The sequence below is a fragment of the Copadichromis virginalis genome, linkage group LG15 (assembly GCF_057382275.1).
Source record: "Copadichromis virginalis isolate Kocher_CV1m ecotype Utaka linkage group LG15, C_Virginalis_male_GT1.1, whole genome shotgun sequence".
NCBI lineage: Eukaryota > Metazoa > Chordata > Actinopteri > Cichliformes > Cichlidae > Copadichromis > Copadichromis virginalis.
The window spans coordinates 13,320,688-13,595,580 of record NC_140632.1 but is presented as its reverse complement, the minus strand read 5'-3'; the positions used below and the strand labels follow the sequence as shown (position 1 = coordinate 13,595,580).

Genomic DNA, 274,893 nt, shown 5'->3' with positions numbered 1-274,893 from the left:
TGTACTGTGGAGTTTGAGTGAAAGTAGTAAAAACATGAAAAATGAAAAGAGAGTGAGAGAAAGGGAAAGAAATCAACGGAACAAGCGAAACAAAAACAGAAAAAAAAAAGTCAGAGCAGGCATTTGTACCCATTTGCATCCAAATTAGGATGAGTTAGTGAGACTCTGATGCAGGTCACCAGGTCAATAGTTCTTATCCATCTGTCCTTCTGATGGCATGCCTCCCAGGTCAGTTTGATTCCTCTGTGAGAGAGCTAATCTCACCCCAGTGCTCAGTGAGCCTCTACAGCATCCTCTGATCTGCTCCTTCAAACCCCTTGCTCCCCACACACACAACAGAATGGGCTTGAGCTGAGGGGAGAGGAGGGGAGTGTCTCTCTCTCTCTCTCTCTCACACACACACACACACACACACACACACACACACACACACACACACACACACACACACACACGCACGCACACACACGCAAATGGTTTAAGATGCAAACACACAGAAACAGATGGATAGCTGCCTTAAGTTCATTTTTACCAAAATATTCTCCTGAAACGCTTCAGAATGAAATATGTCAATTAAGTTAAAACTCAGCACCTATTAAATTAAGCGCTGAAATTTAATAGATGTTACTATTTCCAAAACATATTTTTTTTAAACCTGAGCAATTTGAAGGTAAATGTTCCACATAAGGACCCTTATAATAATGTTATAAACTTCTTAGTGATGTAGGTATTTCGTGTAGTCTTTTTTTTTTTTAATGTAGGCAGGTTACAACATATGCTTAGAATTATTTTTAAATACTGTTTGACCCATCTCTGTGGAGAGTAAAGCTTTTGGGAACAGGACAAGCACACCATCTGTGATGTAAACCTCCATCCGTCCTGCAGCTCATGAAAAAGCATGACCTCCTCCTTCCCCTCCTCTCAGATTCTTGTTTCTCTCTCTCGCTCATTCCTTAGTTTTCTTCCTTCGCAGTGTTCCTCCGTCTGTCATGGCGGCTGTCTGAACAAACAAACACACAAGGGTCCATGGCGAGCCAGACGGCGTGATGAGGGATTGTTTGCTTTGGTTGCTCCCGTGCGGGCGAAAGTTTTCTTAAGAGGCACACAGAGGTCTGGAGCTGAACGGAGAGACCACAAAACAAATATTTACCCTCCTGCCTCCAGCGCCTGGGCCCTTTCCTTTCCTCCTTGGATGACAAACAAGAGGATGGACCCACTTTTGGTTCTGAAGAGAAAAAGAGATGTGGTTCAGTGATAAATAAAGATTTGACTCTTGATTTATGGGCTGTCATTGGTCGCTCAGATTAATAATTGAGAGTTAATGCTAAACTCAGCGTGTAATAATTGTACGACCGTACAAACCAAACTTGCATTTCCACTGTTACACACGTGGATCTGAAATCTGTTGCCCATCACTAGGTTCAGACTGTAGTTTATCACAGCCTAACGCTTCTCCTTCAGTGATGCCTCTTTGCCAGTTGTGCATTGCTCCTACTCTCCCCTTATAATCTCCACTCTCTTTGTGCTTTCCCGGTACCATCAAACTCAAATCAACAGACATCACTGTCCCTCCAATGCACCCATTAAGTCCAGCCTCTATCTGAATTTAAAATGTCTCTCCTGTCACTCTTCTGCCAGTAAATATGTACATGTTTGACTGTGGGGTCAGTGAAGGAGACAGGAACTGAGCAGAAATACCTACTTCCTGGAGGAGACAGCACAGCAGGCACTGCTCTCCCAATCATGTGTCAGCATGCTGTCACACATCTAAGATGAACAATAAAACAGAAGGTGAGAAAGAGGGCGTCCACAGGAAGTGGCTCATTCAACCTGCTGAAGAGAGAGAGAGAGAGAGAGAGAGGCCTGTGTTGGACAGATATGCAGGTGTTAATATTCTGTAGAAAGGAAATAGTTGTAAGCTTCACTAACCTTTAGTGAGCATGGGACTGTCCTCAGGCTGGGTACAGAATTCATAATGTCTGGTCATTCAGTCCAGCTCCATTGAAAGTGCTGACTACATTCTTAGATGTAGGTAGATTTAGAGAAATCGGTCCATATGCTTTAATTTTGAAAAAAAGAAGAAAATAAATATACATATTACAGTTAGCATATTTACAGAACTTCCCTTGCAATACCTTTACAGATATACTCCTTTGTTTATGTTCAGCAGCATGGACAGTGTGGACTATTAACAAGATTATCCATAGGACTGTAGTGCCCCCTTGTGTTACATATTATTCATCATTTTTTTACTAGCTGCCGGCAGATTGAGCACATTGAAAACATGCAGGCAGACAGAAGGATTTAAGAAAAGTATTTAGACAGAAATGTAAAGAATCGCCTACTGACTGAAGAAAATCTGTGTGTAGTTGACCGACCCTACCAGGGCTACAAAGCTTAAACAACATTTATCAAAAACTGATAAAATAAGACATATTTTTTGCAGGGTGGGAAACTATATAAGCCAGGCTGAATTGGGAAAAAGGACATTTTAATGAACTCATCCCTCCACTTTGAGTCCAGAGCAAAAACCAAACAAAACAAACAAACAAAAAACCCAAATTAAATCTCAAGGAGTTGCTTTGACAATATAGGCAAGTTGTAAAAGATGTTAAAATATAAATGTCTCTGTTTGGTTTTAGGCATTTAATTTCTTTACTCCTGAAGTTGTCATAGCTTGCTTTGCTTCATTCTATGTGATTTTATGTATATCTATAAATTTTCTCCAATTCCCAATGGGGGGTGCTGCAGCCTATCCCAGCTGTCATAGATAGTGAAACAGGGTATGCCATGGATAGGTCTGCAGTATATGACAGGGCTAACACAGTGACACAGAAAGCAATGTCACAGAAAGCAACACACCTACGGATAATTTAGAATCATCGGTTAACCTGATATGCATAATTTTGGACTGTGGGAGGTAAGCTGGAGTACTTCCACCCACACAGGCCAGTGGAGACCCAGAACCCAGGGCCTTCTTCCAGCAAGGCAACAGAGCTAACCATGTCATTATTTATATGTGTGCTTATTGTGTGTAAATCATTATATGTGTGTAGTTCTGTTACCACTGGTGCTTAAAATGCTGCTCCTGGCTAGGACACTTCTGCAAAATACATTTAAAATCTCACTCAGATCTCACTATCTGTTGGTTATATAAAGGTAAATGAAATGAATCAATGGATCAATAAGTGGCTCATTAAATAGACAGGATCCAGACATATGGAGCCTACCCCAGCCGCCAAAAGGTAAAAGGTGGTGTTCACCTTGGACAGACTACCAGTCCATCGCAGGGCAGTCATCCACACTGACATTCACACCTACGGCCAATTTAGAATCAATTATTACCCCATGCATGTTTTGAGGCTGAGGCAGGAAGCCAGAGTAGCCTGAAAAAACCCATAGAACATAGGGAGAACATGCAAACTCCACACAGAAAGGAGCTGGCCTAAATAAATAAATAACATCTGTTTTATCTTTTTGTCAGTCTGTTTTTATTGTTTCTAGCTCTCCCATATTCATTTGGGACACCCACATAAATTTGGGAAGGTCACAGAATTCTAGAGTGGCTCCATAATGTAGTGGTTAACATAATCACCAAAGCGAAAGACCCTGGGTTTGATCCTGGGAGGCGTCAGAAGTCCCTTTGGTGTCATCGGGAGGGGACTCTAGTGTTCTGGAACTTTTAAAACTAAAGACAACTAGTTATTGTATTCTGCTTGGATTCTTCACAAGACACATTTCAATCATTTCTAAACACATACTTAGACCTTTTAAATTAAAAAATAAGTTCCAGTATCAATTTGTATAGTATGTGTAAAGGGATTTTTGAATTTAATCTGGATTCCTGGGCCTGTGTTTTATTGTCTCAGTGTTTACATCACTGAGCTGTGCTCATTTATCTTTCCACTAGAAGCTTGTTAGCTGCAAAGAGGCTGCTCTGTGATTAATCCTGACCACTGATCACCCTTGAGGATGGCAAACAATAGCAGAACTACTCTACTGGGATCAATAAAAAAAACCTTAAGGTAAAAGCAGTACTATCAGTAGGTGAAAGCCATTTCCTCCACTAGGTGTCAGTTTAGTTTTACCGTAAAACTGCAGAGGCGTAAACATGAGTCATAAAATTGTTGCTCTCTGAGATACAGAGTGAATAAAGAGTTGCACCCAGTGCAATAATGCACAGACATTAGTTGTTTGTTTATACAGCTCAAATAACATTTTCACTTTTTATGAGTTCTCACTTTCATTTGCTTCTTTCCCTCACGTCCTCCTTTCATCTTTCTCTCTTTGCTTCTCTGTGTCCTCAGTTAATCTGTGTATAATATTCCATGTTATGTCATGTAGTCTTTATTCAGTCTTTAGCATTTGAAAGATAAATGGTAACTCATTAGAATAAACAGGAAATGCTCAGCTACTGATTGCTACGTGACTTAATTTGAATTTATACTCTCCCATTCACAGTTAATTTAATTGACTGCTTTTGGCATGCAACAAAAAAGAACAAATTGTGTGTATTAACTTTGGCCTTCAGAGAAAAACTTACAAGAAACTATACATAACCAATACTGCATGACTACTATTACTGTTAACAAAAAAAGAAGGCAAGATTGAATGACAGGAATTAAGACAAGCATGACGATCCTCCCCAGCGACCTGTCTGGGATACACCCTCTTCTCATCGAACAAAAGTTGGGATAAGCTGAGCTTAAAATAACATATTCTGAATGCTTTTCTTCTGCATCGTCTACTGCATTAACATATTGAACTGCCACAATTATATTTTCATTCATATCTCAAAGAGCTTCCCTCATTTAAGCCATGTTTCCAGCTATTGACTAAAAAGCGCCCGGGTGTTCTGTCACAGACTTCCCTCGATCCCCTAGGACTCAGGACCCGTCTGACCGTTTTTAGGCAACGAGGCCGCTAAGAAAGGACTGTCAGCGGATATGGATGCTTCCAGAGCTCATTAAATAGCTGTCTGCAGCATACCAGGCTCTGGGAGACAGAGCCGGAGATAGAAAGCAACATCATAAAGGAAATTCATCCATCATGTTCTTCCATGACATTAATATCTGTCACACACCTCTGACAATGCAATACTGCACCCCTGGAGTGAGACATCTTTCTATCAGAGTTGCAACGCAAGCCAAGAGGGGCACTCAAGTGTGCACGTTAGTGTTTATATGCATGTGTCCCTGTGTAATTTTGTTTGAAGGAGAGCTGGGATGGGGTTATGAATTTGGCAATTCTTCTGTCTTGTTCCTATTATAAAACACCAATGGTGATATTGCTAAAGGCGTATGTGCTTTTCCCTACCAGTATAGCAACAGTTCTGCACAAAGGAGGAACTTTCAGCACACAGACTACCTAAGATTGTTGCACCAAAACTGAAATTTGAACCACTACTCTGGGATCTTTGCAATGATTTGTTTGCGGAGAAGTAACATTAGGGTAAAAAAAAAATGAACCCAGAACATCATAGATATAAATGTGAATCTTTGCTGCAGGATGTCCCAGCCCCCTGTCCTATTTTCTTCCCCACAGAGCTCAGACGCGTCCCCGAAGTTTTCTTGCAACTTCCTAGTCACTCACAGGCTCTTGATTATCAGATGAGATAGTCATTTCTGTGTGACTTTCAGATTTAGACTCCACCTTACCTGGATACAGTGTCTTGCTTAAGGACACATATGGAGTAGGAACTTAAATCAGATATGGAGCTATGGATATTCTATGTTTGTTCACCTGGTACATGCACAACATTCATTCTTTTTTAGCTTTGCTTTTGGGCTCTACTCACCTTTTTTCATATCCACCACTGTTGCATTTTTTGTATGAATAAATGCTATAATTTGGCACCAGACTACGAATAGGTCTGGAAAATATACTGTTTCATTTATTGCTATTTTGGTAAACAACAACAACTGCCACTGAAAGCTGTGCTTTGTCATGGCTGCAGAACCTCCTGTTTCTGTACCCAAGCTCATAATGTTATGTTCTTTTTCTATTACTCCCCAGACTGAAATCAACCAGTGAAGAATTCAGCTCACATTCATGTTATGGTATTATTCTTCAGATGCCTTATGTCTAGCATGAGGTCTCCATTTGCTCGCTCTCCCTCTTCGCCTTCTCTCCCTGTGAATCATAACCAGACTCAGCAGTTTTAAAGTGAATAATTAGCCAGTAAAACTCTATATCAAGGCATTGTGGATGGATTTTCAATTGCACACTGCTTTTCCCTGAAGCAGATACCTTACACATAGCTTATAATGAAGCCAGAGTTTCGCGAGCTGTCACGGTCATTGCACATATGGCTTTCTGCTGCATGGTGATGCCGCATCCCTTCTTCCCAGTTTATCAGCTTATGTTTTAGACAGTTTTTTTGCAAATCCTTCAGAGACACCTGGAGGGTTGGGAGACTGTCAGAAACAAACAAATCCCACAGGTTGTTTGTGCAAGCAGTTCACTACAAACCATAGTTATGTTTCTTTGTGACACTACCCTCCAGTAGCCCAGCCTGCCTTTACTCAGATTGATGCAGCAGCACAGTGCTGACTGGCTCTGACAGGACTCTCCTTGGACCTCTACTCCAGGTCATTTGTCAGCAGGCAGGCTTTGCACAACAGAGTACAGATTGGCAGTTGACTGTAACAGCGTTCAACATGAACAAGCATAGGCACCATAGGGGCTGTGAATGAGAAATAATACAGAGCCAAGCTGAGTAAACATGATACTCCAGTGTAATGAATCAGCTCATAGCACTTCCTTGACAACAGAAGCCTGTCGGGTTTAAACGAAAACACATGCATAAATATTCTCCCTAGTTAATATTTTATCAGCTACACCAGCCCAGCTTTTACATGAAACACCACATTGTGATGAACCAGCATCCATCCGAGCCATGACCATATGCTGTTCCACATTTGTTGTTCACCGTTTGTGAGTTCGGTGTGAGGCGCAACCTGTGTACTACAAGTCTCTTCTTCCAAGGTGATTAATCATAATTTCAGACATATCCCTAAAGTGAATAACTCCTAATTCTCAGGAGTGTTATTTGCTGTTCAGCACCTGTGAAACTTATGCAACCAAAAGCTTTCGACAAACACTCATTTTGCAGCAGGTTAGTTAAATCCCAGCTGGTTTAAAAGAATAGGGGACTAGTGGATTTTTTAAAGAAAAGAATGGAGACATGTGGTTCCAATTAGAACAGTAGCCATCTCTGCAGACTTACTGTCACTGCTTGTGCTCTAACCCTCTCTTTAATTACACAGAGACAAAAGAGGATGTCAAGTGAAAATAGCAAAATCGGCTCCATGTAAGACATTCTGTATGATTTCTGCTGTGGGGTAGCAAAGATTCAGAGTTGGCATAAATTCTTTAGACACTCAATCAATCACAAAGCACAAAATGCAGACTGAAACGATATATATGTTGAAATGGCTTTAAAACCCAAGAAGTATATTAAGCAACAGCTTGCAACTTTAACAATGAATTATTTTAATGTTATTTATTTTATTTTATGAGATTCTTGGATACCAATCTTAGTTAGGTAACACATAGGCTGACATGTTGCAAGATATTTCAGCCTATGGCATACCTACAAGGAAATTAGCCACATTGTTGAAACCACCTGCCTCATTATGTGTGGGCATGCTGCAAAAATAACTCTGTTGCAGCCTGGAAACAGGACATGCACATACTCTGTGGTGTCTGGTTACTTTTGGTCCTCAGGGTACTTGGGTGGGGCCTCTGTGCATGGGGTTTGTAGTGACACATCACCAAGATGCTCAGCTGGATTTGGATGTAAGGTGTTTGGAGGCCAAGTCATAGCTTTGAGCTCTTTTTTTGTGTTCTTCAACCCATTCTTGAGCAGTCTGGTGGGGCACATTGTCCTGACAGGGAAGGATGCTGCCAGTGGGGGAACACCATTGGGATGGAGGACCACGTGGTTTGCAAATGGGTAAAACTGTGCATGTCAAAACCTCTGCAAATTTGCCTGGAGTCAGTGTTTCCAGAACACTGTTTTATAATTAGATGATTAATGTTTCTCACTTCACCTGTGAGTGTTTTTAATATTGTGGCTGATTGATTTAGTATAAACATTAATGGTACTCAAATGATAAGTCTGTAACCTGTGAAAAACACAACATAGACTAACCTAATTAAACTAAAAATTTAAGCCAGGTAGCAAAAACTGATATAGAAACTGGTGCCGCCTTTTCTGTTTAAATTAGTCATAAACATAGTGACTAATTCAACCTTAAGCTACCTTCTTGAGAATCGCAGGCACTCTCATATTAAGCCAGGTGCAAACTTAATACGAAATGTAGCATGAATTTATTATCTCTAAAATGTCATTACCGTGCTGCCTAGCTCCATCTTGACATGATGCTGTACCAGTGTTGTGAAGGAAAACTAGTTTCAGATTTTCCAGGCTGACAACTGATGGGGAAATCCAAGTATCCTGACACCTATGGCATATCACAATTACCCACAAGCTTCAGGGCTGTAACTAAGAGCGGGGAGGTATGTGCTTCTCCCACATGGGAAAAAGCAAGAGAGAAGGAAACAGGAGGAGACAGATACACAAACACAAAGTTGGTGTTTTCTCAGCGAAAAACAAACCCAAACAAAACAACACTGCATTCTCTGGCTTGCTGGTGGGTCGCACACCTCCACAGTTACCATAGTAACAGCCGTCCCTGTGGAAAAGGGTTTTGGCTCAATCCTGGAGGCCAGTGTTTGATTGAATGGTTGTCAGGAAGCAAGATGAATGATGACGTGTAAGAGCCCCGCTGACAGACACACTTCACACAGAGGCACACTTAAGAGCAATACAAGGTTTGTGTGTATGCACATGTGTGTGTGTGTGTGTGTGTGTGTGTGTGTGTGTGCGTGCGTGTGTTCGGGCAGTGTAAGTGTGTAAGTGTTTTTACAGCATGTATTAAATAGCGGGTCAGTGGAAGGTCTGAAAGGATTTTTGAAGGCCTGAGAAAAATATAAATGAGCCCCAAAACTTTTCACTCACTGCTCATCCTTGAAAACAATGTCTTTTCTTATCTCTTAAATTCTGTTAGAATTAATGACTTCAACCGTAAAATAACCCAGCAGAGTATGGGCAGTACGTGTAATACATATTTACTGCAGCACTAACTGACATGCAGGAGACACAGTAGCATATTTTACCAATACCGTGCAAAGGTTCCAAAAACTACATTCTACATTCTACAGATTGGAAAAGGATTGATGCAATTTGTGGTAATAGTCTGCACCATTATCCTGTTTCTTTCCTGCTTCTTCCTTGCACTCACTAATAAGCAGCACCAACAAATAACCAGCAAGATATCAGTAGCCCAACATTTCGTGTGACCTGAAAGTGTCGCAGTCACTGGGAGCTGCATTCGAAAGGAACATTACCAAAATCTGCATTTCATAAGTGCTGTGTCTTCCCTGCCTTCATGCGATGTGAAGTTCATTCCCAGTGATAATTAAACCCTTAGCACATTTTCATCTTCTTACCTCTACTTTACATAATTATCCTCAGGCCACTTTCTCTTGCAGGAGATATTAACTGCTAGATATAGAAGGCAAAGATAATCCCAAAGGATATAATGTGTATACAGGAAAACATTCTCTCTCTCCCTCTCTCTACTGCTTGTATCTCAGAATTGCAAGATTTTAAATTAACAGATATTCCTATATCAACCAAAGATGTGTAGCATTAGGGAGGAGCTGGGAGCAGCAAAAGCTCCTGCCAATAGCAGGACTAATTTCCTTTGTTATAGTTACATTTATATGTCACTTCATGCCCCCTTTGACCATCTGTTTCATTAAAAAACAGGCATACAGCAGTTACACTTTATGCACTGTGTCAGTGTGAACATTGCATCACAGCATCGAGCCACTACAGATGACTGTACTAATGCATTTTGCACTGAAGGAGCTGAGATTCTCAGTAATATTTATATAGATACAAAGGTGTGAGGCCTTTGTGCTTTAGCTTCATTCAGATAGGATGCAATGAATAAATTTGTCAAATGTGCTCAGGGCCTATACGCTTCTAAGGAGTAAGTGGTGGTTTAAGTGGTTCTTAGATAATGAATACATATAAATACCTTATTTTCAATTTTACATTTACATGACAGGTGTTCAGCTGACTCTCTGCGATCAAGTGACGGCTTAAGAATCAAGTCTGTGTTGTTTGCAAACTGAAATTTTACACAGTTTCCTGGAACTTTTCTGCGAGAGGTCAGATGGCCCAGTGAAAGCAAAATATAAGATAACACACCCTGATAGGCAACGTGACATGAAACCAAAATTGGGGTTTCCCCCCGATTTAATCACAGCTACCTCCGTCATCTGGCTTGAGTTGTCAAAATAAAATGTTTTTATTAAGCAAATAAATGCAGACTACCGAAGTATACCCTCATCAATCATTTATCCTCGAGATGTGTTGCTCAGTGCGTCATATCATCACCAAATTACTTCCCACATGGTGGTGAAAGTCAAATATGTAAATGGGCAAATGGGGCTGATGGTCAACACAAACCCTCCTTCATTAGAGGAGCATGGAGACACCATGGAGACAAGGAGTTTGGGGGGTAGAGAGATAGAGAGGGTGGTATGTGCATGTTTGATGGGGGTGGGGGGGATGATGAATGAGTGTACACCATGCTGTCATTTGTACTTTGGCATCCAGTCCAAAGCACAATTTAGTGTAAAATATTGCACCAGCCCCTTCAGATGACAAAGTGTAATGCTGATGTATGAATAGACAGAAACCATCCCCAGCTGCTATTGAACAGTGGGAGGTAGATATTCTTCTCAAAGGGCATTTAATTAGCGTACACACAGCCACTGCAGAGGGTGAATACTGAAAAAAGGCCAGTCATACTCTGGTCCTTAAGTGCAACAAACAAACATGGCTAGAAAATAAAACAGGTAAGGTAAACAAGTTTGTTGCTCTTCATAGATGTGTCACATATTAATAGATTTAAAATCTTTCTTTTGTTGTTGTTGTTTTTTAGAAATTGTTCCCATTTCCTTAAAAGTGACTCATATTATTCTTTGCTGCTTTATGTCTTCATGCACTGCCTTTCAGCTATTTCAGAGAATACTATTTACACAAAAACTATCTTTTAAATTTTGTTCATCAACTTAGAGATTATCACATAAATGTGAAGAACATCCATCTTAATAATTATCTTGTAGAAGAACTTAATGATTTGTGACATGATGAAAATATCATGTGTGTTCCTTTTTCTGCAACTTTTATTTTCATTTTTTAAGCAAGAGAGTTCTGCATTAACAATATTTCATATTAATAGCGCATAATGTGTCGCTTGCCACAAATCTAAATAAAATCTTTTCGTACGCATTTCCTTCAGCCTATGTGGATTCTTTCAGCATCAAATCTTTTAACTTGTTGAATTGCTTTTAGATCTGCAACTTTAGCCACAGCTAGTTTTGTATGAAAAAATGAAAGTTAGATTGTCCTTAATATCTCTCAAATTGTTCAACTTTGTTGGCTTGCTCAGTATAATTTCATAAAGAGCTAGGCTAGTTTGACGTAAATCTGGGGAATGCACTTGGAGTACATGGGAGAGCTTTCCAAAACAGTTTAGTTTAACCTCATTTAGAATAAAACTTAATGTTCCCACACAGTTCCTGAGAAAGATTACCAACCTTAAATACCCACAACAGTGAAACTGTATCCAAAATAACACTATTACTGCTTCTGACTTAGGGTACAGGTGCTATGCACAAATTCCTATCAGCCACTTGCACCTGAATCATCCTTTTATATTTGCAAAGATAGCATGACAGCTGCCTTTAACTGTAAGAGTGAGCCAAATTTCTGTCTGGATTATGGGATTCAGTGCAGCTGTGCAGTTTAAGATGCCACACAACCTTCTCTAAAGGACAAGAAGGTAAATAAAACGTTCTATCTATAATGGAGGATAGCAAACAGTTAATTATTAATCAATGGCACTTAGGTTATGTGAATTTGAGCCTACGTTACTTTGTTTTTTTACAATATACAATGCTTAAACCCCCTTGAATTTGTCTACATGAAACAGCAGCAAAATTTGTTTTAACATGACTATGAGAAGAATGGTGAAGCTGTCGACCTCTAACCAATATATTCTAATTTCCTTCTATTGGGATTTATGGAATGAGGAAATAAGTGAAATAACTATTGGCAAATATTCTCAAATTACATTTGAGAATTAGTTTCCTTGGGTGTGTTCTGGATGACGTAATTGCAGTAAGTGGTTTTCTTTACCCCCTACAGGTAACTAGATATGTTCCTGATTGTGGGCCGTATATAAGAGGAGAAGCTGTCAGAAAGGTTGCTCATTTAGCCAAACAGTACTTCATACAAACAAACTGATGACTGAGAACCCCTGTCCTGGGTCTCTTCTGGTTTGGCAGGGTAAAGGATTTTCTCTTTTAAATTTGTTTGGTTTTGAGCGTGATGCTTCTTGGTACTTATATTTAAAACAATACTTAAGAAACCTTGCAAAAAATACATTTAATATACGTAGTACTATAATTTAGTAGCATTTTGATGTGGCATTATGTTTTTAATACAGCTAACTTCAATCGATATACAGTGGTGTGAAAAATTGTTTGTCCCCTGTCCATTCATTTTTGCATAATTTTTGTAATCCAGCCACATTGGAGGGTTTACAAGCATGAAACACCTTTTTATGGTCATGCCACAGCATATCCATGGGATTCAGGTCAGGACCTTGACTAGGTCACTGAGTAAGTCTTCATTTGGTTTTTCTTAAGTCATTCAGAGGTGGACTTGCTGGTGTGTTTTGGAACATTGCCCTGCTGTAAAAACCAAGTGCGCTTCAGCTTGAGGTCAAAAACTGGACTGGACATTCTCCTTCGGGATGTTTTGGTAGACAGCAGAATTCTTGATTCCATTTACCGCACCAAGTCTTCCAGGTCCCGAGGAAGCAAAACAGCCCCAGGCCAACACACTACCATGACCATATTTTACTGTTGGTATGATGTTCCTTGTCTGCAACGCTGTTAGTTTTTATGCCAGATGTAACAGGACTCAAACCTTCCAAAAAGTTCAACTTCTATCTCGTCTGCATAAAAGAATGTTTTACCAGATGTCTTGGGGAGATGTTTTTGGCAATTGTGAGATGAGCCTTTGAGTTATTTTTGGTCAGCAGAGGTTTTCTCCTAGAAATCTCCCATTTTTGCTCATTCCTTTTCTTATTGTTGGATCATGAAGTCTGATCTTAACTGAGACATGTGAATCCTGAGGTTCTTTAATGTTTTCTGGGTTATTTTATGAACTCTTGGATGAGTTGTTGATGTGCTCTTGGAGTAACTTTGGTAAGCCAGTCAAGCCTGGAAAGCTTCACCACTGTTCCAGATTTACTCCATTGGTGTATAATGGCTCTCACTTTGGTTCACTGGAGTCCCAAACATGTAAGTGTGAAAAATATGCAAAAGACTGGAAAATCAGGAAGGGGGCAAACACTTTTTCACATCACTGTATTAAAAACTAAAATATTGATCTCATTGTCATTTTGTTTTAAGGTTCCTCTACAATCATGATGCGACTGGTAATGTATAACTTTAAATACATTTTAAGTTCAATTAAAATTGAATTTCCTTCTGTTCTGTAATACACATGTTTTCACATTACAAGCTCAATTCCGAAAATGTTGGGATTCTGCATAAAATCTAAATAAAAACAGAATGATATGATTTGCAAATTTTGCAAACTAACATTTTATTCACAATATAAAATACGTGAAATAAGTTTAAACTTATTAGTGGCTGATTTAAAATAGTATCAAATAGTAAAAGTTCTGGCCTGCAGGGAAACAAGTTCAGCATCTATACACTTCAACTTTAATATTGTCTTGTCATCACCATCAACACCCCCATCACCATCAACGGCGCTGCTGTGGAGAGAGTGAGCAGCTTCCGGTTCCTTGGCGTACATCTGGCTGAGGATCTTACGTGGTCAGTACACACAAACAAAACAGTGAAGAAGGCGCAGCAGCGCCTCTTCTTTCTCAGGAGACTGAAAAGATTCGGCATGAGCCCCCGCATCCTCAGGACCTTCTATCACTGTGCCATTGAGAGCATCCTCACTGGATGCATCACCACCTGGTATGGCAACAGCACCGCCTACAACTGCAAAGCTCTCCAGCGAGTAGTGCGGTGCTCTGAACGGATAATTGGAGGTGAGCTTCCCTCCCTCCAAGACATCTACAGGAAGCGGTGCCTGAGGAAAGCGGGGAGGATCATCAAGGACTCCAGTCACCCCAGCCATAAACTGTTCAGACTGCTTCCATCAGGAAGGAGGTTCTGCAGCATCCGGTCCCGTACCAGCAGACTGAGAGACAGCTTTTTCCATCAGGCCATCAGACTGCTGAACACGTCATAGACACCTCAGCTTCACTACTGGAACTTCAACATTATGCACTCCACACTGTATATAAATGCCACTTGTTTTGCACATATTCAACTCTGTATATTTTATATATTTTATTATTATTATTATTATTATTATTATTTTATTTTATTTTTTTACTATTTAATTTGTAAAAATGTGTATACACACACACACACACACACACACACACACACACACACACACACACGTAGGAAAATATTTAGTATACACATCCAGAAATGCATACACTATTATATATTGTACATATATTTATTAGTTTCAGGTTGGCCATTCTTGTATTTTGCTCGTTTGTGTTGTTGTGTTTGCACATCTCTGTTGCTTGTGGGGCTGGCACACAAGAATTTCACTCGCATGTGCTGTGCCAGTGTGCCTGCACATGTGATGTGACAATAAAAGTGATTTGATTTGATTTGATTTGATTTGAAATATGTAAGGCCTTGACCAAAAGAAACATAATATGGATGGGAGCACATGTTGCTCTAAAACCTGTTCACAGCTTTCAGCACTGATGGTGCTTTTCCAGATGTGGGAGATTTAAAATGATCTGACTGTAGAAGTACACGCCAGAAACGATGGTTCTGCACACTGTTATTGTTTTTTATTGAGAGTTATGCACACAAAGAAGGCAGTCCGTTTCAGTCTAGCTCTCTCCTCCTCCCCGCTCGACTCTGCCTTCACTATAGAGACACGGAAAAGAGACACCGTCATCAGACAATCGCCTGTGGCTCACCTGCCTCCCGGTGCCGCCCCCTTGAGCTCACTGCACCACTCCTCCCTTGCAGCTGAGCCAGGGACCACGCCACCACCACACTGATATATTTCATGAAATAGCAAAATGACTCAGTTTAAATGTTTTTAATGTTCTACTGAGAATAAAGTGTCAGTTTATGAAATTTGCAAATCATTGTATTCCGGTTTCAGTTACATTTTACAGAATTTCCCAACATTATCAGAATTGATTTTATACATTCAAGACAATATGTATAAGCAGAATGCAGTTTTATGTGATTCCAACATAATTATTTTTTCTATTTTTTCTTGCAGTTGGTTGTTGCCATTACTGGCATTACTTTTTGGTGGGTTGTTCTCAATAACTATTAAATTTGAACAATTCTGCAATTTATAAGCAGTGCATTTAATCAAAAAATATGCAATTAAAGCATTATTAGCAAAACAAAATGTTATGATTGTGTTTACCAGAAAACACATACAAGATGGACAGTGCGCCCAGCTCTGAAAAACAAAAAGATAAAAATGGTAAGACCCTTCCCAGTAGGATGCTACATTTCATGACCAATGTCCTGTATCTTAGCTAATGTAGAAAAACATTGTAACATGTTAATTGTATATTCAGATTTGACAATCTTAAAATAGTAACATCCTTCATCACAAGTTGATTAATGTTACATACAATGTATGTTATTTCAGTCTCAGATGAAGAACTTTGTATCTACTTCTAAAGTTAATAGTTTCTGACAAGACTATAATATCTCAAAAGTGTTGGCAATTGCAAAAATACAACATTATTCTTCTTACTAGGAAGTGAAAATCAGGCTTCCAGTGGCTCCAGTTCTAAGAACCCAAAGGATAAAAATGGTGAGATCCTTCATTACAACTTGAATAATGTTGTAATTAGTTTTATGTGTGTACATAAAAGGTTTATATTTTCTTCTGAAGAGCTTTGTATCTTCTTGTAAAGTTGTTTTTTGGCAATTATGTCAACTGGCAGAACTGTATACAGTCACAAAAAACAATAGAAATAGTTCGATCTTTCATAACAATTTCATTAATGTCAATACATTGTGTATTATTTCAGTCAAAATCACAACATTATTCTTCTTAGTAGGAAGCGACCAGCAGGCTCCCAGTGGCTCCAGTCCTAAGGACCCAAAGGATAAAAAAGGTATTGCAATATGATTAATGTCACATAAAATGCGTATTATTTCAATCACTGCAGAAGAGCTTTGTAGCATTTTGTAAAGTTATTCAGTTTTGACAGCTGTGCCATCATAACTGTGCACAATCACAACAGACATCATTTTTTGATTATATTTACTAGAAAACTCCACGGACTCCAGTCCTAAAGACCAAAAGGATAAAAATGGTGCGATCCTTCATTACAACCTAATGAATGTCACATAAAATATGGATATTTTCAGGCGGTGCTGAAAAGCTTTGTATCTTCGTGTAAAGTTGCTCATTTTTGAAAATTACCTAAATTGGCAGAACTGTAAAAATAGAAATATTGAGATCCTTCATAAAAATTTCATTAATGTCAATACAGTGTGTATTATTTCAGTCACTGGTAGAACTGTACAACATCACAACATTATTCTTCTTACTAGGAAGCCACCAGCAGGCTCCCAGTGGATCTAGTCCTAAGGCTCCATAGGATTAAAAATGGTAGATCCTTCATTGTAATATGATTAGTGTCACATAAAATCATATTATTTCAATCACTGCAGAAGAGCTTCGTAGCATTTTGTAAAGTTATTCAGTTTTGACAGCTGTGCCATCATAACTGTGCACAATCACAACAGACATCATTTTTTGATTATATTTACTAGAAAACTCCCCTCAAACCAGTCCTAAGGATCAAAAGGTTAAAAAAGGTAGTTCCTTAATGAGAATTTGATTAATGCCAGTACAGTGTGTATCATTTCAATCACTGCAGAAGAGTTTAGTAAAAGTTACTCATTTTTGACAATTTTGCACAATCACTGTGCACAATCACAACAGACATCATTTTCTTACTATATTTACTAGAAAACTCCACTGACTCCAGTCCTAAGGACCAAAAGGATAAAAAAGGTCAGATCCTTCATTACAACTTGATTTATGTCACAAACGTGTATGCACATAAAATGTGCTGAAGGACTTTTCAGCTTCTTGTAAATGTATTAAATTTTGACAATTTTATAAACTCCCAGAACTGTACACAATCACAAAAGATCTTTTTATTCATTTTAACTAGAAAAGTCAAGTGGCTCCAGTTCTAAGAAACAAAAAGATAAAAATGGTGAGATCCTTCATTGTAACTTGATTAACACCATGTAAAATGTGTACATCTTCAGTCTCTGTTGAAGAGCTTTGCATCTTCTTGTAAAATTATTCAAATTTGACAAGAATTGTACACTGTAACAAAGTACAACATTATTCCACTTAATAGGAAGCAAATTGCAGGACTCCAGTGAATCTAGTTCAAAGGAAGAAAAGGACGGTAAGAGCCTTCAACACTGTGTATCAGTATCACATACAGTGTGGTGTATTTTAATCACGGTGGAAGAACTTTGTAACGTCTTGGAACTCCATAAACTGTAAGGACTGTTATTCTTCGTCTGTTTACTAGAAAGGAAACAGCAGGACTCCAGTGAATCTAGTTCAAAGGAAGAAAAGGATGAAAATGGTAAGACCCTTCACTATGTGTCACACCCAACGTGTAGTCAGTGGCATACTTTGAAATGAGAGAAATATTTGCTTATATTGTGATGTCAAACAATGCCCCCAAAATTATGATGTATTATTCTATACATTTACATCTATATTCTACATTTTTTAATTGGTTGCTAAAGCTTGGTTGCTAAATGCACATTAAACTGTTTACTGGAATATGAGTTAAATGTGTTGATGTGACAGTGGAAATTCAGATTTTTTCTTATCTTATCTTATCTTATCTTGTCTTATCTTATCTTATCTTATCTTATCTTTTAAGGTGTATTTAATTTAATTAAATACATTTAATTAAATAACTTTGGCAGGTACACAAAGCCATTAGCACTGTACACCATCACAAATAAAATAACATTATAGCATTTATATTTACCAGAAAGCAACCTACTGACTGTCTGTCTGATTTTAAGGAACAAAAGAGGACCCTTCACTTTAATATAACCCAAAGTGAAGTGAAGTTTCTAAGTTCCTAAGGTGGAAAATTTAATGTTTCATTTGTCACACAGGAGTAGCTATTTTATCCTTTTTATCAGTTTCCTGATAAAATAGGACTTTCCTCTTTTTTTTGGTAATCACACAGTATTAACTCTCATTTTCTCACCAACTAAAGTATCGAATTCATTGTATTTGAAAAACAATCAATGCATTTTAATTGATCAGTTTGTGCAATTTTTAAAGTCTCACTTTCTGCTGTTTTTTCATTTTCTGCATTTCAGTAAAGCCCTGCTACTATCCCACCAACATTCGTAAGGAGATCACATTTTATTTTCTCATTTGCAGTTACAGTGTGAAAAAGTGTTTGCCCCCCTGATTTCCTGGTGTTTTGCATGTTTTTCACACTTACATATTTCAGATCATCAAACAATTGTTAATATTAGACAAAGATAACCAAAGTTAATATGAAATTCAGTTTTTAAATGAGGATTTCAGTGATTAAAGGAGAAAATAAGGCTTTGGGACTCCAGTGAACCAAAGTAGCAGCCAGGAACAACGGTAAAGCTTCCCAAGAGTGACCAAAATTACTCTAAGAGCACATTGATGACAGCTTAAGAAAAACAAAATGAAGACTTTGGAGCGGCCTAATCAAAGTCCGGACCTGAATACGAAGGAGATGCTGTGGTATGACCTTAAAAAGCTGTTTCATGCTTGAAAACCCTACAATGTGGCAAAATTGCAACAATTATGCAAAGATGATTGGTCCAAAATCCCTCTACTATTGATTCCAGTTTTTGCTGCTAAGGGTTGGCCCAACCAGTTATTAGGTTTAGGGGGCAATCACGTTTTCACACAGAGCCATGTAGGTTTGGATTTATTTCCCTTAAATCATAAACACCTTCATTTAGAAACGGCATTTTGTGTTTACTTATGTTATCTTTGTCTAATATTTAAGTTTCTTTGATGATCTGAAACCTAATACTTTTTCACACCACTGTACATCACAGCCATCTTTTTTAACATTCACAATTTGTCTTAGTCAAATGAAAACATTTACAGAAAAGCTTTCAAAGTTGCTAAATTATCTGAATTTGACCCTTTTCCAGGATGCTGGACAGAATGGTTCGATAGAGACGACCCTTCTGCATCTGGAGACTGGGAAACTCTTTGCAGGCTCCGCAAAGAGAACCCTGGAAAGATCTGCCCTAGACCAGCAGCTATCGAAGCCAAGACTCTATCTGGGCTCACTGTGGCTGCAGCAGGGGACGTGATTTACAAGTAAGAACAGTACAAGAAAAAATATGTGAAAAAGTGTGTGTGAGTGATATATTCTATGGAATTGGCAGCATTTGCATCTTCACTGTTTAAGTTGGACACAGTTTGAGGATTCACCAAAGTGTGACATGAACCATATGCCACAGCAATCCATCCAGTGTTTTGGAGATACTGCAGCCTGTACCACAGTGGTGACAAATCAACAGACAGACAGATGGGCTGACAGAGTTTGATTGCCATGCCTTTAACCATGCATTAACATGTCTAAAAAATGCAAATACACTTAAGTGGTTACAGCTATTAGGCTGCTCTTAGTCAGTGTCATGCTGGTCTCCTTCTTTTCTTTTTTCTTTTTTAGAAATGACATAACTTCAGGATTTATCTGCAGAAACAAAGACCAGATCAACAATAAGAAGTGCAACGATTATCGTGTTCGCTTCAGCTGCTATCCCCCGTTTTGTGAAAGAGGAGGTATCACTACATTCTGCATGTGGAATATTAAGCTCCTAATGCAAACTGATTTCTTGCTTTTTTTATTGCATAAAGAATAGACAGTCATTTAAAATGTTGCTTTGGTTCTGTAGTTTTCTAACAGGCATGCTTTGTCTGTATTTACTCACTGCAGTGTGTTGGACCAGCTGGTTTAATCGCGATGATCCTGGTACAACAGGAGACTGGGAGGTTTTAAGTGAACTGAAGAAACAAAAAAAAATTTGTGACAACCCTCTGTATGTGGACGCTGTTACCACTGACACAATGACCCCAGCCATCTACACAGGGGAGACCTTTTACATGTAAGCTGCCTCCTAAGAAAACAATAAAAGCTTCACGTGTAGTACAAACAACCCAATGATCAAACACAGTGTTCAGCAACAACGCCTCTTGCCTCAAGTTTCCAAATTTTAGATATGTTCTGCCTGAAGATATTTCTTAAACAACGAATGGGAATTCAGTTATATTTGTAAGGGTGATCATTTTTCCTGAGGGATTTCAAAATAATGTCAAAATTCATTCTTGTATTACTGGGTTTGACTAGAACAATATGTGTGTTATGAGAAAGAAAAAGTAATACATGACAGGAAATGATTTACATGTGATTATTTTATCTTATTTAAATTGGATGTTTGAGACATTTCACATTTACACTTATAAAAAAACAAATTACACAAGACATTTTGAAGAGTAAAATTCATTTTTATTGGACCTGCCAACAGCACTATTGCGAAACCAGGTCATCTATTTTTATCATTAAAAAAAAGACAACTGCAACAACAAAAGTAAGTATGGTTTAACCAAAATGCCTCATTAAACAGTGGAAATGAACTGACATTTACATATTACTTTACCAGTCTTGTTGACTGTGGAGTATAGTGCTGGAGAATAGAAGGTAGATTTAACCATACATGTTTACTCTGCTTTACTCTGGGCACTTTAATTATTTTATGGTGGGCAAATTAGACCTACTAACTAGATATGTATGTCTTTGTACAATAAACACAAGTTCCTGTTTTAGATTATTATCGTCATAATAATAAAATAAGAACATTAAGCATATTTGTAGCTTACTTTGTGCTCATTTTTTTCAGGTACAATCCAACTGACGGATTTGTTTGCCGCAATAAGGACCAGACTACTGGCAAGTGCAGTGACTACAAAGTTCGCTTTGGATGCCCATGTAACAACTGAGCCCCGATTGAGTCCACCACGCTTAGAATTGTGGGGAGAAAAGAAGTTCCTCTTCATATCACTTTAATTTTCCTCTGCTATTTCTTTTGTTTAATAATTCATTTTTTACTGGGCGTAATATCGGGAGGAATTTGTAATGGGCCCCCTTCGCAGACATCTTCACTTAGCGGCGTTGCAAAAGCACAGGTGTTGCTAAATTAAAGATGATCTTGTTTCACTGAAACGACCATGGTGATGTGAACGACACAAAAGCAGCTAAAAATGAAGATTTAGTGTTAAATATGTACGCAAATGTTTTCAGTGGTACAGGAGGAAGTTTTTCTGCTTTAACTTTCTTTTCTTTTCAGTGATTATGAAAGCATGACATTGTTTGACTAATGAACCAAAATACTAAAACGAATAAAACCACTAACGAACAGCAAGTCGGTTTCTTCTCTTGAGCTTACATGAAGCTATGACTTGATGTGAGTTATGCAGATGTACAGTATATGTTTTCAGCAGATGGTGGGGACTAATGTGATACGCATGCTGTGTTGTTTGACAGGAAAGTGAAAATGTGGAAAAGCGCAACTCAGTAAATCTGAATTTTATATCAAAATAATTGGCAACACTAACAAGCAAACACACAGGTAGAACTAATGTCTATTTATAGAAAAAAAGACAGTTTGTTTTTTTAGTGCAGGATTAGTGTATTTACAGCTTCCCTTTCTCGCTGACCTACATAAGGCCTTCGCCATATTTCCTTTAAAATCAAGTATTCTTGATGCAAGCCTGTACGTGCACATAACCCCCTGCAAACCCAGAATGTACACATATAGGCACACAGATACATATATACATGCACACACATACACACAGGCACTAAGGAGAGCAGGGAGATACAAGGTGATTCCATAACACCGCCAACAATTCCTCGGGAGATGAGCACTTGTGATAGGTGCTGAAAAGAAACTGCAGGGCACTGTACGGAATATAAAATAAGGAACTTTTCCACAGTCTGCTCTTGGAAACGAATCTGTTCTTTGGAGGGTTTTGCTAATGCTTGCATGTTTGCATTGCATCAACAGTTCTGTACTTGGTGCCATTTGGCTTTGAGCATGAACGCCTGTCTTCCAGAAGGCTGAAGACTGTGTTGAAATAGGCAACATATCAAAAGACGAAAAAGAAAAAAAAACAACCGAGAAGGACGGATGCAATCTGTTAAATTTTTCCTCTTAACTTCTCATGATAAAACTAAAGAGGAAAAATTCTGACACTGGTGGCAAAATAAAATGAAATTTGCATTATTGAAGTGCAACATAAGTGTCGAAGCTTTGCAGCACTATGGCGTTCCATTCTCTTCCATTAATCTACCAATATTCCATGGCTGTGAAGGCCTATTTATAGACCAGGGGATGATTAAGTGGTGAAGCTCTGTGCCACAAAGGGAACCAAGCTCATTTTCTTTTTCCTTCCTCTCGCTTCTTTGTGTATTCTCTTCCTACTTCTCCCTCTCTCTTTCTATCCCTCTGTGCCCGAGTCTTCTTTCCTATCGTCTCACTCTTTCTCTCTGCGCTCCTCTTTTCCATGAGCTTATATATTATATACCCAACTTTCATTCATATACTTTAGTTTAGCTGTCATTAAAATTATGTTAGACTCAAGGGGTAAGGATAAGTCCTTTAATTTCTTTTTTTTTTTCATTAGGCATTTGACAAAAGGATTTACAGCAGTGTTAATTGTTATGAGGCTTCACAGCAAAGACTGACAGGCTTAACAAGAGAGGATGGAGCTCAGTTCTATATGTTTCCATTGCTAAGGCAAGCTGGCTCAAGAATGAAAAGTGTTTTTAGTTAAAAGTAGAGGAAGAACATTTGTGCAGAGAGCTGCTTGCAAGGTGTCCTTGAGTGGAAGTGGAGCAATGCACAGGGTAAAGGGTTAAGCTCATTTTCATGTGTGCAGACATGATTAATGGAGGAGAGGAGAGGAGAAGAGAGGAGAGGAGAGGAGAGGAGAGGAGAGGAGAGGAAAGGAAAGGAAAGGAAAGGAAAGGAAAGGAAAGGAAAGGAAAGGAAAGGAAAGGAAAGGAAAGGAAAGGAAAGGAAAGGAAAGGACCTCACCCAGTTTAGGACCAGCCTCGTTTCATCGTTTCCAGAAGAGCAAGGACATAAATGAGCTCAAACCCTCCTCCGTGCTTCCACACACTCCAGCTACTGGTCCATATCCAGATTTTTCCCTGCATTTACAAAGGCTTGGATAACAGCATTTTTGTGAAGAGTGGGCTTAGTGCAGAGCTGTAAATACTGATGACCTCAATAACACCCATTTGCCTATTAAAACCACTCAAAATATTTGTAGAAGGAGGTGAAAATGGACTATTTGAATATGCTGAAATGATACTTATTATGCCAGAAGTAGATTTATTTTTAATGCAATAAAAAATGGATTCTGTGTTAGAAATTAACCATAAAAAGTGCAGTTGTTTATATCATACATACTGAATATCAAAGCTTATGTGACAGAAATAAGTCACCATATTTGTCCTCATCAGAAATGTATTTTTTCTCACTAACTGCAAGAGTTTGGGACTGAAAATAGCAACATTTAATGCATCTGAAAGCATCTCAGCATCCTTAAATCTAGAACAGCTCTTTGCAATCACCTAACAGCCGGAGCTTGTATTTAAAGACCAATTTGTTACACTATTTAGAATTTCTGTTTATTTGTCTAATATATTTTGGTATAGCTGCAGTCTTGGCAACCCATGAAAACACTTTAGCTGTACAAGGCAGTCCATGTACGTTGAGTTATTTTTAATAAATCCTTAACCAGGCAATTTGATAATTCCCAAATCCATCTGTCAAATAGCATTTAATTTAAAGACACAAATTTATCACATTCATGGCGGTGTAAATTTGATTAGTCCTGAATTATGTATAAATGAATAGCTCTGCCTCCATCCCTAGACTCCTTGGGATGTCAGACCCCAACTTTAAATCCCTCTCACCAAAGCAATATGAGCCTGAAAAGCTATTAGAGCATGACTCCTGAGAGATGAACAAGACAAAAGCGTTATGCCTGTACCTCCACGTAAGGTGCGAACAATACCAGGCTATTTTCACTCTGACAAGCCATATTAGTCGTGCCAGCTTTTGCCTGCTGGCAACTCCGACGTGATAGCTGTCTGGGACATTTTGTTTCCAGTCACAGTAACTGATCCCTTGATTAAAAACATTGAATGCTGAGAGCGTGTTATCCCTGTTTGGAGTTTCTGATCCTGGGTGTCTCAGGCGACTGCTGGGCTTTCTCATCCCCAGCGGCAACAGCTGATCCCAGGAACTTTAAGGACGCAGAGTGGATTGCATTACTGAGGTGGAAGTCAAAACATGCCAGAAGTGTTTGCCTGTCATAACCCTTCGCTGAAAAAAAAAAAAAGAAAAATTCTGGTGTGTAAGCTGATTTCTAATGAGGAAATAGATGCATTGTTACCCAACTTTCACTGCAGTATCTTTAAGACAGCAAACGGTCTTTGTAAAAGTTGTTTTTTTCCCCCGCATCACACCCTATGGCCTGAAACAGATTTATATTATGTGGTGACATAATGTTAGCTTGGTGGCATTCATGTTCATGGGTGGTTTCCGTGTCTCTTTTGTCAATGGCTTATAAAATGGCAAGAATTACACCGCTCCCCAATGAGTTACGACTAGGCACCAAGAGAGCCCATTAACAAAGGCCCAGATGCACACAAATCACCAATGTGTGTCCAATCTTTGTTTACACTATCACATTTGGCTTTGAAAGGCCCTCCACTTACACCCATTCATGGGCATCAGAGATGGAGATGTCTTTGGAGAAAGGGAAGTTTATTGGAGGCTTTCCTGTAACAGAATGCAAAGCCTTATGAGTTCCTCTCATATTCTCCAGTCTCCTTCTCTGCAGGCAAACCCTTGGCACTGGCTAGCCCAATAGGGAAAGTCACTTTTTGCAAGCATTGCCAAGATTTCTATTTGAAAGCCAAAAAGTGTAGGCAGACAGATGCATCTGTCCACATTCTGTCTGTTCCTCTCTTTCAAACTTTCCTCACTGGCTCTCACTATCTCTCTCTCTCTCACACACATGCATATGCACACACATCCACTCGCTCACACAGGGGGCTGTTTCCTCATCGTTCACACTGAGAAATGCCCTGTAAGGATGTCCTTATCCTGCAAACCAGACTCTGCTGGATGCTATATAATAACAACTCCAGCCATCCACCATCCAATCAGCCAGGCTCACTGCTGTGGGTGCGCGCGTGTGTCTGTGAATATGCATGATTTTTTTTCTCTCCCTAAGATCTGAAACCACAGCGCACAGAAGGATTTATTTTTCCTGACAAGATATAAACAACTCATACAAAATCAATTTTAAAAAGGAAAATATTTATTCATTTACAATTGTTTGTGGTCGGATAGAGGCTACTGTGTGAGGAATTTCAGCTGAGAACCATAAATATTACCACAATGATACATTAAAAAACAGTCCATGGTGAGCACAAGGATGGATAGAGGTGGATTATGCAGCAGGAGAAGTCTGAGAATTTTCTGTGGACATTTGGACTTTCTTGCTCTGGAAAAAGTGGGGCATCTTTTCCACTAATTATGGGATGAATCCAAGCTGACTACAACTGCTACAAACCTTTCAGACCAATATTTCAAACCAAAAATGTGTTAAATAAACTGTATTTGAGTTATTAATGAAGCATTCATTTTAAGTGGCACAATGAATCATAATCTGTAATGTTTCAATGGATATTAAATCTCTATGGCAATATGAACTATAATGTTTCATTAGTATAGCCTTGATGAATCTTTTCTGCACTTATGATGTTTTTTTTAAAAAACAAAAAAACATGTGAAGCATATGGATCCAGAGTTATATTTAACATATTATGTTTTAAGCCTCTTTAAAGGTCTAATCAGGCACATATGATTCAAAACTGGGTGTGCACTGGAAGACTACAGTCAGGTGCTCATTAATCCAAACATCTAATCAAACGTGGAACCGGCTCAGTGGATTCGGGCATGTAGACATGGTCAAGAGGATCTTCTGAAGGAAGGAGCTGAGCATTAGAATGAACTGGGATTTAATTAACTGTGAATGGGACATGCTTGATAGTGCTAGACAGGCTGGTCTAAGTATTATAAAAACTGCTCATCTACTGGGATTGTTCCACACAGCCAGGGAGTGGTGTGAAAAAGAGAATCTATTCAGCGAGTAGCAGTTTTCTGTGAGAAAATGTCCTGATGATGTCAAAGGTCAGTGGAGAATGGCCAGGCTGCTTGGAGCTAATAAGAAGGCAACAGTAACTCAAATAACCATTCATTACAACCAAGGCATTCAGAAGAGCTAAAAACATCAAACCTTGGAGCAGAAAGTAAACACTGGGTGCTGTTCCTGTCAGCTAAGAACAGGAAACTGAGACTACAATTCACACTGACTCACCAAAACTGGCCAACAGAAGATTGGAAAACCATTGCTTGGTCTGATGAGTCTTGATTTCTACAGCAACATTTAGATGGTAGGGTCAGAATTTGATGTAAACTATGTGAAAGGATGGCTCCATCCTGCCTTTTCTCAATGGTTCAAGGTACTAGTGTTGATGTAATGGAGTTGGGGATATTTTCTTGGCACACTTAGTACAAAATGAGCATTGTTTATACACCATAGCCTACCTGACTATTGCTGCTGAAGATGTCTTTCCCTTTATAACCACAGTGGGATCATCTCAAAATGACACTGGTACTCAGATCGTCTCCGCAGTCATCAGATCTCAATCCACTAGAGCACATTTGGGATGTGGTAGAATGGGAAGATTGACATCCTGGATGTGTAGTCGACACATCTGCAGTAACTTTGTGATGTTATAATATCAATATGGAGCAAAATCTCTGAGGAATGTTTCCAGCATCTTTGTATAATCTACAAAAAACAAAACAAAAACAAAGCCCCAAATAAAATAAAAAAACATCTGAAGGCAAAAAGAGGTCCAACCCAGTAGTACCATGGTGTACCTAATAAAGTGACTGTTAGATGTATACACCACAGTGAATGTATGCTGGTGAATGTGTACATTATATTTTAAGTTACTTTAAAAGAAAGTAAGAACATTTATAATGCCTCAGTCACAATTAAGTGACTCAGTAGGCCGTGACTGTGAACCAGTGTGCACGAGAGCACAGCCCCGGAGCTGCTGAGCTAAACAAAAACGTTTCTGTTAATATTTCTGATTACACCTGCGCTTTTCCTTATCTTAAGTCATCTTCTCTATAAAAGACCCATATTGTGAAAATCAAGGTTACAATCACAATGGAGGTGTAGAGGCTGAAATTACTGTGGCAATAACCTCTATTGATTACGACTGTCATTTTACATTGCAGTATAAATGCACTAATATGGTAGGACTGCATTACTACAAAAGCACTGTTTAAATCATTGCATTTGAACCACTGTAAAAATAAATCAATAAATAGAAAAAAATGCATGATTCAAAACATAGCATCATACACCAGAACTGAGAAAAACAAATGCAGAAATGGAGCTTTGATTTTAAAATGTCTGTTTATTGTTTATATTTCAGCAACAACAGCTCTTAGATATTGTGACTTTCATTCTAATGGGTTTCTTGGGGTGGTAGTTAACAGATTCACCTTACGCTTTGTCTCGTCTCTGGTTTGAGACCAGAATGACACACAAACCAAGATTCAGAGGATTTAAGCTACTATACTCCTTGTGCCAATCCCAAGTTTGGATAAATGGGAGAGCTGTGTCAGGAAAGGCATCTGTGCCAAATCAAATATGCATATCCATCCACTGTGGCGACCCCTTGGGAAATAAGGGCGCAGCCGAAAGGACCCAGATAATGTGTTTCTTAACCTCTACCAGGACTCTTTAAGAGTGGTGCACTCAGTGCTTATTGGGTATTTGACATTTCTTCAAACTACTTTTAAGGTTGAACAGCACCAAATAATTATTATTGATCACACCATCATTAGGGTAACTTCTAACACAGACTACCATTTTGTGCCTGGTAATTCAGCATTTATGGACGGGTAACAAATTCAAGGGAAAGCCTGAGTGCTTAAAACCCACAGTGAGGTGATTCACTTATTCTGTTATGCTGGAGGGAGCACCGTGCTGACATGTTTGGGGTCCACTAGTCACTCAGTACAAAGTTGTTCTGAGTGATCACCTTCATCCTGAAAGGAAACGTTTCCATTCTGATAAGAGGGGTCTGTACTAGGATGACACAGTGCTCATTCATAGGATAAGAGGGGGAGTAACAGAAGGGTTTGATGAGTTGGAAAATGATGTGAATCGTATGCTGTGGTCTTCACCCTCATCAGGTCTCAGCTCAGTGAAAAGCTTTAAGGGTGATTTCGGACAGACATGTTAGACAGCCCTCTCTCCACCACCTTCATAGAAACACCAGTGACTTAGAAAAATGGTATTCTATTCCTCCTGTGAAGCTCTACCTAAACTGTGGTGGTGGCATGTGGTGACCTAACACATCGATTAGACACTTGATTTTTCCTTCAATTTGCCACGTGTCTACAAATATTGTTAAGCTGTTAGCTTCTTTTATCAATTTAATAACAGAACCACTATTCTCACCTAAGATAGTCAAGTATCCATACTATACCAAGACAGTTTTGGGGTCCAGTGGTTACAAAATAAGACGCTAAATGGCCTGCGTATAATAACCTGACTGGGTAGTGGCACTGTCTGCTACACTGCAGCACCTACTGTGACTAAATAAGGAGACTTCCTCATGCCTACTTTATTTTCATTAACCAATAATGAAATAACTTTAATGTTGACTCACAGATAATATGTAATATAACTCATAATTGGACATTAAATGTTACTTGGTTTTAGCTTCAGTACTTGCACAATAAAATTGTGTCTTAAATAGGCTCAAATATATCATCAAGCCTTTGGGTTATAACCCAAGTGCTGTGTGCTTTTGTTTACAAATGTTATCTAGCTTCATACAAATAGCTTTGGCAGTTGTCTATGTTGTTACGTGATACCTTTGACAACTGATTTTGCATTTCATATAATCCTTACATGATTATCAGCTTATTAAATTAAATAGTTTATTATATATTATGCATGGCATATGCTACTTATGAAATCGCCTACCTTTGCAATCAATTACCTGCAAATAGAAGAAGCTTGCCTCCCAGGTTTTTGCCAGACAGTTTGAACAATAACATTTTTAAATGATCATGCTCTAAAGTTAAACTAGTCATGCAGCAGTTTTGTCTCTTATTCTAACGAAACTGCGACTGAAACTGAACACCTTAGGGTGCGCATCACCTTCATGAAGTGCACCCAACAGGGCAGGCGGGCTAATGTCAGGATCACTGCTCTGTGTGCAGTTCAGTTTAATGGAATCAAAATTTAATTAACGCTGCCTATTTAAAATATTTTGAGCAAAAATTGAGCATACAATATATAATTCATGAAGGCACTACTCACACAGTCTAACTGCATGAAAATTCATGCAGTCGAACTTCATTAGGGTGCATTAATTTTAGTTTCTATAAAGGTATTGAATAGAGTGGCGGATGAGTACAAATTTGATTTTCAAATTATTCTGAGCTGCTGTATCATTAGTTATTCTACAGGGTACAGAGCATTTAGTTATTTGTGACGATCTATCATGGCACATTACCACAATGGGCACAAATTTACCATAGTTCTCAACTATAGTTGCACTGAGTAAATTACCATGCCATTATTGAAAGTAATATGGCAGATAGAAGTTACAGATGGCTGTCACATTATTAAGTCAGAGCGCAGTACCAGAAGTAAGTCTGCCTGAGTCTAGTTGCCGTGGGGGGGATTTGTGGGCATCCATCAGCACTAACTGGAAGTGACAGTGTGCAGAGAGGTCCTAATTACTGTCTCACTTGACTAATTGTCGCCTCTGAAGAATGTATTCCCCACTGAGATCCCACCTCATTGACAATACTGCTCAAGACATATAGACCAGGGCTGCCTTCCCCGCGCTCAAAGGAAGTGTCCACAAATGGGAAATGTAAACACAGTACACTGCGAACTCAGTGCTACTGTCGCTGACAAAAAAAGAACAGGTTCAAATCATCTTTGTGAGTTCCAATGAAGAAAGAGTATGTGTTCCTTGTAGGGGCCCTTGTGTGGCTCACCAAAGTGTTAGTTACAGTCATCACGGAACAATATGCTGATGAATTGAGACCATTGTTGCCTTTCTGGAGCCAACCATGTTAAAATAACTTGGGGTATTCAAAATAATGCTGTAGAGATGAGTCTTTAGTGCTGGGCTACTAAACTGAATGAATGTCTTCTCTTTCAAGGTCTTACCATTCAAAGTGCATCAGCTTCTCGTTTCCATGGTTTCCCCTCTCTGCGCCAATGCTATCTTTCCACCACTATGCCTGCGCGGGAGAGAGCGAGAGGGGGAGAGAGAAAGCGAGGGAGAGAGAGAGAGAGAGAAAGAGAGAGAGAATGACAGAGGGCTTTCAGCAGTGGTTATCTCTCCTTTGCATAAAGTCCCCTTTGCATTACTCAGTGCATGAATGGCGTTTGAATAAACACACCAGCCAGCTCATATGGAACCCTCCACGGGTTACAAGCGAGTGGGTGTGTATAAACTCATCTAATTTGTGGTCTTCTTCAAAAATGACAAGGTTTGATCATAGATGGAAGAAAGTACATTTCCCAAATGGCACAAGGGTATTTTCCTATTAGTCACAACAAGCTAAAGGCGCAAGAGTCATTTAACATCATAATGTGGCAATTATTTGATATTCCCATCTCCTTTCCCCTTTTATAACTGGTTCACACACAGTTATCTCCACCTGAGCGGCTTTCAGGGAAGTGAAAAAGGGTGTTAACCTGAGACATCTAATTGAAAACGAAGATCAAGATCAACACAGAAAGCATTAATCTAGTGCAGTGGAAATTGTATGTTTGCCCATGCATTCCCTGTGTTCGGGCTTAAAATATTATTTAGATTCTTGATTAGAAAATTAAGTCGCAATCATTTCTTGCTGCATTAATTTGCATGCATTGAGTGAGGAGGTACCTGAGGACTTAACGCATTTGCAATGCCTTAGTATTAGGCCAGAGGGCGCTTTAATTTTAAAAGGAAAACAGCGTGCCTGTCAGTTGATGTCTTCTCTCGGAGCTCAATAAGCATTCCTTTCATGCTGTGTGAAGCTCTGCTGACTTATATGGAAACCCTGAATTTCTCCATAATTATGCTAATGGTCCAGATGGTAGCATCACGAGTGCCATTCTCTTTGATATTCTCACACTGCAGAGGGCTGGTGTGCAGACCCACGCAAACCAACACACGCTCAAAGTCAGTGTTCACACCACCTACTTGAGCCCATGTAAATTAATTCGCGGATCCTTTAGCTGAAAAAAGCCCACTCGTCACTATTAAATGCATGTGCTTGTATTTGTTTTGGGGATTTGGCAATTCTTGTAAAGTACAATAGAGTCGCACTTCAACAAAAGGCGGGTGTAGGTGTCAGTATCCTTTATTTATCTACACATTTGCTCATGATTTACTACGACTTTTACAGTCTAATAAAAAGAACAATAAACGGCGATGTGAGTGCACTTCAAGAACATTTCAGTGACATTTGTGAAGGTTGAAAAAAAAAGCATGCCAAGGTCATACACTGTAAGGCCATGAATAAATATTCCAGCGAATTTTATTTTAGAGTCGTCGTCCCCCCCCCCCCCCCCCCCCTTAACCACACACTCGCGCACAAACATACACATACGCGCGCACAGGCCAGCCATTCACTCACTCGAGCCACACAATAACTGTGTTCATCCAGGCTTGGACTCTGGTGGCGCCCATCAAAGAGCTCCTTTCACATCTCCGTGGGGATTAAATGGGACCTCCACCCTTTCTGGGCGGCTGTGCGCCGTTCTACCTATACCTCCAGCTGATGCACTGGCCCATGAAGAACTGCCCATTTAGGGCGGATGCTGATAAGGTGCATGTAGTGTTAAATCAATAGCACAGGCCTATACGCAAGAGCGGCAGATATCCATCTTCTCGGTGCAATGCATAGCATAGGATAGAGGCTGTTTTTGAACCCGTTAATCAGATAGAAACGCGATATGCTCAGCAGATATTGGATGTCTTTCCCCGTGAAATTTAACCAGCGGTGGAGTCTTTGTGTGTATGACGCACACACCTTCACTTCGGAGGATGGCTCGCACTTGAGAACAGTCTGTTGCTGGAAGGCTTTCAAGTCTAAAGTGGAGTTATTTGCATAGGTTAAATATTCGTGCCTTTCAGCAGCTTCTGTCGATATTACGGATTTGCTGTTCTGCCAATTTTAATTCCTTTCATTCCACTCCTCCCACATTTCTGGAATGATGGTGAAAATTGTCGGAAGGTTGATGCTTGAAATCCCGTAAAAGAGCTTCTGAAAGGGAAGTCACGAATGACAAAACACAAAGTGGGCCCACATATCCCACTGGGGTGCAAAGGAGGAGGGGGGGGGGGGGGGGGGGGGGGATCAGTGCAAAGCTATCCTGCTGACATCACATCGCTTGTGCACGGTGCATGGCCATTTAGAGCGGTGTATAAGCTTTACAGTGTTTTCTTTATCTGCCGAATTCAGCAAAAATACCTGAAGTGCTAAATCACTGCTGGTTGTTTGAACCCTGAGTGAGATTGCTGCTTATTTCTTTGACTAGACTGTCTCTGGCCGTGGTGCTGAAGAGAGATCAAGCGGAAACGTACTAATCGAGTGTTAAATAGAGTTAACATTTGCCCTTTATCACATGCCACTTCGGTTACAAGATAATTTAATTTGATCAGTGGCATAACTTTGTGTGATAATTATATAGTCCAGAGCCTCCTGTCTCAGATTTACTTTGCCTTCATGGGTGCATTCAAACCTGGTAGTGATTTGAACTGGTTGCAAAAGTTAGCTACCATTACCGTGTGCACTTTAACGATTGCACATTTATAGACACACCTATAAATGCCTGCGAACTTGGTGGGCAAGTTATGAGAGGAAACTGGGAAACAGCTTCCTAGAAACGTGGTACGAAGAGAGAATTAAAGTTTTACACTGCTAGCTTTCAATTATTTTTCTCCCTTATTCCGCCATTCCATCCCTCGCTCTATTTCCCTCCTCCCTGCTCGGCATGTCTCTCCGTCTTTCTATCTGTAGTCTATCTCCATCTCCCCTTTCTCCCCTTCTCTCTCAGTCGCGCTCACTCTCTCTCGCTCTCTGTTGCGCGTTCACAATACTAACCTTGGCTCGACGTCAGAGCCTGTGCAGCAGTGCAGTATAATGGGAGCGCAAGGAACCCAGAGCGCCTCATAGGGGGGTGCATATCGCTGCTGTATCCTCTGCTTGGCGCTGTCTAGCTCCTTTCCAACCCACTCCAGTTCCTCACCTATAGCCCATGCTTGGGCTCCCTCCTCCCCACTGGATCCGTACCCTTCGACATGGATGTCCCGCCGTCCCGCGACCCCGAGGATTGCTGTTTCTTGGCGCAGTGAAGAAGGAAGAGGAGAACGGGAAGGGGAAGGAATCATGCCGGGACTGCTAATGGATTTAGGGAAAGCGCAAGTGACCATGCCGTGATCTTGCGCATCCAGGGCCGCCGTTACCCTGCCTTGCCCAACAACCGTAGAAGAATTACGAGGGAATCGAACCCGCGCACCGAGGGGAATAACCACTGTGCATTTTTTTTAAAACAACATGAAGATTACCTCCCATCATCTGATGATAACCAGTCTTGCTTTCAGGTCCAACCTCAGGCTGATCCCGCTTCTGCTGCTGTTTCTTGGTTACTCTCGCGGGATGCCACACGTTTTAAGATTTGGTAAGTAATCTGTTTATAACAATGTATCATCGACGTTACGATGTCTAATCACAACAACTACTCATAAGATTGGCCACAGCGGCACGACACATTGGCGGGATGCAGGCTGTGGAGATATTTTTGTCCCACTTTTGTCACGTTTTCCGTTAAGAGTTTGCAAATAATATCGTCTGCACTTTTAAAATAGCGTTTAGCCCGGCGAATATTTCATAGTGTGCCTTTATAATGTCACTGTATTTCGTAACAGTGTCTTCGTGGGGTTTTACTTAGTGCTTCATACGATCAGCGACGAATGACGCTTTCCAGTGAACTTGAAATCACCGTTACAGTAACTCTGGACGCTTAAAGGCAGGAGTAGTCTATGCAACAGTTCACGGCTATGAAGCTCACCACCAGAGCCGCCGCTTAAATCTCCTCACCCTGCATCCTGAATCATCCCGTAGGTCTTTTAAACTGCTGACTCTCCAGCACATCCTCTGCAGTGAATGTTTACATGTAACCATTAGCTTGCTTTCCGAGAGTGGATCAATTATTGATCTGTGAAAAGTGTCGATCAATGCGCCGGGCAACGGGCTACTTTATATCCGAAATCCCATCAGGGAATTCCCATGATTTTGCTTAATTCACACGGTTGTTGCCGTTTAAACAGATACTTGCTTGTTTCCAGTGCTCACTGGATGTGCCCTTACCCAACACTGTGTCTCAGATTAGCTGTGTAATTCGGTAGTCTAAAAGTTGAGGCACTCCTTTAAAAAATATCCTGGTGAGTTAATTAGACACTTTAAAAGGATTAAAGAAGTAATTCTTCAACACTTGCCACTACGGCGAATTTTCCCCGGTACATAACTTCAAAACAGTGCCATTAACGCCCGTGTTCCTGTCTGAAAGTCACTAAATCGCAGCCTCCCGTGGCTTCCTCTGATGCTTAATTAGATCCGTCTCAGGGTGGCTCTTTCTGCCGCTCTCTGTTGCATTTACAGAGAACATCTTGGAGTGACAGGGGAGCCGCCACGACAGCGGATGTCATCAAGTGTTGACAACACATCCTTACAATCCCCAGTTCTCCTGAGGGTCCTGTTTAAGAGTCAGGCCGCGTCCGCAAGAGCCGCCGCTATGGCAACGGGATGTGCTTGTCTTCCTGCTTCTTCCTCAGCAAGACGCGCGATTTCCCGTCTCGCGTGTTCCCTGACAGACGCCGGGCGTCTATTCAGTAATCCTCGGAGGACGGTAAAGTCCTTGCACTGGCTAATAGCAAAGTTTTCAAGGCGGCAAATGATATCGAACATTCCCAAGAGACAAAATCCAGATATCATTCTGACCATGGTTACCGCTTTATGCATATTTATTGTTCGTGTGTGCGTGTTTTATCAGTGCAAAGGTTAGACGTGAACCTCCCCATACCAAAGATGTCGCCTGTGCTAACAAGCTGGATCTGTAAGGCATCTGGTATCAGCAAGACAGACAGAACCATGTAAGATAAGAGGTGTTTCGTGTCACTGAGATCTTTTGCCCTGGGTGAACCCATGCTTGATATTTTCTCCTTCTTCTGGTGGAAGTGACAGTCAGAGCGCCTGGCACGCGTCTACGAGCCGGGGCTCTGTCCGTGGTCCTGAACAAGAGCTTGTTTAGTCGCACGGACTTGGCAGCACGGCCGCCTGTTGCTGAACAACTCTTCCTTTTCACAACACACTGATACACCTTCTATAAACGACTTAGTCTTTGTTTTTTGTTTTTTTGTTTGTTTTTTTATGCACTATAATATCTGTCATTCAAGCGCCACACACGCTCTATTGTAAAATGGCTCCATTTTCTGCACTGTAATTCATTCTCCTTAGAAAAATAAGTTTATGTGTCTGTATTTGCTTCTGAAAGAGCCGAGTTTCCTAAAGAGAAATATAGTTAAATTAGAGATTTATGTATCAGCTTATATAAAAAATAACACAACATGTCAGTCATGCATGCACACGGGAGAATTACAAATCCCTTTAAAGACATTAGAGTCCATCCAGTACATTTCTTGTCCTGGAGGATGTGCTTACTCATCAGATAATCCCAGCTGCTCCTGCAGAAGGCTGGCTAAATGAGGAGGTCAGCTCCCCTGGGTCCGTCTGTTCCTTTCCTGCCCCAAGATCCCTTTTGCCCAGACAGGCGGCTCACATTGTAAAAACCACTGTTCTCCTGTCAGGCTGAGACCTCTACACAAAGACACACTGTAACACTACGGCATAGTCAACCTTTTGCATTCATAGCTCCAGTCTCACCATGTAGAGCGACAAGTGTCGGAGGAGAAAGGAAAAGAAAAACAGTGTTCAGGCCACCAGCTGCAGGCAAATATGCTGAGCCCATTCCCATACTGAGTTGAGTTATTATGTTCAGTGTTCCTCATTTATAAATCTTACAGGTAATTTATTTAGTTAGATGCAGAAAATAGAGCCAGCCCATACAAGTTGTAATAAAAAACCTCTTGAGAAAAGATTCTCTCTTCATTACTACTTCACATTTGCCTTCTGGGAGCACTGAATTACACTTTTTTTAGCTACTGATGTTGCTAAGGGTCTTTGGGATAGAGAACAAAATGTTTCTGTCGTTTAATTTTCTTTTCCCACCCTTACAATGAAGGCTGCACACATAAATATGCAAAATGCCCGTTTTGAATATAATCTGAAACACAACTGCTTAAAATACATAAAATTCCAATTGTGTAGAAACATCTGAACTAGCTTCCTGAAATAATTAAATAGCTTAGTGTCAGACGCTTCTAAAGCTCAGTTTTTCTCACTCACAGATGGCCTGTTAAAATTCAGTGAAGTGGAAATTCAATGTTTTCTTTCAAATCTGTCCCATAACCTGAAGGATCTCATTTTATTTTTTTATTTTTTCCATGCAAATAACATTTTGTGCATGATCCTATTTAGCTGCCCCCAAATGTTCTGTCACACAAGCAGTGAGTCATCACATCTGCTATTCCAACCCAGATGACTTTGACTTACAGACCCGCATGTTACTCTAAAAATAAAGAAATTCAGTTGGAGAAATATCAACAGTGAAACTGAGACCGCCTTTTAATTCTGATGTCCGTAGTCGGTCTGTGACTGTGAGGTTGAGTGATAACCTTATCACTGCCATTTGGAAGCAGCGCTGGCAGATGCAGTGTGTCCCTGGGCTGTCAACTCCTGCTGAAAGCATTGTTGACTCAGAGATACTCATTTCATTTGTTTATTTCCTGCTTATACTTATATTTCCCCAGTACAGACGTGTGGGAATATTTATGACTAAAACACAACATTCTTTTTCATTTTGGAAAGGAAATCAAGCTTTTTTTTCTCAGTCCACTGGCAAAAGACACAATCCCCTCGGGTAGAAGAGAAGTTTATCTAACTCCTTCCACAATGCTGTGCCAGAATATAGGCTCTCTTTTGGGTGTCTAATATTTAAACCGCTTTATCCCCTCGTGGTGGTAAAATTAGAAGGTTGTTGAAAACGAGCAAGGATAGAGGGAACACATTCAATGGGAGTTTGTGGTTAATTGACTAATTTGCTTTTGCTTTCTGCCAGCCTGAATTATCAGCATGCTGGAGTTTAGTTTAGGATTGCAGGAATTATGGCTAACACCCTGTGCCCTGGCCCACTGCCAGCATGTTCACAGCAAACATATTTAAAATGGGCACAAAGCTGCTTAAAATATTCACGTGTCACTTGACCCAATCAAAGCTTATAGAAATATGAAACTATCTCTGCTCGCAAATGATTTCCATGGTATAAAAATACCCACCGTGGGTTTCAAGAACAAAGAGGAGATCTGTCTTACATTAGCATGCAGCACCACACATGGGCTTGAAGCAGAGAACTATCTAGATGGATTTCTAAAACATGTTTACAGTCCAGAGTCTTTGAAGGTCTAGCTGTCATGCCTCAGTTACAAAAGGCTCAATGGTGATTAATTCAGGGTACATATTTCTTGCCATTTTGAAATGGCAAATATCTTTGAGGTATGAAATTAGTTTTTTTTTCTTAGCATTAAGTCTTTTTCTTTTCTTTTTTTCTTTTCTTTTTTTTTTTTGAGGTTTACCAGCAACTTTTGAAAAGATTATTTACATTGAAGGAGGCTTTAGCTGATTGACCTTGTTTGCAATGTAATCCTTTCTTGCATAACAGCCTCTTTTAACACAGTCTGCTTTTATTTATTTATTTTTTTGTTGAAAATCAAACAGAATAAATCTGAGACCTGTGCTCCTTTACTTCCCAGCGCAAGGCTTGCCTTATGTATCGGCTTTCATTATTCACAGTCTGTCACTCTTTGTCGTTGTCACTCAGGGATTTTGCCGGGTATCAGAAGGGTTAGAGGTTATATGTGCAATTGCTCTGTGAAACTGTCCCTTGAGAAGAGCCTACAGCACGTCTTGCTGCGTTGCTGCTGTGGCTCGGAGCCGACTGAAGGTCGGAGCTGAAAGCACTCACAGGGAATAATTTTTTTCTTTTCCTTTTTTCTTTTGCATCTTTTAATACATGTGGGACTGTCCTTCTCGCTATCTCACCAAGGGAGCTGGAAGTAAATTTGAAGTCACTGAGAGGTGTAAGAAAAACAAGAGTGTTTGTTAGAGAGGAAAAGAGAGAGAAAGAGAGAGTCTGTGTAAAGTGTGAGTGAGATGAAAAAACAGTGAGTGTTGAGTCGTATACAGAGTAAAGATAGATTAGTTTGCCTCAGAGCGGTCCACTCTCAGCCCACTCTCAGTTGTGGTCTTTTATTACGGTTTTTTGATGGCTTCTATGAAGAGAGACGGAAAGGACAGTAGAGTATGTGGAAATGTAGTGGGAGGCCAGGAGTCATGCACTGCATCTCTGAATAAATGTCAGCAGTATCATATTAGCAAGTTGAAAATTTGCCTGGGACTGCAGATATGCATGAAATAGCTTTTATAGGAGTGAAAAACTGAAAATAGGTTGGTAACACAAATGTCCTTGTAGTTCCTTAGAAGAACTAAAACCCAAAATGTGTTTTCATTAGCCAGTCGTGTGGACATGTTGGGTTTGTCTCCACTTCAAATAGACTATAAAATAGTGTGAATCAATAAAAATCAGCATGCTGGGTTGCTTCGTTGAATATTGATAAAGGAAGGAAAACTGGCAGCATAGCAAATAAGGAGTGCCAAATCCCGGATGTCCCCTTTTCGTGTATCACAGGTTACCATCTGTGAGAATACAAACATGAATATTACAAAATAAAAAGCAAATGTGTGCTCAAAGCAGAATATGAAGGATTGTGCTAATATTGCATTGTGCTGTGAATTAATGACTTAAACAGCCACAAGCAGCAGCAGCTTGAGCAGGACCACATGGTTTTGAAGTGTTCCACACTGTACTTCCAGTGTTGTCACAGGAGACCACTCAGGAGCAGGAACAACATGTCATGTTTTGTGTTTTACTGTAACAGGAGGTAAAAGGTGCAAGATCTTTAACTTTATACTAGCTCAAGTGCACTAATTGCCTTTTAAGTGATTGCTTAATAGAAAGAAAATAAAACCTGGCTTGTCACCTGTTTATTACGGTAAGATGGCAACGGGGCTAATTGTTAGTAAATGTTTACAGTGTATTTGTTGTATGATTAATGCATTAAGACAGTCTCTGATTGCTTTTGTTGGTCGTGGGTTGTTTTTTTTGTTTTTGTTTTTTGCTGAAGGGCTTGTTTACCAATATGTACTCATAGTTTTAGTGTTTTAAAGATGTGCCTTAAGTTGAGGCAGTCAGATGTGAATTTCAAACACACAGATCAGGTAAACATTTCTGAAGGCATATATGCCATAAACGATAGCATTGATGTCCAAACTACATGGGATTCTGAAGTCAATCGATTGCAGAAAGCCCTCCGGCTGTGTTGGCTATGATGCAAGGCACCAAACAGGTCAGGATGTGGTGATTCACCTTCATTTCCAGCCAGCTGAATAAAGAAATAAAAGAAGGAGCAGAGCTATGGGTTGAAGGAGAGAAAGCAAAATTCGGGCTCCCATTGACAGCATAGAATGTCAGATGTATGAACATTTCTCTGTGTGAACCAAGGACACAGGGGGAAATGGGCTCTGTGGGAGGACATATTGAGGCAGGCTTACTTAAAATCATGTTCTTTGAACCAGCATGACGCTCCATTGTCAAGGCTGCACAAGGGCTATGCAAAATGCCTCCCCCTGCAATGTTGAATTTATTTTTTCTCTGCTTTCACTCAGAGGGTTTGTAAGTGTTTGGGTAGCTTTCTGATGTTGTTTTGATGACAGTTTTGAATGAAAAGATGAGATTAGACATATGTGAGGGGGGGGGGGGGGGGGGGGGGAACCGCAACAGTATAGGAAAGCCTAAGAATTATTAAATAAAGCAAAATAAACCACAGAGTTTGCAAAAGCATTTTTTGAAGCTTTAATAAGATAAGATAAGGCTTTAATGCTACCTGGCTTGGCTGCAGTAGGTTTTGATTGTGTTCTGCTGTTTGTCATCCACGCTCAGAGACAATCCAATTGAAATGACCTACTAAATCTGGCCCTTCTCCAAACATAACAGTGGACTGGAATAGGCTTGGTTTGATATTCCCATCTTGCACAATTTATTTTAAGAGCCTGAAGAGACATAATGAAGCCAATTGCTTCCATTTCTCTTACACAGCTTCCCATGAGATATACCCACAGCTTTTTAAAAATGACAAAGAACCCTGAATTTGCTACCCAACAGAGTTCGATTGAATGTGGGAAATGGTGAAATTACCTTAAAAAATAAGAAGCAGCAGATCAGGAGAAAGATTAAAGCAGGAGCCTTCATTTTTCACCCATTTCACCTCTTTAGCCTTTTTGCTTTTATCCTGAAAAGATGTTTTCTTATTTAGTTTGAAAAACTACACAACTGCACATATTTGAGGAGCTTTGCTTTTTAATCTGCTTTTTTTTTATCACTTGCCCTCTGGCTATTTTCCTGCTAAAGTCAGTGTGCGAGTCTCTTTCATTTCTTTCTCTCTTTGCTACTGCGCAGCTGCCTGTGTTTGCAGAACAAGCAAGACAAATTGACACACCTTTGCAGCAAAGTGTACCTGTAGCTCTGATTATCAGCTAGCTTGTGTACAACAGTGGCTGATGGGAGGCTGATGAACCCAAACTAGGAGCTGACATTTTCCTGCCCTGTGGCTGAGGGAGAGAGGAGGGGTGCAGGTGTCCGTTCGGGTCTAATGCACCATCCATTCAGTCGTTTAATTGAGTGTCTTTTATCTGCCTCCGGTGACCTCTTTTATTCTCAATTTCTCCCTCTTCGTTTCCTTCCCTCATCTATTTTTTCTGTGCCCCACCCAGCTCTCTCTTCTTCTGTCTCTCTCTTTTCTTCCCAAGTCAAAATTCCTCTTTTTGCTTGTTTGACAGCACACCCATCTACCTGCATCTAGCTCTGACTTTAGACATAATGGCCTGCTGTTTTCTAAACCAATCTGATGGGCTGTGAGGAGACAGTATCATGCTGAGGTGCACTTTCAGCATCGAATTAATATCCAGAAAATAGACTTTTCTGTCCATTTTCCTCTTATTTTCTCCATTTCTTTGCCTTTGTCCTTCACTGCCCTTCCTCTCCATGTCGTCTTTGTTTCCCCTTTGGCTTTCAGCTTGTCTGCTTGTCATTCCTCTACTTTGTTCTGTCTCACTGCGATCAAACCTTACTTCTCCCTGTCTCCTGATCTCAGCGTCCTTGCACACAATGATGAAAATCCCCGTACTTTGGCATACAAAGTCGAAATCTCAATTTCAAAGCAAGGAATACCTTTTCAGTCGAATATTTTCATTTTCGTACACCCAGTCTGGAAAAGGAACATTGTATTTGGGCTTTTATCACCATTTAAATTGTGCCCAACATATAGAGCATATGCTATCATTATTACCTCTACACTCTCCATTTCATTTTCACAGCAGAAATAGCTCTGGTTAACTAATATAGATTTACTGCAGATGAAAAACACTCTTGTTTTAACGCATTGCAACCCACTAGCTGTTAGTGCTGTTAATGCAATCTTATCCACTTATCCACTGCACATATGTTTTTCTTTCTTTTTTCCCTCAATATCTTTTTGGCTTGTTAAAGTTTCCAGGCATCCATGTCATTATCTCCCTGAAAACAATAATGCCCTTCTTTGCAAAGATCTCTAAATTTATGAAGATTAAAAATTATTATAATTAGATTCAGTAAATCCAGCGAACGGGCTCATTTTTCTACCCTTCTCCATCGCCCTGTGAAAGCCCAACTGTTAGAATTAAAGAGCTGCCTCCTGAATTAATTCTTGACCTTTGCCTCTAACGGGAGATAACATCTGCCCTTCTACAAGAAAGAAAGTCTAATTTACTAGCCATTTTGTTCAAAATTACATTGGTAAGGGTGTAATACAGGGCCATTTTGATGAACAAGAGAACAGTGCGAATTAGAATGAGTGCAGCAAAAGGAGCAAGGAGGACAATAGACTCTCATATAATTTGCCGAGACTTAATTGCAGCATTATAAATTGAACTTCTTTTTGGCTCTGCACCAGGGCTGGATACATATGATAAATGTTATATGTGTTGTAAGTTAAGGCTATCCTGTTAAAATATTCTCCCTATATCGGAGTGTTTTTAGCGCCTGAAATGAAATGTTAAGAAATGGTGCGATAGTGAGATGAGTGTCTTAACACCCTGCTTTTTGGCAAGTATGCTGGAGACAGTTAGAAATCCCTATGCTTAACTTTTAAGACTGTGAGATTACTGTTAGTCAAGTTCTTATCTATATTTATTTTGTTGAGTGATACAGCTTGAGGGCTGAAGTATCCAGGGATGCTCAACACACCAAATCCATCCTGCATTACGCTTCCCAGTTGCGATGCCGTAAATGGCGATATTATCACAGTGGGGAAAATTAATATAAACCAAGGATGCACATGCATGGTCACAATGTTCTCCAGGCTGGACTCCTTTAGCCTGCAGTGGATAATTAGCATCTCTCACACGTGCTTAGGCTTGATTAAAACTCAGTTTACAGTGAGCAGTGCTGTGAGGTCGCCATCTGTCACCTGCCGAGGCCACCATGAGATGTACTCTAGTCTGAGGGAGTGAGAAAGACCCTGTGTGTGTGTTTGTGTGGGTTTGTTTCATAGAGTAGAGAAAAAGATGAGGCATACGAAGAGAAATGGCAAAGACAGGTGAGGCATGAAGCAGCAGGAAACATTCTATTAAATAAGTTGCGCTGCTCAGTCCCTATGGCCTGTATATTAGACACAAATCACATATTTTCTGTGTGGGCAGAAAAAGTGTCTGACTGCACTTTTGAGATTTGTATTATTTACGTGAACTGCATAACCTTGTGACTGCAGTTTTAGGAATGCTCATGTTTATACATGGAATTCAGATGGGAAGTCTGAGAGCTCTAAGGCTCATAAAACCTACAGTGTGTGAAAGCCACTGTATTTTTCCCCAAATGCATGTGCATTAGTCAAATAAGACTTTTTGTTTTACCCCCCTCTAAAATACAGAATAAAAATACAATGCTGCAGCTGTAATATAAAGTACATCACAACTGCAAAGTGTATATTTGTTCTGATGATGATGAACCAAAGACATTTACATACCTCACCACAAAATGTGGAAACAATGCACATAGACTTTTTTTTCCCCACAAATAAATAAATAAATCTTATTTCCATAGTATCGTGAATATTTCATGGTATACCCTGGAACAGTTGGGCAGGTGGGAAGAATGCATTAAAAAATCATGCTGCAGCAATGTGGGGGCCAAGCACCTCACCGAGACATAGTTTTCACAACCTTGGTAAGGGTTGCCGAGTCTGTACACCAAGTTTGGTGTTAACACACTTGCTGAGATATGATCTTCTTTCTTGGGATGCACTGCTCCGATTTTTTCCATTTCTGATACGATACAGAAACCTTGGCTTCAGGTAGCTGCTGATACCACGTACTGCTCCGGAACCAGTGTTAAATTAGTAAGCTTTTCTCCTCACTGTGAGGCCGGGAATCTTTTATATGTAAGGCAGCATCCGAGCTCAACGTGAAGATTCCTTTGCAAACTTTATAAAATATAATAAAATAAAATACGACAAATAAGTACGTCAAAGAATGTAAATTTACTGAATTGGTATTCATTAGTGAAATGCTAAATTACACAAGCCAATGAAAAGTTACAAAAGAAAATTACCAGTGTAATTAAAGCTTCTCATTGGTGCATCCCTACATATCTTTACAGATTTTGATTGGCTGTAATGCTTTGGTAATGTAATGTTTAAATCCAGATACTCCATTTAAAAAAAATCCAAGGAGACCAGTGACCATATTTTGTCAATTTAGCATAGGTAACCAAAGTTATGTGCATAAGTGCACCTCCAACTTTGGCTTGTTCATGGCCCTCAAAGCACAGACGTTAAGATAGTAGACAGTTCCCAGTCAGGATGGTGAGTTTCACAATGTTTTGCCATGACAGAACTGACTCCAATGGCAGAAAAAGAGGAAGATGTGATCATGTACATAAGAAAACGTAGAAGCCCAATTTAATCCAAAGCACTGTTGCCTGTCACCCAATAAACTCCCAGTCTCTGTATCTGTCACAGAGGCGAGAAAAAAAAAAGCCTTTCAATGTTCCCCACAGAGAAACAACATAAAGACAACTGAAAGCTATTTGCCTGCGAAGAGTGAAAATGACTCCTCTTCCCGAGGCACCACTGAATGATGCCTCAGCAAGAGCTCAAAGGTGTTACCACCTGTGTACATCTCATATTACAACAACCATAATGTCTTTTGTTGTGTACCTCTGATGATTTGTGTGTAGCAGAAGTGTCAGCAGATATTTTCTAAAATACCTCTCATCTAACCACCCCCATGGAAAATAGGGAATTGTCATTAGATTGTTTTAAACCATTTTTAATACGTTCTAATATACATACAGTTCTGATAATATATAAAATATTAATGTAGCCCAAAATGTAATTATCTCCACTTGTTCTGTAATGTTAATAAATCATTTTGGGGTAAAAAATGATTTCTCTGCATGCCTGTTTGGGAAGAGATTCTCACTGGGGGTGTGCAGTGTGCAATGTGGGAAACAGATTTGTGATACTAACTGAAATTTTAAAGCAATTTAAAAAAAATAAAGTAACCCTTATTAGTATTAAACTCCTTTGTGACCTTTTTATGGGTTTATAAGGAGCTTTTTAACAAGCTTTGTAGCATGTATCTATGTGAGCGTGTTTGGTCATACAGCAAAACAACCACAGAACGTGTTTCTTTAGGGAGGTTGTGCAATCTCAAGTGCAGGCACATATTTTCTGTGAATAGTCAGAATGTGTGTGTGCACCCTTATATGCCTATGTGTGCAGGCGAGTGTGAGCACTTAGTGCTTATACATCTTATTTTCACAGTAGTTGGTATTTCTTTTCAGTTGCTTTCACAATTCGAGAGCAGTGAAGAGGCTGGAAACCGCTAGCAGACAGAAGTCATTTAGGAATTCAGCAATTCAAGGCCTGTGGAAGTGTACTCACAGTTTGGCACAATTAGTACCAAAAGGGGTCCCTGCTTGACAAATTAGCACACAAAATGTCAGCCGGTAGTTTAGCACATCCACAATAAGCCCTTGCAAATTAGCACATACTTTGAGGAGGGAGCTGGCACATTATTATGAATAGAGAGAGCCTAGCAAATTAGCACATCTGTTGCCAGCGCCTGGAATTAATACATGTTATATGATCACTGGTTTCCCACTTGGAGCCGGGTCAGGGATGAGGGCCATGGCACACATTCTAATTGAAGACAGTATGTGCTCATTATAAGAGATTGATGAAATTGATCTTTTTGCAATGGATAAGCTCATTATTACTCTGAGTTCAGCTCAAGTTAGGCATCTTTAAATGCTGCAGGCGGGAGCTATAAATTCTCTCATCAGCCACATTTTCCTTGTACTCAGTGGATTCTTGCATGACAGCTTTGTTTAGTTTCAATCTTCGAAGTGCGTGATTGTGTCTGTTTGCACTTGTATGTTCAAGTGTGTGACTCACTCTGAGTCTTAGCATCCAGCAGTGGCAGGTGACAGTCCAGCCCAGTGTCAAGAGGCTTTAAGGTGACAGGAGTGATTCTATTCTGGAGAAAACAGCAACAAGCCAGACAAGCTAGATAAAAACTGTTGTTCACACACAATAGCTCCTGTGGGTTTCATCTTCAGCTTCGAACGGGTTAGCTGATTATAGATTTGTTTTTTATTGATTGGTAGTACTTGTTTTTTTCCCTTATTTTTCATGCTGTATATCATATTCCGTTTTAACTATGCTTGGTACTTTTGCAGCAAATGTGCATTCCTGATTTTGTGCCACCAGTGACGAACGTCGCAGTTATTTTGATTCACCTAAACGTATTGACTTATCAATCTCTGGCAACCCCTCATCATCCAGTCCTTGATTCGGAGTTATATTTAGGAGCTGCTCATTAACAGCCCGTTAATTATCAGGTCGCTGCTGATTCCTTCCTCATTTGTTCCTGAGCTACATTTCACATGTTGCCTGCATCACACTCTAAAGTGCTACTCTTGGGCTCACTAGACACAACCAAAAATGTATTGAGCATCTTTCTAAACACAATATTGTTTTATTTGCTAGTTTTACAGTTTCCTCTGTCTTGCTCTTTCAGTATTAATGCTCATCAAGATAATAAGACCATAAAGGATGTAGTTGCCAAACAATGCATTGGCATGTATAGTCTTGGCTACAAAATGTTTAAACACAGCATGCATGTCTTATCGTGCACACAGACTAAAATAGTGAAGAATGTCACACCTCCAAAAGCAATGAATATTTACAAGAAGTATTTGACAAGTAAGCCAACATCCTGCAGTGATCCAAATAGTTATAATTTTTGTACAGACTGCAGAAGATTTTTTGTATGATTGGCTGTCATAACACGAGAGCGCTTCCAGCAGAGTTTGAGCATCCTGTGTGCTGGTCAGATTTTCAGGGATCTTCAGGTCGAGATAGAATTGGCTCTTGTGTGGCATAGGAAGGTCAGTCATCAGCTCTAAGAAGGGGAGCTTCAGATTAACGACCAGGGGCGGCGAATTTCTGCAGGCCTTCATGCATCATGTCCCATTCACCGCCAAACATGTCAGGGTGCGCTCCCACTGGGAATTTCAGGGATATTTATGGAGCGTTTCCATCACTTTTGCCTCCTGCCTGTTGCACTGATCCTCTCTGGCTGAAAGATGGAGGAAGGAAGAAACGGGCCAGCGGGTTAGGGTGTGGTAGATGTTGGGGTGTGGTGGGTGGAGGTCTTGCAGCCAGACTGAAGGCTTTCATGCGCATACCTGGGCCATTTGCCTTAGCAACGCGGTTGCTCGCATGTTGCCATGGCAGCCACCCGACTGCCCACTGCCATCCTGCAGCTGCACTGCTGGTCATTAGTCACAGAGACAGGTCGTACACACTATCACAATGCCCTTCCTCCACCAATCAGCTCCTCACATGCCAAAAGTGCCGGTGCCTCTCAGCCATAGCATAGCTGCATGAGTCGCCATGGCAACATATCTAACTCCCATCTCTCATTGTACAAGAGCATCCTTCAGTAGAGAGAGCTAATTGTGCTAAATGTATTTTCATTCACAGTTTGCAATGCTTCGCAAGTGCTCACAATTCAACAAAGTAATAAAAAAAAAGTCTTAGCTTTAATCTTTGTTCCAAACAGCATGTGATCAGCAGATAGACTTTACTGAATGTGATTTTCAAGGTTGTCTGTTACTAGTGTTTTTCAAGTATGCCCTTCAGAGATGTACTTTTTCTGTGTACAGAAGTTAATTTAGAACAAACTTAACTTCTGAGAGATATTAAGCCAGTGAGCAAGTTATTGCATGAATTGTAATCCAAAATACACTTCATTAACAGTGATAAAACATTAAAAGGGAGGAAAGTATACAGACACCCTCCCGCATTACGCTTTGGTCTTGACTTTCCGCTCAGTCTTTCTCTCTTTCTTTCAGTGACACACAGGCACACACATATCCAGGCACACTGAAACACTCCGATCAGCGGGCCCTGTTTTCTCGTCAGAGTGATTATCCAGCTCATAACTCACTCAGAGCTTTCATTTGCACCATAATTCAAACCAATCCCAGTGATGGAAGCTCTATAATTCTTACATGCACACACACACGCACACACACAGGCTGATTATCTCAGCTGCAACTCACACACCTGCAGTCACACGGACCACAAAAACAAGAGAAAGGAGAAGATAAATGCAAATATAATAGGTAGAGTGTTATTAGACTTTAAACAAGGTAAATATACATTAACTCGTATGGGTTTTAATGTCACTTATGTCTCTTGAAAGATGCATAACATCTACTTTGGGAAGGAGCACGAGATGGATTAGTCTCTATAATCAATAGTGCAAATGAAAACCAAGGATTCATGTAGCACATTAGATTCAAAGGAGCACTAACGCAAACGATAACCACTGCTATTCCATTTATTAGCATTTTGAAATTTAACTGTAAATATTTTATGTTATCCTCTGCAGACTTTTATTTAATGTTTCTTCTCTGAGTTCTTAAGGTACATGATTTCTATCAAACCAGCATGCCCAAGACATACAGCTTGCCAGGGAAATCAGATGTGCATAACCTAAAGTCCTTATGCTAATTTTCAACAGCCCAGTGGAGCTCAGCCTGCTCCCTCAGGGCTATACTGTAATAATTATCTATTAGGTCAGACTGACATGATTTCTATCATCTTTAATGGTGATTTTTGGGTATTCGCTCCTTTGAAGATTAATGTGTCATTTCAGTAAAATGAAAAGCCATGAATAGCAACATGTTCGCATCACATCGCTGTATAGGAGGAGGATTTACACATGAAAAAATCATTAACTCAGCTCACTGAGTGACACAGTGACGCTCAGAATGTGTGCTTCATTGCCTTCTTAACTTTGTACATATCTCTTATCACAAACTGCAATGCTGGACTGGGCTATATATAAATGAAAATTCCATAAAATAAAGTAAGAACCCCCAATATATGGCTGTACTGTGGTGACAGTGACAAAGCTCCCTTCCCCGGGTTAATGACATCTTCTTTGCCCTCCTGCTCTCATTTTCTATCACTGCCTGCCATGGCCAGATGCTATTTATAGCCGCTATCTGTTACTGTAAAGCCCTCTTTCTTTCTGTACTCTTTCAAAAAATGTGCCACTCTTTCAGTTTTACTTCCCCCTTTGCTCCGTATAATTGAATCAATAAACAGGCTTTAAAGTTTTTCATTTTGGATTCAGTCAAACTGACTCTCTGTCCTCCAAGAGGATGGGATCCATAGAAGGACTCGTGAACTCTGCTCTCGTCTTCTGGAGTGTTTCTCAGAGCTCCTTTCACAACACCCTTTCATCTTTCCCCCCTCATGCATTCTCTTTTAAGTTTGATTTTTGTATAGCCTTCATGGGATTTAGACCACTTTCAAAGGTGTATCAGCTGTTGAAATGTGTTGTCTTCCTATGTTTTTATTTTCATAGCTGAAAGTGGCTGATTAACTCCAAAGCTGTTTCACATTCAAATATTGTTGGTGTGATTTAATATATTAAGAAGAATAATAACTGTATATGTATAGCACTTAAAAAAACAACACACAGTGACAAAGTGCTTTGCAGTTGGGATAAAAACACATTAAAAGCAAGTGTCCATATTTATACATGCAAACACAGAGTAATATGCTACATAATGCTGCATATCAGACCCCCTTTCACGCGGTTTTACCTCATCCTGTTGATGGATGTGTGAAAATTCTCTCTGACCCCAGTTACACCTGAAATTGCATATGTGCTGAGTGGCTGGCTTGTGGATTAGATGATGTGAACACTGATATATTTTCATAAATGTTCCTAAAACCCATTAAAAACAAAACAAAACAGAACATGCAAATTTGGTGCAATTTTTTATACCCAATTCCAGGAAAACATTTTAAAACTTCCTATGATTCAAAGTTCAAAATGATCCTTTTTTATTCTCCTCTTTGGTGCATTCCCTTAGTTTATCCACTTTGTGAATCAAGCTCCTCTTCCTTTAAGCCAGCGTTCCTCGAAATGGCTTGCAAACAGAAGGTTGGGTCAAAGCCAGAGCAACTACTGTAGGGATAGCTGCTCTAATTGACATCCTAAAGATCCAAGACTTGTGTGAGATGGGTGTTTATAGCAGTCTAAGAATGACTTGCATCACCTGTGGGACCATCTACAATTTCAAAAGGATCCCAAAGACAGAAAATAGGAGAAAGCATACCAAGTCCAGTGTAAATACATGCAGATAAATTATGCTTGACATAATCAGAAAACAAGACACATTTGTAGTGGCTCACTTTAAACATTGATATTCTTTGTCTCGGATCCTGAAGTGCATAAATAGACCAGCTGGAGCATTAATTGTCCCTGTTGTGCTCAGAATAACTGACAGTTCTGAAGGATGCTATTTTAAACTGACAACACCTTTCTTTGCAGCAGTAATTATAGTGTCTGGTTATGTAAAAGTTTTTATTTCATCAGTTACAGACACCAAAAAGGTAACAAGATTTGCCAGACAGCAACAGAACCAACCGAGTAAACAGTGAGATATACAGTTAGGTTCATATGTTTTTAATTAGTATTGTTAAAAATGCCCCAATGGCATCTTAATTTCTGATTTGATTGACCTTCTCGTTATCTGTCTTTCTGACTTGCCTCTATTTATACCCACTTTAAATATGTTTCTGATTTCCCCCGTGGCTCTTATTCTCTCGTCTACCTTTTCACTTTAATTTCCCTCTGCTCTTGCCCGGCTTTCTTTGCTCGCATCTCATTTGAGAATCATTTAAATCAATGGGACAACTGGTAGAGTGAACCTTTCTGTCAAGGCTGAGCGAGGGAGTTAAAGAAGGGCAACCACCCCTGAACTCACCTCCCAATGCAACTAATTGCCTATAATTACGCCGACGACTGCCACAGAATGCAAATCAGCAGGGATCCAAATGCCTACTCCGCATTGTAAATCTGTTTCATGTCAGCATGAAACTGAGCTGTGAAAAGCATTGAACACAGCAGCATCAATAATATGAGTACAAATACTTAAAAAATGATGCACTGCTTGAGCTGTAATTGCCTGCATCATATCCATCATTTACTTGAAGGTTTCTTGTGTTAAGGAATCTATGGCAATTATAGGAGGCTGGACTCGCCATTCAAACGTCTTGTTCTCTCCTGCTTTTTATCCCTCAGGAGGAATATTTGAATCCATTGAGAGCGGCCCCTCGGGAGCAGAGGAACTAGCCTTTAAATTTGCCTTGAACACAATCAACAGGAACCGCACATTGCTCCCCAACACCACGCTGACCTATGACATCCAGAGAATAAACATCTTTGACAGCTTTGAGGCTTCCCGGAAAGGTGAGTCAAGAGGAATGGAAAGGACGTTTAGCTGAATCTCACTGTGAGTGCTTTTTGTTCTTACATGAATTAGTATTTTACAGGTAGCCATTCAGACAAACGCTGCACACTCTACTTTCCTATTTGAGTGTCAAATCGATTCATGTTTTATCAGTTAAAAGGATAAAAGTAATGTCCATGTATAGCTTGTATTTTTATGCTGTAAAGCCCATGTGTAATGCATTAACCTTTTGTAAAGGAAACCTAAAACCTGCCCTGTTGGTCGCTGATGATGGACAAGCATTTGTGTTCATGGTGTCTGAAATCTCAATTTACTGCTCACAGTAAAGAAGATTATTGCATCATTATTATTATTATGAACGTGTAAACCGGGCAGTGATTCGAGATAAAACCACAGAGTACATCGTAGAATATTTTCTGTTATTCGCCCCATCTAACCACTAATGCAGTTTACATCCACAAACGACTTGACATTTATTTGTTAAAATGGGCTACTAATTGACAGAGTTTAAAGAGAGTTGAGCTAACGAAGGGGAGAAAAATGACCAAAGATACCTTGTGAAGTCCTCACAGTTGCGAGGCTTATTAATTTGCTATTTTTTTCCCCGAGTGTTCCCATCTTTTTTTTTCCCCCTCTCTTTGTTTGCCCACATCAATCACAACCACAGTGGAACAGTGTGAAAGATGTTCTCCTTCCTACTCAAACAGAGGTCCAGCTTGTATAAACAACGCTCCGAACCGCTAGCGGCTATAAAAGAAAATTCCACAGTCGGAATTAAGATTATCCGCTGGGCTGAGGAAATTATTAAGCACCGGTTCTGTTTATGTTTTGGTTGCTTCAGGTGACATGTGGACAAAAAAAAGAAAAAAATTGAGCAGAGAATATGAGATATAGTGAAACTTAAAAGCATAACCGAAACATGAAACTAACTGTCTTTTTGTTTTCTTTTGTTTTATTTTTCCTTGCTACCCCGTCAGCATGTGACCAGCTTTCCTTAGGTGTGGCGGCCATTTTTGGCCCCTCACACAGCTCGTCAGCTAACGCGGTCCAGTCCATCTGCAATGCTTTGGGAGTGCCCCACATCCAGACCAAGTGGAAGCATCAGGTGTCAGACAACAGGGACTCGTACTATGTCAGCCTATACCCTGACTTCTCCTCCCTTAGCAGAGCCATTCTCGACCTGGTGCACTTCTTCAAGTGGAGAACAGTCACCGTGGTCTATGACGACAGCACAGGTACAGGTACAGTCGGTGTCTGTCTTCATTTTCCACTGGTGCGTGTTTTGTGTGATGATGGATGTGACAATTCTTAAAACCAACCAAAAAACAATGTCCAGTAAGAAAGAAGTACCAGGTGATCTACAAAAAGCAGCAGTGCTGCTCAGAGTTCAGAGAGTGCTTTGTAACCTGTCAAGTTAATTCAGAAATCAATAGCTTACTGTTCTGCCTTAGTCCTCCAGGTGCTGCCCGTGTCAGTCTTCCAGGAGAGTGAGCAGCAGCACAGAAAAAAAACGAGAACCACATTACCCAGAATGACCCTGTGTCTCTTCAGATTAATGCAATGCAGAATTGTAGTATGTGGGCGCTGACAACAGCCATTAATAACACACAGAGACACTTGATCTCTGAGGGTGGCAATCAAATGAGTCTCTGAGCCATTTTGTCTATCCTGTGACTTTGCGGAGTGCCTCGTAACGTGCTTTTTAAAAGGCGAGTCGTATTTTAGCTGGAGTACAGTGAGAGTTTTACAAGGTAAAGTATAATCACTCTAGAGAAGATAACAATATTCAAATGCGTATTCACAAGTTATGAGCTTTTTGGCATGACGTGGTTGACAAGTAAATGTAAGTAAATTACAGAGCAGAGAGGAGGATTAAATTTTCAGGTTGCCTAATGAATTCAATTTCTTCTCTCCACCAGTCTATATAGTCTTGTAGTTGACATCCTATGCAGCGCCTCTAAATAGATACGAGAGCCCTTTTGTTCCTTTTGAAAGCATCACCTTTACAGCCATTTGACTTCTTCAAGTGTCTCTTCTTCCACATCTGTGATATATTGTAAATAGCCAATCCTGCAGCGTTCTAGCACTCATACATTAACCTCAGCTGATATCCCATTGGCTCGTCCCGCTTGCCACATTATTTTGACTCATCTCCTTGACCTCCCCTCTCTTCCTACCTTGGAGCTCAGTATGTTAACACCCTCACTCTCCTGCAAACTGTCCCGGAGAGATGCCAAACGGGGTGATCTCTCACCTCTCTCTGCATCAGATAGGAGCTGCTTGGGCCTCCTCTGTGGTACGTATAGGCTGTAACGCACCTGACGCCCTGAAAAGTGTGACAGCTGCACAGCCATGTTGTTTACCCCCTCCGTTTCCACCCGGTCTCAGGCTGTAATCACACAGCTTCATGCTCCAGAGCCCCGCGCTGCTGATTGGAGCCTATCTGACGGCTGACAGGAAAAACTATCAGAGGGGATAAAATATTCACACACAGCCGTTAGAAGATCCAGGGGGAAAGTCTGAAGGAATTAGCCAGAGCCCACAAACATCTACAATGACAGTGTTTCCCAAACGTTGAGCTCCCTTGACAGATTTTTTTTCCTAGCTTAACACCTCCCAAAGTGTCAGTTCGAACAAAAACAGGGAGACGCAGACATGCCCTAGAGTAGGGATCTATTGGGATTACCTGAGGAAAGCTGTATAGGTTCAGTATTCCTCCCTACAATGGTACTTTTCAAGGCGAGACCTGCATGTTCCTATTTCACACCAATCTTTCTATAGGCCTCAGGGAGACCCAGCCCCACTCACAGTAAGACCATTAAACTGCTCACACAGCACTTCATTTCAAAATAAAAAATAGGCTGAGCTATCTTAAAGTGGTTGAAAAAAAAATCCTATCTCTCTCCAGTTCCCTCTCAAACTATCCTTGCTGCTCCATCCATTTTTATACCCATGACAAGTAATCATCTCTCCCATCAATCCAGCCTCTTTCATCCCTGGACTCTGAAGTTCTTTACTGAGGGAGAAACTCATTGTAATCTCATCACAGTATCTCCCGGAGAGCTTTCTACCTGAGCGTGTGGTCGAGAAATGAAAGGTGAAGATTGTAGCTCAATGTGTGACGAAGGCGCCGGGCTCCCTGGGGGCAAGTACAAGCTGGGCAAACAGAGCCTCTCTCATCAGAACACGTCTGAAGTGTATGTGAGAGAGGCAGAAGAGGCAGGATTGACCACGGCTTTCCATCTGGATAAAAATTGAACCTATTCCGCGCTATTCTATGGTATCATGGAAGACAAGAGCAAATCACCATTTGGGAAGCTTCTTTCAGGATGGGACTTTCTGTAGGAGGTTGCAAAATGAGGCGCTCTCTGTATTGTGGTTTTTGTTATGAAAGAGTGCAATGTGCTGGCTTGGTGTAACATTCTCTTGATAAGTCTGTAGCTGTCTGTTTGCTTGCCAAGCATGAGTAGGAGGATCAATAGACTGCGGATTAGGAAGACATGCATATGAGCATATTTTTTCTGCTGAGAATACATGACTCCAATTGGTCTTCGTGGCCTCCTTAGAATCAGAGTTACTTCAAAATGGTGGCACATCAAACACACCATATTGCTGCATCTTTAAAATGGTCCTTTCACACTATATATGTATCCTCTTTGTCTGCAGGTCTCATTCGACTGCAGGAGCTGATCAAGGCACCTTCACGATACAACATTCGTTTGAAGATCCGACAGCTGCCCACAGAGACCAAGGACGCCAAGCCACTTCTGAAGGAGATGAAGAAGGCAAAGGAGTTCCATGTCATATTTGATTGTGGACATGAGATGGCTGCCTGGATCCTGAAACAGGTATCAACTCACCTTAATGAGCCCTGATACTCTCTTAGACTCACGGATGTCTGCAGCATTTGTGAACAGCATAAGTAATTTTATCACACTGTTTCCTGAATTTAGTTAAAAGTAAGTTAGCTACTGTATAAAATTTACATAATTTCCCCTTAAAGAAATTTTCACATGTTACTGAGTACCCAGACTCATATATATACACATATATATGTGCTAAAATAATCAACATAAGTCCATTCGTGATCCCTATCTTATTCTTTCTCTCTTTAAGAACTGCTGCAGATCTGTACATCTTTAATCCTTGTGTGTTAGATATCTACTCGTGGCCCGTCATAATGGATGCTTTCCATTGTACATATTTTTTTTCTTTTAAATTATAAAGTCTAATTCTGCTCACAGGCATGTTCAATTCATTTAGCAGAGGCGCATTATTAATGAGAACCGTGGGGGTTGTTGTTGAGCTCAAGTCTTCTCACAAGCATATTGCACAGTTGGAGTTCTCTCTATAGCTGTGTGTCAAAACTAATGATTCTTTATTGTGGCGCATATTTTGTTTGTTATTTATCGTTGCATGCACAATGCAGTGCCGAGCCCGCATGGACTTAGGATATAATGTACAACGTATTGGGAGAAACGTGAGCAATGTGGACGCATAGACTGATTTTTTCAAGCAAAATTACTGTCAGTGTCATGATACCGTCTCGGCTCTGAGTGTAATAATAACCGAATAAGTCTGTTCATCAGTCATCAGGACAATTAAAAATGCCTTGGCAGGCCCCCGCTTTCACATTTTTTCCAGTCTCAGGTGCCTTTCTGACAGGTGTCAGGGTGGCAATATGTATTAAATAACAGGTCAATTAGTAATTCTAATACCACAATTCATTAAGCTATTTGTAATTGACTTTTAGTTACTGCTTGCTTTTTATTTCTCCCTGTAGGCCCTGGCAATGGGTATGATGACGGAGTACTATCATTATATATTTACAACCCTGGTGAGTACCCTGGGACTTTTTTGTTGTTGACAAGATGTGATGATAGACTGTGTTTTGTTACTTTTTTTCTTTTTGCACAGCCCCGTCCACTTGATAACATGCTGTTTGGAGATATTTCGTCTTCTGAGCCTATTGTAGTGCAAACATTAATCTGTTTTTTTTTTCCTTGTTGCAATGAAAAATTACCTGTCACTTTTTCATTTCTGAGAATACAATTTAATACCGCTAACCGAGAACTAGTCAAAGAAAAACATCCCATTATTTTCATTTTATGTGAGGCGTTTTGAACCCGAAGTGCAAGCTGACTTTGCGATCACAGAAACCGATGCCCTTGAAAGGCTGAGTCATTGTTATGCAGTCTATTATAAATATACCCTTTGCATTCCACTGCGTCTGCTGAGAAAGTTTAACTTGAATTTATTTTCTAAATTCTGAACAACCTTCTCACCTCACCTGGCTGACCACTACCCAGAGTTTAGGAAACAAAAGCAGTTGGAGGTATTTTATTCTCACTCCAGCAGCGATTGAAGTTTGCTAAATTTCTTTGATCTAGCCACTACAAAGATTGCTTCTCACACTCCAGATGAAAAGCAGCACATCTTCACTGAGCCCAGAGAACAGAAGACTGAGAGCTTAGATAATAGCCCTGAGCAGATGAGACTGTCACCCATTTGGTCCATTATAGCTCTAACAAACAAATAGCCCGCTGTGTTGTTTGGAACACAGTTGGAAAGGGTGAAGAAAAGGTTAGAGAAAACTGACCTGAAAAGACATTTACCATTGCAGAGGACATGTAACTATCCCTAGTGCATCCACATACAGTAAGAACCTGACTAGATGAAAGGGGAGTGAGTGACAGCAGGTATGTCATTGGGAAAGGGAAGAGAATAGTGATTATAGGCCTCTTTCGGTGGCATGCTGTTTCTTGCCGGGATGGAAGCATGCCTACTTTAACATCAGTCAGTGTTTGGCAGAATTGGAAGCCAGTGTGCTGGCCCGAGATGCTGCACACTGGTACCAAGCCATTCATGCTGCTCTCGGAATAGGACAGCAAACATTGACCACGGCAGCCCCATTCTGCGTCCATCACCCGCTGTTTCTCTGTCAACTGTGTTGTTGCATCCCAGAGACATCTGCCTGGTGAGATGCCAGACATGCTGCATGCGGGACAATTGAGTCGTCCTTTTCCGTCCACATGATAGATGGCAGTCCACCAAAAGCATGCCGGTAACCTTGAAAGGCTTGCCTTTATCAAGGCTACTGTCTCAGCGTAAGATGAAATAGCTCCTGAAATCCCTTCAACTGCACCCTTTTGCGCTCCCTCATTTGGCAGTGGCTGCCGCTCAAACGTCGACTTGTAATTATGAAAATGAGCGATGTATAGCAGTGGAGGAGGGAAGATGAGGAAATCATGATTTTTTTTTTCAGTTACATTTTGATCTTTGTGCCTCTAGGACCTTTTCGCCCTTGACATGGAACCATATCGCTACAGTGGAGTCAACATGACCGGTTTCCGCATACTCAACACAGAAAACTCTCAGGTGTCGTCGATCATCGAGAAGTGGTCAATGGAGAGATTACAAGCCCCACCCAAGCCAGACTCGGGCCTGCTGGATGGATTCATGACGGTAGGCCCAAACCTTTTTATCTAAGATGTGTACATCTTACTGTCCACATAAAAATAAAAACTGCCCAAATAATTTGGATGCCATACATAAAGTTTTTTGTTTTTGTTTTTTGTTGGTTTTTTTTGATTGATGAAACAAAATGAGTGTTTTGAAATAGAGCGTAGCTGTGGAGGAAAAGAACTGTAACTGAGTACCAGTTGTCAATCACAAACTCAATTGTGAGGGGCTCCTGGGGTGGGTACCGCGTGGAGCTTTTGAGTTGGTGCTCCTGGGTCTAAATGCTCCGTAATGAGCTGGTGTGAATGGTAATAGCCGTTTATCTGCCCTCCTGCCTCTCACAACTCTCCTCTGGGAGCGTGGCCAAAATATGACAATCTGTCAGTGTTCATGCAGAGAGAGGGAGCAAATTGGATGGAAATTATGGCCCTGGTTTTTTAGGATGGCATCCAAAAAAGCATGGGATAAGGTGATTTGAAAGTGAAAACGGGAATGGAGCTCGTCATGGACATTCAAGGTCCCTTTCTGGGTCTGTTGTTGTAAACAGTCAATTTACTCCACCTCCCTCACAACACCTTCCTTTGAGACAAACACCTTTTTTTTTCTTCTTTTAGCCTGCCTCTCTTTGTTCTTGGCAGACTTAAGATATGGTTTCTAAAATCTGTGCAATGAAAGAAGAATCTTTTCATTAGAGACTTTAAAGACAAGCCTTTGAATTAGCCACAGTGCATGGTGTCTATTCATATCAATCACAGCCTTAATTCAAGCTTACACATGATCAAATATGAACACACACAGTTTGTGATGAATTTAAATGTGTGGGGTTTTTTTATGTATCTACATATATTACAGCCTAAGTTGTGTCAGAAACATTCAGCATGCACGGCTTTAAAACAGAAATGTAATATTCTATTTCCCTCAAGCATCGGCATGATGCACTTGATTTTTTGTTTTTTGTTTTTTTACATCAATGGAAATTAATTGATTTCAGTGGAGATGGCTGAAGTGATTAATTAGCATTGCATGAATCATTTTGTCAGATTCTATCCTATGTATTGACGTATCTCATTGGATTAGAACCACTGGGCTGAATAATAAATAATGCATCCAATAGCATGCTTGACGGAGTGCATGCTAGTCTTGGGTATTTTCGTTTCACCTTAAGACAGGTCTTTGTAATGAGCGAATGCAGAGAGTGCAGCCTGAATGTACAAACACTGCCATTTTGATGTTATATTAAATACATAATGGAGAAACGGTTTTGCTGCTCATATAAAATGATTCTGTACTTAGACGGAATATGAACGCGTTTTAAATAACAATCTGCTTTTCCGTAACGCAAATACAATTCTTTTTTTCTTTTTTTTAAGTCATTCCATAGATTTTCCTGATACTTCAGCTATACCGCCTCGGGTTAAAGGTGACACCTATAAGGGTGTCATTAAATAAAGTGGTAGAGTGCTGCAGCGGCCAGCGTGTGACCTTCCGCCCCCGACCTTGCCTCTAGCCTTTTATTTCTCCTCTCTGGTGCCGTGTTCCTTTTCTGTGCAGTACAGAAGCCTTGCTGGGCTCTGGGCTTGTTTGTGCTCGGTGACCAGGCAACAGTTGTGTAGAGATGGTTACCAGGACAACGCCATCTGTGTCACCTTGTGATTGACTGAGATGAGAGGAGGTAGGGAAGGGGAGGGGTGAGGTGAAATGGGTTGCGGCAAAAGGGGGTGGTGGTGGGGGGGGGGGGGGTGATGAGGAGGAGGGGCGAGAGAAGATTGGACAGGAAAGATGGGGGAGAGGGTGTTACAAATATTGAGAGGTGCATCTGATGTTTGCTTACGCCACTAGCCCGGTGTTGCAGGGTAGTGAATAATCACACAGACACTTGGTGCTTTGGGTGAGGCCAAGTGTCTGAGGAAAGTACGCATAATGAGAAGCCCTTCCTCAGACTAGGCAAGCTCGAAGCCGCAGACACACTGAGCCCCTGCCTCCTAACCCTGTTTGGCAGAGGTATCTCTGACATGGAAGGACACATAATCAAAGTAGCAGGGCTAATTAGTCCAGTTATTTTTGCGTGCGTGTGTGCGTGCGCTGTTGATCTTGCTTGTTTGTGTTGACTCTTTGACAATATCCCCCAAGTAAAGTGAAGCTCAAGTTGTTTTAACCCTGCGTCGTGAGGTGAATTTACAGCAACTAAAGACCCGCAGCCCGTGTACTGAGAAATGCACCCAGCAGATTTATTAGATATCTCGTGTCTAATCTGATTATTATTTTGTCCCATCTGTTTCTAATTATTGCCTTCAGCTAATGAGATATTTGCTTTTAATGCTTTGTTTTAATTTGAATTATTTTAAATCCCCGATCGCTGAGCTAAGTATATACCAGGATTTAACTAAGGAGAAGGAAAAGAGGGAAAAAAAAGATCTTCCCAGTTGTACGCCTCGCTGAGGTTTTAGGCCTGGATATTTTCTGCATCTCCACCATTTCATTTATGTCTGCATTTCATTGAGCTATAATTACCACCACAGAGAGCTGGATGTTCTCCAGTGTCATCAAAACAATTGAAAATTCTGGTGTAATAGCTCATAATTATCACTCTCTTATTAGTAGAGAGCAGTTGTTTGGATAATATGTTGGCTATGACATGGGTGTTGCTGCTCCTTTCGATCACATGGGACAAAAATAAGACACATGGGTGAAATTAATTGAAAACAACAAACACTACACAGAAATGCTCTTCAACAAAGGCCACTGTAACCATTATAATAATAATAATAATAAGGATAAAGGTGTTAGAGTTAGATTTGTAATTAATATGCACAGAGTTGTTGGATAGCTACCTTTTAGGTAGGTAGTACACAAGAAAGTGCTAAATCTTTGGAAATCCTGAAGCTGTTCATATTTAACAGTGTATATGGTGATCATTTTTAGCTATTCAGTGTAATTGCATTGCATTACTGCTTTGATGTGTAATTGTTAGTGGCAGCCTGGTGTTCCCCCGTGGGATAAAAATTACACGCCTAACAGAAAACGTTACATGCATATACCGGGTCCCATTTGCCAGATTTGCAACTTGCAAGCTGTGATTTGCAATATGAGATGATCTCCTGCATCCTAATTTTAACACATTTCATTAGGCTAAACAAACGGCTCGCACGTCGTGCCTGAGCATGTGAGAGCCCTTTAGCACTCGCACATGTACTAGTGAGTAAAATTGACTTGTGAAACGCGGCGCTGCCAAGTGCACACACCAGTTGTTTTTGTAACACGTGCCTCTGGATGCTATTCTGAAAAGCAAATCTGGAGCACGCATGCATTTAAACAATGCGAAATGCAACATTTAATCGTTTTCTTCATTAGACTTCTCTCTTAATGCCGCATGACACGATGAATCCTCTGTGCCCCAGTTCCAGTCGAGACGTGTTTGCTTTCTCCGGTGGTTAACGCGTTTAAACGAAATAATTGCATGCGTATTATTGGAATGATCTCGTCATTACCACCAGTAACTACCAGATCAACAACGACTCAAATTCTATCAGCGGATTTAAATGCAGTGTTTGTGTGTGTCACAGATTGTGCCTTTTAAAATAATTTGTGATAAGTATACTTCATTTCTGTTTGGGTTCAAATTAGGGATAATGGGAGCAGAAAATGAATTAGGAAGAGAAAGAGGAGGAAGCAGTTTTGCCCAGAAATGGTGCACAGGGGGTAAAGAGCAGCAGGGAGAGAGATGAGAACAGATACCTAGCTGCATTAACGAGCACTGCTGGGAGTAAAGTGGGAGACACCCACACAGCGAGAGCAGAATGAAGGAGCTTGCTAGGTGGCTGCTACATGCCATTAACAATGGGTTTACCATGGATGTTTACATTTAAATGTGTGTTTGTGGCGCACAGCATGTATGTTCGAAACACCTACAGGAGGATTCGGTTGCCTGTTCCAAGAGGGGAGGACTTGGCTCAGATTTGGCATCACTACTGGGTTTGATACAGAGCATGACTGCCTGGAAACTGACAATAGGAAGACAATATTGACACACGAATCCCTCTCCCAGTGAGCTTCATTCATACAATATTCCAGCCAAATGAAGGTCCTTGGTGTGGGTGTTGAGCCAAATGTGGTGCTCCCCAGTGAGAATACTATTGAATGCATACTGTAATTTTGCTTGATATGAGTCACACACAAAAAAAACTTGCTTGAAATTAAACTGAGCAGTTGAGGGAATCCTTTTATTTGTTCAAACTGACTTCTACCCCACAGCTGAAAGTTCAGCAGTAGCATAAATATTCACATATTTGTTTCATCATTTGTTATTTAGTGGGATTTTTTTTAGAATTCTGTTTTGTACAGAATTCAGCTGATACATATTATTTTGAAATGTAAAATATCTCCTTCTTACCATCTCTGATAACAGCATTTATAGATTTTCTCAAACCACCTCCAGTATCAGTCATTTTCTAATCAGTCGTCATTACAACCTGGTCTGCTTTATATCGACAAACCGCTTTTCTTTGCGCGGAATCACAAGGCGCTTAGTTATTGTATTTGATATAGTACAGACAGAGCTAGCAGAACAAATGCCACATAGGTTCGCAGGTTGGTTGCGTCCATTAGAGCAATGTGATCCCCCTTCCTCTGATCCCGGTTGGCAGAGGAGAGAGCCTTTTAAAGACAGCGACTGTGGAGAGCAGACACTCGATGCCCTGTGCCGGGCACCACCAGCTGGGCTTGGCACAGTATCAACATTATTAGCACCAGTGCTCCCTTGGTCCATAGAAGCCTTTTGTGAGTGAGAACAGCCAGGGGGAATTAAAAGGCAGATTTATTATCCTGCTTTCCTTTGGTTTTACTTTCTCAAACACATTTTACTTCACTGTCTTGTTTGCTTGTTGTGTTTACCTTTGTGTTAATAAAGCAAATCAAATTAAGCACAGTACAGACACGTTTTTACCTTTATATACATGCGTAAAGATTAAACGCAGACCACACTACACATGCAAGGCAGAGATTCCTCTGCAGTAATGTAAGCACACCCCCGCTGGTGTTATGTATAGGACAATAAGGGAATTTGCAATCAGAGACTGCAACCATCATCAGATCCCTATCATCCAAATAGCCCCTGGAGGCCAGTGCAAGCAAAAGAAGCTGTGTATTATGGTTGCACTTAAGCTCAGGAATATTGGGTGGCCTTGGGATCACTTGGCAAGCTATCATCTTTCAAGAAGCCATCCCACCCACCTACACTCACAATCACAATCACATGGATACTCAATATACATATATACATAATTCTTTTGCAAAAATGTATAAATTGCCATTTCTTACTAATAACTATATTAAGGTAAAAATAAATATCCTAAAAAATAAGAGAGGAATCCAGTAATCTTCTATAAGCAAGAGCTTTCAGACACATAAACACACAAACATACACAGATGTATACAAATGAGATATTAAAGAAAAAAACTAAAGAAAAAACATCGACCACAGGTCACTGTAGCGTCAGCAATGATTCTGACACATAGCTGTTTATTTGGTTGACTACTAACAAAGAATATGATTCAGATCATTTTCATTCTAATCATAACATTCAAAGACCTCCTCAGGATAAAGCTGATCACTCAGATTTCGTATTGATTTGCAGTGACGCGAGAAAAATAACCCACAGCATTCTGGCAACCCCGAGTGCAGGGTAAGAACCTGAAAAAGGCTCAGGTTTTTTCTTTCATTAAATATGAACATATTTTGGATGTTGTGCTGTTTACTTCTACTTTACTTTATTTCCAAATACCAGTTACTAATTTAGTTTCTAATTTCCAATGTGCATAATTGGACAACTTTTAATGTTTGTCCAGACGATTAAAATTCTTGTGTAAATATAATGCGTGTGAAAACTTTTGATAAAAGTATGTCTCTCGTATGCACCCATGAAAACCAAGGAGTATTTCATGTCATTCTGCAAACCAGTTATTGCAGTTCATACACAAAAAAACTGCATCGCATAAACAACAGAGTTTCTTGTTGTTGTTGTTTTTTTTTAATTGATACCATCTTGCTACTCTGGTAATCTGGGGAAAGACCCCCTAACAGTAAAATGGCCACTGTTAGCATTAACCCAGATGTAATTAACACTGCCTGTGTTGTTTAGACAGTGGATCAAGTGTGGACTCCTACATCCTCCATTTTCACTCTTCTCTCCTCTCTGGGCATGCGAGTCCAACAGATGGTAGGGAATTAAGAAGGACTGTTCAGTCCTTTAACAACCCTCCTCTCCTCCTTCACCACACTGCCGTTTAGATCTAGCATTCTGTCATAGCTGAAGCACAGCTTTAAATGACCCCCTCATTTAATCATAAAACATGTTTTTTCTTCTTTCCGAGAGGTTGAATAGTAAAAGCTTTGTCACTCTGGAAATTTTGGAAGGCATTTGACATGAACTGAGGGAGATAAAAATCTTCAGAACAGGCACCTACTAGCCTCTTTAGCAAAACCTGGCTGGATGCTGATTAAATACGAGAAAAGGCCATCATATTAAACAGGCACTTAATCAGGTGAGGGTTAGGCTGCATGGTGTTAATTAAGGCGGACTCTGAAATGGACCGTGCTGCCAGAAGCATGCTGTTGCCTGAAGGGTCTGGTGGGACACCACTGCTCTGAGCAATCACGGTCTCTTTTTGTCAGACTTGATAAAGTAGTCAGGCACGGCATCATATTTGATATTTCGTGCAGTCGCAAGCTGTGATATTTTTAACCATGCTCGTATCTTGGCTCCAGAATTGGCGGGCAGTGTGTCACTTGGCTGGTATGTCGCGTTGTGGTTTTGAGTGAACATTTTTTTGGATGGGACTGTCAGACATTTTTTGCTACAGTCATTTCCAATTTAGGTTCTTGGTCTTGTTATGTGCTGAATTTTTAAAAATGGAGGGGAAAGTAAAACAAATCTTTGTAGGTAAACCCTAGCATTCTGGCAGCAACACCAGTAGTTTGTTTGGAGCAAACAGAAGATGGACTAGATAGTTGGCACGCGCTGCCTGGGCATATTTGAACTGCTTCACCAATTTAGCTGTGTAAACCAACTGTTTACAAAATCTGACTGAGATATAAACCTCTTGCTCTCTCCCCTTCTGCCTTGAGATTACAATTCATCAGCATTAAAGGGTTAAACAAGAAAATAGCATGAGCGGAGGTTAGCAATAAAAGAAGTATTTGAAGCGAAAAGATCACTTAGACATTAATAAAAGCACTATGTAAGGTCAAAATGGAGGTTTTGTCAACATTAAAGCATCTGTCAATGTATGATAAGGGCACCTTAATAATTTTACATCAGTACTAAATCAATATATATAGACATCAAACAGAGTTCTGCTCGCATTCTCATGATTCCCAGTGGACCCTCTCTTTCAAACCAAAAACCTCTGCAGTGTAGTCCTTTATTCCCCTTTAAAGTGTGCTTAAATCTACAATAAAACCATGAATGTGCTTTCACATAAATCCAGCCACCATCAATGAATCAGTTACCCAGGGGTCCTTGTTGGAAGAAGCGAGTTTTACTTCCCTGTGACAAAAACCTCATTTAAAAAAAAAAAATTCCACACGGCTGCTGCTCTGTTGCTTCAGCATGTGGAAATGCAATGTGAGAAAGGGATTAAACCTCTAATGCACAAAAGAAAAAGGGGGAAAAAAATAGCAGTGACGGCACTGGCAAAGCCCTCATACATTCATACTCTGAGCAATACTCACACACGGCTCTGTGAAATACTTAAGAGAGCAACTGGGGAAGGCAGAGGGACGACAAAGGGGATGAAAGGGAGGAAGAGCCAGGCTGAAGGGGGGAGGGATCGGGGCAGAGAACAGGCAGGCAGAAAGCGAGGAAGAGACACGGAGTGGAAAAGTTACGGACGGAGAGAGCGACGGCAGTACACTGAGTCGCAGTCACCCAAGGGTTTTTTTTCCTTCCCAAAATGATGTGAATGCCTGCTCTTCCCTCTCTGCTAGGAAACCCAGAAAAGCCATAATATGCCCCATAAATCACATATGTCACATTTCTGTGTTTTTTCCACTCTAGTCTTTTTCTTTCAAGAACCGAACATTTGCACAATTCTCAGTGCAGTGACTTTCATCACCCAGGGTCTCATGTAAGACGCCACTGCAAGAAATACAGCACAGTGCAAAAGTTTTTGGCACCAACTTTTGGAAAGCTGGTTTCAAATGCTACTGGGATTTTTTCATATTCAAAAACACTAAACACTTACTCAGTGTTTTAGTGGCCACTGTTTCACAGGATCACCTTTCTCGAGTACACTTGCTGAGAATTTCTCACTGAACTTGGCATTTAGGTTGTTAATAGCAACTTACCACAGTTTCTTGTGGATTTAGGCAGCATTAGTGTCTTTTTTCCTCACTTCATGCAGTCTCACGCTGACTCAAAGATGCTGAAATCTGGGCTCTGTGGGACCCATACCATCTGCTCTGGGATTCCTTGTTATTCTTATTGCTGAAAATACTCCCATCAAGTCTGGCTGCATGTTTAGTGTTATAATATTAAATTAATATCAGGCGTCTACCTAATGGTAGCGCATGATGAATGAGAGCAGAACTGCAGCACATGCTATATTGCAATTTATTTGTCAGTGTACTAAAACTAGCAAAAACATGACAATGTAGACAGATTTTCTTAGGCATCAGAAACATCTGTAAACTGTTTTCTTCTTGGAAATGTTGGAATCGTCTGTTATTTGTCACTTGTTGGAATACATTTGCATTATTTTAACTCCAAAATCTGGCTAATGTGTCTCTGCTTTTGTGCAAAAACACAGAAAAAGAATTTGTAAAAACAAAAAAGTTTCTAATATGAAACTTTAGCTTTAACAGGGAGATCTAGTTAGCCCGTCTCCAGCATTATCTTCACACCAGCTCGTCAAAATATGACCAGTTGGTTATTTTTGTGCAAAACCACAGTTTTTATTACCTCTTCTATCTGCTAGCTGAATGCATCATAGGTGTTGGTGCCAGACGGGCTGGTCTGACTATTTTAGAAACTAATGATCTACTGGAATTTTCTCATACAACCATTTCTAGGAATGATAGAATAGTCTGAAAAAGAAAAAAATCCAGTAAGTGCCAGTTCTCTGGGCAAACATGAAAGCATGGATCCATTCTGCCTTGCCTCAGTGCTTCAGTCTGCTGCTGCTGCTGGTGGGGGGTATTTTCTTGGCAGAGTTTGGGCCCTTTAATACCAACTGAACAGTGGTTAAATGCCACAGCCTACCTGGGTGTTGTTGCTGACCACGTGCATCCCTTTACGACCACAGTGTACCCATCTTCAGATGACCGCTACCAGAAGGATGAAACGGCATGTCACAATGCTCGGATCATCTCAAACTGTGGCAGTGAGTTGACTGTACTCAAATGGCCTCCACAGTCACCAGATTTAAATCCAATAGGGCAGCTTTAGGTTGTGGTGGACCCACAATTCAATTCATGGATGTGCAGCTGACAAATCTGCAACAACTCTGTGATGCTGTCATATCAATATGGACAAGATTTCTTAGTAGCACCTTGCTGAATTTATGCCATGAAGAATTAATCTCCTCTGAAGGCACAAGAGGGATCAATCCAGTACAAAGTGTACCTTAAAAAAGCGCTTTGTATGTTTAAGCCACTAAGCATGAACATGTTGAAAGATTGTGGCTACGGGGTTTAACTGTGTGGTTCTGAGTAAACATGCCTAGAGGAGTCTCCTTTTGTGTCTTGTTTTCGAAAAGGAAAAGTGCTTGCTCCAGTGTTTCAATCAACAAACGGTGGAAAGTGGTATTGATCTTCTGAGTCTCATCAAGTAATTAAACATCGAGCAATTAAGTATATTTTTCTAAATTGTTATTCTAAGTAATGGAGCTGGAAGTGACAGAGATGCTCAGCCATTGTCAGTGAGCTCATATTTGTCTGAGCAGGCAGCTCGCTTTTGTTTTCCACACTGGTTGGAATTCAACGAACAATTATGTACAGACATTTCCCATCAGTGTCCATACTTTACACGAGAATTTAAATCTCGGCAGATTAAAAATAAATGCAATATCTCTGTGAGCGGGCCTGTGAGTGAGATCGCACGCCCTGATTGAAGTTTAAATTATAAACCATTCCGGGGATTTTTTTAATAACAAAAGAAAAATCAAGAGACGATGTGGAGACGTAATTGTTTAAAAGTTTAGAAATGCCGCCATTTATCTGACAGCAGAATCTGAGACTCTAATGCTTCCACAGACGGTGCAGTCAAGCAGCACAAATACATATAAAAAAATGAAAGAAATGAATAATTACCTCCTTCTTCTATCAAATCATCAAACCCCATGGGTCCGCGTGTGATCCGAGGGCAGAGTGACTTCAGCTCCAAGAAAACAAAGAGCTTCCCTCTCTCCTGCTGACATTGGGACTCTGATGCTGACGGCAATGCTGTGGGGATGTGTGTTTGTTGGGGTGCATATTTTTACATGTTGTGTGCGTGTGTGTTGTTGATCTGTACCTGGCATCTGCAGTGCAGTGATGCATGATAAATAACAGGTCATTCCAAATCTCATTAAGCCTAATCAGATGTATATGATATATATAAATAGTGGAGTTTCACTGTCCATAAGCAGCCGTGGTGATTGTGAGCACGTGTGTGTGTGTTTATGTGTGTTTATGTGTGTTTTGTTTATAGGAATGCTGCAAAGAGGATAGCTGATAGCTGAGGTGAGAAGAGAAAGAGAGATGTCGTTTTTCATGGCGCTACATTATCAGAGGAATTATGGCATTATGCACAGGTGGAGAGCCGGTGTGAATACTGATGCAGCGAAAATGAATATATTTGTATAAACACACACACAGAGACAGACATGCACTCAGCAGCTTGCTCGGTGGAGTTTGCAGTCCACCTGATTGAAATGAGGAAACTGCATGAAACTACGGCAAACCAGGCTTGCCTGTAGGAAGCTTGCACATTGAGGTCGATCACTGTCTGAGAGCGATCTCCTTCATGCGCGTGTATTCAGTGTCCGCACGTCTCACTAATTGGTTCTCGCATGCATCTTAATATATTTGCATGTTACTCACGTATCAAGTTTGAGAGGGGGGGATATGCAGAGATGAATTAAGATATAAAGGACTGGAAAGGAAGATGTACTGTGCAGAGGTAAAATGCAAGTTGTAAATTGAAAGACAATTGTTTCTGGACTGGTACATTTAGTGATGGTAATGAGCAGTGTTTGATTTCAAATGGTTATGTGGGTGTTTGAGTGAAAGAGAGCGAGAGAGAGAGGAGTGGGGAGAGAAAAGAGAAGGACAAGGAAACAAAGGTTTTGGGCATCTTCTTTGAAACCCTTTCTCTGCTGTATCTGAGTGTCCCAGGGGTTTGAGATTGGTTCCACTTAAAGCACTTAAAACACCCCACAGGACCTGTGCTTGGCTCTGTAATAAATATCAAGATCGCTCTTGGATTGTTTTTAAATTGAATGCAATCTGCCAGAACTATGAGCCATCATTTCATATTTTTTCCTCCTTGATCTTTGCTTCCACTTGATGCCAGCCTCGTTTTGCTTCCATCATAAAGGGATTTTCAGGAATAGTTCTGTTTCAGAGTCAGAAAAAGATCTTTGACTTATAAATCATTTGAGCCAGAAAATATCTGATATATCACAGAGATCAAAAGTTAAGAGATGTGGGAAATATCTCCACAAATGATTTTAAGAATGCTACCCATTCATTAGGTACACCTATTCAACTGCTCATTAGTGCAAATACCTAATTAGCCAATCATCTGGCAGCAACTAAATACACTGAGGATTGTAGACATGGTCAAGATGACCTGTTAAAGTCCAAGCTAAAATAAAAAAGAGGAGGGGGCGATTAAAGTGACTTTGAACATGGCATAGTTGATGGTGCCAGATGGGCTTATCTGAGTATCTGCAGAACTACTGATCTAGTGGATTTTTTTCCCACACAACTATCTCCGGGGTTAACAGAGAATGGTCTAAAAAATAGAAGATATCCTGGAAGCAGCAGTTCTCACTGCTTGAAGGCAACAGCAACTTAAATAACCACTCATTACAACCAAGGTATGCAGAAGAGTTGAAGCACTGAAGCATTAATGGGCTACAGCAGCAGAAGATCACACTTAGGTGTCACTCTGGGCATTTAGGAGCTTTAAACTAAGGCTTCACACGGACCAAAACTAGATAACATGGGAAAAGAAATGTTGCCTGGTCTCAGTTTCTGCTGCAGCATTCGGATAGTAGCGTCAGAATTTGGTCTAAACAACATGAAAGCATCAATCCATCTTGAATCAACACTTCAGGCTGCTGGAGGTGGTGTAATAGTATGTTGAATATTTCTTTGGCTCAGGCCAATTGAGCACTGTTTAAACACCACAGCCTACATGAGTGTTGTTGCTTACTGTGTCCACCCCTTTATAACCACAGTGTATCTATATGTTGATGGCTGCCTGCAGCAGGATAATGTACCATGGCACAAAACTCTAATCATCTCAAACTGGTTTCTCGAACATGACAATGACTTCACTGTACTCAAATAGCCTCCACAGTCACCAGACCTAAATCCAACAGGGAAGAAGAACAAAAGATTCACGACACGGGTGTGCAGGGGACAAATCTGCAGCAACTGTGTGATGCTATCATGGCACTGACTGTTTCAAGCATTCTGTTGCCACAAAGAATTAAGGGAGTTCTGAAAGCAAAGGGGATCCAACTGGTACTAGAAAAAATCTACCTAATAAAGTGGTTCAAATAAAGGGGTGGATGGAGAAGTCAAAAGTGCAAACACAGCAGTATGCAGAACTGTGTTTATACTATAATACATGAAATATCCCATTGTTACTTAAACAATACCTCATGTAGACAAACCTGTCTTCTGTGACCACAAATAAATACCTGTTGCCGATAATGTTTTTTTTTTTTAATCTAATTTTGCCATGGATGTGTACAGACAGCTCATCATAAAGTAGTCTGGCATTTATTCTACTATCCTAGCTGCTGTTTGTCAATTGTACTCATACTATATGGATTTCACCGTAGCATGTCTTCCTTGCCACTCTATTATCACATTTACTTGTAAAGCAGACATAATAACATCACAAATAACAATCAAAAGCCCTATGTAAATTCAGAGGTCAGTCATAGTAATTATCATGTGAATGTGCAACTCCACTCGGCTGTGCGGAGCTTTATAGAGAGTTTCAGCTCAGTAAAACAGCAAAACAGAGCAACTGTACTCTTTTGGTTCAGTCTCACCCCCCTCGTCGCAGCATTGACTGACACTGCTGCTCTGTATCAGCAGGAGGTATAAAATGCAACTGTTTACTAAAGGTTTATGATATCAACTGGAAATGGGGCACAATTTCACAGCTCATTTCAGCTGCCCCGTAAGTCAGCAAAGAGTCTTTTACTGTTTATGCAGGTTTAAAACCTTTCATATTTCAAAGCTTAGAAAATATTTGCCACTGAGGAAGATACCCTGCTTGTCTCCAGTGCATATTTATGTATTTGTGCTTAAGAAACTCTCCATATTTTTTTAAAAGGAAATAAATAATTTGGACGAGAATAAAATCTTTATGGGTAGCGCTTTCTAAGACAGCTTGGTAATCAGATGGACAGAAGGTAATAATAATGAAATAATGTGTTATTACCACTTAGTTACAAAGTACTAATAACCAAGTACTGTAATAGCTTGTATCGACAGTGGCTATTGTGGTTATATATGTCTAGCTGGGGGTTTTCTTGCGTGTTTGTTTGTTTGTTTGTTGGCTTGTTTTTAAATATACTGACTTTCAAGTGGTCGTAACCTGATGTGCTGCGATAGGTCTAGGCTGCTGAGGGCCTTCCCATGATGCATTAAGTGTTTCTTCTTCACTCACCTTTTGTAATCACTGTGTGCTTACACACCACTCTGCATTTAATCATTAGTTACTATTAATCTCTGGCTCTCTTCCAGGCCTGTTTTCCTTCCTTCCGTCACCCCCAACCGGTCATGGCAGATGGCTGCTTCTGCCAGAGGTTTCTTCCTGTTAAATGAGCCTTTTTTTTTTCTTCCTATTGTCATCAAGTGCTTCCGCAAAGTTTAATTGTTGAAATGTTCTTTGTATAATTGTGGGATCTTTGCCTTACAATATAAAGCACCTTGAGGTAATTGCTGTTGTGATTTGGTGCTATTTAAATAAAATTTAATTAAATTGAATTTTATTGATCATTATTAAGCCTACTTTCTGGCCCTTATTGCACAGTTAAATATAGTCCAATGTTACTTAGCTATAACCATTGTTGAGTCAAGATGTCATTTGGTAATTATTTAGATATTACTTCATAATTTAGTGTTATAACATTCTGTTTCCATATAGTACCTTCTTGTGTCCTTAATTCAATATTACCACATTATTACCAAGCTCTAATAGAAAAGTCTTCCTCTTTATGCTACAAATAGCTTAGGAATAAACAAACAGCTCAAAATCTGGCATTTCTTGAAGGTAAAGGCACAAGTTCATCTGTTAAGCTTTTCTAAAAATGAATCATCACTCTCCTGTCACACATCAAGCTTGTGCTTAAGCACTCCAATTTCACTTCACATGCAAAGCTATGAAAAGTGAACTAAAAATAGACTTCCAAGTAGAGAATTTTGATAGATTTTCGAAAACATTTCACAGAACATCTTTGTAGCCAAGACGATTAACTGAAAAGACAGTGCGCACCGCAGTTTGACCCAAAAGAATAAAGAGTTTGTCAATGGAGGAGTTGGAATGTGATATTGACTGATTTTGGAATGGGGGAAAAAATCAAGTAGTTTAGAGGAAAGTTAAAAGGTCAGTGGCAAAATTTAAATGAAAAGGTATTTAAAAAAGAAATAGCAGGCTCGGAGATTTAATTTGAATTTCATAAATTCTGCAATGCCACAGCCAAACTAAAATCAATCAAAGAATATTATCCATGGAATAAATGCATTCAGAATGTGTTACATACTTTTGAAATTCAGTGCAGTGGACGGGGATTGAATGTGAATAATACTTATATAACTTCTTTTTTTTTTTTTACATAAATTGCTAAAATAACTTAATTCAGTCCAACAGCAAGTCTTAGTCGGCCAGCAAACGAATGATTGGACGTGACAAACTTTCCGTTCAAAGGAAAGAAAATAGTACTGACTGTGTTTAAAACTCCTCCTCGCTATTCAAGAAATAGAGTAGTGCAGTGACAGAGTCTTTTCCTAGTGAGTATTTGTCACGAACACCACACACACACACACACACACACACACACACACACACACGCACACTGCTGCCACTGGGAGAGCAGATATGGCCCTAGCTGTTCCCTTTTCCAGGAAAGCATTGGGGATGAAAGAGCGCAGAGATAGGTCTCCCATTCTCTGATCTACTGCTGCCTTTGACATCAGCAGTCATCAACTCCAAAAGAAGAGGAGAAAAGGGGGGAAAGAAAAAAATCATCAATCTTCCCTTCACTGCAACCACACATGAACTCCATCAACTCTGTCTATTTTTCATTCCGTTTCTGCTACCAGGAAACTCTCTCTCTCTTTTTTTTTTCTTTGCTGTTAGAAGTAAGATGCATTCCTTTACCTGACCTCTCATCATTTATAAGGCTTGGTATAAAGTGCACAGAGAGCACACGCTTTCTCCTGCTTCTTGCCCTCATGTATGAAGTGGATGCTTCACAGCGCCTATAGAGCAAATATAGGGAACCAGCAGCTCGGCAGCCTCCTGCTACGTGTCGAGCTGCACTGAAGGCCAGCTCATTTTCTCTGGCAGCAAGCACATTCACAAAGATTCTATAGCTGCAAATACTTTGCGGTCTCAGAGTAACTCCTCTCACTTCCTTGCAGTTTGGTCATCCACGACTTGTCAAATAAGATCACCATAGTGTATTTCAGCCTGTGTGGGACCGTGGAAAGTGGATCTGCGATGAGCTGAGCGTGGAGTGTGTCAAACTGTGTGGACTGACGGCATGAAAAGAATTCATGTGTGCCAACTGGAGCGGTGGAGATAAATCACAGCTTGTCAGTGTGTGAGAAATTTCAGCTCCAGCGTTTACGCCCTTTGATGACTTATTATGAGGGTTATATGCATAGCTGTCTTAGGTGTTTTTCAGTGCAACCCTTTGTCCTTTGTACTTAGCATGTTACACTGAGTGTGCCAGAGAGAGAGTCGTCCTGTCTGCACCGGTGCCCGTTTTGCGCTCCCCCTCTCTGGGGGAACAGGCACACCCATCAGCAACCATTAGTCTTCACACTGACGTGGCGCCCTTCCACTGAGAGACTTTCCCTGGCAGAGCTTTCTGATTGCCTCAGACAGTGGTTGGATATTTTTACTAACAAGTTGAGACACTGTGCCATTTGTGTGGGGCATTTACAGCTGGCTCTACTCCTAATTCATGTTGTAGTGACTTATGACTAAAGCAAGTCATCTGAGACTTCACACAGTTTCTTATGTCCCTGCACAGGTGAATTAATGGGGAGATGAAAGGTTGTGTGGACAGAAGTATCAAGTGGTCTTATAAAATGTCTAATAGTATTACCCTCCTGTTTGCAGACCGATGCAGCCCTGATGTATGATGCCGTGCATGTGGTGGCGGTGGCAGTGCAGCAGTCGCAGCAGATCACTGTGAGCTCTCTGCAGTGTAATCGCCACAAGCCGTGGCGCTTTGGAGGGCGTTTCATCAACCTTATCAAAGAGGTATAAGGTCACTGTTTTCAGTGTGCACTCCAGCTTGACCTTTGACCTGTGGGATCTACTGAACATTGTACCTTTCTTATTGTGTTATATGGATTAGCGCAGTCATGTTTGCAAGCATTTTATGTGTGCATCTCTGGAATTATTTAGTTAACACATGTGATACAGTTTCAGTGCAGCTTTCCAATCAGCCTTTATTGGTCCAGAAAGCTGTGGTCATTTATCACAGAAACCATATAAGCATCTTAAATAAGTTTATTATCTAATCATTAATTCTAAATAATCTTTATAAAAAAAATGAATCCGCAGCATTATCCACAGTAACTACATTTTTTGTTGTTTGTGCCATTGTCTTTCAACCACACTTTCTCAGTGCATATCTCCACCCGTGTTTATATCAAAGGCTCTGCATGCCTCCTTAACTCTAGTCAGGGTCAGCCATTTGCTTTGTTCTACAAAGCTCTTTCATTCTCTGGATGGTATCATTGCAGGTAATTTTCAGAATGAGCCATTGTAGTAGCTGGTGCTTCCTCCCCCTCCTGTGTCTGCTATCACTCCCCATGCCCGTCTGTTCCTCCAATGGCTTTGAAGTGAAACTTCAAGCACAATGAACCACATGCATAATGAACTCTTACCTGTCAAACCTGCTTCTGTTCTCGCTGCTTCATTGTTTCTTGTTATGTTGTTGAGATAGACAGTAAGGGGAGAGCCAGATGGAATTCATAATTGGGAAAGAAAAACTTTTATGGTTAGGGGTTGGATTGATATTGCTGAGAAAGGCAATGTCTTAAGGTTAATGGAATGACTGCGTTCAGAGCTGAGGATTTTAGTTCATCGTGCTGTGTATTTCTATCTTTAGGCACACTGGGATGGTTTGACAGGACGTGTCCTTTTTAACAAGACCAATGGACTGAGAACTGATTTTGACCTAGATGTCATCAGTCTGAAGGAGGAGGGGCTGGAAAAGGTGTGTCACTCGTTGGTGTAGCTCATGCTTGCAGTCATGGCAAAAATTAAGTAAGCCCTCTTTCGATTCTAAGGAATCGCGTTACAAAAAAATAACTTAAAAGTCTTAAAATGATACAACATCAGATGATCTACAAAACATTAAATATTACACAGTGTCATTATTTATTTTTAAAATTAAGCCAAAATGCAAAGGTGGTGTGTGAAAAACTAAGTACATTGTTACTGCTTCCACAGGGATTAAAAGGGTAAGGAGCAGCCAAGTGCTGATAATCAAATGGACTTGATTGATTGATCATCAGTAAGTGTGAGCACCTCTATAAAAGAAGAAGTTTTGGCTGTTTGCTGTTCTGGAGCTTTCGCCGTGAAGAAAAGACATTAGGAATAATCCTAACGAAGCAGTTGGTGCTGCCCATCAATCTGGGCCATTTCCAAACGATTTGGAGTCTATCATTCTTGAATGAGAGAGATTATTTGCAAGTGGAAAACATTCAAAACAGTTGCCAGTCTTCCCAGGAGTGAACGTTCCAACAAATCCACACAGAGAGATCGCGCCATGCAATGCTCAGAGAAAATAAAAAAACCCAAGAGCTACATCTCAGACTCTACACACCACAGTTATCATGTTAAATCCTAAAGTTCGTGACGTTACAATTAGAGAAAGACTAAACGGACTAAATGGCTTGGTTTAAAGGGATTTCAGGGGAAAGTCTCCTCTTTCTAAAATTAACATGGCAGCACAGCTTAGGTTTACAAAGTTGCATCTGAACAAACTGCAAGGTTTTTGGAGCGATGTCCTTCGGACAGATAAGATAAAAGTGGAGATGTCTGGCCATAATGTAGATCTCCATGTTTGTTGAAAACCAAACACAGCATATCAGCACAAACACCTCACACCAGCTGTCGAGTCCAGTAGCGGAGGGGTGATGATTTGGGCTTGTTTTGCAGCCACGGGACCTGGGCACTTTGCAGTCACTTAGTCGACCATGAGTTCCCTTGTGTATCAAATTATTCTAGAGTCAAATGTGAGGCCATCTGTCCAACAGCTAAAGCTTGGTTGAAATTGGGTCATCCAACAGGCCAATATCCCAAGCACAGCTGCAGATCTACACCAGAGTGGCTAAAAAAGAGAAGAACTGAGGTTTTGCAATAGCTCGGTCCTTTTTATATACAGGGAGTGCAGAATTATTAGGCAACTTGTATTTTTGAGGAATAATTTTATTATTGAACAACAACCATGTTCTCAATGAACCCAAAAAACTCATTAATATCAAAGCTGAATGTTTTTGGAAGTAGTTTTTAGTTTGTTTTTAGTTTTAGCTATTTTAGGGGGATATCTGTGTGTGCAGGTGACTATTACTGTGCATAATTATTAGGCAACTTAACAAAAAACAAATATATACCCATTTCAATTACTTATTTTTACCAGTGAAACCAATATAACATCTCCACATTCACAAATATACATTTCTGTCATTCAAAAACAAAACAAAAACAAATCAGCGACCAATATAGCCACCTTTCTTTGCAAGGACACTCAAAAGCCTGCCATCCATGGATTCTGTCAGTGTTTTGATCTGTTCACCATCAACATTGCGTGCAGCAGCAACCACAGCCTCCCAGACACTGTTCAGAGAGGTGTACTGTTTTCCCTCCTTGTAAATCTCACATTTGATGATGGACCACAGGTTCTCAATGGGGTTCAGATCAGGTGAACAAGGAGGCCATGTCATTAGTTTTTCTTCTTTTATACCCTTTCTTGCCAGCCACGCTGTGGAGTACTTGGAGCATTGTCCTGCATGAAAATCATGTTTTTCTTGAAGGATGCAGACTTCTTCCTGTACCACTGCTTGAAGAAGGTGTCTTCCAGAAACTGGCAGTAGGACTGGGAGTTGAGCTTGACTCCATCCTCAACCCGAAAAGGCCCCACAAGCTCATCTTTGATGATACCAGCCCAAACCAGTACTCCACCTCCACCTTGCTGGCGTCTGAGTCGGACTGGAGCTCTCTGCCCTTTACCAATCCAGCCACGGGCCCATCCATCTGGCCCATCAAGACTCACTCTCATTTCATCGGTCCATAAAACCTTAGAAAAACCAGTCTTGAGATATTTCTTGGCCCAGTCTTGACGTTTCAGCTTGTGCGTCTTGTTCAGTGGTGGTCGTCTTTCAGCCTTTCTTACCTTGGCCATGTCTCTGAGTATTGCACACCTTGTGCTCTTGGGCACTCCAGTGATGTTGCAGCTCTGAAATATGGCCAAACTGGTGGCAAGTGGCATCTTGGCAGCTGCACGCTTGACTTTTCTCAGTTCATGGGCAGTTATTTTGCGCCTTGGTTTTTCCACACGCTTCTTGTGACCCTGTTGACTATTTTGAATGAAACGCTTGATTGTTCGATGATCACGCTTCAGAAGCTTTGCAATTTTGAGACTGCTGCATCCCTCTGCAAGATATCTCACTATTTTTGACTTTTCTGAGCCTGTCAAGTCCTTCTTTTGACCCATTTTGCCAAAGGAAAGGACATTGCCTAATAATTATGCACACCTGATATAGCGTGTTGATGTCATTAGACCACACCCCTTCTCATTACAGAGATGCACATCACCTAATATGCTTAATTGGTAGTAGGTTTTCGAGCCTATACAGCTTGGAGTAAGACAACATGCATGAAGAGGATGATGTGGACAAAATACTCATTTGCCTAATAATTCTGCACTCCCTGTATATATATATATATATATATTTTTTTTTTTTTAAAAAGTTAGAACTGAAAGAGGGTGTACTTTCTTTTTAGTATGACCTTAAGTATCAAATGTAAGTGGGGGTGATTTGAAGTGTTTCATTTCCCATCTGTAGACAAGAGGATATAAACTTGACTCTGAATTGTTTCAACAGATTGGAACATGGGATCCTCCCAGCGGTTTAAATATGACAGAGACTCACAAAAGCAAGACGTCCAACATCACTGATTCTCTGGCTAACAAATCCCTGCGTGTATCCACCATACTGGTAGACACGGCCGAATGAAAACACTAACAGCAGACATTCACAGTCTCAATTGCACCTGAAAAATATATAATACAAAAATCACAGACTTCTGCACTCCTACAGCAGTTTGTTTTCCCTGTACAGGAGGAGCCATATGTGATGTTTAAGAAGTCAGACAAGCCTCTATATGGGAACGATCGCTTTGAGGGCTACTGTATCGACCTGCTGAGGGAACTCTCCTCCATCCTAGGTTTCCGCTATGAGGTTCGATTAGTTGAAGATGGGAAGTACGGTGCGCTGGATGAGAGCACAGGCCAGTGGAACGGCATGGTGCGGGAGCTCATGGACCACGTGAGTCGGCACTCACCAGGGAGAAGACAATACTCAGTCATTAGAATAAAAAACTATTATAATAATTAAAGCGAAACACTTTCTGCTTTCTATTAATCATATTTTATAATGGTCCACTATTTTTTCTTCATGTATTTTAATAAAGCTACTCTACATTGCAAGCTGATTCAAAACAATAAGAATTGCATCTCTAAATGCTCAAATGGGACTTTTTTTTTTTTAAATCTTCTCATTATTAAGTCATTTGTGTCTTCATCTGCTGGTACAGTCGGAATATTTTATTTCTAAAAGCCAAAATTTATTTTCCACTTAGGCAGAGCAGTCTGCCATATTCCTTCTTGTCCTTCTTTGTCTGAATGAATAAATCTTTGAAATTCTTCAATACCGAACTGAAATGGAAACAGGCTGAAATATTGCTACTGAACAAGCATATGTCTTTAATATGAGATTACAGTGTTAACAAAAAAGGACCTCTTACTGTGTTGAGTTTCTTTGTGGCATCTGAAACTTTGAGAAACCAAATTATGTAGTCTTTCAGTTTCAAATATAAGGGTAAAAAAAAGGTTAACTCCTGGGTTTTGCTGGTGCTACAGCCTCAAGATTGATTTATACTTTTGCATCAAAGCTACAGCACAGCTTAAAATGCTTCTCCTCAGATATGCAACTACGTGTTGCGTCGACACAGACCTCGACAACCGTGCTTGGTCTGCTTAGTGGAAAGACAGGATATTGATCAGATAAAGGCTCTGTGAAACAAAATGTAATAGGCTGTAAAAGCAAGTAACCTGCCAATGTAGCTATGTGCCGTTTTCTCGTTTTCGGAGTGCTGCCAATCCTTTTATAGACTCAGTTCGTATATCTTCTTTCCTTCCTGCCTTTCAGTAACTATCAATATTTATTAGCTCTAAGTTAAACATACTTAGAGCTGTTTAAGCACACAAAGTAGCTCAGCACAGTAAAAAGAAATGTCAGAGAAGCGAAGACGCACCAGCACACAAGTATGCTTCCAATGCTGTCTGCTCTTTGTGTAGGCTAGACAGTGGGAGTATAAAAAGATAAAGTTTTACTTGGCCTGATATGACCAGTAGCCTACAGTGGCTACCCTTAGGTCATATTCACAAGTTAACTGCTATTGTTTGATGAATAAACTTCTGGGTCCAGTGATCAATGTTTGCCGGCTTCCACTGCAGCCTGCAATAATTAGGAAAAGGGATAACTGATACCAGGGAATGTGCATTTTAATGCATTTTTAAAATCCAGCAATAGACTATGTCATTATCACCAGTGAGTTTAACATTTTATCAGGCAAGTCCTTTTGTTTGCCTTCATGCAGCCAAAGCAGGCTGGCTACAGCCAAAGCTGTGATTGGTCAGCGCTAATCGAACTACAAATGAACTACAAATGGAAACCAGAAGCCTTTTAGCGCCAAAAATTGTGTCTCTCACTTGTAGATTCTTTGTCCTCATATGCAAATATATCTGTGTTTACAGAGAAGCAATTTAGCAGTTGTTGGGGTTTAATTGACTTGCTTGATTTTCATTGTTTATTACGGTTTATTTATTTATTGTGACCGTTTGTATTATTTATTACAGTTCTGCTTCCACACTCAGATATATAGATGACTTCTTATGAGGAAAAATTATAGCAAAAAGCCCTGAAATCTTTCCCCCTGCTGAGATTGGTCGCTTGCTAGTTTGCAAAAGCGACTTTGGCTGCTTGAAACAGAATCTTCAAAAAATCTAGAAACTGTAAAAAAATATATATATATATTTTTTTTTTTTTTTTTTTTTTTTTTTTTACATCAAGTTACGGCTTGGAGCAATTATGCAAAAATACTACAGAGCAAGTGCTGAACTGTGCAGAAGGCTAATTTTCTATTCTGAGGCAACTTGAGGTTGAATTGTTGAAAATTAATCTAATCCTAAGATTGTTGCCCCTTATAAAAAAGGATCAGACATATAACCTGTAATTTCCAGACCAACTCAGCCTCCCACCTAATAATCTAGTCGAAGTAATGATCCTAGCTACGTTTTTTTCCCTCATGTCATGTCTCTGCCTCCTGTACATATTGAGCAGAGCAGCTGCTGACAGAAATCAGATCTTAATTGAATTGGCTGGGATTTTTTTTTTCTACTGGTGAACAAACACCCATCCCCCTATTTGACGTCGCCGCTGTTTTCTCATTGCAGAAAGCAGACCTTGCAGTTGCTCCTCTGGCCATCACTTACGTCAGAGAGAAGGTCATCGACTTCTCCAAGCCCTTCATGACGCTGGGGATAAGTATCCTGTACCGCAAGCCCAACGGCACCAATCCTGGGGTCTTCTCCTTCCTCAACCCCCTCTCGCCTGATATCTGGATGTATATTCTGCTGGCTTGCTTGGGTGTCAGTTGTGTGCTGTTTGTCATAGCCAGGTAACATGTCAACCCCCCTGTTTGCTTCCGTTGCTTGACTTCACTCTCCCCCTCCTGCTTGCCTCCTTTGACTAACATGCAGCAGTTGATGACTTCTGTGATATGAAGATGTGTGCTGAAACAAAAGGATATGAAATCTGCAGTAAACATATAAGAAAGGACCATGGCAGCATTTTTGCCAACATTCGAATGTTTTGGAAAAGTTCACATTTTACCAAAATATAATTGCAATAATGGATTTAAACATGGTCCACATCCTACTATGGTCCTGATAAGTATAGAGCAATATTTCAGGCATATTTGCACAAGCATCAGCAACTGTAAAACCAGCAAACTGATATTTATTGTAAGAAATGTGCAGTAATCTAAGGTACACTGCTGATACTGTACAAATACATTTCCTACAATATTTTAATCGACCTATCCCCCGAAGAAAAAAAAAACCCAGATGCATGACCAACGCATTATGATGTGTGTGTGGGCTTTTCTTCTTCTTCTTTGATCCTGAGAGGTTTTGGTTTAACACACATTTCATCAAATGTTACTGGCAAAATGATCACATGAGAGGAAAGCAGCAACTGTCACCTAAGTTAGTTCAGAATATGCAAATTAAACCCATAGTTATTTGCTCCCACATTTATTCATGGTAAGTAAAAAGCATGCAATCCTATTGATATTATTCTGGTTGCGATAAAAATGACCTTGAGATCTGATATTTCTAATTTTGCTTCTATGAAATTATAATGCGTATATCTGCATCATGCCATTTTTGCACACAATAGCAATACAGAGTCCTTTGCGTCACTCTATGTGACAAAAATATCCAGCAAAGTTTAAATCTTAAGCACGGTGTTCTCTACAGCTTGCTGATCTGGTTCCCTCATAATTACAGTATTGATTGCGCGGCCACCGGATGATTGGCCGATCCTCCAAATGCAGAGTATATTATTTTCTTTCTCAAATATAGCAGGAGTTGTGAGCTTATGAAGTCCAAGTTTGCACAATAAAACACTAAACAGTACATCGTTGAACTGCATCCCACACGTTAACACACTTTTTTCTTTTTCCTAAATAAGCTATCGGATTTCAGGCTCCAGAGAAATACATATCACTCAGTGCATCCTCCCAGCTCTGTTTGCGGTTGAATTGATTTCTCCCTTTATTAACAAAACAAATGGTATTATTTCAGCTCGCAAAACCCTTTTTCATGGTAGAAAATGTCCACTTGCAAACAAGAATACATTATATAAATTGTATTAGACCGTGTTTACATGAATTGCAGGCTCTTGTAATTTTACATTCCAACTTCCAGATGTCTGTGATTTTTTAAGACACCAAACACAACCTCTTCACTTGGCCTGAGACAAGAAAGGCAACAGATCTATAAAGCCGGGCAAAGTAATTGAATTGAACAGACAGCTAATGGAGGGCGTGCGTTTTGTGTTATTGTGGCCAGGGACAAGCGAAGGGGAAGAGGGACAGGAGTAGGGGAACAGAGAGGGAGAGAGAGGGAAAGCGTCTTTTTAGAATTCCGTGTGCAATTCGACATGTCCCCTGTGCTGGATGTGAGGAGGTGACCTTACGTCCTCGTGTTCCACATCCTCTTCCTCCTGCTGATCGGTGTGCAGAACACGGCCTGCAGGAATACGGGCCAGCTGCAGACAAAGGTCATACAGAGGAGCCATCAAACCTGGTACATACAGAATACACATGTAGACACTGGGAGAAACAAACACTGTCCAATCAAATCTGCACCAGCAACCTACATACATCTGTTGTGTTCTACGATCGGCTGCGGGCTACAGCAATTACGTGCATTGTCTGTGTACAAAAACATAACGAAATAATCAGAAAACACGTTTGACTTTGAGATGCAATCGGTGCAGCCAATGCAAATACCCAGTTGCTACCACATGAAAAACTCACCCACACAGATGTAAAGGCATATTTATGCGCCAGACGCTTGATGCACGCAGGCATAAGTGCATGCGACCACATAAAAACATGCGAGCGCGCTCACTGCATTCTGAACAGCTCTGCAAGGCCATTGTGTTGTTTCAGTTGCCTGTGATACCAAGGAGACAGAGCTCGTTGACATTCCAATAAATCAGGCATCCTGATGGTGTTGACATGAAGAATTATAGCGTGCCATCACAGCCATGTCCACACAGATGATTTTCACTGAACGGAAAATAACTGTAAAGGAAGGGCATTGTGACAAAAATGTTGCCATGTTCCCAGTGCTTGTAAAATAAGAACAGTAATTAGCGTGCTCCAAATGGCACTCATATGTACAGACGGAAAGCAAATTGTAGGAAAACCAAAGTCTTTGGCTGTTACAGTGGGATATTTTTTTGGCACAGTTTGGGTCCCCTGAGAGCATATGGTCACTTTAAATCTATACAAATCTGTTCTGACACATATACGATATATGCTATATAAACACATTTATTCCCTTTCTGTGTCTAAGAGGCACAGCTGACAAATGGCGTCACATGTTCACACAGTATAAAACCTTAAGACTCTGCCTACAGGCTTATTAGCATGCAGTATATCTGGGAAAGGCTTCTCAACACCATTACCTGTCAGGCCCCTCAACTCTGCATAAGCAATGTTCCCTCTATCAGCCACTTCAGCACAAACTCAATCAGTTCCTGATGCTTAACACTAACCCAATCACCTTGTGCTAATGCCATGCCACTTTTGCTTAGGATAATAAATGAGAAATGTCCACAAGTGACCCGAAGACACTGACAATCAGCCAAGGCGGGCAGCGTGTTCAGCAGGAGGAGGTTCATGGGGGAAGCAAAACAATCTGGAGGAAAAAAAATGAAGCGTGGGTTGCTGGGAAGAGAATGGTATAGGAGGATGTGAGGGGATGTGATGTGGGGGATTGCGAGAAAAAGGGAAAAGGAGAAGAACAGAGATTGCTGTTGGGAAACCAGAAGAAAAAAAGGAGAGCACAAGTCCCACGTTGGGGTGTTAAAATAAAATGGTATCCGCAGAGTAACGATAATTGTAGCTGCTGGGGGAAACACTTAAAGGCTCCTGACTAAGTGAATTGAAATGAGCTCCAAAGATCATTACACACAGGGACATTATCACCAGTGACAGTGTTATTCCAGTCTATTGATCCATTCTTACAATAAACTGATACCACTTGAATATGCCAATAAGTCTCGGCAAAATCTCAGCAAAAGCTGAAACGATTTGCTTTCGTCTCCGCAGAAGCGCTGATCCACAAAACAGGTTTTCTACACATTCACACTCCTTCTTCCTGCTGATAATGTTTTCAGATTCATGTCTTATCAGCCATTTAATCTGTACCACTGAAAACACTGTTCTGTCCTTTTGTGCTGACATGTGTGTCTTTCTGCTCTTTCCCTTATAGGTTTAGTCCTTATGAGTGGTACAACCCGCATCCATGCAACCCTGACTCAGATGTAGTGGAAAACAATTTTACACTGCTCAATAGTTTCTGGTTTGGAGTTGGGGCACTCATGCAGCAAGGTAGTTGCCTCAGCCTGTGGCTACAGTTGCTTTGTGGAGCTGGAGCTCTCTACACCCCACTGTCCCTAAGGGTTGGGTTTGTTTGTTTTTAACTAAGCCAGAGGCAATAGAGAGAGACCTCTAAAAGACCACACAGAAATTAGAATAAATGTGCATATATTTTAAAATAAATGTAACAGACTTAGGCTCATGGGAGCATGGGCTAAACCCGAATATGTAAACTAGGAACATGTTTCTAAAAACAACAGTTTTACAGCCTTTAGTCCACTTGAGTTAAATTAATGAGAGTGAGAGTGATTCTTGTATAAAATGCATAAAGCGATTCTGTTTGCGAACAGACGTGTTGTTGAGCTCATTAGCTGAAAAAGACTTAAAAATAACATTCGCTTAAAAGTAAAGCTATTTTTGTTACTGTAGCAATGCCACTAATATCCGAGTGTCCTCTTCTCTTGCCTCTGGCCTATCAGCACCTAGAGATCAGTGGGGTGTGGAGTCAGGATGTGAGGTTACCTTGGGTACATGACTCTCTGGCCTAACCAGCCTGTTACCTCTCCACACAGTACTGCACCATCGATGTTGATGTGTTTAATTTGATATATGAGATTTATGCAAACACCTTGTTCTCTTTGAATGGCACTTTCCGGTAACTCTTGCATTATTTAAAGCACTCCCTTGTGACTGAGACGAGATAATTTCACTTGTTTGAGATCCAACAATCTGCTTGTTTTGAGAGCTCTCTCGAGTGATTTAATCTTGATGCGAGTGGCACATCTGCCTGCGCTGAGAACTTGATGAGTTCTCGAAACAAGCCCGTTTCTAAAGGCGTTAGTCCTCTCTGGTTTTTGCATGTTAAAAATAAACGTAATGAGAAGATTGGAATGATAATGACTTGTTGAAATGAATGCATCTTGCTGTTTAACTTTCATTCTTGCCGCCTCCTTCACCCCAGGGTCAGAGCTCATGCCTAAGGCCCTGTCGACTCGAATAGTGGGAGGCATCTGGTGGTTCTTCACCCTCATCATCATTTCCTCCTATACAGCCAATTTGGCTGCTTTTCTCACTGTGGAGAGGATGGAATCGCCCATAGATTCAGCCGATGACCTGGCCAAACAAACTAAAATCCCATATGGGGTGGTGGAGGACGGTGCCACAATGACATTCTTCAAGGTAGCTGGATCTACGACGATGTTTGTGCAGTGGCTCTGTGAATAATGTTATTTTCTCACACATCAAATTTATAATCCTTTTAAGATTTCTCTCCTGGTTGATTTTCCAACACCTGTGTTTGCTGTGCAAATAGCAAACACTCCATGTGCAGTTAATTTGTCAGAAAAATGCAGAAGAGCAACTGGTGTTGAAAGTGCAGCCATTTTTTTTTTAAAGTAGTCAAAGTAATCCACTGAATATTGCACCTGCAAACATCATGCATGGGTTGCAACTGCAGAGAACAGTGGAGTTTATTGTCTTCCTAAGAAGTAGTGCCACATTTATAACTGATTTGCTGGTAAAAATGCAGGAAAATTACTTTCCTAGCCATACAGTTTGCCGTTGCAAACATTTGTGAAAGAATGGTCCGTTCTAAGAGCTCACTGAATTCGACTGTGGTAGTGTAATAGGATGTCACCTTTAGTAGCCTTTGTGAAATTTCTTTTCTCCTAGACATTCAGCATTCAACTGTAAGTGGCATTATTGCAAAGTGGAAGCACTCTGGAACCACAGCAACTCAGCCACAAAGTGTTAGACCACATAAAGTTACAGCTCGCAGAGTGCTAAGACGCATAGTGCTTAAAAGTTGCCAACACCCTGCTGACTCAGTAATGGCAGAGCTCCATACCTCCTGTGGCAATAACATCAGTACAAAAACTGTGTGCCGGTAGCTTCTTGACATGGGTTTCCAAGGCTGAGCCATTGCAGTAGGTAACATGTAGTTGGCCCAGTCCTTGTGCCCATTTCGTACATATATCTGTTTTAAATTATAAATGCAACATTCATCAAAAAGATGTGACTGCTTCACAGCAAAAAAACATACAGTAATTCCCTGGTTGAAAGTGCCTGATGCAGCAGCATTAGGAAGTGTCTGGTAACAATAAATTAAACATAAACCAGATTATATGAATTGCCTCCAGTGAATCATTTGTGCAAAGCTAGGCAATTTCAATTTAGCATGAAGAGCCTCCACCATTAAAAAAAAAACACTCTGAAAGGTACTTATATAATGTGAGAATGACAAATACAAGCTATAAAAAACAGAGCTTGATTTATAACAAAAGAAAAGTCGTATTTATGGCTCATCTAAATCACCAGGATTTAAACTTTGAGTTCTTTTCATCATAGAAATATTAATATCATCATTTCATCATATCGTTTTTCAGACATTAAAATGGACCTATGATGCTTTTCCTGAGTTTCTGTGACAGTGTTGGATGATCATTGTAACATGGCCAAAATTGTACACAAACAGCTAAAAAGCTCAAGGTTCATGCTTTGCTACAGACAGGGTTGTTTTTTTTTATCTTGGACATGCGTAATGTCTCAGAGAAGAGATACCCTTGATGGTCATTTCAGGCACCCGGCTTCGAGCACAGCAGCCTCATCAATTTGCAGTCTTCTGTTTGTGACGGGAAGCCAATAAAAACCTTAAACAGAAGGTGGCCGTAAAAGGGGAGGACCGTAAGAACTTAGCAGCTCCTCAAAGCCTCAGAAGAAAATAAATAGGGTATATTTTTGAACTGTGAGTCATGCAAAGCTATTATAGTCTAGGAATAAGAAAAAATGTGCAGCTGAAAATGAACATAATAGGTCCCAAACACTGTGCAAACGATGATATGATATTTTCTCCTAATACTTCTTAGATTCTCATTCAGATCCCACTCTCTGGTTACTTGCAGAAGACAAAAATCTCTACCTATGACAAGATGTGGGAGTTTATGAACAGCAGGAGGCAATCTGTGATGGTAAAGAACGTGGAGGAAGGCATCCAGCGTGTCCTTACCTCAGATTATGCCTTCCTCATGGAGTCCACTACCATTGAGTTTGTCACCCAGCGCAACTGCAACCTCACGCAGATTGGAGGCCTCATAGATTCCAGAGCCTACGGCGTGGGAACACCTATGGGTAAACGACCTCTGCATCCCCCTGTGTTATAAGCCACTCGGATTAAGTCTGCAGATACTGCAGATACTGTGTGACGCATTAAGGTGTGTTGTGGGAATGATGGAAAGCTTTGAAAAGGGAAAGGTTGATCTTTATCAGCGAGGTCACGGGTATAATGGTTAGACACAGTGAGGTGTAAAAGGTGTAGCTTAATGAAAAGTGAAATGCCTAGAAGGTTGAGTTTAAAATGACTCACTGCTTCGGCAAGATCTTTCTATTCATGGTGATTTTCTCACAAGATTGTTTCAGAGGCAGGAATGGTGTATCAAACTCTCTTCACAAATACTTTTAATGGTCTGTTTTCATTTTATTTTATGTTCACGTAAGGCAACACTGTGAGTGTCGGTTCAGTGCAATTCCCTTTGACTTACTTGACACCGGCATTAATTTCAGCACTAAACCACAACTAAAAAGCACTTCAGAGAGTATAAAACAAACTCTAGGAGCTTGTTTTCAGAAGCCGCTTTGACCCAGCTCCCATCAAAAATTTTGTATACTGACATTTTATACCATCATTATCCAGGAATGAGGCAGATGAGCTAAAAGTATCACAAAAACAAGTACAATCATAAGAGGTTTGGTGCATTAAAAGCATTGTTTGTCAGGGTTAATCAATGCACAGCTCACAGCTCTAGCGTTCCCAGGGACCCTGACTGAAAGCCGTTGATGGTTCCCATTCAAGTGTCACAGAGGTTAGAGTGGTCCTGACGAGGCCACAGAGAACTCTGCTACCAGCTGTAATGGTCACATCTATCATGAATGATATGAAGGCCATCAAAATACGGAGGATTAATTTTGGCCATCCGCATCTGGACCGGGCTGCCGCTGATGAGTATGGGGCGGTTATGAATCTGCAGGGATGCCGTGATTGCCGTGGCTATAACAAAGCTGAGGGGCTGCTGTGAAATATAGGCCCACTGTGGCTCCCTAAGTGCTGAAGTACTTAGACTGATGTCCTTGAAATGGACACATAGAGACTGGAGCATGGATCACTTCTTTTTTCTTTTTTATTCACGCAGTAGTATACTTTATATTTTATATATCATATATATATAGATAGAGAGATAGATAGATAGATGGATAGATATATAAAATAGGAACACATCACTTTAATTCAGCAATAAATGGTTCTGCATTTATATAGAGATAAATATTCACTCTGAAGAATATTACTTCCCACTTTCTTCTTTCTGTCTAATCCTTATATTATTTGCTCAGAAGCCGATTATGGCCTGCAAAAAGATCTTGAGATCGGAATCTCGATGACTTTATTAGTTCAGAAGTAATTTTGGCAGAATATAAAAATTAGTATTTTTTTTTTTATTATTATTTTTGATGGTGGCCCTCTCCTTGTGTCCTTTTTCAAAACCATGTGAGCTCTTCAGCTATCACGTTAGCCACCGGCTCATACCTTTTGGCCTCCTGAACAATGTTTAGCAGCTTATTCCCTATAGGGCTTTTACAGCAATAAAGCAGAGCAAGACATAATAACATTTTAACCTTTTAGTGCTAGATGGTTTCCCAAATCACAAATGCTTCATCCACTGCTATCGACTTAAACTGTGATCGCATTAATACTTGAGGCCAGACAGTGTAGGAGTGATGGATGATCTCTGGTGTTGAACATCTGTCAGGTAGTTGTGTATGCACAGTGTGTCAAGCACGGCGCTTTTCCCATTCGCCCAGGCCCCGCTCTCCATATCCTCCTCTCTAAGGACCCATCCTATTAGCATTTATCCAAGGCCTGTTTTGTTAAGCCATCATTAATCATTTGAAATATGAGAGGAGCCTGAATCAGGGGACCCAGATACTAGAGAGATCTCTGATTTTTCAAATGAAGCAGGCATATGTTTCCCACATACATAGTCAATTGCATCTAAGGGGCTGTGCTTTACACGCTTTGCATATCGACCGTATGAAATGCACGGAATATACCGTGTGTTGCAAGTCTGCTCTGGTTTATCATGTCAGTGTACTCATAAGCTCAGCACGGGGAGAAAAACACAAGGTTACAAAATAAGAGAAGAAAAAAAAAAACAGATGCTGCTCCAAAGTCAGTGGCATTGTGTAATTTTCAGTTTTCTAGTAATGTCTCTTTTGTTAGTCTAAACACAGAGATTTGGAGATGAAAGGATGATGGATGGCATTAGATTAATGATAGATGAGACAGAGGAAGACTCAACTAACGGGGCTGACAGGCAAAACTGTATGAGATCAACAAACAGCATGATGGTACTTGTTACCTGGAGCCTGACTCCGTTCATTTCCTTTGGAGTTCTGGCACAAAATGTTCTCTTCCTTTTTAAAACCATTTCTATTATCCTTGAATTATTTTTTTATTTTTTTTATTTTTTTAACATTTCTTTTGTTTCTTTTAAGTCACTCTTAATTTGCACACGAGGCAAATGCCTGAAATGAATATGTGCACCCAGGCTTCATTATGCATGAGTCCCATAATCGCATAAATACACTAACAAGCTCTTAAAGCAGTGAAAACATGAAACATGAAGGCTCACAGTAAGAATTAATCTTTCTTGGCCCGGTTGAAGCAAAGTGTGTGTGCGCTGCTCCTGGATCAACCCAGCCGTGTGTTGTGGCGCACACGCTGTGGATGGGAGAGGAACATGACCCCACTCGGCTACCCTGCAACGATTATTCCCGCTTTGATCAGGCCAGCGCCCGCTGCGCCTTAATGCCTCGTCGCTAATTCTGGCGCCTTCCTACTTTCTGTGGATTTGAGTTTGCTCAACATGCATCAAAAAACAGCAATGCAGAAACCCAATCATCAATATACACGTATAATCCCAAACACATATGCATCCATATAATGTACCCCTCACTGGGCTCCTCTGTTCATAGGGACTATTTCTGTCATATGAAAGCGTGTGCAAACAGCAGCTAAATTGTGAGAATCGACAGCAGCTCTGCTCCCCCAAGCCAAGTTATTGTTGCCAACTCCCTGTGCATTATAATAAACACACTGCAGAGAGGAGTGAGAATTTTGGAATAGCTCTGTGAATATGGCGGATTAGTGGGATTTGAAGAAGGACTTACAAAAAAACTCTCTCTAAGCGGCTAACAATAACATGACAGGTTATATGATCACATGCAAGCCTGAATGTGTTTCTTACACCCACTAACACAACAATGACGATCCTAGGCACATGAGTATTATCTGTGTTTTCCAGTTTCACGATACGCTTTTTGTATTCGCAGGATCTCCATACAGAGACAAGATCACGATAGCTATTCTGCAGCTGCAAGAGGAAGGCAAGCTGCACATGATGAAGGAGAAGTGGTGGAGAGGCAACGGGTGTCCCGAGGAGGAGAGCAAAGAGGCCAGCGCTCTGGGAGTACAGAACATCGGTGGGATCTTCATCGTGCTGGCTGCGGGACTTGTGCTGTCAGTGTTTGTGGCTGTGGGGGAGGTCCTTTACAAGTCTAAGCAGAACGCCCAGCTGGAAAAGGTACAGGCGCTATTAGAGAAGAGATTTTAGGCTTCTGCTGTAGCGTGTTTGTGTCAAGGTATGGCTGTGTGGCAGGCAGGATGGGGATCTAAATGAAGGACTCGGGGAGTCATAAGTGATCTCAAAACACAGTCTTAATGCTGGTAATTTACAAAGAAAGAGAAGAAGATCCAAATCTCATGGAACACAGAGCCAAGGAAACGCACAAGCATGAGGGGTGACGCAAAAACGAACAGAGGGAGGCTCAGACAAGATCAACATACGCCAGAAGAATAGAAATGGGGAACGGGTGGAAACAGAGCTGAGGACAACTAACACTTAAAAGGAAGTAAAACTGAAAAATAGAGCACATGAGACAAAAGATTAACGAATTAAAAACAGGAGGTAACACATGCAGAAACACAAGGGAGGCAGGAATACACAGGAACTCACAGAATTAAATACGACCCAAATAATAACCACGAACAGAAGTAGATAGGAAACTAAAACCTGAGAATCTAAATATAAAGAAAAATTTAAGAAAAATACAAAACCAAAACTCAAAAGCGGTCTACCTCTCTTGCTCTGCCATTTTAGAAATCAAACTGTAAAAACAAGACACCAAACCCAAGAGACATCAAATGAAAGTGAAATGAAAATTTGTCTTATAGCCCTAAAGTGCATTTTTACAGACCAAGCTTGTTTTTATTTTAACAATTGGCTACTTAAATTGCTTTCACTCTTCATAATGGCTATAGACCTGTGGTGTGGAGACAGAAATCCCCCAGTGCTTTAACCTGTGTGAGTTTTTAGCAGTCAATATTTGCTAAACCAAGCAAGCATTTTCCGAAACTAACTTCTGTCTACGCATGGATAATTTTCTTGCTGATTTTAAATGGGGAAAAATGTTTTACTTGTTTGTTGTTTTTTAGTCATATATTATATTGAATCATCATTTCAATAAATTAACAATTACAGCAACTCCTTCATCACAAACACCAGCATAATAGTATTAAACAAATACAAATCTATTTTAATTCACCATGTATACATAGAGTGCACTGTATCTACAGCTTCTTTATCCCCCTGGTTACGTTTCTGAATATTTTTCAGGCTGTTCTGTTTGTGCTCTATTTTCGTACTGAGCGCACATGATTCATCACACAGTGTGGAGTATGTATTTTAGTGCACTTTAACTCATGCAGTGATGTTTCCCAATAATTGTGAGAGTCCTTTTGATAGCGTCTGTTAATTATTTACGTCTATAGAATTAGCACAGCGCAGCAGCGTGTTACTTTATTGCAACAGTAATTAGTTTCTTGCTTTTTTTAAGGGCTGCAAAAGTTTCACAGCACATCTTAGCTATCATTAATCAAGAGCTGCAAGACTGGGTCACAATATTCAGATAATTTGCAAATGCCAGAGTCTCTAGGCTGACAAGGTGCTAGTAATTTGCATGCTGACAGCAAGCCTCTCCTTTTTTTACTCCCTGCCAGAGTCCTCCACCCTAACATCACGAGCTTTTTCTCTCTCTCTTTTTTTTAAAACCCTCCTTCTCATTGTTTTTCAAAATTTATTTTCTGTTATCCTTCTTGCCTGTCTGCTTTTGTAATCAGTCTTCCTTCAGACTCTAGAAAATATTTCATTCATATGGCAGACAAATATATGTAAAAAAATGTTGCTAAAAAAAAACACACCCTAAGCCACCTACAGATATCCATCTCGCACACCTACACACATACACAAACAGAAAAATAATAGCTTCATACTTTAATGCTCCCCCTCCTCTTTTTATCTTCTCCCCTCCTACACTCTTTGAATTTGAATTACATTTTGCATAATCAGAAAAGGAATGTATGAGAATTTGACTTGGCAAAGTTGGTGCCCGGGCATATTGACATTTTATAGGATTTTACACCACATACATAATGCAGGGACAACAGAAGCTCACATTACACAAGTTGCATAAGACTGTGATGTTTTAAAGTGGGTAGCAGTATATTTGGATTTAATCTGCCGAAGTGGATGCTTTGTCCTTTATGCTGTCTCTTTAGGTTTTTCACTTTCATGCCAAATTACAAGTGTTTAATGTTTCTCCCAGAATCCCGTTCTTGGCAGGGTGCAAATGGCTGTGAAACGCTATTTAGACGTTTGTGTGACAGTGACGATTTAAAGGGGGAATCTAGGACATATCAAACCCTTTAAATGAAGGCTTGTTTTCTCAAAATATTCTGTCGAAAAAAGCAAATGAATAGATGCTTCATGTTCTGTAGCTGTTGCGCAGTTACACGATATCAACTGACTCAATGGTTTATTTTATCGCATGTACACATAAAATAAAACTGAACACGTTGACCTTTGTTTTCCCAGAATAGTACCACGAGATCCTTTTTTATTATTTATTTATAACCTTACAAATTATGTTACAGTACTGTGCAAAAGTCATGAGTCCCCCCTTATTTTATATAGTTTGCTTCTAAGAAGCCAGACTTTCATGTGGCTTCCAAGTAATCTTGAACAATAGCACTCTGGGCTTTCTGAAGGTCTTTCAAGTTTTTCTTTCGACAGTGGTTGCTTTTTCACTTAACACTGACTTATGAATCCTACAAGCAGAAAAGAGGCACCTAACCAGTGTTGTGTCTACATATAACAGATAACTTAGCAAAGAACCAAATTTAAATTGCATCTTTAGGCACTTTGGCATTTCTATAGTTGAATTTATGAAAAATACAAAACGTAACACAGTCTGACAGGCATAAAATAGTATTTTTGCACCAATGAGGTTATTCCCAAAGAACTGTTAGCTGAAAACTTGGCATATCAAAGGAAGGTCCAAAGGAAACAGGACAAAATCTACACCAGTACCTAAGAGATGTATGTGGCACTAAATCCTCATCAGAAATGGTCACAGTAAATGGGCAGCTGTCAAGAAGCCATTCTTAAAGAAGAAAAACAAGGAGAAAAGGTTGAGGTTTGCCAAATTACACACAATGCGACTGAAAATCAGTGGCAACGGGTCTTACAGAGTGATGAATACAAATTTGAAATTTTTGGTTCAGACATCAGTAGGTAGAGAGAGAACAATAACAGTCTACACGGTGAAAAAGAATGTCCTTCAAGAGGCTATACATGAAGACTGCATAAAGAAATTACAAAACAGCTTGCCTAAGAGAGTTCAGGCTGTGTGAAGAATAACGGTGATCATACCAAATATTGACTTTCACATTTTTCAATAAATCACCGCACCTATTTCCCATTTTCGTAGCAAACTTTGAAGAAATGAGGGGCAGCTTGAGACTTTTGCGCAGTACTGTACATACATATGCTTGTCGTAAAACCAACATAAAGCCAATAAATACAAAAGAAGGAGGAGAAACTGTTCAGTTTGGCTAATTTTTTCAAGCTTAAAATAGAATAGAGAAGCTCAGCAATTACCCTTTGAGTGTATGTGGTGACAGTGGAAAGGAAAAAAAAGAGAAAAAATGAACACTGAGAAACAACCAATAATAACAATTGCTGCTTGGTGGGTTTAGTAACCCCAGATCCAAAATCTGAATGCCAGAGACAGATGGCGAAGGATACAGAGACAGAGAGGAGAGCGGGTAAACTACCAGGGCAAAAAGACACACAGTTGATCACACGCAGTTGTCATCTATATGCATGGGGAGTTAAAGTGAAAGGAGGAGTTCAGTAGATGATGGAAGAGCAGCCTGGGGTCTGCAGCAGTATAACTAAGCGAGGGTCACCTGACCCAACCCCACCTATAAGCTTTATCAAGGAGGACCTGTTTTTTTTTAATCGTGTAAAAAGGCTGTGTGACTTTGAACTCAAACTGGAAGCTGGTTTTACATCTGAAGGTCAGACCTCCTGCTGTACTTTTGGAACCACAAGTAAGAAAAAGGCAGAAAAGGAAACATATTGTACAGCATATAAAAAAGTATTTTCATGTTACACAACATATTAAGGTGAGAGGATGCGCATGGTAAAGCAGTGAAATTGAATTTATGTAGACATCGACTGATTCTGGTAGAATTAAAGTCACTAAATTTAGAATATGCCAGTGATGGTGCCACCTGGTGGTGAAAAAAGGACACTGTGGCAATTACCCAAGAATACTGAAATGTAATGGACAGGTCCATTACAAAAACATGAGTGGAAAATAAAAGCCCTCCCTCATTAAACAACCCTGTAGGTCATTTGTGCAAGCTGTTAAAATGACCTGCAGCTGCACTTTAAAGTTAACTAACCTCTGTCGCCCATGTAAATAAATGCATGTAAAATGTGCACTGGTGTCATCAGCGTTTTGCCACACCAGGCTTACGCTCAAGTCTCCTGGCTAAAAGCCAGCGGTTTCATTGTGCCAAAACCACTCTGCCCGCCTCCTAATGCAAATACTTTCCCCTTTCTTTTAGACAGTAAGAACAAATGATCCACTATGACTGTATATCTCAAGAATGTGTTGAACTTTTTTTTTTCCTTCTTCTTTTCTATTTCCTTCTCGCAGCGATCATTCTGCAGTGCCATGATGGACGAGCTGCGCGTGTCTCTAAAGTGCCAACGCCGTCTCAAACAAAAGCCTCAGCCACCTGTCATCGTTAAGACAGAGGAGGTTATTAACATGCACACGTTTAACGACAGGAGACTCCCAGGAAAGGAAACCATGGCATGAACACTGAATACACCTGGACTACACCCCTCAGTAAAAACCACGAGTGGGGAGACAGGGTTGAATTAATGCTGGCTTAGTTACAGACTGAGTTTAGCAGGGGGGGGGGACAAAAATTAAAAAAAAATACAAAGAAACAAACAGGATTCCTTTCGAACCCACTTGCTTATGTAGACAGATGTTTCCTGTGGAAATATAGATACCTGAGCAGTGTCACCTCACTGTGACATTCACTTTTTGAAGGGAGATGTAATCGAAGGACTTACTTATGGGTTTGGTTGGTGATATATGTAAAATGACAGAAGAGCCGAGCAATTTTATGACACAACATTTGATTAGTCCACAGTAGAAGTGGACTTAAACATACGCATACACACAAAAAAAACTAATGAAAAAAAATGTATGCACACACACTGACACACACTGACACACACACACTCTCATCTGACACACTTGACAACTGTGCAGAAGGGAAAACTATTGTGACACTTACACCAGATGTAGTTTTTCTGTTGATGTCAATACCCTTTCGTCTTACCTCCATGTGTGTGTGACCCGATCGGTCCCCTCTCCTCGGTGGCTTGAGTTTCTCTCAGATAATTTGAACAAACACTAATCTTACACCAACAAAGGGAACAGTAGTCAGTGCCAAATGGTTTGTTATGAACTGATGTATAAAAGTGATATTTAGTTTTGAGAACCATCTATGCCGACTTTGTCAAATATCCATCGTTTTCTTCTATAATGCCTTTCTCGTGCCAAAGTTCTGCCATTGTAAAGAACTTTCTGCCATGCCTATTATTATGTTCAAAGCCTCTACAAGAAATGTATACTGTCAGAGTCCTTATCCATGTCGGTCCTTGCGCACAGTCTGCAGTTTTCACTCTGTATCAGTTGTTGTTTAAAATGCAGGATTTCTACAAAAATGTTTGTTTTTGTACAAGAACAAAAAGTTTTGTAGTACTTTGTATCATGGTAGCCCCTTCTGTGGACAAAATATGTAGCAGATACCAACTCAGCCCTCAAACTCTGACAACTGGTGGCTATGGGGCTTCAAACTCTGCTGTGTAGGGTTCATCATTCTCATCTTTCAGAGATTCAGTCTTTTGTCTTGCCAGTCTCACGGGGCCAGCTGTATATACTATCTGGAGACGATGTAGTGGATTTTGGCAGGTAAGAAACAATAAAACCAGAAAATGCAACCGTTCTGCTGTCAGTGAGAGTTGGGTAGTCACCATAATGAGTCACCATGAAAGACGTAGTAAAACATGCAAATGCTCTACGTCTAGAAGGTGTTCATAACTGTGGTTGTGTAGCACCAATATACAGCAAAATTGTTATTTTTATTATGAGTTGTTTAATTTTTGTTTGTTTTGTTTTTCCTTTTACCAGAATCAAGTCCTAAAAGTATTATTTCAAAACTAGGGGAAATATTTACAGCCAAAAGTAACACAGATATTGATCTTGAAGAGCCAAAGGAAAAAATACCCTGCAGTAATTTCTTTAACATAAACAAACAAGCTTGATATTGATCTCTCGGATGTGTACACTAACCGAGGCATTTTACAGTTGAAAATTCCACTTTTCTTTGCTGTCTGGTAGACATGCAGTATAATGTGGAATGACTGTTCCTAAATTACCTCACACTGACTATAGCTTTTTTTTTCCCCCTCCCTGCGAATCCTTGCAGCTTATCAGTATGGATCCATACTGGTAAATCTGCTACAAACCTGATTGAGTTGGCCTGATTGATTGATTGATTGATTGATTGATTGATTGATTGATTGATTGATTGATTGATTGATTGATTGATTGATTGATTGCTGTATAAATAATCTGACACTGCGTGAATGACATTCTCAGTCTCAGTATGGCCATGTTTCCAATTCGTTCCAAGGGTTTGTTAATATTTCATGTTGGTATCAGTAAGTTTGATTTATTAATGCATATTCCTGCACCAGAAGGTGAAAAAAATATTGAAATGAGGCCATTTGCATTTTGAAACTGGTCGAAGTAATCTCACGGCACTGTTGGATATTTTTCAGTGCTTTCAGAAAATATTACTTTTAGGACTCGCTAACAGACAAAGATGACCTCAGTCAAAGGGGAACCTCACTGATGGGCAGCTTTTGAATGTATAAAACTGTGCATTTGCAGTAATTCTGATGTTGGCGTAATTAGAGCTTTGAGACACTCGTGTGCTACATAGTAAATCTCTCACCTCTGCTCAAATGCCAGGTGTTGCTTCACTCACGGTGCCTAAAAGGGACTTGATCAACCTTGGGGCGCAATTTTCGAGGATAACTCGTGGGCCGAGCGAATCATTTATCCACTAATTGTCTCCAGATGCGTGTTCTCTTCGCCAAGCGACACATCACATTTGGCCCCACAACACTTCTGTGTCTGTTAACTCTGTTCCGTGTTGTGAAATGACAAGCATATCTGATAGGTTACTCCACCAGTGCCCCTGTCTTCCTACACTATTCGGTTAATCATCTGATCTGATATTCCAGGGATGATTTCAAAGACAAAAAAATGAAAAAAAAAAATCAAATACGCCCACACACCTGTGTTGTACACGAGTGGCTCCCCTATATTTAATGACTTCTTTAAAACAACCGCATCTACGCTTTTATGAGAAATGACAGGGAAGACATGCTCCTTTAACTTGTCAGCTATCTACCAGTGTGGCTTGTCATTTTTTTTCCTTTTTTTTTTTTCTACACACGGCTAAATCTAGCAGTGTGAGCTCAAGTGGTTGAATAGTTTGGGAACATTGCTGTGGGAAACTGATGTGTGCTCGTGGAATCTGACATCCATGCAAGGTTTTACAAATAATGTCATTAAAAATGGTCATAATTGTAGATTTGCCTCTTAGCTTTACTCCAGACTTTGCAGTTCTTTTCCACCCAAATGAGGAAGCAACAGGATATGCCAAGTGAACCAGATGCCATCTAGCCCAGTGTGTCTCTAGCCATGTCTTGTATTGTTATAAAACATCTGAATATAAAATATGAAAAGGGTTGATTTATGTAATCAAATCAAATCAAAGCAAGGACTGTAGGGAGGCTTAACCAATTATTTTTCCAGCTTGCTCACCAGCTATTACTGCATCCGCCTGTCTGTTTACAATTTTCTCTGACTACTAGTTTCTAAAATATCTCCAGCTTATGAGGAGGCTGCACAGTCTAACAAAATAGCCCAGGAATGTTCCACTGCACACACTCTGGTTTTTTATTGTTTATTGTTATTTCCTTCCCACAGGCAGCAGTGGACAGTGAGGCCGCTCTGGATTTCAGACAAGGGTTTTTTTGGGTTTTTTTTTTTTTTGGGGGGGGGGGGTAATGATGAAAACTGTTTCTGCAGCCTGAGCTCTACCATAACAACATAAATGGCCACCCTGTCTGCCCTCCAGATTGACAGGGAAGGTCAGAGCATGCATCAATGCGTTCAGCACGAACCATTTAGTCTGTCACACTTATTCCATCATATTAAGTCCTCTTCCTCCTTTTCCTAAGTGCTCATTGGAAAGGTATCCTTGAATAACATCTTGTTCATTAGCCAATTAATGGCCAAGATTGCATTGTGAACAGAAAATTGCTTTCTGAATGTGACTTTGGTTTGTCGTGCAGATATTATGACCTAACAGAGCCTGCCAAGGAAGGTTTTTTTAAGGTAGGGAATATTCTTCACCTCATTTCCAAGTGATTTTTAATAATTCAGGATCCCAGATTAGGAATCATTAAAAATCTTTTTTTTTTTTTAACTAGCAGCACATGTATGTGTAAAGTTATTAGATATGGTGGGTGTGGGGCAACAAGATGTTCGGAATATGCCCTCTGTCAGAGAGATAATTAAATAGATTGTTTACACTGAGCATGGGTGCATTAGGCAACTGTGTGCAATGGTACAAGCCAAAAATAGCATTGCATCATGTTAAAATGAGATTTTTCTAAAGAAGTTTTCACTAGGGTAATGCAGTAGTAATGCATTCATAGTTTTATTAGCTAATTAGAGAGCGGCTCCAGGGGTGGTAGTGTTGTCAGACAGCCTAGTCGGTCCAGATTTAAATATCTCATCAACTGTTACATGGTTCGTCTGTAAATATGGACTTCTCATCATGGCTCCCAGATGATTTCTTTTCCTCGAGTGCCACCACAGGTTTAACATTTGTGGTTATGATATACACTCACCGGTCACTGCTTGCTAATGCAACTATCTAACCAGCCCATCATATGGCAGCAGTTTAATACATTTAGGAATGTGCACATACTCATGATGACCTGCTAAAGTTCAAATCAACCATTAGAATAGGGAAGAAATGAGATTTTAGTAACTCTGAATGTGACATGGTTGTTGGTGCCAGATGAGCTGAGTATTTTCGAAACTGCTGATCTACTGGGATTTTCCCACATAACCATCTCTAGGTTTTACGGAGAACAGTCTGAAAAAGAGAAAATAGCGAGTGGCACTTCTGTGGGTGTAAAATGCTTTGTTGGTCAGAGAGGAATGGCGAGACTTCATAGAAAGGCAACCACTCATTATAATCAAGGTATGCATCTCTGAATGTCGAAGACCACACTGGGGGCCAATCCTGTCAGCTAAGAACAGGAAACTTAGGCTACAATTCACCAGAATTGGACAATAGAAGACTGGAAAAATGTTGCCTCGTCTGATGAGTAAACAACCTTAAAGCATCGATCCATTCTGCCTTGTATCAATTGTTTAGGCTGCTGTTGGTCTAATGGGAGATATTTTCTAGACAGACTTTGGTCCCTTTAGTATATCCCGAACATTGTTTAAACACCACAGTCTACTTGGGCATTGTTGCTGGCCATGTCCATCCCTTTATGGCCACAGTGTGCCCATTTTCTCATGATTGCTTCCAGCAAGATAATGCACCATGTCCCAGAGCTCAAATAATCTTAAACTGGTTTGACAATCAGTTCGCTGTACTCAAATGCCATCGACAGTCACCAGATCTCAAGCCAGCAAAGCACCTTTGGGATGCGGTGGAACAGGAGATTTGCATCATTGATGTGCAGTCGACAAATCTGTTGCAACTGTGTGATGCTAACACATCAATACTGCCCAAAATATCTGAGGAAAATTTCCAGCACCTTGTAGAATCTGTATTAAAGCAGTTCTGAAAACAAAAGGGGAATCAACATGGTACTAGTTGGGTTAACTGATCAAGTGTCTGGTGAGTGCATGTTCCATGGATTTCCATAATATTTGGCACCACATTTATGCTTCACTCCAGACTTTTGTATATACTTTACTTTTCATTTCTCCACACTACTGGGTAGAGCTCTGACCTACTTTAAAGACCAAATACCTGCAAAACTAAAAGCATCCTCGTGAGTCTTGGCTGTACTTTGTGTTGAGTGCTTATGAGTGAAGATAAAATGTTGGTGAAAGTGCTAAACATGTTTACACTGAGCGCCAAGTGCCGCTGCGTCTGCCTCACAAAGCTCCAACAATAGGGTCTTTGTGCGAATGTTTAAAGTAAAAATGAATCAACGTTTAATGCTGCTCTCATGTGAAAAAATACCCCCAAAAGATCAATCATTTCACATCGTTTTATTTCCCTTTCCTCCGATGTCAAATCATCCCTCGTTCTCCATCTGTGTAAGTAATTTAATGATTTGTTACCATGTGACTCATATCAACAAAGCTAGTGGCAATTTTTGTTGCAATATTTGGTCTGCAGTGAATGATTCCATTTCAGGTCTAGAAATGAGCTTTGACTCCTTTCTGTGGAGTTCAGCATGTACAATATGAAATCCTGGGGAATGCAATAAAAGGGGAATTGCAGCAGCTAGAGTTGGGCAGGCGTTGTTGGTAGAAAAGTGATATTTGATGTGCATTAAGACCAGCCAGTGGCATGTGTCTGCCCAGAGACAGCACCTGGGCAGCGAGCTGGAAGACTCACTAGCCTCACACAAAGAATGCTCTTGCCTTAAAAAAAAAAGTGTATTTTCTTTGTGAGAAAGTGTGTGTTTGTATGTAGCCTCCACTTTTGCCACCTGTGTGTGGGTTTCTGCAGTCACACACGTGCGCCCTGGGGGGATGAACCCCGTTTTGACTCCAAATGAATTTCAATTTAAAGAAGTGATCTTTTGTGTCATGTAGCAATTCGTTTGGATGCGGTTTTCTATCTGAGTGTTTTTTTCCCAGTGGCAGATGTGTTGCGGTGGGTGGCAGCTGCAGAATGGAGGAGCACAGCTTGCTAAGTGATTCACCCTGCTCCTGGCATCTCTGTTACCCCATGAGTCTTTTCCCTGACAATGTTTTCATTTCTATTTGCTTTATCTGTAACTGGGATGGTGGGCTAGATGCTTTGACAGCTCTGTCAGAAAAATGACAGTGCTGGTTGCCTGCTCGAGAAAGGGTGAGAGAAACTAATGGGACGTTTGGAGGTTACTTCCTCTTCGTGACCTCTTCTACAGGAAAAAACGGGGGGGAGGGGGGGGGAAGGTGGGGTTGGGGAATGTGGTGTGGGGGCAGAGGGGAGCTGTGGCTGAATGTACCACCAAATCACACTTTGAGATGGATGCGTTGATGGCGCTCGGTCTGATAAAATCCCTAGATTGATACTGCAAATGAGCTCTCTATCTGATGACATCTGCTGCATTTTTATGCACGCACCCGGAAATAACAGTGTCGAGTGTTGAACCAGTCACATCTCCTGACGGGGGAATCATGTTTTGTTCGCTGCTGTCAAATAGTACTTTCATTCCTCTCCAAAATCCCCCATTAGGTTCTCTCAGACAAATGTCCCCCCAACTCCCCCCTCTTTTTCTCTGCCTTTGAGTAATTCATACTGTTGATTCCACCTCTGGAGGAATACATCAGGCATAACGTCTTTTTCTTTCATCAAGGCAGCGGCTTTAAAGTAATTTTCCTCCTCTCATAGGGAGCCAAATGGAGACGAGAAGATGTCGATTCTCTCATCTCTTTGTCTGTCCCCTTTGATCTCTTTCAACATGAATTCCCAATGCACAGAAAGTAAATGGGATTTTTTTTTCTTTTCTATTTTTTGTCTTTCTCTGGAGCATGGTTGATCATACAAAATTGACCAGAAATGACTTCTAATGACCCCTGTGTTTTACTCAGTAAAAAGAATACCCAAAAAACACACTCATAGCTATCATTACTCATAGTGCATTTTAATAAAGGATGAATAATTTAGGGTGTGCTTGTAGATGTAATAGTCCAGAGCACTGATGCTGTGAACATCTTCATGGAGGAATTACCAGCTGTGTGTGGTGTGTGTGTGTGTGTGTGTGTGTGTGTGTGTGTGTGTGTGTGTGTGTGTGTGTGTGTGTAGGGACAAGGAGGACTTTGTGAGAAGGGACAAAGGTTTCAACAGTGCCTGCGTGCAAGTGTGTATTGTTGTCTGTTGCATTAACAGACAGCAGTTGTGATTTATCTTGTATTCCCAATGTAGTAGCCCCCTCTATCTAACTGGAAAGGTTAAAGCATACAGCCTGGAGGCAGTACTACAAAGGTCAACATCCAGTTTAAGAATGAGGAATAGAGAGAAAGACAGACAAGATATGTACTCTTCTCCTCTCTTCGACCTGCATACTGCATCTGACATCCTGAAAACATTCGCTATAGTGTCTGCAGCAAAGGCCCAGCAGTATTTATCCTTTGGTTCGCTCCATCCTTGCTCCCCTGGCTTCTTCTTCGTCTTATCATCGCCTTGCCGTGATACCTCCAGTACTGCACGCCATAAAAATAGCTGACCTTGACAAAGCCATCTCTAAGAGATAGTGTTTGAAAAAGGGGAGCTGTGTAGGAAAATGATGGTGGTAACAAAGAGAAACTGTAAACAAAGACAATTCATTTAATGGACCCCCTCAAGCCTGGATGTGCTTAGTAGAGAGAAAGCGAATGAGACGGATGGTTATAAAAAAGCAAGGCGCGAGACCATTAAAGAAGAGCAGCAGAATAGAGAGAGGGCTGTGAAGAAACACCAGTCTCTTTGGTGAGTCAGATGTGTTGAGGTGATTAATCTGCTTTGGCTGTCCTTCAGGCCTGAGGGGGAACAAGGATACAGCAGCACTGGGTTGCCCCCTTGTGGAGACCTAGGTGAACTGGTAGAATAAAGAAACTCATTTTCTTTCACATAAAACTTTGTCATCACTGACCCTCACTTTCAGTGCCTTGTGCAATCTGTGATTTATGGCTCTTAAATGTTTCTCCTGTCAGATAACGGAAGAACTATAAACGAGTGACTTTATTCAAGGTCAAAAATTTTAGGAAGTAAGAAAGTGGATGGGGGGAAAAAGCTTGTAAGAGCACACAGGCAGTGCAGGAACTCACTTTTAAGAGGTGCATATAATATGTTCTTTCACTACCAATTAATTATCCTCAACTCCTGTTAATTTTATTATCATTATTATATTTATTATTAATAATTATTTCCAGACAATCCATTGTCCATATATACAGTTCAGGATCACTCTAGGGCTGGAGCCTATCCCAACGATTATAAGGTGAGATGCACAGTATACACTGGACAGGTCACCAGGCTAACACAAGACAACCATTTAAACCCATCAGTTAGACTAACCTAGAGTGCTGTGAAAAGGCATTTGCACTCTTCCTGATTTCTTGATTGTTTGACTATTTGACATCATTATAACCAAATTAAATATATAATGCAGTTTTTACATTTAAATTTTTGTTTTTTGTTATATCACGAGTTAACTGTGATTAACACATTCTTTTGAAAAGCTTATTTCAATTTCATTAGTCACACCTAAAATCACTCCAAGAGCACATCAACGACTCAGCCAGATGGTCACAAAAGAACTCAGAACGACATCTAAAGAACTGCAGACCTCCCTTTCCTTAGCGAAGGACCATGTTCATGAGTTAACAGTAAGGAAGACTAGGCAAAAATAGCATCGAAGGGAGATCTCTAAGGAGAAAACCATGCTGACCAAAACCAACACAAAGGCTCATTTCCACAAGATTTGGGGGGAAATATTCTGAGGACTGAGGAGACAAAAGTTTAACTTTTTGGAAGGTTTGAGTTCATGTAAAAGTATCACACTATTATAAACTGCAGTTAAACATGGTGGAGGTAATGTGACGGTCTGGAGCTGCTTTGCTCAATCGGGACCCTGGACGACTTGCAGTAATTGATGGAACCATGAATTCTGTCCTCTACCAGAAAATCCTGAGAGAAAATGTTCCTGAAGCTCAAGCAGACTCAGGTTATGGAGCAGGACAACGATCCAAAACACAAAAGCCGACCTCTGAATCCTGTTGCTTTCACAAGACCTTGAACAGGCCATTCATGTTGAGAAACCCTGTAATGTGGCTGACTTAAAACAATTCCGCAAAGAAGAGTGTGCCAAAATTCCTCTACAGCGATGTAAAAGACTCATTGCTGCAAATGCTTGGTTGCAGCCCAGTGGATTCAACCCCAGGATCTTCTTGCTGTGAGATAACAGTGTTAACCTCTGGTCCACCCCAAACCTTGTTGTGAATTATTAATTTCTCCTCTTTACTGTATCATGTGCTATAACTGTAGAATATCTAGCTAGTTATTGAGCATGTCATCTTATTTTCTATTCCCCTCCTCTAAATGGATAGCCAGTCTATCTATTGTGCATTGTTGGTCACAGTCCCCAGGGTTCCCTTTGGTTTCTATTGATCTAACACTTGAAATCTTTGGTTTGCATCTCAAGTTTGGATTCCTATTTTGATTTTATGCTCACTCCAGTAATGTTAAACCTTAGTTCTTGTGGTATTATTTGGTTACTGTTCAGTTTTTATTGAAGCTTTGTTGCCTGTTTGGATTGCTTTACTATTCCTGTGTTTAAGTTTTCGATTCCTGGCTTTTATTTGAGCTTTGGTTCAGATTCAGTTTTTGGTTTCAGTTTTTACGTCCTGCCTCTGTGATTGTCTCCATCTGTTTTGTGGCTTTGTGTACCACACCCTTTCTGTTTTTATTCCTCAGTCAGCTCTCAGCGTTTATATGGTCTCATCTTCCCATTGTCCATTGTCAAGAAATGTATTATGCTTCCATTGTGTGCTCTGTGTCAATTGTGTTAATTAGAATTTGGTTTTGTGTTTTATTTTTGGACTCAGTTCATCCTATGATATTTTTGCCAGCAGCCAATACAGGCTAAGCTTCTTGTTATTCTTGTGGCATACATTTGAGGCCCCTTTAAACACAACACATTACTGCTGTCTCTATTCTATTCTATTGTGAAAACTTAAGACATAATAGCCATGACATACTGTCATCCATCCAGCTTTTTAATCCCAAACCTAAGATTTTCAATTTACAAAACAATCCAAAAGCAGCTAACCTCTGATTTGTAGATCGTGGGCATTTATTCATTTCATCATCCTGCATTAAAAAGACCTAAATGGTTTTCAGAATTGTTGGAGACATACACATTATAACACACTCACTGTATTTCATTAATCAACTTATGGAGATACAGAAAGTTCGTTTACTTTTAAAATGCTTTGGCCACATAACCACTTTTTATTTCTCTATAACCTTACTGGAGACCAGCTTACCCTGGATTATGTTTAGCTACATAGTATTCAGCAGTGTGGCTGCTTATATCTTTTATGTTGTCACTCATTTTCTCTAGCATTCACCCATCTCATCTAAAGTTCAACTAATGTATTTGGTCTGGTTTAAAATTGGCAGGATGGACGCAAACCAATGATTGATTGATTATGCCTTTAATTTTCACTTGCAACGTTACACGTACATGTTACCTGCAGCGAAACGGGACCCCTTCGGACCATACATACATTACACAAAGACCCCCTTTTGGAAGACAGGTCAGAGAGAGGTAGGATGGTAAGAGAAACAATGAAATACACAATACATGAGGGGAGAGGAGGAGAAAAAAAAAACTCTACCCAGACTGAGCTCCTGACAGAAGAGCAGTTTGAGAACCGAGGAAAAAAAACACCTCAGCACAAAAGCACATGAATCGTCACACCATACAACATAAAAACACGTGACTTGCAACGCATCGGTATCGGGTATGAGAGTGAGCCGATGTAGACAACAGCCATCCGGTCCTGCATGACTGTAGAAACAATGCAGGACTCTGACTTAAAAAGTTCAACAGGTGTATTTGCAGACAGTCAGAATCCAAACACAAAGCCGCTGTTAAGGAAGTTCGAGAAGGCAGGGAACTCCACAGATATAAAATATTCTCGAAAAAACTCAAGTTTCAGCTCACCACACACCAAACGAACAATACACTTGGGAATACTGTGCAGATGGAAACACTGGGTAAATAATTCACATGAAATCAAGCAGCCAGACTTTACTAACCAAGTTAATTCAACATTTCAAAGAAGACTGAAGCACTACCTTAAGAAGAGGTGGTAACGAGCTTATCAGGAACAAGTGCGTGGATCACTTCCGGGCGCGTGAAGCCTGAATGAGTCCCGCCCCTGAACACAGGTAAAATCCAACCACACACAGACAGCGGAGAAGAAACACAAACACTAAGGTGGAGAGAGAGAGAGAAAAGTGAGACAGCGTGGAGAGGACTGAGGGACTGTGGCAAAGGCAAGCAGTGAAAATGTCATAAAGCTTTCAAAATTAAATACATTTTTCTAGTAATTATTTTAGAACCAATGTTTAAAGTCTACAGAGATTTTCCCGAAGCACGAACTACTAGTTGGGATTGAGAAGCTACCAGTTCACTCAGTAAGCTAGCTGACGGTTGACTTGATCTTAATAATATTACATTTGCTGTTTAATACATATCCGGTTGAAAATTTTCCTTTAACATACAAAGATCAAAGTCAGGGAAGTACAATCAGAGGTATCCTGATATGCGATACTTAATTTGGATCAGGCTTTAAAAGTAGCAGATTCTGTTCTGTCCTTGTTTTTTTCTTTTGAACACAGCTGTTACCTTCACGTGGGTTTACTTATCAGCCTAGCCAAATATACTATCATCAACCACTTCATTAGGTACACCATTAGGTATTAAATGTTAAATCTTCATACCATAGGTCCAACAAGGTGCTGAAAACACTCCTTATTTATTTATTTTTATCCATGTTGACATGACAGCATCACACAGTTGCTATAGATTTGTTGGCTGAACATTCATGTTGTGAATCCCCCACATCACCAGCTCTACTGGACCAACTGGTGCCTCTGGAGGCCATTTAAGTTCTTTATATCATGTTCAGGAAACTAGTCTGAGGTCATTTGAGCTTTCTGAAATGGCACGTTATCCAACTGGTAGTAGCTATCAGAAGATTTAGGTACATTTAGGTTATATATGTATGTAGGTTATGGTGTTTAAACAATATTCAGGTTGTACTAAGAGCCCCAAAAAGTATCCCCCACACCATTACACCACTGGCTGGTTTACAAGATAGGATGTATCACTACTTTTATGTTGTCTACACCTAAAGTTTGGCCTATCATCTAATTATCGCAGTGGAAATTGAGGCCCATCAGTCCAGGAAATGTTTTTCTAATCTTCTATTGTCTAATTTTAATGAGCGTCTGTTTCCTGTTTCTAACTGACAGGACAAGCACCTGGTGTGCTCCTCTACCGCTGTAGCCCATCTGCTACAAGGTTCAACATGTTGTAATGAGTGATTTTTGAGCTACTGTGTCATAATCGGGCATCAACATGACATTTTCACCCAGAGAACTGACATTCACTGGATATTTTCTCTTTGTCAGACCATTCTCTGTAAGCCCTGGGGATGGTTGTGTGGAAAACTCTCAATAGAATCAACACTTTCTGAAATACTTAAATCTACATTCATCCCCATTCTGATGTGATGCCATTCAAAAGTTTGAACTTCAGCAGGTCATCTTGACCATGTCTACATGCCTAAAAGCACTGAGGCGCTGCCATGTGACTGGCTGATTGGATGTTTGCATTACCGAGCAGTTAAACAGGTGTACTTAATGAAATGGCTGTGTTTTCCATGTTTGTAGCTCAGTTACCCAATTGGTATATCCCTGGTGCTGAGCTCTCTGTGCGTGAAAAACAGCTGGATTTTGTAAAGATGTGGTGGAGCTGTGAGGCAAAGCCTGCTTTTTGCATAAAATAATTGAAAACATAATTACATTAGAATATTTAAATATTTTATATATTTTTAAAGTATGTGTATGACAAACACAAGTGTCCTGTATGAAATATAATGGGTTGTAATTTTATCTAGTTTGTAATGGAAGTTTTTGTCAATTGTTTTGTTAAACTTACCTTTTTGCTAAGCCACAGCTCATTCACTGTGTAAGTGTGGATTTTACATATAAGAATATTCAAACATTAAATCACCACAGTATCAAGTAAAAATTATACATATTTTAATGCCAATATAATACGTTTATTTTCAAATCAAGTGAAACATTTAAGACATATTTAAAAATCCAATCCAAGATTCACAGAAATAAAAATAAAAAAAGGCAGTACACTTACAGTATATTGGGGCTACAATAATGAGTGATATGCGCATAAAATGTTTTTTTCCCCATTCAAAAGCTATCAGTGCACGGCTCTCTAGGTGCTCCAGAGAAAAGAGCACAGAAGACTCCCCTGGCCACGATGTAAAATGAAAAAGCACAAACAGATTTGTGTAATGTTACATTAGCTATCAGTACAACTACATTAAACTGCCTTGGTTGAATTCATAGGTCCTTGAGTGGTTCAATCTGTCAGTATGACATGATACAGTTCAGTAAAAAAAAATCATTATTAATGATATCTTCCCCTACAGCACATTGTTTCTCCTGTCAAGGCAAAGCACAGAGCAGCCTTCAAAGGCAGCATGAGGTATGTGAACTTCATTCTGTCATCAGTAACCTCCATACGAGAATCACCATATGAGAACCGAGGTTTCTGCTGAGGTTTCCCTGCCTAGGATCATGGCATACATCCAATATTTCTTCAGTGATTTCTGATGCATTATTAATAATAATTCACCTTGCAGCCTAGGCTGTATGGATTTAATGGAGCAGTTTAGGCTATAAACTTCTTGGTTTTCAGATCGATCTTAGAGCCATGTGAGTAAAAGGAGGTCTCTTTTAAGTCATTTTATCATATCATCACTCTTTACTTTTTCTTCGATTATACTGAATTAGCTTGGCCTATTCTGTTCTGAATTAGCAGCAAGGTGCCATTAAATCTCCAAATTGTGTAATTTCTAACTTCACATTCCAATAAAGAAGGGAAAAAGCTAATAAACCCCTGTAAAAGTCATTTGGGTTAGTTTGAAAGTATAGTACCTTAAAGCTGAAAGCAGATGTTAAGCATTTTAAGAAATAGTCTTTTCTAGGGCAGCTCCTAGGGCAGTGTGTGGAACCTAACTGGTTTCACTATGAATTTTGCAGAGTGGACAGAGGGGTAGGCACATTTTAGTCTGTGCATGGCCACTCCCAGTTAGCCTTTGGCTCTAACCCTGGGCTAGGAAGATTGGGGTTTTTTTGCTAGCTACAACTAGATATTGAAGGGACAAACATGATCTTGTTATTCTTTCATTGAGTAAGCTAGACAGCTCTCAGCAAATTAGGGATTCTCAAGAATGATAAACAAAACTTTGAGATTCAGTTTTCACAGTAAAGCAGTCCAATTTTTACTATAGGCTACTCGAACTGAAGTCTCCGCAGAGTTGTTTTGACTTAAGGCAAAAAAAAAAATGTAACCATAAAGATTTAAGGCAACAATTTTTCCTTTAGCTCCCAGAATCCTTATTTAACATGTCAATCTTTGTTATCACCATATTAGCCTTCTGTACAAGCCATTAAGGACACATGCTGCTCATGTGACATTTGTGTTATTTACTTCCGCCACTGTGGGGCACACTTGGGCAACTTTGAGATGGATTTACATTCAAATTATAATGGGATCTGTCAGATTTATTACGAAATTTCTTTATTTTGGTTTTCACTTTCCTCTGTGGTATAAAACTGCATCTGATAAAACCATGTTACTCAAACTAAGCACCTTCCAGGTACTAACTGTCTAGTGTTTTTGATGATTGCATGGAAGCCTTTCTTGCTTTTGTTTAAATGTTCATGTGATTTAAAATGGAAGAGGGTTTATTATACCACTTAACAAATTGTTTTTCTCGATGCAGCCTTGACAAACCTTCAAACAGCCATTTGATTATTACTACCGCAGCAAGATTTGCCTCTCATAGAAAAGGGTTTGTTGGCTGTGTCAAATACTGAACAGTACACAAGAGAATAATCAGTAGTTACATTGATTGGAAGAAAACACAAAGCTAATAACAACAATAATATCACAATATTATTCCAGGGTTATGCATTTTGATAATGACTATGTAGGCCCACTGCAACATAGTGATTCCCTCAGATGAGTATGAACTATAATACTGCAGTTATTTGAAACATCAGTCTTAAACCCTCAAGGGTTAGGTATAGAAAACAAACATTTTTTCCTTGTCATTAATGAAATTTCACCATTACCAAAAAAAAAAATCTACAAATTTTTATCTTAACTGTTACCCGCCGCTCTATACCACAAAAGCAATTTGCAAAAAGGACATGATAACACACAACTTCTGATTGGGGTGTAAAAATGGCTAACCAAAGCCATGACCTCACTGCTATGAAGCCCCAAAATAAGATGTTATCTACCGGTATTTGGTTTTAGGTCAAACGTACACAAAAAGAAAACTAGGCACTCCTTTCTTTGAGTACAATCCTTTTCCTTCTTAAAACAATCATCAAGTGGTTTCCAAAATGGTTATGACGAAATACAACCAAACAAAAAAACAACAGTTGATGGGGTTTTTACAGAGACAGTGAAATATATTTTGCTATTAAACACCTCTATAGCCAGTCCAACAAACTGAGGTAAACTCTCTGGCTGTTTGCACACAGATCTGGCAGAAAAACTTCACCCTGGATGCGTGAGACAAAATGCCCAATCTGACGACATGTGTAAAGGCGTCAAGAAAAGGGCTTTGATTGTAGGATAATATATTTGGAGTCACAAGTGATGTGCCGCTAGGGCTGATTTGCCGAAAATGCTGTGTGACTCTAGTGCGACAAGTGGCATTTTAACTAAGAAAAAAAAACTGCATGGAGGAGGTAGAGGACTTGGGAGGAGGTAAGGAGTTTGTGGAGGAACAGCGTTTATGAGGTAGCCTTTTGCTGTAAACAAAAAAAAAACTTTTGCGGTAAAAGAAAAACTCATTAAAACTGGGAAGGAAGACCAGGAAGTCTGTGGCAACATTAGGGAACGTCTTGCACAACACCTCAGTATAACAGAGATCTAAAGTTGAGGTCATCAAAAAAGAAAAAGAAAAAGAAATAAAATAAAATTATGTATATACAAACAAAAAGAAATGCACAGCTATGTATAACTCAAGAGGTAGTTGCTAATAGTACATCAATCGGTTACATATGTTTCTTCGTCATTGCTTAACAGAGTTTGTTGAGAAAGTCAGTGGATGATTCCCAAAAGAATAAAATACACTTTTTTGGTTAATTCCCTGAGAACAGTTCATCATCCTGAGAGAAATTGTGTGTAAAAATGTAAAAATACATCATATAAAAAGATGTTTCCATAGAGTTTCGAGCATGGGCTGTGCTCCTTCTGTGGTTTGGTCATTCACTTCTTCTTTTTTTATCTCTGTCATGCTGCATTGTTGAGATTTGATCTTTAACGCACGCACACATTCAAATACACTGTACATTAAATAAAAAAAATAAAATAACAACAACAACAACAACTGCTCTAATGCGCTTTCAGCAATAAGTTCCTCTTATTTGAAAGAGCGAGGATAGCAAGCACTTCAGCAAGTCTTAACATTAAATGCCTTCAAAAACAAAATAAAGCCACACTCTTTGGTATGGAAATATACCAAAAAATGTTGCTTGTCTACTTAGAGCTTTTAAAAACACACACGCTAGTTTGATATAATCGTACAAAGTTATTTGATTTGTCAGAACATTAAGATACAACTCCAAAGCGACTCAACTTGAATTGTGTGAGGAGTCGACTTCAGATAAGCTCTTTTCACATTCAGTATGGTCAGAGAAGAGTTGTTAGGTCACAAATAAGTGCCACTAAAGCCATGCTTGGGATTCAAGTTATACCAAAAGCAGCACTCTTATTCTCTCTCTCTCTCTCTCTCTCTCTCTCTCCTTTTTTTTTGTTTCAGTGAGTTTGAAGCAGCAGCAGTGATGTCACCTCATCCCAAAGAGGACTGCGCATTAACCTGGCTGGTGCTGGCTAACAAATGGTAGGCACAGATGGAAGAGGAACAGGTGGTTCGATCTTACTGTAACACGGCTGGGAGAGCAAACAGCTTGACATTCATTTTTCAAGAAGGATAGTTAGTGAGGTATTAAATAAATAAGATACAAAGATAGTATAATGGTCTGGTACTACACCTGTAACAAAACGGTGAGCTTTTGTGCTGTATCAAAGGCGATTTCTGAGTATCTGATTTAGCAAATAAGGGAAAATATGGAGTTTGGGGTTTTTTTTAAAGTCAGTTTGATTTGTCATGAATGAAAATGGTTAAATAGAGAGAGAGTTTTCACACACCAACAAAGCATCTCATGCAATATACACCTATAGATCAGAGCTAATTCCTTATAAATGCATTACTTAAAGTTAATAGAATTTTAATTATATCTTGTGACTTTATATATATATATATATATATATATATATATATATATATATATATATATATATATATATATATATATATAATGACTTATACTATAATTTATAAACTGTGATGTTATTTTCAACTAATTATGCCGCAACCAAAATGGAAATCTAATGATCGGTTCATTACTTTGAATCTAAACTATGATCTAGATGGATTATATGATGTCTTACATAGACTGTGTCTATCTATGATAATAGGAAACATAAGGGTTAATAGTGTTGACTCACACCTGAGGAAGAGGTGCTTCAGTCTGACAGTTTTGCTTTCTGTTCGAGCATGCGTAACACGCACAGGACACGCGCTTTCTCTCAGTCTTGCACATGTTTGACGTCTGACAATCAGTTGGTCCGGTCTATATCATATAAGAGGTATGCATGTATGTATGTGAGTGTTTAAGAAGTATAGAGTGTGATCTAGCAGCTGGCTGTCTTTTTAAAAAAATTCCCTCTGGGATCCATAAAGTTTCCCTAAAGATCTTTAGAAGCCAAGCTAACGGTCCTGCGGGTCTGGATTATCGCTTAGAGGGTCTTGAGGTCTTGAGGTCTTCTTCTAATCCTTCTTAAGATGAGCTACTGTGTGTGCTAAAAGGATGCATCATGATTTTTCAGAATGATTAGGCCTACAGGATATTTTGTGGCTTTAAATCTGCAAGATAGTCGTGTAGAGAAAAAGCATTCATAATGGCCAACACTTAGGTCCAAGGGTACAAAGGCAAAAACAATCATCAAGACTAGACTTATACAGTGTTTTTTGTTTTTTTTCTCACTCTCGTGCTGCAGAGACTGAAACAAGAGTGATCCCCTGCAGTCACCATTCCAGCCGTGGTTGCCATAGCTGCACCAAATGACTGCAAGTCAGTCACACACATTCTTGCCCATCACGTACCCCACTGATCGTTGCCATAGCTGCGCTGGTTAGAAATTGTAAAAAAAAAAAAACAACAACAACAACAAAAAAAACAAACAATAAAAGTAAAGGAATAAAGACCTCCCATTTTTCACAGGTGTGAGGTAGATGAGGGGAGCTTCAGGTAACCTTGATTGAGAGGAGACATGAGGTGTCAGAGGCTAGCGGTGAAAGATTCACCCCTATGGACTATTTCAGGATTTCCTCCACCTCTGGGTCCGAGAGCCACGTTGTGTATGGGGCTCCTCGGGGGAAGAGGAGGAGCCCTCCAGAGGAGACGAGCCTGAGCGCTCCTCTTCCTCTGGGAGAGAGAGGTAAGGCCCGGTCCCTGGGCTAGAGGCCGAGGTAGACGCATGTTGGTCCTGAGAGCCTGTGGCGGGCGCCAGCGCCTTGTGGGGACACTGAGCCACCATGTGCGTGATGCTCTGGCAGTAGTGGCATTTCTTTGGCTGGGGGGGCAGGCCACACTCCTTGGCATGGTGATCCAGACCTCCACAGTTATAACAGCTGCAGGGGACAGAGGAGAAAAGAACAGAAAGCATGAACAGGATCTTTGTTTTTAGCTTTTCCTTTTCTTTTTCTTAAAACAGAAAACAGACTTTGTAGTTTTGAATCTGCAAGCACTTTGCGGCTAAAATACAGTTAGTTCCATAATTTGTTGGACAAAGACACAACTGTATAGGAGTTATAGCAGTTGATACAGCCTTCCATTTGCAAAGGCCCAAAGATAATTAGAGAAACTAGAATAATTTTAAATAGAAGGACTGTTTTTGACAATCCTTTGCAGATGGCAGTCCTGAAGCCTAGAACTCAATGACATCACCAAAGGCTGTGTGTCTTCCCTTCAGATGCTCTGCTAGGTTTGTTCGTGGCTCTTTCTGCATTCACTTTTGTTTTCAGTAAGTGAAAAGCATGTTCAGTTAGGTTGAGATCAGGTTAGGTTGAGACTTGGCCACTGAAGAATACGCCATTTCTTAGCATAGGGAAAGTCTTGGTTTGCAGTATTCGATGGAGCGTTAACCATTTGCACTTTGAAGCGCTCTCCAATCAGTTTACCAACATTTGGCTAATTTTAAACAAAAGAGTATAGCTGTGTACATGTCACAATTCATTCTGCTACTTCTATCAGTGGTCACATCATCAGTAAACACTAGTGGTTGGTAGCCGTACATGCTCATGCCATAATATTTCCTTCATGTCTGGCAAGGATCATGGTATGCTTCATATCATGAGCTGTTCTCTCCTTTCTCCATACGTTTCTCTTTCGATCATTATGACACGAGCTAATCTTGTTTTCAAGAATCTTTTTTTAGAGCTGTGCAGGCTCGTTAAGGTGTTTTCTTGTAATGTCTAATCTGGCCTCTGTAATTACCCTCATGAAGGCATCTCTTGATTGTAGACTTTGGCAGAGTGTTAGATGTTGTGAGGTTGTTTTCTTTCACTATGAAAGTAATTCTGTCGTTGTGCACATTAGTTGTCTCCTTTGGTTTTTCCGATCTCTTGATGTTGCTGAATTACCCGGTGCATTCATTTGTTTTTAGAATATTTGGCGTCCCTCACTTGCACTGACATTTCTCTGTGCCTCACATTTAAAATCACAGTGAAAAATACAAATTCAACACATGGAACCAACTTCAGATATGTCTGCTTTATTGGTCATGAAATAATGAAGCAACAGATCTGACCGGGACATTAAAATGCTTTATTTTTAAACAATTAATACAGTGTTATATATAATAATTTAAATAACAAATGGAAGTATTTTTAAAATACTGAAATTCTTAAGCAGTTAATGCAAACTTTTTTTGAACCCTTTGAATTAAAGCTGAAAATCGGCACACTTGATTGATTTAAAAAGGCAAAACTACAACAAATATGGCCCTACTAATAACTATCATTTCTAACATGGTAATTATAATAATAATAACAATAAGAAGAAGAAGAAGAATTTTTAAAAAAAAGAAGAATAAAGATTTTATTTCACTCTTGTCCATCATCGGCACTACGGAGTAGAAATGTCGGCTCCAACTAAAATTCCCCACTAGATGGGAGTGTTGTATATGATTTTGGTCTGGTGTGGCCGCTGTGGCATGCCAAACTGCATTATATTATTAGCTCTGAAAAGAATGCCAGCAATGAAATGGCAACAATAAAAGCATGAAGAGAAATTAGACCAAAATGTTAGCCCATCATGATGCCATCAGTTCTCTTTGCACTGCATTAAATAATAAATATTTTTTGTCATATTTTCTTTTTTCTTTTTTTTAAGGCTTTATGTCACGTACAAGTCACCGTTCAGGTTTTTAATAATGTCCTGGTGTAAAAAGCTTAATATCTCTTGGGCAATGATGTCTAGAACAAATGATTCTGGATTCATCAGTCTGTGTTAAATTTCTACTGCAGCAGTGCAAAACTCAACCACTTATCATTATGAAATAACTGCTTACTGCACACATTTTAAGGTGCATCTGATTTGATTGCCAATTAACAAAATAAGAATTGACAAGTAGACCCAACTGCAAATTGTGGCCACTAAATAAGAAATTGAACCATGACGGCCTTTTCTATGGAACCAGATAAATTATCTTTACTTAACCTGTTCTTTGCATCCAATAAAATAACAACTGGCTGTTTGAATTAAATAAGAAAAATTTAATGCAATGTTTAATTGTTCTTTGTAAAGAAAAAGTATTATTTTTCTACAATAAATAAACCATAAAGAATATAATAGAGACTACAGATAAGACTGCTACCTCACTAAAAGCTGTGACATTAATTAAGAAAGACTTAAAGGTAGGTTTTAAGAGGTAATTAGTAAGTGTCCTCAAAACCTGGATTCATACAAGTACAGTGATCTGATAAATTAATTCGTGCAATTAAATAATTATATTTATATACTAATTATAGTTCAAATCCCGAGGTAGCATGAAAATCCATCAATTTATTGGAGAATTTAGGTTTTAAAGTTTAAAATATTCACTCATGTAATTCAGATTTCTTGTATGTCTCAGGTCATGCACTCATTTAGTGTAATGAAAGCACAGTTTAATCTCAGCTAATTTGATTCAAATGCGTGCAACACAAAGAGAAAACATTGAAAAACTAAATTTCATATCAAACTGGGAAAAACCTGGATGAAGACAAAACAGCTCAAAATATTTGGATGTCCTTTAAGTTTAATATTGAAGAATGTTTTTATCACATATTAAGACTAATGAGCTTTAAATGCTAATGGAAATTTTTTTTTTCAGGGAAATGGTTACAGATGAGTGCTTAATTAGTTTAAAGAAAATTCTGCAACAGCTGATGAACATTTCTCAACAATTACTGTTAAACATCGACTTCTCTGCTAATTTCTGTTTGATAAAAAATCAGCACTGTCATCACTAAAGTTTTTAGCCACTATTTCCACAACCGATGAATTGTTTACTCAATTTTTAAACTGAACAGTTTTACACAACGTGATCTGAGCAGCTCTAGAGAAAAGAAAGAAATGATCCGTTGCATAGCAGAATAACCCGCAGCGTAACCCACCAGTAGCTGCTCCCCCTGACCAGCATTCACAAAGACAGAAACACACATCTACCTGCCATCACTAAATCCAAAACCACCTTGCTACCACATTAGCAGAAGACAGACACTTGACCTAACACTGGATCAATTATCCAAAATAAGCTGAATTATTCAGCTGTGTAAACCAATCAGGGAGCCTTCTCTGTCAGATACAGTTTCTTCCTTTCTAACAAATGCTTTTCTTTACCACTATTAAAAAAAAAAAAAAAAAACACAATAGTGCTGCATTGGAGCACTGAAGCAACAGTGATGCAGCAACATAAAGGGTGCCAGCGCTACACTTTCTCATGTAAATGTAGCCTTGAAATCATGTGATACCTTCCCACAACAGATACAGTACTTAGACTCTACCTGGCAGGATTTGCCGCACATCAAATGAGGGCACTTTCTTTCAGTAGGAGGACAGGAGGACTCTGCTTAGCGTTTTCAAGGCACTCCCTATGGCTCCCACTGCAGATTTCAGCAAAGCTCCCTTCAGGATTCAACTGAGGACAAAACAATTGATTTGGCTACCGCTGCATTGAGATGCATATAGGTCCAATCTACCCCCATGCTAATATAGTCTCTAATGTAAAAGCTGGCAAATTGATTTAAAATAGCGGCAATGGCAAGCGAAGTGCCCTATTCAATTCCTTATTATGGTGCACAATAACCATAGCAACAGGCATGTACCGAGGCGGATTGAATAGATTTAATCTATAATCTCAGCCCACTCAGAAGCCACTCACTGCGGGTAGCTGTACGTATAGAATATGTTTCCTATTGCTACAGCGTAGTCTTGCTTTCTCAAAGCTAACCACAGGCACCTATACGCATTCACGTATTTCACATTTTCAGGAAAACCATGCATACGTGTGATTACATTCATGCAGACGCAAAACATACACATACATTTTTTTTTGTTTCAAAAATGAATAAAAACCTACCGGTCTCCCTTTGGTTTGCGTTTCTGCAATGGGACCTTCCCTTTGGGTCTCCTCTCACTGCCTGCACAGGGTCCCCCACCAGGTCCGGTCACCCGCAGGGACTCTAGGCCCTTAGAGGACTTCTTATAGGTGAACTCCACCTGCTCACCCTCCTTTAAGCTGCGGAAGCCCTCCATCACTAGTTTGCTCTGTTGGAAGAATAAAAAAGGGCAATTATCCCTTTAAAAGAGGCAGATGCTTATTGCCAAATGCAAGACACAAGAGTGTGTAGGTAGGATAACGCCCTGTGTGTTATAAGCGAGAGTATCTGACACGTTAGGGCTCATGTTTGTTGAAATTGCTTTAAATTTAATGTCAAAGCATTTGTTTCCCTTAGGTTAAAATATTATAATTGCAAGCCTATACAAACATAAATCTTTAAAGGTTAATTTATAGGACGTTAGATTTTGTAAGAGCAAAACTGTTCCAGGAAAATGTAAATCTGATTCTTTTATAATAGTAAACCACGTCACTGAATAAGGTAGCTCGTTAAAGGCAACTGAAAGATCTCTATTATGTTAGCTTTAAAGGCTTTTTATACAGCAGTATCAGGGTGCGTTTTACCTTTGTTGGTTATATTGAATATTGTATTTAACCCCAGATGATTCATGGAAACTGACAAAGGCTATTACACTTTAATAGCCTTCAGTATGCAGCTAGACATAAAGACAGCCCCCTTCTTAGGCAGAAAATGCAATCTTTCAGTGAAAATGGATTAGTTCCTCTTTCTGTCTGCATAAGATAAAGCATTAATGTTACGCAAGCCCACACCCATTAGGTTAAATCTACACATTGAGCAGTTGCCAGATATATTATTACGTCTGCACACAAAAAGTTCCCCAATCAACTCCTTTTATTTCCACATAGCTCAAGAATCAACATTTACTTTATTAACACGGGCAAGTCCACGAGGTGGGCTTTTACACACTGCCACATGCAGCGAACACAACAAGTATTAGCAGACAATGAACATCGAGAGGCAAATACATTACTTCAAACATGGTGGATTGACTATATGTGGTTTGTACCAACTGCCGTGAAGGTTGCTCCACAGAGCGACTTATCTCACATGATATGTCCTTGGTTTACTCTCTTTATCTACTTTTCGCAGAGACACCACTTCCTTTTCTGCAGGCTTAAAAGACAAGAATGTTACACCTATACAATCTTTTTTTTTTTCTTAAAGCATCCACCATCCATCTTATCTACATGATCGGAAATATTGATTTAGTTACTACATAACCACTGGACAATGATTTATGTCTTGTTGATCGCACAGCGCGGACGGCTGATAGGCACAGAATCCGTGACCTTCATGAATCGCAGCAAGCCCTGCGGCTCTTATAGGTAAACACACGCCCACATGGGCATGCAGTGTGCAGAGCAAACCTACTACCTACTATACATCAAGACCTATAAATAACACACAGGCTATCTGTAAAAGCAGTGCATGCTGTAGAGTCAGATATGTAGGAGACAAAGGAAGAGAAAGGCACAAATGATCAGATGATATAGATGTGAAACTATAGAAGAAGGAGAGAAATTGTGCACAGCAGCATTTTTCTGCAGCGACTGAGGTTACAGGAAGCTGAAGGCACTCTATAGGTGGTTTGTAGATAGAGATGAAAACCTAAGAGAGAGGAAAGACGTACAGAGGATGTGGGAATTAATTACAAACTAAGAATAGTGTTTGAACTCACTGCACTCAGATAATTGTCCATGTGAAAACCACTGTACAATAAATGACCACTGGGATACCACGTGGATTAAATGGAAGTGAAACGAAATACATTTAATATGTCTCTGTTTCCTTCAGGAAAACAAGTATGAAAAAAAGGAAAACATTTAACCTTGTTTCACACAGCGGAAAAAACTTCAAAACCTACTGCAAACACAAAGAATATCTCAATGTAAGAATATGCAATCAAATACATTTTCTTGGGATCTGTTAGGTCGCCTTTAAAAATTCAGGTAACACAAACTGTCGTTATTACAACACCCAGTTATTCAAAAAATCATTTTAAAAATGCTTAATAAAATGTATTCTAAAGGCACTCACATATCACAGCACTCGGTAAATGAGGGTCACGCCAAGACTTTCTTAGGATTAAAGAAAAACTTTCAAATAGATAAGAAAAAATAAAATATCCACTCTACATTAAATAAATCAGTTTATGTTCGTTTCTTTCTGTTTTTAAAGTAATTTTTGTGCATTTTTAAAAAATTATATATATATAATTTAGACAATTTAAGTAAGTTGCATTTTTTTTATATTTTCCCTTTTCTTATCTTTACCTCCCTTTACTTGAACTTTATTCCTTAAAAGAATGATATCAAAGACAAACTTTGACATCATGAAAAAAAAATAACTTCAGTTTCAAATAATAAAGGTTATTAGTTGTTGTTTTGTTTTTGTTTTTAGGGTTTTTTTAGAATTGGTATTTTTACAACTTATAGTTCAGTACAAAAAAAGTTTTAGAAAGCCATCAAATTTCTTAAACTTGAACAATGCTGATATATAATTATGTTATTTCCCTGCGTTTTAATCTTTTTTTTTCATTAGAGATTTTTGGATTTTGATTTTTTTCATATATATTAAACACAAATTAGTACATATGAAACATAAACTTTTACCAAATAGCTATTAATCTGGATTCCAAAGGCCTCTCTCACAATGAGTAATAATACACAATTTTTTTCTTTACTTTTTTTATATAATAAAACAATAAATAGGTTTTCAGTTTAGTCCTCAGAAAATATAGATATATACACGGAAGAGTTGTGACTTCATATTTAACCTTTTTTAAACAATTCTTTCTTTTTTTCCCCACATTTGAACATTTCAACAATTTATTCGAAAGAGAAAATCGCCTTTTTTAGCATTAAAAGCAAAATGTCCAAAATTCACTCATTCATTCTTCCTCTGATGTCCTGCTTGATTCCCCCACTGCAGTAAGTGAGACTTACAGCCAAGGCCACTCTGCTTCTAGTCGATTTGTGATGGAAGACTCATCCATTTTGGGCATTCAGCTATTGGATTTGGCTTTGAGGAATAGATGAGAATCAGGGAATGGAAATGAGCAAGAGGAAAGATTATGCACCACAGATGCAAAAAAGGGAATAACACAGAAGGGACGGTGAGGAGAGTCACAAACTAAGCAAGCAGCATCATGATCAATCTCAGAACATTATGTTACAAAATAATAATAGTAATAATGTTAAGATTCCATATTCATTAACCTATTCTTTTATCAAAGTTCTCTGCTCATACCAGCAAAATAATCAACCAAATGAGAAGCTACAGCCGAGCTATATCCTGGTCATTCAAATGGAAACACCAATTGATTTTATAATTGCCATCATTAGACCATCTGAATGGCTAAAAGGCATTTGTTCAGCAGATATCAGTAAAAAGACAACAAAAGGTTGTGCCCATCCCCCATGAAACACAATATATTCAGAATAATGATAAATAAACATCAGCTGGTCTCTAGACTATGGCACACGAGCCCTTCCTCTTCCTCTCCTGTCTTCAGTCCAGAAGCAGCTTGTCTCTCCAGGTCAAAGTTGAGTGGTTTGTCTCAGCACTCTACCCCCCCCTCTCCAACTCACTCAATTCCCACAATGCACCAGTGAGGAAACCACACATCCCCTTTTGTTCTGTAGAAATGCAGGAAAACACACATAAACACACACACACTAAAATCTCCTCCATATAGTTTATGGCATCATGTTTGTGTCAGATACGTTCTGACGCGTTCAATCGCAACAGCTCAGTCTTTGCAATTACGTAATAAACTGCAGCATATGGATCTGTATATACATGTGTGCCTCCGAGCTGCTCTATGCATGTGTAAGCGTGTGTGTGTGTGTGTGTGCGAAAACTTCGCAAATCAGAACCTGCAACCTGAGTCCCCTCCTCTCAAGTGACCTGGCGGGTGTCCTGACCCGTTTCAGTTTACGCAAAGAGGTCAGGAGAGGGCACGGCTAAGGTGAGGGAATGAAAGAATGCCAAGCAGAACGAAAAAGAGAGAAGGAGAGCAAGAGAGACTCTAACACAAAATGGGGGAGTGGCTTAGCACAGGGAGGTGGATATGGGTGGGAATCTGGAGGAAGAGGAGGACAAGGGTGGGGGGTGGGGGTTCATGGAACTACCTCCACCGCATTCTGTTCAGCTCCAATGGAGGAGCAACTCCTCATCAGTGGCTGGAATTGGGGGAGGCCAGGAACAAAACCACCATTTGATCAGGAACCCCACAGGTCAGCAGGAGAAATCCTGAGGTCAGTGGTATAACCATCGTAGCACCACCCCCAGCCTGCTGGGAAGACCACACCACCACTCTGTGCTTAAACTTAAGGGTCACCAGCAGCCAGCACCATGCCTTAAACGGAAGAAACCTATCCAACAAAAAGATCGAAAGATACTCTAAAAGGGCTTGATTATGCTTGCAAGCTTCCTTATGTGTAATAAATATCTTTAGGTCTTCATGCATGTTACCGTACATATATATATATGTGTGTGTGTGTGTGTGTGTGTGTGTGTGTGTGTGTGTGTGTGTGTGTGTGTGTGTAGGAAAGAGCCAGAGATCAATATCGACACTGACATCCTAGATAGAAATAGCCCTCCTTTTCATCAGCCGGCCCTCGTCATCACCAGACCCAGCAATCAATACAGGAAGCTGTAATGTGAGGGGATGGGAAGCAAGAGAGAGGAGAGCCACCATCCTCCACCAGCCTCTCTCCGAGGCGACCACCAGCTATGGAATGGCTAATTATGGGATGCCTTAAATCAGAGGTGGAGAAGGGTATTGTGCTCGTTTCTAAGAGGAACGGGAATGTGCAGAGGTGAGTGAGTAGAGGGAGATGGTGGTCAACATGTGGCTTGGTGTCACTGAGTAGCTTTTAATACACAGGAAATGCTAAGTGGATAAAGCTGGGCTAGATCAGCTCAGATGGACATAACCCAACAGGATATATATAAACCAAAGAAGAAAGGGAGAGGAAACACACACACACACACACAAACATGCCAGTGAAAACCACCAACAGAGCCGCTCTTATGTCGGTGACACCGCAGCCCTCCTCAACACATTGTCATTAGTGGCTCTGACCTTTGAACCTCGCCCAGCCCCCATCAAACAGTTAAAAGCCTTCATGTTTCCCCTGCTTCAAATTAACAACATCCAACACCCCCGATTATGACTGGGCCAAATATTTGATCTGGGGAAGGAAGCACTAGATCATCCTGGTACATTTATCAGCATGAGAGGGGGAAATGAACCTCACTGAGGTGACTGGTGATAAAGCACACAGCCTGCTAATAACTGCACCTATTCAAAACAGAAACAGTCCAGTGTCACTGCAAAGATTCACTGCCAGCCATTTAAAGAGGTGTCACTTTCACAAAAGAACAAATGATGGAATATATCATAAATTTAAAATGACAGAAATCAATTTTAAAAGGTTTGAATTTTTCACGTTTTCTTTTAGGAAAAATGATGGATCAATGCAAACCTTTCAAACCTTACACGTGTACATTGGTAGTGCATACAATTTGAGTTGCAATCATTATTTAATTGGTTTTACAGTTGAATCCATTTACAGAGGCAAAAAACAGCAGCTGTCTTTTTTTTTTCTTTGTATGCCTTGGCACTGAACTCGCCCAATCTAACAAAGTAGACAGATGATGATGTAATGCGTGACAAACATGACACAAAAATGAGTGCTGGTTATTAGCTCGGATCTGATGAATTCTAACATGAATACAAAGAGATGAACATGAGATAAATGTAGTCAGATGTTTAATTGAGGGATTTTATACATTTTATTTACTATAATAGCTCTAATCTTTATCTTTATTTTTTTATTTGAGCCTTTGCAACAACTGTGTTTTTACATATAAATTGCTTTCATCTGTCTCTCTAGCAATTTTTAATAGAAATTTGACTATAGATTATCGCAAATTAAAACCGTTTCAGGCAAATCTCTCCAAAAGAAAAGCTTTTAAACGTCTGTTTACACATGTTGTGTCTAAATCTAACTTTTCTCTATCCTTCGGAAATGTAACAGTTGTTTTATTAATTAATTAGGTCTTTGATGATTATTATTTTTTTCCTTTTTGATGCTTTTCTTTGTCATTTTTTAGGACAAAATGATCAATGGAGAAACAAAGTGCTAATAAATAAAAACAAATTGCAGACTGTAGCCCTTAAAATCTATCAAGCATTGCATAGAAGAACTGAGCAGCCAAGAACATTAAATATTAAAGAAAGAACTAGAAAGAGCCTCCTGGAATTTTTCATTCCTGGTAATTAAAAAAAAATAGATTAATTAAATGCTTAAATCCTTAATCAGCTCATACTGACATGACCAGCGGAACTGCTGCTCTTTTCTTTATTGTAGCCCTTCTGTGTCTACTCCATCACCCTTCCAATTACCAATCAAACATCCGCTATATGCGCCCAGCTCCTCAAAAGGAAGTCACATGACTTGTCTTTCTTCTTCTTTTGCTTTATTTGATGTAAAGACGGGAAGGGTGGCGGTGGTGTGGGTGAGTGGAGTGGTGTGGCTGCAGGAGACACAAAGCCTGATACTGGCTATCTGCAGGCAGAGATGGGTGGGGCCTGCATGCCAAACGGTGACACGGACCAGAGGTTAATCTCACTAGGGGCCCACTTTAACCTCACTACACAAAACACACACACACTCTCTCTCTCTCTCGAGTGCGCACATGCATGATCAAAAACCTAGAACATTTTTCAACGGATCACACGTAGGCATCGACAACCTGGTGGCTGAAAGCAGAAAGTAAGAAGTGCTCACACACACACTCACACACACACACTCGTAAGGGATTCATAAACTCATGGGGTTTCAGGAGAATAGCAACAGCAAACTGTTCAACATTTCAAACTGATTACCGACAAAGGGCAGGCAGCACCCCCAACCCACTAAACCCCTCGCCTACCCTCTTGCCTTTTTGTCTTTAAGAAATTCCTCTTTTTAAAGAATGCCCAAGGAGAGACACCCCCCCCCCCCCCCAACACACACACAGACACACACACACACATAGTAAAAAACACTCAGCCCAGGTAGAGAAGTGGTTGACACACAGAGATAATGTAATAGTGGAATCACTAAGGAGAGAGTGAAGATGCTTAATTACTCTCTCACACCTTCCGAAAGGAAGCGATCAGATAGGAGCCATGATGAAGAGGCCTCCCAGGAAGAGGCCTCGTGCTCTGGGGGGTGGGGGGGCTCACACTAACTCTCTCTTTCACACACACACACACACAAGCGCACACCCTCCCTCCTTTACCTCCCGCTCCACCACTCGCTCGTCTTTTTCCAACCTCTCACTCATGTTTTCCTCTTGGACTACCGCCGTCCCCAGCCCAGCACCCCCACCCCTCACCCACACTTTTTTTTTTTCCCACATCCCTCCTCTTTCCCTCTCTTAAGGAAACTCCTCCTCTCTTCCCCCCTTCCTCCTGTCCTCATGCTCCCTCTTCCCCTCCCTATCTTTCTTACCTCAGCTTTTATCATGCGGATAGGGTCAATGTTGTGCAAGAATAAATCGGCATCCTTTCTGATAGTTTTATTTCAACAACGACCCTTTTACCACAAACGTGTAAAATAATTCATAACCTTTGTTTTAAGTTGGTTTGATTGTGAGCTTGCCACTGATTAAAAATGACAAAATGCATCCTAAAACAATTATTATGGCTTTAAGACTTTTAAATAATTTTCTACTTAAGATATAACAGGCCAGATCTGTATTCAATATTTCCAAATCTGAACATTTCTTTTAAACCTGGAAATAACATCAATATATTCAAATAGCTCCAGGCTGCTAGCAGAGAGACAGAGAGGGTGGAACAATCAGAGAGAATGAGTGACCGATTTAATACGAATGCACGAGTGTGAATCCTTCCAAAGAAATCACAGGGTTGTTTGCATTTATTATGACAGCGTGTTTATGAGTGCACGATGTCTTCCCCTTTGTGCTAAATGACAGTCGTGTCACTGTGAGCGCGTACAGCTGCCAGAAACACTGGGACACAAATGATCGAGTGTAAACATATGATTCACTGAATGCTATAATTTAACAAAAAGCTATATTAGGAACAATTTGGTCCCCACCATCCTCCCAAAATATGAAAAAACGAATGAATGAAACAGAGCAGCTCTGCAAACATTTTCATCTATACACCGCCATCATCACAGTACCTAATGAGCCTTTCTTGCATTGTGGATCTAAATATTTTTCCTATGTAAAGCAACAGTATACCGCACAAGCCTTTTCTGCCTTATAGGCTACAAACTACTGAGACACACAGTGTTTTGTTAGACTCCTGCTCAGCTCTTAAGACTGTTTCCCAGAGCACACCTTTATTCACCCTTGATGGCCTGATCCACTCCTAAAACATCTCTGAGCAGCAGGGAAGACAGGAGTCTGGAGTGTATGGACAGATGCAGTGCTTTCAGTTGATGAAGCCACAATGTGAACGTATCAATCAGAATCTGATAACATAGTGCTGTAGTCATCCACTTTCCCGAGCTTGGGCTTGTTTCATGCAGGCGCAGTAAGAGCGCATGAAAACATCCACATACATGTAAATGTTAACCAAAAAATGTAGAAATACATGTCAGGCTATATTATTACGTGCATATGAAGATGCGCATGAAGCAAAGCTCAACATATTGTTGTTAGTCACTGAATGTTTTTACTCCAGGATTTTAATCCAGATATTTTTATAACTCTCGATTATCACGTTTATAGCCAAACTAAATGCACTAAACAACCAGCTTTACCGCTGTCAGAATTCAATGGCAGTGAACACATTTGGTCAATCAAATACTGCGGACAATTTGAAATGTACATATATCTATTTTTTTTTTATTTGTATTTATTTATTTATTTTTCCATAAAAACTGAGCTGAATGCAGCATAGCTCAGAGAGGTGGAAACTACCCTGCTGGTGCAGAACACACTCAAATGCCATTCAAAAAGACATTGGATAGCAAACCATGTGAAACTGTGGTCCCACTTTCTATTTTTAGTCTGGCATGCAGCTTGAAAAAAACATACTGTAAGTGTTTGAGTTACATTATATATATTTTTTTTTTATCTAAATAAACTAATCCCTTTATGCAACTATAATCCATATTTCCCAGTGCTACTAATTTGCCTTATAGTAATCAGTGGAGTCATCTTTTCTACAATGAAGTGAGAGAGTGTGTCAAATGAAATGGCAACAAAAATGCCTCTCTTCGTCGTCTGTCGTTCCTCGAGAATTTTAAAGGCACTTTATAGGACCGTAAAAAAGGGCGATTTAACGGAGGGAAAGGGGAGCTAAAACAAGGGAGGACTTCACTGCTCTTTGTTTTCTGTAGCAGTCAAAAACAAGGCCTCTGAAATGAACTCCATGCACAATAAATCAGCAGTACACGCGGAGGGAGTGGGAGGGGGACACACAGGCTTGCTTCACGTCACCATTCGGTATGAAAGTAAAAGGATGTTTCTATAAACTGCACATACGGTTCAAGTACATCAAGCAAACAACAGCACTGAGCAAAATCCACCTTCCCAGAACAGAGCCCAGCAGTGAGTTAAAAAAAAAAAACACGCTCTCCGACATGTTAGCTGGCTGGATATCAAGCAAGCTCTGCTGTCCATTACAGGGCCAAGTGTGAAACTAACCGTGTCATATCCACACGACATTTCTTTCCTTTCCCTTCACAGGGAGAAGCAAAGGGAGAGCTAAACGTGTGCCTCAGAGGAAAACTTTGTGTGTGTGTGTGTGTGTGTGTGTGTGTGTGTGTGTGTGTGTGTGTGTGTGTGTGTGTGTGTGTGTGTGTGTGTGTGTGTGTGTGTCGTTTGTTTGTTTTGGTTTGGTTTTTCCTGTCCCTTAAGCATGTGGACAGCATGTTGTTACACAGTAACGTGTCGGGCAAGGCGAAACATCCGGATGATACAGTGTAACTATCGCTGTGAAGAAGAATTAAAAAGGGGCCCGAGGACAGCAAGATGGGATCTGAGGTAACAGTAGCATTTTTTTGGCAGAGGAAATAAAAAGTATTCAATCATTCGTCGCTTTTCCACGCTTCTTTTTTTTTTTTTTAAAGAAAGGAAAATCCGGATGAGGCCATGCCCACCACATCACCACGACGCAAACGCGTATTCCTCGGTGCTTGTGTGTACGTTTTCATCAACTTACTTGGTGGACGAAAACATCCAGAGGGGGGTCAACGGGGCTCCCTTCGCTGTTGGTCATTGAGATAAATCCAAATCCCATCCGGACGTTGAACCATTTGCAGAAGCCCGATCCCGACAGGACCTGAGGTCGAGTGCGGTCCTCCTCCTGCTCGGCGGACTTGGCGGGGTCTTCTCCGCCACCTTTACCCGACCCTCCTGTAGAACGAGCGGGCAGTACAAGAGGCGAGTTAGAACATTTTGTTTGTGCTCGCAGACACGCCGCTCAACACTCACCGCCCTGCGTGCATACACGTTTATATAAGTTTAATGAGCTTTGTTGCGTAAAAAAAAAAGAAAAGAAATAAAGAAAACTTCTCCAAGAAGCGTGAGGGGAATCCCCTCCACTTCAAGTACAGGCTATGCGAAGTTCAGGGCCGGTAGAAATTTCCTATACTATTTTTCACATGTCACATAAGCGAAGAGGGACGCGTGGTGCTGTGAACCGATGTGCGTCAACCAGACATTCCCTCAACCAAAAAAAGGGGGGAAAAAGTTGTTACTCCATGACAGATGAATGCCTCTGATTCGTGCACAGGCATGCTCAGTGGTGTAACTTGTGGAGGGTTTTCCTCGTGCATCTACAGCCCGCTCCTGATGTGGAGTTGCATGCTATAAGGAAAAAAGGGCAGGTGTACACATGGTTCCTCGAGCTTTACTACTGGCTTGAAAAGCATATACGCTCTAACAGTGGATCTATCTTAATGCTGCCAGACGTGGTTAGATGTGGTGCTCGGCAGTGTGGCGGTTCAGGCTTTATTTTTTATTTTATTTAATTTTTTTAGGTTTGGAACAATAATCACGCTGCACCTTGCCTCCTTCTCCCTTCTCGCGCGAGCTCACGTGGAGCAAATATATGTATATATATATATAACAACAACAAAAAAACTAAGAGCAGAAAATAGAAAATAATTGCAGAATAACCTTCGGCCATGTTTCCCCGCGGACCCTCTGCGCCCAAGTTGCAATAGAGAAGCTTCCTCTGCGAAAACGGGCTGCGGTAGTCACCATTAATCCGACATCCTCGATCCCATCGGTCACCAGTTTAGCTCGCATGGTACGGCGTGCTTTCTGCCTTTTGATATTTTTGTCATGTCTTTCTCTCTTCCCTTCAATCCCTTCCTCACTCACACCACCTCTGTAGCCTACTGCTCTACCCCTCTCTCTCTCTCGGTCGCTGCCTCTCTCACTCCCTCTCTCGCTCTCGTCTTCGCTCTCATTCGCTCTCGAGCTGGCTGTGCCCGTTCCCGTAGTGAGAACACGTGACTTTGTCACTTACATGCTTTCTTGCTTCTCATTTCTGTCCCAAGATTCAAAGAGGAAAATGGGTGTGTGTTGTGGGGGGGAAACTGGACTCGGAACCATCAACAGCACGCGCCCAATAGTTGTGTAGATCATAAAACAACCCACGTCCACTGTGGGAAGCTGCAAGCTGTAACGTGTGCTATATGATATGCTATGCGCTGCAGTGCACTGCTTGTAATGTGTTTTGTTGAGGTCCTGTATCAAAAGGGGTTGGTGTAGCTACATAAGGCTATTATGCACTGAGATTAGATTAGATGATTGGATGGGATTAAATTACATTTTAATGAACTCTGCGGAATAATAGGGTGGCCATGACAACAGCAAAAACACACAAAAAAACAAGGAAATAATGAATCAACCAATTACAATCAAAAGCAAATGATGAAGTTAGGCCCCTAATGGGTGTAGCTGATTAACCTACAGATTTGCAGGCTTGTTTTCATAGATCTTCCCATCATCACGTGGAAGTACAGCAGTGTGTCCTGTGTGGCTTTTGTTTGTTTTTTTACTTTGAGTATTTTGACTCATAAAAATTAAGTAAATTCAAAGAAAATCGTACATGTTTAAAATATGTTAGTCTACTGTTGGTTTGTTTAGACCTCCACGGGGTGACAAAAATAGTGTTAAATGGGTGAAAATTCACACATAAAGCATCACTTAACAAAGAAAATTCATCAAAAAAATGTTTCTTATTTTATTTTACTGCTTGTTTTTTGTCGATTTCTATTACTGTTTGCTTGTTTGAATCTCTTCTCCAGACCCTACTATTACCAAAGCCAAACTCTAAAAGATTTTCAAGACAGGGTTAACTTTTCTACATTTTATACAAAGTAAACACAGCACCATTAAAATACGTAAGCTTATTACACCCTTTGTTTGCATTGCACAGCTCACTTCAGACTTTCACACCAGTGTATATTCAAAAGGGTGAAATGCAGCTGTGGCTTTAACAGAAATAACATCCAGCTATGCTTAAGAAACCTAAACCTGTTTTGCTGGAAACTAGAACTTGTGAATTTTACAAAACAGTGCAAATGATCATTTCCCACTTTCATGCATGGACATGTGTTTGTGCTCATGCTCCTAACTCACAACCAGTTACCTCCCAGTATCATAGTGGGCACCAGAGGAGAGCTGAACTCACAGCTTTGGAATGTGACTGGAAAACTGACAGAAAGCAAAGCAGATATTTGTAAGTCTTGAGCCTCGTTTGTCATGAGGATACGTTCCTTACCAAGATTAGTTCTGTCTGTTTCTTTTTCTTTTTGAGCGGGGGAGGGTCATTTCTTTTTGTTTTGTTTTTTGTTTATTTTTTTTGGGGGGGGGGGGGGGGGTTAGAAATGCTTTTAGAAATACTATGAAGCTGTCAGTAAAGTTTGGAGCTGAAATTGTTAAGTCTTGTTTTTCCTTCTTCTTCTTACAAAATAACTTAGTTTGAGTCTTAAAGTTCCACTTTTATTCAAACTTAAAGAGATTTTTGTGGCATTACTAAGCTTCCTTAAAGAGAACTTTAACACAGGTGGCTTGTATCAATTCAATATGCTTTTTTAAAATGGTACTGTTAAAACACAGTATGTTTAAAACCACAAAACAAACATAAAAGCTGGATTAAATCAAGTTTGAGCACATTTAAATTCCACTACACGTCTTACTTCCTATTCTGGACATGGTTTACGTCCAACAGCATAGATCACTTAAGAGAAGAATAGCCCACGGAGCAGATCAACAACAAGAACAAGCCCAATGAGAAACTTTCCATCTTATCTCACTTCTGCCTTGGTGGGACGTTTCTCGAGGGGTTATTCGCGAGTATGAGGAAAGAGGAAAAACACGTTGGAGGAATGAAACAACAACAAGCCTGTCTCCACCCACCGACGCTCAAGAGCCCACCCTCCGGAATTCGCAAGCTTTGCCCCTACCCCCAATCCGTCCAACCCAGCCCCCGCGCACAAGGCCTGTTTTTGAAGATGCTTGTAGTGGAGGCCTCCTCAGCAGCCATAGAATTACTGTGTGGGTCACAGGATTGGATACCACTGTCAGATGTTATCCACTCATTCATATCCTGGCAGGACCTTTCTGATTAGGACAAGTCAGCGGAAAATACCGCAGTGCAGCTTACCGAAGTGTGCAAAAGAATGACAAGGAATGATTTAGATATGGGAGGCTCTGGTGTGCCTGTCGGTCAAAAGAGGGAACTGAAAGAGCAAAATGGTTGTTAGTGAAGATTTTATGGTGTGCTTTAAACCTGTGAAAAACAAATTGATTCATGAAATGCTTGTGAAACAGCCTTAACGATTGTAATGGTACAGAGGCACAGAAAAACCCGTGAAAGTAAAGCTTTGCAGATGTTCTAAGTAGTTTGTTTTCATAAACGACACAAACTAGAATTCTTCACATATAGTTGGTTTTCAACTGGTTTTAAACCCATGTCCATCTCTTTTATACTTTTCTTTATGCAGATTTATGATTTATGAAAATTCAGATTTTTCTCAGTTTGATCGGTTGCCTTCAAGCTTCAGCAGAGGAAAGTTTTCAACATTTTGTTTTTTCTCAACGTCCTTCTGATGGAGAAGTTAGAAGGCAGCTTCTCATTTGACAGCATGACAAAACAAAACAAACAACAACAACAAAAAACCTTAAAGTTCCTACATCTGAAAAAGTGACATGGCCCAACTTCAAACTTTGTTTCTTTGCATTAGATGTTTGTTTTATAGCTGCCACAGATCCACAGTCACGCCTTTTGTTTGCACTTATGCAACAAGATAAGACTGTTTTGAAGCCTCTTTTACTTTCAAACCTTTTCATTATATTTGTGGCGATAAAAAAAAGAGAAGAACACTTTTCAACTGAGACTTTGCAAAGACATCTACAAACTGACGTATGTTTTTCTTTTCTTTTTTGAAGATTGTTTTTAAGCCGAACATAAAACTTGTAACAATCTCTGCACTAGTTTTGTCATGCTACAGAATAAGATACATTTTTCACACTCATTTACATTTATATAAGGATCTGTACTTTTTCCACTTCTATTCATGAAGATGAGCACTGAAAATATTTCACATATTAAGTTCTACAAAAGGATCTTCATGTCACATCTGTAATATTGCTAGGAAATGATCTGTTTCTGAAATGAGCCGAGCAGCTCCTTGTTTGCAGACGACCTTTGTTTTAAAACCAACATCACTGTTTGTGGGTTTTTTTAGTTTAATATCATTTCTTATGATATGATCTAATTTTAGTACCTCCCTACATGTGAAAAAAGAGAGCTGACACTGATAAAGAAGAAACTTTTTATGTGAATGTTTGCGGGGGAAAAAAGGTTGAAGAGCTAATTCTTATGTAACAAAAATACATTTTTAAGACAAAGCGACTGCATTTTTTCCATTTATTATTTGTTTGAATGCAAAGCAGGAGCAACACTTTAACCCATTTGTATGTCTTTTTACTCTCTCTATTTCCATAGCTTTTTCCATACATGCTGTATCTTTATATCGATCTAATCCCCACCTGTTCTGTGGAGCGCTTTGTTGAACTGCCCGATTTTTAAGATGTGTGAGTTGCTGAATGGTTTTTATTCTTTCATCACAACTAGCGATGAGAGGGGTGATGTAAAAATTTGCCTCATATAAAAATAAGCTGTTTTGGAGAAGTGCATCTAAGGTTTTTGTTCCAATTTGAATGTCACAATAGTCTCTGTGAGACAATGCAACATCATACAAATGAGGCTTCATTTATTTTCAGTACAGTCCAATTCAATATGGTACAATTTATATATGATGTTCAGCACTACGAGTACAAATTTATCATGAGAGCAGAAAAAAAATGGCATAATATGAATCTCTGTAAGGCCTGCAATAATTTCAGGTGTAGAATTGAGAAGCTGTGTCTTGGGTTTGTTTTATTTGGCTTATTGATAAGATTTGCATAGATATATTTAATAAAACAAATGTAATATTTTTAATGGATTAGGCTTGTTTGATTTATTGTTCTTGTTGCTTTATTTTCTCAGTTAATAGCTCTAATCAGTGGAAAGAAATGTGTGCATCCAAGCTGCAAACTATAGGATCTTAAGAGCATTTTGTTTTCTTTTTTAAATAAAGAGAGATTTTTTTTTCATTTAATTGTGTTTTGGGGGTTTAGTGAAAACCAAGTGGAAGTCACATACCAGTACATATTCTGTTTAAATGCATCTTTTATAAGCCATCTTTTAAAACCTGTTCAAATGTTAATTCATCTGTATTGCTCTTTATTTTTAAGCCTGCAAGGAAAGATCAGTGCAGTGGCTCATTTAGATCTTCAGTTGTCTTAGATGAACTATATATTTATGAGCACATGCAGATTCCTGAGTTGTTTGAATACCAACTTTCTGTGCAGACTTTGAACTCCCTCTCCCCAGCTAACCTCACCCAACCCCCACTCTTCACCAAGTAGGCTCCCAGAGGAAACTTGCATTTTACCATGCATTGCTGTCAATGCAGTTCAAAGGGTTCATTGAGTCCCTCTCTCTTTTCTCTTTTTCTTTTTATGTGAGGAGGGGGTTGTTTTTTGTCGTTTACCTCATGCATTCCAGCTACCAATCCTTCACTTTTCTCTATCGTTTACAAGGATGGATAAACAGTGTTGGCAGAGCGGGGCCATCTCCCCTCAGGGTTATTTTTAGGACCAGAAGACTATATGCTTATGGAGTGTTTTAAGAGAAGAAGAAAAAACACGCCAAGAAATGACTTTTTTTTTTCTAATTTTTTCATCTAGTTTCAAATTCGAAGCACAGCTCACTTTAATTTCCATCCCTGGATGTTGGTGACTCTCTGCAGACAAAGAAGAATTGATATTTTTTTTTCTCATCCATTCATCGAATATTTTCCTCTGTTTTCTTCACAGATTTCGTTAACAAATATTTAGACTCAACGAAAAAAAACATTCACACAGCACAGAAAAGCACACGCGTATTGTGTGGTTCATACTTGACCACAGGGGCAACTCAAAAACTTTCCCTTCGTTTTTCATGCTTCAAATCGTAAAATACGATTTTTTAAAAACCCCGTTCCATTTAAATTAGGATTGGATATTTGTTCACTGGAGGCATTTTAGTGCGACTTTCAATTTGATACACTTCCAACAGCCATATTTTTTTTCTTTTACCTTTTGGTCTCAGGAGATGAATTTCCCGTTTACTTCTGAGGGAGGAAGAGAAAGAAAAGCGACGAAAGTAAACTTTATGGGCGGTAAATCACGTAGTGGTAGTCTAACTATCCGGCCAAGGCTCCTGCACCGGGAGTAAACAGGGTGAAAATATCTGAATGAAATATCAGTGACGTCAGAGAGAGCGAGAGGAGAGGGGGGAGGTTAGAGAAGAAGCGCTTGTACCGCCGATGCGCCAAAAACTGCGCACAATGGGGCCACGCATCTATATCGCATTCTTCCAATTTATTTTTGGATTATTTTGTCGTGTTGTTCTGCGGGGCTTCAGCGGGTCAGTATGACTGTTTTTTCTTGCTCCTGGATTCACTGAACCTTCTGAAGTTTTAGTCAAACAAATGGAGAAGCTGAGCATCCACCCACAATGTAATCGATAGATCTGCTAAACCAACGCTAATACTCCTTAAATATCATAATATAAAGCTTAAAGTGGTTAACAGAGATCCTGTGATGATGGATCTTGTTTGCTTAATTGCTGTTTTCCGGTTTCCCCCGTGTATTGAGGAAAGTTCCCTTTAAAGACTTCCAGTTGTTGTTATACAAATAACTGTGTAATGCGTAATTTCCCTTAAAACAAAACGATAAGCAATCTTTTGGGTGCATTTGTGCGCATCTTTAGCGTCAAATCGGTTTTGATTACGTTTGATTAAAGAACCAATCCATCAAGTCTTCACGGTGGGTAACGTCGGTCATTTCAGGTCAGGGAATGGTAGTGGGAGGGGGGGGGGGGGGGGGGGGGTTCAGCACATAGGTGAGCCAGTCTCAATCAAGGCTTTTCTTGAGGAGGGTGGATTTAAGCTGGAGGAAATAGGGCAAAATGTTGGTAAAATTCAGCGCACTCACCTGTAAAAGAGGTAGAGGAGGAAGTGGACATGCTCCCTTTTTTCTCTCCCTCTCTCGCCGTGAATGAATGAGATGGCACAGGCAGACCAAGCGTTTCTCCCGGTGTTCCTTTGATAGAGCAAATGTAGGGTGAAGTAGAGATCAGCCTGCTGGACATCAGGTCTCCCGACGCTCTAGTTTGAGTTACATGTTTCAACTGACTTTAACCTGCATGGCGCATGAAGCCAAGTGACCGTCTGGAATCAAAGAGATTTTCCATGGATGAATATTTTATAGTGACTCTGTAACATAAGCTGCAGCAGCGTGAGAGACAGACTGATTTGTTTTAAACGGAACCAACAGATTCCTTTGAGGCTGTGGCACAGATCCGAAAAAAAAACATCCTCTGAACTGCTCCAAAGGTGATTTCTCTCTCTCTCTCACTTCATTTCCCAACTTCTCACAAACGGTTGCTCAAGCTCAAAGGCACTGACGGCTCAATCTCATATCTACCCTCCACAAACCAGGTCTAAAAATTGAATTAGTGCTAGCATTTTAGCTGCAAATGTGGGGTTTCCCCATAAACAAGTCTTCCAGTAGAAAAGATGCAGATGCGTCGTTGGTATGCGAGATCTTCTGAGCTTTATCACTGCTCTTCTAACCATGCGGCATCTATGACCTCCCCCCAACATGCTCGCAACCATCCCCACCTCTCTCCCTCTCTTTCTCTTGTTGATGAAGATCCATACTTAACATCCCCCACCCAGCCCGTTTAAAAGACCTACCCACCACTCAGTAAGCTCAAATTAATTTTCCTTACAAGATTACCATAAATATTCACTCTAATCACCCGTGAAGCGATCACACAGAAGAAACCCCAAAATTTTTATTAGCCTACTATAATGTATCCTCTCCTTCAGGCACCCCAAACTTTCCTCACTGATCTGATGTCTGCTGTTGACTCTTTCAGCTTCATATCCTTGTTGAATAGCGCAGCTTGGCTGGTTCCAGATCAGCGACTGGTAACTGAGAAGTGGGGGGTGGGATTGAATAAATAGCGCCATCCATCGGTTTGATAAAGGCAGTCAACTTCACTGTTATTAATGTACCTCACACTGAGAGAGAGACAAAATGATAGATAGATAGATAGATAGATAGATAGATAGATAGATAGATAGATAGATAGATAGATACAAAAAGCTACATTCGCAACTATTAAATTATTACATGTGATTATAAGCGTTAATGCTTATAACCACAGGTGTGTGTTCATCGGGCGCGTTATAATGTCTTCGAATGTGTCAGCCAATCAGAAATGAGGATCTTTTTCACCGCTTTCATTAGACATAAGTTGATAAGATTATTGCCACATGTGATGGTTATTTCCACCTAAAGCCAACTTATAATAGGATGTTTTAACATAATATTATAATGTAGGTCATGCATGGGCTAATCCTATAAACCACTTTCTTTGTGTGTGATGACCCGCCAGCTTCAGCACAGACAAGTGAAACAGTGAGGGTGTTTTTTTCTTTTGTGAAGTTTACCACTAGGATCAGTTCACTGACACACCAGTCTACATGTAGGCAGGCAGCAGGATTTCACGGGGTTTTATGCGCCATCTGGTGGTCCAGTATCCTCTGATTTCCCACGCGGGTGTATGTGGACGCGTGCGCATTCAATCTAAATTGGCTGGGAGGTGATTAAAAGCGGGGGTGGCAAACCTTAGATGAGGCATTGAGTGCTGACAAAGTTATTTGTAACGACTGGGATTTATTTATTTTTAACATTTTTGATAAGTTTGGTCAACTAGCTCGTTTGATTCTATTGCGCATGGCCTATATCTGGCTCTGGTTGTTATTCAGTCAATGTAGCTGTTCATTCTTCCAGTTATTTAACCTAAAGTTAAATAGGTTAAATAGAAATGCAGAGGCACTAGCCGATCTTTGTCACCCAAAGTTGTTGGGGAGCTGGAACAGATGTTAAAGTATTAAGACAGGCAGTATAATTTGGTTTTAAGTAAAGCGAGTCAGTGTTGTGTCAGAAAACATTCTCAAAACTTAAAAGAAAAATTGAATCTTCTTGGCGTCAGATTTCACGACTGTTTTAGTTTCATAACATGACGAGTAATTTGGTTTTGCTGGAACACTGAGCACGTTCAAAATGATCTGAATCTGAAACCATGAGTATTTTCATGTCCATCTTTAATGTTTATTGGGTGTTTTAAATAATAGAAATGAAACATATAAACTGTCATTTTTTCTGTCTTCAGATTATGTTTATCTAATTTATGTTTATCTGAAATTGACATTTTTGCAAAGCATTTGAATTTAATTTTTTTTAACTTCACTTCTAATAGACGTTTTTCTAATTTGATATCAGTTTATTTGAATGTTGTGAAAAATGTAATGTAATGGTGCACACCAGTTTGAATTTAGATAAAAGAAATTTGGAAATTTGTGCATGTTTTCATACTAACTCATATGCATTTAAACATTTAAAAAATAAAAATATAACCCATAAATGATGAAAGAGTCATCATGAAGCTCAACTTCTTGCTATTTTGTAATGTATTGTTCATTAAAGGCGCGGTCACAGACTGGAGTGTTTGAGATGATTATAAAAGTTTCAGGTGTGACTGATTATGCTTATGAAAACCAAAAGTGGGACATCGGAGAGGCTTTTGAACATGAAACATGTACGTTTATTAATCCTCATGGCTTCCTCTGTGAGACCACCCTCATTTTGTGCTTGCTGCTATACCCGTTGTTCACTTTCAGCGTGACTGCCCCCTGGTGGAAGACCACACATGAACTCAAGATTAGATCTAGACGCCCTGACTTGCTCTTTGTCTGTGAAAGGGAACAACAGACCGATTCATATCCCAGCTTATTATTTCATTATATTTTTTAATAGAAAGCAAAATATTTCTGTCTTTGTCCAAGATTATCTCAAATAAAAGATTTTTTTTATTCACTGCCTTCATTTGTTTCACTCAAACTTGCCACTTTGGATCGGAGAATTATTCCTCAATTTGGACAATCAAATTTCATATTTTTATCCTGAGCTGTTACCCTAGTGTAATTTTATTTACTACATGAAGGTGCATAGCTGTTAACATACACAAATAATAAAAGATCCCGATGAGTCACTGTTGAAAAAGTTATTTATTGTATTTGTGGCATTGTGTTTTGTTCCCTTTGAAAAGGAAAACAATCAGCACAAGTCAAGAGGTAGAAATCATCAGTCTGAAATTAATGTAAGGACTGACATTTACTTACACACACACACACACACACACACACACACTTTCCCATGGAAACAACCGATTTTTTTTTTGCATTTGTTTTCATTTCATCCACCAGCAGTACCATCATCCGTGTAATACTGTCACTAACATTTGTATGTACTGATTTCATCTGACATCAAACAGACTCCATTCTGCGCACAATCCAGAAATAAATTACATACACACACATCACGTTGCAGCACCCAAAGGGAGCAGGAACAATCTTGAAATGAACTTTTTGCTATTTTCACCTCATGACTTTAACGGCTGATTGGCTGATTACTGCATCATCCTTGAAAAGAGCCCCCTGTGACTACACAAAACAAACAACACATTAGGTGTGAGAGATGCATGTTGGCTTATATTTGTGCAGAGCCTGATGACTCTGTGATCTAATCTGCTCACACAGGGGGAGGGACAAAACAGATCAGCACAAAAAAAAAGGGGGGGGGGGGGGAAGGTAGCAGTGCTATAAACAATGTGTCAACATCTGGTATTAACGGTATTCTGGTATTAACGGTATTCTAAATATGGTTTGACCAAAGGATTTAAAAAAAGAAAAAAAAGAAACCCCACACACTTTAAAAGGTAGATGCAGGTTATTTGACCCAAGAGATGTTGAGACAGCGAGCGATGAAGGCGTAAGTGTCAGCCACCTCCTGAATGACTTTGCTGGTGGGCTTTCCAGCACCGTGGCCTGACTTTGTGTCCACAAGGATGAAAAGGGGATTTGTCTGCTTGGGGCTGCGACCTACAATGTGCTGCAGAGTGGCGATGTACTTGAGGGAATGCAGAGGCACTACCCGGTCATCGTGGTCGCCTGTCAGCAAAAGCACAGCGGGGTACTGGACCCCATTGCCTTCTGGTACACGGATGTTATGAAGCGGGGAGTATCTGCGAGAGAGGACCAGTGGGATCTTTGTTAGGACTGCAACCGTTTAAATATTAAGTAAACAGCAGAATCCCTCTATAAAAATGTCAGAGCAATGATAATGTTGGAGTACAAAATGTATTTTGTTTAACCTTAAAATATTCACACTGCTATCCTACATCACAAACGAAACAATCGGGTAATTTTGTTTGTTCTGAATTTCTTTGTGAGCTTCAGTTCTCAAATCAAGACTCAAGGATAACTCCTGGAATTAGATATTTCATTAAAATACAGTACTGTGCCAGAGTCTTGAGCCAATCCTTATTTCTTTATATTTTGCAAAAAAATTACCACACAGATTAAGTTATTTATTAAAATGGGCAAACTAACACAAGGGGATACAGTATACAAGCTAAAAGCTGAGACTGTACAATTCTAATAAGCATGAAAGTCGATATTTGGTATGACCACCTTTATTCCTCAACACAGCCTGAACTCTCTTAGGAAAGATTTCTTGTCATGTTTTGGTAGTCCTCGGGATTCTTCAAAGATCTTCTTTGGATGTTGGGTACCCTTTGATCTGTTCTCTGTCAAGATGATCTCACACTGCTTCAGTAATGCTAAAGTCTGGGTTCTGGGGAGACCCATCCATGACTGACAGTGTTTCATGGTGTATTTTTATTTTTCTATTTGTGTATGCTTTTACTGCATTAACTGTGTGTTGAGGATCATTGTAATGCTAAAAAAAAAAATGAAGCTGCTGTCAATCACATGCTTTCCAAACTGTATTGCCTGGTGGATTAAAATCTGAGAGTGTTTTCCAAATTCATAATTCCTTAAAATTTGACAAGATCACCAACACCACTGGCTGAGATGTAGCTCAAAACCACTACATCTCAGCCTCTGTATATATTCATCACACCATAAAGACCTGTTACCACTGATCTTCAATCCAGTCTTTGTGTAATTTGGCATAACTCAGCCTCCTCCCTGTTTCTCTTCCTTAGCAATGGCTTCTTGACAACTGGACTTTTTAAATCCCCATTCCTCAAGGAAATGACCTTCAGACACTTTATCTGCTACAGACAGGGTTTTAGGCCTGGAACTTTTTCTTTTGTCCTCCACTTGTCCAGTTTCCTCAATTCTTTAAAGGACATGTTGCACACCATGCTGAAATATGCCAGGCTTTCAGCTAATAGCTACTTGGGACTGGAAACACATTTTTTTATGTCCATGTAGCCAATGTAATCAGTGAAGCTCAGATTAAAATGTATAAAGAAAGGCAGCTGATGTAAATGCAGCCTACAGTATATAATACACATTAAAATCTACACTGTGGTCAGAGAGCACCTACTTGATCAGCCATTCAAACTGCTCTTTGTCTTCTGAACAGCCAAAGTCCGTGGTCCAGGCGTGCCCGATTGTGAACTTGTGGAACTTCAGCATGTCCATGACGCCCACCTGAGCTACTGCACATCCAAACAGCTCAGGCCGCTCGTTTACACAGGCCGCTGAGACAGGACACCAAGGATTCAGAAACATCATCATCTATATCCATTTGCTGCGATTATATTGTTTTAGTGTATCTTGTTCTTTAGTGGAAGCATACATACCTACAAGCAGGCCACCATTAGAGCCTCCATTTATAGTCAGTTTGGAGGGAGAAGTGTATCCCTCCTTGATTAGATATTCAGCTGCACACTGGAAGTCTGTGAAGCAGTTCTGTTTATTTGCCAGCATGCCAGCTGGAAAAAAAAGAATACAAAGTATGTAAATGAGGACTTTGCGCTGGTAATATTTAAAAGATTCCCTCCAGGCACGTTTGAAAAGATCTAAAATTATTCTGCTTTGAATAATAATGTGTCTGATATGTTTTTTTATGCTTGTCAGGTTAGAAATTCTTAAAAACAACATTTATGCCTCCTCAGCCACAGAAAACTCCAGAATCTCTCAATATGCAAATATATTCATTTCAAACTTTTAGCTAAAGATGTCATTATTGAAAGACAAGACACAATCTACTGTATGTGCTACAAACACACACAAACACAGGCGTTTTCTAACAGGGCAAACTGGACATGCCCTTGCGATTGAGCTCTGTAGTCATGTTTATAATTACGTGTCAAAAGCTCCTCACCTTTGTGCCAGGTCTCCCCATATTCTCCTCCTCCTCTGATGTTGGCGACAGCTAAAACTCCTCCCAGATGTCTGACAAAGATGAGTCTGGACACGCTGTAGCTTGGCGTGATGGAGATGTTAAAGCCCCCGTAGCCATATAAAAAACCTGGATGGGAGCCGTCCATTTTGATGCCCTTCTTGTGAACAATGAACATGGGTATCTGAGTGCCATCCTTTGAGGGAAAAAAGATCTGAGACAACAAGAGAGAGAAAAAAAAATAAAAGATTGTCAGGGAAACAAAAGGAGATGGGAAGTGAATTACGAAAAGGTAAAGAACAGTAAAGCTTACATCACCAGTCTATCCTTGTTTCTGAGTCAGAAGACAAGAGAAGACAGGAGCTCTTTTAAAATCCTGTCTGAATCGTGAACATTTTACACTTACAGAGCTATTTTCGAGGCCGCTGTTTTCAGCAGAAGTATATAAATATATCTAACTCTGGGACACTATATGTACAGAGGAAGTAAAAAGAATTTGAAACATGGTCTGGCCAAGGCTAGACTATCTAAAGGACAATTTACTGCAAGTTTCTCAGGAATCTGAACCACTTAAATATAAAATCAGCTATGTCAGGTCATCCATTCCTGGCCCATAATCATTTCCCAGGGACACTGACAACATCTATCATAACATAAAAGCTTCAAATCTTATGACTAATTGCAAAATTTCTTTCTCTTTCATTTCTCTCCACAGGTGACCAGCTTCCAACTCCATCTGGCAATCAATCTTTTTTTTTTTAATAAATCAGAATTAATGGCTGTTACTTTGGCTACATTTAAAGAGAAAGGGCTCATGTCTCCTATGACGGCCGAGCAATCCTTCCCGTTATACTTCAGTCAGAAAAAGTTGCTTATTTGCCACAACAAGGTGAACTGACATGTGACAGTTACTACTGTGAACACACCCATGCTGACTTGGTTTATAGCCTCATGTTTAGAAACATACAACATCTAAAAATCACAAAATTAAACTAAGAAACAAATATCTGATGATTTGACTATTAGGGTACAGTTCTAGTTAAAAAAACTACTTTGAAAGCTCAGTTTGAGTGCTGCTTACGTTAATAAATGCTACCAATACCTGATTTAGCCCACCTTTTCTACAACAACCCTAAGCCGATAGTTTGCCCTCAGTTTGCCGTTTTCGAGCCAGACAATTGATAAAACCCTTCATTTTGTTTGTCAGGGTACAAACTGGCCTGTACACCACCGTTTTATGTCTGTCATTTTGGATAAATGCTGGGTCAGTACTTTAAAAACTAGGTTAAAGTTGGACATTTATGCATAATTAACTGTTGAGATATCTTTTAATAAATGTGTTTACCGCAGCCTATTTTTAAAGAGAAATGAAACACACCTATTTAAACACTGGTAATCCCAGTCTAGGCTCTAGTTACCTGTGTGGTCTGGTAGTCGGAGGGGTTGAAGCCTTTGACAGTGACCTCTCTGAAGATATGGGGCTGCAGGGGCTCCTTGGTTAGGTCACAGTGGTAAATGATGGCTAGATGAAAAGAAAGTAAAAGTTTCATTTTCTTTACTATTTTGAAATCACTTCACAATCAGTGAATTCTTAAAGACAGTACAAATTTACTTAATTAAATAATACGTGGAACTTAGAAATGAGAACAAAATTGCATTACTTGCTTCTTATTTATACAAACTTAACATAAAGGTTGACTTATTTCACTTAAACAACAATATTTGCACAGGTAGAAATTGCGAGACAAGGCATCTGATAAACAAAATAGCTTTTTTTGATTAAAAATAATAACTTTTGCATTATATTACCTGGCGATAGGAAAGAAGTGAAATAATAGAAGATTTCAGAGTCTCGCTTTCGTCCTGTGAACCCTACTATGGATCCAACATCAAGAGGGAAGGTCCTCAGCTCCTCTCCTGAGCTCAGACGATACATTTTCAACACATTCTTCACATCATGGAGGAAGCACACGAACAAATAGCTGGAGTATGTACAGGTGGCAAACACTGCAAGGAAGACATGGCAAAAGAATGAATGACATTGAAATGTACCTTTAATGACAGGGCTAAACTGCTAACGCTTCATATTTTATAGGGAAAAGGTCATGCACGTGTTGCAGAACCTCACCAATGACATCCTTCTCATGTTGAGGCAGGAGCTCCTTCCAGCTGCTCTGCTCCGGAGAGGCAAAGTCGATGTTGATTAGTCTGTAACGAGGGGCGTCTAAGTTGGTCTTGAAGGTGAACAATGTGCCCTCGTTCGTCACGTATTCGTACTCGGCGTCAAAGTTGTCGATTAATTTTACCCATGGCAAAAGTCCTGAGCAAACAAGGATTTCAGTTCTAAAATCAAACTGTTAAGCGAGTAAGACTACAAGAAGAACAATATTTGTCTTAAAGTACCAAAATACTTTGAGAAATAAAGAGAAACAAGTACAGAATACCTGTAATACCCTGAGGAGTGGTCTTGAGGTCACAATACCACAGTCTGTTGACAGGATCACAACCTTCTCTGATAGACAGCAGCACGTAGCGCCCATCTTCTGATACCTACAGTACATCTGCAATCATTAAACTGCACCTGAATGCCAACTAAAACACGCATTCTGTCCAAGTTTGATGACATGACACTAGAGGGGAAAAAAACAAACAAACAACTTCACACATACTTCTGCTCCACTCATCCATTTGGGGTGATCAGGAAACTCTGCACATAGGACGTCCTCAGACTGTGGAGTCCCCAGAACATGATAGTATAACTTCTGATGCAAGTTAGTGGAGGTCTCAGTGCCTGAAAGCAAAAAACAAAATCGAATACAAAAAGACGAAGAGTGTTACGAGTAGGTGCAAATTTTATAATACTAGATAACAAAAGGTTTCAAAACAATAAACAGAAAATAACAAATATTGACAAATGACAAACATTTCGCCTTATGACATTAAATACATTGTCCAGTGGCTCAAAAGTAATTGGACATACAAACGTAACTTTACATGGATGAAAATCATTTACAATCTTTGACTGTCTAAAACCGGCAAACATCACCAAATGCTGTGGTTCACCTCCCTGGAGATGCTCTGCTAGGCCTTCATTTGGTGCTTGTTTGTGAGTCTTTCTGCATTTGTGCACTTTGCTCTATTGGAATGACAACAGCTTACTGACTTGACCACTGAAGAACATCCAATTTCTTTGCCTTGAGTAACTCTTTGGTTGCTTTTGCAGTATGCTTTGGGATAATATTCATTTGCACTGTTTAAGCACTGTCCTATGAGTTTTGTAGCATTTGGCTGAAACCGAGCGAGTATAAACCTGTACACTTCACAACTCATACTGCTATTTCTTTCAACACTTACATCATTAATAAAGACCAGTGATCCATTTCCACTGACATTATAAGTCATGTCTGACTGGTAACGTGGCACGCTTCTCCATACTTTTCTCTTGTCATCATCTGGTAAAAAGTTCAAATTTGTTTGTTTTTTATTTCCTTCCCAGAACAATGCAGATTCTTTTAGATGATTTCTGGTAACATCTAATCTGGTCTTCCTGTTCTTGACTGTAATGAGCAGTTTTCACTTTACAGCAAAGTGCAAACTGCTGCATTTCCTGCTGTACCTTGACAATTTGTCATGTTCTTGTCGTGTTAGTGTAAACAAACTTTTCTAAACCATGAAAATAATTTTGTCATCATCCAACTTTGTTGTCTAAAGCTCCCGGATCTCTTTATTTTTGGTTTTTAGTTTTTTAGTCTAATGATGACAGTGAAAAGCTGTTACAAATGTTACAAAAAAAATCAGCACTTTGACTCATTTGTCATGAAATAACAATGGAACAGGCCTCACCTGGCCATTGAAATGCTTGTCAGTCGGTTAGCAATTTCAGTCTATGAAAACGGAGGTCTGTGTATGAAAATGTCTGTAATTCCTGTTTTTTTATTCTTAATTCAAGGTTGTTGTTTTTTTTAAAAATTATAATAATACATTAATGCTGTCTTTGATCAAGTTTTATTTTCCACTCACGTTTGAGCAGACATTGCTGCTGCATGCAGTTTAACAGTCTATGTAGACTGCATTTGGAGATATATACATTTGAAACCGCTAGCAATTATCTAATGACAATTTAGCTTTTCATTAGCTTTTTTAAATGGTAACTGGCCAGTGCACAGAAAAGCGAGTCCTTAAGCAGATATCCATTAATCCATTTTCTTCTGTCCTGGCAGAGAGCCCTGTCCCATGAGGCTAGGTAGGCAGACTGAGTTCCAAGAATGTCAATTATCTTACAAGTATTTCATATTTTGAAGGTAATTTACTGCAGCCAAATGAAGGTTTAGTATTTGAGAATGTTTGAATCCTGTCCAACACAGTCTTACCATCACTTTTGCCCTCCTGGTCAGGATACGAGTTGTAAAAAAGCCCCTTCCCATCGTGGGTCCAGGACATGCAGCTAAACTTGACTCGCTCCAGGCGGTCCTCTAAAGGCACGGCGCCCTCAACGCGCAGAAAGTGGATCTCCACCCAGTCAGACCCACTGGCACTAGTGCCATATGCCAAGTACTCGCCATCCTCAGAGAATGCATAGCCTTGAAGAAATCAGAGAAACATAAATAGAATGTTAACAAGGAAACTTAACAAAATTTAGACATCAGAGAGGACACTACATTTGTAGAGATTTTTATTCAAAACTGAGTAAAAACTACCACATGAAGCAACTATTACTTTAAAGGCAATTTTGAACTAAATGTATTACTAAAATTAAAAAGAGCACACGATCCAGAAATGCAGGCAACATATTTTTTCATATCAGTAAAATGGGTACTTTGCTTTTATAATAGCCACGACTGATACCTCGCAGAGCAACTGTCCCATCCTCAGAAAATGTGTTTGGATCTAAGAAGACTGTGGGCTCGGCATCTAGGTTCTCTTGCACATACATCACACTCTGGTTCTGGAGGCCCGTGTTGTAAAAGTGAAAGTACCTAAAAAACAAAGAGAAAAGCTACTGGAATGTCACATAATCACTCTGTCATCTAACACTAAAGCTGAAATCCAACATCAAAAATATTATTATGGAATCAGTTGCAGCAAGCTTTACCTGCTTCCTCTCTTGAAGGGACAGCTATACTTGGGATAGTCATACAGCTCAGTCATGCGCTCTTTGAACAGCTCTCGCACCTCACAGTGCTCTAAAAATGGCAAAGTGAGCTTGTTCTGGGCACTGACAAAGGCCTAATGGAAGAAAGCATAATACAACCATGCTTTACATTTTACCATTATCATTTCAACAGACTGCTCAAAAGAGCAAATAATTATTTAGCAGATATCTTTGCTGTGGAAAAAGTATCCACCTCTTCCTGAGTTCTTTTTTTGGCATATTTGTCATGATTAAATGTTTTAGATCAAACTTTAATATCAACGATAACCTGAATAAATACAAAATACAGTTTTTAAATAAAGATCTTATTTTTTCCCAAGGGAAAAAAGCTATCCAAACCTCCAAACAAGCTAGGTTTTGTAGATCATACTAATTAGAGAAGATAATTTTGTTAAGCATTTGCATATTTTTCATTTCTCATGTCTCATGATCTATTGAACTGAAGGAGTCTGTTAATTTAGGTTAAGTTTAAAATATACCAAGAGACACTAAAAACATACAGACCCAACAACTACTGATTCTTTGTGCATGAAAATAGAACAAAACAACTATGAGTAATGAGTAAGGGATTAGAAAGTAGTCTTGCAAGGCCAAGTTGCCATATCCGCCTGACCCGAAAACCCCCCCGAAACTGACCCTAACCCCAATTCCACAACTGCCACAGGTAAGCAGGGATCAGGCGATCGGCATCCTAACTCCTACGGAGAAAAATATGATTTACAAATGTGTACAGTACTTTGTGTGTAACATTTGAGGACTCACAGATGCATGTTCCAATCCACATACAAATCGATTTGACCACACATAAAACTATTTTAAAAACACGTACATCCAAACCTGAATAAATAGTGATTATTTATGCACAATTTATTAAGTTCACCTTCACGAGTTGGACATAACTGAATAACATCCCTCTCACTCACAAAACCTTTAACGCCGGTGCACCAATTGTCTGATATGCACAGATTACAATGCATGCTAACGTGTCCTCAAAACGTACACGTACATGATTGTACATAATTTTTAATCTTAGTTTATGCTTTTTAAGCAAGTGTCTCTCCACAGAAATCCATAATGAATATGGAAGAACTGAAATATATAAATGAAAATCCAATATTGTTGTTCTATAATGCCTCTGATAGGCTAAGCATTTTATATGTACTGGGGTTATACTAATATTAAAAGGTGCTTCATCTGAAACACGTAAGTATGACAAATATGCAAAAAAAGAAAGAAAGAAATCAAAAGATGCTACGCTTTAAATGCGCCCGTGACTTTTAATACCAACACTTAACTATCAAATCACATGCCCACATTTCTTAATTACAAAACGCGACACAACAACTAAATATGGCAGTAAAAAAATACAGAATTCGCTGGTGATTTGAGTGGTAACGGGGAGTTTACCTGTGTCTTTTCACTGTCAGGGTCCTCCAGCCAGCTGTAAGGGTCAGGCACTTTGCAGCCATGATAGTCATCCACCTGAGACCAGCCACAGAGGAATGATTAAAAGGTGAAGTAGCTAAGCAAAACAGAGTTGAGCAATCGGGGTTATAAACCCAGAGTGTTTAGTAAAGTTAATCACGTAGCATCTTGAAAGGCTAAAATTGGACTTGTAGTTAAGTTATGGCTATCTCTGAAATGCATGCATTTTTGTCAACATAGCCAATCTCGGTTTACCAGTGATGGCTAAGCTAACTAGCATGCTAACAAAGCGAACGCTCTTTTCAATGAATGAAAGCGCGTGATGATTAAGCATCCCGGCTTATTAGCACGCTAGGCTAGTTAGCAACCCACATTTACTTACAACTGACTCGTCGCGGTAAGCCTGGGGATACTGAAAGGACATTTTGGACGTCAGTTTTAGAGAATTTCGTAACCAAAAAAGCTGCCGCAGAGATTGGAAAGGTGCTTTTGAAATGACTCTCGCGGCCCTGTAAAACATAAACTTAAACCGCAGAAGCTTTTGTGTGGAAAAGATACCGCTGCTTGTACACAGCCAACAAGCGCTTTCATGAGAATTCACTGACTGTCAACCAATGTTTTACAGCGCCCTCTGTTGGCCAATAGCGAGAAGACGATTCTTGGAACCTGATTTAACCAACCACTTAAGATAAATTTAATAACCTCAATTAAAAGGTTTTAATGTGAAATCATTTATGTAGTCTATTACGTGCAATAAAAAAAATAAAATGGAGATTACGTGGTTCAGTACTTTCCCCTGTAGGCCTACACACTTCTTTAAAGAAGCAACATAACTGACAAAGAAATGAAATGCAATAGTTTAAATAGTCTGTACCTAACTGTAGCTAAATCAGGGATTCATGCAAGCATAAAGTGTTTAATGGCAAGGTCTAAGCTAAGCTTTGAAACACTTCTTGAAAAAACTGCTACAGTAAATTTAAAAGGAATTCAAAACAATGTCAGATGCTTATCAGCATCTACAGTTTCGAATTCTGTGTTTGCTATTGACCTTTGTAGTTTTTATTCAGTCTACTTGCAAAAATAGACTAATACAGCTTGATAAAGCTGGAATTCCAGTAGAAGTCATTTCAATTTAGAAATGAATACACAATATGTATAGACCTGTAAACAGTGTTTATCTTATTTTTTCTTTTCTTTTTTGATAGGTTAGCAGTCCACTCTAAACAGAGCAGCTTTGTTAAATAGTGACATTATTGGTAAAGGTTATCTGAGTCCACTGGGAATCTCCGTCACTAGCCTTATCTATCTGACAGCACAAGAGGACGGTCAACTCTTCCCTCTTTTTGCTTCCTGCTCATCATCGTCCCCTCCCTTCCTTCCACTTCTTGCTTAATCAATCAGCGCTGATTTGACCATTATTATCTCTGGCACCTACTCTTACACAATGACTGATAGCGCAGGATAAGGCTCACCGAGGCAGCTCATAGCTTGAGGAAATGAGCGGAACTAAGTGATTAATTATAAGATACAGTGTGTTTCTTAGAGAACTGATGGGCTTTAGTTTTATTTGGCTTATTATGTGTATTTTTAAATGGAATTAAATGTATTTCCAGCAGTGATCTAGCTTGTTTTATATAAGTTTATTTATCTGTGACGCAACATTTTGACTTCATGTCATTCGTGAGGTATGCAGATAAGAGGCTTGTGACAGCTTTAATTATGTAGTTGCGTTTGCATCAAAAAGGAAACACATTGTTGGGATACCGCTGGCGATCAGATGTGCAGATGTCTGCAGGGAGATTGGAAAGTGTTTTTACTTTTAGACTTGGCTTGAAGCATTTCCCGGCTGTCACATGGTCAAACCGGGTGGAATGCTTTGAAAAGTTCAAACTGTAAAAGATTCTTAATCAGTGAGATCTTTTCATGGGTGAATTTACAATGAAAGTAAAGAATGAGAGAAGCTAAGTGCAGGTGATGGAAAAGCAAGAAGTGTTTCACCTGTGTTGTCTTTTCCTCTGTTGAGAAAATATAGTTGCGAGCGGGATATATTTCAGGTTGTGTCATTGCTGTGTTCGGGTTGTTGCATTGTTCCTGGGCGGATAGATATGATCTCTTTAGATGGATTTTTTTTTTAGGTCGGAAATGTTTGTGGTGGTGTTTTGAGGTCAACGTGCTGTCGCTGCGCTCACCCACCCCCACAGCCCCTCTCACCTCCAGCCCTCTTCCCTTTTTAAGCTGGACTCAGGAATACCCTTCTGTGTGAAGGGGATCTCTTCCTGTTTGCCGATTGTCAGGCCATTGTCCTCTGACGCCTCTGTTTCCCTGACAAACTGAGGAGAAAAAAAAAACACTCAACAGTTTGAATGAGCATGTTTGTGTTTACCTTGCAATGCGGACTATTTTATGCTCATAGAGTAGTTGGGTTCATGCACTTGTATATTTGACATAGAGCTGGGATGGGCCAGGAGCTGCCCATGCATGAATTACCCCCCCATGCCCAATTTCCACCATTGTCCAAAGCCTGTCCGGAGATCCACGCAACCCACCCACCCCCACTCTAGCCCTCATTGTCGGAAGCACCTGTCTCTGTCGCAGGGGTTTAAGAAGGATGACCACCTGTTGTGTCACCGTGTAGAGTTACCACAAATTTATCTCATTCAAAAAACCTCCACTCAGGCTGGCTCCTGTGATGCACTGCATTTCATTGCATGTGTGAAGCTCTTTTTGGTTTTGGTTTGACTAAAATGCGAACCAAAAAGAAAACGAACAAATCAGTAAAGCATAAAGAAAGCTGCCGATGATGCCCATCTAAGGAGAAGAGATGACACTGATATCAGCACCTGACTGGAAAAACCAGTTTAATGTACCAAGATGAACTGTGCTAAACAGATCTAAGTTTTGTACGGATTGTGAAATCTGTACATCGCTTAGTCATTATAAGAGCTATGTAAGTAAGTAGATCTCTTCTTCAGCTCTGTCTTTAAGCTTTTCTTCAGCATCTACAGATAGATTGATACTGTATTGATGCCATAAGGGAAATTATCATGCTACAGCAGCAGGATAATGAATAAAAATAGTACAGTCTACAATAAATAAACAGCATAGTTAAAATAAGTAAGTAAAAATGCAACAAAGCGCAAAGTGAGGGCCTTATGCTGTGAGACAGTGTACAAATGTATATATGCAAAAGTGACTAAAAAAGTAGAAATAGGTTTAAGTTAAAGAGTAAAAGTAAGATCAACATTGTGCAAAATATTATGTATGCTATAAATCTTTTATCATGGGACAGGCTGACTAGTTTTCATGTAATCTGTCAGTGCAGTTAGTTGTGACATTTTTTTATTTTTCATCTCAGATGCTGTCACTGTGCATTTTCCTTTTATGAAGTGTTTCCCGAAGATTCTTGGTGTCACAGTCGAGTCCCAGTAATTCGATTTAATAATAGTAGTCCAAAGGGATCCACACACAACAAAACAATACCCAGGCAATAATAAGGATGCTTTTAATCACAGAGATCACAGGGGACAGCTTCCTGGCTGGCTGTCATTAGCCAGGGCTGGGATAACAGTGTGTGACGATGCGGTGGTGGTGGGGTCAGTAAAATCTGTCCCCTCAGATATCCTCAGACAACAGGATGTTATTGAGTATCCAGCCGAGGGAAATTACAGCACACATGGAAGAAGGATGTGACCAGTGCAAAAATTATAGGAAATGCTAAATGCCTTTGTCATGGTGTTCAGACGTGCTACTGTGCCATTTTCATTGACTCTCGGGCTAAGGCAAGATGCCGTGACTCATGCCGTATGTTGACAAGTGACAAAACAGCCATTATAAAATTGGGTTTGAGCTGTGACAACAAGCCCAATGTTGTCCACTAGTGATCTCACGTCTGTGTATTTCGGGATAACGCAGCTAATAAGGTCCTGTCAGCATCTATTCAGACATACAGCCGAGATTTCATTCAGCAGAAAAGCATAAAATAAGAACCGCAATAAGACCAAGTCAATCACCCCGAGGAGAAAAGACGTTTGCCATTGTTTGTACCGATCATGTTGAAAAGGGAAAGAGAGCACTCAGGTTACCCAAAGGCAACGCGGTGAAAGAGCTGAGAATAAAAGGGCAGGTTTAAAACAACACAACTTTCAGGTGCCAAGGGTTTTTGATTGCTTGTTTGTGCTCCTTGTCGTATTCACGCACCCAGAAGTAATGGCAGCGAAAAGAAACGATGATGTCACTGTCTGAAAATAGATCTTCATCTTTCAGTTGAAGCAATTTGTTTTACTTTATGCTCCGTCTTTCCTCCCGGTCAAACTTGTCTGTGCACTTCTTCCCGCTACACTGAATCAAGTCTTGCCAATGTCTGGCACTCATGTTTTCAAACAGCGATGCTTTCATCACACGCATCTGCAGTGGCTTTGTGGTCTTTATTAGTTAGAAAAAGGGGGAGCTAAGTGGTAGAACAAAACTGAGATATCATGATACTTCGACCTCAGTTAAAGAAGTGGTTTGTAATCACTGTGGTGAAGTCCACAGTAACCGGAGAATCGTTAGGGGAATGATAAGTTTCCCTATGTCATATGTCCATCAGCTCGACCTGTCTCCTGTCTTTATCTCCTTTCCTTTGTTTTGTCTTTGAACCTTACCTGCTTTGTTTTCTGGGTTTGTCACAAAGAGAAGAGGAGGAGCTATCAGGAGGAAAATGAACGTATTGCTTGCGTGCAGACAGATATTACCCTTTCAAAATACACAACAAATATGTGTTTGTGCGTGCCCTGTAATTTTGCAGTTGACATGTGCACTTAGAGTGGGGCTCTGGGACCCTTTTAATGACCGGGACGGGCAACGCTGGAGACAGGTGGAAGACAGCGCTGTCTGACTGGTCTGAAGCGCGTGCGTGCGTGTGTGCGTGCATGTGTCTTTGCATTGGTTTCTAAGTAGTCGCACATACTCAGATGTGCCGACAGACATGCTGGCACCCGATGATGTCACTGGTGTTGTCACTGAATAACTGTAAGCTTCCTCTTTTTGTGACAAAAAAAAAATGAAGTCGCACCATTTGTGCTCACTTGCTCAAACAGGACGTTACAATAATAGCAGCACTCTCATTAGCACAGAGTTCATCAGTGCCAAAAAAAGTTTTTGTTTTTTGTATTTCTCAGTATTACTCTCTTGTTTGCCCATTGAAAGTGAAGTTGTACAAACTTACACAGATAGCTTTGTATGAGAAAAACTGTGGTCCTAGCACAAAGGGAAAAATACTATAAAGTACAAGCCTGCACATGTAGTGTTTCTTGTTTGAGTCAAGAGATGACCTAGCATATTGTTTTTGTTTTGTTTTGCTTTGTTTTTGGTGTAGTTGGTAGAGTCTCTGCACTCTACTTCCTCTGTTCCATTCTCTATGCTAATCTAAGCTAACTGTTAGGCTAAAAAAATAAAGCTAGCACTCAAGCAATAGATTTTACAGTTCCTTAAATGGCCACTTGGGGCTGGCTACAAGAAGAGCAGAAGAAGTGAAAAACCTGACCAAGACAGCAGGAAATGAAACAGATACAATTGCAAAGTGGGCAAAAAAGAAAATAAATAAAATAAATGTGGTTTAACAGGAACCAAAAACCACAGAACATGTGCTCCATCTTGGTAGGTATTTTTTTCTTTGCTATGTTACTTGGAACTAATGCGCAGATATGTGTATATTTGTTATGCACGGATACAGTTTGCTAGCTAAGTTTTCTAGCTTAGATGATAACTTCACTTCACCATCTTATCTAGACCTAAATAACATCAGTTACCTAATTGTTAAGTGATAAAGTAGCTGTTTGCAGGTTGTAGACGCTATTGCATCAGACAAAACTCCACTGCTTACATTTCCCCATCCCCTTAAACAAAGCAGTCTTTTTAGTTTTATTTTTTTTTCTTTTATTTGATCTTCTTCCTATATTATTACAGCATTTGTCATCATGTGGTATTGATTTAATTTTTAAATTTTTCTAACAATTTAACCCTCATCCGGCACATTACCTTGATTAATACAGTTTATATTAGCCTGATACAACTATAGCTAGCTAGCTGAAGACAAAAGAACACTGTATTTAAACTGGTTTTTCACTAATATTGTTAATATTTAGGATTTGTTTCGATTAACTCATTTATGTCTTATTTTAATACTCCTTGTATTGACAGTTATCAGTGTTTTCAAGTAACTCCAAGATACCCATTTGCTGTATTTAAACAATTTAAGTGCTCATCAAGTGCCTGCAAACTCATTTTCTTTTGTGATTCATAGAGCGATGCTCCTTTGGTGAAGGTATTTCATTTGATACTTTGTTTTAAAAACCATCACACACAAGAAGTGTATTTTGGTCAGCACTGCTAATAATTAAAGAATTGTCAAGGTGAGATTCAAAGGATTATTATTTCCTGTGTAAGGAACTGATTGCACTCACTGAAGAGGGCACTTACAAAGTAAGCAAGGGGTAAGCATGAATACGTATACAGCTAAGCACATTGCATCAGCTCAGGGGTCACAGTCGGACTTCCTGTGGATCTTTGTTCAAAATATAAAAGGAAGTTAAGCATGTATGTGTGTGGGTGTATGAGAAAGAAATAGTGAGGGGAAATTCTACAAGTGGCTAAAAAAATGACTGCATGGATCAGGTTGGCCTCATGGATGGCTACTTGTTCAACAGCCATCCAAAATATGAGGAGGCTGCTCCTTAGAGACAAAAAATATGATAGATATAGACATAGACAAACAGATATATATATACACAAACACACATAAAGACATGTCAAAAAGAGAGTTTTTATGGGATTCTCTAGAGTCCTGTGAAAATCTTCATACACACTATCTACTTCCATAGGAATCAAAAACGTAAATAGCGTGCAGTTGCTGCAAATTTAAATTCAAGTGGTTTTTTGATGATCAAAAAGAGTGAGCATCTCTATAAAAGCATACATTTTGGTAGTTTGTTGGTTTGGAGAATTCAAGTGTAAAATCCTACAATCTTCCCAGGAGTGGATGTCCCAAAAAACCCAAGAGTCAAATTTCAGACTCTTTAGGCCCCAGTTAGCAAGCTAAATGCTAAAGTTGGAGCATGACTTAAGTTCCATATGTACAAACCAATTCTGGAAAAATGTCTAGAACAGACCAAAGTAGATATGTTTGACCATTGGTGGAAACCAAACCAAAGACAGGATATCAGCGCAGACATCTCTTATCAAATGTGAAGCACAGTGATGAAGGGTTGAGGATTTGGCTTATTAAGGATTCACAGGACATGGGAACCTTACTGTCATGAACCCCTCTGTATGCCAAATTCTAGAGTGAAATGTGAGGCCATCTGTCCGACAGTGACAGTGGCAAACCTACAAGACAGTGGCTGAAAAAGAGAATAACCTAGGTGTTGCAATGGCTTGGTCAAAGTCCAGACCTAAAACTCAATGAAATGCTGTGGTGAAAGCTGTGCATAAACAAATGCAAACCTCAATGAATTGACGTAATGTTGTAAAGAAGAGCGGGCTAAAATTCCTCCCCAGCAATGTGAGAGAATGACGTACTGACAGTCATACAGTAAATGATGACTTCAAGTTATAGCTTCTAAAGGTGGTTAGCTAAAAGAATCTTGGTGCGCACTAAGTTTTTCAGAGGATTGTGGAAACTGTTTTTCACATGACTTTATAACACTACTGTGTATATTTAAGAGATTCTGACTACATACCATTTTCTTTGGGGTTGGGCAGATAGGTTGAAAAAGAGAGTGTGTGTGTTTGCGTGAGTATGTGTAATAGTTTGTGTGCATCCTTCCCGGATGACAGGCCCCTCTGTTGGTCATTATTACAGTCTGGCTTAGTAATCAAGAGGAAGACAAAACAATGTGAAAAGGCTTTTGATACAGGCAGGTGTGGCTCCTGGGGGTCTGACACTTCCTTGCTTGTACAACTGTCTGTCTAAAGATGTCTGTAAGCACCCCCCTTGTTTTCCCACTCAATGCTTCAAGTGAAATTTAATGCAGCAACTGCTTCTTCTTTCTTTCTTTCTTTTTTTTTTTAGATCAGAAACAAATGCTGTGGCTATTTTAGAGTAATAGTCGGACCTTAAAGAGAGTCAAAACGTTTCCTAATTATTAGTAATGGTGATAAAGAGGCATGATACAACTAAAGAGTGAGAAAAAGTACACCTCATTTCAGACAAAATACTCAGGAAGGACTTTGAGGGGTCAACCACAATGCTTTGGTTCTCAGAGCAGCATGTTAGTTTCCATTATCAACCATCAGGTTACTGTAAACTCATGTGATGCTGTGTGGAAGCATGTGCAATAAAATAAACAGTGAATCGAATTTTTTAAAACCCCCAAAAACTGTTTTTACAGAGAACTAAGGATTGCTATATGCATGACAAGACTGGCATGACATTCTGATGCCAGTTAGGATAAGAACATACAGACACCTATAATTTCTACTATCCAGCCTGTTAAGAACATCTTTTGTGGGTCAGCTGAGTACAGTGATACACTTTTTTCTTCCTGTTCCCCTCATCTCTGTGGGTGGCTTTGTCAGGATCTGAAAAGACATCTGTTGTGAAGTGCAGTAGCATTCCTGGCCCTGAAACCATGATAATAACCCTTGGCCTGTCAACAGGAGATCATCCAGCAATTGAAGGGAGATTGCTGGACTGGGTGGGTGGTGGCTGTGGCGCAGCGCTGTCAGGTTTTGTTTTGTTTTTTTCAGATTAACAAATGAAATGGATCAGAGGAAAGAAAAAAAGATGGAGAAAGACGGCGTGCATCAGTGTATTTCTAATTTAATAAAATAAACCCAAGTCATTCATTGCGTTCACATTGCTACCACCGCCATGTAGATGTAGCTTATCTTGCCTCAATCAACTGTCAAAGACCGGATGAAATGCACGTGAGAGTAAATGTTTCCTCAACCACAAGCTGTCGAGAGTATAGGGTATTTCGAGGTAAAGGAAATCACTTAAAGTAACATGAAATGGATGAGGAGGCTGTCATGGCTGACACGCTGATAACACCACAGTAAGGCAGGGTGACATAGGTCAGAGTAGGGGACAGTGACAGCAAGATAGCTGTGATAAAATTCTAAATATTTCTCCTTGAGTCAGCCGTAAAACTTCAGAAAAAAAGCCAGAGGGGGAGGCTCTGTTGAACAATTGAGGGGTAATGGGTTATAAAATGGGCTTAGTCTTAGCCATCTCTGCCAAAGTGCATTGTCCTCATTCTTGCAGGAGGTGACAAGGAAGGAGTGGTCACCTTTGGTTCTCCTGCGAGACATAACCCAAGGCAGATTGCAGATGGAAATTATAGAGCAACCCATGCCATTAATGGAGCCTTCCCCCACAGGTATTCTTGGCTTGTGTTAAAGCAGGTTTATAATCATAAAATAGTTTTTACATGTACCGCAGGAGATTTAATCAATTCGATGATTAAAGAGAAAAATTCTCAAAATGTGAAAAAATGGGTAGATGCTGTGGTCTATTTTGGTTTAATTAACCCCTTCAGCAGAAAAGCTGAACGTATCTAATGTGCAAAGCAAAATTTAGAGCTGGTGCTATTTCATGTAAGGGCAATGCAAAGGCAGAACGATCCAAGTTTTCCCAGGAGGGTGCAAATTGAAACCTGCTGCTCATTGTGAGCTAGCTAAGAGCTAATGCCTGTACAGTTGGCACACTGACTTCTGTTTGGCAAAGCCAAATTCATGCAAATGATGAAAGTAAAACATTTGCTTCACTTTCTGCCTGAAAGCACTTTTAATCCCAGTCTGCTCAGCGTTTATTGTGATAATGTAAATCTAAGGGTGGCTGTTCTTTAGCCAAATACTCATTGCCCTGGTTTGGGTTCATGACATGTCTACTTTCACTTCCTACAGCACATCCTAAACCGGTTAAAGTCAGTCAGTGATCTTGTTATTGTTAGTCTACTTGTATGCAGCTTACATTTCATTACACTTCCTGCTCACTGACTTCATTCTAAGAATGCCATCTTAATTATCAGATGATCTAAACCAAGTTATAACCAGCTACACGGGCATATGTACAACCATACTCAAAAACCTCCACACGTACGTGTAAGTTTGTCTCCAGGGCCTGTACACAACTCAGACTAGAAGTCCATGCTGTCATTATGAGAATTACTCACACATACCTATGAGTAATAGACATAGTGTAGAGAAGGTCCAGATAAAGAGGCATTAGAGAGGAAGAGGAGGAGGTGGAGGAGAGGAGAGCTGAATAGAAGGTGATGAATGAGATGACTGAAGGCAAAGAAAGAGAACGAAAGAGTGAGAGACAGAAGTGGATTTTAAATTACATGGTGGCTCATGTCAGCAGTCCTAATTAGTAGCTTGGTCAGGTGTGGTGAGTGGGCAGGAAGCATGAAAAGGACAAAACACCACAAAAACAAAGAAGAGTCTACAAGCGCCAGAATCCACTTGACATATGCCAGTTCATTATGAACCTCCCCAAATTGAAAGTGAATGTGATCAGTGTAGATGTTTAATGTGCCGTGTGGAATTAGGTTTACAGATAGGTGTACGGCGTGACGGTTCAGAGCGTGGCGCGTGTCTAGCGCGTGGGTGACGAGAAAGAAAATTCTGACAGTTCCTGAGCTGGCTGGAAGCCGGCCAAATCAAATGTTGTGTTTGGAGAGAAGTCAAGAAGAGGAGGGAGCGGAGGTGGAGGTGAAAACAGGGCTGTAGAACTCAATCTTACCTGGGCATTAACAAATTCTGGACCTCCCCCCCAGTGAAGTAGTGTGTAGTGGCTGATTATAAATGTACATGCACCAGAACACACCCTCAAGAGTTTTCCAGTTATTTGTCTTTATCGCAGCTTATAAAGATTTCTAAGGTGTGACACTGCTTCTTGTTGCACCAGCTTGCATTTTAATTTCAAATAAGGTGTGCATGCACAATATAACCCAGAAACTGTTGTTGTGTATTTGTTTTCAGGATTCTCATTAGAAGTACCTATTTCATCATTCTTAGTATTACAGTGACATAATACCATAACAAGAATTGTGATTAATCTCATGGGTTTGTGTATCTAAAGCTCTGAAGCATCAAGTATCAATATGAATGAGTCAACCAAGCAAAGCAGACATATTTCTACTTACAGCTGTTTATTTAGTGATTTTTAATTTCTTGGTATGTAATAAAAATCATCTTGGTGCATTTATTGTGTATGTTTTTTTAACTGATGATCTTATGTAGCTACAGAACCTAGAGAACAATTGCTTCGTTTAAAAGACTATTACAGACGATGAAGTTTTACAGGTTGTTAAATCTCTATGTTGCTGCAACATTCTTCATGTAAGATATCCTTATTACACGACTACATGAATTACGACTAATCTGACTAACTTTAAACCTACAATTTACAAATAAATGATCTAATTTCCTCTGCGCGTCCTTGACTCGCTAACATAACACAGGTATGCCCTCTTCCAATCCACAACAGACTGAAAATGAAGATGCATTTGTTTGATCCGGACATAGCTGTGTGACAGCCTCCCTGGAGAAAGCCTCTTGCCTCGGGGCAAGAGTGTGACACACACACATGCACATGCACACACACACAAACACGCTCCAAGGAGGAGTCATGGGGCAAAGGGGAGAGAGGGGGAGGGAGCATGAGAGGAAAGGGAGTGTATCTCTCTCTCTCTCTTACACTGTCAAACACACACACACGGTGTATGTGAGCAAGACTCACATACACTGACTGCTCGGTTGCGCAGTCAGTATACTGAGGTCTGCTCAGAGAGAGAGAGAGAGAGAGAGGAAGAGAAGACAAGAGGCAGAGAACAGCCACTGGTTGCTTCTAGACACTCAAGCTCAAGAAGGGCACAGACAGCCTGACCTATGTGTGGCTCCTCACAAGGCTTTACAGTAAGTCTGCAACATCTGTCTCAGATCATCTTCTTAATTTTTACAGGAATAATATCGATTGTTCTATATTTTCAGCATGATTAAGAAGAGTTAGACGTTTTTGGCTCGACTTTTCTTTTCTGCATTACGACACTCTCCCACGAAGTGCAATCTCAAAGTGTGCTTTCTAGAGACAGCCCGTTACATGTCGCCCCCGAGCCACAGCTGTGTGCTCTTGACTCATGTCTTGATTTTTCAAAATATATTTTCTGCTGTGTCACTTGGTTCAATGGTTTCGGAGTGAGCTGTCACACTTGTGACAGTCATTCCGAGTCAGCTGTGGTGACACTTCAGAGAAAAAAATATAAGGTGTAACATCATATATAAATCTCGTCTCTTTGAACTTTTATTTGCATTTGAGAATCCGTTGACATTCTTTTGTTATTGCTGCATATATGCCACTGAGTACAGTTTCTACCACTAGTGCTGAAAACAACAAAAAGATGAGCGGTGGGCTTTTTTATCGCAGCTTACTGACTGTAGATTTATTTATACATAAATGGGGAGAATTTAGAATTTCTATTCCTTGCAGTCGTTCCCTCAGGAGTGAAGTTTTGACTTGACTTTTTATCTCTCATCAGTAAGGAACGTAAGTCACATGAGTGTTTACCATATATTAGCAAGAACCAGGCTTATCTACCACTATCTCAGAGGCAAACTGATGAGTCTACAAAGGAAGAAGTTCTCAGACAACACATCTGAGCGTTGCCTTTTAATCACGAGCCTGCCATCCGCTTTTTCACTCTTCTTTATTTCAGTCTGGGAGCCGTATCTTTTGTCGCGGCTGAGTTGCCTGACAATCGCAATGTCGTGAGAAGGGAAAGAGTGAAAATAAGGGACAGAAAGAAAAGGAAACAGAGAGTAGAGTGGCACTTCTTTTCTTTGTTTCGACATGTAAGAGCAGTTGTTTAGGAAAGGGAGCCACTTCGGGGCTGGCAATCAATGAGCAGACGTACTGCTTTTGTGCTTTTGATCAATTGGTGGTTTTTTTGTTTTTCTTTCTTTACATGTGTCTTCATATTATGGGGTTTTTGTGGACTGAAATCAGGCATATCTCACTCTAGCAGCCCTTCTGTGGCTTTTTAATACGGTAAATAGTCAGTATAGAGTGTTAAGACCTGGCCGACAGCCAAGTCTCAGTCAGTTCGGAGGAAGTCTGGTTGATTCCCTGGTAGTGCGGGTTTCCTTGTGAAAGTGGTCCTGCTTCGGGGCTGACGTGCACAGGAACCTCTGTTATAGCCCCGGGGTTGTATTCTGAGTCACAGGATGTAAAGGACAGAGGGGGGCAAACTTGAAGGTTCCACTTTGAAGTTTGTTTGTCCGGTGTTGGCAGTAGACGGGAAGGTTAGTTTCTCTACAGCATCACAACTGCCTCCTTCTCTATATCACACTTCACAATCTGGGACCTACTTTTAGATTCATTCAAAACTCAACTCGATTCTGCATCTGCTGTTTTATGAAAGAAAGGTTTGCCTTCCACCCTGTATAACCAAAATAGCGTTTAATAATAAAATCAGATATAGAATCATATGGATTTAAGAGCATTTTTCTTTATTTTCCATAGGCCGCCTCTTCATGTACCTCAATCATGTTAACCTCAGAGAAGTCAGCTCAAACTGTGGGTGCCACTGCAGCGATGCCAGGAAAACACGATGTTGATATGACATCATGGAGCGAGGCAGACTTTGAGGAGAACTGCACTTACATCGTGAAGGACCAACCTCTGGAAGGCGAGTCCGAAAACAATTGCAAGACACGAGCTGAGAGATCGTTGCCCAGGAACCTGGCCCTGAAACGCTGCCACGACTCAGCAGAGGTAACCAAGGCCTTCCGTGTTTGTTCTTTTACAAACAGGCAAGACATTAATGAAGACAAATAGTCCCAGTCCAAATATATCAAAGCAGCTATGTGATGTTTTTAGTAAATGACAGTTCTTTGCGTCACTCCAACATCCTTCCATCCTCTCATCTATCCTCCGGTGGGAAGTACTTGACATATTGTTGTCTAATTTGAGCTTTTCCTCTCTGCTATGTGTATGTTGAAGCAAACACAGACACAATAGCCAAGCCTCTGGGCACTCAGCCTGAGGGCTCTATGATTAGTAGTTATCTTAGATTCCCATCCCTTTGTTCCAGCAGAAAATTACACCATTAGGCAAAAGCCCATAATATACATAATACCCTAAATGTTCTTCCAGGTAAAATATGTGTCATCTAGCATGGAGAATTATTTCCATCCTCTCATCTATAAATAAGTGAGTGGATAAGGAACTGACAATCATATAGTGTGGTAAATGCATGATAAAAGGTTAACCGCAAAGAACTAGTCATGAAAAGGAAACACTAAATTTCCTCTACAAAAAGTGTAGGGAAGGGAGATCAGAGGAAGTATCCCTGACATCTGCAGTAAAATACCTGCATTTACCACTTTGACCTTCTTATAAGAAATGTCTGGTTGACGCTAAAGAACAGGATACATGACAGTAATCTGTGACACAAGGGCAAGTCAAATGATGCCTTTAGACAAAGTCATTGAATGCAAGGACAAAAATATCTGGATAAACTAAAGACAAAACTGTAGGCCTGAGTCTACAGTGTAAAGATGAAAGAGAAATACACTACCATCGCTTTAGGGCTTTTGCTTTTTTAACATGGAGCTCAAGGTGCTAGCTGGGGTGTGACCATGACACCTTATCCACTCTCCCCCACCCTGGAGGACTGAGACAGAGGACTGAGTTTCACACCTGGTAGTAGCAGAACAAGACTAGTAGTGAAATTTTAATATGGGAGAGAAACTAAAGATAACTTGGTCGATTGGCTTATTAAATATTTAACATGTGAAGGAGAGAAAACATTCAGTCACAGCCTCTGAAAATCCTCTCAGCCTGTATATTATAAAATAAGGACAACCTGCTTAATTGCCTTTTTCCACATAAGTGTCTCCAGGGGACAAAAATATTCAGTGAATTGACCAGATTCTTTGGAGGCTGTATTCCAAAGAATCTCATCTATCTTAGGATGTTTTAACAACTAAACGTGCCTGTAACTGCTCGCTCAGATCTTCTGTTTTATTAACTGACCTGCTGTTTGACGATTATGTGCTCTCTTTGTTTAACAGGTGCTTGGGGTGATGACTAAGGAGATCATTCCGAAGGGAACACGCTTTGGCCCTTTGGTGGGTGAGAGCTACACCAACGAAACTCTGCCGAAAGACGCCGACAGGAAGTACTTTTGGAGGGTAAGCAAGCCTCATGTGAGACTCTGCAAACTTAAATGTTAAATTCAACGATGTGCCTTTCAGAACTGTTCACATCCTGTATCTCTGACTGACTGGAGATGCTGCTTTGGCTATGTCGTGGCACGAGTTAGCAAATGTGGTCAACGTCTGACATCCTGTCAATGTATGAGTCAAATTTGTCAATGGTCTGGTGTTTTTAAATGCCATTTGCCTTGATAGCTTTCAAAAGTGCATGCACCATATATGTCAGTGTGTTTGCCCGTTCTGTGCGCTTCTGTCTGAGGTCTTTCTCTCTCTCTCTCTGTCTCTCTCTCTCTCACACACACACGCACAAGCACACACAGCTGTTTGGTTTCAGTGACGCAGCGGTTCTCCTGTGTCTTCGCTTCTCACAGTAGTGGTATCACTGCCAGTAAATACACCATACACATGTCCGCACTTCTCCAAACTAACAAACTCTCACACTGACTAAGCAAGGAAGTGGCTTCAAGCCTGAGAACTGTTTATGTTACACATTCAGCAGCATCAGGGCATCTTCCATTGCACACATGCTCCTGAGTAATTCTATAGCATACACTCAGCAACCTTGACATCATGCAACTCCAACCAAAATTTTGCAACAGTCTGACAATTTGTTAATAATACAGCCATGACTCAAGCAACAGCACAGAAAGAACACTTTTGTACAATCGCAGAGGAAGGGAGGAGGTGAATAACTTCACCGTGAATGTAACAGGTGAGAGTAAGGAGTGGGTGAAACAGTATACCCAATACTACAATCCAGTCATACAGAGAAATTCTTTTTGAGTGTTCCCTTTGTAACTCATATTGTGTGCTGCAAAGACTTGCGCCTATCCAACATGAAAGAAATTACAGCATTTACCATAAAGGCGCGAGGAAACTGTGACTTCATGGTTTCAGGTTCACTTCTAATAATCAAGTGAATTATTTCTGATCTCTTGTTCTGCTCACGCTATAGGTCTTCTCAGAGGGGCGCTTACACCACATTCTGGATGGGCTGCATGAAGAGCGGAGCAACTGGATGCGTTACGTCAATCCAGCATGCTCTGTGGAAGAGCAGAACCTGGTTGCATGCCAGAGTGGCTTGGACATCTTTTTCTACACCACCAAACGACTTCAGCCAGGCCAGGAGCTTCTGGTGTGGTACTGCTCTGAGTTTGCCCAGCGTTGTAACTACCCTCCACTGGGACAGCTGGCTATTGACAAAAACGGTGAGTGCGTGTGTTTTTGTGTGTGTTGTCAATTTAGGAATGCGCAAGGACCGAGTGCTGCTGAAGTCAACAGAAACTAACACGGTGCCCACGCATCGAGACGTATCTGGTTTGTTCTGTCATTGTGAAGTAAGGCCCCCAGTCAAAACGCCAGCCGACTGACACACTCTTTGTGTACGTGTTTAAGAACTTACTCCGTCACACCCATAGCTCCTTTGTTGACGCAGAAGACAAAGGAGGATAGTGGAGACTTGAAAGCAGAGAAGAGCTGTCTCCAGGTGCAGCAGCAGTACTGGCGTAAGATGAGACCAATTTCAGGATTTTAAGCAATGTTTCAGTTTCCCTTTTAAACTCCCACATAGAAGGCTGCCGGCAGCTCATTCAGCCAGACAGCATTTGGCATTCATTCACAAACAGTAGGAATGTGCATGCTAGCAGAAAGACCACGCAGAAAAATACTAATTCAAACACAGTCACAAAAAGAGGCCGCTAGAGGTGCTGATGGCACTCTGGCACAACACCCTTTATTTATTTGGTTCTTAAGGAGGAAGCGAGGTAGGAATTTCTCTACTGACTACTTGAACTTCCTGACAAGGTGACCTGCTGACAGATTGATATCTCACTCAGTGTTGGCTGTTTGTTTGCTGAGAGCTGGCCTCCCTGGAGTGGGGGCAGGGTAACCTGGGAGTGAACAAAAGATAAGAGATGTGCTGTTTGTGTGGGTTGTGGGTTAATTGTGTCTAAAAGTAGGTGAAATGTACATGCAAACCAATGTATTTGGTCTTCCTCTCTGTTGTCGGTTTGAGTCCCTTGCTTATTCTGTGGTAAAGTCAGTGAAGCAGTACCTTTTTACCTAGATGAAATGCAAATTTCAATCCAGATTTTCAATCCAATTTATAAAATCGTTTCTATCTGTTTGGGAGCTGTAGTTTATTTGTCACTTCCAAATGACAAGTTGATTTTTGTCTCCTGTACACTGTGTATCCTGTCTGTCTTGTGACAGAAAATACACCTTCAACTGCCCAGCCCTCTAATGCAAATAGCACACTGTATCCACTCACTCTTGCTCTCTGTGCTATCTGTATCATGATCAGATCCCCATTGTTTCATTTCTGGTGTCCACTTTAACAGAGTGCAAAGGTCAGGGACATTCAAACAGTCGCATCTGATAAAAAAAAAAGTGCATCTCCTGAAGTTTAAAGTAAATTGTTTGGCTAGCGTAGGTACTTTTGAAAGCAAACGTGCATAGTGATTAAGAAAGAAAACATACAACACGTGTGCTTGATAAGACGAATATGTGCTTGTATGGCTGCATGTGTCAGTTAGTTGAACGATGATAATGTTACATCTAGTCTATGTTAAGAAATGAGTTTCATGTCTCTGATGATCTTTCTCTATTGCTTATCTGTCTAACAGAACAGAGTCCAGCGAAGAAGACAACAAGGAAACGAGGTCATACGGTCTCTGAAATCCTACAAGATGACCTCTCCAAATCCCCTTCTACCTGCATCAGACGTGTGGACAGTTTTTTGCCTCAGACAAATGTCTCAGCAGATTTTCCTTTATGTCCCAGTGTTGTCTACCCACCTCAGCCTATCTCCAAATCTATGCATGCTAATAGATATGCATTTCTACCACCTCTGCCATCCTGTAGCCCTCCAGCTGCCAAAAGGCCAGCACTAAGCATTCCTGTCCCTACTAATGTCCACTTTGCTTTTCAGCACAGTCAAGGCCCTCCCGTAGCAAAGCCTTACCAAGATCCCTGTATGCCCGATATTGCTAATTCTACTCTAATGCACGGCCCCTATCTACTGCCCCACTACTCACTTGGCCTTCTACCTCATTCATATCCATTCTATCGTGAACAACTGAAACCTCACTTGGCAGTCTCACCCCATGTATCGCCCTTTCACAACTATGCACATTTTCAATCGCCTTTAACCAGTGGTTGCAAAGACTTGACACGTGCACTTTCTGATTCCAAACCAGACCTCTTTCTTTCACCAATCCGTGAGCACAGAGACAACAAGGACCTCATATCCAAAAGAAGAGCCTACCTCAGCATACCCTCACACGACCTCAGAGATTTCAAACACTCCCCTCCCACCAACGTTCACACAGACCTCGCTGTGCCTGCCACATCCACCGCCTCATCTATGGTCACTAAAATCCGTGAAGCACAGCCGTCTCTCACACCTGGAGGATGCTCGCCGCAAGAGGGAATGGCAGCCTCCTCAAACTGCCTCCCTTCCAATTTTACCTCTGCCACTCAAAGTGAAGCTGAGGATACAATGGACCTAAGCAAGACAAAGCAAAGTGGGCAGACAATTGGCTACAAGACCCTGTCTTACCCTCTGATGAGGCAGAATGGAAAGATCCGATATGAATGCAACATCTGTGGAAAGGTCTTTGGGCAGCTGTCTAACCTTAAGGTTAGTTGCTCTTCAACACATTAAAGCAGTGCGAAAGAAAATGACAACCACCAGTTGAATACAGTGACTGGAGTATAGTATAATTGAATTAACCAGTTCCTCTGATTTCCTGAGTTTGATCGATAACAAATAAATTATCATATCTCCGACATCTTCTCAGGTTCATCTGCGAGTACACAGCGGGGAGCGTCCCTTCAGGTGTCAGACCTGCAATAAGAACTTCACGCAGCTAGCACACTTGCAGAAACACTACCTGGTTCACACAGGAGAAAAGCCCCATGAATGCAAGGTAAGGCTGCAGCTGTCGGAAATTGCTGGAAAGCATTAGACGCCTTATATCACTCTCGTAATAAATACGTAGGTGGACTAAAGGTTTGTACGTCAGAAACAAAACATTGAAACATCGCAGAGGTTATGTGACTAAGAACAAAATAAAGACTCATACAGAGATTCCCTTCTGCTGTGTTTTTACATAGGTGTGCCACAAGCGATTCAGCAGCACTAGTAACTTGAAGACCCACCAGCGGCTACACTCAGGTGAGAAGCCTTACCATTGCAAGCTCTGCCCTGCTCGCTTTACTCAGTTCATCCACCTCAAACTCCACAAGCGCCTCCACACTGGCGAGCGACCACACCGCTGTCCTCACTGCCCCTGTTCCTATCTCCATTACTGCAGCCTCCAAGTGCACCTCCAAGGCTTCTGCCCACTCTTGCCCCTGGCCTCACACAGATACTCGTCAGAGGAGCTATGTCGAGTTAACTCTGAGATTGAGAGGTTTGACATGAGTGAGGCGGCAGAGGAGCTTGAAGCCATGGCTGCAGAGGTTGATATGGACAAGGGGAATGTTACCGACCTAATACAGAAGATAGAGACCCGTGTCTCGGGCCACCGGGATGCTGACAGAAGGGAGGCTGAGAGAACCAACTACAAATCAGCAAAAGAGCGCTCGGGTGTTCAGCTGCATCACAGCAGTCCTGTACCTCTTCATCCAGCCAGCATCAAGCTGGAGTCAAGCTGCATATCAGAGCCCTAAGACAGTCCTGCTAATCCATCCATATAATCCTTACAGGTCAACTCAGCAGCTGTCTGTTTCTGCCCTATTTGAAGTAAAGCCTTATCTCAATCATGGATTTCCTAGCCTATACTCTACGTAGACCGCAGCATGTGAAAAATCTAGACTTAACCAGCCTGGCCTGGAAAAAGTGACTTTTTTTTATTAAATGTATAGATCTTTGATAATTTATTCAATTACTTTTAATCTAAAATGTACAAAAAAACAACAAATTTTTTGATATTTTGATTTTTATATCTCTGGAATGTCTTGATGGAACAACTACACATGTGATTATGCATTAAAAATAACAAAGATGCTTGCTTTAAAATGTGTTTTTTAGCATGAGACTGAATGTTTCTGTTTGTGTATGTATGCGTAATTGTGTCCCGTGATTCACGTAACTATTACTGTACAAGCATGACTTCATATGTAAGTGGGTTAAGCACTGAAATGACAGCAAAAAGAAACCTCAACTTGCCTTCTGGGTGAGTATACAGTTCTGAATCGGAGTTGCAGATAAACATCCTGTTATGAGTCTTGGGATACTCACAACCAGTAAATACCAACCCGTCATCATGGAAGGAAAAAAAACAAAACACACACACACACACACACAAAATTGAACAAGATTATCTTCATGATCAATATCCTGTGAATAATTTTATACACGTATATCTATATTTGAGTTTTGGTATTAGGCAGTTGTCAGACATTTCACTCACACTGTGTGACTCCACAGTTTTAGTAAGACATATAAATAAATTAAAACTCAAACAAAGAGAACAAAACAGACTTAAGATGACTACTTTTATTCACAATGAACGCTGATTCATACAGCGCAGGCTTGTGAATAAAACTGCAACCATATCTCTATATTAACACAGCTATACTTGCTATACTCAAGAATTATTACAGGATTTTCTATCCAGTATCCTTCTGTGGTTCTTTTACTACAACCTAAAATAGTGTAGTTGTGGAAAGGGTTAAAAACAAAGTGCCAATTTATGCGAGTGATGATGAGGTAATGGGGCTCTTGTAAACTGCTCTGGAGCTTTTTCTCCATTTAAGAAAGTAAATTAAAGAAGTGGTGGGTCAAGTAGGTGTCATTAATGGCTTTCAAAATGACACAATCGTGACACAGTCCTCGAAATATGGGGCGTAGAACTACTGTAAGTGGTGCATGAACTATTAAAGAAAGACTCCAGCTGTTGTCATGACCTTCAATTAATTGAAATTAAATCTTCCTTTTTATTCAGTGTTTATTATTTAAAACTTGATTTTACCAGAAAGCCCCATTAGATTAAAACCTGTTGGGTTTTTTTTCAAAATGACAAAAAATTGTTAAAACAAATATAACATGAAAGCACATAAAGTAGAAAATAAATAAATTAATAAATAAAGCAAGTCAGAGTCAACAAGTAACACAAGTCCTGCTTATGAATAGCAACTGCAGTCTTCTTCCACAGAAGTGGTTATCTTAGGGCTAAACATTCGGATTTGGTGTACTCTTAAGGTTAAGTCACGATCAAGTGCCAAAATAGAAAACACTATTCGGCCTAGACAGCGTTAACACACATAATATGGGAGCTTTTTCTGCTTTTGGCCCCTTGAAACCCGATTATAAAGGACACAGAGATGTGCACCGGTGTGATGTGGGGGATGAACTTTATTTATTGTTCTAAAGTCGGGCATGGCAGACAAAAAACGCACCAGAACCACAGCTGTAAACAGCGCTCACCATGACCTGCGACCTCCACATGCGAGGAAATTCACGCTCAGATCAGTCTGCCGTCTATCACCAGTCTACCAAGTAAGATGCAGCACTATGGAGTCACAAAAGATTTGAAGAAATAGACCGTGATGCAGAAGAGGTTTCCACGGTGGAGGGAGGAGAGGCTCGCTAAACTGATGCACCTTTAAACCGTGCTGTGACGTCAGATATTTTGACAGGGGGCAGGCAGCGGGAGAAGAAGAAGAAGAAGAAGAGGAGGAGGAGGAGGAGAGCGGATGTACCAAGCGGGGGCCAAAGGATGCCCAGGATAATGTCATCGGTGTGTCCTCCTTCCCACCTATCCGCATCATGATAAACGCCGCAGGAGCGGTCGCCCGCAGGATACCGTCGGCGGCGCGGCGGAGCGAGTGCTGGATAGCGTGGTGCCAGGCGGTCCTGCTCGCCGTGTCGGGGCTGGTTATTGTGGCCGAACGGAGCGCTCGTAAGTGGGGATTCCAAGCGCTAGCGTGCTGCTAGCTTGCTTGCCGTGTTGAAACTCAACCTCGTGGAAAATAGATGTTGGGCTTTCTTTTTCTTTTCTTTTGCCGTAATGTGGTTGAAAATGATGCTACGTGCTGGAGCCGTCTCAGCTGCGGCCGTACTTCACGTTAGAAGAAGCACATTTGGGAGATGCTATGGCACAGCCGTTAGTACTCAACGGGAAAACATAGCTGAATTCCGTGTGCACTGCAATCCAATATCGGCGTTGGTTAGTCCACCTTTGTTGGCCAAACTGGGCCCCCCGAGACCTCCTGTGATCGTAAAACAGGATAACACAGCCTATTAGTTATTGAATTTAACTAGTGACTTTAATTAAGTGTTACTAAATTGCCGTCGCTGATCAATATTCGCATAATGCCCAACTTTTAAATTATAATTCTCCACCTTACACCTCCCCCAAAATATGATTGAACACAATAAACACTTGTTTTTCCCAAGTCATTTTTTGCACATCTAGGATCTGTATTGAAAACAAGGTGCAGCACAGCGTTATGATTTCCTGACTGTGCAGATCAATGGGGCAAGGTCAGGACACCAGGAGGATACCTGGATGCGTACAGAGTGTGACTTTGTCTTCAGCAAGTATACCATTACCAGAAGATAAAAATACTGTGCTGCTGCCTGAGATTCACACTTGAGACATTCTGCCATAATTAAACATTTAAAAAGTGAATGCGTGCATAAATGAATGGCTATTTAGATTATCAGTAGAGTGGCACATTGATAAAGCTGTACCAGTGAAGCTAAGAAACAGCTAATGGCTGTTTTAAAGTGGTGTGGAATGACTCTGGTGTCTTTTCTGTGAGCTTGCGCCATCCCATTAGAAGATATCATTGTGCATCTGGGTGTTTGTTCTTTTTCTGTGTGTGTTTGTGTGTCAGTGATCTACTGTATAGGGTTTTACCTTTGGAATGAGGAGACACAGTGGGCAGGCCTCACACTTGGCCTCTTTCTACCGGGGACAGCAGTTCAGCTGCTAAGTGTGAAGTGGTACTATGATGATGGTGATGACAGGCGATGCTACCTCTCTGTTATACACATCCTGCACTTGGGCATTTTCAAAAGGTAAGCTCGTTTTTTCCATTCGATGTGCTTTACGTAGATACATTACAAAAGCAGACTATGTTGTTAGAATGTAATAATTTTTAGTTTTTGTTAAAGTACAGGGCAAAAAAAAAAAAAAATTCACATCACTCTGAAACCTTACTGAGTCGGTTATATTTTATGCCTCCTCTGGTTTTTGTCTCCATCTTCTGGCAGGTTGTGGGACTGCATGAGGTCTGTGCTGCGCATGCAGGGCTCAGTGGCTGATCTGGGAGCTGCTGTTATGCAGCAGGCAGATGTTGCTGCCCTTTGGCTGCTGGAAGCCCTTGTCCTCACGCTGCCTCAGAGCCTGCTGCAGGCGTACATCGTGGTGTCTACTGATGTGGGCATCGCATCACCAGGTAATTTTATGTTCAGTTGAATCACGGGATCCGTGTGATGTTTATGGTCTGTAACTTGTTATATTACATTTTTTTTTTATGCATGTTTTATCTACAGTGGCGTATTGCTGTGGCTTGTGTGTGCTGTCTATTGCGTGGGCCCTGGTGCTGTACAGCCGAGCCTGCTGTCTGATAAGACCAGGCCACCTGGCCATGCCTCCAGCAGCCCTGCTGTGCCAGCTGGTGTGGAGGGCATGCATGCTGGGTGCCAGGGTGACCTGCCTCACATTCTTTGCCAGGGTTTTTAATTGGTGGGTTTGTGGAGTAGCAGGTGAGCACTGAGAAGCGACTTTTATTTTGTTAAGACACTTGAAAGCCGGAGAAAGTGCACAGTTATATTAAACTAGTACATTACATTAAAGGGTACAGGAGACTCAATGACTAGTACACGCACAGATTTCCATGTGAAATTCCTTTGAGCTTAAAAAACCCATTTTCTATTAACTCACATTTAACCACTGAGTTATGTAATTATCCTCAGAGCACTGTGACATGTCCTCTTGATCCAGTTTTCTGTTTCGCCTCTGCATCAGCGTTGCACACTGTATATGGATCCTGTGTTGCACTTGTAGACCTTCTATTCTATTTTTATGTTGACCTTCAGGTTTTCACTGGCTCACGGCCTCCTTTTGGCTGGTATCACAGCAACCAGACATCTGCACCGGCCCCTGGTGTTGGCGTGCTTTTAATGGCGTCATGGGGCTCATCCACGTCTTCCTCTTCCTCAACATCAAAGATGGACCCTCGCGCTTCCGCATGGCCAGTTTTTATGCAGTACGTCACGAGTTAAAGTTATTATTCTTCAACTTTTCTTTTTTTTTTCTGTTTTCATTATGTTGTTTTGTGCAGCTTTGTCTCATCTGCCTACTCACAGGGCAGCAGGGACAAACAGATATAGATACATAAGTTTGCAGTGTCATCCTCACCTCTGTGTGCTAAGCCCACAGTGACGTAAAGCTGTCTACAGATGACTGATGGTGCGACCTTCTCTCCTTCTTCAGTTCATGCTTATAGAGAACGCCACTCTGCTGCTGGCCGCCTCTGACTTCCTGAGCGAAGCATCATGGGACAGCATGACCCTTCCCACCACTGTGCTGTGTGGCTTTCTCCTCGGTGAGTCATTTGTTTCTAGAGAATTTGCTGTTTGTATTGGGAGATTAGTCATAGTTAGAATTATGTCACACTGTTTATTAGTTTCTGTCATACCCAAGTGATAAATCCCCCCGTGTTTATTCACAAATTCTTAGAGGTATTGTTGTACAACAAACATAGCTACCGATATGCTGCCCTACTTGCAATACTCTTTATATGTGAGATTTTACTGTGCAGGATATTGTAAATCTCTTTATCTGAATACGTAAGAGTGGAGATGGGACCGTAAGAAGGCAAAAAATAAATGTAACCTTGAATTTTTTGTGTGAGGTTGATATGCACGATAGAATTAATATAGTAACAGCCAGAGTGGCTGCTGTGATCTCTGCTGCAGCCTCCCTCTGTGATTCAGACTGTGCAGTCAGCTAATTGCTTGTGAAAGACCAAAACATACCTGGGCCACTAAAATCAATATTTCCTATTCCTTTGCTTCTTAGGTGCTACCTCTCTTGTCCTATACTACCGGTTCCTGCACCCCAAGTCCACAGAGATCTCCCAGGGAACAAACCACAACCACATGGGCAGTACATGCATAGAACAAGGGGAGTCCTCCTTCTCTCTTGGGGACAAAAGTTTGCCAGCTCATTCTATTCAAAACCATGGCAGCTTCTCCCTCTCAGGTGTTGCTGGTTCTCTGCTGGAGCATCCAGGGAACTGCGGGGGCAGGCCTAACAGCTCCTGTCCGTGTTACCACCACCACTGGCTCTTGATCCGCCTTGCTCTGAAAACAGGAGATCTTGGTAAAATCAACAGGGCGTATGGGGCTGGGGGAGCAGCGGCCGTACTAGACATAGAGGAGTACAACCAAGAATTTAAAAGTAACGAGGGCATCACAATTACAGCTGGAGGAAGCTGTGAGGGTGTCTCCACCTCCGAGTCTCAGGGGAAAGGTCTGGCACCCCTCTCGGACTGTAAAGACGAGTTCCAGAGCGTAAGCGAACCCACGTCGACTGAACAACCGGAAGAAGACGACAGTCTGGAGATGGAGAGCCCGATGGAGTCGCCCACATCGGATTTCAAACGCAGCTCACCAGAGGGTAAATCAATGTTTGGAGACAGCCCAGAGCCCTATTTCTGCCCTACAGAATCAAGTTCAACCTTATACTTCAGCGCCGATCCCCAATCTCCAAGCAGCGCCAGTAACCCCCGTTTGGACCGGGACCTTGGGGCTCTGGAGCAAGGCGTTCGCCTCAACTCAATCCCTAGTGATCCAGCCCTTCACAGAGATGTCCGTGGACTCATGGGCCGGGTTGGACCACGATGTATTTCCACCCCTAAATTGGACTCAGGGGTGTTAGACTCCCCTTCCAGTGTCCCTCATCTTAAAGGTCCAAGAAAGCAGCTCATATTATCCCGAAGGGATGAGGATGAAAACTTTTAGCTTACATGTGACAGAATCAGGGAAGAAGTAAAAACGGATCCAACATTAAAGGAGTACACCAGCTTTTAAAGGGAGTGCTTTTTCAGCAGTCCAGCATTGTAGAATTAGAAAGCTGGCAGTAATTTCTCCTTTTGTGTATACACATATATTTAGTACACTGTGGGGCGTATGCAACAATTGTGGAATAATCCTCTCAAAGCATAAACGATTTTTCTACAAAAGCATTCCTTTGCCCAAAAGCCGGACACAGAGTAATGCCTTCAGTAGAGCTCATTTACTACAAAGGTTGTGTGTAGAGCTCAGACACACCTTCTGCCTGATGTTCAGCTGGCATTTTCATTCTTTTGGTCACAGTGAACTTAAGCCTCAAGAATAATAACAATTATACTGTGCAACAAAATGAACACCGGTCGGTCAAGACCGAAACTACGTAATAAGGAAGTAGGCATTAGTTGTATCAATAAACATCATCAAGTACGCAGATGCTTCATGATCTTAAAAAGGGGGATGATCTCTTTAATACGCACTAAAACTGCTGTTACTCATGTCAGTTGCCAGCAGCTATGAAAATAGAGAAACTAATCCTGTATCTTTCAATGTGTCTGACCTCTGAATCATAACCATCTCACTATAAGCCAGAGCCTTTTGGCTTCCTAAAAGCACAAATATCTTCTGTATCATATGTCTGTTGCTGTGATGCTGTGATTTGTTTTTTTCTTCTTCTTCTTTTTTTATCAAAAAAACAAAACAAAAAACTGACACTTTGACTCTCAGATAGGTTATCTTTTGTATGATGTTAACAGGCATCGCTTTGAGCAGGGCTGGTGTGTGGGCCTAGGGAAACTGTTTGATGTGTTGATTTACATGTTGACCATGTAATTGCGGAACTGTTTTTGCAATTTACGTTTTGTTGGAAATGAAACAATGTCTCAGGCACTAACGTCTCAAAGCTTTCATATGTTCTGCAACAAAGTGAAAAGATGCTTATGAGATATTTGTGGTGATTTTTTTTTTTTTGTATGTGCTCTTGATTACTATTGGCAGGGGCCAAATGTACTTTGCCCCTTATTGTGTTCTGTAACAGGATTAAAGTCCACTAACAAAGCAGTGAAATTATGCTGGGTTTTCTCTCATGCCCAGCTGACTGCCTATATGACATTTTGAACTGTGAAGTGTAAAGCCACTGGTGGCTCTGAATAAGCAATAAATACAGTACATGTTTAGGTGAGTGGAGTGAAGATGTGTCGAGTGTTTTATTCTTTTGAGCAAAGTACGGTGATGTGCAGTCTTGACCCAACCATCACTTAGTATTTATTGAAACATGCAAACATCCATGGAAATATAGTATATAAAGTGGGGAAAGAACTCGTTTTTTTTACAGTTCTAATCACCTTTGAAGTTAACATTTGAGCTGGCCAGCTATCTAGGGAAGCTTTCTTGGAATTTAGGTTCCTGAAGGAGACTTCAGAAATAATTCTCCGGGCTTCTTGAAGGACATTCAAAGCTCTTCTTTGGATGTTGGCTGCCTTTTGATCCGTTTTATGTCAAGATGATCCCACACTGCTAGTGTTTTATTGTGTTTTTTTCTGTCCAGTTATGCTTTCATTGCACTGAAAGTGTGTTTGAGATCATTGTCATGCTGAAAAATTAAGCTCTTGCCAATCAGATGCTTTCTAGGATTGCATAGTAAATCATTATCGGTATTTTTCTGTGTTCAAAATTCTTTTGACAGGATCTCCAACACCACTGAGTAAAATACAGCCCGAAATCATGACAGAACCTCCACCATGTTTCACAAATGGCTGTAGACACTGTAGGCTGTAGGCTTCAAGTAAGTAATTCTTTATTTAAAAAGCCATCCCTCGACACAGCTGTTTAGCTAATTATAGGCCAATCACCAAGCTTCCTTTTATCTCAAAAGTTCTTGAGTCAGCGAACTGAAAGGAATGGTTTATTTGAAGAGTTTCAGTCAGGTTTCAGAATGCCTCACAGTACAAAAACAGCATTAGTGAAGGTAACAAAAGATCTTATGGTCCCCGACAGTGGACCTCATCTTTGTGCTTGTCCTGGTAGATCTCAGTGCTGCATTCGATACAGCTGACCTTAATATTTTATTACAGTGATTAGAGCATGCTTTAGGTATTAAAGTGGTTAGAATCATATCTATCTAATAGTCTCCAATTTGTTCATGTAAATGGAGAGTCATCTTTACACAATGACGTATATGTTTCTGTAGGCAGTATCACTAGAAGGCATAGCATATGTTTTTACTTCTATGCATATGATAGCCAACTTTATCTATCCACGAAGCCAGATAACACACATAGATTACTTAAACTGCAGGAATGTCTTAAAGACATAAATACCTGGAGAAAAAAAACCCCAAAACATTGGCCTCAAGTAACACTGAGGACTCGGAGTCACTGTTGACCAGAATTTCCATTTGCTCAGTATCTCTAGAACTAGAACCATCCTGTCTCAGACTGATGCTGAAAAACTAGTTCATGCATTTATTACTTCTACGCTGGGCTACTGTAATTCATTATTATCAGGATGACCTAAAAAATCATCAAAAAGCCTTCAGTTGATTGAAAATGCTGTAGCAATAGTAATGCAAGGAACTTGAGAGAGAGAGAGAAAGAGAGAGAGAGCATATTTCTCCCATACTGACTTCTTTTCATTGGCTCTCTGTCAAAATCCAGAATCGAACTCAAAATCCTTCTTATCACATACAAGACCTTGTATAATCAGGTCCCATTTTATCTTAAAGACCACACAGCACTTTGCGCTCAGACTCCTGGTTTACTTGTGGTTAAAAGTAGAATGGGGGCAGAATGCAAAGGCACTGCCTTCAGCTTCCAGTCGCCTCGTCTGTGGGACCAGCTCCAGTTTGGATTCAGGAGAAAGACATTCTCTACTTTTAAGATTTGGCTTATAACTTTCCTTTTTGATCAAGCATATAGTTAGGGCTGGATCAGGTGATCCTGAATCCTCCCTTTGTTGTGCTGCAATAGGTCTCAGCTGCAGGGGCTTGACATAATGCATGATGAGTGTTTCTTCTTCACTCACCCTTTTTTCACTCACTATGTGTTTATACACCACTCTGCATGTAATCAATAGTTATTATTAATCTCTGGCTCCATTCCACAGCATGTCTTTCTTATAATTACAGGCACTTTACTTCACAATATAAAGTGCCTTGAGGCAACTGAACTGAACTGAATTGTAGATGGATCCGCTGAAGGGCCTGATTAATCTCTTAAGTCCTGTGTTGAATTCCACCCCACCTCTTAAGGGCATAACATTCAGATACACTTCATCTGCTGGAGATTCTTTTGTCCTGTATTTGTCCTCAGATTTATTTAAGAACATACTGCACATAAATCAAGATGTGCCAAAGCCAACACTAATAAGGCTTTGGGAATCATGTTGGTGCTGCAAAAATAAAATTTTGTCCACTATGTTGTCGTTGCCTTTTTTTTTTTTTTTTTTTTTTTAGATTTAAACTAAAGAAACTAAAGGAGCAAATTACGCAGGCTGCTAGTAACAAAGTCCCTAAAGATACAATTTAAACTAGGTTCTTTGCTTAGTTTTCTGTTATCTACATCCCTCTGAAAACAGTTTGATAATGAAAATGAGTGAAAAACTTTAAAGACCTTCAGAGAACACGGAAAAACTATTGCTCAAGAGTTGGGAGTTCGCCTTGTAATCGGAAGGTTGCCGATTCGAGCCCCGGCTTGGACAGTCTCGGTCGTTGTGTCCTTGGGCGAGACACTTCACCCGTTGCCTACTGGTGGTGGCGCCAGTGTCCGGCAGCCTCTGTCAGTGCGCCCCAGGGTGGCTGTGGCTACAATGTAGCTTGCCATCACCAGTGTGTGAATGGGTGGATGACTGGTTGTGTGAAGCGCTTTGGGGTACTTAGGGACTAGTAAAGCGCTATACAAATACAGGCCATTTACCATTTACCAAATGATGCAAGAAAATATGGCTCCTTGGAAGCAAAATACAAAGAAAACAGGGATAGCTCAAGACTTTTGCACAACATTTTATGCCAATTCTGCATGCAGCTGCAAAAGTGGTTATAATGAGTCTGACAAGGCAGACTGAATCTAACTTTGTGTAAATCGACCCAAAGAAGGTATTTATGGCTCTGGCCCTTTAAGACGACGCGCATGCGTACGTCGCCGAGAAAGTTAACTCACTGAACTTCGTAGTCAGAAAAATTCTGATTTTTAAAACAGAAGGGAAAAGTCCATTGTGTTGACATGGCATTTCGCCGAAGAAATAAGAGCTATCCTTTCTTCAGCCAGGAGTTCTTAATTCAAAACCATGCTGACATCGTATTCGGTTTGGTGATTTTCATTCTGATTGGACTGATGTTTGAGGTGAGATGAACTCACATTCCTTTTTTCCTTCTCTCGTCTCCCTCAGCTGTTTTAAGATGGCAAAGCCTGCGGCAAACTCTAAGCTCTAACTTGAAATCCCACTTAAAGCGATTCCCGCTTTGTAGAAACGGTTGCTCATAAGATTGCCTGTTAATTTAGCTGTTATCAGTTTCGCGGGTTTGTCGTTCGTGCTGTTTTTGTGTTTTAAATTTTACAAGTTTGAGGAAGGAAAAAAATGTTGCTCTGGTCGCAGTCAAAGTAACAATCTATGCGTTGCTCTTAAGGTAGGAGGAAACGGGTTTAAAAAAGCAGCTGTGCACAAACTACAGCGTTTTCGTATTATTGCTTTACATGTTGAAAGTTTCCTTTTGTCTTGTCTTTAAGTTTCTAGAATCTGGGTAAAACCTAAACACTTGACTTGGGTAGCAAAGCTACATGACTGTTTAATCGCATGACAGTGTCTTTCACAGCAAAAACTCTTTGCAAGCAATTGTTTTTGCAATTGTCAGTTACCAGACATTTCTAAAATAAAATGGGTGTTAAAGCCTTTCCTGTATTCAAATTAAAAGCAACGACTTTCCTTCCTATGAGTTCCAACAAACTTCCGCTGCCAGCCGTTTTATTTTGAAAGTCGTGAACGGAAGCTGTCTGACTATTTGTCAGTGTCTTGACGCCACTAGTTAACTGCCACGTCTCAATATTTGCTGCTGTGACCCGGGGGGGTCAGCTGCTCTTAACACGCTTTGACCTGAAGGGATTTCACCGCTGACCTTTAGTGAAATAATTAAATAGATTATTCGTGTAGTAGTTCTTCCTTCTGCGTGAGCACAAACACTCCCAGGCAGCCACCGCCTGGACATTTAGTAAAGTTTCAAAACGGAACCCTGGCTGTGATTACACAGCTGATCGAAGAGGGGAAAAAAAATAGGGGATTTCCTTTATTTTTTTTCATTACTGGAAAAAAAGAGAACGAGAGTGCTCTACATGTAGTCAGTTATGTTAAATTTTGATGACATGTCACCAGTAGCCTCCATCCACAGGGAATAACTGGCGACTTGTTTCACTGTGGCGCCCAAACTGGTATCAGGGGACCAACAAGGTCTCTTGGGGTGAGGGGTAGGAGGGGGGCTGTGGTTTCATTTTTTTTCACTTTGCTTAATCATATGTGTTAAGGTCAGAATTAGGGTTAGGGTTAGGGGTTAGGGTTAGGGGTTAGTGACAGGAATAATCAAAAGTATTTGCTGTATGCATGTTGAAATCTGGATCATCTGAATATAACAATCGGATCCTGGATCACACTCAGCAACCTGTAACAGGTGCTTGCAGGCAGGTATGGCTTTGTTTTGAAATAAGGTTTATACTGGGTTAAAACAAAAACCTCTGCCATTCTATTTTTTTAATTATTTTTTTTTTAGAAGGACATCTTAGAAATCAGTTCTCATGAGGAAGTTATGACACCAGATGTGTGACTGTGTGACAGCTCTGCTATACTGATAAGGCTATTTCCTTAATCTCACACACCCACTTGCTAGCTATATATATATATATATATATATATATATATATAGCAAGTTTATTGACTATATGTTAAACTGATATGGCTATTGTACTTCAGTAAATGACAACCCGATTAAGAAAAAAAGGTGTTACAACACTGCATGTGGGTGGGGGTTGTCAAAAATCCTTTATGAAGGAAAGACTGACTTGTGTTTGCTCTACTTGGAAGCCCACATTCTTGAGGTTGCACTCAGGCAGGTTCGCTGAACTATGCTGCTGCTGACGTCTCGTCTAATTTCCAGGCAACAGCAAAGACGGCCATACTGTTCATTCAGCCTCAGTACAACGTCACCACGTTGTCGTCAGGTACGAAGAGCCAGATTTTGATTACGTGCTTACTTTCATTCAGCCTCTATTAACCTTTGACTCATGGAGTTTCACTTCTTCCGTACCTTTTCCTCTGCGTCACGGTATTATTGAAGCTGGATGTTCTTCCAGGATGTTTAACACACCCCTGATAAATAACATCCTATGTGTGTTTCATATCTCCTGTGTGTGTTTTTAGAGGGAGAGGTGACGTTGTACCATTACGGATGGAAGGACTGTGCCACCATCCTGTTCTATTTCTTCATCGCCATCATCCTCCACGCAGTAGTGCAGGAATATCTTCTGGATGTAAGCATCTTTTTACTGTTTTACAATGCCTCAGCTTTTTGGTGTGTTTCTTTTGTCTGAAACATATGCTGATTATTTCCAGCAGACAGATTTAAAAAAGATTAAAAAATGAGTAGGTAATTAAAATGAGGGAAAATGTTTTTGTTCTGGGTATGTAAATTCTTAATAATTTAGTAGAAAGGTTTTTGGAAAGGAAGCGCCATAAGGTACCCATTGCCACAAAAGCACTGCCCCAATAAAACCCACATAAAGATTCATTAACCATTATATACACATTCTACTCATTGGTTAAATGAAGGAGAACACTACAGGTTATGACCAGGTTGTACCAAGTTACATAAATCTTTCCAAGACCATAAAGAAGCTTTAAAATAATCAGAATATTACTGTTTTCAGTGTAGTCATCCAGGCTTTGAACTGATTAGCTTAAAAAACCCCTTCAGTGCACAGTATTAGCCTCTTTACTGTTTCAAAAACATGATATTATAATGAGGAAGATGCGTGCCATATACTGAAACCAGGATATGTGCTGTTTCATCTCATGGTGTTTGCATCCAAATGCTCTCATTGTGTCAGTTTAAAAGAAACCACATGGAAAAAAAAAAAAAACCACACATGCCAGTTATGAATATTTTAAACAAAAGAGCTTAAACAGATTGATGTGGGGGGATGGCGGGAGAGCCAGGTTAGTATTTGGTCATTGTTTAGAAATAGGCCAGCGAAAAGGATCGGGTGTTATTTTCGCAACATCACCACGGTTTCCAGCGTGTCTTGAAAGGAATACTTCTTCAGGCAAGTGTTTAAAGTAGCAGCCATAAATAGCTTCTGTCATTTTTTTTTTTTTTTTTTTTTGTCCTCCTTACGGTAATCCTGTAACACTTCCTTGTGCATGACAAACGCCAGAGTCAACATGCCACCCGTTATTGCCGGGATCTAACCTCATTCACGCGTCCTGTTGTTATGGTTCATGTTGCAGAAAGTGAACAGACGTCTTCACCTCTCCAAGAGCAAGAACACCAAGTTTAATGAGTCGGGTCAACTTTGCGTGTGTCACTTGGTGTCTAGTGTGTGGAGTTTCTACATCCTCATTACAGTGAGTGAGACTGCATTCAAGCGACAACTTCCTAGTGCAGGAAATGCCGCACATATTCTTAAAACAGGCGCTCACACGCGCACATTAATAGATAATAGTATTAATAGTATAAGTGTTCTAATTTCTTCACACAGGAAGGATATCTCCTGCATCCCAGCACCCTTTGGGAGAACTATCCTCATGTACATCTCAGGTATATATATTTATATATATTAATTTAACCATAAAACACTAACTGTAGCTAACAAATGTCATGTTTATTAGGAGTGAGACACAATACCAATACAGCAATCTATCATAACCTTTCCTCTTCTGATACTCTTATCTTGATGCTGCTGCCAGATTTTGATTATTTTGGGGTTTGGTTTTTGGCCTGGGTGTGGACCTGAGTGCAAATGATCTTCAGATGGTTAAGGCAAATTGACAGAATGAGTTTGTGCATCACGTTATATTTAATTTTGGCTGTTAAATAAATAAAGTGTATTAAAGCTATTTAATCTAAGCCCACTTAATATTTCAAATTATTTTGAAACTCTGATTCTCCAACCAGTTTTACTTGGTGGAGTCTCTGCTGCCTGACTTTTTGTGGTGGCATTTATCAAAATAACCAGGGAGAATAAGAATAAGAGGTTATTAGCTATAATCATTATTAAAATATGATAATGGTAGTATACAAATGTGTACTGTAAACCAACGCATACAGATCAATATTTAAGGTTTGACTCTCAACATCCAGTGGAACACAAACTGGGTGTCATCAGGACGCTACAACACAGAGTGAACACCATGCCCACAGATACAGTGGCCAGGAAAACAGAAGAACATATCAAGAAGGCCCTGAGTTTATGTGGTTATCACAGCTGGACGTTTTTCAAAGATGGGAAGGCACCTAGTAAAAAGCTCCAGGAGAGAAAGAGCATTATGCATTTGTGCAAAGTAGGAGCCTTTTAGGGTTTCTTTTTCAGAAGTGGGGATCATCAATTTTGCTGCAGAAACACGATAAGTTGGCTGTCTACAAGCTTGTTGTTTTTTTTGTTTTGTTTTTTTGACCATAGTCCTAATTATATAATAAAACTAAGACGAAACAATCAGTGAGGCAGGATGTAGATTATGTGCTTCTCCCTCTGTCTTACCCATGCCTGTCTGTGTGTGTCTGGTCCAGGTTTCAGGTGAAGTTTTTCTACCTCACTCAGCTTGCCTACTGGCTCCATGCCTTGCCAGAGCTCTACTTCCAGAAAGTCCGCAAGGTCAGTTGGAGAGTCCTTGAAACTGGAGGAGTTCTAAAGTGTGATTAGATAAGCTCTGTTTATACTTGGGCTCATGTATATTCTGCATGTGCATTAGACAAAGTTGGAAAAGGACGGAGAGGTGGAGAAAGGTGTCAAGCTTTAAAATCATTTGCAAATAAAGGCTGTTTGTTTTCCAGGAGGAGATTTCTCGCCAGCTCCAGTACATCTGCCTGTATTTGCTCCACATCTCTGCAGCCTATTTGTTAAAGTAAGAATCCCTTTGAAGTTGGCCAGTAAAATCCAAAGGTGTGAGTAGAGAAGACTCACTAAATGCTTGGTATTTGAGTCATTTCGAGGTCTTTTAAATTCTTTGCAGCAGCAATTTTCACTCTGCTGCTCAACTTAGTGTTTCTTTTGTCAGCAGGGATGTAAGGGAGAAACGTGGCACTCAAAGAACCTTGATTTGAAATCTGTGAGGGAAAAACATAAAGATTTTTAGATATTTCAGGGTTAAGTCAGATCAAACTGTACTGGTGATTCAGTTATTTTAGATAATGGCTCAAAATAAGTGTCCAGCTGCACTTCACGGTGACTCCCGAGTTGCAAGTTGCAAGATGCTTGGGCTGCTTAGATGATTTCCTTTTATCACCTAATCTCTCGACTTTGTGTCTCCTCTTTCCTGCCTAGTTTAAGTCGTGTGGGTCTGGTACTCCTCTTCCTGCAGTACGTGTCAGAGTTGGGCTTCCACATCGCCAGACTCCTATATTTCACTGATGAGAACCACCAGAAAATGTAAGCTATCTTACCTGCGAAGAGGCTTCAGCAGGTTTTACTTGATAAAGGAATGAGATAGAAGTAGATCAAGCCCAACAGTGCGACCTTTTAAAAATAAACTTCAGTGTTTTTGTTCGTAAGCAACAGCATCATGTGTTTTCAGCGTTGTTCACCTTTTGACTCGGATAGTTTTACAGTACACAATAATATTACAGTGTTCTTATGATAACCACTACCTTGAACTGATCATCTCAGCAGCTTTTTTTTTTTTTTCCTTTTCCTTTCTCTGGGCCCAACCTCGCTGTGTGTCCTCCCCCAGGTTTGATCTGTGGGCGGTCAGCTTCGTGTTTACGCGGATGTCTACGCTGACCCTGATGTTCCTGGCAGTGGGGTTTGGTTTGGCTCGTTCTGAGTATCAGGGGCTGGACCTGGAGATGGGGAACTTCAACACTGTGTTGATAAGGTGAGTTATATTGAGAGAGGGAAAAAAAGAGCAATGTCCAACATCTGTGGATAATGATTTATTTTCTGGTACTGTAAGAACTGTTTAGAGCTACAGAAACAACATAAAAGTATAATTACATTGTGCCCTTCTAGTGTTCAGTTTTGTATTGTTTTGCATCATTCATTTTGAGGAGGATGTATAGGAGCCAGGAAGGAATTTAGATATTTTATTTAGGCTATTAAAAATATCATACATTAGCATCATATGTTTTAACATTTTGCAACACAATCGCCCATTTTTACGAGCACACGTTTGTTTTTGTTCTTTCCTTTGGCCCTTTCAGGATGACCGTTCTACTGTTGGTATGTTTAACTCAATCGTGGCTACTCTGGAAGTTTATTCGCTTCCAGCTGAGGCGCTGGAGGGAGTTCAGACACGAGCAGGCTGTTCGCAAGAAGTCTGCTGCAAAACAACCCCTAAGGCCACTAAAAAGAGATTCACGTGAGTTTAAACACCTGCTCTGCTGGCTTTCATATTTCACGTGCATTACCTGTTAAATACTTGCAAAAGAAAAAGGAAATGAGACTTAACATTTGTCTCTTCTCTGCTGTCATTTCTGCTTTCTTCATTTATCTTAATCACACCGATTCTTACATGTGCTGCATTAACAGAGGTACTGATTTCTCCCTTCTCTGCCTGGCAGTTGGTCACCATGAAAATGGAGTTCTTAAAGCTGAGAACGGAGCCTCTCCTCGGACAAAGAAACTCAAATCCCCTTAAGATAACAAACTGACTGGCCTAAACAGGAGACCTTAGCCCTGGCCAAGGCTTCTCATCAGCACCGCAGCGAAGCTGATAGCCACTGGTCATCAAGCTTCTGGATGTGTATTTCCTGAGATGCCACGGGGACTCAGTCGCTACAGACTTAGGCTTGAATGCTGGAAAATGAAATCCAAGGAAACCCCTTGAGCCCCAACAGACATTTTCTCTTCTCATCATATCAGTATTTTTTTTATTTTATATTTTTTTATATACATCCACAAAGCCTGTGATCCCACCCTGAAGCACACCATTGAATGCAGAGGGAATTCAAAAGTAAAGTGAACGCAGTGTGTGGCACATTTTAATGTGTATGTCCATGCTGAACGTGTTGATTAGTCCTCATACACAAGTACTGTATTGGTTGTAGCATTGTGAGATATTGCAGCTCTTGCCATTGAGCCGGCTTTGCTTGTTTTCTATTCTGGTCCGCTGGAGCAGAAAAGCGTTACTGATGATAAAGTATGATATGAGCTTACTGTCGAAATCATGCAACTGTCACTGGTCACTTAACAAATATGCATTAAATATGTATGTTGGATATTACCGCATGCTATTTCATGTTTTCTTTTTTTTTTTTTCTTTTTTCCTTTTTTTGTTTTTAATTTCTTTATTAAATAATGAGATTTTTTCTGATATAAGTTTTGCATCTGAGGTCTTTTCAGCTGGTTTACATTTTATGCACCACATGTGTTTAAAACAAAACTACAAAAAAAAAAAAAAGAATAATCACTTGTTGGAATTTATGGTGTGTGAATGGACAAATTTGAAGTCTCCTCATTAGAGACGCCATAAGGTTCATTTTAAAGCAACAACAAAAGGTCACTGTATTTATCATTTGTCTCACTGTAAGGTATCACTTGAAAGGTGTCATGTTGATTGTTTAATTGTCAAGGAAATTTTAGTAAAGGCTTTGATTTACAGTAGATTTATTGCAGAAGAACTCTGAAATAAGGAATGTCTTCACATCAAAGAAACGGCTCTGGTGCTTCACCTGCCAATGAGAAAGGAGGGGGGGGGGGGGGTTTGGCAATTAAGATGAGCATGAGCTAATTAGCATTTATTTTTTCCAAAGAGATACCTACCTGCACAAAGGTATCATTGACAAATAATTTAGTCTAAATGGCTGGTATAGTCTTTCCCATCTTGGTCAGGTGGCTGGGTAGTTAGAATTTCCACACCCAGCTTCTGCCGCAAAGAATCCAGCGTCTTGGAAGGGATGTCACTCCAGTTAGACTCCAAGTATTTGAGCACATAGTGGTCGGCATCAGTCAACACAAAGCGGTGACCAAAAACTGAAAGCGGGCAAAGGTAAATTTTATAATCTTGATATTATACTAAAGATAACATTTAAAATGTCATAACTGAGAAATGTTACTGTATAAAAAAGGAATATATAATCATTTTCAATTTAAGTCAGAAACACGCTTAAAAGAAGTTGGGATAGTGGCATGTTTGTTTTCCCAGTCCTGATTAACATAGGATTTCAGCTGTTACCTTCCACAGTGGCCCCGATAGCGAAGTCTGCAGGTGAGTAGTACGCAGGTTTGTCTACAGTAGAGCCTGGCTTGGGGACACGAGACTTTTCCAGAAATTTTCCACCAATGACACCAGAGTTGCGTGTGGTCTTTTCAAAAATGCTGATCATGTCATTGGACAGGAAGTAGGACAGGATGAAACGGCGGTCTTCATCTTCAGGATTCTGGGAGTCCTGGAATGCAACATAGGTGGGCTTAACCAAGGTGTAAAAATAAAAAATAGCTTTTTGCATAATCACCCCTTTTTTAACTAAATTTTTACTGAGGAGTAAAAATGTCTCTAATCAGTGTTTCTGAGCAAACCCTGTCCATTGCAGAATGAGGAGCAAGGTTGGGCTTTTTTAATCTCATTAGAATGGTCTACTTTTGGTAACTTTCAGTGATTCAGTTCTTTTGAACTGCTACAAATGCTCTGCTAAATGTTGCTCACCAGTCTGGCACTGTAGCGCAACACTTTATGGTCGTTCTCTAGCATCTTTACCACGTTCACTTTGGGAGGCTCGGGAATCAGACGCAAACAATTCTGAAGAGAATCCTCAAGTGAACCAAAACCATTGTAGGGAGGAACTATCTGTAAGGATGGACAGCATGGAGAAAGAGAGAAGGAAATAGACACAAATGTACAAAAACATATACACTTCTGCTGCTGTAGTCCATCTGCTTAACTGAGCTACTATTGCCTTCCTATCACTTTGAATTGGTCTGGCTTAAAGCGGTATAAAGCATGCCTCCTCAGTGATACAGTCTAGCTCTGACAGCATGGCTGGAATTGCTTTTTACCTTCTGAATCTGTCTGTGTGTATGCAATCATGGCAAAATTAGGTCCTTGAGACACTTACTATAGCAGAAACTACCTCAAAGGTAGTTTTTAGAGCTTTATCGGGTGTTTATATGACTATCTGCAGACAGATTCTGTCAGTATGATGCGTCATCACTGTATAAGATGTGTGTGTATCGCTGACATTATAATGAACGTCAAATTCACAGATGGATGTAGTTTATAATTGTTTTGTCTGGTGTAATCCCATTCCAAGATGGGCTTCAGTTTAAATTAAAATTGTTCCAACATAAAAAACAAAAATAGGTTAAATATACAGTTCAATTTACCTTCTTCCAGTCTTGAGGCATATCAACCTTCTTTGGTATCTCTATGGACTTCATCTCCATTTCCGGGTGGTTCTTCTGGTAATATTCTTTAGTGAAGCCATCACAGTCATAAAGCAGGAAGTTGCGCCCCAGTAGTTTCATCCTTTGACCCACCTGGAAGTCTTTTGGGGAGTAATACTCATCCACCTCTTGCTTTGAGACCTCCATCACTGCGCTGGGGAAGTTCTCTACAAATAAACAAGAGTACAACAATGTCAAAATTAAATATACAAAATATTATCACAGTCTCTGTGTATTTTTGATGTATCTAGAAAACCGAGTACTTTGTAGAAGCCAGTGTAATTAATCTTTTTACATAACATGTCATCATTTTTGTCATCATTGCATAAAGTCGTTTATGTCATACATAAAGTAGGCAAGAAAAAAAACATAACTGATGACATAACTCGCTTTACTGCACTGTATCAAATCAAATCGGTTAAATGCACATTTAACCAACACACAGTACTGCATCAAACCTGATTTGATCTTTTTGGGTAGTCTCTGCCTCCGCATCAGGATGGGGAAGGGATCCAGGCCGCTGTTCGGTTGGTGGACCTCTGCGACCTCCACTGTATCATCCACCAGGTAATAGTGAATGGTAACAGGCCTGGACTCCCCATACAGAGAGTCAGCATCATCCCACAGAGTGAAGAAGCGTAACACCTAACCAAAAAAGTGTAGAAGAATGAAACTACAAATACAGGCATGCCTCTATTATATCTGCCATTTATTTTATGGCAGGGATACCCCATGAAGGAATTTAATTTCTAGCACTTATTAGAACTCTAACACAAATCAAGATCGGTGGATTCAAACCTTGGACGTTGCTGTGATGTGACAGTGCTAAACGTGATAAATGTTACACAGTCAGCTTGTAAAGGACTGAATTTCATTCACCTTGCGGTCCATGTTGAGAAACTTGTGCAAATTATCAAATGTGGAAGGTGTAGTGTGACACGGTGGAGGGTTTTCACGACGGATGATGTAAGGATCCGCTGGCATTGGCTCAGGGTCATTTACAATCATGCCTTCACTTTCCATGAATTCCTGTATGAAGAATGAGAGATCAGAACACACAGGAAGTGTATTTATAACAGCAGACTTCTAATGCATAGTTTCATTTCCACAGCATTCAAACACATAAGGTTGTACCTTAGTAAAGGTATCACACTGGGTGATGCGGTATTTGACCCCATACACGTCCAGGTCCATACCAAGGTTGAGATCTTTCCAATGGTAATGCTCTCCACGTTCATTCTTGGGCAACTGGTGGCGTTTGATCCGCTTTCCCTGTGGTATCCCAGAGTTCTCTACTGTGGGCTCGATGATGCAAATGCTGTCATCCTCTAGGTAATAGTAAATTACCACAGGGCGCACACGGTACTGCTCTTCAGGAGAATACAAGATAGCCTCCATAAAATATCCATAGTAGCGCAGCGCCTGCAAGACAGGTGGTAGTGATGAATAACAGATGAGGAATCTTTATGTTTTTATGAGTTTTACAACTATAGGTGTTACCAGACCTTCTTGTCAAGGGCCACATGAGCAGGGATGAAGTCTTCATGTACTCTTTTACCAAAGGCGCAATAAGTAAGGTCAGGTGTCTCGAAGGCTAACTCACTAATCTCTTGTTGAGTGAGCTGCTCTGATAAAAGAGGGTCGTTGCCAATGCCCACAGTGGGACGTCGGGGCAGAGCATAGCCATTCCTATAGCTCAGAGTTTGGGGTCGATGGAAGGCTGACTTCTGCAAACACAGAGGAAGAAATAAATTAGCTCAGGTAAATACAGACAGAAACGTAATTACATGAAGCACTTATCACTAATTGATGCAGTTTACACTTAAATACCAATATGGGAGTGTTCTGTCCAATGTTACAGTAGTCTGTGCAAGTCTTGAGCCACCCATTGTGTATATTTTGTTCCAAGTAGCCAATAATTCTCCAGGCTTTCTTAAGGTCTTTTCACATTGTTCTTTTGGCTGCTTTTTCAAGGATTTTAATTCAAGTCCTTGTTCCTGACCATTTTTAGAGGAATTCTTTAATTGTTAACCCACTTGACATTGACCTATGAATGACTGAAGCATTAAAAAAGACACCTACTTCAAGCAACGACCTTGTGTTGTCTACACATAGCAGAAAACTGTACAACATACCGATCTAAAAATATATCTCTAGTTATCTTACTAGTATACCGTCACAAAAACACATCATCTGTTCCCATAATACAGTAACACAGTTTATTAGGCACCCATGAGTAAATCGCAGTGGAGGTCTGTCGTGGTTAGGGGCTGAATTACAGACAGCGGTGTCAAAATTAATTGAATTATGAACCGATTTTGATCAATCATGTCAATCCATAAAATTGCCGAAACCTTTTTTTTTCTTTTTTCTTTTTGCCAAAACACACTTCCAATGCGGTGAAGGCATAACTGGATAGAAAAACACACAAGGTAGCACAATCTGTGATAGACTGGCCTCCCCAGAGTCCAGACCTAAGTGTTCTGATAATTTTTTAAATGGCATTTTTCTATTCCCTACAATCCAACATCATCCACCCAAGTGCTTTCTATAAACCAATCACTCACATTGGAGAGCTACTTGGGGTTAGTATCTTACCCAAGGATATTTGGCCATACTTGTAGCCGGGGATCAAACCACTAACTGTCCAATTAGTAGATGACTTGCGCTACCTCCTGAGCTACCACCCCTGTTAATGTAACAAAAGGCAGCTAGAATCCAAAGAAGATTTTTAAATGTCGTCCAAGAGGCCTGGGGAACTATTCACGAAGACTACTTAAAGAAATGACAAGCATTGTTGCCTAAGAGTTCTGTTTGTGTTGAAGAATAAAGGTGCTCAGACCAAATATTGACTTTTAAGGTGATTAGAATTGTACAAACTCTGTTTTTGCCTTCAGTACTGTATTCCCATGTATGTTTGCACGTGTTCCAATACATTCTTGCACCCATTTTTCATTTCCGAGGGGTGGCTCAAGACTACTGAACAGTACTGTAGATCAAGTATGCCTGTAGGAAAACAAAATAACAATAACATCCCTAAAGTAAAGCAAGAATAAATAAATAAATACAGATAAATTCTCTCTGTGTTAACTGTCAACAGTGAATTTGTTAATTTTATAAAAAAATAATAATTATGTGTTATTATGATTCAAAGCATTGCTGTTCATTTTTATTAGGGCTTGGTAAAATAAAATAACTTTATCAAAGACTCTTTAGAGAACATTTAGAGATGTTTTAAAGGTCACTCGAGAGCTGGCTAGTACCTTAGCAACACAACCTAACAAGTGGAAGACACCTGCATTATTAAAAAAATAATCGACAAATACCCCCCCCCCCCCCCCCCCCCACCACCACCTTCAAAAAAAAAAAAAAAAAATTTAAAATTCTGTCAATCGTTAATGTTTCAAACTACTAAGCAAACCCTATAGTTTTGTTTAATCATATTCTTACCGTCACATCTCGAAATGTATATCCCGGTAAAAATGGTAGTCCGTGGCTGTTCCCGGTATAAGACATTTCCAGTCTTGATATTTTTTATTTTTTTTAAAAAGATTTCCTCCTCTGCACAAGATGTTAGCAGTGGGAATTGTGTAATTTGTGGATTTAACAGCCGTTTTCGTTGGTGTGTAAAATTGCACGAGAGCTCTCACGGTGGTAAGTTTATAGTATCCATGGTAACGACAGGAGCGTCTCAGTGGAAACAAAGCAAATATTTCCTAAAACAGATTTAATTTCGCGGTAAAAACCCCATGGAAATACTGAAATTCACAGCGGCAAACACAAACACAAAGGAATAAACACGGCAAACATAAAATACAATATAATAACATGATATTAAGTTGTTATAGTTTCTATTTTTTTAATTTGCATTTTTATTTTAAGTATTTTTTTATGTTATATCCAATAAAACAATGCATTTATCTATATAGTTGTGCTGACTTTGTATAGCTAGCCAAAGTGATTTGCAGTCATAACTTCACTCCTTATGTGCTGCATTAAAACACACTGTAGAGATCTATCTTCATCACAAGGTGGCGCTCAATAACAAATCTTACAGATCCAGTGAGCCGCTGGCTCACAAGTTCTCCTTCATGCTGTCTATGACCTCCTTGTGTAAATCCGTATTATGTATGAACTCACTGTATTCTCAGTACTGGAATTGGGCTAAAGCGTCTTCTTTCTCCTGACACTCACAATATAGTCTTAAATTCAAAAATATAGGTCAGTGTACACAGTTGCAGCGTGTTTTTTTCAGAAGAAAGTGCAGAAAAAAGACATGTTATTTTTTTTTAACACAGTTTATTCCAAGCACAGGAGTCATATTTTGGTCTCTCACATCACCAGTTATTGGCACATTTTAATCCCATTCAAAATTAAACACAACAAATATCCTTGTTAGAAAACAAACAAAAAAACAAAAAAACAGGAGAAGTGCAGGGTGTACTGTATGTATGGTGGAGGGAGTGTTGTGAAAATGACCTTAATATGTCCTGTTTACTCTTTAATTACGCTCACAAAAATACCAAACTGATTTATGAAAACTAACTCTACGCTTGAAGTCAGGGAAGCACGAGCAGAACTGGACTGACAACTGGTTATAAGATTAAAGTGGCGACATAATTCGCCACTTTCTGCAGCGCTGGTTTCCACGGGCATCTGTTTAGCATCTTTGAAATGAATACACAGATGGCGCAAGACCTGAAATTCACACATCTGTCACGAGACAAGACCATAAAAATATTTTGTAGCAAAGTCACTGATAGAAATTGGCACTTACTGGTAATGCACATTTACATTTGGGGAGAAGTGCAATGTTTAACAGACACATTCAGCTTTTACACATGGTCCACCTCAGCAAAGGGAATATGCATACAACGAGATGAATGTATGATATCCAATCAATAAATAATTTGACCAGTTACAGAGAGACTCATCAGCTTCATTTCTGACAAAGAGATGTAACAGTTGGAAAAGGCACTGCACTGTGAGTTAAACATACTGTATCAAAAATAAGGTTTAAAAATCACTAAAACCTCTTTGAGGCTCTTTATATGATTTTTCTAGTTCTTCTCTTTAAATGCTGGCACAGCGGTTTAAATGGGCCGATCCCCTTCTTAATAGCCAAAAAACAACCAAAACAAACATCAACCAAACACAGAAACACTAGGATTGCATCCCTGAGGTGCTAGACCAGACAACCTTCGCCAAGTATAAAAATATCTCATAATAAACCATACTTGACAACAAAAATACGCAACATTAATAAACTATTAAATATTTTAAAATATATTTCAGAAGGGCTGAGATGAATTCCCACAAAAATATCTTTTGGTTTTATAAAGCTCAAAAGGCAGCATGGTTATTCACTGTGGAAAGATTATCTTACATTGTCAAGTGCACTTGCTTTATGCTACCCCTCTGCTAAAGTTCACACTTGAATACTGGAGGGTACAGAGCATAAAGCTGTAAGTGTCACAGTCTCTTCCAGCTGCCTGGGGTTCTGTATAAACAGACCTGTCTGAGGCCTTGGTCCTTCAGTCACCATGTAGTCTCTGCAGGCCTATGTATGTCTAAGGCAGCTAACCCATAAATCCCCACTTCAAAAAGGCCTGCGGAGGTCATGGGCAAGGCAGTGCAGCCTTTCACCTCTTGCTTCCTCCAGCCAAGAGGTAAGCTTACCATACAGAAAGGGAGCTTATTGTTTTACTCAAAAGGGGAATAGCTTATGATACCCAGAGGAATATGCAAATCAGCAGAGAAGGAGGACTTTCTTTAAAAGTCTGCAGTACCTTCCACTTTTCTCATCAGTAAGAGTCCAGCTGCTTTTGCATTCATGCTTATAAAGCTTCATCGAGGCCTTGTCCCTTTCCACTCCAACCCAAGTGTGTTCTAAATTTTTGTTTGAGTCAAGTAAGCCGCCTATCAATCATCCCTCTGCAGTCCTCAGTAATACCGATTGAGGCTCCGTGTCCCTGGGATGTCCGGCTGTCCGTTCATCCAGATCTCCCGGATGATTCGCTCCCTTTCCTCAAGCCTCTGCGCTCTTTCCAGCTCCTCCGCCGACGTGAACACGTTCATGTTGAGCGTACGCTCAAAGCGCCGGTGTCTCCGCGCCGACAGATCTGAGGTGGTGTCCCAGTCTGAGTCCGAGTCGCTGGAATCGGAGGATGAGTCGGGAGGACGCGGTCGTTTCTTGGCGGGAGGCCGCTGGCGGGGCTGGCAGTCGGTGCGACAGGAGATCTGTACTACCAGGGCGAAGAGGGTGAGGAAGAGGCCCAAACACACACCACAGACAAAGAATAGTGCAGCCCTCTCTGGGTGATCTGTTGTACAAGAGAAATTGGAAATTGTTAGTTGACTTTATGAGGAAAATGTGTCGAACACTAAGCTGAGTCTTTCTCACTGGGTTTCTTATTTTTTCCTGACCTGTTTAGTCAGATGCATTTCACTCAGTGTAATGAACATTGTCTGCACAGCAAGTGTTCACGTGGCTTGGTTTAGTTAAGATGTCTTACAGATTCTGCTACTCCTGGTTTTCATCTTCAGCAGATGTCACAGCTCTGATGGGGTCTGTGTTTCCCCACTGAAAAAACCAAAGTGACTCTAGCTCCATTAGTACGAGACGAGAACGGCTCTCCCTTTTCAATGAATGAATGCCATTTTCAGCTTTGAATCCTTCGTGTCTTACTTGCATTTTGCATGCAGGTACTTTGCATTTGCACTTTGAATGCATCCAGCTCAACTGCAGACACTTCTGTTTATATTATTGTTCATTAATATAATCAATTTCATTTCTCTTTTACCATTAAGACGTTGAGAATTTTTCTTGAAATCCTAACATGCAACCTTTTTTGCATTCTGAGGAAACCTTTAGAGAAAGCTAAAAGCTAAGTGATCTAAGTAACCACCTGAGCTCATGTTCACTGCATGCCTTGTGTATTTATCTGACCTTCTGTGCTGCACATTTCACTATGTATAAACTGTTTATAGCAGGAAACAGGCAAACTATTTCAGTGACTGTTTTAGCAGCTGCTTAGAGCTGGTGACCCACACTGTGTAATGTATAGAGACATTATCGCTGCTTACATCCTCTGGCCCACATTTACCCACCTATTAGTGAGAAGAAATGGGAAACGGGGATTTTACACACATCAATCCATGCAGTGCAATCCCATGGTCACTAATCTCATGGGCCAAGAAGCAACCAGGAGCTGATAATGCTCTTGAACACAGAGATCCAGCCTTATTGTTTGCTAACAGAGCAACAAGAATCCCTGCGGTGGAACTGTATCTCTTTCCCAAAGAGATCAAGTTTCTTTCGTCCGCCCCTTTATTTCCCGAGGGGCCGCCACAGCGGTTGGATCTGCATATTTCGATTCGGCACAGATTTTACGCCGGATACCCTTCCTGGTGCACCCCTCCCATTTATCCAGGCTGCAAGGTGAATGCATTAACCTTTACACTGTGTGGCTACTCCCTAAGCAGATGCAGTTAAGAGCTCTAAAAGTCTAACTGCCAGAGATTACGCTACACATGTGATGTTACAGTAGATTTCAGAACAATGTTACCCGACCTGATATGTAAGTGTAGGCTGCCAATGCGTTACTAATGAGGGCCATGTTGCCACTCGATGTTGAGTTGATGATGGGATTCATGTCCGGGGGACGCAATGGACTTTCTTCTCTTTCTTCTCCTCCTTTTCCGTTTTCAAAAGACTTTTCCTCGTCGGCGTTGGTCTCCCTGGGTTTCTTCCTTTCTGGAAAAAAATGTAAATTAACAGGACATGAGTACACAATGAGTAGTTTACAGCAGCTACATGTACAGTTACATTATGATGGTGATGCTTTTACAGTAAATCCAGAATCTGCTGTTGCTGATTCATTGTAATGACATCAGTCTCAGTCGCCTACAGTCTCACAGTGGTTTGGGGGAGATTTTATCGCATAAATTTTCTAAAAAGATGCGTCACGCATAAGACACACATACACGCACACACGTACACATTCACAGGGAGCTTTGTGATTCAGAAGATAACACGACATCCTTTTCTGTAATTCATTCTGACTCAGGTCATTAAGAAACAGAGAACCACATGGAAAAGTTTGTACTCTGGAGACATTTCAAAAGCTTCCCAAAATCTTAGAAAAAATGTTTCTATTTATAGATGGGAACGACTACTTCCTGCTCTAGATTTTTCTTTTTTTTTTTTACTTCTTTCAGTGTTTACCAGCTGGGTTTTGTTGTGCACTCACTGCAAAGAGAGTGTGTGAAAGAGAGAGAAAACAGGAGCACCATGAATTAATTAGGGGGATTCATACTCATGTTACAGCTGCCTTTAGTTTACCTGACGTAGTTGTTTATGGGGTAGCGTGGAACTACTGCAAGTTTAGCTCCACTGAAAAAAAGCAACCAAACCTCAGACAGTCAAAATAAACAGAAGCATTTAGTTTAGTGACCTGAGCTCTCTCTCTCTGTGTGTGTGGTTGCATAGTCATTTTTACATGCTTTATTTCTTTTGTCAATGAAGGTAAGCATACTCTGGTGATTTGTCACACGCAGGAATGACCTCTAATTGTAGAGTCTCTAAGGTGTGTCGGGCTCTCTTTATCTGATAAATGCAGTTTATACTGGAAGTGCTCGCTGATGAGGTAAATGCTTCCACCTGGACCTACGGCTATGTTGCACACATGAGCTAACGTTCAACCGCAATCTGTCTCAACTCACAGAAAACAGACAACTTTTGTCACATTATCAATGAAAATATAAAATACGTTGTTGTTATACTGTTGTCTCTACGAAACAATACATTTGTGTTCAGAGGACTAGCATTCCTGTGGGAAACTAAAGACACCCTTCTTACTTCCTTAGGCAATAAGAGCATACATACCAGCCAGATATTGCTAATCAAATGCACTTCATTAACTGACAGTCAGCAAGTGTTAGCACCTCTATAAAAACAAAAGTGTTGTCAGTTCATTGGTCCAGTGTGTTCAGGTGTGTGTTAACACGACATCCCAGTGAATTCAACCTAAGATCATGTCGTGCAATGCACAAAGAAAGAGCTTGACTTCAATGAAATAAATGGAAAAAGAAAAGTCAAGTAATCTGTGTGAACTGCACAGCAGCAATGCCACATCAAGAAGCAGCTGGAACCAAAGATGGAGACAATAAAAAGTTCAGTGTTTGTGTTTGTGCCATATGATGTTTACAAAGCTGTATTTTAACTTGTACACATAAAACCAATTTTGCAAGGATAGGAAATAAACAAGACTGCATTCGAAATCCATGTTTATATATATAATGGTATTCCTCTAAAAGCTATGATATCATGGTCTTAAGCATCACATAGTTTTGCTGAATTATAGTAACAAGCACATAAGTGTACAGAGTGAGGAATATATGATAACAGCGATAGAAAAGGCATAATTTATCAAGGCAGTAGTACAACACACAAAGCTTTTAAAATCTGAGAAATCAAAATTGAATGAGAAAATTAATATTTATATTAATCCATGTATGATTAATATAAATATCCTTATTAGCTTATGATGGGAAGCAAATGGATACAAGTAGTTTATTAGTGGTGCATTAGTCTAAAAGTTCAAATCTGCCTCTTCAATTATGCATGTACTCACTTGTGTTATATAGTAAATACAGTAAGTAGTGTTTTTATGGTATGCCACTTCCTGGACTATTTTTTGGCAGAGGGCAGTGACTTCCTGGAGCCTTTGCTGTCTGCATGGCTACCTTTGGTGATCAAGCAAAAAGATTCAATCTATGTCAACATACCCATCATTTTGTGCAGTCTAACATTAACTAAAGAGAAATGCTAAAGTAAGAAGAACAAGGCACCTGAATTTACAGTGAATCACATCTTTATTTGGTTGAATATTTCTTTTGAAAACCTCGTCTTCGCCCTGTTTTATCTGCTATCACACAATCTCACAAAAAAGGTTATTCCAGAGTTAGTTTTTGAGCAGTGCGTACATTCGTGGCAATAAGGAGGAGAAATTCATGCATCAGGAACCGTCAGCGCTACAGCACACGTCTTCTGTCCTCTACCTCTCTTAACTGCTCATTCATTCTTCTATCCTCCTAATCAGCACAGTGCCAGTAGCCTAGCAGAGTAATTAGTGTGCTGGATGCAGGCCACCATTGCTCATGAATAAAGCTTTGTTTAAGTTTCTTTCTTGCTGGCGTCTATTCTTTTTCATTCTCTCATTCCGTTGTTCTTGGTCATTCATTCTCTGGGAATTTGAAAGCCTGACTTAGGTTGTTGTACATGCAGTGCAATCATTGGTTGTTGGGAAGGAGTATATTGTGAGTACCATCAATCAGAAAGGATCCATATGGAAACAGTTGAACTTGTGTTACTTTGAAAACGCACACAACCACGCTCTGACTTAAGACCTGAATTAGATCAAGGTCTGATGCTCAAGAGGCCTCAAACCTGTTTAGCGTTAACTACATTTCATGGGGGGGTGGGGGGTGAGAGTGTATGAGCTTATACACTATAGTTGTCATTTGTCTCACCTGGAACAGTGTCAGGGCTTTTGACTGAGCTCCCCTCAGGAGGGCTGTCTCCCACTATGTTAGGGTCATGGGCGCTGGGTGCTGGGTGGTAGGCTGGTGGTCTGGGGCCCTGCTCGTGGAGCAACTTCTTTGGGACTACAAAGAGAAGGAAGTAAAGCAAGGAAGGGGTGTTTAGGGAAAAGAAAGACAGAACAGAGCATAATTAGACAATGCAGTATTGGAGTATTTGTAGGTAAAGGAGGTAAAGGGCAATGCAGTATTTGTAAAGCAATATACTGGATTATATTTTCAAAGCAACCAGTTTTTGATCAGAACTATCTTCTTCTCTACCCTCTAGTGCACACAGCTGTGCAGTCTGTCGTATTTGTTGCTGTTGTTGATAAGGATTAAGACTCACATCAACTGCTGATTCATTTCATTAGGAGTCAAACAAAGGTAAACATACTCAAGAGTATGCTGTCACCGACGGTGTCAGACAGCGTTGTGGCCATGATTCACACACTCTTCCGGACCATGCATGCAAGTTCCCAAAAGTTACGCTGCCCCCGCCATCACAACCCCCCAACCTAACGGTGTCCTGTTAGTCAAGGAAGTTTCACCCAGACACAAACCTACTGGGCTATACATTCCTGCCGGCTCACATGTGGTTTCGGAGGCCAAGCCGTGCTCCGGTCACCGTGTTTGTCCGCTCTGTCAGACTGGCTGACCATTCACAGCTGAACAGATGACTGTCTGTCCAGCTGTTGGTCATTCTTGCATTTTCACTGCAAACAACGGCCACAAAGACAAATCTGCTGCTTTTTCCCCCCGGGAGATCATCAGTACTAATAGTAAAATTATGACATGAAAATTGGGGTAAAAATTCAGCATTTGCTTAAAGGACGACAATAAACACGCTGATCAAATTACCAGAGACGTATTTTGGCAGTGATCCAAGAGCCAATCAAAGCACAGGAAGGAGCAGAGCAGGCCACACTCCCCCGTTGCACTGGATGCTGCTTTCGGCTTGTGCACATTTTTCCAGTTGTAGGCAATGATGAAAAGATTGCATGATACAATTTGTGTAATTATACTGTGACATTTTGCCTTTATCGGATATTGGACAGTACTGTCTGATAAGAAATGCTGGTGGCCACAGTTACATGATCTTCGTACTAAACCTGTTCTTCCACAACAGGATAATTAAGCAGACAAAGAGCTCTCTTTGAAGAAGCAATAAATAAAGATGGAGGATATGGCTGCTTAAGTAAACCAGTATGTTGCCTCTACTTTGCAGGATGCATTTATGGTGTTTAAGACCAAATTAATATGCAAACCATTTTCTTAAGGTTGACTTGGTAGATTTTTGTGCCGTGCATCAAAGAAGAATGAGACAACACGGAAAAAATGTGAGTCTTAACACGGAAATGTGGTCAGAAACTTGTAAATAACTCATGAAAGAATAAAGTTACATTGAATCCAAGCACTCCATTGTTTTTCTTGTGACATTACCAATAAGTTTGATGTGTCACATGGCCCTCTTCCTATTTAAAAAACAAATGTATCCAAGATGGCCGACTTCTAAATGGCCACCATGGTCACCACCCATCTTGCCCCCTCACATATACTAATGTGCCACAAACAGGACTTTAATATCACCAGCCATTCCCATGTTATTACGGTGTATCCATATAAATGGCCCACCCTGTACAATCAATACCATTTTAACTTCTGACAATTAAACAGAGAGAGCAATAGACATGAAAAAGACGTTTTTCTTACAGCAGTTTAAAGACTGCACTTAAAGTAGTTTCAACAGCTCTTGTTCCTGGAGGACTTGGATCTAACAGGTCTGACTTTAACCTCCTCAACATCAAGTAACAACCAGTATATGATTTCTGATCTTTGTTTCAGTTTAAAGAAGACCATTAGCAATGTAGTTTCTCACCAGTTGTATAAACATACATGTATATTTGTATTTTTACATATTCTTGGGCAAAATACTGAAATCAGTGCTGCTCCTGATGTGTGAATGTTAGATAGAAAGCACTTGTATAAATTTGTGTGTGAATGATGAATGAAAAATGTTATTTAAAGCACTTTGAATGCTTGAGTAGAAAAGTGAAAATAAGATTTTCATATCTGTAAAAAACTTTATATAATTGTGTTATCTCGTGTGTGATCTGTCAACAGAAAAGATTTTTAAAAATCAGACTTAGAAGCCCAAACTAACCTGGTTTGGTTGGGTCAAACTGAGAGGATATAAAAAAAAAGCAAAATTAAGAAGTGAGATTTGGCCTGGCAGGTTCCCTTGTTCCTTCTCATCAGTCTGACACACTAATCACAGGGCTTTACAACTCCCCCACTGCCATGTTGCCGTGGTGCCATGCCACGCCCTTATTATAGGCTTCTGATTGGTCCTAATTGGCTGCACATGTGGACCAGAGTCATAGCTGAAGAGGGGACAATGTGGCTTATACACACTGTGAAACATGCATTTTCCTCACTAACAAAAGACTATGTAATCGGATGCATTACCTGGCCAATGCACATGCACACACAGTCCATCAATCATCCAAAACAATAGTCTGCCAAGTTTTTCTGTACACTTTATTTGCTAACAAAAAACGGTACAGTATAGTATAGTATATTGACTGCTGCCTTTCTAAAAATAAGTGTCAAAAAGCTAAAACCCCTCAAAATAAGCGACCGCAAACCACGCTTAAGGAGCCAAGCATTTAAACTAAATCAGTAAAAGAGAGACAGAGGAGTGCAAGGGAGCGAAACCCAGCACATAAATCACACTCTCCAGCCTTCGTTATAATGACATGGTCACATAAATGTGGAGCAAATGAGTCCTCGAACTTCTTAATATAACTCTGTTACATGGGATCTGTCCCAGAACTGTACCTCTCAGAGCCCTGGATCGCCACAGGGAGCGAAGATACGAGGCGGGAAAGAGTGCCCTTAACAATGGGCTGTGTTTACACTGGCAGAGCCCAGCTTTGTTTTCACTGGGCTCTGCAGGCCAGAGAGTGTGTGCATGTCTGTATGTGTCTGTGTTTGTGAGCCATATGCTGACCATTGCAGAACACAGTTGGGACAAAGCCCTATAAGCCAGAAGGGATATAATGAAATATTAAACCATAGTAAATCTCAAAGACCTCGGCCAATAATTTGCACATACTTTTGCCTTTATGGGTTTAGACGGGAGACTGCTGAAGACTAGATGTTTGAGGTATTGTTTAAGGGCATCCTTGATGGTTGGTCAGCTTCAGCCGCCTAAAATTTGACCCCAAAAATGAGCGCAAGAAACTGTAAAATAGACATGGAGACACTGCATAGAGATGGGAGTCGTTTCCCGTGTCAGAAACTTCCAGAGTTTGTTTCAAATGAGATATTTATCATTTCAAAAATAGCTTGACTCTTTAATCTGTTGTATAATGGATAATAAACACGGTTAGATGGCAAAACACATAACAGATTGGGTAATACATTTTTCTTAAATGGACTCTTCAAAAGAACCAGTCGACTGACACAATGTGCACGCACACGTGTGCATGTGTGTAGGAAGTCTGAGCAAAAACGTCTGGTTTTCATCAGCACACAGCCAGTGCCAACTTAATCTACGACATTAAAGTGCTGGTTAAGGCTCCACTTTCACTTGATACACAAATAAAGGCAGTGCCTCAAAAAACTCAATGTTTATGGACACTCAGATTCACAAAATGCTTTTAATGTTCTATTATGTCCTTTCAAGTCTCTGCTTCCCACACAGGCAGGCATGTAGACAGACATCTGCATGCACATACTCATGAAGCCATCCACCAACCCGTACACATACACACACACAGTCATTTTTCACTTAGCTAATGGCATTCCTGCAAAATAACATGCAAGGTGAATAGGGCAGAAGCTGAAGGTGTTGAGATTGCATTCCACCTCTCCCTCCCTTTGCTCTTTCTCTCCAACCCACAGCGTAACACTCTAACACCATCCAGCTGACAGCAGCTTATTGAGCTTGGGTATCACTGTGTGTGTGTGTGTGTGTGTGTGTGTGTGTGTGTGTGTGTGTGTGTGTGTGTGTGTGTGTGTGTGTGTGTGTGTGAATGAGAGAGAGAGAGAGAGAGAGAGAGCACATTTAATAGCAGTGTGGGAGGCTGCCAGTATTCAATAAGCAGCATGATTTTGCATTTTCCAGATAAGAATGGTATAAAACAACATAAGTGCATAAGTGTAATACAAAGCTGGGGTCTTACAGCCATGTTTGTACTACTTCGACCTCACACTGTGAAAATTTATGGTTTTTTTTCTAAATATCCCCGTGCTTGCATGATTGAGAGCGCGTGTGTCGGTGAGCATGATTAACACACTCACTCTCGTCTTATTTATACAAAGTAGACCAGCTTTTGGACCAGTAATGTGAACTCTACCAAGGGACTGGTGGTCTACACCGAAGACCTTTCCTGGTTCTGCTTCCATTTTTATGTGAGTTTGAGGAATCCAAATTTCTTATATTACTCCATTAGGTTCAGTAGCAGTGTACATGCATGTGTGTACAAAAATACTGCACAATGAGACTGTGGTATCCATAAAGGAGAATGCCAGTGGTTTTAGTTCATTAAATATAAATGGTATCAAATTTACACAACTTGACTGTTTTATGATGCATGCTGTAAGTCTTACATTTACTTTCTAGATCAGAATAGCTGTAAATTTACATTTTATGCTACATTAGCTCAAAGACATGCTAAAAGGTTAGTTTTCACAAAACAACCACTTTTTGCCTCCCACACCTGTAAAATACAGAACCTAAAGATGTTAAACTTTACTTTGTGCTCAAAATAATTCTTGAGTCTTTCTAAATGTCTTTCAAAGTTTTTCTTTGGACATTGGCTGCTTTTTCACTCATTTTCAATCTAGTCCTTCTATGTGACTTGGGTATTTTATTTGTTTGTAAGGCCACCTAACATGACCTATGAATCATTCAAGCATAAAAGGCACCTAACTCAAGAGATACACACTGGAGGCTCTGTCATGGTTTGGGGCTGAATTTCAGCCAATGCTTTTGGGGATCTTGCCAAAACTCATTGAAAAGTGCTGTCAGATTTCGATCCAACATGCGGCATCATTTGGAAAGCATCTAAATGGCAATGACTCAATTTCTGAGCATGACAAACATCCTCAAACATATTGCTGTAAAAGCATACGTGCATAGGAAAACACACAGTCGAACACTATCAATCATGGATTACCCTCCTGAGTTCCCAGACCCTGACATTGAGTAAGCAGTATGGGATCATCTTTATAGGGAATGCGACAAAGGGCAGGCGACATCCAGAGAAGAGCTTTTATTGTCCCTCGGGAAGCTTGTTAGAATTTTGCCTCATGTACTTTATTTCCATGTATGCTTTCAGATGTTTCAATAAATTACTGCATGTATTTCCCCTTCTCCTAGAAAAACATAAAAAAAAAACCAGATTAAGAATTTGAAAAAACTTTGAGAAAATTTGAGAATCAAACCTCACATCTTGGAGGGGCGGAGAAACCTTTTCTGCTTTATGTTTTGGCTCAGATGCTTAAATGAATAATGCAAAAAGTTGCGTCAAGTTATCTTGTCAGTGTGGATTGTTAAAGCTCGAAATAAAAGAAGGCCATGTCCTGATGAAGCTTTTCTAATATGCAATAATGCAGGTATGCAGTCTGTGTAAGACCCATTATGAAGGTGATAGAGTCTAAAAGCATCCAGAGTCAGGATACTGTGGGTTGGGAATGCATTCCAGAATGGAGAGAGTGGAACAGCTCAAAACCCCAAACCCTGCGTAGAATTTTTCCCCACTTACTCTAATGGATAACACACAACCCTCTGCTGTGAGATACCCACAAATGCTAATGTATGCAAACACACATACACACAGACGCCCCGGCATGGGACCTCAACATGAACACTCTCACTTCACCACAACCATTGGTTAAACTTCCAAATCCCAGCCGTGTGGGATATTTAAACAGTCCACACACACAGTTGGCATCATCCACACAGATTCAGAGATAGAAATAGATGCTCTGTTGACAGCGCGGGGGTCATAACAATCAGTGAGAAAATCACTCAGCTGTGGAGCTATCCCCTCAGACCCCACACAGACACATGCTAGAGTTTATATCTTCACCCATGACCTCACTCCGAGTTTTAAGCATGCATTAAAAAAGTAGGCAGTGAACAGATCCACTCAGCCTGCATATGAACCAAAGACAGCCCAACTTGTGTCTCCTGCTATGTTAACATGACATATTTCTCCATTTATAACACCTATCCAGAACACACTTTTAATGCTGGAAGTGTACTTAAATGACCATCTCTTCCACCCACTTTCTTTACATACCTAACACACTGCTACTCCCAAATCTTTATTGGCTGGATGTGGGAGAGTCGGGCCACACTAGAGATCAGCAAAAGCTCAGCATTATCTGATGTTCCACTGGGCAAACAAGGATGAGACCAGCGCTGAATCATCAAATCAAGCCACCCGCCTAAACGCACTCCTTCATGTCAGTGTTGTGAGGTAATGGGATACTGAGTTTTTAGTGTGCAGAGGGCTGATGAGACCAGCAAATGACGTAGTCCTTTTGCATACAGGACAGAGGGCGTGAGTTACTGAAACAAAGCAGAGAGGGAAAAAATAGTTGTGAAATAGTCGTGCCGTCTAAAATCCACACGTGACAGAAATAAAGGCAACAGCTTTCAACAAGCATGTTCCAACATATGTCAAGGATGATCTAAACAATGGTGCTATCTTTAGCTGCAAGCAACAACTGGCTGTGCAAGGCAGTTAATAAAATCAACACTTGGCAACATGAAGTCTACTGGGGACCTGCTACTTCAATGAAAGATAAACTGTGATGCTACTCTGAAAAATTATGATAATTTTTTATCATTTTTTGTCATATACAAATGAATGTAAGTCTTTGTGTACTGTTTAGTCAACTTTATTAAAGGTTGGCAGTTACTAAGCATGTTGGCAGTCCACATTCTTTCATTCTCGCTCAGTCTCTTGCACGCCTGAACAAAAGACCTCGTTAAGCTTTAAATTAGCAGTGACAGACGAAGCTCTAAAGTGACAAAAAGACAAGTTAATGCCAATATCATTCATACTGATGTGAAATGCTCAATTAAATTACTTTAATTTTCCACTTCAGCTCCCTCCTTGCCATCTGTTCATGGAGGAATGATCTGTAAGCCTGCCTTAACAGAATATATGCCATCAGTACTAAGCCAACGTTTTTGTCAGTGATATAATAGGATCAACAACAAATGAGTGGATAATGATGATGAGCTCCTCTCTATTTAAGGGTACCCTCCATATAAGTCAGCTTTCTTCTGATTGGCTCCCCTTTGCAAACAAAAGGACCGGCGAGCAGGTGTGTGGAGCTGTCTGAAACAGAGCATTTAGAGCAACCTTAAGCCTGAGCTTTTGGATGACCTAATATAATAAAAATGTAACACTATAACTGATACAAGCCACTTTATTAGATACACCTGCGCCTCAAAACAAATAGGCAATCAGTGAATTTTGGCATGTAGACAAGGTCAAGGCAACCTGCTGAAGTTCTAGCTGAGCATTAGAGTGTTGTAGCAACATGTTTTATGAGACTTTGAATGTGCCATTGTTGTTGGTGCCAGATGGGCTCATCTGATATACTAGGATTTTCTCATACAGCCATCTCTAGGGTTTAAAGGGAATGGTCCAAAAAAGAGAAAATATCCAGTGAGCAGGTTTCCTCTGTGCAAAAATGCTTTGTTGACGCCCCAGGTCAGAGGAAAATGGCCAAACTGCTTCTATCTGATAGGAAAGCAACAGTAACTCAAACCACTCATCACAGCATTGCTGAGCTACAGCAGCAGAAGACTATACCATGGGCCACTCTTGTCAGCTAAGACCAGGAAACTAAAGCTACAATTCATTTTTCCAGTCCAAAATTGGACCAAGAGTGGTAAAACTTTGCTTGAAGAGATGAGTCTGATTTCTGCACTGACATTTGGATGGTAGGGTCACGTAGTTGGTGTAAATGAATCAGTCCTGCGCTCTATCAACAGATTCAGCCAGTTTTGGTGGTTCAGTGATGTGGATGATATTTTCTTGGCACACCCCTTAATAACAGTTGAGCATTGTTTGAATACTAGAGTGTACCCATCTTCTGTTGGATGCTTCCATAAAAAACATAATGCACCATATCACAAAGCTCAAATCAACAGACTTGTTTCCTGCACATGACAATGACTTCACTGTACTCAAACGGCTTCCAGAGTCACCAGATTTCAGTCCAAATCTGCAACAACTCTGTGATTCTATCAAATATCGATGAGCAATGCTTCTATCATCTTGTTGAATCTATGCCATGAAGTATGAAGTCAGTTTTGAAGGCAAAAGGTGTTCAAACCTGGTTCTAGCAAGATGTACCTAGTGAAGTGTCTGGTCAGTGTATATATGACACAATGCATAAGAGGTTAATTTTAAATTAAGGAATTTAAAAATCAGGAATAATAAAAGTGGATGAGATGCAAGTGTCGTATAGTAAAAGTTAGAAAGACACTGCTTCACACCAAAGATGAATTCTCAAAGATTGACTGAAGTCGGCACTGAATGAGTCTCATTGAACTCCATTAAACTAAGGAGCAAACAGAGAGCAGTGAGTACAAAGATAGTATGGTTCTGTCATTAATGCTTTAAAGGTATGATCCAATTGTGTGCTGCTGTTAATCCAAACTGTGGTCACACTTTTTCTCAACAGAGTAATAGATTAATGCTTTTCTTGAGTATAAAATCAGTGCAAAGCCTCAGCTTCAGAGTAGAAGAACTATACAATTTAGCAAGTTAACGTAGCAATTGTGAGAAAAGACCATTAGGACCCTGTGACAGTATAACCTCACAGTCCAATGCAGTGTTTAAGACCTTTGTATAACACACAGTCTTTTCAGTAAACACTAGAATGGACTAAATTACATTACAGCCCGTTGTTCTAAACAATAGAATACACACTCATAACAGCATAACACAAAAGTTTCAGCATCTGCGTTTCATTACATGCTCTGTGATTTGATTCTTCCCTCTTTATCATTCTGGTTAAACACTACCACCTGCCTCATATAGCACTTGTCTATCATATGTGCTCCTGTGCCCTGTCATTGTCAGGTAATTACACAAACCCAAAGTGAGAGTGAATCATAACTGACAGCTTTCAGACTAAGTAATAGCCTTCTGTATTCCAGAGACAAAAACCTAATGATAACTTAAGCACCATCGTGCTTAAATTGAAGTGTGGGAGTTGACTTGCTCTTGTGTATTTAAATACGTATTTTTTTCTCCATGTGCTGACAGAGCGCTGGGCTATATTAGTGGTCAGGCCTGCACAGTGATAATAACAGTGAGGTCTGGGTCAGCCGTCATCGGTCTTATCATGACAAATACACACTGCACACACAAATGGATGAGACTACACACGGTTCGTTTAGTCTACTACCAAAACGCAGGGTGTGAGCTGGGTATTGTTTGAAATTTTTTTGAAAGCAGTTCTCAAACATTACACTTTAGTTGACACAGAAGCCAATTAGAAATGTTGCTATCATAAAATACTGTCTAGAACTGGCTACGGACACCTTTTTAAATAGGTACATGGGCGAATTTTGGTTAATACCAAAAAGTAGAGGCTCTATACCCCACCCATACACTTGCCAAATGTCTCCCACCTAAGGGGAGTTTTGACACTATTTTAATATGGACTATTATTAGAATCAGTTCCAAAAATAGATTTTAGGAGGCAACTTCTATCGCAGACTGCCCTCAACAGCTGCTTGTGATCAAGAGGAGGGAGGACAGACGAGATAGGAAAAGATGAGCAGAACTGCTAAAAACATTTCATTTATCTGCTTGTTTTTAGTTTTCTTGGCATTTTCACAGGGGAGCACATGCATTACTCCAATTGGAGTATTCAATCTCAAATTCAGTTGATGCAAACGTGTCCTATGAGGCCTCAAAGCTTTGGCATTCCATCCCCATTGCAGATGCTTTTTGAGTACAGTTGGTTATCTATTTGTGTTGCTGCCTGCATTTGTGTGTGTGTCTCCTGACTCGTTTTGCCTGTGTCAACCTAGATCACGGTCTTTAAAAGCAGATGCATATACATGGCCTCAGGGGTAAGAGAGAGCAGACAGACAGAGAACAAGAGGCCATCAGAGAGAGAGGAGTGACAGACACAGAGGCAGCCAGAGACACTTTTACAACAGTCTTTAAAATAAACACCTGCTGCCGTGGTTGAAGTGCCTGGTGGATGTTAGAGATCCAGCATGTAGCCAGCATGTGCTTAGATGATGAAAGGGAGCTGAATCCTTGTCTCTCTCTCTCTCTCTTAGACATACTCTTTATAAAGACAAACGCACACACAATTCAAATGTACATTCAGGCCTGTGGAGGAGGGTAAATGCACATAAAACTCTGTTGAGACACCAATCAAATTCTACAGCACAAATATGGATCTGAATAGTTTACACAGAGTAACAGAGGAAGGAGTTCCTGAAGGTTCTATCTGCCCTAGGGGGCAATGTACACTGACCTTTGTAGTTGGCAAATTACTGAGTACATTCAAGCAAAGTACCCCTCTGTACTGTAGTGTACAGTCAAGCTAGCAAGCATCATTTATTTATATAGCATTTCACACAGGAGTCACAAAGTGCTTTACAGAAAAGCATTTACGAAAATACCAAAATGACAGAGAGAATTGAAGAGGACAGAAGATAAAAGACTACAAATGTAAAACAACACAGAAAAACTCTACAGGGCAAAAACTGCACAAGAAATGAAACAGAGTTCAGAGTAGTACAAGAATTAAAGCACAGACTCTCCATTGATTAGAACTCGTACATATAAAGACACTGCCAGAGTATACGCATACGTCTTATGGAAGGCTTTTGACAGTGAGTTGTGGAAGTCAATACAAGATGAAATAAATGCATAAACGAATCTCCAGCTCCACTATAGAGAATATGGATCTGAATTCACTAATATTTCTAAGACGTAATAAAATTAGGTTAAAAGAGCTGTTTTTACATGGGCGCTGAAGGGCAGGAACTGATTGAAAATACCCTTTAGATTAAGGTTATTTAATCTAACAGTTAGTAGATTAAATACTGACCAAATTAAATAAAGGAATAGTACAGAGGGTGTCTTTACTATTCCTGATTAAGAGAGGTACATTGTCTGGGCCAGCGTCAAGAAACTCTATTGCACTGAGCTGTATTTTTATTTCACTGATAGCCTTCAGGCAGCTCATTAGTCATATAAATAATTAACTTATTAACCACATATGGTCTGAAGGACAAATAAAGCTGGACATCATGGTGAATAAGTGATATCTAATGTTAAAACTGTCTTCAATGTATCTGTCTTAAACGTAACAGATATAAAATGAACTACAGGGGTCCCAGAACCACACCCTGTGGGGCACCACAGATCACAAATTTGACATTAGAGTCCAATACAGGCAGAAATCCATGTGGCCTCTTAATTAGTGCTTGATGTTTAATAATAAAACAGAGAAATCACCTGCACCCAAGGGCACTGCAGGTCATTTAACACTCTCAGAAGTAGTTTAACTGCTCTGACTGAGAGCAGTGGTAGAAACTGTGTCTCTATAGTAAACAGTATATCCTTAACAGAACTTAGATTAAAAAGGGATTTAAAATATAGATATTACAGACAGTAGGATCTAGGTTTGGTTTCTTCAAAATGGGGTACATTGTAAGTCATCCAAAAGACAAATTAGTATTTTTAATAGCTACAGTAGAGCCAATAGTTGGCAAGACTCCTAACACACTGGGGGCTGGAGGATATCTTTATATTTTAAATCACAAACATCAGTTCTTGTAAGCTAATGTAGAAAGTCCAGAACAGTAAGCACAGGAGGTGAGCTAAGTTTCAATAAATTCTGGCACTGATGTTCACTGCTTTAATAAAAAAGAGAAGAAAGGGAAGTTATTACAATTATTATTTTATCAGTCATCTCCCCAATAGGGTCTGAGGTTTTTACTAAAAAAAGTTGTGTCAGTATTTGGGTGGAAATATATTAGTTATGAAACATCAATTTTCTCTTTATTTCAAAACGAGCTTTGTTATGAGTTTAAAGTTACTAGCAAAAAGCAGTTGACCTAACTTACAGTACGAAATACTAGGACTGAAAACAATATTTCAGCTCCTTGTCAGAGATGAGAAGATCTGTGCATTTTAATTCACACTGTGTTATGAATCTTTCCTGTAACAAAAGGTTGTAGAACCGCTAAAAAGAAGCTGTGGCTTATAGAGTTAGAAAATGCACTGTGACCAGTAAGATGTGTATCAACAAAACAGGGATTCTGCAGGGGGTGTGATGCTAACACAAGGGAGACACAAACATATCCTGACACATGGGTCAAAACCTAACACTAACTCATACACACACAATGAAGAACATCCTTTGAGCACACTGAGCTGTTGACCTTTAAGAACAGCAGAGACAGAAAAGCAAGAAGAGAAAAGAAACTGATCATTTCTCATACATTATGCTAATGAGTTAGCTTTGTAGGTAGGTGAGTCAAAAGAGTTATTTTGACTGGTTTCCTGTCTTTATACCACACTAGCATTCTCACCGCTCTGTAAGCATATTTAAAGAGCAGATGTGAGAAGGATTTCAACTATTGCTTAAATGTAAGTAAGCATATGCTAATGAGTTTATCTGAATTCATTAAAGTGAGTAATAATGTTTTTTTTCTTATTCTTAATTTTACAGCCTTGACAAATTTTAAGTAACATTTTATGATTTAGACATTTTAATGTAGACGTTTGTTAAATGTTCTTGTAGCGTTAGCTACCAGCAGTATGAGAAGCCAAAGTTTAGATTTAAAAGGATTCTTAGGCAGTAGAAGACCACCCACGAGCTCACCAGCCCTGACCTTTATAGGGCAACTGTCATATTAACAGTGCCAGAGCAGAAATCTTGTGATCAAAACACAGAACGTGGCCGTCTATAAGAACTTTAAAGAGGCTCTGTCATTTTTTAATGCATTTTTATGTTTCTCTCAATGTATTTTTTTACTGTTGTATCTACATAATAGAACATTATTTCATTCATTTATCAACACATCCTAGTGCTTTTCTGTCTCCACCGCTTTACCAAATTGATCACCGGCTTCTTTACAGTCAATCAACTTCTTGACACTTCTGAATTGGTACTTCACTCTATTTTAACCCTCTCAGGCTCAAATTAAACTTTTTGTTGCTAATGCACAACCAAGTCCTGCAGTGGTACTTCTGAGTAAAAAAACTCATAAAATATGTATGTGGGGAAATCAGGTTGTTAGTTTTTAACTGTTGCAAATCGGCAACGCCTGCCTTGAGAGGGTTAATGTGTCAAGGACTATGACAACAGAGACCTGATGAGTGTTTCCCTCTATTAGCCCAGCTACGAAAATCTTGGATTATATAAAGGAGCATCCCACAGTCTGTCTGGTTTGGGGAAGGCTATAACTAGACCTATGGAGCCCTGAATCCAGTGCATCCACTGTGGCCTTGCCAAACACAACTTGGAGGTATGACTTGGCCTTAGCTGACGGACGTCTTTATGTGCGTCAATTAAAAACAAACACAGTAGGAGAGCGGAGCATCCAGCTTTTCAGTGCGGGCCTAAGGGTGGAAAATCCCCATCAGACAGGGTTAGACAGAGAAAAACCAGTGAAAAAGGGAAAGACATGCAACAAAAAGGGAAGGGTACTTTGAGCTGATGTACAAGATGTCCATTTGATACATTTTCACTTTCCCAGTTTTGCTGCCATAGAGGGTGAAGAAGAACAGAGTGGGGATTATCTCGGCTAATCCACACAGCTCTGTTACTGTTATAAGAGCCAAGATCCAAACACTGGCCAGATTAAGAAAACAGCCATTTTAGCCACAGCATATACCTGAATGACAGCTCAAAATGTGCATTTCTTTTCTGCACAGAGTGCTCAGTGTACTGATATTTTTATCTGAAGAACATTCTCACTTTTTAATGAAAACAAGCGTGAAAAGAGTAGAATAATGCATTACCACAATATATCAGCCACTGAGCATGCTCAATACGATTCAGTGACAGAAGTCAGAGGTTCCCACACATTTTTAGCGATGCTATTATATCACACTTGGATCACATGCAACCACATGGGCCAGTTTGTACCAACATAAATGACTAGGTGTATGGCAGCCAATCATAATCCCTCCAATAGCACACGCGCGCACACACACACACACACCTCAAGAGTAGCAGAACCTAATCGGGCACTGGTGTCATGTTGCAGACAGGAAACAGATGGGCTGCTGGGAAAAGAGGAGAAAAAAAGCATGCCAAAGAAGGCCAGAAAGAGAATGCCTCCCTCCCTCTTTTTCTCTCACCATCCCTCCTTCCATCATCCCTTCATCCTCAGCTGGAAGGGAAAGGAAGAGTGAGGCCATGGTGGTGTTTGGAGCGTAGATCAGCGGGTTCTGGCTCAAGATCAGAGTGCTGGAGTTCTGTGGCAGATTTTTAAATAACAGCGCAGCATGGTTCTACTGTACTGGGCTAGGCTGAGCCTCAGAGCCTGTAGGCTATTTAAGAAAGACTTTGGGATACGTCCCAAATAGTGAAAATATATTTTAAGCCTACAAGCAATAATATTGCTGTCAAGTGTTGCATCTAAAATCAACCCCATTATCCTTTATTTATTCATATGAAAGTGTGATTGAGATTAAAATCTATTCTTGAAGAGGCACCAGAAGTTAAATAAATGGTAAAGAAAATGAATTTGAAATGGCAATCAAAGGTGTAAGTTAATACTACATCTCACAGAGCACTGGATGAAGGTATCAACACCACTCTCACCTTTAGATGGTCATCACTTACCTGAAACAAGGAACCCTAGGTTAGGCGAAAGACTGGATTTCACCAGTCTGGCTTATTTGGTACAGTCAAAAACACCACTGAGGCTCAGTAATTAACTTTAATTTCTTTTTCTTTTCTTTTTACAAACAACAGAAATGCACCTTTTTCTTCCCAAGGACGAACCAACTGTAACCAGTATTGTAGCTCCATGTTTTTAAATTGCTGGTGTAATTATGCCTATTTTAGGAGTGGGCAGGAGAGGCTGTAAAAACTATACTTTCTTTTCTTGAAATAATACTGAAAGCTAGTGCAACAGAAATGCTGCCACAGATCTGGACACAAGCAACAATGGCTACCATGTGGATTTATTAACACTATACTCAGCCCAGCTTTGTGTTGCTGATGCATTCATTCTGATTAAAGTTATCAGTATTATGTTAATAGACAAAAATGATGACGACGCAAACTACAAAAATACAAAGCAAAAACCTGAACTACCCTGTGATTCAGACGTATTTATTATACTGCTCTGTAAACAGTAGACAGAAAAGAAGTTGGACGTCTGGAGAATAACGACACCTGAATTCCTTGAGACGTATTCTGTTAAGATTATTTCCTTCAGCATATCCTTATACTGTGTGTGACAGAAGCTGATAAGAGATAACCTTTGACCCTGAAAACAACAATTAAAGGTCAATATTGTTTACAGCAGAGCCACCCTCCACACAGGACAAGTGATAAGTGGACTGACCCCGGCTGTTTGAGGCATCGCATTTCTACTTGAGCTCTGTGTCCTGCAGATTGTTTCAGATAATTATCACAGCAATTCTCTCATGCCAGAACTAGGACAGCTCATATGATGTCCGTGCTATTTGAAAAGATTTTTCAATGCAATCTCTGAGCAGATTTGTGGCATAAATAGTGTCCTGATGTCAGGTTGAGAACATCATGCTAAACTCAAAGGTTATAGACTTCAATGCAAGGCCAGAAAAAATGTTTGCTTTTTAATACGTACTAATGCAATATGATTGTATAAACAGTCCTCACACGGGATGACCGAATTTAAAAAAAATTATAAAATGCACTATAACTCCAACATTATTATATTTTTTGTTACTTGTTAAATATTTCCAACAAATCTTACAGTTCATCCAGAAATACCATAAAAAAATTAGCCCCAAAGTTCAGGCGTTATCTTAAATTACAAGCACACATTTATGTAGCAGCAGATGTTCTCCAGTCTAAGAAAACCTAAAACACATCTGTAGATAGTCATTCAATGCTTCATTTGAAAACCCTGGGCTGTAAAATCTCAAGGCATCATTAAGCATGTCTGCTAATTTCTAAAACCTGAACTACAACAGCGATAAAACTACCAAGGCAACACAATCCACAACACATGTTTACTGTATATTGAAACCTATCACATGTGTCCTGAGTTAAAACACATGTTTAGATAAAACAAACTTCATCTTAAATTCTCTTCACTGAGATGCTGGGTCTTCATTAAATCTGTTCCCTGTAATCCTGCTGCATATTTTAACCTTGATTGGAGGTCTCAGTAGATTTCTGAGGAGCGTTTGGGCTTTTTGAAAGTCTGCTGACATCTAATAAGGACTTAACCAGGCACAAAACATAAAAGAACATATAAGAAAACAAAATAAAAGTTAAAACATATAAGAGTTAGATCATAAGAAGTACTGTAACTTTGCAAAACCTTACAGAGCACACACCACACGCTCAAACTACATTTTTGATTAACTGTTTAAAAAGCATTTGTGATAGTGCCTTTTATTTGGCCCATCTTCAAGCAGTTATTTTTTTCTTTTCTTTTTACTTCTCTTCTTCTTCTTCTTCTTTTTTTTTTTTACAGTGTTACCACTAAACTTTCTAAAATACATTTCCCTGCATCGCTTTGCTCATGCAGCACATGCTTCTGGGCTCAAAGTGATCCTCAAGTCTCAGAACAAATTGAGTTTAATGGGGATGAGGCGGGGTGAGGTGGGGTGAGGCAGGGTGAGCTGGGGATGGGGGGGGTAGACGAAGAAAGAGCTATCATTGGCAGATATTGGCTGACCCACGTCTTGTATACACGTAAAACACTGACATGAGTAGACAAAGCTAACAGTACAATGCTCTTCATTTCTCCAGTCTACTATGAACGTGGCCAACATATTTAGGGACACATTCTCGCTGTGAAGTGCAGTGTCCTTGATCTTTACCAGATTCCCCTCTAGAGTATATTAATTTGGGTAAGCGTGACCTGCTAAAGGTCAACTAAAAGGCAAAAAGCTCTGCTGAATTAATTCTTTCAAGAGGTTCTCTGCCATGACATTGTTAAGAGTTACTTTAGTTAGATCAGCAAGTGTGACACTTTCTACACCAATTAGTATGAACGGGTAAACTTAAATATCTAAATGAACTAACAAAAGAGTGTTTAAACAATATAAAAGTGAATGGGAATAGAATAAATGCTCATCTTACTTTGTTTCTCTTGCACCGTGACCAGTGCATCACTCTCATTGCTGCATGTTCACATGGCAATAGACTACAAGTGCATGTGTCTTGGTGTGTTTCAGATCTTCAAGTGTTAACTTCTGTGCGCCCAAGTGCACCGGGCTAGGGCGCTTTTTTTCCTTTTCTCACCTTGTTGACCTTTTAATTCTGCCACGATCCCGAGGACTTACCCTCACAATCTCAGTGGGAAATAAATTACTCTCAAAAGCTATGAGCTCCTCAAATCCCTTTATCCTGGACCAGTCCAGGCAATAACCTGGACATCAGAGGAGTGATAAAACACTATTCCCCCAGGAGAAGACTAAAGAAGTCTGCTACAACTGCCACTGATTTCATAGTACAAAGAACTGGCCCGAGACAAAAGAAAAGATTCTTGTACCTTTTGGAAGCAGAACTATCAAACCTTTAACATGATTATTAGTTTGTAAAGTCAGCTTGTTATCAGTGAAACTGTAGTATATAAAATTTGAGAGTGGGGGTCCCTGGTATTTAGATTTGAAGTATGGGTTAAGTCATGGCAGATGCTCTGGACTCTGGAGATAATAAAAAATAGAAAATAAAAGTGAGAAGCAGCTTGAGCTAAGGCTACACAGTTAACGTGATGATGATATATAGACCAAGATGCTGGTGGGGAAGTATTGGGTGGGATGTGGGGGGCAGAAGAACCCCAGCCTGGCCTGCAAGCAGCTGCACGTGCTGAAGAATGTCAGGAACTTTTTTTGTTTTGGGGTTGAGTGGGGCATCTGCTTTGGCAATCAGAGGACCTCCTCACCCCCCTTCAAATGTCTTTCACTTTTTTTTCAAGCCTCATCCTGGAAGGAAAGAGGGAAGGAAGGAAGGTCAGTAGGAAGGAAGGGGGGGAAAAAATGAAAACATCTCTCTAGGAGAGCTGAAGCCATTAGGAATGCATGCTGAGTTTCAAAAACAGAGAACAGGGAGAAAGGGATAAAAATCAAATCAAGTGTAAAAAAAAGAAGATGAGGTTGGAAAGGGCTTTGCTATTTTGTGAAAAGAAGGACCAGGCCAAAGCATAATACTGTGCCAGGTTCCATTCAGACTAGACAAAGTAAATATAACCACTTGATGAAAAAGAGACAAGGGGGGTGAACGGATGGTGGAAAGAGTGCTCCAGGCAGCTCAGTATGAAGCTGTATATATGAAACTATGAAGATGAAGAGAAGGCTTTATGTATGCACTGTTTTTACAACTGAGCCGCCAGCCTTATCTGATGGCTGGACACAGATTTAAAAAGATTATCACGGCATTGTCAAACGTGAAGTCACATCTGTGGGCGCAAAAGACACACAAAGAAAAGCAGAGGGAAAGAGACAGAGAAGCCCATTCATTTTCTTCTCCATTAATCATGTCTACTGTCATCTTGAGCTTTCCTTCTTTCTATGCAGGACTTCCAAAGTAATAATTTGGAATAATAAACAAAATCGGGTTAGCATTGAGCTAATCAAGTAGACCTGCTGCCGTTCCTGTGCCTTAGCCTCTGGCCTGCCCTCTCTTCTCGTAACCCAAACCACACACTAATTCATAAATTACAAACAAAGAGTCCCTTGTGGTTTGGGAGGGACCAGGACGGCACTGCAAACTGGCGCTACGGGGGAACAGCAACGCGTCAATTAGAGGGAAACTTGACTGGCAGGGAGAGGTGTGGACACAGCACACACTCACAGGCTAACACATTTAAAGTAGCTCAAACATGGAGGAATGAGCGCAAATTGCTGCATACACGTGGTCACAACAGACAGTAAAACACACACAAACACATATACACAAACACACAGAGACACACACACCGACAATTTGGAAGCCAGCTAAACAGTCTGGTCATTTTGGCATCCAGGAACTGACTGCACCATTGTGTGCTCTTAGCAGCTCGCTGGTTTTCTCAGGCCTGTTTCCGAAGGGTGACGTGTGCGTTCGGGTGTTGTGCACGCACTGCTGGGAGTTAAACCCACATTTGTGTTGAAAGCAGGCTTCTGTAAAAACACACGGGTTGAAGTGCAGGAAGACTTGCTTAAATTGTACCAGTGGTTTAAACATTAAACATGTTTTCTAGTTTATCATTAAAGAAATGTAAGAAAAATGTGACAAGACTGAAAATTCTGGTCCAGCTTTGCTTTCAGGTTCCTATTGTCACACGGTGTGTCTTTATTTTCCATGCTAAGGAAACTAATGAGAAGTTTGCCATCTGCTGTTTTGCCTTTTAGCCCCCTTTTTAAAAGTTTTGTTGGTTAATGTTCTTCAAGATGATTGAAAATGAAGGTAAAGGAGTATCTTTTGTGGCTAGCTCTTTCCGGCCATGCGGTAAACTATGATGTGAAATGGTTGCTGACTAAGTGTCATTAGATGACATAGGAGTGAGTGTTGGATTACAGTAGTTGGAGTCTTTATAATAGTGCTGGAGACTGCTGAGTCATTATCATACTTATCAAACCATTCAGTGACCCTGGTTCCCTATAGAGAAATTATTAGCAATTTCCATCAGGTTGGAAATATTTTATCACTGGATAAAATAGATCACTTAAAAAATCTTTTGCAGTGACCATAAGAGAGCCAACCAGCCCTCTCACTATACTGGTTCATGTTTTTCTATTAGTTAAACCGACTTACGGGAGAAATACACAAAAGATTACTGATAAAATGACTTATTTTCTACACGATCAGCAGAAAATTATGCTGTTAATAGGTTTACAAATGTTAAAGCTTGGTCCCTTTATCTTAATTTGATCTGAACACATCATCTAGTCATAACCTCAAGGCAAGCCCTGTTTGCTAGGCATTCCCCATTAGTCGATGAGCAATTGCTGGAGATCACTTTGCTTGCTAGTACATTAAGATGGCATAGTTTGTATGAAAGAAGCTGACTTGCCAGCAAACACTCACCAGCTACTTGCAACTGCTGGTGAAACTCTAAAATGTGAGACGCAACAGAAACAGAAATAGAACAGAAACGCAGAGGGTTTATTTTTAAAGTAAATGTTGTGTGAACACTTATTGGCTTCAGCTTTAAAGCTTGTGAGTAGATGGCAAGAGTTTACATACAAATTAGTGACTTCAGTGCAAACTATGTGTGACTGTGGCAATCTGCCACAGCAAAAGGAAGCTTTTGATGCAACATACTTTTCTTGACTGGTTTCACCCAACAATAGACCAAAATCTGCAGCAGCCACCCGGCAACCATTTGGGGATACATCATTTTCCTAGCAACCTGAGTTTGCCTGGTTGTTGCCAACCAGTCTCTAACCAAACTTATCAATTAATACATAAAAATGATCTTTCAAATGGAAAATAACTGTTAGCTACATGCATGAGAAAGAAAGTGATCTTATAGAGTTTTGGAGTTAAGGTGGCCTATGTTTGGGGAGTTCATGCCACTACCCACTCTGAGTCAGCAGTAACCTTTTGGCATGTGTAACAACAAGTCAGTACTTTCTTTACAGTATTATGCATCCTGTGCTTAATTACAGTGGAGTCTAACTGCTAACAGATTCTGTTCATTGACGAAAACACTGACCGTCCATAGAAACCCACACACAAAAGGAAAACCTGAAAACAGAGTTTCAGTCCCTCTATTAAAGGTACCAGTACAGACTGAGACACACGTATTTTATAACTAAGTGATCTTATGATGTTTATCTAAGCTTATGTCTACAAATCTAATCTAGCTAACTTGTTTCTTCACATTTCACAGCCATCTTAAGACAGACTGCTGTCTTAAGTTCCAAATGCTTGGCACTCAGTCTCACACTATTGTATCCCTTCATACATTCTCAAATCCTTAACTGCAAGAGCTAAAACAGCAATAACATTCCTCTGCAAAAGGCAAAAGCAAAATAAGCAGACACAAAAGGACATAAAACATTTGAAGTTCAGAATGTAAAACTTTAACACAGATGAGGATTTGGAAGCCACAGGGAGTCCAAGGGATATGCAACACATGATATGCTGTGGATGTGAAACATAACCACTATTTACTTTGGTTTAGAGTTCAGTACAGTACACTTTAAAACTCTTTAACTATTACAAATTGCATCTCAGATCACATGCTTGTTTCCAAGTCTGAGGCAAAAGTGACCAGAGTACAGCGAAGAGATTTAAAAGCGTGTTCAGACAGGAGACCAGGTGACACTTACACACACATCGCTGAACGGAAAATCCTTTGCGGGTCCAAGCGGCAGCTTTCTCTTTGAGCGTATGTCTCTGTCAAACACTCCCCCCCCCCAATCCGCCTCCTCTCTGTCCCGGCAAAAGAACTAGAACTGGCTTTGCCGTAAAAACAAGCGCTCACGTGAATAGTCCGCTGTGGGTCTAAACAGAATGAGAGAGCATGGCCCAAAAAAGGCAAAGAAAGGAAGGAGGGAGGAAAAAAAATAGCCCCTTTAAGAAGGTATGCTTCTTTTGGGTGACTCCCCCTTTTTAAGCCAAATGGAGTATGAAGAGAGTTTCCTCGTCTTTTCTTCTTCTCATCCGGAAAGACTAAGGCTCTGCTAATGCCTGGGTTCTTTTTGGTTTAGCCTTCCTTCCTACACTCAGTGAGAAAGAAAGTTAAACCTGGCTTTAGACAACTGGAATGTGACAGCAGGAGAGAGCAAGAGAGAGAATGAGGTGGTGAGGGAGGGAGAGAGAGAGTGTGTGCCTCAGAGAGGGAAGGAGAGAAAGACAAGGGACATGTGTAGTGTCCACCTACACAGCCCACTGCTGTGTGAGCGAGCAGTCAGAGAAGAGGTACAAAGGGGAGGGAAGGAGCAGGCAGGAGAGGAGGAGGGCTGTCTGAGAACGAGAGAAAGTAAGAGAAGCAATGAAAAGTTCGAGTGAGGCTCCGGGGAATGAGCTGAAAATTTCATTCAACTTAGGCTGGAAAACTGGGAATGCGGTGTGCCAGAGATGGAAGATGCGGCTCCAGGCTGCATGTAAACAGACATGCACGGCTGCAGGGCTGGGCAGTAAGATCATACGTTCCATTAGACAAGATAGATTTGTCAGCGGTTTGTCCATACTGATCATTTGTGTAACATGAAAGCATTTTTTCCCATTATTTTGGTTTCCTGACAGGAAGTTGTACCAACTAAGCAGCTTGTTGCTGAGATTTGGAAAGCAGATCACTGTGCTCATTCATAACCTCTCAGGAGAAACATTAGAAGATTCATGATCTTTAGAAAAAAGATCCTTTTGACAGAAACCAATATAATGAGTGTGTTTAAGAAAAACTTCTCTTTAAACTTAACTGATAATAATATCTCTAAATCCTTGGGTGCATCTTTGAACTCTAAGAACTGTGGGGCATGCATTTGCTTCTTAAGAAATCTAATGTCCTTCTTGAAGGACATTCAAAGCTCGTCATTGCATGTTGGCTTGTTTTTGTTCTGTTCTCTGTCAAGTCAAGATGACCCTACACTGCTTCAGTAACGTTGAGATGCAGGCTCTGGGGAGGCCAATCCATGACTGATAGCGATCCATTGTGTGTTTTTCTATTCAGGCTAACACTATGCCAAGTTTTTGGCTAAAAGCTCTTTGGGAATTACCGTGTTGACAAAAAATGAGGGGAAAAGCAACCAATGTCCAAGGGCAACTTTGAAAGACCTTGACAGCCTGGCTCTTTGGAAGGAAAATATAAAGAAATGATGGGTGACTGAGGACTTTTGGATGTAGTTTTACATAGTACTGGACAAAAACTTGACAAGATATGATAATCATATTCTCAAAATACTAGCAAACCAAAAAATATGAAAGTAAATATGCATTAACTAGAAAATACATTTGAATTTTAATTTGTTTCTTGTAAACATTTGAATTTACACTTTATTTCCAGCTTAAGATATCCTGGGAATTACTCTCTTTGAATCCCCCCACCCAAGACTGCCCCCTCCGTTTACAAATATTCTGCCTTCTCTCTCTTCTTCTCTGTCTTTGTCCACCACAGAAAGAAAACTGAAACCAGCCACAGACTGGAAAGCATTAGCCTGCTCCCCCCCCAACACATCTGATTCAACCCTCCTCACACAAATGAAAACAAGAAGTATGGATCTCACAGAAAAAGCAGAGAGTAGTTTTTGCCATGGGCACACAATGACACGAAAACAGTAGTGTGCACCATTTAACGAATGTGTGAAGCCGACAAAGTTGGCAGCAAATTCTCGTCCGGAGCTTTGCTTATTTTGCAGTTTCCAGCCCAACAAAGAAGCAGTTGCTCATTTGTGAACACCAAGCAAAAAGACCACAGGAAGGGGGCAGACGTTTGTGTTAGTGTGTACAGTTTTGTATATTTTATCTGAATTTGTCCTTACATCCATGCAAATGTGTGACTGTATGAATGTTAACTTCACTGCATGCTTCGATTTTCCTTCATTTGTAAAGGAGGTAAACAGCCCGCAGCTAAATGCAAAACATTCCTTCACTCTGGAAAGAGCTTCATATGTTTGGGGGCTGGAACAGTTACAGGGACATAAGTGGCAGCGGAGCGACAGACCCCAAAATGCTCATCAGAAAAACCCCTTATAACTAAATCGAATAGTCACGACTTTTATGTGACCAATTTGTATGAAACTGGTATAAAAATCTGGTTTAGGATAAACTTGTAATGTAAAAGTCTGAACAATGAAGCTAAATGGGCAAAACATCATATAGAGAAAAGGATTACCATTAATCATTACTAGAATCTAGTAATAAAACAGTCAATATACAGTCTTACATACCTCTGAGGTAATGCTTTGTTTCACATGAAGAATCTTTCTGAAGTAGTGACTATGTGTATGTTTCCCTCTGATTCTGGGCCTAATCAATGCCCTACAAACTACATCACAGAAACAATGCACAGTATTATCACCGTTTGGGTTTATCTTGTGTTTGGGTTAACAGATCATTACGCATATACAGACATGTGCAAACAGAGCTGTTGAATGCCTCAGAGGTTACAAAAGAGTTAACCTGACCCGGTGAGCGCTAACTGTAAGGTCTATCAAGTCACCTGTGCTATCTCTGTCTGTATCTTGCTTCTTCCCCGCCATGTTTACTAAGCAGTCTGTAGTGGGATCAAAGCGTCTGGCTGGCTCACAGTCCAGCTTCCGCTTTGCTACTTTTTTTTTCTCCTTCTGTTTTAATTTAAGGGGCTTTTTTGGTACCAGCCATAGTGAATAGCTTTGGATAGAAAACACTGCAGCACTGAGGGGAAAAACATAATGGCTGAGCTCTGACAATGCTCTTAATTTGCCTCGGTCATGGATGTTGGTCTCAGATACAAAGTTTTGCGTCATAAAGGATTCTTTTTCTTTTTACAGTTTTAAGCGACACAGTGAAAGAACAAAGGCGTTTTCGCTCTTTTTCACTTCTGACTGTAACCGGGCAAATTTGTGGGTTAGTGAAGTTTAGCTTTGCTTAAGTGCATTTCGCCTGGCAGACTGGGTGCTTTCTTAATATCTAGTTTAAGACACTTTATAAGTGCCACATCAGTTGCTGTAATGACTCCTGTTTATTCATGGTTTTCTTTAATAATCTTGCTTTTTAATTAAAAAAAAGGCTGTTTCTCTCTGTTTTAGTTTTTTCTTTTTATCTTGCATCGGATAAATTAAAGGCTCTAGAGTTTAAGTAGCAATTGACTTTTCCTTTAAACACATTCTGATTATGTGGCATGCAGCTTCGGTAATATGACATATTCTGGGCAGAAAAACAATGTTTACAGCTGAAGCTTGTGGCAGTTCAGTTGATTGCTTTTGAATACTTTGAATATAGTGTAAACCAAGCATTCCCAAAGTCAAAATTCATATTTCTTCTACGGATTGTATACAAAAGATGGTTGCTGCCAACACTTGAAACCTTGAATTAAGCATTGTGGTCATGTTCTTTTTTTAAACTGAATGTGTTTGTGCTTGACAGGCTCAAAAGGTACTTCTCAATCACAAGTCGGACTCGCCCTAAAGAATACACCCGCTTCATTGTTGATTTGACTTTAAATAAGACCGTCATTTACAGAGTGCACATTAGAAAGATTTAAAAATAGCAAAAAAAAACAAAACCATAGACCATACAAAGGTCTATGGGGTTTGTTTCCTCACAGACTTTTGTAGAGTTGGGTTTCAGGGTTTTGTTTTTTTTGAAGGCCCTTGTACTTTGGCTTCAGTTTTCAGACCTCCATGAGATGTCCATCTTTTAGAAGTTACAATTTTTTCACAAAGAGACACTCTGTAACCTCTTATGGTAATAAAAGGTAGATGTACATAACATGGGTCTAGTGCCTTAAACCTGCATTCTAGCCACTAGGGGTTCTAGAAAAGTCTATAGGACAACAGCACTTCTGGCTTGACCATTAAACACTTTAATGGCTCAGTCACTCATTTTGGTGAAATTTTGGTTATTCTAAGTTTCTGAAAGGTGGGTTATCCAGTGCATGCTCATTAGTTGACATTAGCCAATAAGCATGCAATGTCATAGTCAGAGCCACCTCTTGCTTGTCACATCTTATTTGAAATGGTGGCTCATGGTGGCGACTGCCAAAAACAGAGGCCTTGAGGCTTTGAAAAGCAATGAGGGTGGCAGAAATGTGGGAATATGACAAAGGAAAGAGGGAAAAGACACTGACAGTGCCAGACATACAGTGGGGCAAAAAAGTATTTAGTCAGCCACCGATTGTGCAAGTTCCCCCACTTAAAATGATGACAGAGGTCAGTAATTTGCACCAGAGGTACACTTCAACTGTGAGAGACAGAATGTGAAAAAAAAATCCATGAATTCACATGGTAGGATTTGTAAAGAATTTATTCGTAAATTAGGGTGGAAAATAAGTATTTGGTCACCTCAAACAAGGAAAATCTCTGGCTCTCACAGACCTGTAATGTCTTCTGTAAGAAGCTTTTCTGTCCCCCACTCGTTACCTGTATGAATGGCACCTGTTTGAACTCAACATCTGTATAAAAGACACCTGTCCACAGCCTCAAACAGTCAGACTCCAAACTCCGTCATGGCCAAGACCAAAGAGCTTTCGAAGGACACCAGGAAAAGTATTGTAGACCTGCACCAGACTGGGAAGAGTGAATCTACAATAGGCAAGCAGCTTGGTGTGAAAAAATCAACGGTGGGAGCAATCATCAGAAAATGGAAGACATACAAGACCACTGATAGTCTCCCTCGATCTGGGGCTCCACGCAAGATCTCATCCCGTGGGGTCAAAATGATCATGAGAACGGTGAGCAAAGATCCCAGAACCACACGGGGGGACCTGGTGAATGACCTGCAGAGAGCTGGGACCAAAGTAACAAAGGTCACCATCAGTAACACACTACAACGGCAGGGAATCAAATCCCGCAGTGCCAGACGTGTTCCGCTGCTGAAGCCAGTGCATGTCCAGGCCCGTCTGAAGTTTGCCAGAGAGCACATGGATGATACAGCAGAGGATTGGGAGAATGTCATGTGGTCAGATGAAACCAAAGTAGAACTTTTTGGTCTAAACTCAACTCGTCGTGTTTGGAGGAAGAAGAATACTGAGTTGCATCCCAAGAACACCATACCTACTGTGAAGCATGGGGGTGGAAACATCATGCTATGGGGCTGTTTTTCTGCCAAGGGGACAGGACGACTGATCCGTGTTAAGGACAGAATGAATGGGGCCATGTATCGTGAGATTTTGAGCCAAAACCTCCTTCCATCAGTGAGAACTTTGAAGATGAAACGAGGCTGGGTCCTCCAACATGACAATGATCCAAAACACACCGCCCGGGCAACAAAGGAGTGGCTCCGTAAGAAGCATTTGAAAGTCCTGGAGTGGCCTAGCCAGTCTCCAGACCTCAACCCCATAGAAAATCTGTGGCGGGAGTTGAAAGTCCGTGTTGCTCGGCGACAGCCCCAAAACATCACTGCTCTCGAGAAGATCTGCATGGAGGAATGGGCCAAAATACCAGCTACTGTGTGTGCAAACCTGGTAAAGACCTATAGTAAACGTTTGACCTCTGTTATTGCCAACAAAGGTTATGTTACAAAGTATTGAGTTGTATTTTTGTTATTGACCAAATACTTATTTTCCACCCTGATTTACGAATAAATTCTTTACAAATCCTACCATGTGGATTCATGGATTTTTTTTTCACATTCTGTCTCTCACAGTTGAAGTGTACCTCTGGTGCAAATTACTGACCTCTGTCATCATTTTAGGTGGGGGAACTTGCACAATTGGTGGCTGACTAAATACTTTTTTGCCCCACTGTACCCAGTGAAAGTGCTTGATTGTTTTCTTTGAGTTGTTGAAACATCTGTGACTGGTGAGAGGGAACGAAACCAAAGGCAAAAGGGGGAAAGAAAAGTCATAGAAACTATGAGAACTTTAACAGAAAATGTAACACCTTTTCTTCATGTGTGCTCAGATGTGTGTGTCGATGTTTATTTATCACGGATTGGCCTCCCCAGAGAGCTGTGGGACCATCTTGACGGAAAACGGTACAAAAGGCAGCCGACATCCAAACAAGAGCTTTGAATGTCCTTCCAAAAGTCTGGAGTCCTGAAGACTACTTGAAGACATTAGAAGAAAGTCTGCCTAAGAGAGGTTGTTCTGTGTTGAAGAATAAAGATGGTCGTGCCAAACTGACTTTCAAGCTTGTCCGAAATGAAAAAAATTCTGGTTTTGCCCCACTTATCGTCTTTTCATGTATGTTTGCACTGCTAGTTTCCATTTCCTAGCAAAATATAAAGATATGAACAATGGCTCAAGACTTTTGCACAGTACTGTATACCTGGTAAATCACATACATCGTTCAATGCTTGTGCACTCTAGAGTGACAGCAGACACCAGATGCTGTGAGTCAGAAAGACATGGTGTAAGCCAGACATCAGCTGACTGAACATGTTGGCAAAACATGAAACCCGCAAGCTCTAGTGTCAGCAGACTACAAGAAACTCCTCACATGTTCTTCATCCTCTTCCAAAGAATACTTTTTACATTAGTCTGTGACTTCACAAGCTACTGTAGATTAGTGGTGTGTTGAAGGGACAAAAAAGGTCAGCAAAGATGATGTTATACTAGTCAAAACCAATGCCATATATGGCTATTGGCTAAACCCACAACAACTACTATTAAGGCAACACACCCACACCGGTCAGGCCAGGTCACGTGCTTTGTGTTTTCTCGCTGCAGTGTTCATGAGTGTGCCAATTGTGGCAGTTATCACGGGGTTTCTGCAGAGTCAGGCTTGTGTTACAAGGCTGGGGAGCATTTAGAGCTGCCTCTACGGCCTTTGTGCTCACTTCTCCGCTCACTAAACTCAGACGCAATACAGATCACATTTTCCAGGTTTACTGGTTGTATTACCCTCATAAAATACTCAATGTGTGGGGTTAGTTATAAGGTGTAAAATGGCATAATCGTGCAATAAGAGCCAGAGTCGTCTGACGTTACCTAGGAGGTATTTAAGGGTAAAGTTTGGGCGTGGATAAGTTGTTGATGCCGTACTTGGTACATTTGCATTAGGCCAGCTGTAGCAGAGCACACCTCTGCTGGAAGTGCATTCAGGTGAATACATAGTCAAGGAATTCTTTGTTTCCTTAAGCCATGAATATACAGTGTGGACACACTATGGAACCTACTTAAGTGGAATAATAAAATATTTGTACAACTCCAGCTTACAGGAAATTTGCTTTCATTTTTGCATCCTGAAAGCTCCTTTGTTCAAACTAATAATGAAGTCACAAGCTGATGCTGAGTCATTCATAATAAAACCAAACAGGATGAAAGAAAATTAAATAACGGTGATGGTTATTTCCAGAAAATGTATAAATAAGTCCTTAAGAGCAAAACCTAGCAACTTGTGCCTTCATACTCAGACGAGCCAACAGTAAATATATTTATTTGAAGATAAATAATCTTTTGATCATCGCATTCACCATGATCATATTTTACAAATGACTTTTTCTTTTTTTAAGATGCCTTAAAAACACCTGAATTAAAAAACTAGCAAGACTGTTATTGATGCTAAAGATTAAGAATTTAGGTGAATACTCAGATACTAAGCAATATTAAAAATTTCTATCAGATTAGATAGTCATTTAAAACAGTATTGATAGCAACAGCGCCATATTCGCCATATGCCCCTTCCCTCACTAGCAGCTGAAATGACTGACATTCACAGCACTGAATAACAATTTATGAGGAATTGAAATATTACATTTCACAGTTATCATTAATCTTAATTTGGATAGTACACATGCTACCATTAGCCATTTAGCTATTAGCAATTTCTCAACAGCCACATTAGCTGCTGTTATCACTGTGGCCAATAATAAAATTACAGTGTTAATGTTGGAGCTAGGCAGCAAACATGATCAGTCCTGCTCGTCTGAAATGTTAATAGACATGATTAGTTTAACAAGATAATGCAATTATATTCATCTTAAAAGTTTTATGTTTGTTTTAAAGCCCCAGATAGAAAAGAAAAGCCTACAATAACTAAATAGAAATAGTGGTAGCTCATATTACCAGCTCCATTTGATCAACAATGGAAATGTAGTCCCAAGTGATTAGAGGCACAGCACGATCTCAGAGAGCCTTAAAACACTGATGTCTTTTTTGCACTTTCTAAGAGAGTCTTATATATACCTTACAATTATGTTACTTTATTTTGTAAGACAACTTAAAAACAAAAAAAATAAAAATACTTCTAAGTTTCACGTTTTTTCCCCCTTGTATTTTCCTGGGTAACTGTACTGAGTTTGAAATTCTAGTGTCTTGATAACCCTAGTATGCATGTCAGGTTACACATGCTGAATAAAGGTGAATACCATACTTTGGTATATTTTGGGACATATGACCACCAGTCATACAGCTCTAGGATACGCTCTAAGGGGGAATGATGGGGCCCAGCAGCAACTACTGGCTGCCCAGCTGGACTGCAGCTCTGTGCATGAGAGCCTAAATAAACATCAACCTCAGTCTCTTTGCTGACAGGACATGAATGTGTGTGGGGCAGCCAGAGGAGTTTGTGGCTACCAGCGGTCGCATGTGTTCCTCAAGTATCTATGTCCATGTGTATTTGTACGTATGTGCGCGTGAGTGTTCGTGTCCACATAACCAACTTGGAGAATTCAAACCCTCAAGTTTCTGAATTACATCTTTATCTTCCTCTCTTTCCCCCAGTTACATCTAAATCAGCCCCCGCTGAGCTATGTCTGGCAGCCACGGCCTCCACTGCCCGTCCTTTGTCCGTTAAAAATACCATCGGTGCACTCCAGTGACCACACCTCCATATATCTCTGTATTTCCGCATCACACTAAAGTTCAAATACTACAAGAAAAAAGATTAAGAAACAAATGTTGAAAACATAATCACTGGTTTCTTTTATTCTGTGGCTGTTCATAAAGTTAGACTGCAAAATAATTGTACAAGTGAACTACAAAATCACTATGGAGTGTACATGTTTTTGGCACATGTAACTGGCGTGATAGACAGCACGGCGGCTTATTTTTGACTGTGAGGGGCACTATGAAACCACATATACTCGACTTTTATTACTCGACTTTTTATTCCACTGCTAAAGAGGAAACGATTTGTGTTTTTAGCACCATTTACATGTCTGTGCACCTTTGTATGAGCAACATTATGCAAAAAACTACCCATCGGAATTTCATAAAACTCGGTGAAGAGGTGGGGCATGAGCAAACAAAGACTTCTGAAATGACTTATTGTCTTTTAAAATCGCATGATAGGACACCAGGCTTGGTGCAGGATCCACGCTGAGTGAAGTATTTACAAAGTCTACATTAGAAAACAAATAGAAAATAATGTTTATCTGAGCATCTACATTTTGACCAGCTCTAAGAAAATGACACTAAGCCATGAACTGAGATAAACTTAGCTCATTAGCTCTACTTCATTGCTTCACTTCCATGTTTGGTCCAAAGGCCAGAGAAGTGGTGGAAGTTCTTTATATCAAGAACACATAAACTATATTAATGCACTCATCATACTTTCATTAGGATTTTTGAGGGATCCTATGTCCATCAAGCTTTCCATAACCTTTTATCCCCCTAAAGCCTGTGCTACATGGTTCAAAAGAGGCTGTGTGGCCTGATCAGCATGACCCATTATAACACACCTTTGAGATCTGAAGCTTTAATAACTCTCAGGCAAGGAGAATAACTGTGCACTGGGTAGGAACTGGGAGACCCTTGACACTTGAAAGAGAAAGATTCATCCAGATACGATCGGATTAGCATGGGGGATCCATAAATCATGTTTTTGCAATAATTCAAAGACAACACCGTGTTTGATGGTATAAAGACATGCACATACAGAAACAGGATGCCTTCAGGCTGTCTGGAAAAAGAGAGTTATTGGCAAGATGGAAGAATTATGTTGCAGAGCTACAGGACAGGCATATTGAGCTCTTCTAACTATACATTGCCAAAATATTTCCACCTACTCTGTATTAAATATACATATAGATAACTGTTGAGTGAGGCAGTTTTTCATTCCAACACCAAACATCTTGACAAAGTAACTAATGAGTCATAAAGGAAGATTGTTCAAAGCAGTCGCAGCGGAACTTTGCTTTCTGCAGAAAGCAGACTCATTCATCAATCTTCAGGAGGAGAGAGGCAAATACTTTCAAGCTTAGCCTATGAATAATTTGGAATACAGGAAGCATTCTTACACATATATTTTAAACATCATCTCCTTAAAATATTCAAATGTTAAATGAACTGCACTCAGTTGGACTCCTGGAGAGAAAATAAAGCTTAGGGATGATGTAAATGATGCTTGACGTAGTGGCTGTGCAGAGTGTGTATGTGTGTATGTGTGATCTACTGGTAGACTGATGGCAGGTTCCAGGCCATTTGCTGCTGTTTAATTCCTAAAGAGTAGATCACCCCTGGGGTTGTATGATGAAGAAGCTGGAGCTTGGACCCTGATGGAATTATAAATCAGAGGCAAGCTGAGGGCGATAACGAAGGGTGGATGACTGTGTGTGTCTGTGTGCGAGGGAGAGAGAGAGTAGACACGAGTACAGAGGTGTCATGACTTTTCTTTTTTTTTCTTTTTTATCTGAATTTTGACTGAAACTGAGAATTCTGACTTTTTCCCCTCAGACATCTAACAATCTATTTCTGACTAATCTGTAGCTCCTAGGGTAGTGGTTGTAAATGGTGCTTGACAGTGGCGTGTGTGTGTGTGTGTGTGTGTGTGTGTGTGTGTGTGTGTGTGAGAGAGAGAGAGAGATCTACTGATAGACTGATGGCAGGTTCCAGGTCATTTGCTGCTGTGTTATTCAGAAGGCATTCCAGAGGGCACCCCTGGGGTTGTATAGAAATTCTGACTTTTTGTTTCTAAAAACTGTGAAAAAATCCGCATTTTCCAAAAAATGTCATAATTCTGGGATTTCTTTTTAAAGTCATGACCAAAAACATCTATTCTGTGGCCCTAATCCTTGTCTTACTTTTAGAATGGTTCAAAAGCATGAAAATAGCAGTTTATAGTCCATTAAAGGTTCTCAACACAGGGCATAGAGAATCACAAACCTGAATACTCAAAGTTAAACATCTAACACATTGTAGATTTTAAAACATAAGTGCAAAAAGTAAATTCTGAACTATAATAAACCTAAGATCAATAAAATATTTGCTAATAACAGGTATTTATTTGAAAAGGCATTAAAGGTGCGATTTCTTTCCGGTGATCATGTGCTCTCAGTCAGTTTGTAAGTCAGTGCCAGTTGGAACAAAGCACACCACCACACTCACACATGCACATAAATACCACCAATCATGAGCGGACAGACAGCCTTCATCCCCTACTCTGACAAAAATGGGGTCAGTTCTGCACACATTCAACCACCAACGAAAGAGGATCCCCCAAAATTATCACTCTGAGAGAGCCTGAAGAAACCAGTGACTTCATGTCTACTGCAGTTATACTGATTTACTCACGTTCAACCCTCTCAACTCCCACCGCAGCCCAGAAGACCTCCCTCTCCCGCTTCCCCATCCCCCTCTGTGTGTGTTAGCATCTTACATCCGTCCTCTATCTCATTTGTCTCTGAGGCCCTACAGACACTCACACATTTACCAGCCAAACTCAGTACCAGAGCTGTAAGGATAATACACTGTGCTATCAGTGACAGATAAGAGAGGTCAGACACAGATTCATTCCAAACGATTCCATAAACACAGTTGAACAGTCTCCGTATTCTTGTCTGCAATGACTAGCTCACAGTTGACGGTTCTTGGAGATTCAGCATGGAGGATCTCCAAAACCAGACTATAAACAAGCTGTAAACTCTCATGACAACATCAAGATACAGATTATCCCCTGAAGCAAGAAATGACAAGAACTGTATAGCAGAAAGGCAGCAGAAAATTACTTACACCACACACAAAAAAATCTCAAAATCTATAAAATAAATTCAGAATTCAGATTGAAATGCCAAGGCAAACAACAGAACGAATGTTACTTTGGGTGTTTGGGCAAATGGATTTTATGGATTTAAGAGATTCCCGGGCATGGTGCTGATTGATCCGTTCCTGTCTGTGTATGTATACTTTTGTGCATGTCTAAAGCATGTGGTTAATTAATTACAGTCTTGACATGTCCAGATTAGCTCTTGGGAGGGGAACTGATAAAGGAAGAAGATCATTAATCTCATCCTTCCGCACAGACATAAGGTCTAAACACAATATCCAGTGCTTAATGTAGTTTTCTTCACTAAAGATCTGAGGTGGAAAATACATGTAGAAGCATTTAAATCCTCGAATAGTTTCCTCATTTCAGTAAAAAACTATTTCCGAAATTATTTTATTGTTTCAGTTTCCTTTCAAAGTAAAAATTATAAGCCTAACAAATTATCCCCCTGTTACCCATATTTATTCACCATAACCACAATCATCGCAGATGATAATCATATTTCTGCAACTACAGCAGAACCCCTTTTAGTGTCCCTCATCCTGAAACTGGGGTCCAACATGATGGGCAGGAGTGCAGCTGATAAATTAGCAAACATCACCCCCTGGTGGCAGGCAAAAACTAAACCATGAGTATTGGTTTCTTGGGGACTCACCACAGGTGTAGATGACGCTGAGGTACTTCCTGGTGCCAGCGTAACACGGATCTCCAAACTCTCTCGTGGAAGCTCGGATGAGACAGGTTTTCTTTCCCTGGCAGCGGTTGGTCAAAACCTGCAGAGCCACGGACGACTGGCACTCTGGAATAAAAACAGAGATGGGGAAACATATGTAATACTCTGTTGTAAAACCCACATCTCAGTAATGTCTATTCCACTGGATCATCAACTATAGTCTACAGAAAAATTCCACTAGCATTGTAAAATGTGGATTTCTGTTAAAAATACAGGCAAACGCATTTTTAAAAAAATGAAGATTTCTGTTAACATATTTTCTATATAAATGGACTGAAAGTCCAAACTACTTCCCCAATAACTATTATCAATTTACATTTCTTATGCTCTGTGTTCTTAGATGGCGTGACACTTACAAAGACACACATACACACACATCTCAGATCCCATGATGGAGTTTGTGTCCACATCAGACCCACATAGAGAACCTTCCGCAGGCCTTACATTGTCTAAAGGATATCTGATCCAATACATGTGGGTGTGTGAGTGTTTGTGTATGGAGACCAGTCAAAGTAATGGATACGTCTCTCATACATCATCGCTAAGCACCAGCCAACTCCTCTCCTCGTTTTTTGGCTTTGATTTCATTCCTTTATTCCATAATTGTAACACAGCTGCAGAAGCTGACATGGCACTTCTAAGCCAATAATCTGCAAATGAGTTAAGCAGCAAAGGAAATATAAAAGTACTCAAAGGTGCAGTCCCAGTGGAATTCCCATTCTACATATCTCCACATGACTCCAGTGACACTAAGGATAAAGGTGTGAGAAGCACTAATCAACTCCTGTTGTGGTCTTGTGGGAATGTGGAGGGCCCTTGGTTCCACATGGATGCTTCCCGGGCCCCCCACGGGCCATCTAACCCCTAAAAACAACACAAGGAAATGAGCCTTTGAAAATGGACACTCGGCTGTCTTGGTGGCCCACGCAGAAGGAGAAGTGCAGAAAAAAGCTATCGAGGGCATGCTGGCTAAGACTTGGTTCAAGTGTCAGCAAGCCTCAACAAATTATGGCTAAAGGTTAAATGTCATAGCCTGGAAGTGTTTGAGGGTAATCTAGCGGTCATGCATAATATCAAAATTGGGAATTCCTTGGATGGCCTGTAACCGTGCAGGCCTGTCTTATAAGCAGGAGACTTATTTTACAGTTTATGTTATATAACTAAATTGCGGGGAAATCTGTTCCATAAATCTTGTGTGGTTACAGGTCACAGCATATGCAAAGCATTAAGCTTCTCAATGAAGTAAGCCTGAATCACTGTTGGTTCAACTGGACACAGATCAAACGGGTACACCCCCAGCTGGAGCTGACATAGTGGAATTCCCAACCAGGATGTAGTGAGGTGAAAGCCTGTGGGAACCAGTGAGAGTAACTGGATATGAAGGACCATAACTCAAAGGTGGAATAATTCCTGCTGTCACTTAAAACATGTGGAGTAATGTAAAAAAAAAAAAAGTTCATTTGAATTCTGCCATCAGTCTTAAACTTATGGGAAAAACTTGGTTTCTAATTTGTTTATAATTTTTTTTAAATTATGAAAATGGCAACTCAACTTTGTTTTGATTTAGTAAATTACTAATTTTCTTACCTTACCGTTAAATTTGCAGTGCCAGACTTTACATGTTGAGCTGCATCCTGAGGACAGGACAGAAGTAGGACTATGGTACAAGTCATTAAGTACATTTGACGTGCAGGTACATCTAAGTAAAACCGCACAACAGATGAAAAAAGTTGCACGGTCACACGAGCCTTGATTTCTACTGCAGCATTCAGAGGAAGCGTCAGAATGTGCTTAATCTGTGCGTCAGAATTCACCCTGGCTCGTATCTAAGGTTCAGCCAGCTGATGGTGGCATAATGGTGTGAGGGATATTTTCTTGGCACATTTTGGACACCCTAGTACTAGTTGAGCATCATTTCAATGCCACACCCTTCCTGAATATTGTTGCTGACGATATCCATCCCTTTTATGACCGCACAGTAACCATCTTAATATGGCTGGTTCCAGCAGAATAACTCACCATGTCTCAAAGCTTAGATCATCTCAAACTGATTTCTTGAACATGTACTCAGTTGGCCTCCTCAATCCCCACTTCTCAATCAAAAAGGGACGTGGTGAAATGAGAGATTTGCATCATAGAACAAATCTGCAGCAACTGTGTGATGCTATCATGTTAATATGGAACAGAATCTCAGAGGAATCTATGCCGAAATAACACAGGTCTGAAAGCAAAAGGGGGTTCAACCCAGTATTACCAAGGTGTACATAATAAAGTGGTGAGGAGGCGTTTAATGTGAACGTTTATTATCCATATTAGCAGTTTATTATCTGTTTATGTAAGACAAACTGATAAGCAGTCTGTGTCTATGACAGAGATCAATGTTGTAACTATTGGCTTTTATTTCCTTTATTAATCACATTATATTTTTCTACAATATGTACATTTGTACTAGTTAATTTTATGATCACTGTTTATAGCAATATATAAATATATTACCGCCGTTACATAATTACATAATTTCCTTAGGGCTTAATAAAGTATTCTGATTCTGATTCAGTTCAATAACCTCCTGCTCTGACGAATGTGCCTCAATTTTCTCTGCCGCTCTTTTTTCCTGTCCGGAGGGCCTGACAAGCCAAGTCCACTGACAGACAGACCCCCATTAGCTGCACCTTAGATTCGCTGACTGGGTGATTAGCTGAGCACAGAGCTCACAGAAAATGGGGTGGGACTTAGAGGTTCAGGAGCTGATAGAGAGGATGGAGACACACATGTATTCTTTGTTCACCAGCTCAGCCACACACAGAATTTCTATGTAGTTTAAAAGAACACTCCCAAGGGCCTGACCTCCTCTGGCTCTCATTAGTGGTCTTAACACAGAGAGACAAGCATACAACAGTTCCCCTCTCTCTCTCACACACACACACATACACACGGCATGAATAACCCCTGTTACCTCTAACCTTTACCCTCTCCAATTTTCCAAGCTTGGGCCACCACCCCTCTATCCTCCACACACCCAACAAGGACAGGACTATAGCTCAGAAGAGTAGGCCCATAGTCAAGAGAAGCAGCATATGAGGAAAGGGAGGAGCTTCCTGGATACACACACACATGCACACAGATTCACATGCATACACAAACAAACACACACTTACTCTCAATGATGACTAATTACAGCAGGAAACATAAACTGAGGTCACACACAGAAAAGCACCTACAAGTACTTTTCTTAAAAGGAATTACACAGTTCGAAAAGTTACTGAGCTGATTTCCTAATACAATGAAAGGGCGATTCTGGGTGGAGAAACCACCTAAAGCTGTGTGATGTGGCATTTCATGTCATTCAATTGTTTTAAAAGAAAAAAAGATAATAATTTATCCAGTAGAAAGCCACATCTTGAGTTTCACTCATCACAGAGCACATGTATTAAGCCTGATGTCCTGTAAGGTTAGTGCATTTTCACTGTCATACATTCTGAGGTTGGTGTACAGCAACTGTGTGTTTTCAAATAAACGCAACACACCTCAGAGCACATACATATCCAAACACACAAATGAACACACACGTGCAAAGAGTACAGCAACCTTTCCTAGTAAATTGTCACTACAACCACCATAACAGTCCAAGTTTTCCACCCACGCACACCTTTCCTGGAATTTCAAGACAATGGATGGAAAACACTCGACTCCTCTTTCGTTCTGACTCATCGGCAATACGTATCATTTAATAGGGAGGTTTAACTCATTGTTGTGGGATTTAAACTCTTTGTGTAATAGAAGAGCGACTTTCAGATATGGTGATAAGGTGAAAGGATCTGCACACGCCAAATGCTTTCAGTAGATGTCAATGATACATTGACAGACAACCTTTTACCCAAGGTAACACCACACGCATTTACCCCAAAATGTTCTTTCACTTCTCTGGAAACATATTTTACAGCCAGACATAAACAATACTTTTCAAAAGTCTTGAGCCACCCCTCATATCATCACTTTTTGCTTGCAAGGAGCAGGAACTTGAGTTTTTTTTTAAGTCATCTTTAGCTATAGTAGTTTTTCTTTAAACATTGGCTGCTTTTTCACTCATTTTAATTGCAGTCCTCGTCCCGTTTTGTTGGTTAAGCCAATTAACACCAACCTTTGAATCATTCATGCATAAAAAAGGCACCTAATTCAAGGGACGAACCAGCATTGTGTCTACACTTAACAAACAACTTAAAATGTATCTTTAGGCACTTTGTTACAAGCAGCCTGTCACAAAAACACAAAGTTTGTGTCCATTACTTTAGCTGAATCTGCGATCAGAAGACTATTTAAAGAAATTATAAGAAATTTTGCCTAAAGGAGTTCGGGCTCTGTTTAAGAATAAAGGTGGTCATATTGAATACAAACTCTATTTTTGCCACATATGCTGTACTCCTATGCATGTTTCCAGAAATAACTCCAATTGTTTGTTATATTCTTAGTAAAATACAAAGGGCTTGATGACTTTTGCACAGTACTGTACAGAGGATTTTGCTTGTGTGGGTTTGTAAGGCGATAGCAAGTTATGTCACAATCATTCCAGCAAATCAGAGAATTTGGTATGTGTGCTATGTGTGTTATCACCTTAACCCTGCATGAGCTTGTTATCATAGAAAACATGCAGCCTGAGAAATTCATGATAGCCAGTATACAAATGTCATTGATGATATTTTTGTAAACTTTAGGAAAAACAGTCAACCAGTAACAATTTGTTGACAGAAATCTGTCAACTCAGGTCTTTCAGGACTGATTTAAATAGACAGACCTGCACATTTAACATAAATCTATATCTATATCAGCAAAGTCCAAAACAGCATAAACATGCTACTTATCTGCTCTGCATCTATTAGTGTCTGCAATAAATACAGACAGAGTTACAGTGAAGTATCTCACACCCTAAAAATGGAACAAGCAGTCCAAAATGGAAGTATTAAAGTGTGCAGCTGTGCACAATAATCTAGTATCCAACCTGCAAATAGACTAAAGTCTGAACCATCGTTTTCAAAGCACACACTCAAAAGGGAAAGCACAGTGGCCTTCCTTTTATTTTAGAAAAAAAAAACACACTCTAAGATCCTGCATGCCAAGCATGGGGGGCTATTTAGATGTCAAGAGGTATGTATCGTGGTAATGGGGCAGATGAGAGAGGAGGGCTGAAGCAGGCCCCTTTACTTTGAGGATTCTTCATCGCCGCCAAAAGCCGTCCAACTCCGCCACTCCCACCCAGAAGACAAGATCAAAGAATCCTTGTGTTGTGAGTACATGTCTATGTACATACTTGTTTTTTCCTGCTATACTTTTCCAGGACTTTTGCATTCAAAAGGAAAGCAGACAGTGGTTTTCCATGGCATAAATTCCTTGCGGCAAATCTAATTAAGTTAAATAAGTTGACTAGAAAATTACCTCCAGAAGACATTTGTTTGTTAGACAACAGCTAGCACAAGTTATCACAAAAAATTTCTGTCTATTTGGCAGGTGGCTAGTGTTAAATTGTCTAAATTTGTGCATCTAACAGTGTACAAGCAAAGCACTGTAATATTCCTTAACATTACACTATGCACAGCATACCTGGGCCGTGCAGTCAGCTGTGTGAGTTCAGCGGTTGATCCCACACCTCAGGCTGCAACTTTGCCAGGAAGGTTTGAGAGATTACCATAACCTATTCCGTTTAGCACATTTGAACCTGCATTTAAGGAAACTTAAATTCAAAACAGACACAAAACCAACTTGCGTTTACAGCGACTGCCAACCTCAAGATTAATTCAGACATGCAGAACCACAAATACACACATGCAGCTGAGGCTCCACGCTGCTTCGGGAGGGTAAAAAAAGAAGGGGGAAAGCATTTAGAAATAATTAACAGTGTTTGTCTAAGCTGTCACTTAAGACATCCTCACTTCCTGCTCCAGGTGACATGAGAGCCACATTAAAGATAGAGATGACAGGGGAAATCCCACTACAGCACCACCAGACTGTCTGGAACAGCTCAGGGGGTGGTTGTGGGTGAGTGCAGTGTTTACATGCACACACATGTGTGTATGTGATGGAGAGAGGAAAACTCATTCTATAAAGTGGGCGAACAGCCGTTTGTGTGTATCTGAGTCTCCAGTCGACATAAACACACTAATGGTGAATATGTGATTTTTCAGTAAACACCACGTCTCCCCTGCTTCAATTAGATTTTTGATCAATACTCAGAGCTACTGTATTTAACCCCAGAGTCTGAAACCATATCTGAAACCAGCCCTGTCTCACCTGCTACACCTACTTGCCACATGTCTGGTCCAATGCTTCCTCCTTGTACAGAGGAAAAGACTACCTGACAAAAGGGTCAAGGCCACCACAACAGCACCTGTGGTTAAACTAATACTAATAGTTGCCACGGATCCAAGTTTAAAGTCATTAACATTCCTCTAAACAAGGCCAGGGGTACATTTGGGTATCCCATGCACTCACACATGCACATAACAAACATGCATACTTGGAGGGAACTCAATATGTTCCTTTTCAACAGTCCAAACTCAGTGCTTTTGATGACAGGGACATCTGATCTACATTCCTCCTCATTCCCCTGGCAATGTGTGCACGTTAGTGTGTGTCTACCTGATGCTCAGTGGTGGTTTTCTTTATCTCAAAATGCTCCGAGAACAAGATGATGAAATGACAAAAGGTAAATTGCTTCTAAAAGTGAAATTATCAACCAGTGATTGTGGAAGAAGTGCAAAGAGGTTTGAATAGATGACATCAGGGATGGGTGTGACAGACCAGTGTTTGCTCTAGAGCCTCTCAGTCAAAGAAAGTGGAGGAAATGAAGGAATGAAGGTTTCCAAACCACAACAGCATCTCAAGGCAATATCGCCCACGTCAAAGACATTTCATGAAGGGGGGATTCAGCAGGTGTTTTGAACCTGACTGTATTTGTAGTTCTCTTTGTGGTTCACTGGAGTTCGAGTCCAGGCGTGTAACGCTCATTATTAAAACCTTTTCATTTTTCACATCTGCTCAATGTAATGACACCTGAATGTTTAGATTATGTCTTCGCTGCAAGGCATTTTTGTCTTTTAGCAAAAAAACGGCGACCTGAAGTTGCACTCTTCCCATTCATTAATATGTATAAGAGCATTAGCACGACAAGGAGACTCTTTTTAACTACATGCAAACACATGTAGGCCTGATTTGCAAGCCAAGCTAGTGTCTTGTTTTATGACTCCTTACTTATTACTCCTCCCCTGACCTCGGACTGACCCCTAAATTGATTATATGAGGAATGATACAAATGTGCAAAAAGTGCCACCTTTCATGAAAATACATGACACAATCACACGATCGAGGCACCTTTGTAAAAAAGGAAGTCATTGAATGATCACGAACTATTAAAAAAAACTGCCAAAAAATACAGTTTTCAAGAGCGAAGTAGATTTTTAAACACTGCATACTTGAAGTGACAGAAAAGGAAAACAAGAAGGTTTCTCACCCACTGATGGAGACCTCCTGTGGAGAAGGGGACACTCGAGGGTGCCCTGCAGAGTTCGGCCGAACATGGCGGAGTAGACGGCGATCTGCATTCCCTGTTTGCAGCTTAGCCTCATCTTATCTTCCTCACAGACCACCTTACTCTTATACTCATCTGTGGATACAGAGAGAGAAAGAAGAAAGCTTGTCAACCAAAGAAAAATTATTTAATAATATTTGATATAAGTTTTCATTTCCTGGATATTTGCTGATTAGATACAAATTAGAACCACTAAATTAGAACCTCTGCTTAGCAGTTTATCATATGCGCAGAGCACAGACTCCATTTTTCATTCGGAGTAATGGGCATGAGACAGAGGGAGGACAGATTGGTGGACATGTAGAGCCATGCAGAGGCATTCCTCTGACACATCCACCCAAAGTGACCTGTGACAGCAAGAAGTAGCTCCACTGGCCTGCAACTAAAAACACAACAGCAGAGTGTTTCTATATCCATGTGGGAAGTGGAACAGGAATGCAGAAAAGAAAAGTGAGAGAGAAAGCAAAGAAAATGTTCAGGACTAGTTTGTTATACTTCTTTGTGATGGACTCACTCTTGTTCTGTCTCAGACCCTCCCTGTTCTCCTTCACTAACACCATCCTCTAGCCACCTCTCTTTTCAGAGGCAGTGACACCTGCCCGTTGCACCTCACTAACACCCCATGCAGCCTTTCTCTCTTCCCCCCCGAGAAGTCATTGGTTAAGTGACAGTGAACAAAGAGCTGCTGATTGGTCCTGGGGTCCAGTGGAGAAAGGAACAAGTAGGAAAGGCAGGGGGATCAGTGGATTAATGCTGAGTTGTGGGCACTCTTGTGTGAACTTTTGCACAGCTCAGTGCGGCTCGGCTCAGCACAGGACTGAGCGACGAATGAATACTAGAATCAGGGTGGGATTACTGCACTGCTGTGGCTCCCCTCCGGAGTGATACTCTTAACTTCCTGGATCACAAGGGGAACGATGGACAAGGATAAACAGCGAGGCACGCAAAAAGCGGGGGTTTTTTCAGATAAAAGAAGCAGCACAGAAGGAAGTCACACGGATACTGATGCCTAAATTAATGCAGACTTTATAGAAAAATTATAGAAAAGGTTTTCCCTACAAAAAGTAGTTAAATGAGAAATACATTTAAATACTCTTGCCAGGTCTGACCCCCTTATGCTCAAGAGTATTGTTTGGGATTTCCATCTGAAACAAAAAGCTTAAATTTAGTCAGTAGCAAATGCAAAAGTGTGAGGCTAGAGTGAAACAGCGTCAATATATGAATGAGATATACTTAAGAAAATTTTGACCAGCATTAAAACTATGTGTCTACCTGCTGCAAAGTATATAAACGGGATAAGCAAAGTCACAGCATGTTTTTCCAGTTGAAGACCAAACGTTACTATTAACAGGCTGCCATATAACGGTCAAGCTGCTGAAACAGCAAAATGCTCCTTACTGCATGCTACCATGAATGTCATCCAAGCCAAGCCATACCAACTTTATTTATAACACACTTTAAAAACAGCAACCACTGACCAAAGTGCCGAACATACGAATAGAAATACATGCTAATAAAAATAACAGAAAATAAGAGAATTAAATTCAATCAGAAATGACAGATTAAGATGAAAGATGGCCTCTATAGTTATAACATATTATAGAAGGTCTCCAGTCACAGCTGGAGAGGTGTTAGCTAGCTCCTTCCATCTGAGGTTTTTTATAACAGATACAGATTAGACAGCCACGATCACAACAGATATAGTCTCTTCATCCAGTGAGTATGAGGCTATAACATATGGTTGTCAGTGTCCAGTACTGATTGATGCAGATTCAGTATTGCCTGTGCAGCCAGCCTTATTCCTCAATTGTTGCCAATATACTTGATTTCAAATATATAGCATGTCCACTAATTGACATAGTGCTTTATCATGACAAACAATGGCACTTTGGCTTTTGGGTTAGCTACACATACCACATCCTGATGCTAGATAAAGTAAAGAGTCAGTAAAGAGTCCAGCTGTGTTGGAAAAACCTATTATGAGCATCTACTCTACGGGCATGTACCTCACAGAATGATGAAAAAGCATAATCATCACCTGTAATATATTAAAAAGTATAGCTCAGCCCCAATTTCTATTTCAAATTCAGATATTTATAAGTGGCTACAGGGGAGAGCCTTGGTACACAATTTTAAAGGTTGATTTGGGATTTCCTTTGATTGTTAGTGTACTAGTTTGGTTTTGACCTGACACCACCCTTGTGTATTGTGTATTGGCGTTGTGAGGGGGGGAAACAAAGAAAGAATGGTTCAAGCACAGGGAGGGACAGAGATTTTTGTCACTGTCACAACGCGGGGCGACGAGGGACTTACTCGGTCTGCATTTGTACCAGACAATTAGGTATTTACTGCTCCCAGGACACTGGTCCGTCCCAAACACGCGGCTGTTGACAAGGACTTGACAGCTCCTTCTGTCTTGGCACTCGTCCTGCATTTTCTGAAGCAAAGTGACACAAAACGGGAGAAGAACAAAGGCACGTTTAGAGGGAAAACAACAAGCCAATGATAGTGAGACCAGCAGCAAAAAAACCCTAAAACCACTTCAAACAGGTTGCTTATAGCTATTAGGGTATATGGCATCAGTTCACCCACTTCGTTTTCTCATGTTTTAGCCTGCTATAAGCCCAGTGACCAATCCAACACACAGGAATAGCTGAAAGGTTTCAGTTCAGAGCCTCCCTTAAATTAAATATTAAAAGAGTTGCATTAGTTATGAAAAAGCACGGAAAGAGACATGAATTACCACTGAAATAGTGCCGGGGTAAGATAACAAACGTAATTTGTGGACTTCCACCTAAAAACACACTAAATAGACAAGAAGGTCCTCACTGTGGTGCCAATTAAGACTAATACGTCTGGAAATATACTTTTTGTTGTCAGCAGATCTAACAAGAAAACCAAATCAAATAATGAAACAATAAGCACTGAATGAGAAGTCTTATTCTTCTGTGTACGTCCACTGTATTACATAAACAAAAAAACACAGTAAACCACTGAATTGAATTAGCTGTTACATTAATAACATGCACATGGCTGGGTACTGATCCATGCTTGCAAACAGGCAGTAAATGCAATATTTGATCCTGTTTGTTACAAAGTATATTTAAGTTTGTGTTTTTTAAAGAGCGATATCTTTAGGAGAAACGACCACATGTGTTCGTGCTGAAGAATTAATTATGTTGCAAAGTGATGGCCATTGTTGGTCTCTTTTATCAGACTGCTTCAGCTCCGTTTAATCCACATAGCAACAAATTAAAGTCTTTTCACAGCTTTTCAAATAGGAAATAAATAAGATCACGCTCATTTTTGAGAGGATCTCCCCGCCACACACCAAAATTCCCCTTTTGAGCATGAATCTGGTGACAACAAGTAACCTTAGAAGGCTCAGTGAAGGTGTTCATCTTCCCAGACAAGTTTCAGTGCCAACTGTGTTGACAGTCAGAAAGAATACAAAATAAGACAAAGCTTTTTACTGAATACACCAAAGAATGACTCTACATATCACAGATTAAGCACACAGCAAAGGCTGAATTTTCACATCCATCAGACTACATGCTGAAAATCTAAAAAAAAAGATATTATTGAATGCTATTGCCAAAATTTCACTGTGAGAAAGTTATGTTATGTTAATTAAACAATTATGAACTCAGTTACTGGCAGACAGAAATGAATTGATTAATCTGCCTTTTTACAGCAAAAATTCTAAATATTTGCTACTTGCAAAATCTCTATGGTGTAAAGTTTGATTGCACAAAAAGTAATGAATCAGTATAAATGGGATTTGAAAATAATTAGGTTAAAAGATAAGGACAAATGTCACTTGGTCAACCTGAGGCATCACTAAACAAGCATTAGTAGATGGAGGCATTCTTTCTGTAAGGCCAGCAAACCAAAGGTCACGAACAGGTGGTGCTCATGTGGGTGGCACGGCAGTCATTCTCTCACTTCGACACAATGCAGCCTCTGTGTCTGTGCATTCATGGCAGCCCTATCTATTATGGAAACGGAGGGTGTTTGATGCTAAAAGGCAGGGGAGCCTAAGAATAAACCGAACAACTGAATGAATGCCGAACAGGATGTGTTTGTGTTGGTGCTGCAAAGCAGGTCTCCTTGTCCAGCCGCATCCCAATTTGGGAGAGGATGCTAAAGCAAAGACCCCATGAAATCGCTTTGTGTCACAGGAACATACAAGCCTGCTTCCTCTTTAGAGAGTGTAATTTGCCGGAAAACGTTCCCACAAAGCATTACATAATCGTTGGTTCTCCAGAGTTTAACCCTTGGCTAATTTGAACCTTTTACAGAACACTTTCTCTCAACCCAAAAAAGAAAGGCAGTGCATTAAGAAGTGACTTACAGAAGGCGGGATGCCAAATGTGGGAGGAGATTCTTTATTCTTAGGAAAAGTCTGGTAAATACACAGTTGTGAATAATGATGATGTAATAGCGCAAAAGGAATGAGCCTGGCTATTTACCTGTAGTGCAGTGGACACAGAGCAATATCGATCATCCTCCTGAGCTTTATAGGAGCTTAGGAGGGCCTGGTAGGTCTGAGGGCACTGCTGGGGATCAGAAGCACCTCTTCTTCCATAGAAAGCTGACTGGATGGTGATGGTGGCACGCGAAGGGCAGCGCACCGTCAGGAAGTCTCCGTCACAAGCCCTCGCTGTGTAGTTCCTCAACACTTTGGACAGATAGCCTGTGAGAAAGCAAGAAAGCAGAACCGCAGACATTCATTTATTGCACATTAAACAGTACCATCTGTTGATAATTAATTTCTTGATACTTAACAATTTTAAGCATTCTCGAGTTGTATAATTTTATGATGCACTACTTAATCTCTTATTCCATCCCATTTCCATATGCAGAGAGTTGTAACCATGCTAGCCTAGCCTTCATTTAAAGAACTACATCACTGCTTCCAGCTCAAAGATGCCTTTAAAGCCTTGACTAGTGCAGCAAAAAAGAAAGTAAAGATTTATCTTATTCAGCTGTAAGTTTTAGCCCTTTTGTTATCGCTACAGAACAAACTGCTGTGTTTTATATTATAAAAACATGTGCAAAGTATGATTTTTAAAACATGAAACTATTATTCTTTTATAGAAAGATTTTGCACCGGAATTGAACTGAATTAATATTGATCCAAGAACAATTCTGAAACAAAGTCTTTCTGGAATGACCTGTCGTCTCTTATTCGTAAACCTTTAATGTCCAACTCCACATGTTCGATATCTATTAGCATCTCATTTGTTTGCTGGAAACCATGTTTTCTTGCACTATGCAAGGCAGTTCATGTGAATAGACATGTTATATAACCATTTCATGAAACAAGGAACTCAGATGCTGCTTCAAATTAAAGAAAAGGTTTCTTTCTTCCATTAAGAGTCTTCGAGAGCTGCCACTCGGCTGTCAGTCACTCCAGAGGACTCCTCACAAAGCCACCATTAACATTCCAGTCTGTGAGAAGGAAACAGATAAAGAAGAGAGCTGATCCCTTGGCCGCTGCCATATAATGTCTTTCTCGACCGTCTGGCTCATTTATGAGCTGGCTGCCAAAGAACACTTTGCTTCTTCCATTTGAAAAACTGGCTGGAATTGTAAAATCCAAAATTTAAGGACTGAGTTAATCTCTTTTCTCTGAAGTTATAAAGGTCTGCCATATCTAAAAGGAAACGCAGCCACTTTTTGTTAATCCAGGTGGTAAAATATGTTAAAGAGCTACTTTTCAACAAAAGAAAACACATTCCAACGTAAGCTCAGCCTTCTTTCTGCAGTTAATGCTCTGCAAACATGTTTACAGAGGAGTAAAGTCACACATGTTCACACACAAAGTGGACGCACTCTCATTCAATTACCTTTATTTGGTTAGGGTTTGGTAGAAAAGAGGAAATAACACCAAGACAGCGTTCATTAACACACACATTAGCAGATGTGGACTTGCAGAACATACACACAAAACACACACATTGTGCCCTTATCACCATGGCCACAGATAAAGAGGCAGAGGGGAAACAGGAGACAGTCTTGGGTGTAGAAAGGTCAGCCTCGCTCTAAATAGAGATGGTTATTAAACCACCATTTCTCACAGTAACCGGTTTCCACCTGTGGCTGTGATGTGATAAAGGAGAAAAGGTAGATGTGCCATAATACTGCGATGGTATAGATCACTTTTAAATTTACTACTGTAACAGCTGTATATATTACCTGCATGCATTTGGGTGATTCTATCTTTGTGAGATACTAAGTTGTTGGGCTGTGGTTAAAAGAAAAAAACACAAAACATCCTGAATAATGAGCACGTAAGCATTTGGATTTGCATGTGGGGGACTCTTTGCCTAAATTTACAATTCAGAGGCTCTATAAGACATTGTTGAAGTGCTAGGTTATGTATGGTTAGCCAGAGTATAGGTGGAATGATCAACTCAGCTGTTAAAATAACTAAAAGAACTGAACTGATCTGAGTTTTCAGAATTTAGGTTAATAGGCTGTTGAAATTTGGGACTTAAGAAAGATAATGGGCAAAAACAGAACAAAAATAGACCCAGCTTGTTTTACATATATGTAAAAAGCATTAATGGTATAGATAACTGAGGAAAAAGTTTATAATTGATATCGCTGAAATATAGCAACTAGCTAAACTCATGAATAAGATATTAAAAGACAATACGTTTGAATAAAAAGCTGGAAATGTTTCTAAATATATGGGACAATGAAGGTAAAAAAAATAGTTCTTGGTATGATAAGCATGATTTAATATAAAAGTATGGATAATCTAGTTAAGTTGTCATCGAAGACCACAAACAAAACTGTTACCTAACCATAATGGTTAAATAGTTAATAAATTATTAAAAATACCTATAGTATGGCTAACAGTTTAAAATGCTTATCTGGATTATAAACTGTCATTATTTTCACAAAGAGTATAACAGACTGTTGGCAAACAGTATAAATTAACAATTGATGAAAACAAGGAAAAGGAATTACATTGATTTCTAATACAAACAAAATTGTTAGCTAACCATAATGGATTAATATGTGAAATTAGTCACAAATTGTCATGTAATTACAAGTAGACAAATAGTACAAATGGTAAGGTAATAGGTAGAATAATTGAAATGTTTAATAGCTGAGAAATGGTGAGATATAGTGGTCTGATACAGGATGATACCGGAACTAGAATTCAGGCTGTATTTTTTTAAAGGGCATTTAATGCTTTTAGTCTGAAAACTATCTGCATTCACGTGTAAACCCCCCACAAACAAAGCCTACAAACAGTAACCGCACGGTCTGATGTCAGTACAGGAGATAGGCACACACCTGTGACTTACAAGACAAAATCTTTGTTTTATTTGCTCACACACAGATGCAGAAACAGAGTTTATGAAATCTTCACAGTGCAAGGAGTTTTTCAGTGACCCAAACGGCTAAAAAACACACACACAGAAAAAGCTGATAGTAGCTGCAGCTGTCAGATAAATTAGAATTAGGTGTGTTTTATAAATTACACTTTTCACATCATTATTGCCCTTGATTCTTTTAATTCTTTGGTCTTAGCTCTAATCTCCTGCTTCCACACACACACACACACACACACACACACACACACACACACACACACACACACACACACACACACACACACACACACAACCACACAGGTCTGCTTTGCATGCCACATTCCACACAGGGTGAGAGGGAACTTGGCATTCCCCAAGCAGTTGGACCACACACACATAAATACACACACACACACACACACACATGCATGCAAAACGTCAACACAAACAACGTGGTAGGAACAAGCCCTGCTGTTTGGATCCTGAAACCAGGGTGTGGGTGATGGTGTAACAGTATCACATTATTAGGAACTGGTTCTTGGCAAAGTGCCGTGACAGACCACGATTTTGCGCGGCCCTCCAGCTACCCAGGCCTTGGCTGGGGTTGTGTAGCCATGGAAACATCCGAGGTTACGAAAGGGGTAAATGAGAGGGGACTGAGGATAGATAAGTGAATTTGAACGGACCACTCGCAGGAGGAGTTTCTTGAGAGAGCGATCCTTGAGCAACAGTCTGAGCACCGCAAACACATCGATACGCCTTCCTCCACCCGACAAAAGGAGGACTGTGAGTAAAAGGCAAACAGATTATCTCACACAAAACCCTCAGGTGCCTTCTAAAGAATCCATTTTTTCTCCACCACTACACCCTCCCTCCACTCTGCCTCGCTCTCTTCTTCAAGATCGTCATCATTGTTTCCATTACCTGTTGACTGAAGCCTCATTTTAAGGACAACAAATCAGACGGCGTTAAGGCACCTGTGTGAACTGCCCAGCCAATGACAGGTGTCCCTCAAAGGCACAAGGCTCGACAATGCTGCAGGAACACCCAGGCGTCTTTCCTCCTCCCTTTTCCCCTGTGTTCTTTTTCATGTGGGGGGCAGACTCCCTATTTAACTAGCTCTCTGCCCTTTTTCTTGACAAAAGCGCTGCACTATTATGTCTACTGGTTTGTTTATTCTCTCATTAAAAGACAGGAGGCTGTGGCTCTGATGCTTCACGTGTAAAAACAGCTCAACTCTTGTCATGAACTGAATTGAAAGGCTAATTTAACGCCTGCACAAGTACACACGGGGATTTGTTAACAGCACCTGTCTTTTTATTGTCCTACACGAATAGGATTTTGTCACATTATGCAATTTATCCCGGTAGCAGGAAATAATGTCCACTGTCACAGCCAGTCATGAAGCATAAAAACAGAGGCTCTTGCGATTATTAGCCCCCTATATCTGGTCATGTGATGACCCTTAAGTCTGACCCAGGGTTGGAGCAGGTCACGTATGATGGAGATTAGTGGTGGTCTGCTGTGTTGTGTCAACATCACATAACAAAAACCCCAGCTGGCATAGTGGTTCTCTCAAGGGATCAGTACTAGTACGCAAACTAGTGCATATCAAATGCCTTTGCTAATTTACACCTGGGTGTGGGTAAACAAGCTTAAAAGATTGCCTTCATGTCTTGTACAAACTGATGAAAAGCTTATATAAAGTGCTCTCACACAAGCTGGAGCCTCAGCTGAAATCTTACCTGTCTCACCTTTCAGGTCAGCCTAAGAGGAAGCTAACTAATTCACTTTTGGTACACTAAGCTGGGGTGTTCAGTGTCTGCTAAGAATGAGCACGACAGGTACTTCTGACATGAACTGAGGGGAAGGTGGAGGTGAATAAAAGAGAGGGGGAGCGGTTCGACTACAAAGTCTGTCAGTTACTAATGCTCAGGGCTTTCCCCGGTTTTTGAAAGACGCCGCTTTTTCCTATTGGCCAGGCCTGAAGAAAGACAGAAGTATTGCAAATGCTACCAACGTGTTATAATACCATTAATGCTGCTTCTTTTTTAGCTGCTTACTCCTTTAAGTCAGTGTTATGGTGCTTGTGCAGTAATGTAAATCCTCTTGTACTGGGCGAGTATGTATAACATTGCAGAAAATTGTGAGATTACAGCTTAGCCTAATGCCACAAAAGTGATTGCTTAAACTGTACTTTAGAGATAATTGACAGGCTGTAACTATAAGCTAAAAGTGCAAGAACATTCACATATGATAAAGTATATTTGTAACAAGACCTCAAAAAAACATTCCACAGAAACTAAATAATAAAGACATTCCCGAGCGCTACAGCATGAAAGGCTGTATTGCGTTTCATCTTGGTGCATTAGGCATTTATTTGCCGCTTCATAAATTTATTGGTGTTATTTTAAGCAAATTATAGCTATCAAACCATCAAATGTTCAAAGATGGAGGGCTGCAGGCTCGCTTGCTGGAAAAGGAATTCCCTTTAAGTGGTAATTTCGGGGAAGAGATGAGGTTTGCCTCAAAGACACGGGCCACACTCCAGCACTGCTCTGGAAAAGTCTGGTACTTGAAAAGAGGAAGAAGAGAATGAAGAGGGGGGGAAGCAAAGAATAAGATGAATGCTGGAGAAGGAGCTTAATAATTTAATGCTTTATGGTGGTTTAAATAAACAAGAACAGAAAAACAATGACCGTTTTTTTTTTTGCTGAGGAAGAAAGCTGTATGGAGAGAGGAAGACAGAGCTTCTAAAAGCCACCACTCACAGGATGTGGCAGCAGAGGTCCAAAGGCCAATGCTGGTGGCTTTAGGCCCTGTAGTAATTACATTTCCTAAACGACAGATGAGATGCAAAGGCCCGGAGCAGAGCATGACTTTGAAATACCGCTCCTCTTGAAAATAGTTGGGAAACAGAATGTCTTTTTGACTGATAAGCCTAGAAATGATCAAATATTGACACCTTTTCATTGGTTGTTGGAAGCTGTGTTTTTCTTTAAAGTCATATTCAAAAATGTTGGAATGAGCTCATATCTGTGTTGCATCACCTCTTCTTTTAACAACACGCCATAAGAAGGAGACAAACTGCTGTTTTAAAAGTGAAATGTTTGATATGAAGTTTCAGCTGCTGAACTATTTCTTTTGTCCTACTTTTCATTTCATGATGCAGTAAATGTCTTGCGGACTTGTGACAAGTCCAGACTGCAGGAAAACCAGTATGTATGTGCATAAAGTGTCTTGCCTTATGAGTCTCTAAATGCACTACTTGGCATTCAAAGATGTGCAAATTTCTCATCAAATCCATCACAGAGTCTGCTTTTAAACTGTGCATTGACAACAACCCAGATAGTCCCGCTCTTCCTGCTACTTGAATTATGACCATGCAACATGCGACAATTTGCAAAACGAGCACAGGACAGTTACAATTTCTACTTGGATTACAAAGATTTCTCCAGATTCTTGCTTTAACTGTGTTATGAACAACTAAAGACAAACCCTCCAAATTCTTGACTTATGTTGTTTTACTTCAAGTCTTTCGCAAATCGATGGTCATTCTCAAGAAAGTCCTACTATCTCCAGTCTTGTAATTGTATTCTATTGAAAATGTATCTGATTTATAGTAAGATTCTCTGCCAGGTTTGTTTACATTGCTTAACTCTTTCTCCCATAAAGACGAGAGTTATTGACCACCCCTGTACCCTTAATGACGAGTCTTGTCACCTCAGTGTATATCGTTAAAGACGTGGTTTAATGACCATTGGAAGAGGGTTTTTTTAGGTTTTTTCAATGGTAGACAGTAGATAGACAAAGACCACCTTCACTAACTACTGATGCACACCCAGTCGCTTTGTTCTACAAGCACACCTATATTATGACATATACCCCTCAGTTCAGAAAAGCCCTTCAAGGATTACTCGTAGTAGAGTTTCAAAGGCTAAAATATTTAACTTATCTCAACATTTTTTTAAATATCAAAGTAAAAAAAATTAAAAATGTATATGCACAACAACATTGCATTTTTTAGTTCATATTTTAATTCTTTTTAAGCAGAGTCGTAAAACAACCATTAGTTGTAAATCACATCTTCAGGCCATCTTCTGCTACTACAGCTGGGTAAGGCAAACTAAGTTACTAAATTATATCAAAAACAACCTAGATAAATGAGCAAATGTTCACATGGATGCTACTAAAAACACACACATAATGGCATCCGCACCACAAAAATATAATGTCAAGGAAAAGTGCCGAACTGCTTTTGTAAACATGCCATGTACAGTCCTCACTGCTAAACTGTTCTGATTTGGATTTAAAAAAATGCATTCCTCAATTAATCTGCTATGAATCAAACCAATCCCAAAGAGGTTTTTGCAGCCACATCCTCTTTGCAACACATTTAACTAGCCAGCTGCTCCCATTGTTCCCTAGCAACTGGCTGTCGCAAAGGGGCCGCCGACCAGTCTCAAGGTCTGTGTGACTGAGGTCTAACCGGTGCAGTGTTGCCTTTCCTGAGCATGTTAACAGACATGCACTTTACATACGCTGTGTGCACTACATTTAGTTTTGCTGTTTGACTGATCAAACAATAGCTAATGAAATTGGAGAACGTGTGGCAAAAAGAGAAAGAAAACCTAAGGAGAGAGAAAATAAAGAGTGGGTAAACTGATGTTAGAAGACAAGCTGAGGGTTTTGCTGCATTAAGATTTATAAGCATGACATTCAACTGTGGGTATGCTTGTGTGTGTTTCTTACTTGTCTTTTACACAGTGGCAAAACTGTGAGCATATGGGTAAATGCAACACTGATTCTAACATTTTAGACAGATGTGAAAAAAAAGCAAACAAAAAAATTCCTGTGCTTTGATCAGTTTCACTGGTGCACAAAATTCTCTGGTTTGGAATCCAGAGGGAAGAAAAGGTCTGTGTGCTAACTTGTTTATCCCACTTTTTAAAAATAACAGCACGGGTTGGCCTCATGGTGTGTATCAATACCCTCGGGCAATGGTCGCCTTATTTTGAAAATCGGAGTTGCTTACACATCTACCCTTCCTCCCCTCAAACGAGAGAGAGAGAGAAAGAGAGAGAGACCAGAAACCAAGCAGCTGAAGTCATTAAAACCAGACACACAAACACAAACACTCTGTTCTCCTGGTCCTTTCCTCCTCCCGGTGATAGCTTATCTTTTTAACACCTTCACACACAAACAAGCAGCCACACACACACACGCACACTCACATTTAAACCAACAGACTCATGTATAAGTAAACAAACGAACGTCTACAGCCCGCTCTGCCCCCAGCCTTTCCGAACACAGCTCATTTATTTGTTCACAGCATGATGTATGAATCCAAAAGCAGCACACTGGCAGGCTTATAATGATGTGTCTGCGTTTTACGGCCTGAAACTCTGCAAGTCGCTTAAACTCTAATAGAGGCATGAATCCCACTCTTCCAGGGGTGCATAAAATGCTACTAAAATGAATGATCTAGCGAGGAATGTCACATGCTAAGTCATGCACATGCCAGGAGGGACAAGGAGTTTGCAACAACTTCTTTTTCTTGCTTGTTTATCACAATAAGGGAAAGAAAAAACCCCACACTGGACAGTCTGCTTTATATGAAAGCACAGGAGGAGCGTGCCCTGACAGCTAAAGTCATCTTAGCAACGAGGTCACGCTTGATATTTTAGATTGTTGACAAGAGCCGACCCCTGCAGACAATCAGAGGACGTCCACCTGTGGGTCTGCTGTCTAAAGATGTCCCGAGGGTGCTGAATGGGTATAAATCTCTCAGCTTGGGGATGTCCTCACGGCATGACAGTGGCCGCTAAGTCTGCCTTAGGGAATCATCAAAACCCAAATACTGGACACTCCCATGACCTCTGTCAGCACGTGCCTCTTTTTGTGACCTCAGAGGGTCAAAGGGCACAAGGCAGGAGGACACTTCCACTCCAAGCTTCAGAGCATGTGTGTTTCTTTTTAATGGAATATGGGGTTGAAGGGTGAAGGAGTGAGGGGCACTGGGGTTCCGGGAATATCTCTGGCTTTTGCATGCAGATGGAGAAAAATATGGACAGACAGAACCAGAGGAGGGCAGATCTGTCATTTTAACGGTCACTTTTACGGTCTGGAAGAGTTGGGTGGCAGTCACAGTGCATATCCCTAATCACCAGACAGATGCATCAGTGTGTAAGCTTCATCGTCACAAAGTGAACGACAGATGTATCCTTCCTCAGTCACCATCATCACAGCAGATTGGATTTAAGTGACTGCTGGTTGGAGCAGTTGTAGCCTGAGGCTTGGACAAGTGAGCTTTTGACAGTGAGGTCACCACTGAGACAATTCATTGCACTCATTTAAACTGCCAGAGAGAAGGCTAGACAAGAATACTTATGACAATTTGTAACAATTGGCTATACAGCGTGGAAACTTCAAAGAAACGTGTCCAAATTTCAACAGAGCAGCAAAACTATCGCTCTTCAAAAATACGAACGTCAATATTAACACTTGAATTAGCATACACTTAGAAGGTTAGGAGTCCTCAGGGAAACTTTATCAGTAGGCCAATGCTCTCATGGTAATGGACTCATGGTCATCATGGTAATGGACATAATTAAGCTTTTTTGTTATCCAAAAAGCTAAAAGAAAGAAAGAAATAGAAAGCAAGAATTTTTGTTTTTACAGCTCTAGAATCAAACCATACATTAAAGTCATGTTTAAGAAGATTTTTTTCAGTCTTATTCATTAAATATTATTTAAGTTAGAAAAATTGTCTCCTGGATGGGGCCTTTACATATCATACTATACATGACAAAGGTAAAATATATTAATGCATTATTAAAAACCTTCTCATGATAGGATGTAGTGATGTTTTTCTGCAGAACAACAACACAAGCCCAGGCATGTCTGAGAGCAAGAGCAGAGTGTCAGCCTGTGTAGTACCTAAAAAGAGAGCTACTTGAATAATATGAAAGTGGTTTGGCTACAAAAAATTAGACATCTAAAAAAAACAAAAGAGTCCAGTACGTGCTTACTTGTAAAATCTGCAAGAAAATGGTTTCAATGCATGATATCAAAACACACTTTCCAGTACAATTTACTAGTGATGCGCGATACCACTGATTTCCTTTCCGATCCGAACTTGAAGCAAGTAGTTTCAAAGCTCAGCCTGAGATACATCTAATTCTTTTCAATTTCAATTTTACTATACAACAATAGTGTGCAGACTGCTGAAGAGTTACAATGTCATGTTACTTTAAACTACACTTTTAACCAGTTACGGTATTACCAACAAAATGATATTTTTGTTATCTGCTTAAGATTTATTGAGCTCAGCTCTGACTGAGTCAATAAACAGTGTTATTACAACAAAATAGAAACTGAAACACAGCAGCCAAATTAATGAAGTTAATTAAGCTTTACTTTTATTTTTGAGTGAAGTTTCACATCTTTCTTGACATTAGTAAAAAAAAATTTATTTTAAATGATAGTACGTTATAATAGTCATCCTAAAATGAGAATGAAATGTACAGTCAAAATTCTCCTTCTAAGCCTTCTTTCCATCAACTAGTTTCCTAACGCTGTCTAAGCTGAAAATACTCTTGCATTAAAAATAACAAACCCTTTTGCAACACCATCAAAACAGCCTGGCTGTCTGGCAGGCTGTAATCCTGCAAATTGCTGTATTACATTCATCCTTCTTTATTTTTCTCAAAAGCCCACAAAACTCCCTCCAAAAGCAATCGTCAGTCTTAATGCATTAACAGCAAGACCACATACCTCTATCACAGTTCAGGCATGTGCTTGGCAAAAAAGAGAAATATTTCCCTTAAAAAAAGGGAAAAAAAGAAAAAAGCATAGGAGTGGGTGGGCACTGAAAGGCTGAGCTTTTTGGAGGGAATTAACAAGCTTATCTGGTGGGGTGTTCTGTGAAAACAAGCAACAGAACAACTTCAGAAGAACTGCGAAAGTAAAAACCATCTGCAGGATGTCCACTGGCACTTAGGAAGGAGATCCCTTTCCCTTTACAAAAAAGTCAGACAGATCTGCAGGGACAGACTGAAGGTGAAACCTACTTTGTTTTAGTTATAAAGAGCTTCAGTTACAAATGCCATTGAATGCTATTGAAGAAAATCCAGTCTGTACTTTACACACATTTTTGTTTCTTTTTTTATTATCGTGATGAAATTGTGCTGAAAGAGCAACAAACACAATCTAGGTTTGGGTGGTAAAAATTTATTTGGCTTAGGGGAAAACGCGTGGAATCTGTCTCCTCCCGTCTCTGGTTCCCTCCCCCTTTACCTGAGCTGGCCAGAGGGGCAGTAAGCAACAGATTAGCAGTGCTTTGGGGAGCAGGCTGCTGTAGCGTGCTGTAATGCAGACTGTCAGTCCAACACAGTTGGGGGGCTACACAATGCCTCCTTGTTCTGACTGGCCCTTCGGTGCCCCACCTCTCTACCTCTCCATCGCTCTGTGCCCTCTGTCTCTCTCTTAGCCTCCAAGGGTTTCAAACTATAAAAGGAAGAAATGCTGCTCAAATTGTTTCCTTTTCTCTACTATAGCAACCTGCTCATGGGTGGATGGATGGAACGAGATATCAACTCTTGAGCCAAGCACAAATCAGCACCCAGGGAACAGACTTAAAGACAGAGGAGGCATCAATGCATGGCTAACATTTTTCAAGTCACAGAAATAATAAAGAGTGACAGGGTTTTTTTTGTCTTGTATCTTTTTGCATGTGAGCATGTCTTCCTGCTTGTTTAGAGCATAATAATAGCCAGTGCCAACACCCTTCAGCCTTTTCCTCCCCACATGCTGCTGTTTATTTACAGCTCAATGTAAACTGTCCAACCCTATGTACTAGCAGCAGAAGACACAACTCAAAAGACTTTTTCTGTAAAACAGCCTGTGGCTGTATTGGAAATATGAATTATTATTGTTAATTTATTGTTTAATTAGAGCTTAAATAGACACAGAGATCTGTAGATAGTTTTGTAAGTGCAGCTGCATACAGCAACGCCAGGGTGCCACTCAAGAATCTTCTTCACAAGTTTCTGTGTGTTTTCTTTGGATCTTCTAACTCTCCCTAATGCAAGAAAGGGCAAGTAGAAACGCACACCTGCAATGTGTATATATACATCTTTTCAGCTAAATGGAATTAGACCCTCTCTTCTCTCCCCAATAACAGTTATTACTATAACACCATCCAGCTCAGCGTCTGATTGGGCCATTTGGGTGTTTTTACGTACTGAGAGAAATCTATACAAAATAACGATTATGGTGCAGTATTCACAGCTGACTGGACGAGAAGTTCTCTCCTGATAAAAAACCTCGATTCTCAGCTGCTAGTCAGACTTCCTTCTCGGCCAACATTAGTAATTTAAAATTCAGCCCGGATTTAATTATGAAGTTCAGCCTAAAATCAGGATTGAGACAGGCGTTGTTTGAAAAAGCAACACCAACATGGTAAAATTATAGTGTTTTTCTTCTTCTTCTTTTTTCGTCAGCAGCCAATATAAGCCCTCAGTCAACACACAGATAACAGTCCGTCACAGTATTTTGCTGAGTTTGCTTTCACACAGCTTTGGCTCTTTTGATTCAGACCCCAGAGAAAAACGTGTGATGTTCATCATCACTACTCGAATCTACCTGCAAAACTCAAAGAGCCCAAAAAGGAAAAAGTATGACCATTATTTGTGTTATTAAGCCCCCTTCATTCACAGAATAACTAACACTGTGGGCTTCAGTCATCTATTAAAGTCAAAGTCAGCAACTACGTCACTATGAAGGAATTTCTGTTTCAAATCCACGAGTTTCTGGCTCTGCACATGCGATTGCAAAAGATTTGCAACAGATGTCAACAGATTTACAATTTTTACCAGTTTATCACAGTTAATCACCATATTATCACAAACAGACTGCATTTAATTGCCAAGTTGACCCACTGAGTCCCAAACACAAGCAGACTGATGGCTGTGCCATTTTGTTGCCATCTTAAAACAGCAAATTTCCTTTGAAAACAGCAAATGACAAGAAACCATTTTAAAAGATAACAAGACTGCAAGTTCGCTGCACAATTATTTTGTTCATGCAGGGATTTACTAGTTTTTCCTAGTGTGACAGTAGTGTAAGATGACCATACTAAAGATATCTGCTCTCACCAACATCACACAGAAAGAAACTGAACATTTAGAGCATTCCGAGTCTTTTTGTATTAAAATTAGGGCTGCCACAAACGATTATTTTGATAGTCGACTAGTCATCGATACTAATCAGATCATGCATCCATTGAAGGTAAAACGTACAGCTTATTGCACCAGCATGCATCTGCTCTTATATAACTATCATTAGCTTACAGCTTTAAGTGTTAGGGTGTTTGGGTGTTAACTAAAAATAAAGGCAAGATGATAGTTTATGAAATTTTAATGAAATTTGCAGATTGTTTCGGTGAAGTTTAATAAACTCCTTGCTATCTAAAATATAACGGGACACTGGAGTATATTCTCCAGCATCTCACACTTCTGATAATCAGTTGTCTGCTTGACATTTATTCAGCTGTGTAAAAACTATACCTTTAATCTCAGCCAAACTGACTTACTCAGGAATAAATGAAATACTATAAAGAAGCCAAACAATAACATTTTTAAGTTATCTAAGTGACTTATATATGTTTAACCTGAGTAGCGACAGACGCGGTGGGTTTGAAAACAATTTGCCCGGAGTTCGGGGTTCTCACGGGCTCTAGTGAGCTTTGCCCCCGGCTAGCTATCGAGCTAGTGGGTAACAGACATCGGAGCGCTTTTCAAAATATGTGGTGTCTTGATAAACTGAGCAGATATTTGAGGTTTACACAGTTACATTCTTGCTTGAAAATATGTTAAACGTTTATTTTTTGACCCAGACGCCATTGTTGGAAACTGAGCTGGGCTGCGCTATGAATTCTGGGACAGAGCTACTTCTTCTTCTTCGGGGTTTAACGGCAGCTGACATCCTTGTACATGCAGTGCTGCCATCTTCTGTTTCAGTCCATTATTACACTCTTAAATACTACTACTTATTCCTGCGTCTTTTGTGATCTTACAAAGCTTCAAACGACGCGTCGACTATTAAATCAGTCGTCGACGATTTTGATAGTCGACGTAATCGTGACTAGTCGACTAATCGTGGCAGCCCTAATTAAAATGATTAATTAATATGAACATTCATGTCCCGTTATACGTATAACAGAAAAAAGGAAAAGGAAAATAATTCCTGTCACTAGGAGGCCCGTGACCTCTAAACATAATGCGCAGCGCTTTTAACCCAGCTGTGTTATGTGGGTAATGTCAAGTCAAATATGTAATTCCCACCCACTCCATGACATGTTGGTCAGTCACAGGAGCTCGTTCAGTGAGAGACTGAGATTACCGAAAAGCACCACTGAACGACACAGGAAATCATTCCTGCCTGTGGCCATCTCCCTGTACAACGCATCCACTTAACACACTGTTTGCTGCTACAGCTACACATGTTTCTTTTCCAACTATTTATTTATAAGTGACTTATGTATGTATGTATGTATATATATGTATATATTGTACTATTCTTAGTTAGCGTATTGTCTGTCTTGTCTTAATGTTGGTTTAAAATGGAGCACTGTAACAAAAAATAATTTCCCCCAGGGATCAATAAAGTATTCTGATTCTGATTCTGAAATTCTAAAGTGTTTTACTAAACTGCCTTCTGACTCGTTTGGACCCAGGAACTGCAAAACCAGCCCGAGCCCTTCCAGACTCTTTATATCTTGAAGTTCCTGGGAGCATATGACAAATGCAGAATATATACTTACAGGTGCGGGTGTGATCTGATGTTTGAAAGATAAGTTGATTTAAGCAGTTAGAGAGTAGGTAAATTTTCTTAATTACATCCCACTCTCAAGGGTAGAATAAGCACTGCTGAAGTTAATCTTGTAATTAATTGTTGCTTAACTGTTATATCCTGTAGTTGGAGGAGCTCCTGAATATATTAGCAGGAGATACACATCCTCTGGAAAGCTCATGTGTGTCTGGACATGCTGGTGATTAGGCCACAGTAGTTGTACTGCAAGGGGCCCTACCTTATGTATTACTGCTCCACCGCTCAGCAATTCATCATATTGTCATTCAGTAACACTGACAGTGATGGAGAAAGCCACAGTTCGTACAAGATATTGAGCATCAGTGTAAATGACTTACTGTCAGTGTCAACTCTAGCAAAGGAAAACTATAGTTCTGAATTCTAAAATCTCCCAATATGTTCTCTGTTTTTGTGTGTGTGCACCGCTGTGCTGCTGAATAAGCTTCACTCCTTCACATGTCAGTGTTTTGTGTTTTTGGTTTCCTAAGTTCTGCTGATTATTAATTGTCTTCAGTTTCATTCTTATTTCATTGTGTTTTCAGCCATGTGCCATTTGTTCCAGTTCCAAGTGAAATTTTTAAACAGATTACTGAGATAAAATGTCATTGTGTGCTTCTGCTGTGTAAAAGAAAAAAGGTTGCCCAGAAATAAATGCAATCATTAATTCTAGTCAGACCTGGTGAGAATGCCGTCACCACTGTTGCTTACTGTGTGTCTGTTCTTTGGGTGGTACCACAACATTACTAACACTCCATCCTCTACTACTTAATTTAGCATAACATTACCTCAAAAGGTGCCAAAACATTTATTACACATTACCTCACTCAGGATACGATCGCTTCCAATGCATCTTTTGGCAATGACACAATAACTCATTTTTACTGGATCGTGTTAATGAGCCCATATGCCACTACTTGACTAACGCAAAGCTCACCTTTAAGGCTATTCGTCCTGTGAGCACACATAGAAACATTAATCATGTCAGCACTTTATTTTAATTCATTGCTTTGTCTTTTCTTTTCATTTGAAAACACCTTCAGGGGATTGTGGGTTTAAAAAAAAAAGCTGATAAGGAATTTGATTTATGCAAAAAGAAAAGCTTAAAGTCTTATTTACATCTCAACAAGCCACTTTTAATCACAGCCACAGCAAAACAGAACAGAGTTTTCTCAGTTTGTTGCACTGCGATGTGGTAAAATTTAATTTCCTCATGCCAGTCTTAAATTAGCGGAGGAGAAGATTTGCTTCCTGTTGTAAACAGCCATCTCTCATCTCCAGCTCCACTTTGTTGTTCCCCTGTGTGATGTCAAGCTCTGCCTTATGCGTGTGTTTGTTTATGTACTGATTGTATCCCGGGGGAGGAACTTACATGGTAGGTCATGTCTTTCATCACATCCATGTTGCGCCAGGCCAGACTTCCATCTTAAATTACACACACACCCCACGCACTCTGCCATAAATGCATACAGGGGCAGAAGTTATCTACATTATATCCCCAAGATTTCTGCACCCACTTTAGTTTCCTATTTCCTAAAACTGTGACTGTGGTGTATGTGGATTTGCAGCCAACATTTTATGCTTCTCATATATGAACATATTCTCTGTGTCAGAGCTGCGTCAGGACCTAAACTAAATGTAAAACAACCAGCTTTAGTTTTGAATGTTTGCTTGTGATTTTAAAAGACCGAAAAAGGATTTGGATCCTATAAGTAGACTCAAAGCATCATTCAGATGTGATAACGTGCTATAAACCCAGTCATATCCCTATTCAACCACTCGGCATATAAGTGGATTTAAAAGATGAAATCAAGAGAGGACTTTGGTTTAAACTTTTGTGTGTGTGAGCTCCCTGTACTTGAGTCGCTCCTTTGGGAAAATCATTCACAGAAACCATTCTTCTGAAGAGACGTGTAACCTCTCGCTATTCAGCTCGAGAGAAAAGCAGCCTTATGCCAGGTCCTTGCTGTCCGCCTAGCCGCCTGCCTCCACCGCAGTAGACAAAACAAGTGGGAGGCAGGATTTGTTTAGACAGAGCTCACCTGGCACACACGCAGACACAGAAACAGTGATCAGGCAAGCCCAAGGGAGGAGTAGAGGCAGCAAAGAGGCGGGGAGGAGAAGCAGTGGTGGTGGAGGTATGATGAGCCTATGGAGAGGGGGAAGGGGCTTGGAGAGGAGAGCATGGGGTTCAGCATGCCACCCATATCCAGGACCATTAAAAAAATCAAAGCAGATTAAGAATTAAGGGACCTTGATTGGCTTTCAAAGAAAGAATGCTCTTTTCTCCTTGTTAAATAAGGCATTTGTTATTTTACAAACTTAAAAGTCGACATCACAGTTAGAGTCCCAGTTAAAAGCCTTAAATGCAAGTCGAATGGATCACACAAGCCAGAAATGACCCTTTAAAATGACCTAAAACACAGTGCTGCGGTGACTTTCTCGCTACCTTGCTCATCTTTGAAAAACATGTGAGGTGAGGTTCGACAGGGGAACAAAGCACAAGATGGATGGCAGGTCCCTCTAACCACACACTGATGGTTACTATAGGATGACCTCAGTTGACCCTTTGGCCCCTCAACAGCCTCACTTCCCTTTGAGTAAGGTTAAATAAGGGATGCCTGGGTGGGGGGTTAAGACATAAAAAGAGAAAGAAAGTGGCTTGACTGTAACTCTTTGGCAACATCATCAGTAAAATCTCATTAACAATGGTAGCGGCTCTAGAACATTCTGCAGTTAAAAGAAGCATACGCTATTGTATGCGAGTGTTTTGCTGGAAATGCTTACAGATAAAGCGAGCAACCGTCAGGCCAAAAGGCACGGCTGCAGCAAAAGCTTTATTCCTGTTATTGTTTTGACCTTTTTCCAAACAGCCTGGCATTCATCACTTTCCTTTAGCATCACAACTACGTGTTGACAGAAATGATAATCTGTCCTACGTCAGCTGGTAATGGCACCGAGACAGAAACACAGAAATAACAGCCAGTAATCATGTGGTCCTCAGGTTCCAGAAAATGGGCACTAAAACGACTGTGGTTAGTATTTGCACAAAGAAAGCGTTTTTGGAAAGAGAGGCTTGGCAGTTAGATGTTACATTACAAGCTGAGTGCTCAGTCCATAGCGTGAACAAAGATGGGGAGACAAGGTTTTACACTGAATTCTGTGAACTTTCAATTTAGATAAAGTAGCTAGGCTGACACCATTGTTAGCCTATAGGCTCTTAAGTGTTGCATGGCTCACTCTGTGCCTCTAATTAGCTGCTCAGATTGCTGTACTGTAATAGAAAATGATTACAGGGCAGGAGAAGAATTAAATAACCCACCAACATAGTTTTTGTTCCTCCATTTCACCAGTGCTCTCAATGGCATTGATGAAATATGAAACTATGGCTACATTTAGTTGTTAACAACAAATTCAAATGCAAATGAAATAAACTTCTACTGCCACAAATGGTCACTTGAAAAGATTCATTAAAAGCAGAGACAGAGGTCCACTGAAGTGAGCAGATTGCTCACCATCATTGGTTCAACCATCTGACTGATAAAGGTCTGATTGACAGATGGTAGATCAAAACTTCTGTCACCCTGCAGGGTGGCAGCACCTGTCAATCAAAAAGGTCTGCACGGTGTCCAAGAACAATCCAGCTAGTCAAGAATGTGAGGCTTGAAGGTTTTCTTTGTCACTGAGGTATTCTGAAAAAAGTCTCTTTCTCATCGTATCCACAGGAAAGACTGGTCAGCATTTCTGTGCGTCTGGGGAGTCAGCAACGATGACTCTACGGGGCAGAGTCTAAAAACTGATCAGAGGTCAGTGGTCTCACTGGGGGCAGAGGAATTACAGGTTTCAGAATCAAGAGGAAGTGAATTTGCACCAAAGTTGAGAGTTCAGCAAATGAACTCCTGCCAGACATGCTTTTCGTTTATGTTTGCATAATTGCGTGTAAGCCTGCAGCAGAACTCGAGATGGAATCAGCTGCTTGTTTGGTTTTTACTTGCTGGCTGATTAACCACCATGTAATCCGTTCAGTCTTATTACTTGTGACAAAATTAACATCCATCACATGTATGTGTGTACATGTTAATTACAGAAATGAAAGCTTGTTAACAGCCTTCACTAGGCCAGGGTCTTTCACAGCTAATTAGGCAGCAACATGGACACATGCACACAGAATCATACACGGGGGACGCGTTACATGCATCTGCTCTTTAGCACCTTTCCCCGTAGCGTTAGTCTGCTGATTCCAATCATTAGACCCATTAGAGGCCAATTAACACCATCACAAAGCTCCCTTTCTGTTTTATAGCACCATAAACAAAACCTGCAGACTTGCCTTGGGCCCAGCAGAGCTCAACAGACTAATGCAACACAGAATAATTTAATTCAGTAATATACTACCTTTTAGGAGCAGACACAAAGGCTTACAGCCTCCATCACACTGGCTTATGTATAAATTTTGACTCTTTCCTGAGGTCTAAGCACTGATATTCACTTTTACCTTTGAAGCTGATTGCAGCTTATATGAAGTACAGAAAAGCCATAAAATTTCCTCTGTAGTCGGCTTTTGCTTTATTCTTTGGGTTGTAAATCTATAAAGAAGGGCAGCATCTGGCCTAGACCACAGTTCCCATCCAGTAACACATTAACCATTATTCCATTTATCTCAACTGCATCATCAATGGTGTGTGTGTGTAACAGGTTTATGCTGTGCTGATAAACCAGCCTCCAGACTAATCCATACAGTCGGATCGGTTTAGTAAAAGAGAACCTGTTTGAAGTGCCTTATGTGGGTCAAACTGTATCAGAATAGGCCTTAAAGATAAGCATAAGGGTGTTTTCCGCATGTTTAAGTCGTGCCCTATAGTGGGTTTGCGCAAACATTTGAGTGTGCATGCTGCAGCACGCCACAGGCACGGGCCGTCCCGAGAGGAGAATTTGATGCGAAACAGCACTGAAATCAGTTATAGTGGCAGTCGTGCTCAGCAGTTATTCGTGATGTGTTTCATTTCCCAAGGGGGCAAAAATAAACTCTGCACACAACACGCTCAAGTTTCAAATGAGCGCAAGTGCAGTCACGCAGTATAAAAGCAAGTTCTAAGAAAAGAACGTGCCGCTTTGTAAAGTCTAGAAAACAAGATTGTATTTCGTGTGTATTGCAAAACAAATAACAAAATCACAACCTGAAAGGTCTGGAGAGCCCACGGTGAGATCGCAGAGTACGGTCAGACACGTTATTCCCAAGAGGAGCGTAAAACTGACGGCTGAGAGAGTCCCATCTGAGAAGAACATCCTTGAAGCCTCGCGTTTTTAAATTGTCTCCGAATCATTAGAAAGTCCAGCAGCATCAGCAGCAGCGGAAACATCGAGGTTCAGACTGTGAGATGAATTCAGGAGATGTGCGCGTCCATGTCTCTAGCCTTCTCCTCAGCCTCCCACCACACCGCTGTGAGACTGAGACTGGGATTACTCAAGACTGGAGCCGTACACAGCTCTCTGACTACACTTCCAACTGCGTGTTGTGGAGGATGGCCACCACCTGCGGGATCGACGCTCCCCTGCATGGTCTCAAAGAGCCAGAGTTAGCTTAGGAAGTCTTTTTCCTTCTTCTTAAATATGCAATGTTTGAGTCCTAATTGACAGAGGTGTCTATGTTACTTATGTATATTATATCTATTTTCCACTTTATATCTACTTTCGTCTACTTTCGTAATCTGACAGCTACAACGACCAATCTGATAAAATACGATTTAAAACAGAGTAATAACAGACTATAGCGACAGCCTATAGGTTATACCTGTAACAAGAAGCTCCAACATAATGAGAAAGACCATACAAATGCTACATACTTCTGACTTAATTATTATTATTTTTAACCACTGCTCTTCTATATAAAATAATTGAGGTGGGATTTTTATCAGTACGGTGTGCCCTGTGCCATGCTATTTTGGACACATTTTGCTATTGCTAAAGTTTTACTTAAGCAAAAACTGAAATAGCTAGAAAGCTAACTGTCAGCACGTGAAGCACTTAGCGCCTTAATAATGTCGTCACATCTCAGCACATATTATTATTATTATTATTATTATTATTATTATTATTATTATTGCACGTCAGGACCAACCGATATCAAATGAAGGAAGAGTTTCACCATCTTGTGGGCAACTTGCCGCATTACAGCTTGGAGAATTCGCGTTTCAAGTACGTTTGACCCACACGGCTTCCGTACAGTCTCACACGCGACAACAGAAGGTCAATTATGGCAGCCTGCACTAAAAGGCTGGACAGATTTATAATCTCACTGAGGTTACTGCGAAACTTGCAGCTCCAAAATGAGCGTAAGTAAATGGATTTACTTTTTTAAATCTTCTGTATTATTATATAACTGTGTATTTTCCTGACATGTCGTTGGACGCGCCGTACTTGTGTCCACTCTGAGCTAACGGAGCTAACGCTAGAAACAACCTCTCCAAAAAAAATAACATGCGTAACCCTTATGTTTACAACTAACTGATGAGAAACAAGACGGTCTTAGTTTCTTCTCGATTTCAGGGTTTCTGTCTACATCTCCGTGTCTTCGTGTTGCTGGGAATGACAGCGAATCGCCGAAATTCGTCCCTCCATCGAAACCTGTCATTGTAGACAAGACACAGACTGTGGCATCTCTCCGAAAGTATGAGGCTCATTTGCAGAGCAGACACCGCAAAATTTCAGTGACATTGTGTAAAGTATGTATGAGGGCGTAAATAAGACTTTTTTTTGTAACATGTCCCCCCCTGCTCCTCTTTCCTTAGGTTCTTGAGCCCAGAGTTTATCCCTCCTAGACAGAGAACAGATCCTTTAAAGTTTTCTATTGAGAGGAAAGACATGATTCGCAGAAGAAAAGTGCTCAACATTCCTGAATTTTATGTTGGTAAGAACCTAAACTGTCAGGTGTAGTACCACTGCATGTTGAGACATTTGAATATTTTGACCTGAATGTAGAGATTTATAACAGTTTTGTTGGTTTCAGGGAGTATTCTAGCTGTGATTATGGCTGATCCAAATGCCAGTGGGAAAAGCAACCGCTTCGTTGGCATCTGCATCCAGAGAGGAGGAAAAGGGCTGGGAGCCACATTTGTCCTGAGGAACATCATTAATAACCAAGGTGAGGTTTGTTTGTTTTGTAAGAAATGTCTTCTGAATGCAGAGGATCAGGGGTACTGCATGAGGAAATTAGGAGCAGCAGAGAAATATGTGAGCATGGTCCAGGACATGCACAAGGACAGGAAGACAGCAGCGTTCTGGGATTATATCACGGATTGTTGAGAGATGAGATTAGGCAGGAATCTCTGTGAACTGTGTTGTTCGCAGACGGCATTATGATTTGTAGTAAGAGTAAGGAGCAGGTGGAAGAGAAGAGGAATGAAAATCTGTAGAATCAAGACAAAATACGCATGTGAATGAGAGGGAGACTGGTGGAAAGGTGAGGTAGAGAGATAGTGAGGATAGATGAGTTTAGATACCTAGGGTCAAACAGCCAAACAAGAAGAAGAGAGTGCAAACAGGGTGGATATGAGTTCCTTTTTAGTCTCACTTTTTAGCAGTGAGACTTAAAAGGAAGCTTTACAAGATAGATATTGAGACCTGCTGTGATTTGAGATACTAATAAAAAGTTAAGAGGATGAGCTGAAGATGTTAAGGGTTTTATTTGGAGTGCCTAGGATGGTTTTTGCTTTATTCTTTGGGTTGTAAATCTATAAAAAAAGGTGTTGCAGATCACCAGCCAGGTGATCAGGGATAACCCATGTTTTAATAATGTACGCCTGTGTTTTTGACCTAGGTGTGGAGATCTGCTATGAGCTGTACAACCCTCGTATTCAGAAGATTGAGGTGCTGAAGCTGGAGAAAAGACTAGACGATAATCTGATGTACCTGAGAGACGCTCTGCCCGAGTACAGCACTGTGGACCCTGAAATGAAGCCGGTGCCTTTCTCACCTACTGGAGAGGTGCCTGTCAACAAGGTGAGAGAACTTAAAGGTGAACTGAAACAACTGGATCAAGTTGGGCTTCTCCAAAGCAAACTCATCTAATACACTCAAATGTTTTTTTTTAATATTTTTGATGAACCTTTATTTATTATTACTGATATTACTACAGGTCTTATTTGTAGCAGTGCTGAAATAAATAGGCCAAATGTGTGGGATTTGATAAGTGTTGAGCCCAGTCCAGTTCAGTCTATTTATTTAACAGACCTAAGATGCAAGAATAAAACTGCAGCATTTTGAACCAAAAACAATTACTTGTTTTTATCTGTCCTCCAGATCAAGGTAAGGATGCGTCCAAAGCCATGGTCTAAACGCTGGGAACGGCCTAAGTTCAACATCCAGGGCATCCGCTTCGACCTCTCCCTGACCCCAGAACAGATGGAGCATGCCCAGAAGTGGGCACAGCCGTGGCTGGAGTATGACATGCTAAAAGAGTACGACACATCCAAACTGGAGGAGCAAATCATCAAAGAAGTCCAGCAGGAGATGAGCAAGTGAAACAAACAACTTTTTTTCTTATTACCATCAGTGCAGACTTTTCAAAATTGGAAGATGAGGCGGTCATGGATGTGGAGCAAATCAAGTCTTATTCTAAGTGGTTTACAACAGCCACACCTCTTTATGTAACAAGAAGTGAAAATGGATATTGATGTTCTATTTGTAAAAGCATTGTCTTCTTCATGTCTGCGTATCAGTCTGCTGAGGAGTTCTTCCAGTGTCACTAATTTTAGCTGTGACATTCACAGTATGCGATGAAGTATCGTCTGTAATAAAGCTAATTAATCCTGCAAAGCATTACAACTGAATTTCATTGCCTTGTTATGGTCTGTGTTCTTTATTTGGAGTTGTGACACCAGGTGGCGGTGTTTCTCTACTCAAGTCGCCTCCCGTAGCAGTTACATAACTCCTGCACTGTTTTGAGGAGAAACCACTGCCGTGCTAAATAAACAAATAATGTTTTATTTAAACTAATGATGACAGGACCATTCCAAACAAGCAGGTTAACTGAGATGTTTTTTTGGGTCGATTTTTCCATCCGTTCATGTTCTAAGGGGTTTATGGGCTAAACCTGGCAGCCGTAACTCAGAACCTTGGTATTGAAGGAGCACACACACCAAAGACACCCGGTAGTGTTTTACTGTTGTGGATGGAAAATTGTGGTGTTGAGATGGTATGTTAGAGCGTCAGTTGGGTAGTATAAAAACTCTTGGACTCCTTATGTTATGTCTGCTCACTGTGAGTGTGTGTGTGCGCGTGTGTGTGTGTGTCTGTGTGTATAAACATGCTCAATGAGTCCCTGCACTCTAATTTCTCCATATTACAGGATGAGATGTGGAGAAAATGGTCTCTAATACAGGAGTAGCAGATGTTTGCTGAGCTCATTATGGACCACACAGATTCCCTGTGTGGAGATAGAGCGGAATAAAGGGAGTGAGGACTCGTGTTACATTTAGGGTCATGGAGTGGAAGAAAGCCTTTAACTGTGATATACAGCAATTCACAGTGTATCTGCTAAAGTTAATGGTTTGTAATTGTTTTAGTCGAATTGCCAAATCTTCTGCACCTGTTGAACAAATAGGTTTCCACATCGGTGCAGTGTTATACACACTGTGTTTACTCCGGCTAATTTATTCTCTGCCTAATTAGATGTGAACTGCAGCAAAGAAAACCAACTCCATGTGCTTCTGTATACAGTTGACTGAGAGCCTGTCCTGCGTGTCGTCATTATGCTACCTACTGAACCTGCAGGCCCTTTCACCTTTTTCGGTATTTCTCTTTGAGGCTGAAGTTCCCATGTGGAGGCGGCAACAGAAATGTTTACGTTGCAGCATATTACCGAGTCTTTAGGAGCATTCCACGGCGACACCACTGAACTGGTAAACCACAAAGTTACACAGTCCGTGTTACTGCTGTAGGGAAACGTTGCCGGTGTGCGTATGTGTGTGTGATTTAAACTGTATGTGCCTCCCCTGCCCTCAGGTTGACTGCTGCACCTGGAGTGCAGTTGAAGCCCTTTGGCTGGGAAAGAAGATCAAACACCAGGTTTTTTTCTGTCTCTGTGTCTTGCTCACACACACAGACACATACAGTAACTTGCAGACAGGCTATCATACCAGCCCTCCCTAACAGACAGACGCTCTAAACAGTGCCAACTGTAAATGTCTGGGGCAACCTGTCTGTCAATCCTCATGCTGAAACTAGATACACTCCATTCACGGTTGCTGTGAAATCGAGGTGTGGCATAAGGGTTTGTGGAGACATAACCTCACCCCCTCAATAACATCCAACTGCAAAGGATGGAGGCCTGATGATAGTTACAGTGCCACACACCACACTATAGGAATGCAGGGAGGGACATGCTCTTCTAATCTGTCTTCCTCCCTTTCCCTGGTACTCCCATGACCTTCATCTCTTTTTCTCTCTAAGGTGGGATAGCTCTTGAAAAGCAGGCAGGTTGATGAATTGGAGAGGATGTGAGGGTGTGCAGCAACTCCCACAGATTGAGATTTTGAGGTAATGTCTTCCACTGGGCCAATATAGCACAGTCTCACTCTACTGGATCAGAGTGCTGATCTCTTAACATCTCTGTCATCGTGTGATTTCTTATTCTCCTGTCTGCAGGCCTGGGGAAATTAGTTTCAGTCTCTCTATCTCTGTCAGCGTGTGTGAACTGTGTTTGAGCTGTCTGTGTGTATGACAAGTGCAATGGGATACTGGGCCACCCATAGGCCCCAGGTAAATTACACCCTCTCACTGTGTGCATGTGTGCTTACACATGTGTGTATGTGCTCCTTGGGGCCACCCATAGTCCTAGGTAAATTACACACTTGAGTTTCACCATATGTTTCCAGTGAAACGACACAACCGTCTGCTCCTCTCCGACTGTCCCACGGGACACACATGTGCTCTTGCTGCCATCACTCTCTTTGTTACACACACACACACACACACACACAGACAATCTGACAGTGTGACAGCTGTTAGGAAACATTACATTGCAAGCAGCTGATAGCTGAAGTTGAACAGGCACATATCAAAGTCTTTTTAATAGTGTGATCCTGTGTGGAGTGGATCTGGCAGTGCTACTGGGGTCAAGGGTTCACTTCCAGTTGGGGCCAAGTATCTCATCCCACAAGTGTTTGGATAAAAGCGTCCATCAAATGGAACGTGTTGGACAGTAGTTTTAGGATTATTCATTTAATGCCAGGAGAAGGATGATGATACAGCGCAGGAGGAGAATGGAATCAGAAATTTCAGTGGCCAATCAGTTTCATCGGAACTACTTGTCAGATGGCAAATGTATAAAAATTTCTCATCTCGGGGGATTACGTTTTTCTTTTTGACTGGATCCCACTAATACAAATATTGTCTGTGCTGGCAATGACTGATTAAGTATTAACAATGCATTTAGGCATGTAAACATGTTGAGGTTCAAACTGAGTATGAGTAGTTCAAACAGAATGGGAAAGAAAGGAAATTCAAAGTAAACTTTGATTGTGGTGTATTGTGATCTCCTGGGATTTTCCCACACAATTATCTCTAGGGTTTACAGAGGATGGTCTGAAACAGAAAATATCCCGTGAGCAACAGTTCTCAGGGCAGAAATGCATCACTGATGCCAGAGGTCACAGGAAAATGGCTGGACTGCTTCAAACTGATAGGAAGGCAACAGTAACTAAAATAACTACTCATTCCAACTAGGGCATGAAGAAAAGCTTCAAGTGCACAACACGTTGAGCCTTGAAGCAGATGGGCTAAAGCATCCGAAGACCAAAGCATCAGAAATTGGATTTGCCTAAGAACAGGAAACTAAAAAGGCTGCAGTTCACACAGGATCACCAAAACTGGACAATAGAAGGTTGGAAAAACATATGAGCAGGTACTCTTGGTGAAACGGTGCGGGGGATATTTGGGCTCCTAGTGAGCTTTGTTACTAGGCCACATCCTACTCGAGTGTTGTTGTTGACCATGTCCATCCTTTTAGTTTACCCATCATCTGATGGCTGCTTCTAACAGGGTAACTTGCTCAAATCATCTCAAAGTGGTTTCTTGAATATAGTCAACAGATATGAATCCAATAGAGCAGCTTTGAGATTTTGTTGGACTGGAAGATTCCTGAAGCCATCAAATCTGCTGCAACTGTGTGATGCTATCACGTCAACATAAACCAAGATCCCTGAGGAATGTTTCCAGCAGCTTGTTGAATCTGTGACACAAAGAATTACGGCAGCTCAGAAGGCAGAAAGGGTCCAACGTGCTGCTAAAAAGATCTATCTAACAAAGTGGCTGCTGAAAATACTTTATTGAGGACCACTCTGCAAATGTCAATAGTTACACTCCCAACATCTAGCTATTTTTTATACTTAGTATGTGCTTAAGGTTTTTCCGGGAAAAAAATTAAGGACATACGTGAACACATCTCAAGATTTCTTCAAAAGGATCATATTGTCCTGGAATGCTAGTGACGGCTTGAAGTCGTGATTAATAATGAGAGTCACAAGAAATGTACTATTGGTTCATTCCGGGCCACAACAGTAAAACTGAGGAAAGTTTTCCAGCTTCACACCGCAGACTAAAGTCCCCCTCAGTCATATGAGGAACACCGTGGCCAGAACTGAGCTGAAAATAACACTTAAACCTTTTGTTTGGAGACAGCCCCAGATATCAAATAATCACACATTTCTTTAAAAACACTAATAATTTTTGGCATGACTCGAAATATTTTGAAGGCATGATAAGTCAGGAAAATAAAGCGGGGAGTATAACTTGTACTTCATTGATTTTATGTCCTGAGGATAGAAACATAAAGATGAAAGGGAAAACAACTCAAACAGCAGCATGAACAATACATGCTTCACAGCCATTCACTCACTTATGAATTGACATATGATATTTTTGCCAACCTGAACAGCATTCCTGTCTATGCACGCAGGACGCAGCTGTCTTGAGTTTGACCTTGGTTGGTTGTGTGCCCTTTTCAGCAATATCTTGAGTGTTTTCTGCTTTTAGGATGTCACTGTCAACATGCAGTCCGAGGAAGGAGCGCCCAAGGCTCTTTGGTGCATTCTTTACATTTTGTTGGTATTACTGTTTGTTCTTGCCAAAGCTAGCTTGTACTCACTTGTGGTTTATTGCTGGGGACGTGAACCAGGTCATAACAGAATAATATTCCTCATGACGAGTTTTCTTCCTCTCTGGTCATGATAACCCTGCCCTTGTACTTTTTTAAAACAGTCATGAGCGCTGACTCAAAGCGTGCTTCTGCTTTGAAGTGAGGAAAAATTACTGGGGCGGAAATATTAGCAGTTTGACTTCCTTCCCTCTGGGAGGCGCCCTTT

General features: G+C 40.3%; 10 protein-coding genes and 1 long non-coding RNA gene across 15 annotated transcripts; 6 read left to right on the top strand and 5 right to left on the bottom strand.

Moving 5' to 3' along the window:
- Nucleotides 1–749: 749 nt before the first annotated feature.
- On the bottom strand, nucleotides 750–8,616 carry LOC146692081 (uncharacterized). Its single transcript, XR_014915391.1, has 5 exons — nucleotides 8,359–8,616; nucleotides 1,930–2,059; nucleotides 1,703–1,767; nucleotides 1,151–1,225; nucleotides 750–1,000 (listed from the first exon to the last, which is right to left on the bottom strand). It is a non-coding gene; the product is annotated as an uncharacterized LOC146692081 (long non-coding RNA).
- Nucleotides 8,617–15,669: 7,053 nt separating this feature from the next.
- muc5.7 (mucin5.7) lies at nucleotides 15,670–21,301 on the top strand. Its single transcript, XM_085433214.1, has 8 exons — nucleotides 15,670–15,712; nucleotides 15,995–16,051; nucleotides 16,272–16,358; nucleotides 17,805–17,861; nucleotides 19,447–19,618; nucleotides 19,974–20,086; nucleotides 20,241–20,409; nucleotides 21,202–21,301. The coding sequence occupies exons 1-8, from the start codon at nucleotides 15,670–15,672 to the stop codon at nucleotides 21,299–21,301; spliced, it is 798 nt and encodes a 265-aa protein (XP_085289340.1).
- A 12,303-nt stretch (nucleotides 21,302–33,604) lies between these two features.
- On the top strand, nucleotides 33,605–97,480 carry LOC146692079 (glutamate receptor ionotropic, kainate 2-like). Of its 2 annotated transcripts, none has more exons than XM_085432023.1 (16): nucleotides 33,605–34,174; nucleotides 51,436–51,603; nucleotides 52,582–52,839; nucleotides 55,271–55,452; nucleotides 56,388–56,441; nucleotides 57,896–58,069; nucleotides 74,641–74,784; nucleotides 75,641–75,748; nucleotides 78,642–78,755; nucleotides 78,879–79,085; nucleotides 81,275–81,498; nucleotides 84,890–85,008; nucleotides 85,958–86,175; nucleotides 87,897–88,122; nucleotides 91,378–91,628; nucleotides 96,112–97,480. In XM_085432023.1, the coding sequence occupies exons 1-16, from the start codon at nucleotides 34,051–34,053 to the stop codon at nucleotides 96,274–96,276; spliced, it is 2,736 nt and encodes a 911-aa protein (XP_085288149.1). In that variant the 5' UTR covers nucleotides 33,605–34,050; the 3' UTR covers nucleotides 96,277–97,480. The 2 variants fall into 2 exon arrangements, with proteins under 2 accessions (XP_085288149.1, XP_085288147.1); XM_085432021.1 differs by having other exon boundaries at nucleotides 52,582–52,845.
- On the bottom strand, nucleotides 65,657–193,375 carry efhc1 (EF-hand domain (C-terminal) containing 1). 2 transcript variants are annotated; one of them, XM_085432025.1, is made up of 10 exons: nucleotides 193,139–193,375; nucleotides 191,194–191,415; nucleotides 190,823–191,110; nucleotides 190,568–190,717; nucleotides 190,147–190,333; nucleotides 189,629–189,855; nucleotides 188,952–189,092; nucleotides 188,481–188,694; nucleotides 188,068–188,278; nucleotides 65,657–65,671 (listed from the first exon to the last, which is right to left on the bottom strand). In XM_085432025.1, the coding sequence occupies exons 1-9, from the start codon at nucleotides 193,202–193,204 to the stop codon at nucleotides 188,097–188,099; spliced, it is 1,677 nt and encodes a 558-aa protein (XP_085288151.1). In that variant the 5' UTR covers nucleotides 193,205–193,375; the 3' UTR covers nucleotides 65,657–65,671; nucleotides 188,068–188,096. The 2 variants fall into 2 exon arrangements, with proteins under 2 accessions (XP_085288151.1, XP_085288150.1); XM_085432024.1 differs by lacking the exon at nucleotides 65,657–65,671 and adding an exon at nucleotides 187,854–187,977 and having other exon boundaries at nucleotides 188,069–188,278.
- Nucleotides 115,052–137,041, bottom strand: lin28b (lin-28 homolog B (C. elegans)). The gene is made up of 4 exons (XM_085433555.1): nucleotides 137,011–137,041; nucleotides 129,629–129,822; nucleotides 119,370–119,557; nucleotides 115,052–115,377 (listed from the first exon to the last, which is right to left on the bottom strand). Exons 1-4 carry the CDS (start codon nucleotides 137,039–137,041, stop codon nucleotides 115,065–115,067), a joined length of 726 nt encoding a protein of 241 aa, XP_085289681.1. The 3' UTR covers nucleotides 115,052–115,064.
- Nucleotides 140,138–150,476, bottom strand: prep (prolyl endopeptidase). The gene is made up of 14 exons (XM_085432020.1): nucleotides 150,264–150,476; nucleotides 149,864–149,938; nucleotides 148,397–148,530; nucleotides 148,150–148,280; nucleotides 147,675–147,884; nucleotides 145,974–146,095; nucleotides 145,749–145,854; nucleotides 145,433–145,624; nucleotides 145,114–145,311; nucleotides 144,723–144,826; nucleotides 143,287–143,518; nucleotides 142,763–142,894; nucleotides 142,504–142,660; nucleotides 140,138–141,172 (listed from the first exon to the last, which is right to left on the bottom strand). Exons 1-14 carry the CDS (start codon nucleotides 150,399–150,401, stop codon nucleotides 140,878–140,880), a joined length of 2,226 nt encoding a protein of 741 aa, XP_085288146.1. The 5' UTR covers nucleotides 150,402–150,476; the 3' UTR covers nucleotides 140,138–140,877.
- prdm1c (PR domain containing 1c, with ZNF domain) lies at nucleotides 161,602–170,148 on the top strand. Of its 2 annotated transcripts, XM_085432018.1 has the most exons (8): nucleotides 161,602–161,782; nucleotides 163,386–163,637; nucleotides 164,939–165,058; nucleotides 166,038–166,290; nucleotides 167,707–168,722; nucleotides 168,883–169,011; nucleotides 169,199–169,259; nucleotides 169,399–169,568. In XM_085432018.1, the coding sequence occupies exons 1-8, from the start codon at nucleotides 161,756–161,758 to the stop codon at nucleotides 169,506–169,508; spliced, it is 1,968 nt and encodes a 655-aa protein (XP_085288144.1). In that variant the 5' UTR covers nucleotides 161,602–161,755; the 3' UTR covers nucleotides 169,509–169,568. The 2 variants fall into 2 exon arrangements, with proteins under 2 accessions (XP_085288144.1, XP_085288143.1); XM_085432017.1 differs by having other exon boundaries at nucleotides 169,199–170,148.
- Nucleotides 171,710–177,299, top strand: xkr5a (XK related 5a). Its single transcript, XM_085432019.1, has 7 exons — nucleotides 171,710–171,990; nucleotides 172,931–173,114; nucleotides 173,310–173,494; nucleotides 173,592–173,804; nucleotides 174,138–174,307; nucleotides 174,535–174,646; nucleotides 175,123–177,299. Exons 1-7 carry the CDS (start codon nucleotides 171,858–171,860, stop codon nucleotides 176,064–176,066), a joined length of 1,941 nt encoding a protein of 646 aa, XP_085288145.1. The 5' UTR covers nucleotides 171,710–171,857; the 3' UTR covers nucleotides 176,067–177,299.
- tram2 (translocation associated membrane protein 2) lies at nucleotides 180,233–187,529 on the top strand. Its single transcript, XM_085432026.1, has 11 exons — nucleotides 180,233–180,451; nucleotides 182,251–182,314; nucleotides 182,514–182,623; nucleotides 183,600–183,716; nucleotides 183,851–183,909; nucleotides 184,879–184,963; nucleotides 185,143–185,213; nucleotides 185,633–185,737; nucleotides 186,039–186,182; nucleotides 186,508–186,665; nucleotides 186,868–187,529. The coding sequence occupies exons 1-11, from the start codon at nucleotides 180,332–180,334 to the stop codon at nucleotides 186,942–186,944; spliced, it is 1,110 nt and encodes a 369-aa protein (XP_085288152.1). The 5' UTR covers nucleotides 180,233–180,331; the 3' UTR covers nucleotides 186,945–187,529.
- Nucleotides 193,376–193,978: 603 nt separating the features above from the next.
- Nucleotides 193,979–267,100, bottom strand: eva1aa (eva-1 homolog A, regulator of programmed cell death a). Of its 2 annotated transcripts, XM_085432013.1 has the most exons (8): nucleotides 266,710–267,100; nucleotides 246,803–247,026; nucleotides 244,644–244,767; nucleotides 242,253–242,405; nucleotides 234,674–234,817; nucleotides 200,222–200,356; nucleotides 197,262–197,444; nucleotides 193,979–196,011 (listed from the first exon to the last, which is right to left on the bottom strand). In XM_085432013.1, the coding sequence occupies exons 1-8, from the start codon at nucleotides 266,816–266,818 to the stop codon at nucleotides 195,632–195,634; spliced, it is 1,452 nt and encodes a 483-aa protein (XP_085288139.1). In that variant the 5' UTR covers nucleotides 266,819–267,100; the 3' UTR covers nucleotides 193,979–195,631. The 2 variants fall into 2 exon arrangements, with proteins under 2 accessions (XP_085288139.1, XP_085288141.1); XM_085432015.1 differs by lacking the exons at nucleotides 234,674–234,817; nucleotides 242,253–242,405; nucleotides 244,644–244,767; nucleotides 246,803–247,026; nucleotides 266,710–267,100 and adding an exon at nucleotides 221,782–221,849.
- Nucleotides 267,101–267,702: 602 nt separating this feature from the next.
- On the top strand, nucleotides 267,703–270,349 carry mrpl19 (mitochondrial ribosomal protein L19). The gene is made up of 6 exons (XM_085432016.1): nucleotides 267,703–267,864; nucleotides 268,079–268,199; nucleotides 268,321–268,439; nucleotides 268,539–268,673; nucleotides 269,349–269,530; nucleotides 269,831–270,349. Exons 1-6 carry the CDS (start codon nucleotides 267,786–267,788, stop codon nucleotides 270,050–270,052), a joined length of 858 nt encoding a protein of 285 aa, XP_085288142.1. The 5' UTR covers nucleotides 267,703–267,785; the 3' UTR covers nucleotides 270,053–270,349.
- The last annotated feature ends 4,544 nt before the right edge of the window (nucleotides 270,350–274,893 follow it).

Coding starts and splice junctions, on each gene's coding strand:
- eva1aa (XM_085432013.1), bottom strand. CDS start 266,818: ATGTTCTTCTCAGATGGGACTCTCTCAGCCGTCAGTTTTACGCTCCTC. Junction 200,357..234,673: donor CAGCGTCATCTACACCTGTG/GTGAGTCCCCAA, acceptor TTCTCTTTGTAG/TCCCAAAGAAGTTGCTCCAC. Junction 197,445..200,221: donor AAGCCCTGACACTGTTCCAG/GTGAGACAAATG, acceptor ATTTTTTTCCAG/AAAGGAAGAAACCCAGGGAG.
- lin28b (XM_085433555.1), bottom strand. CDS start 137,041: ATGTCCACTTCCTCCTCTACCTCTTTTACAG. Junction 119,558..129,628: donor TGGATGTTTTCGTCCACCAA/GTAAGTTGATGA, acceptor TTCTTCCAACAG/AGCAAACTAGTGATGGAGGG. Junction 115,378..119,369: donor CGCAAACCAAAGGGAGACCG/GTAGGTTTTTAT, acceptor TGTCCCCTGCAG/CTGTTATAACTGTGGAGGTC.
- tram2 (XM_085432026.1), top strand. CDS start 180,332: ATGGCATTTCGCCGAAGAAATAAGAGCTATCCTTTCTTCAGCCAGGAG. Junction 182,624..183,599: donor TGCAGGAATATCTTCTGGAT/GTAAGCATCTTT, acceptor TTCATGTTGCAG/AAAGTGAACAGACGTCTTCA. Junction 185,214..185,632: donor TCTGCAGCCTATTTGTTAAA/GTAAGAATCCCT, acceptor TTTCCTGCCTAG/TTTAAGTCGTGTGGGTCTGG.
- muc5.7 (XM_085433214.1), top strand. CDS start 15,670: ATGGACAGTGCGCCCAGCTCTGAAAAACAAAAAGATAAAAATG. Junction 17,862..19,446: donor GGAAGAAAAGGATGAAAATG/GTAAGACCCTTC, acceptor ACCCTTTTCCAG/GATGCTGGACAGAATGGTTC. Junction 20,410..21,201: donor ACAGGGGAGACCTTTTACAT/GTAAGCTGCCTC, acceptor CATTTTTTTCAG/GTACAATCCAACTGACGGAT.
- LOC146692079 (XM_085432021.1), top strand. CDS start 34,051: ATGAAGATTACCTCCCATCATCTGATGATAACCAGTCTTGCTTTCAGG. Junction 86,176..87,896: donor CCACAATGACATTCTTCAAG/GTAGCTGGATCT, acceptor GGTTACTTGCAG/AAGACAAAAATCTCTACCTA. Junction 88,123..91,377: donor CGGCGTGGGAACACCTATGG/GTAAACGACCTC, acceptor TTGTATTCGCAG/GATCTCCATACAGAGACAAG.
- xkr5a (XM_085432019.1), top strand. CDS start 171,858: ATGATAAACGCCGCAGGAGCGGTCGCCCGCAGGATACCGTCGGCGGCG. Junction 173,495..173,591: donor TGTGGGCATCGCATCACCAG/GTAATTTTATGT, acceptor TTTTATCTACAG/TGGCGTATTGCTGTGGCTTG. Junction 174,647..175,122: donor GCTGTGTGGCTTTCTCCTCG/GTGAGTCATTTG, acceptor TTTGCTTCTTAG/GTGCTACCTCTCTTGTCCTA.
- prdm1c (XM_085432017.1), top strand. CDS start 161,756: ATGTGTGGCTCCTCACAAGGCTTTACA. Junction 161,783..163,385: donor GCTCCTCACAAGGCTTTACA/GTAAGTCTGCAA, acceptor TATTTTCCATAG/GCCGCCTCTTCATGTACCTC. Junction 168,723..168,882: donor GGCAGCTGTCTAACCTTAAG/GTTAGTTGCTCT, acceptor ACATCTTCTCAG/GTTCATCTGCGAGTACACAG.
- mrpl19 (XM_085432016.1), top strand. CDS start 267,786: ATGGCAGCCTGCACTAAAAGGCTGGACAGATTTATAATCTCACTGAGG. Junction 268,200..268,320: donor ACTGTGGCATCTCTCCGAAA/GTATGAGGCTCA, acceptor CTCTTTCCTTAG/GTTCTTGAGCCCAGAGTTTA. Junction 268,674..269,348: donor GAACATCATTAATAACCAAG/GTGAGGTTTGTT, acceptor TTTTTGACCTAG/GTGTGGAGATCTGCTATGAG.
- prep (XM_085432020.1), bottom strand. CDS start 150,401: ATGTTTTACAGGGCCGCGAGAGTCATTTCAAAAGCACCTTTCCAATCT. Junction 148,531..149,863: donor CTGACAGTGAAAAGACACAG/GTAAACTCCCCG, acceptor TTCTTCCATTAG/GCCTTTGTCAGTGCCCAGAA. Junction 143,519..144,722: donor CCGACTACCAGACCACACAG/GTAACTAGAGCC, acceptor TTGTTGTCTCAG/ATCTTTTTTCCCTCAAAGGA.
- efhc1 (XM_085432025.1), bottom strand. CDS start 193,204: ATGTCTTATACCGGGAACAGCCACGGACTACCATTTTTACCGGGATAT. Junction 191,111..191,193: donor ATGTGGCCCTTGACAAGAAG/GTCTGGTAACAC, acceptor CCTGTCTTGCAG/GCGCTGCGCTACTATGGATA. Junction 188,695..188,951: donor TGCGCTACAGTGCCAGACTG/GTGAGCAACATT, acceptor GTTGCATTCCAG/GACTCCCAGAATCCTGAAGA.